At 42.6% G+C, this 202,319-nt stretch overlaps 8 protein-coding genes, 1 long non-coding RNA gene and 1 pseudogene across 19 annotated transcripts; 4 read left to right on the top strand and 6 right to left on the bottom strand.

The window, feature by feature from the left end:
* Positions 1 to 5,403: 5,403 nt before the first annotated feature.
* Positions 5,404 to 6,294, bottom strand: LOC123600904. The gene is made up of 2 exons (XR_006713871.1): positions 6,236 to 6,294; positions 5,404 to 6,124 (listed from the first exon to the last, which is right to left on the bottom strand). It is a non-coding gene; the product is annotated as an uncharacterized LOC123600904 (long non-coding RNA).
* Positions 6,295 to 23,792: 17,498 nt separating this feature from the next.
* Positions 23,793 to 44,458, bottom strand: DDX25 (DEAD-box helicase 25). 2 transcript variants are annotated; one of them, XM_045483379.1, is made up of 12 exons: positions 44,364 to 44,458; positions 42,163 to 42,229; positions 41,873 to 41,914; positions 41,244 to 41,379; positions 39,542 to 39,634; positions 39,351 to 39,453; positions 37,735 to 37,849; positions 36,698 to 36,875; positions 29,024 to 29,261; positions 27,768 to 27,930; positions 25,536 to 25,724; positions 23,793 to 24,080 (listed from the first exon to the last, which is right to left on the bottom strand). In XM_045483379.1, exons 5-12 carry the CDS (start codon positions 39,601 to 39,603, stop codon positions 24,019 to 24,021), a joined length of 1,110 nt encoding a protein of 369 aa, XP_045339335.1. In that variant the 5' UTR covers positions 39,604 to 39,634; positions 41,244 to 41,379; positions 41,873 to 41,914; positions 42,163 to 42,229; positions 44,364 to 44,458; the 3' UTR covers positions 23,793 to 24,018. The 2 variants fall into 2 exon arrangements, with proteins under 2 accessions (XP_045339335.1, XP_045339333.1); XM_045483377.1 differs by lacking the exon at positions 44,364 to 44,458 and adding an exon at positions 42,874 to 42,998.
* PUS3 (pseudouridine synthase 3) lies at positions 44,140 to 53,666 on the top strand. Of its 2 annotated transcripts, XM_045483381.1 has the most exons (6): positions 44,234 to 44,256; positions 45,496 to 45,624; positions 50,683 to 51,109; positions 51,222 to 51,787; positions 52,696 to 52,886; positions 53,028 to 53,666. In XM_045483381.1, the coding sequence occupies exons 3-6, from the start codon at positions 50,735 to 50,737 to the stop codon at positions 53,336 to 53,338; spliced, it is 1,443 nt and encodes a 480-aa protein (XP_045339337.1). In that variant the 5' UTR covers positions 44,234 to 44,256; positions 45,496 to 45,624; positions 50,683 to 50,734; the 3' UTR covers positions 53,339 to 53,666. The 2 variants fall into 2 exon arrangements, with proteins under 2 accessions (XP_045339336.1, XP_045339337.1); XM_045483380.1 differs by lacking the exon at positions 45,496 to 45,624 and having other exon boundaries at positions 44,140 to 44,256.
* Positions 46,377 to 57,950, bottom strand: HYLS1 (HYLS1 centriolar and ciliogenesis associated). Of its 5 annotated transcripts, none has more exons than XM_045483382.1 (4): positions 57,839 to 57,950; positions 54,933 to 54,976; positions 50,041 to 50,159; positions 46,377 to 47,671 (listed from the first exon to the last, which is right to left on the bottom strand). In XM_045483382.1, exons 3-4 carry the CDS (start codon positions 50,052 to 50,054, stop codon positions 46,747 to 46,749), a joined length of 939 nt encoding a protein of 312 aa, XP_045339338.1. In that variant the 5' UTR covers positions 50,055 to 50,159; positions 54,933 to 54,976; positions 57,839 to 57,950; the 3' UTR covers positions 46,377 to 46,746. The 5 variants fall into 5 exon arrangements, with proteins under 5 accessions (XP_045339338.1, XP_045339342.1, XP_045339339.1 ...); XM_045483386.1 differs by having other exon boundaries at positions 46,377 to 47,668; XM_045483383.1 differs by lacking the exon at positions 57,839 to 57,950 and adding an exon at positions 57,675 to 57,785.
* A 150-nt stretch (positions 57,951 to 58,100) lies between these two features.
* LOC123600901 (prostate and testis expressed protein 13-like) lies at positions 58,101 to 128,313 on the top strand. Of its 4 annotated transcripts, XR_006713869.1 has the most exons (8): positions 58,101 to 58,213; positions 75,451 to 75,673; positions 79,291 to 79,537; positions 97,182 to 97,205; positions 97,552 to 97,692; positions 98,010 to 98,201; positions 125,046 to 125,185; positions 127,753 to 128,313. XR_006713869.1 is itself a non-coding variant. In XM_045483390.1 (6 exons), the coding sequence occupies exons 3-6, from the start codon at positions 79,480 to 79,482 to the stop codon at positions 98,198 to 98,200; spliced, it is 414 nt and encodes a 137-aa protein (XP_045339346.1). In that variant the 5' UTR covers positions 58,101 to 58,213; positions 75,451 to 75,673; positions 79,291 to 79,479; the 3' UTR covers positions 98,201 to 99,576. The 4 variants fall into 4 exon arrangements, 3 of the variants coding, with proteins under 3 accessions (XP_045339346.1, XP_045339345.1, XP_045339344.1); XM_045483390.1 differs by lacking the exons at positions 125,046 to 125,185; positions 127,753 to 128,313 and having other exon boundaries at positions 98,010 to 99,576; XM_045483389.1 differs by lacking the exons at positions 58,101 to 58,213; positions 75,451 to 75,673; positions 79,291 to 79,537; positions 125,046 to 125,185; positions 127,753 to 128,313 and adding exons at positions 95,576 to 97,050; positions 102,912 to 103,098.
* On the bottom strand, positions 113,799 to 117,372 carry PATE3 (prostate and testis expressed 3). The gene is made up of 3 exons (XM_045483391.1): positions 117,136 to 117,372; positions 115,189 to 115,311; positions 113,799 to 114,688 (listed from the first exon to the last, which is right to left on the bottom strand). The coding sequence occupies exons 1-3, from the start codon at positions 117,182 to 117,184 to the stop codon at positions 114,564 to 114,566; spliced, it is 297 nt and encodes a 98-aa protein (XP_045339347.1). The 5' UTR covers positions 117,185 to 117,372; the 3' UTR covers positions 113,799 to 114,563.
* A 3,198-nt stretch (positions 128,314 to 131,511) lies between the features above and the next one.
* On the top strand, positions 131,512 to 133,062 carry PATE2 (prostate and testis expressed 2). Its single transcript, XM_045482450.1, has 3 exons — positions 131,512 to 131,563; positions 132,185 to 132,313; positions 132,611 to 133,062. The coding sequence occupies exons 1-3, from the start codon at positions 131,512 to 131,514 to the stop codon at positions 132,745 to 132,747; spliced, it is 318 nt and encodes a 105-aa protein (XP_045338406.1). The 3' UTR covers positions 132,748 to 133,062.
* Positions 133,063 to 150,215: 17,153 nt separating this feature from the next.
* On the top strand, positions 150,216 to 151,671 carry LOC123600896 (prostate and testis expressed protein 13-like). Of its 2 annotated transcripts, XM_045483374.1 has the most exons (4): positions 150,220 to 150,318; positions 150,451 to 150,474; positions 150,826 to 150,969; positions 151,286 to 151,671. In XM_045483374.1, the coding sequence occupies exons 1-4, from the start codon at positions 150,255 to 150,257 to the stop codon at positions 151,483 to 151,485; spliced, it is 432 nt and encodes a 143-aa protein (XP_045339330.1). In that variant the 5' UTR covers positions 150,220 to 150,254; the 3' UTR covers positions 151,486 to 151,671. The 2 variants fall into 2 exon arrangements, with proteins under 2 accessions (XP_045339331.1, XP_045339330.1); XM_045483375.1 differs by lacking the exon at positions 150,451 to 150,474 and having other exon boundaries at positions 150,216 to 150,318.
* Positions 151,672 to 153,241: 1,570 nt separating this feature from the next.
* PATE1 (prostate and testis expressed 1) lies at positions 153,242 to 159,022 on the bottom strand. The gene is made up of 4 exons (XM_045483376.1): positions 156,787 to 159,022; positions 155,550 to 155,585; positions 155,141 to 155,269; positions 153,242 to 154,452 (listed from the first exon to the last, which is right to left on the bottom strand). Exons 1-4 carry the CDS (start codon positions 156,836 to 156,838, stop codon positions 154,319 to 154,321), a joined length of 351 nt encoding a protein of 116 aa, XP_045339332.1. The 5' UTR covers positions 156,839 to 159,022; the 3' UTR covers positions 153,242 to 154,318.
* Positions 159,023 to 181,552: 22,530 nt separating this feature from the next.
* On the bottom strand, positions 181,553 to 185,231 carry LOC123600376 (annotated as a pseudogene).
* Between the last annotated feature and the right edge of the window lie 17,088 nt (positions 185,232 to 202,319).

Below are 202,319 nucleotides of genomic sequence, written 5' to 3'. Positions count from 1 at the left end.
CAGCGTGTAGTTGGTGCTGTCCTTCGCGCTCCCAGCTGGATCTGATCTATGAAGCATGGACCAGCTTTCCTGTGGCATAGCTGTCTCTGCCAGACAGCCTGACATGAGGTCAGTTTTCGGTCTTCTGGTGCAGGGTGAGGGATAGGGTGAGATTCCCGGACCCCAGTGGGATGGGGTATCTGGTGTCAGGTTCATCAGGGCTCAGCTGGGACAGAAGCCGTCAGAGCTGAGTGCCCCACAGGCTCCTCCTGGGCTCCGAGGTGCTCACCGGGGCACTCTCGGCTTCTCACTTGCCCCAGGCTAGTGGACAGACCCCTGTCCCACTTTCATTCAGTCATGGCCAAGGTCCTTCCACACCCTCCTTTGGGTCATGAGCCTCTATTCCCTCCTAACTGGGCTTTGAACAGAATGACGGAGGGTCCCTGGGAGTCGGGCTCCCACAAAGCAGGGACGACATGTTTTCCTGACACTACTCACCAGTCCGTATGGCTCACTCCTCTTGACCACCCCCCCCACCCCAAACTGGGAATATCTTAATGTTCCTTTGGGAGCAAAAGAAATTCTTTGGGATCTGGCATTGCTGTCTGCCTCAAGATGGCCACAGCCCCTGTCTTTAGAGAAAACATGAGCATCCAGGCAGAATGAGTCAGGAAACCTTAAAGGATATTTGATCTTGCAGCAAGAATTTGTGCTGGCCTTGAAGTTAGCCAGAAGTTCCTCTTCCGCGTGTGGAATTGGCCCCTGCGGCCAGCCTTTTCTCACCCAGAGCCATCAAGATCACAGAAGATGTTGGGAATGCAAGCTGGTGCAGCCAGTCTGGAAAACAGTATGGAGGTTCCTCAAAAAACTAAACATAGAACTACTTTACGACCCAGCAATTGCACTACTAGGTATTTATCCAAGGGATACAGGTGTGCTGTTTCGAAGCACCCCCATGCACCCCCATGTTTATAGCAGCACTATCAACAATAGCCAAAGTATGGAAAGAGCCCACATGTCCATCAATGGATAAATGGATAATGAAGATGTGGTATATATATATATATACAATGGAGTATCACTCGACAATCAAAAAGAATGAAATCTTGCCATTTGCAACTACGTGGATGGAACTGGAGGGTGTGATGCTAAGTGAAATTAGTCAGAGAAAGACAAAAATCATATGACTTCACTCATATGAGGACTTTAAGAGACAAAACAGATGAACATAAGGGAAGGGAAACAAAAATAATATAAAAGCAGTGAGGGGGACAAAACAGAAGAGACTCATAAATATGGAGAACAAACTGAGGGTTACTGGAGGGGTTGTGGGAGGGGGGGATGGGCTAAACGGGTAAGGGGCACTAAGGAATCTACTCCTGAAATCATTGTTGCACTATATGCTAATTTGGATTTAAATTTTAAAAAATAAAAAATAAAACTAAAAAAAAAGATCACAGAAGATGTGGGCAGTGCTCCCCAACCCACTCTGCCTCCTTAGTGAGGGAGATTCTGGAAGGGAGAGTCAGGGAAGAAGGTGTATTAGGATTCTCCAGAGAAACAGAACCAATAGGATGTGTGTGTCTACAGAGAAAGAGATTTCTTTTTTTTTTTTTAATTTTTTTTAATGTTTATTTATTTTTGAGAGAGAGAGACAGAGTGCAAGTGGGGGAGAGGGGCAGAGAGAGAGGGAGACACAGAATCCGAAACAGGCTCCAGGCTCTGAGCTGTCAGCACAGAGCCCAATGTGGGGCTCCAACGAACAAACCGTGAGATCATGACTGAGCTGAAGTCCAGTGCTTAACCAACTGAGCCACTCAGGTGCCCCGAGAAAGAGATTTCTTTTAAGAAGTTAGCTCACATGATTACGGGGGTGGACAACTCCCCAGATCTGTAGTCAGCAAGCTGGAGGCCCAGGAGAGCCTATGGTGTGAGTTCCAGGTTGAAGACTGGAAAGCTCGAGACCCAAGAAAGGCTGATGCTTCAGTCCAAGTCCAAGGGCAGAAGAAGATTGATGCCCTACCTCAAAGCAGTCAGACAGGAAGAGTTCTCTCTTATTTGGGGGGAAGGTCCACCTTTGTGTTCCACCCAGGCTTTCAACTGATTGGATGAGGCCCACCCACATGGTGGGGTTGGGGGGCAATCTGCTTGACTCAGTCCACTCATTCAAATGTGAATCGCATCCAGAAAACACCCTCACAGACACACACAGAATAATGTTTGATCAAATATCTGTCACACCGTGGCTCTGTGAAGTTGACACCTAAAAATTGACCGCCCCCAGCCCCCACCCACCCACCCAGGGCAGAGCTACAGTCCTGTCTGGAAGGGAAGAGGAGGCATGACCAGAATGGGCGAGCAGGTCTAGGGCTCCTGTCTCGGATGCTATAGGAGCACAGGGGCCAGGAGAGGCTCCTGTGCCCAACAAAGTGCAGTGGTCAGAATACAGCTTTGCCTCTTCATTATCGTGTGAACTTGGCATGTAACTAACCCCTCTGAGCCTCAGTTTCATTTATATAATTGTTTCCTTGAGAAAAATAAATGGTCTTATGCATATATAGCGCCTGTCTATTAAAATTATTTATGCCCCTTGAACTGAAGAAAGTCAACAATTAACTCAACAAACATTTCTTGAACATCTACTAAGTGCTAGGCATCGTGCTACCGATGGCAGGGCACCTTCCTGTCTCTTTTCCCCTCTTTCCCAAAGAGCATCAGCCAAGCCAGGGTAACCTGGTACTGTGCTTTTGCTCTGGGCATGCTCAGTACCCAGGCTCTGGGGCAGGTGAGGCTGTAGGCTCCCCGTGTTTCGGTGCCTGCTTCGCATCCTCCCCTCCTGCCCAGGTCCTTTGCAGGGCCCCTCACTGTGGGGCTTCCATCGACAACCTTCCTGGGTCCCAAGGGCTCACATCAGCACCTGCGTCATTGCTTTGCGAGATCCTGGAGGGAGGAGGAAGGGGTGGTCTAGAGACAGGAGCGATGAGGGGCCAACTCGGGAGTGTTCTCTTGGCTCAACTCAGAGGGTAACAAGGATGGACTTGGGGATCCAGACTCTTGACTTGTTTGAGCTGAAAGTTTGGAGAACCAGGGCTGAGGGCTCTGAATGGGTCAGTGAGACCCACCTTAAGGCAGAGGAGGCCTCCAGTAGCCTTCTGGAGAGATGGCCCTTCAGCCCCTTCTATTGGCCAACTTTGGGTGGGCATTGCAGTAGCTGTATGACCCCGGGCAAGCAACATACCCTGAACTTCCTTGTCCTCATCTTTAAAATGACCATGATAATGACTACTTTTTCTTTTTCTTTTTTTTTTTTTATAAATTTTTTTTAACGTTTTATTTATTTTTGAGACAGAGAGAGACAGAGCATGAACGGGGGAAGGGCAGAGAGAGAGGGAGACACAGAATCGGAAGCAGGCTCCAGGCTCTGAGCCATCAGCCCAGAGCCCGACGCAGGGCTCGAACCCACGGACTGCGAGATCGTGACCTGAGCTGAAGTTGGTTGCTTAACCGACTGAGCCACCCAGGCGCCCCATAATGACTATTTTTTCAAGTTATTGGACAGATAAGATGCGACCACACATACCAAGCACCTTGTAAGCCCCTAGCACATAGTATACACTCAATAAACGTTCATTCTTGCCCTCTTTCTGTTTCGGGTGAACTAGAATCTGCCTTCCTGACGCTGCTATTGTCAGGGTTGAGCTCTTCCCCCGAAACTTCGCAAAATTACTCCTATCCCTCTTCCAAATGAAAGTCATTCAGAATTTGAAAACAGCATGTCCAGTCCTTGTATTCTCTACCTAAATAATAATACCATTTATCGCCAGGAATGTGCTGCATGGGCTGGGTGTTTTCAACACTCCATGAGATAGTACTGCTATCCACATTTTACCAATGGGCTCAGATTCCCTCTACTTTTTTCCCCCGATGAATCGATCCCCCATTCTCCTTGTAGCTCCATGACCTTTGAGCACTTTCCAGTTTGTCCCCACCTGAGACGGTCCCCTCAGGGCGGGCCAGAAGCCCGTGGAACTGCTGGGTTCCTTTTCTCTCTGACAAGAAGACTCAAAATCCCTCTCGGTTACAAACTGTGTTACAGTTTTGCCGATCCATCCAGCTAACATTTATTTCTGTGTTCTTGGGTCCTCACCTAGGCCCAGGAGGAAGCCTGGACAGAACTCAGTATTCTGAGAGGAGATGGTGGCTCCACGGGGCTCGCTGGGGTCTTTGGCCAAAGTAGTGGTCCGGCTACAACACGCGCTCGCGGTTCCTGGCCGCTGCCTCACTTTCTGGGAAACTTCTGCCTCACTGTGGGCAGCGGCACGTCAGACTTCTCCAGGCTGTTGCGACCATTTTGAACCCTGATTCTGAAACCTGAACAGAATGTGGAAGGATAGGGACAGCTGGACTGGAGCAGAGGAAGCAGATGCTCCTGGAAAAAAAAAAATGGCTTTTCCACATGTGTCCATGTGTGCCTTGTCAGAGGCCAGCCATAGGCCCTCGGGGACCCCAGCAGGAGATGAGCTGAGGGCTGGAGAGGAAATGGGCCAGAGGCTCCGCAGTGGTGGTGGCTCCCGCTGTGTTCCTGGCTGAGAGGAGGAGGGGGAGGGCAAGAGGGACAGAGGGCCCTGCAGGGGTCACCGCTTAGTCACTTTGTTAATTGCCCTTTGGAGACCGGAGAGGAAATGAACGAGGCCCTAGATAGAGGGGTGAGGAAAGGGAGACCAACGGATCAGGAGAGGAAGGCAGGGGAGGACTAAGCTGAGGTGTGACTGTGGTGGCTAGTGCCCCCTTTGGGGGACGGGAGGCAGGCCTGTTCCCTGTGCCAGCTCTGCCTGGTAGCCAGCCCTCCTTCCATCGGCTGTACCGTTCCCGAGACTTTCACAGCCAGCCCTCCCACGCCACTGTGGGTGGGATACTCTGTCTCTCTGGGCCTCTGTTTCCTCATCAGTTAAAAATGGGGTTGTCGTGCCGGCCCAGCGGCTTCTCAGGGTTGTCATAAGAGCTGGAGGAGCGGGTGCGTCGGAGAGGACGGCGAGAAGCAGGAACCGCTGTGCAAACGCATGGGGGTGTGGACAGAGCAGAGCTTGGAACCAGGCGGGTGTTCAGATCCCGGCTCTGTGGCCCTCTGGCAGAGTGACACCAAGCATGTTACGTCCCCGCTCCAGAGCTCAGTCCTTTTCCGTACACGAGGCTGATTCTTCAGCATACGCCACAAGAAAAATGTTGTTAATTCGGTTTTGTGAGATACTAGTTTTGTGATTATGGAAGGCAATGTTCCTACTTTTCTTAGATGAATGCTAAGACATTCAGGGATGAGATGGAATGATGTCTTCAGTTTATTTTTCTGCAAAAATAAAGCAGGTCTTTAGTTCTACTTTGCCATGAGGATTTTTATAGGGCAGATGCAAAACCTGCTTGACATCAGAGTCAGCATTTTTTATTTTCTTTTGGAAGCACGGAGTCACTGAAAAGTTGTGTTAGGTGTTCTCTGTGGAAGTGGTAAGGAGGAGAAAGGAGAGTGCCTCTGTTGGCAGTTAAGGAGACTTCCTTGAGTTTGGGGATGGATCAGAGGTCACTGGGTCCCCAAGAGAGGATGAACCTCCAAAGGCCAGGCCCCTGACCCATAAAGGGCAGAGAAATGGAAAGTCCCGTGAAGCCTTGGCCAATGGGAAGGTCAGTAGCAACCATGATGGACCCAGGGTTATAAGCGTCTCCCTATTTTCGGTACCTTGTAAGCCTCACAGATCTTGGTGGGGCTCTGGGGGGAAGGGGGAAGGGGCCCGGTAATGGAGGCAACTTTATTTGATTTTAATGCAGTGAGGTCCACACCCACCTCACTGCTATTATTATTATGTTGCCTCTGTTAGTATTATGAAACAGACTGGAGCCAGGGCGTGACACTAGGTGCCAATGTGTGCTACTCCCCGCTTCAGTGACAGGAACTCAGGAATGGCTGAGGCTCCTCCCCGGGAAAGGTTCTGGGCTCTTCCCTGCTGCAGCTGGCAATGGGGCTCCCACCATGCCTGGAGTGATGGCGTGAGGGCAGGTGTCTCTGGTTGAGGCCCCGACTGGAGAACTCAGCCTTGTCTGGACCAGTGGGTATCTGTCGGGACCAGGCTGGGGGAGCGGGCCAGGCACTTGAGGTCTGTGGACGAAGCCAGGGCCCAAGGAAACCACTTGTCTCTCTTTCTATCTGTAGGCCTGGTCTGCTCCCCACACCCCATCCCATGCCCTGCCCTCCCCCCCCCCCCCCAACCTGGCTAGATTCTCCAAGTTCCCTGGCTGGGGAGCAGGAAGGGGTAGGGAGTTTCCAGAATGTCTCCGTAGAACTCCTGGGGGAGTCTTGGCAACTGGAAATTGTCAGTCGTCTCCTTGACAACCAGCAGCCAAATAATTCTGGGAATGGAGGGGGGAGGAGAGCTCTCTGCAGGGTGGCCAGGAGAAGCAGCCCTCAGCCCCCAGAAAACTCTGATCCCCCATTACCTGCGTCAGGCGGGGGCCCATCAGGAGACCAAAACCACACAAGTTAGTTGAAAAAAGGATAAAGAATTGATAACTAGACATAACGCTGCTCACGAGGTAACGAAAGGGCGACAAGAGAAATGCTCAGGTGTCACGGAGGTCTCGGCAGTGGCCGGAGAGGCTGCCACCGCCTGGGCTGGGGAAACCAGAGGAAGAGGCTGCAATCGCTAACCCTTAGACATTTTGAGGAGGGACCCAGAGCCCTGGGGAGGAGGCTCTCAGCCGGAAGGAAGGAAGGACGGACCCCTGGGCTTGCGCCCAGACCTCTGAGGAAGAGGCACCTGCCTGTGAGGGCCGGGTCTCTGGAGCTGGCGTGTGGGGTGCGTAGCGTATGGTGAAGCTTGAAGTACTAGAGACATGGCAAGCTGGATTCAGCTGCTGCTCCGGGATGGGCCTGCTGCGGGGTGAGGGGGGAAGGTTGGGGTGCCTCTTGCAGGGAACACACGGGCACAAACGGGAAGGCAGGCGGTCACCCTTCCTCCTCCAGCCTGCAGCCTTCCCTCTAGTGGCTCTGGTCACAAGGATCCAACTGGGAACAGCTGGCCAAGCAGAGACGGGACTCACAGGGCCCGAGGCCACCTTCACAAAGCGGTGTACAGAGGACGGGGCTGGGGCTGAGAAGCCAGAAATTTCAAGTATTCGTCACCGCAAGGTGGGGAAGTTCTGGTCTTCCAGCCCCGGCTTTACTGAAAAGAGCAGTGCCGAGCACACGGGAGATCTAATATCGTCTGGCCTCTGCTGTGGTTGATTCCTGAGAGTGCACATGGGCAGGCCTTCCCGGACTTACTCTGGCTTGTCTTGAAAAGTTCCCGACGTTCCCAGGCTCTGACAGCTGCAAGGAATTTGTATAACCGTAATGATGAAAACAACAGTAATGAAGAAATATTTAGGTAAGAGGGGCCTATGAAAATGGACTACAAATCACTTTGACCAAATCATATGGTAAGGCGAAAGGACAAGATAAACAGATTCATGGGACAGAAATAGAACCAAGTCCAGAAATATACCCCAGTACGTATGGATAATACACAATAAAAGTGGTATTTTAAACCAGTGGAGACAAGGATAGTTTATTTGATCGATTGCGTAGGCCCCACTGGCTCTTTGAGAAAAACAGAATAGGGTTTGTCCCTCTACCTCACGTGTTATTAAAACTAAATTTCAAATAGGTGAAAGATTTAAATGTATTTAAATTTAAACATTTCAAACCACTTATATGCTGTTTTTCACATTTAAACAATTTCATAAGGAACTATTTAAAACAGTTTTAAACACTGCTTAAAACAATTTAACGAGGAAAACATTAGAAGAATGTTCATACAATCTATGGTTTGAGGAGATTTTTTATTTATTTATTTTTAATGTTTATTAATTTTTGAGAGAGACAGAGACAGAATGCGAGTGGGTTGGGGCAGAGAGAGAGGGAGGCACAGAATCCGAAGCAGGCTCCAGGCTCGAGCTGTCAGCACAGAGCCTGACCTCGGGGCTCGAACTCACGGACCGCGACATCATGACCTGGGCCGAAGTCGGACGCTCAACCGACTGAGCCACCCAAGTGCCCATAAGGAGATTTTTCCAAACAAAATGGAAAATCCAGAAGCTAGAGGGGAAAAGGTAGACATACTTTTTTTTTTTTTTTTAATTTTCAAAGGATAAAAGATCACATATACAGAGACAAAAGACATTACAGACTGGAGACAAAATTTCAACATCTACTACCTATAGAGGTTTGACATCTGTGGCAAAGAGCTCTGAGGCAAAATGAGGAAGAGAAATAGGCCAGCAGGAAAATGGACAAAACATACGAATACATTTGTATTTGTATCAGAGATGGTCAGTGCATTCAGGGAAAGATGCATAACCTCACTAATAGAGAAACGCACATTTTATTTTTATTACATAAAAAAAATTTTTTTAATGTTTGTTCTTGAGAGAGAGAGAGAGACAGAGTGTGAGCAGGGGAATGGCAGAGAGAGAGGGAGACACAGAATTGGAAGCAGGCTCCAGGCTCCTAGCCGTCAGCACAGAGCCCGACGCGGGGCTAGAACTCAGGAACTGCGAGGTCATGACCTGAGCCAAAGTCGGACGCTCAACCGACTGAGCCAGCCACCCAGGTGCCCCAAGAAATACACATTTTAAAAGCACGACTTCACTTTTCCTTTGTCAGAATGGCAAACCTTAGAGTGAGGAGAGCCAGCACTGGAGGAGATGTGGGGGAAGCAACTCGCAGTCCCAGGTGTGGAGATGGGAGTTACCCGGACTTCTGAGAAAGGGATCTAGTAACATGTATGAAAGCTAAAAATATGCATCTCTTGAGGCGCCTGGGTGGTTCGGTCGTTTAAGCGTCCAACTTCAGCTCAGGTCATGATCTCTCGGTTTATGGGTTTGAGCCCCACGTCGGGCTCTGTGCTGACAGCTCGGAGCCTGGAGCCTGCTTCGGATTCTGTGTCTCCCTCTCTCTCTCTGCCCCTCCCTGTTCGCACTCATATCTCTCTCTCTCAAAAATAAACAAACATTAAAAAAAATTTTTTTTAAATAGGCATCTCTTTGACCCAGTTATGGGTTATTTCATATGTCATGACATGTCATTTCTGGTCATTTATCCTACAGAAAATGAATGAAGAAAAGGAAGGAAGAAAGGAGGGAGCGAGGGAAGAAAGAAAGAAAGAAATGAAGGGAGGAAAGAAGGAAAGAAGGAAGGAAAGAAGGAAAGAAGGAAGGAAGGGAAGAAACAAGAAAGAGAAAGGCAGCAAACTCCAGCATTCAAGGATATGCATTAAAAAATTTCAAAGCTTTTTTTTTTGCAGTGACAAAAGTACAGTACGGGTAATCGTTGAATGATACACATAGGTCCATATACCGTAATGTTCTGCAACTATTAAAAAGAGTAAATTACAAAAAGACAAATGCTGTATGATTCTACTTTCCATACCTCTAACGTAGTCAGACTCGGAGAAACGGAAAGAAAAGTGGTCGCCAGGAGCTCGGGTGAGGGGGGAATGGGGAGTTGGTGTTTCATGGGCACAGAGTTTCAATTTTGCAAGGTGAAAAATTTGTGGAGGCTGGCTGCACGACAGTGTGAATACCCTTAGCATCAGTGAACTGTACCCTTAAAAATGATTAAGGTGGTACATTTTATATTTTTACCACAATTTAAGAAAAAGAATACATTTAGAGGGATTTTTGCGATGTTAGGTGAGAAAAGCAGCTTGCGGAGAAATCTACGTAGAATTTGTAAAATAAACGACATATTTACATAAATGTAAGTAAAGACCTCCAGGGTAATCCAGACCTGCCTGGCTATGACCTCAGTCCTCTGATTCCAGAGTGCTCTCCACGCTCCACAAAGCCTGGGATTCCAGCAGGAGCTGGCAATTGAACTAGGCTCACTGGCTTTCTCCGCCTTTGGGTGGCAAAGCACCCTTTCAACTCCCGCCCCTATGTTTCCCGATTTCAACCCTCCTCCCACAAACACCAGGCCCCCACGGGCTCTGACACCACCAGCCAAGGCCCACAGCTGTTTCCAATATTCTGCACAAACTTTATTGAAATGAGAAGCCCTGTTTATCATCCCTCAGGCCCCAGCTCCTCCTGATTAGGTACATATGACCTGACCTGTCAGCAGGGCCTGAGCCAGCAATCAAAGAGGAGATTGTTCTGAGCCAGGAGGTAAGGGGGCAGGTGCCTGGGGAGCTGAAAAGGGCCCAAAGGAGTCTCCGACCAACCAGGGGTGGACGGGGGATATTCTCAGGCTGACGGCAGAAGGGGAGGGCAGACCTGGGTGAATTCTTTAAGGGTCACCGGTCTGCTTGTCTTCTCTGGCCATATCTTCTCTCTCTCTCTCTCTCTCTCTCTCTTGCATCCAAGCCTCTTCCAAAAGACATTTCCTATAGCAAGAATATCTCCCCATCCCCAAGCTCCAAACTCAGTCCCAATTCCTCTTGCCTTTGATCTCTGAGCTGTGCCAGGAAACCCCTCCAGACATAATAAAAAAGAAAAGGCACCTCTTCACAATTCCACTCCTCCTAGAGCTGCAGAATCATTAGCACTCAAATATTGAAAATACCTTAGAGATCATCTAAGTGTCAACTCCCTCTCAATGTAGAAAAATCCCTCTACCTGGTCCTGCTCGTTGATGCTTGAACATTCTGAGCTCTGTGGTCCAATATGATAGTCCCTAGCCGCATGTGGCTATTTAAAAATAAACCTCACATCTGGATACATATCCAAAGAAAGTGAAATCAGTATCTTGGTGATATATCTGCATCCTCATGTTTATTGCAGCATTATTCACAATCACTGAGATATGGGAACATCCTAAGTGTCTACCATATACGATGGAGGGGCTCCTGGGTGGCTCGGTCCATTAAGTGTCTGACTTGATTTCGGCTCAGGTCATGATCTCACAGTTCATGAACTCATTTATTCAGTTCATGAGATGGAGCCCCGCGTCGGGCTCTGCGCTGACAGCGTGGATCCTGCTTTGGATTCTCTCTCTCCCTCACTCTGTGCCCCTCCCCCCCCACACACACACTCTCTCCCTCAAAAATAAATAAATAAACTTTTACAAAATATATCCAATGGAATATGTCTCAACCCTAAAAAAGTAAATCCAGCCATTTATGACAACATGGATGAACCTAGAGGACATTATGCTAAATGAGATAAGCCAGAGGACGACGTATTCCATATGGCATACATGGAATCTTATATGTGGAATCTAAAAAAAAGGGGAAAAAAGTCAAACTCACAGAAACATAGTAGAATGGTAGTTGCCAGGGGCTGGAAGGTGAAGGAAATGGGGAGATGTTGATCAAAGTGTTCAAACTTTTGGTTACAAGATGAATATGTTCTGAGGATCTCATGTACAACATGCTGACTATGGTTAATAATACTGTACTGTGTGCTTGAAATTTGCGGAGAGTAATTCTTAAGAGTTCTAACCAAAAAAAGAAAAAAGCTAACTATGTGAGATGATGGATATGTAAATAAATTGGATTGTGGTAATCATCTCACAATGTATACTTGTATCAGATCATTACATTGTGCACTGTGAATATATACAATTTTATTTGTCAATTATACTTCACCCAAACTAGGGAAAATTTGTTTAAACTAAAAATGCAGTTTCTTAGTCATACTACCCACATTTCAAGTGCTCAATAGCCACATGTTTTGGACAATACGTTGAGGAACGTGAAGAATCTCATATTTTCCTCTAGTTGCAAGCTAACAAATTAATCTGCTAGTTTCACGAATGCCAGCAGAAGACATGAGACTCCCGGGTCTGAGAAAACGGACTTTATTATTTATAGCAATATCAGTAGCCAGAGTATCAGCATTTTCTTGCTCCAGTTTCCTGAGCTCCAATTCTCAAAGAGTAACATGAGGAGGGCCAGATGATTCCTATACATGCAGTGGGTTCCAATACAAGAGAGGAAACCCCAATTTAGGGAACCTGAATCTTTTATAATGGGCAGGAAGCAGGCTGTGTTTTTTGGCTCTGGAGGAAGACGTTGTCTCTGCCTTCCAAGACTATTGGCTACACAAATGTCCTTGAAAATTGTCCAGAAAAAGGTAGTCAGTGTCTCTCCTTGAAAGATGTGCAGAAATGCAAAAGACCCCTGGAGGATTGTCTCCCAGCACAATGTAGATATTGAACATGTCCATCATTGCAGAAAGTTCTGTTGGACAGGGCTGCTGTAAACAATGGGGAGCTAGCTGCTTTCCTAGGTTCTCCTCATCAGTCCTGAATTCTGACTAAAGGATTCAGAGAGAAATGAGCCAGCATTGGTTCTCTGCACTCTTACATGTAAGTTTCACTCTTCCTCGGTGCAAATGTTCTTTCACATCACATTTCTTGTCTTTCTTAACTAAGCTGCGAAAGGCTGGGTGTGAATTAACATTTACCTGGTACTTCACCCAGGGCTTTCATGTGCTGTGTTCATGAGGACACCGAGTCCAGGAGGGGCAGAGGAGACACAACCAGGAGGTACTCCTCAGTGGTCCGACTCTCCAGGGAAGTGGTTACCAAACTTCAGCAAGTGTGGGAATCATCTGGAAGGTTTGAGAAAAGAGCCTGTTGAGCCCCATTCCCAGAGCTTCTGATTCAGGAGGTCTATGGTAGAGCCTGAGAATTTGCATTTCTGAGGCTTTCTCAGGTGATGCTGATGCTGCCAGCCTGGGGACCACACTGTGACAGCCACTGCCCTTGTGGGATGGGAGCACTTGGGGCAACATCCAAGGTGATACACAGATGACAATTTTTATCTTATCTATATTTGTGCTTTAAGGCATGTTGAAAAAATAAAACCAGTGCACATCGAACTAGTTACATTAAAAAAAAAATTTTTATGTCTATTTATTCTTGAGAGCAAGAGAGACAGAGTGTGAGTGGGGGTGGTGCAGAAAGAAAGGGAGAATCCGAAGCAGGCTCCAGGCTCCGAGCTGTCAGCACAGAGCCTGATGCGGGGCTCGAACTCGTGAGCCACAAGATCATGGCCTGAGCTGAAGTCGGATGCTTAACCAACTGTGCTGCCTAGGCGCCCCCAAACTAGTTACATTTTAAACAAAAATAAATTGATATAAGGATGTATTTACATATGTAAACACAGTCTCTCAGCTTCCACATTTATAAAAGGGCATTAAGTTCTTACGAGAGTTTCCCAGGCCTTGTGAGGGTCTACTTCCTTCCTCCCTCCCTCCCTCCCTCCCTCCATCTCTCTACCTCTCTTCCTTTGGGAGAAGGCACAATCCCCACCCTTAGGCTGCTTACAGTCTAGGGGACACACTCTGTCATCTTTAAATGCTAAGAAATTGTCAGAAATAGTCCCAAGTCCCCCACCCTAAGACAAAAGCCACCGTTCCCTCTGGCTGAAGCCCGAGGACTCCGGAAGGAGGAACAAATCCTAGCCGAGGGTAGGGTCGTGCAGCCGCTTTCCAGATGGGTGAGCCTGGGCCCTCCAGCTCGCCAGCTACCTTCTGCTCGGGACTTAGCAGTGCTATCTTTCCCTTCTGGGGCAGCTACCTTGAATTAAAAAGCATCCTGAGTCCCAACCCATGTATAGGGATGGAACTGAGGAGGCCCAGACAATCCATCCAGGACAGAATCCATGATCCTTTCCTAGAGCAATAAGGCCTTGTCTCAATGGGCCCAGTCTTAATGGTAGGAGGGCCATAGGAATGACAAAATAGGGCTTAACGAGAAAGGGAGACAAATAGTCTTGTGACCATCAGCATGAAGAAACTTCTCTGCAGGAGCCCCTTCAAGGAGCTCAGGTCAAACCAACTGTCCGAAGGGCTGCTAACTGGTAGAGAGGCAGCCTTTTAAGTGAACCTCTAAATGCAGGCTTAGGGCTGAGCCCTGTAGGCTTCAAGTGGTGTTTCCATCACACCATTCATTCCACGGGGCTTTCTGCTCCTTGCCCTCCTCGTTTTAATGATCTCAGACAGACATAAAAACGGCTGAGCTCAGCACAAGTGACTGAGACATGAACGTTGCCTCAGGGTCCCCGTGGACCCCAGCTGGGTACCATGCCGCCCTCGGTTCCATTTTGACAGGATAAAGTGAACTCATTTATTCAGTTGTTTTAAGTGAGCTCACACTAGGCGGTGCCAGAGAACGGAGACATAAATCTTTCCCAGCACACGGAGTCATTGCCAAACACCTTGGATAAAACTTTCTGCTTGTTCAAGATAGTTTTTCCTCCCCTCCAAAACCGAGGAGGGGAAAAGTGCTAAAAATTGAAGGGAACGGAGGGAGGGTGTTAGCAGATTCTGGGAAGGACAAACTTGTCAACGCTTTGGCCTAATAAAAATTCTTCCAGTAAGAAAGGCAAACTTTTAACTCAGAGATTTTCCTTCATACTCTGGGTGGGTGCAGAGCAGAGGGCGTCCCTGGTGGTTTGGTCCGGCTGCGGGTTAACCCTAGATGAGGAGCAAGGAACTTTCTTACATCTCTAAGGGCTGCATCTGTACCAGAGGTGGGTCAGCCGGTCACACTTCACCCTTTGGGCAGTGGGTACAGCCTCGGGCGCTTCTAGACAGAGCAAACCCAAGCAGGCTGTTAGAAAACATCTTGAAAACTGTCCCAACTGGAGAGAAGGCTTACCTCGGGAGTACAGAGCCACTCAGAGAAGGGACAGTGAGTGATGTGGACCTTTGTGGCTGCGGGATGAACCGCTTTTGTTTTTCCGGTTCACGAAGAGATTCCTTAACAGTTTTTATTCTTTGCCAACACGTGAAAGCAACAAACAGGTAGAAGAAAGTCTATAACCTTACTATCATAACCTGAGCTGTGAACTTACTATCCCGACAAGGTATCAGATGACTTCGTGTTTCTCGTCTATTCTATACATATACTTTTAAAAGGATAATGGTCATAATGGTCACAGAAGTCTAACCACCTAGCCACCCCTGCCTCCTCACTTTAAAAAAAAATTTTTTTTTTACACTTGTTTATTTTTGAGAGACAGAGAAAGACAGAGCACAAGTGGGGGAGCGGTAGAGAGAGAATGAGACACGAAATCTGAAGCAGGCTCCAGACTCCCAGCGGTCACCGCAGAGCCTGACGCGGGGCCGGAACTCACAAACCATAAGATCATGACCTGAGCCGAAGTCGGACGCATAACTGACTGAGCCAACCAGGCGCCCCCCACCCCCACCCTCACCCTCATCCCCACCCCCACCCCCACCCCCACCCTTTTTTTTTCAGCCAAGAATTCCACATACATCTGTGTTCTACAACTTTGCTACTCAAGGTGTGGTGCACACGAACAGCACGGGCACCACCCAGGCGTCCCCTCAGCGAGCTGCACAATCGCACTCGCCCAGGCTGATTTCTGTTTAGGTCGCAGCCTGAGACCGGGCGCGCTGAAACACGTGAGCCGGGACAAAGCTCTTGTCTACACCGGAGCTGCACACTTTCTCCCTCCGCCCCCTCTTCCTGCGGGCATGGAACACCTGTGAGGGCTCGGCACCGGGCCGGGTGCTGGGACCTGGAGGACCCAGCAGAAGGGTCTCTGCCTCCCCACCCCGCGCCCCGCCCCGCTTCGCGGTCTAGCAGAGGTGAAGCAGGGACAGCACTGCGGGTCCTCCGCCACGTGGAGCAGAGGTGAAGAGGTTTTAGAGCTGGAAGGATCCTTGGGGGACAAGGCCATGGTGGATGAAGTGGCTTCACCCTGGCACAGAAGGGACTAACACCACTCCAGGTGGGGCTAGAACCTGGGTCTCCTGACCTCTGCAGCATACACCAGTCTCCGTCATCTGGACTCCCTCTCGGGCAGACGTGTGGGCACGCGTGGCCCAGCCCGGGTACAGCCAGCTGAGTCTCTCCAACACCCCTACCCCCAGTAATACCAGCCTCCTGGCCCACGCCAGGCCCGTTCCCTCCGTCTTTGCTCCTAGCATGTCTCCGGACACGGGGACAGAAAAGACCACCATGAAATTAAATACTGCACAAATTAATGTATGGACAAATAATTATAACTGCCAAATGGATGCAGTCAAATAAAAATCCAGAATTTTTTGGGAGTTGACAAAATGGATCTAAAACTAATTTCAAAGAGTAAAACTAGTAATGATATTTTTTAAAAATGAGAGGGAATTGGGGCGCCTGGCTGGCTCAGTCGTTTAGACATCCGACTTTGGCTCAGGTCACGATCTCACCATTTGTGAGTTCTAGCCCCGCATCGGGCTCTGTGCCGACAGCTCAGAGCCTGGAGCCCGCGTCAGATTCTGTGTCTCCCTCTCTCTCTGCCCCTCCCCTGCTCATGCTCTGTCTCTCTCTCAAAAATAAACATAAAAAAGATAAAAAATGAGAGGGAACTGCAATAGCCAAGAGGAGGCAAGCCCTTAGATTAAAACAATTATGTAACAATACTTAAAACTGTGGTACTGGCACAATAAACTGGAATCAAGCGGATAGAATCCTATCATATGTGCACGGATGTGTAGAAATGTAATATGATAAAGGAGAAATACAAACAAAATGGAAAAAGGAAAGGATCTCTCAATAAATGGAGTTGGAATCATTAACATTTTTTTAAATGTTTATTTATTTTTGAGAGATAGAGTGCAAACAGGGGAGGGGCAGAGAGAGAGAGGAGACACAGAATCAGAAGCAGGCTCTGACCTGTCAGCACAGGGCCCGATGTGGGGTTCGAACTCACAAGTGGTGAGATCGTGACCTGAGCCAAAGTCGAACGCTTAACCAACTGAGTCACCCAGCCATCCCAGAATTATTAACATTTAAAAAAAGATTTTTTTTTAAAGTTTATTTATTTTTGAGGGACAGAGGGTGGGCAGGGGAGGAGCAGAGAGAACGAAGGAGACACAGAATCCAAAGCAGGCTCCAGGCTCTGAGCTGTCAGCACAGAGCCTGACACAGGCCTCAAACCCACGAATGTGAGATCATGACCCGAGCCGAAGTGGGACACCTAACTGACTGAGCCATCCAGGTGCCCCTTAACATTTTTTAAAAAGAGGGGTGCCGGGGCGCCTGGGTGGCGCAGTCGGTTAAGCGTCCGACTTCAGCCAGGTCACGATCTCGCGGTCCGTGAGTTCGAGCCCCGCGTCGGGCTCTGGGCTGATGGCTCAGAGCCTGGAGCCTGTTTCCGATTCTGTGTCTCCCTCTCTCTCTGCCCCTCCCTGGTTCATGCTCTGTCTCTCTCTGTCCCAAAAATAAATAAACGTTGAAAAAAAAAAAATTTAAAAAAAAAAAAAAAAAAAAAGAGGGGTGCCTCGGTGGCTCAATTGGTTGAGCGTCCAACTCTTGATTTCGGCTCGGGTCATGATCTCAGAGTTTGTGGAATAGAGCCCCGCATTGGGCTCTGTGCTGACAGCATGGAACCTGCTTGGGATTCTCTCTCCCTTTCTCTCTGCCCCCTCCCCCACTCATGCTCTCCAGAGCTCTTTCTCTCAAAATAAACAAACTTAAAAAAAAAAGAAATAAATAAAATGTGATCAATTTGATATACTTCCTACCAGAATAAATTTCAGATGGATTAAAGTCAAATATCTTTATTTTTAAATGTTTTATTTTGAGAGAGAGTACAAGCAGGGGAGGGGCAGAGAGAGAGGGAGACACAGAATCCAAAGGGGACTCCAGGCTCTGAGCTGTCAGCACAGAGCCCGAGGCGGGGCTCAAACCCATGACCCATGAGATCATGACCTGAGCTGAAGTCGGATGCTTAACTGACTGGGCCACCCAGGCGCCCCTCAAATATCTTTTCTAAAGATAAAATTACAATAATAACTGAGAACGAAACTGGATATTTTCTAGAGCAGTGCTAACATTCTAGAACCAGAAAGTCAAAACTCACAAAACTATTGATATATTTTACTATAAAAATTAGATAATTTTGTATGTAAGCCATGATATAAATTAAAAAGGCAAACTGGGAAGACACGTTTTAGGAAAAATGGTTAATATCTTTATTTTATTTGGAAAAATCAGCTCACACATGTATTTCATATAACTCGATAAGGACAACATTAAGATCTCATAAGTTAAATGGGCAAAGGACACCACAGATGTTTTTCAAACAATGAACCATATTTAAAAAAATTCCAATCCTGTTTTTTTTTTTTTTTTTTTTTTTAATTTTTTTTTTTCAACGTTTATTTATTTTTGGGACAGAGAGAGACAGAGCATGAACGGGGGAGGGGCAGAGAGAGAGGGAGACACAGAATCGGAAACAGGCTCCAGGCTCCGAGCCATCAGCCCAGAGCCTGACGCAGGGCTCGAACTCACGGACCGTGAGATCGTGACCTGGCTGAAGTCGGACGCTTAACCGACTGCGCCACCCAGGCGCCCCAGTTCCAATCCTGTTTGTATTAGAAGAAATGTAAGCCAGAAAAAGTTACCAAGCAATTTGAAAATGAAAATACCCCTTGCTGGTAAGGCAGGGTGAAATCAGAGGGGCGGTATAAACGGGTGTGGTTATGGCCCTCTGGAAGCAATTTGGCACAATCTATCAAAAACCATAAAAATGCTCTTTTTTTTACCTAACACTCAAACTTAAATGTCTCTCATCCCAAGAAATAACTCAAAATAATGGGCAAGAAGATTTGCTCCATTACTTATAATCCTATAATTTTGAAAAACTGGACAGCACATAAGTGTTCAGCAAAGCTGAACTGTGAACAGCTGAATACACTGTGTTATATTCACCTGATAGGAGAGTCCAGCCAATTATTATTTTTAGTAGTTCCAAAGACTACTCAGCATCGTGAAAAAAACACTTGAATGTTTCAAATAAAGAGGCATCATGTATATGCACTAGGACTAGCTACCAATAGTCATACCAAGATGGAAAGGTTGGCATCGAGATAATAATTGTTATGATGAAGTAATGGGATATTTTATAATGTTCCCCTTGCTACTTTTATTTGCTGTTTTATTGCCTTTAGAATATAAATATTAAGTGAAAAATAATCCACATTCTGCATGAGTTGATGAAGATAGGATAAAGAGATGGTCACATGGGGAAGAAACCGGTGAATCTGAAAGTTGAGACAGGGTGTAATTAGAACTTAATCACTCCGTTTTCTTTTCCTTTGTGGAAGACAGTCTTCCTCTGTGCAAAGCTTCTAGGGCTCATGTTCTTCTGTTTGTGTAGCTCTGCTGCGCGGAGTCATGGACACATGGTGTCTTGGAATGGACAGTCTCCAAGATCATTGTATTCCAAACTCCCAGTTAATGCAAGAACCACAAGTACACAATATCCATTGCAAGTGACCAGAACGGATGCTTCTGATGGACTGAAGAGTCCCACGGATGGGGAGCTCACTACCTCACAAAGCAGCCTGTTCAGACTCTGCCTTCTAAATCATGCCTGAGGCTGTTATACTTGACCATGTCTCTAAACCTCACAAAAAAACGGGCTTCCTGGTCAATCATTTCCTTCCAACTGGGATTCCAAGCCACAAATCACAAACTAAGGGACTGGAGTAAAACCGCATCATTCTTCCTAACACAAGAAAAATATCAAGACATTATCCCCACTCATGAAAATGTATTCTAGAAATGGGAATACAGAAACCCACAACCATTCTACTAAAGAGAAGAAAATCACAGGCACAGATAAATTCCCAAAGAAGAGTGTGAGATAGTTTGCCCTAATTTCTCTCTAAAGACTAAGGACTTCAGGAGGTTCTCATTTAGAAAATTCTTTCATTTTTTCTGGAATACAAGAGAGGGACAGCCATCTTTTCAGTGCTCATCTTTCTTAATATATTAGAGCTTCTGGTTGTCTCTAATCAGAGTAGAAGTTGAAGCTGATGAACTGGGGAAGGAGGGTGGGAAGTTCAACATGGGCAGTGGGTCTCCATAGCTTTTCAGGACACACTGTTACTTCTCTTAACCCGGAATCACCCCATTTCAGGTGTGTTTCCTGTATTTCATTAGAAGTTGCCTGAAAGTTGCCTGTTCGATCGTGAGGTGGAAAACTACATTATAAAACGATAATGGTGCTTCAACCCCACCCAAATTTTTAAATGATAGTTTATGGAATGTTATGGATAGTTTTAAAATAATGGGCTGCAAAGTGTTATTCGGCAGGTGGGACACAAAGTTTCTTCCCTGCCCCCCCCCCTCAAATTCATATGTTGAAGCCCCAACCTCAATGTGATGGTATTTGGAAGTGAGGATTTGGGAAGGTAATTAGGTCATGAGGGTGGGGCCCTAATGATGGGATTATGGGATTAGCATGAGCTAGCTCGCTCTCTCTCCCTGCCACGTGGGGATGTAGTGCGAGGGCAGAAGAGAGTCCTTTCCAGAAACTGAACACTGCTGGACCGTGATCTTGGACATTCCAGCCTCCAGAATCGTAAGAAAAGAAATTTCTGTTGTTTAAACCACCTGGTCTGTGATATTTTGTTACGGCGCCCCAGCTGACTGAGACACAAAGCAATAAGGAAAATTAAGGGAAGAGGGCAGCATCTCAAGATGATGGCTCTGACAGCCTGCCTCTGAGGGGCAACAGGCAGCACAGCGGGGGTGGGAGGGAGAGGTGGGAGAAGGTTAGAGCCTGGCTGGCCCACCCCTCCTTAGACAGCAGGCAGCACAGCAGAGCCAAGAACATGGGAAAATGCAGGACCTAGAACCGAAAACATTAGCCAGGGAACGGGGTCAGCAGACAGAAGGCTACGGGTAAAAAAAATAAAATAAAAGGATACAAAATTCTGGGGCAAGTTCTTTTCGGATTCTTCCAAAAACAGAAAGTTGGTATTCCTTGAAGCATAGCCTGAGATATTTCACAGTCTGTGGGTTACAATGTTATGAGTGTCTTTAATACACATGATGATTCCCTACAAGTGGTGGGGGGTTGGAGCGAGGGGGTAGGATTTAAGAGGACCCAACTCTCGCGTTAGTCCTGTAGTAAAGCTAACATATGCCCAGCTGCTGGGCCCCTCGTGCCCTCTGGACCGGCATGCGCGGGTTCTCCGTTCAACAGCAGGAAAGAACAGAGCAAGGCCCTTGGGCTCAGAGGGTGAAAAAGTGCAGGCTCACAGAGAGGTCCTTGCTCTGAAGTCCCATTTCACCTTCTATCCCAACAGCTGTGTCGTCTCTGCTCAGAGCCTTTCTGTTGGGGTCCTCACTTGAAAAAAAGGAAGGAGACAGAGCCTCTCAGGGGACCAAGCGCAGAAGCGAGGCTGGACACAAGCAGCCTCTCTCCCCAGGGCTGGAAAGGCACTGCCATCTCCCCCAGCCAACCATCCTCTAAGACTTTCCACCGTTGATCACAAGTGCAGAGACCGCCAGCCGCTTCCACGGGGACCAGGCTTTGCTGGGGAGGATCAACACTTGCTCATGACCAAGAGCAATAATGTCTCTTGAGAAGGGCTGTCAGACATCCTACCAGACTGTGACCAACACCTCCGCCTTTCCTATTATTCATAGTTGCCTTAGATCCAGCACCCAACATCCAGAGAGCTGTGCCCCAGGAGGGGTGTTCACTCACAACTCCCGCTGGGAATCACAGCCCTGCTCTATGTAATCGTGTATTTCAATATGCTAACAGTAGTAAGCTGGCCAAGATAAACGGAATGGAGTTGGTTTAGTATTTAATGCCAAGTAATACACAGCTGATTAATCCAGCCCACAGATGCACTGAAATCATCTGGTTATTCCTTGCTTCTCCGTTGACTCCTTCCTCAGGCAGGCATCAACTGAGAGATGACCTTGGCCGGGCCACGCACGGTGTGATGTGAAAATTGCTTGCAGTTCCCAGCAAGGAGCTGCACCCTGCAAAACAGCCTTTGGATTGTTGACTCACCAAACCGGACAGCCAGCGTTAAGACAGCTGTGAGGCACACAGAACACAGGAGGCTCTGCCGCCTCCTAGGTGGCGAGACAAAAGAATGTGAGGAGAGGGGCAAAGGGGAAGGCCGAAGAATGCCACTATTTGCAGACCCTGTGGGAACAGCTGCCAAATGGAAATTCCTGAAGACATTTGTGAGGGTAGCTGGTAGATATCCCATCAGAGGTCTAACTGGAAGGGGAAATGGTGAAGTTTTATTTAGAACACCGCAATGCAGAGACGAGTATGATGCAAAGTCCCACTCGATTCTCAAATACTAAGAGAGAGCAGAACACCTTGACATCCTCCCTATCCTCAGTCATCCTATGCCATACGACTGGTGTTCAAAACTAGGATGGAAAACGTCAGGGAAGAATGTTAGTGAATGAAGAAATGGCAAAGGAATATTTACTGGGCAAGTAAGTATTTACTGAGCATCTGTTATGCACCGGTCACTGTGTTGGGGGCTGGGTACGGACGGAGTGGACAGCAAGACGGACCACAAACCGATGGCAGTCCAGACAGAAAGGCAGACATAGTGCGAGGAAAACCCGAGTGGGATCAGAGGTGGGAGTTCAGCTTCCTACAAATTCTGTCGCTGGAGGCTCTTCTTTGTGTCGGTCTCCTCCTGAGACCGAGCTCTTTGTTAACTGCTACTTTGCCTGTGCCTTCGGCTCCCCTCCACTGTACTTCTGGGCTCTGCCTTCCCAGGGTCTGGCTTTTTTTTCCACACGGGGCTAGTCATGGTGATGAGCAGGGCCTGGGAGGCTGCCCCAGCGGACCCGTGTTAGGAAAGCATAGGGTGGTACCAAGTACATGACGAGTGGCACCATTCAATACATATTTCTCGTAAAAGGAGCCGCACAGTGTCTTCTCTGGGAAGCCAGCCCACATGGCGCTGGGGGTCCCTCCTCCGTGCTGCACCAACAGCCTGCACACCCCTCTGTCCTTCGGCATGGTCTGAGGCTGCTGTTATTCTGAATTCTGAGGTGACCCTAACATCTTTTCCATCTCCCTCTCGCTGGTGTTTGGTGTCAAGGACGCACAGGAAACGTCTGCCATGGGGTGAGGATGCCGGACGGTTTCCACGTATTTCTGAGCCCTGCTCATGGGGACAACACACAGGCAGGTGGCTACGCATGTGGAACACCAGAAGAGAGAGATCAGAAACACCCTTCCAGGCCAGGCCAACGGGAGCACTCACTGCGGCTGCTGGTGGCACTCTGGTGGGACAGAGCCGGGGCCTGGACAAGCTGCAGGCTGCAGACCGGCTCGCACTTTCTGGGAGGGTATCGATTTCCCGTTTCTGCAAGCTCACTGTTTCACTGGTTAGCGGCAAATGTGAGAAATGAAAAGCATTTCAATGGGACTTACAGGAAAACATCTGGGATTCTCAGATACACCTCTAAGTTTTTAAAAGCAAAACGTTTTGGCTCCCTTGAAATGTTACTTCTTTAATAAGGAGAGTGGGTTCCACCCCTCCGACCCCCGACTGGTTGTTTTGAAGAAAAGCCTGTAATAAATCCACATTTCCAGAGCCTATTAGATAGCAAATGATCCTCTAATTTGAAGACATTAAGAAGCCAGAGAAAATATTTTCACAATGTGTATGTCACATGAAACAGTAAAAAAGCAAAATGTTCTCTTTCAAATTGTTTTACTTTTTGAAGGTTTCACCCTGAGCTCCAACCTAAGGGGTGTGTGTGCACGCGTGTGCGCGGGCACTCCCAAGCATGCCTGCACGAGGAGGGGGAGCAGACGTGTGAGGGAGAAGGACACTAGTGGCTCTAAAGGGCCGCCCAGGGAGTGAGGCCTGGAGCTGTCGGGCTTCTTCCTGGCCCGTGGCTCAGATCCCAGAACTGGTGAAGTTCTACTGCCATCTCGTGGCACCGTGACATGTTCACAAGAGGCACACTCTGCTCAGACCCTACAGACGAAGTTCCCCAAACACCCCAGTGGCCCGCACAAAGATGTTTACCTGCAAAAAGGTTAGAATAAGAAATAATCTTGCTTTTTTATTCAAAAAGATCAGTGCTTCACACCAACTTGGTTTCAAAAAGACCTCATGTCTTAAGACTAAGGCTACCATGACATTTATTTTGCCATATTTAACAGTTTCACTTTGAAAAAGCCCCAATGGAAAAAATTACCTTCAAAACCCATTGGGACATTCTCACATAAACTAGGACATTTCACAAACAACACAGTTCTGTCTTCAATATTCAATCTTTTCAATCTCATCCATGTCTTCGGGGTCGAGCTGCTTGATACTGCTATCTAAGAGAAGGGAAGAGAACAGAAGCAGTCTTAGCCTGGGGCATACACAGAATTTCATTCCACTCAGCTCTGAATTTCTGAAGACAGTGACACCTTCACAAATACGTGTTCCTGTCATCCCCTGTATGGAAAGCCCTGAGAGAGAACATTCTCTAGATTAGATAAGGAAGAGATAGGATTAAAATAACCAATTAAAACTAACTAAAAGAGCATCAAATGTACCAAACAATAGAACATCTGTGTCTAGATACCTTGGGGCAGAAAAAAAGGCCAGAGTGCAGGTGAGGGGAGCCTGGGAAGGGGCGTGGCCCTACTAGGAGGAATGAATGGGCGTGTGTGGGGTGGGGTGAGGGATGGCAACAGGGAGGGAAGCCAAGGTGCCTCTGCTGAAGTCACTTCCCAGGATTTGGTCATAAGGAGCTTACCATAGCAGGCGTGGATGGATGGTAAGGGTTCTTTCTGCCTGCCATCACTCCTTGCCTCTCCTAACATAGAGGTGCTTAATCAACTTCCCTGAAGCGTCCATGGATGTGCTACAGTCTAGACTTTCCAAAATCGTATTCCAAACTGCATAGGTGTGCCTCTATGCATTTCCCCAGGGACAGTGTCCATTGCTTCCCACAAAAGTTAAGTACCATTTTCCCAAAAGGTGAAGATATATTCGGGGTCATTCGAGTGTACCTCTCCCCCTGCTCCCCAGTCATGTCCGTGGGCCTTGGGGCCAGGGGTAACTGAGAAGTGGATGCCTCAGGTTACCATCAGAACTTCTATCAGAGCTTCCATCAGAGTGCAAGCTGCTGGTCCAAGAGCCCAGAAGGTTACCAGAGTCTGCCTTGTTTGGATGCGGGGTGGGAAGAAGGGCAGCAGATCTCAGAATTTAGGACTATCCTAGTTGGTAGGGTTGGGCCAGAGGAAGAGAAAAATGTAAATAAGAGGGGAAGCTGGGGACAGAATGTAATTTTTTTTAAGTTTATTTGAGAGAGCGTGTGTGAGTAGGGGAGGGGCAGAGAGTCCCAAGCAGGCTGACTTGGGGCTCGAACCTACAAACCATGAGATCATGACCTGAGCTGGAACCAAGAGTTGGACGCTTAACCAACTGAGCCACCAAGCACTCCAGGAACAAAATATAATCCTAAAGGACTTTATTACTTTGTTTTGGATGGTGCTTTATAGGACATGAAAAGCTGCCCCGGGTCCCATAATGGGCAATAACATAAACCTGAGCTCGTATTAATTCCACTTGATTTTTAAGTTGTTCTTCAGCTACCATATATGGATGATTTACTCAACGGCCTCACATTAGGAGCTCTAGCACTCACTGTGGATTAGGAGCTTCCCACTCCCTGGCTCCTGCCCCCATAGACCCTAAACCTCTGGGTACTAGGTCCGTGACAGACACCATCACTGTCACCATCAGCAGGATGCACAGTTCCCACTGTGACAGGTGCTACTTACTAAAGTGATCCTGGATCTTCATAAGCAGGGGTAGCTTATCCACCTCAATCATGTTGAAGGCCAGGCCTTTCTTCCCGAAGCGCCCCGTCCGCCCTATGCGGTGAAGGTAGGTCTCATAGTCTGGCTCCTCAGCTTGGTTTACAGGGAGATCAAAGTTCACAACAATTGTGACCTGCTTCACATCAATCCCTGGAAGAGGAAAGACACTGTGGGGTCCTGCGACTGTCTCCTTAGGACACAGCTATTCTTGAGCCCCATCTGCCAGGGAAACTCTCTCTTAACAGCCGTCATTTACAAACAAAAGCTGCTTTTATGTCACTGAAGTGGATACTTTGGTCAGGCAGTTTGCTGGCCCAGGGCGCCCAGGATGCTAGATTTAAGAGTGTCGGTAGAAGCTAATTCTACAGAAGTTTCAGTATGTACAAAGAGCGTGTGTTGTGGACAGGGCTCTCACCAAGCCCACAGAGCCTCCTCTCCGTTCCTACTGTGCTAAGTCCCCGGCAGGACCCCCTGTCTCACGTGCCCTACCCTTCACTGGACCCCACGCCACTCCATGCCGCAGTCATGGTTCCAGCCAGGACTTTTTTTATCCCTTGCCTCACTGTTGTAACAACCTCCAGACAAGTTCCCCCTCTTCTCTCCTCCTCCAGTCTCTCTGACCACGGTCACCATGGCAACGTCCTGGACACCTAAGTTCAGGGCTGACTGCCCAAACTGCACAGGATGAAGCACAAACAATTCCAGATTTCCAAACCACCTGAAGTCTCATCTCTTCCTCTCCTGACTCAAATCCAACACTGTAGTCACACGGCCTTGCCATTTCCCAAGCAAACTGTAAATTCTTATCAAATTAGATTCTACCCTTTCTTCAAAAGCTTTCACACCTAACGTTCCCGGAAGAATTCTATGATCCCCCAGTGCCTCTGTCTCCCAGCACTAGAAAGCTGTCTCGGTCACAATCCTTGTCCTCCTTGGAGCTCCTGGTGCCCTCTTTCCTCCAAGGTCTAGAGGTGTGCCATCTAATATGGCCCTCTAACTTTAAATTAATTCAAATTACAAGTTCCTCAGTCACACTAGCCACATTTCAAGTGCCCAGCAGCCCTATATGGCCACGGGCTACCAACTGGACAGCACAGAACAGAACAGAACATTTACTTCAATGTAGAAAGTTCTACTGGATGGCACTGGTCTAGATAGTCAAGTGCCTAGACGCTGAGCTCCTGAGGGGCTGGGACCTCATCTTTTTTCAGGCTCCTCTTCCACAGTGCTGAGCTCCACCTGCATAGCAGGTCTTCATTTCTATCTGAATGAATTAGGAAACATGGTTTGAGTATGGGGTGTAGGCAAGGGTATGGGAAGAATGAATAATGTAGGAAGGCCTGTCTCCTGAAAAAACAAAAAATTTTCCCCAAAGTAGTCAATAGTTTTAAAATTAAAAACACCTCAGAGATGATCAATGTTAGTCATTAGGGAGCATGAGTCAAAAACACAATGAGATACCACACACATCTACTAGAATGGCTAAAATGAAAAAGAGTGGCAGTATTAATTGCTGGCAAGGATGCAGAGCAATTGGAACTCTCCTACATTGCTGGTGGGAATAAAAAATGGTACAGTCACTTTGGAAGACAGTTTCAGTTTCCTATGAAGCTAAACATACATTTACCATATGACCCCCAAATCCTACTTTATTTATCCAAGAGAAATGAAAACATGTCTACACAAGACCTACATATGAATGTTGATTACAGATTTATTCAAAATAGCCCCAAACTGTGAATAATTCAAATGTCCATCAACTCGTGAATGAACTAATTGTGGTATATCCATTCAAGGGAATATGACTCAGCAAAAAAAAGGACCTAACTACTAATATATGTCACAACACTGATGAATTCAAAAGCATTATATCAAGTAGGATAAGTCAGACACAATGGCTACCTATATATGATTTAATTTATATAGCATTCTGGAAGAGACAAAAAAGTGGACAGAAATCTGATCAGTAGTTTCCAGGGGTCAGATGATATGAAGAAGAGGCTAGCAGCAAAGGAGCACAAGGAAGTTCTGGAGGGAGAGGGAAGTGTTCTATACTTTGATTATAGTGATGATTACATGACCCTATATGCTTGTCAAAAATCTCACTGTATGCTTAAAATCCATGAGTTTTATCATACGTAAATTATATACTTCAATAAACTTGACTTTGTACACACACAAACACACACACACCTCGAGCACAGACATTGGTTGTTATAAGAACTTTCTCTTTCCCATCCCGAAACCTCTGAATGATGGAGGCTCGCTGATCCACGGTCAGCTCTCCGCTTAACAAAGACACTTGGTGGCCATCCTGCATCATCTCCACAGTCAACCACTTGGCATTTCGACGAGTCTACATGAAAACACAAAACCAGCACAGCACTCCAAGTCAAAGCAGACCTGCTGTGTTTGCAATGCTCACTTACGCATGATGGGGAAGCCAGAAATGGCTGCACAGGGATTTTGCTTTACCTCTCCCTCAAGTCCTAGAGAAATCTTAGAATAGGCATGGAATTTGTCCACCCCCTGTACTTCCTAGGGTCACATCCTCTCAGCCTTTAGGAGCTTTGACTTCTCAGCCATTAAGGAGAGATAAAATGCTTGCCTACCTCATGTGGTAGTGTGATGACAAAATGGGATAATGCAGTAATGATACCCTTAGTCCCTTTAAGAAGAGTGCTTCATGTCTGCCAGGAATCTCGCTCAAATCTTTACATGCATTACAGTCATTTGCTCTCACAACAACCTGATGACATAGCTACCTAAATTAAAAAACCCCAAAAACCCAAAGCTTAAAAACATGAAGTCACTTGCCCAAGGTTTCATGGCTAGTCCGTGGCAGAAGCAAGCTTTCTTTTATTCTACAAGTACGTGTTCAGTGCTGTCCCTGTGCCAGGCAGGAGCCATTCTAGTGGGCTACAAAAGTAAGACAGATGAGGTCCTGCACTCATGGAGCTTACAGTGTTTGTGGGGTAGAGAGAAAATAAAACCAATGCGTGAACATGAAACACGTCCGATGGAAAAAGTAAATATGAAAGTAAAACCAGGGTAATATTAACAGTGAGAGACGGAGTGGCTACTTTGCTCATAGTAAGTTAGGAATTAGACGAGAACATTCTTAATCTGATGAAGGGTGATCTGTAAAAACCCAACAGTAAACATCAACCTAAATGGGGAACTGTTAGAAGCAATCCCCCTAAAATAATGATGCCCTCTATTTAACATCATATTGAGGTCCTATTCCACTGCTTAATATTTCTAAGTTTCACCCACAAAATACAGATTAATTTCTATCCCAAGCTGTTCTGAAGATTACACTAAATACCCTCTGGTACAAAAAGTGCTTGTGATGGCACCTGGCTCTATGGCACTTATTAGTATTACCACCCCCTCGCCTCCACATGCAGGGAAGTCTGGGCATGACGAAGACAGATCTCAGCAGTTACCTGGCAGAAGATGATGGCCTGACCAATGGTGATGCCACCATAGATGTTGCACAGAGCTTGGTATTTGTCTTTCCTATTCTCACACAGCACGTAATACTGTCGGATGTTGTTCAGGGTCAGCTCCTCTTTTCGTAACTTGATAACATTAGGGTCAGGAATGATTCGCTCTGCAAACTGCCACACAGAGTCCTCAAAGGTTGCTGAGAAGAGGAGCATCTGGCACTCAGAAGGTAAAGCTCTGTAAGAGAGAAGGGGAAGACGGCCGGGCCGTCAGCCGCTGCCATCCCTGGTGCTCTCCTTGGAGGCATCTTCAAGCACATCACACCCACTGCCATGAGGGCTCAGTGGGTGAAGTGCTGCCCATAAGCTCCACCTCTGTGCAAAGGGCCACGTGTCCTGCCTTTTCTTGCCAACCAGAATTTGGAAAAACACATGAACTGGATGTAGAACTCAAGGGCAAAATTTAGATATGTATTTTGGAGGGTATGGGGTGTCACTTGACAACTGTCTTCTTTTACTTTATTAAAAAAATTTTTTTAACATTTATTTATTCTTGAGAAAAGAAAGACAGAGCATAAGTGGGGGAGGAGAGAGAAAGAGGGAGACACAGAATCTGAAACAGGCTCCAGGCTCTGAGCTGTCAGCACAGAGCCCGACGTGGGGCTCGAACTCACAGACCGCGAGATCATGACCTGAGCCGAAGTCGGATGCTCAACCGACTGAGCCACCCAGGCGCCCTGACAATTGTCTTCTTAAAAGAGGCAAAATCATGGAGCCAAGAGTGTGGTCTAGATAGTCTTCATGGTATCGTTTCACACAAAGTTAAATGTGGGGAAGGAAACAGGCTAGTCATTCAATGGCAGGTGTTATAGTTCTTGGGAGGAAAAGAACAGCAGCCGCAGCTAACTTTATTTGGAGTGGGAAGAACCTGGATATACACAAAAGGGGAACAAAAGATAAAAATGCTACTGCATGCAAAATATGAGCTGAACCCCTAATGAACAGAGGGCCAAATTACATAAAGTTCAACAATGAGTAAAATGAATCTATGGAGGGGCGCCTGGGTGGCGCAGTCGGTTAAGCGTCCGACTTCAGCCAGGTCACGATCTCGCGGTCCGTGAGTTCGAGCCCCGCGTCAGGCTCTGGGCTGATGGCTCAGAGCCTGGAGCCTGTTTCCGATTCTGTGTCTCCCTCTCTCTCTGCCCCTCCCCCGTTCATGCTCTGTCTCTCTCTGTCCCAAAAATAAATAAACGTTGAAAAAAAAAAATTAAAAAAAAAAAAAAAAAAAATGAATCTATGGAACTAGCAGTCAAAACAGAGGTTAATCCTGAAGAAAGGGGGCTAGCGATTCAGGGACCCCTGGAGAGTTGGGGTTCTATTTCTTGGTCTGGGCCATTGTTATATGAACACGGCCTCTTTGTGATAATTCACTCAACCGTACACTTGTGATTCATGTATTTCTCTGAACACATTTTATACATCAATAAATTTTAAGTTAATCTGGTTTCACTGGAGAGAAATCATTGCTTTTGAGGGGAAGACAGAGCACCTAGAAGATAAGGCATTAGTGCTACAAGAGAGCAGGAAAGATCATGGAGTCCAGCGAGTCCCAAGTACTCTGTCAAGTCTGGGGTCTGAATCATCTGGGCAGCTTTCCAAAGTAACGATCTGACAGACTTCTTGGCAACTGTGGTAGACTGCCTACATGCGTACCTCCTTAGCTTCCTACATACCACTAGTATGATCATGAAGAGATAAAAAGATATGAATCTACAACAACATGGAGACAGAAAAGGAGACACTGGTGGATGAGCAATTTCAATACGTTTCTGGAAGATGGGAAACTCTGGTTAACAAGAAAATATGAGCGCTACAGATGGAAATGGTGATGACAAGGGTGGTTGAGCTGCAAAGGCAGTGGCTCTCTCAGAACCCCTGAGAGCTCTCAGAGCTGTGGGCACCAGAGGCCAGAGTAAGTGGGGGCGGTGTGCCAGAAGATATGAAGGACACTGTGCATTAACTTGCTTGGGGGGGGGCGGTCAGTGGGGTCAGTGGAGGAGACTCTTGGCCATCTGCTACATCACAGTTCTCCATCTGGAGAAAGATGGTACCGGGACTTGCATCCCAAGGCCTGTGCCATTTCATTCCAATGAATGATTCATTCCATGTACATTCATGATGTTCATTCCATGTACACAGACTACACAAGGAAAGGAAACACGGGCTGTTCTGCAATCCACCCTGGATTTTGAAGACTTTGTAGAAGAAACAGAATTTCAACTATTTCATTAATAATTTTCATATTGATTAAATTGACTACTTGTTGATATGCTACTTTTGATTTTGATATACATAAAATATAACATGAACTTCACCAGTTTTTTCTTATGTGGCTATTAGAAAATTTAAAGTTACACGTGTGGTTTGCATTATCTTTCTATTGGACAATACTGCGATTTAATCTTTTTTAAGCAAAAGGAAGAAAATCAACAATGGAAGGGTGAACAACCAACATAAACACTCTAATTATTACTTAATATTCTCTTGAGTAGGCAGCCCTTTTCAGCTACCGAACCTTTCGTTCTCAGTTATATATAAACACACCAACTTAGCGTAAAGGATGGCCAGAAGGGAGTCTCACTTGATCTTTGGCCAAAATTATTTTAAATAGGAAGGCTGGCTGAAAATGTGTGTGAGGAGCAACTGGACCCCACCTCATTTCAGGCAGCTGAACATGTGCAAGTAGAAGTCTACTGTCTGTGCAGAAATCCCAGACTTGGGGATACCAGCCTCAGTAGAAGGTAAGGGTAAAGCGGAGAGCTGAAAATAAGGAATGAGGGGAAGTATGCACATGAGAAAACACAGCCCACTCCCTGGCCCTCCCAGAAGGCCAGCAACCAAGTGCATGTCTCCTGGGGAGCTGTCAATAAGCTTCTTGGTTCCTACTTTTAGATTTTGAAAGGCTGGCCATTGTACCACCAGATTCGAGGGGGGAAAGGTCTACCACAAAAGACACAGACTATAGCAAAAAACAAAACAAAACAAAACAAGAAACTTAGGTAATTCAGAGCCAATGTTGAGAATAGAAAAAAAAATTTAAATACTATAATTAACATCCTCAGAGAGACAACAGCAGCATATTGCATCCATGACAAGAAAAGGAAGTTATGGAAAAGAAACAGGGAATGCCAGGACGATCCAGATAAGACAGAAAAAGGCAGCTAAGTGACTGTGTTATTTTAATGACAGATGGAAAGACACATTCAACTGGGTTAAAGAGGTAAATACCAAAAACAAAGCAACTGCACCACATGAAGGGAAGAACAGGGGGAAAGCATGGTGGAGAAGGAGATGTGAAAAGCATATATGGAGACCAAGCATCCCAAGTTCAGGATGAGATGGGCACCATTTCTAAATTCAAAGCTGTTTTGCCTTTTTAAAGCACACCAGTGCTCAGCTGGAAACAGTGGATGCTGAATTAGTTTGGCCATACCATACAAATGGATATGCATTATTGTATCCCTCCCTTGATATCTCTCTCAAACTGAGGAAATTTACATTTCCTGTTTAGAGGATGCAAGTAAAATGTCCTGTGGGTGAACAAATGGAGAACATTTTGACCACAGATGTCTTACCACTTTCAGTGTACAGCTAATTCTATAAGATTTTACCAATGATCATGCTGTCTACACTATACCCGATGATATATCAAATCACAGCAACAATAAATATATTCCTCCTATCTCTTAGATACTTTGACTTGAAAAATGGGAGTTCAAAACATCTCCTTGACTTCTAAAAGTTTTAATAAGTCACGGAAAATCTAAACCTGAAGACTGTTGATATCCTATCCAAATACAAACTAGCTTTTGTTCAACTATCTGCATATGCTGCAGACAATGCAAATATAAATTCTGACAGATTCGACTCAGTCTATAAACTTATCAAAGAAAACAAAAAGATCTTGCTAGCTAAATATCCTGCATACTTTGTAGACCACACTTATAAAAGGCATATAATTTGCTTAACTGTGATGTTGAGCTTCCATTACCAAAGTTTTTGGTGACTTTTTAGTTTCCTTAAAAACTGCAGAAGCATCTAGTACATTTTTTACTGTATGTTAATGGAAGAAGAGAGTCACCTTGGACATATGCCTGTAAGATGCCTATCATTGCTGCTGGCCATGAAAAAGAGTTAAAATGTTAGTCATAAAATCATATCTTCCAAATGTGAGACAAAAAGAACATCTTTCTCCAACTTGAAAACGTGCTGAATATAGGAATGGAAAAAAGAATTACGGTAAAACAGAAATGATATGCTGTGTGATGCCCTGAAGCAAAAATAGAAAAAAAAATACTCATTTTAAAGGAAGTAAGACTTCTGCAGAACTCAAGACTGTCAGCAGAAAAGGGGAGTTAAGTTGAACAAGACTTTCTTGTTCCTTTGCTAAAAACCGTAACTTACTCGGAATCCATCTTGGATTTCACAGACTTAAATCCCCTCAGTGCTTCACAACCATTTCCCTGAGAATTACAATGCTATCTAATGGACTTCAGAGTGTTTAAAAACGATGGACATTTTAGACCCGGGTAACCTAAGTGGTGGATTTTATAGGTGTGAAGGATCTGAATGACAAATAGCTTGTCTACAAAACAAGCCTGCAGACATAGTAGATGTGGATGTTTCTAGAAAGCTAGACATGAATTCTTGCGTGTTTAAAAAAACTACTGTTGCTAGACAGCCAACTCTTAAATAGTTCATGTTTAAACACTTTATTATTAATGCTTCTATTTATTTTTGAGAGAGAGAGCACAAGCAGGGGAGGGGCAAGAGAGAGGGAGATACAGAATCAGAAGCAGGCTCCAGGCTCTGAGCTGTCAGCACAGAGTCTGACGCAGGGCTTGAACTCATGGATCATGAGATCATGACCTGAGTTGAAGTCGGATGCTTAACCGACAAAGCCACCCAGGTGCCCCCCTTAAACACTTTTGTTAAGAGGACATCACACTGGACTAATACCAAGAATTGGTGTAAGCTTGATAAGAGCAGAGCTTCAAGTCAAAATGAATTTTACATTTGACTGTATTCAGTTTTACCACCACATACAAGGGAAGAAGGCTGCAGGCAGTTCAGAGAAGTATTACTGGAGGAGGAAAGAGAAGGAGTAGAAACAGCCTACTGCACTAGGAGACAAAAAGAAATAGGTCATTGCTGATTTTGTCCTTAAACACAGGTAACAGCTGTTTAATTAGTCCTATTGTGTTGACATTCTCCTTGTAAAAAGTCTTCTATTTAAGTATCTTAAGAACATACAACAGCACAGCTGACAACATTTAAGCATGCAATAAAGAATTTAAAAAAATTAAATTATGATGTCAAAAATGACATAAACTACTGTTATATCTTTCTCATACATACTATTCATTTAATTAGTTCTATTGATAATTATGACTAATAGCCACTTAACTAGTTCTACTGTTGTTTTGTTTAAATTGTAGGATTTATGTAACAGAAAATATAGAATATACAATTTTAAAGAAATATACCATTTATCACATTTTTATGTTAACACACATGTATGATTATTTCTTCTACATTATATTCATTCATATATATATATATATATATATATATATATATATATATATATATACATTTTTTTTTTTTTTTTGGTCTGGCATGTCTGTGTCCTGCTCCCTAGAAAGTTAGTCACTGCAGGGAAAAAAATAACCTAAGAAATTTTCCCAGATCTGGCAGGCACAAGTTTTAAAAATGAACAGGGTGAGGGGCGCCTGGGTGGCGCAGTCGGTTAAGCGTCCGACTTCAGCCAGGTCACGATCTCGCGGTCCGTGAGTTCGAGCCCTGTGTCGGCTCTGGGCTGATGGCTCAGAGCCTGGAGCCTGTTTCCGATTCTGTGTCTCCCTCTCTCTCTGCCCCTCCCCCGTTCATGCTCTGTCTCTCTCTGTCCCAAAAATAAATAAACGTTGAAAAAAAATAAAATTAAAAAAAAAAAAAATGAACAGGGTGAGTGTACTATGTGTCTAGAACAATGAATGGGGGACAAAGAACCCAAACAAACACATATCACTGTCAAGTTTCAGAATACTATGGAGAAAGAAGATTCTAAAAGCTTCTACAGAGAAAAAACAGATCATGTACAAAAGTTTGGCTATCAGAACGACTTTAAATATCAGCAACAACACTGGAACTGAGGGAATTATAGTATTTAAAAAATTTTTGTTTTCAACATTGACTCTGAATTTATAGGGAGAATTCTTTTCAACTTGGACTCCACATCCAAGCAAACTATCAATCAAAAGACCAGATTTACAGGTACAATAAAGATATTTTCAGACATGTGGGAGATGGAAAGTAAACTTCCTGACATTGTTTTTTTAGGAAGCCATTAGAGAATATACTCCAGCGTACTGAGTAAATTGACAGTAAACCAAGAAAAGGGACCCAGAAAACAGGAGATTCCAAACTGTAAATGAGGGCCAGGAAGACCTAGAGAGACAGCTATACAACGAAGTCCAGACTGAAACCGTAGAGAGTGTGCTCGGGAGAGTTTCAGGGAAAAAAAGACATTGATGGAATTTTTAAGTGTATTTGCCTTTCTGGAGATAGCATTTTCATATGACACATATGATGAAATAGGCAGAGAAAACTTAAAGATCCCCACACAGTGATACTAACCAAAGAAAGGAAAACAGACAGTTATTAAATTCTGGGGGTAGCAGTTGTACAAGAAAATACATAATTATACTAATACCCTGTGCAACAGCGAACAGTTATCTGTATGTCCTAATGATATCACTATTAACATAACCAACTCTTACGATGTAACTAACCACAGAGAGGGGACAGAGGGGACAGGAGATGGGGGAGGGTGGTGGTACAAAAGAGCAGAATTCCCACCTCCTCTACAAGGTAGTCAGCAGATGACGACACATTAAGAAAAAGGCACGTGAGCATATTATTTAAATATATGAAGGTTAATACCAGAACCCAGATGTATTCTCTACAGGATAGGGCAGGAGGTCACTGTTTTTCATGATGGGTCTTTCAGTACCATTTGAGTTTAATACTGAGCGCATAAATGCTTTCTTTAAAAACAAGTGATATAGATTCCTAAAGCCCACTCCCAGAAATTCTGAACCAGTGAGTCGCAGGTTAGGCCTGGTGATCTGTGATTTTAGGGCCCTTGGGTTATCCTGAGAGAAAGGCCTAGGAAAACAACAGGATTTATTCGACAAATGAGAGGCAAAGTCAGGACTAGACCACGTGGTTCCCAATTTCAGATTACTGTGTTCTCTACCCCCCCCCGGCGGTTATCCTCACCACAGCCTTACCAAGTTTTAACAACTTCTCTTTGGACTTTTGCTCTAATAGAGAACTTAGGGACACAATTTGGTGCCAACTCACCACATGGGTTCCACATGTAGGCCAGTGGAGAAAACAAGAGCAGTCAGGCAAGATTACAAACTGAAGAAACCAGCAAATGACAGCAGTCTAAAGGCCCGCTGAACTGGTGAAAATATTGAACCCCAAATTTGTTTCAAAAGCAAAAGAAGTAAGGAATTAAGTAGTGAAGGCAACTAGGAGCAGCAGACAAATCAAACTCCCCCTCCAGACGGAAGATTCAGGAAGAACAAGGATGGATGTGAAACTTACCTCTGAATACGAATGCTTTGGTCTGAGAATCCTTGTGTGTCAATCATCACGTCTGCTTCATCCAGGACAAATACACGGATCTTAGTCAGATCAATTAATTTTCGCTTGAAACACCAATCTAGGACAGTCCCAGGAGTGCCGATTATAATCTGTTTGGTGACATCAGTTCCTCTGGGAACTAGGGAGAAAGGGATTGAAGGACTCCTTTAGATGCGACGCAAATGACCCTAAGAATCCACACATCAGGGTGATGCGACACAGGACTCTTCAGTCAAAGTACATTTGGTGATGATTTTGCAAATGCAAACCCTGAGGGCCTTCTCAGATTTTGATTTTGCAGAGCTTTAGGACAGATTCCTCAGTTCCTAGGATTTGGTAATAACAGTCTTGACTATTTGATTCTGCCCACGGTCGGTTAAGAAGCCACCCTGCAGCAATAGCACTGGCACAGTGGTGGAAACCCTACAAACTGTCCCCAGACAGTGTCCCCATGTTAAGTTCGTAGACACTAAGAAAATAGTGCTCCCATTTTCACACTCTACAAAAACAAATACATGCATGTACATCCATATGTTAATGAACTGAAAAAGAAAGCAAACAACAGAGGTCGGTGAACAAAACTAGTTATCCTTGGAAATAAGGTCTTTGGAGGACAAGAAAGAGAAACTTTCACTTTTACCTTCTGACCTATGTTTTAAAGATCTTTTTCTGCCATGCACATGAAATACTTTAATGAAAAAGTTAAACGCCACAAGCTGTCTGCACAAAATGCCTGAGCCTCAAAAAAAGAAATATATGTAAGCATCATCTTGCAGGATGTGGATATGAAGTAGCTAACATTTACTGGGTCCTTCTTATGCTCCAGGCTTGCACACGGAGCGTCATCTGCACCGCTTCATTTAATTCTAGTAACAACCCTTCGGTACAGGTGCTGTCATAGCCCCCGCTTTAGAGACAAAAAAGCCGAGAAGGGATGTAACATGCTTGCCGGAGTGAGGATTTAAAAGGTCAGCCAGGACCGGCTTTCTGGTACATACTGTGATTCCCTCGAATGGCGTACATCACTTGAACATCCACACAGAATTTTCCCATCCGTTCCACCACACGACCAGTCTGCAGAGCCAGTTCGTAAGTAGGAGCTAGACAGAGGCACTGTGAGAGAGAAAGGGTAAGTTGAAAGGCTCATGCAAGCCATCGTGCAAATCTGACATACAATTAAAGTCTGTTCAGGAAGAGGCACACATGCAAAACTGGAGATTTTGGTTGACTAAAATATCTTCAATTGAACACAATTTAGCAGCTGACAGATCTGAGGTGAACACTGAATATGGGAGGGGGAGAGAAGGGGCTGAAGGTGGAGAAACACCTTTTACATATTCCTCTCTAAAGAGTTATAGAGAGCCACAGGTTATGCTTTTTTGGTGGGGGACAGTGAGGTGTAGGGAGGCTGGGAATCCAGAAGAAAGATAATGCAAGACAAATCACAGCTTGAGCATAACCCTCATAACTTCTTGCCTGCTATTAAGTTTGCCTACTTCCAGAACACTCCCTGCTTGATCCACCGTATACAATGCTGGCAGAATATTCCCTAAAATTTTCCTGCTACTTCCACCCCTCTATATCTGGTTGATGAATGAAGAAGCTGATGCAAGAAACTGGTGATGTTTAATGCATTTGTTAAGATCAGTTAAGAATCTGCGATACAGAGAAGAGGAAAACATAGCTACAGTGCTAAAAATTGTTTCCACACACATTTCTCAATGTGTGTTCATGCACAGTCTTTCCTGAAGAGTTTTTATTCATCATATCAAACCCTCCCTGAATATTTATTTCAGTGAACTTTTCTTAAAAAGCACAAAATTTCAAATGCTGGGCATTAGTCATCCATCTCCACAGCTTATCCTGCTGATCAAACTGTAAACTTACCAAAAGAAGCCTTGTTTTCCCCACGGCATAGAGTGCACTCAGTACTCAGGTACTCAGCTTGTCAAACGAGTTGATGAGTACAGGTTAGAGAAACAGGGAAAGAATACCACTTTCCATGAGTGGAAGCCAGACTGAGCACATGGCAAGATCCATTCCTGTCCCTGCTCAGTCACTCTTGACATCTGGGACCTTATGTGAGACACTTCCCTCCCCAAGCCCCAGTTTCCTCCTCTGCTAAAGGGGGAGGTGGACCAGGTGATCCTCTAGTCCTACAGTCATCACTAGTGAATGCTCACTTGAGGCCTAGCACAGCGCTAAAGAGGTACATTACTTAATCTGCACAACAATCCTATGAGGCATTCATTCATTCATGAATTCATACATTCATGCATGCATTCAATGCTTAATGAGCGGTTTCTACACTGTGCTCAGAGTCAAGAATGATCCACGCGTTTATAGATGTTATCTTTACAGACAGGGAAACAAACATGGAAAGATCTACTAACTCACCTAAGACATTCTACTAGTAAGCAGAGAGGCTGGGATTGGAACCAAACAATAAAGACTGTGTTCCCAATCACTGTCCCCTACTGCTGCCCAATGCTCTGTGATTTTATGAAAGAATGTCTATTCTAAATGCCAGCACATCATTGAAGTAATATGACCCGTTACTACAATATCACTGGCATCTTCAAGCATTCCCATCTCTCCCTCAGCCTTTCCTTACCTGTGGGAACAATTCCAAGGTATTAACTCTGCTTAGCATTGCCAAGACAAAAGCAGCTGTTTTTCCTGTTCCAGATTGGCTCTGGGCTATGAGGTTCTGAGGTCTGGAGAAAAGAGGAGATGCCTGGGTATAAACTGCATACAGGAGACTAAAAATAATGAAGTTGGGATAGCACTGCCCTGGAAACTCACGGGTGTGCCAGCATCATAGGGAGAGCCATCTCTTGGATTTTGGATGGTCTATTAAAGCCCATTGCGTAGATCCCTTTTAATAACTCTTCCTTCCTGTCAAAAAAAAAAAAAAAAAAAAAGCAAACAAAGCCTATGATTGGTCAGCAGCCTCCGAAATACAAACTCCAAAGGTGCATTTTTAAATTAAGCCACTTTGCAACTGAGATTCAAAAGTAGTATTTAGAAATATACAATTTATACCTCGAATTCCAAACATATACAATCATGCTTGTACAGTTTTACCATTAAAATAATAAGCTACGCTACAAGCCCAGGCTGAGGACAGTAATAAGAGCCTAACAATGAACTTTCAGTTGAACCCAGCAAAAAAGGAAAAACCTGTCTGATAAAAGTGTATTAACTTGCCAGGAGAGTCTTATTTTCCACACAAGCAGAAAACAGATTTACTGTTTAATTCTTTTCTTTCCTTTTTTTTGTTTTTTTTTGTTTTTGTTTTTAAGTAGGCTCCACATCCAGCATGGAGCCCAACATGGAGCTTAAACACACAACCCTGAGATCAAGACCTGAGCCGAGATCAAGAATCTAACACTTAACCAACTGAGCCACCCAGGCACCCCTCTGTTTAATTCTTTTTAATGAATGACAAACTTTGATGCTTTAACAGCAATTTTCAGAGAAGACAAAATTATGTCGAGGTGATCCTTACATCAATTCTGTCTAGGAGTGGAAGACACAATATTATCTCATCCTTCTGAGCTAGCATTTAAAGAAATTTTTTAATGTTTATTTATTTTTGAGAGAGAGAGAGAGAGGGAGACCGCAAGCAGAGGAGGGGCAGAAAGAGAGGGAAACACAGAGTCCAAAGCAGGCTCCAGACTCTCAGCTGCCAGCATAGAGCCTGACACAGGGCTGGAACTCACGAGCCATGAGATCATGACCTGAGCTGAAGTCAGACGCTTAACCAACTGAGCCACCCAGGCACCCCAGAGCTAGCATTTTTAAATGCATCCTTCCTGAGGTCTCATGATAGATGTTAGGAAGAAGATAAAAAGAAATAGGTTGGAACACGTCCACCTTCAATAACAGGCACATTTTGCATGCGGTTAAATTGGCAGGTTATTGGCAGCCAGCTGTTAATCATAGGTAGGCTTCTCCTTCCATTTAGAAAATGTCTGAGCATTGGGATTTTGGATTTTTTCCCCCTTAAACGGGTCCCTATCAGTAACTCTTCTGATTAAAACACACTTCCTTAATGAGAGTTAACAGATCCCTAGCAAATGCAAACCCATTTGGGAAACTTATTCATTTTAATGCCATCTAAAACAAAATAGAATTAGGAAGATAACAGCTTATAACTTATCTAAAGGAGGTGAGAGAGAATATTTGGGTCATCAACGTCCCTATATCTGTATCATGGTATGGCAAATAGTAATATGGCTGTGTTGAGCTTAGTTATCTCCCTTAGCATGTCAAGGTTAAAATATTTTACCATCAAAATTTTCTCAATTTGCCGCACAACTCAGGTATTGTAGTGCTCCTTTTTCAGCTATATTTTACTTGCACACAAAATGTACACATCTCATTTTAATACTGAATATTAGAACAAGAAGGGTATTCTGAGAGTTTTTATTATTAGCAGATTATTTTGTTCTGTACCACTCTTTCTGGCATCTTCCCACACAAAATGAATAAAAATACTTACAGCCGCAGCTCTTCAAATGTTTTCACTGAGTAGAGTGGAGAGCTGGGGTCCTTCTGTAAGACTTCAACTCGGTGACTGGATTCTACTAATGACTGCCGGATTAATTTGTTTAAGAGTGAATTGGCTGCCAAATCCACTAGAAAAGCAAAAATAAAAAAGGAAATATTGCACGAGTAAATCCAGCTTCCTAAATGACACCTAATAAATTGCTCCTTTCCATTCAGTGGTTGTATATCAAGCAACTGCTCCTACTCTTATCTTCCTTCTAAAAGAAGGTTGTAGAAAGAATGACTTAACACTGAGAGTTCCTTTTTACATGAAGATCCAGTTTCTTATGCTCTGCTGTTACACCAACCTCTGGCCTTAAGCAAGCCTACATCCATCACCACCAGACCTAATTTTGCTTTGCCAGCTGAAAATTCTCACTCATTCCCACATATTGCATTTCAACTCCCCCTAAAGAAATACAGCCTACTCCTAATTTAGTATTTCTTCTGAAATTCATGATTTATAAAGAAAATAGAGAAAAAGTCCTTTTTCACTTAAGATTATATTATTCACTCACATTGTGAAAGTCATAATTAATTGATACAGAATGCTAGCTTACATGCAAATGAATTTACTCCTACCTACATCGTCTTCATCATCATCTTCCGTGTTATTAGAACCATCTAAAAGGATGGGAAAGAAACAATAAATACCAATGTTTGTATGATCCCAATATCTCTCACCAACTCCACAGTGTGCACTGACATGAAGGGTCATCCAGTGGAGGAGTGGGTAAAAAGACAGGGAAGGTAGTGGAGGACCCTGAGTATTAAATTAATGGAAGTCTATGGTATTTCAGTTGCCAGGGGCCTGAGGAAAGCAATGCTTTTTAATTAATTGAGACCAATTTGCTTTATCTAACAGCACTCACCTACGTTTGGGACTGTAGTACTCCTAATACCCCGAAGGTTCTTCCGGGGGTGGATGAGGTTTGAAAACTATTGAAAAACACAAATTGCAATCAATATTAGGAAGCAAGCCACCAAGCAGCCCAGTGCTCCCCAATAGCTGGGAGAGACCACCCGAATATTGTTTCCTTTGCAGTTTCTGGTATTAATGGATTCTTTTCAGGAACAGGTCACCTGTATGAATTATGCTAAAATGGAGACTTTCTGCTGCCCCTGTACCTTAAGTTCCTCTTTATAGTCCTCTAATCTAAATGTGGCAGTCCTTGGGGCGGGGGGGGGGGGGGGGGCGGTGTCACAGAACCAGTAAGGAATGGTAGATAGCAAAACGCGGTGGTCTGTAAGATGGGAGCTAGCCGAGGCTAAATGGTCAAATTGAGAGAACAAAAAACTCCGAGGTCTAGTTGGGACTATCAGCTGCTTTCTCTCCCAGGACTTCTAGGGGTCTTCGTTCTGCCCTTCAAACCAAAGGTCTTGCGTCTCTCGGGGTCTCCTTCCCCTGGCCCTCCCCCAAATCCTTACCACATCACCCCTCCACCATTTGACACCCCACGCCACACGCTAGCGAGGCTTCCCCTCACACCCCTACCCCCGCCACATCCCCCCCAGCAGATTTCCCTCTCAGAGTGAGGTTCTGGCTCCCGCCCACTTCCCCTCCCCGCCTCAGCGGCGGTTACATGACTGTTCAGCCGCTCGCTCTCCGCCGCCCCGGCGTCGCCTCCCCAAAGTAACGACGCCATAGCCGAGATCGCAGCTCCCGCCCCCAGCACGTGCGCCCTCCCGTGGCACGAGGCAGTGCCCGGCCCCAGCCAGCGGCCAATGGGCTTCCCCTGGGGGCGGGCTTACGCGCCCGCGAGCATCCGCCGCGCGGCGCGCAGGCGCACGAGCTCCAGGGGCGGGGGGAGCGGGGGCAGGGGGAGTTGTGGCCACCGGAGCCAGAGAAGTGTGATCCTGGGGCAGGTTTCTATTCCACCAGCAGCCCCATCCGTGCCAGGTGTTAGAAACGGGCGACGGGGCGCTATTGTCGTGAACATTCGTGTTCCCCTAACTTCTGCTAGCCCAACAAAAGCTTGAGACTCTAAGCCACCCCAATTTTCGCACTGATTCGCGAGTTCTATCTTCTTTAAGCACCACTCACTACAGACAATTCAGCTCACCCACTCCCGGTTTCAAGCACTCGTGCCCACGTTTCCTCCCAAATATCCGCTTCTGCATTAAAAGATGTCAGAAAGGCCAGAGAATTGCATAGGATAGTAAAGGGGCAGAATGAATGAGTTTCATTTGACAAATTATTTCAAATGCGAAAGATGAGAAGGGGGAGTGAAGTTACCCAAGTGAGTGAAGTTACCCAACTTCTGCCCCTGTTCTAATACCTGTGATGTTTCCACATACCGGCTTGTTTTAATTTTAATCCTGATATGTGCCCTTTGCTAAAACAATCCTGAGGAAACTGTTTTCCTTGCGGTAAAACCTCCACCTCTTATCCGCATCTGCATTATCAGTTTTCTAACTGGAATCTTTAGATTTGGATCAGCGTCTCTGCAGAAACTCACAAACCAAAAACCTAGTTATGATCTCTCCGTGGTGCTGAAGCACGACTCCCCAAGCTCTTTTCGGTCACTCTCGGGCACCTCAATCGTTTGTTTTGAGGTTATCAAATTCCTTTTCAGTCTTTACATGTGGATTATAATAGCAAATGTTTTTGTCTTACAATGGTAACTTTTTACTCATGTAAGTAGATATAAAGTCGGACCAGGTTCTTCAATGTTAGTTTTCTTATACAGATAGCAGAGACTTGAAAAACTGCTTTTCCGTTATTTTATAGCACTAGATTTATTCTATATTTTATTCTTGTGTTAGCATAGGTCCCAGATTCTGCTTTGTCGGAGGGGAAATGGTGGTCAGACTAGAAAATATTAGGCAGATTTTGGCGTCTCTCTTGGAACTACATTTCCCACAAGGGTGGACTACATCTCCCATGAGACCCTGGGCGCGCGCGCAGAAGACGCAAAGTGACAGCTTCCTGTCTCGCGAAAAGCTGCGTGGTCGACAACCGGAAGGTAAGTAAGGGGATTTGGGGATGAATTATCTTCTGGGTTCTCCAAAGAGAAACGCTAAATGTATAGACAGCTGGATGTTTCTCTTTTCCACTCCCCCTTTTACATACCTTGTTCTTGAAAGCGCTGGTGGGTGAATATGGGATCTCGCTTAGGACCCTGTTTTTGTATCTGGTGCTTCTTGATGCTCCTGGCAGAAAGTCGCAGCAGTAAGAACTTCTTGTAATTCGGTTTACTTAGAGGGCCCTTGGACTGTGGAGTTAAGTCTCTGCTGCCTCAGAATTGTTTGGTCACAAAACTAAATACTAATAGAGGTCAGGATTCCAATAGTCTGTGGAGAGGGAGGCGTGGCTACTTTTTAAAAAATTGTTCAGGAGATTGCTTTCCACGCGATTGCTTTTCACTGTTAGTGATCGTAGTGCGTGTCTCCTGATCCTTTGGCTATTTCTCCTTCCCTCGTTGGCTTAAAATAAAGTTTATCACGGAGAACGCTTTCTACTACCCTATTGGTTACTAATATTTTGAGATTTGAATCTTTTCAACTTCAAAAAACGTATTGAAACTCTAGCGATAGCTGATTATATTTACAGTCGATGGTCGGCGCACACACGATTCCCTCGTTGTGGTAATGTGGCAGCCCCCTTCCAGGCGTTGGGTGTGCTGCGGTGTGCTGGAGGAAGCAATGCACGTTGTCAGGAGTCTTGGACCCAAGTCTTTTTGCCACAAATCTTACTACCTGCTTAAGCCCTTTGGACTAGTTCTCTGGTTAAAGGGTTGAACTAGGTCACTAAAAACTATGTGTTGATAGTGGGCGTTGAGATAATATAAAGTCATTGGTGTAATTTGCATATAAAAATGCCATGTGGCTTTCAAGGTTTTTAAGGAGGTATAAAAACTACCTTTAATCTCATTACCCAGTAAGGTTGATTTTTCCTTGTGCTTGCATGTGTAGATGACTGTGATCATACTGTATAGTTTACAACTGGTTTCACTTAATTTGCACTTTGTCAATAGCTTCCCATTATTTTCAGTGGACAATATTCCTAATCATTTCACTGTTGGATAGTTTGCAATTTTTACTTTACAGTGAGCATATCCCACATCTATCTTTGAGTCACTGATTATTTCTTTCCCTGATAAATGCCTTCCAGTGGAACTGGATGAATGTGGCCCAAACATTATGGAGCAAGTATATTTTAGCAGATAGTAATGGTCAAAGTTGTTCATTTTTATGTTGCACAGCTGTTTTCCCTTGAACAAGCAAACTGTTTCTGCTGTCCCTCTGATGGCTTCAAATGCTACAAGTGACAATCTCCAGATTCTAGATGTTCCTCGTTGGATTAGAGGCATCAAGAATAGAACCAATTTAAGGTGAACAGAATTAGCATTTTGGTCTGTACCCAAATAGGCCAGATTCACTTGGATATTTGTGTCTGCATCTAGTTACAGATAGTATTCGTAGTGAAGAAGTTCTGTTTAATAGTGGGAATAGCCTTCAAGCAACAAGCATGATTTCCAAGAAAATCTCAGTGGCAAATTATAAAAAGCATGGTATTCTAGAAGTGACAATTGGAGGGCAATGCATTATTGGAGTAATTCTGGAATTAAACTTGGGTTAGAATTCTGTATGTCATGTAGTCCTGTTACTGAGCATCTATTGAAAATCACTTGGGGCTCTTGGGTGGCTCAGTCGGTTAAGGGTCCGACTTTAGCTCAAGTCATGATCTTACAGTTTGTGAGTTCAAGCCCCATGCCGGGCTCTGTGCTGACAGTTCAGAGCCTGGAACCTGCTTCAGATTCTGTCTCCCTCTTTCTCTCTCTGCCCCTCCCCCACTCATGCACATGTGCTTGCACACACTCTCAAAAAAAAACATTAGTTTTAAAAAGATCACTTAAGTTTTCTGGATTTACTATGTTCCTTTAGTGATGGAGGATTATCTGTGTTGCTACTTTCCTTCCTTCCTTTAAGGAGTGTGTGCATAAATGACAGTTTTTTGTTCCTTTCCTCTGGTGCTCATTATTTAAGTGGTGAGAGTATGATGGGAAGTAATGATTGGAAGGAGAATCATAACCCGGTTTTGAGATCATCTTACTTAGGAAGTAGAAGTAAAAAAAAGATCAAGTTCACAAAATCCAAAAATTCTTTAATAAGTAAGCTTAACACCCAGCAACTTTAAAGACAGCAACTCACACATTGGCCAAAGGTTAAAAACAGTATAGAACAGAAATAGTGCTATCTGACAAAGTGAAAGACCAGGTCTGTTTTTCTTTCTCTGGCATTTGTCTTGCAATTACCGGATTTGAGAGTGGTCATTAGGAAGTGAAGTAGTATTTAATACCAATGAGATATAGACTTAGGAAAGACCAATGGTAGGTGAAGTCTTTATAATGTTCCATGGGCTTTTAAGTTAGTTGTTTCTACTTAAATAAAAGGAAAGAGAGTAAGAACCAGGTTACCCCCAAACAATCCCATAAAAGAGGTTAAAAAAACACTTAAGAAGGAAAAAGAGGGAAGGGAAGCTTCCTGGGCATGACACCATTTGCGAGGTCACAACGAACACCCCAGCGAAGGGCAGATCTTTTCTTCTCAGTTGGCACTAGGTAATTGTTTGGAACATATATGTGCTGAGGCTTGGACTGGGGTTCTGTTCGAGAAAGCATCTGCTCTCGGACACCCCAGCGTAATTCCTTTCTATGATCTTCACCAGGTAACCTTATTGAGTCCCAGTCTCGTTTGTACTCAAAGTATCGGGCTACTCGGTCTACCTTGCCCCGGTTTCGGCTCAACTGGTCCAGCCTTGGGAGAATGAAGGACTTTGGTCGACTGGCAACAATCAGGTCTTGTTCATAAGCTGGAGGGGCCATTCCTTCTCTTCGTAGATAGCAAATGAGCTCATCTTGAGAAATTCCTTGGTATTCATGTGGTAAATTAAATTTTTGTGAAATGTCAGCTGGAGATTCCCTGTCTTCCTGGAACTGCAGACTCATCAGCTTTTGTCTTAAGTCCCAGAGATCCATATCACTTTCTGTACCAGACTCCGATTCACTGATAATTGACTCATCTGTCACTAAGACTTCCCCTCCTGGCTTCTTCCGCAACACCTTTCTCTTCATCACTGGCTTTCGGAGTCTTTGAGAGGCCTCTGAGACTGTTTCTGAAGTGGCATTACTTTCTACGTGTGGGTACTGCAGTTGCACAGGGAGAGGCTGCTTTCCTGGAATTATTGAGGCTTTACTGTAGGGATCATATTGCATAGACTGGGCATCTCTCCTGACATCTCCCTCACCCTGCCTTGCACAGATATGGGTAAAAGCTGTAGTGGCTGCCAACATTCTTTCTTCTGGATCCATATTGGCCCATTTTTGTCCACTGGGTCCCATGAGTTCCTCCATTGCTTCCCCTCCACTGTAGGACCTTCTGGAAGAAAAAATACTGATCAGTTTTCTGATAATTCCCAGCTCATTAACTGTTCATTCCCTTCTTGTGTATTATTTTATTGTAGTCAAATGGAGAAAGAATGGCTAAGGCAATCATAAATGTAATAGTTCTGTAATAAAATACAGATTTTAGAATAGGGTAGTATGGTAGCGGTTTGGAGGGGCATTAACTCAGCTCCAGAAAATCTACCAGCTGCTTTCATTTCCACTCTCTTGTTTGCTCCCACTTTCTAATGCCTGGTAGTTCTGCTACCTGTAGTAGCTCCTAGGACAGTACAGGTGAGACAGAAAAAGAGCTTGAGACATAATGCTTAACATATATTATGCAACTTACACTGAGGAGCACTTTGTGTATCTAGCATTGTTCTATGTGCTTAACATTTACTAATTCATGGAATCCTGTGAGCTAACTGGTACTCTTATTACCGGTTTTCCACAGATGAATAACATGAGGCATAAAGAACTAGTCCAAGGTTACACAGCTTGTAAGTGATGGAGTTGGAAGTCTAACTCAGGCAGTCTGACTTCAGTCCTTGCTTTTACCGATGAGAGTGATTTAATCCAAAACCATCACAAAGCAGTGATATGCACATAAACACTCATATGCTTAAGTGATTTTAATGTGTCATTAGTTGCCAAGCTAAATCTGTTCATCTCAGTACCCTGTCACTGAACTAACTTTTAAACCCCAATCAACCAGCCAAATGCCCAATGCTAGTTTCTGGACTGGATCTAGGACAGGTAGCTACTGCCCACACTATTTCCTGTATCCCTACAAATTTTCTTTCTTTCTAATAAGGACTTTTATGCCCTACAATTTTTCTTTTTAAATTAAATTGAAAAACTAGTACATGCACATGGGAATTTTTTTAATTAAAATATAGTTGGCATACAATATTCATTAGCTTCAGTTGTACATTTCACAAGTTTATAGGTTATGCTAAGCTCACTACAAGTATAGCTACTGTCTGTCACCATGACATGTTATTACAATACTATATATACAATAATGACTAGATTTCCTATACTGTACTACACATGGTCATTTTAAATAAGGATTCCCCACTTCCCCCACCAAGTCTCACTCTCAAAAGGTAGTTTCTTACACTTTCTCTAGTAATCTTCCATATTCATATGTACATTTTTATACCATAAAGGAGCATATTATACAACTCTTCTGAATCTTTTTTTTTTTTTTTAACATTTATTTTTGAGACAGAATGAGACAGAGCATGAGGGGGGAGGTGCAAAGAGAGAGGGAGGACACAGAATCCGAAGCAGGCTCCAGGCTCTGAGCTGTCAGCACAGAGCCTGATGCGGGGCTTGAACCCAAGAATCATGAGATCATGACCTGAGCCAAAGTCAGACGCTTAACCAGCTGAGCCACCCAGGCATCCTGCAACTCCCCTGAATCTTAAAGATGGTCTTGGTGATCCAGCGAGATCAGCACACATGGACTTCATTTTGTTTAAAGTTGTACAGAATTCTGACATATGGATGTGCCCTAATTTATTCGTTTCAGCCCCTGATTTAATTTAGGTTACAGTCTTGTTCAAAACGAATCTTCCAAGTATCTTTCAAGTTTTTACATACTTGTGCAAGCCCACGTGTATGTAAAATTTCTAGAAATGGAGTAGGTGGGTCAAAAGATATGTGTGTGCTCAATTTGATGGATGTTGTCAACTGCCCTGTGAAGAGGCTGTACTGACAGCATCTTCCAGAGCTTGCTTCTCCATTCCCTCTCCAAAGTGGTGTACTGTCAAACCTCCTCTGCAGTCAGCTGGATGAAAAATAGTTCTCCTGTAAATGGTATTTACATTGAGTAGAACTGAACAACTTTTCATACACTTTTATCAGCTGTTTCTCTTTTTGTATGAAATGCTTTTCCTTTCCCATTTATCTCTGGTTGTTGGACTTTCTCTTATTGATCCTTAAATTAAAACAGATGTATGTATTTTCTGGGCTTCTACAGTATCTTACATAGAAACGCCTTTCACATTCCAAGACTATAAAAAAGTTTTCTTCTAGTATTTGTTATAGTTTCATTTTTTTTTGTATTTAAACTTTTAACATATCATAGATACAGAAACTCTCAAAGGCCAGAAACTAAATGAGCTACCCAGATAACATAGCCTTAGAACACATTTGGTGACAATCCATATAAAGTGACCACCAGTCATGGACTGTCTAGCACTGTCCCAATTTTAAGGATGTAGTATATTCAACGCTAGAATTTTGAAATATGTCAGGAATTTCAACATGTTAATTACATTTTCCAGATTGACTCTTCAATAGCTGGAGGTATAGAACAGAAATTCAACTTAAAAAAAGATCATGATGCTTAATTACCTTCTCTCTGCCATCAAAACCACTTAAGAGTGGGAAACCCTTGACTTCAGGCTCTCCTTGCAATATGAAGTACAATCATTGACAAGTTTCGTCAGTCAGGCTAGCTTCTGCCGTGCCACCTTTAAGACAGAACTGAGTGTTAGAGGACAGAATATACAAGCCACTCGTTTTATATGAAATACTGGAAAGCAGTGGAAACTGAGTAGACATATATATTCCATATGAACAGATTTTAAGATTAGAAAGATTAGACAAGTGTAATGAGAAGTCAAAAGGAAATGTTTTAAGGAAAAAATATCAAAAACATGATCATCATCAAAAAAATCATCACAGCTAATGAAGCAGAGAGAAATGGGATCTACAAATATTTTCCCGAAATTCTGACTAAACTTTAACAATGCCATTTCTTGATGCTCCTTTCCTTTTCCCCTGTGAACTGGCCAGACAGGATAGAAAAGAACAGTATCTATGGATGATCAACCCAGAACAATTAAGCTAATGCTTGTCTCCCTGGGAAGAAGCAAAATATATCCTTTAGGCATTAAATTAAATCTTAGGTACTATTTGCAGATGATGGAATGATATGGACATCACCAAAGTAATCCGCATTGAAACTGTTGTATCCTTTTACTCTTTTTTCAGGTAGAGTGGACCTATATGATTTCTTTATCCCTGGGGTTGGTTGTCTTTTATCATGGCTGAAAGTGACATAGACAGAACCCAAACTGTCAAACTCCTAAAAAGAGTACAGGAACTGGAGCAGGAGGTACAGAGACTTAAAAAAGAACAGGCCAACAACAAAGACTCAACCGTGAGAGAAAATTCTTTAGGAGCTGGGAAAGCTAAGCGTGCATTTGATTTCAGTGCTCATGGTCGAAGACATGTAGCTCTAAAGATAGCCTATTTGGGCTGGGGATACCAAGGCTTTGCTAGTCAGGAAAACACAAACAATACAATTGAAGAGAAACTGTTTGAGGCTCTAACCAAGACTCGACTAGTAGAAAGCAGACAGACATCCAACTATCACCGCTGTGGGCGAACAGACAAAGGAGTCAGTGCCTTTGGACAGGTAAGGGCCACTATACTGTTTCTTAAAGCAAGTGATACCCATGTATTCTAGGTGCACATACTAAGGATTCAGATTGTGTCTTTAAAACAACCATCTTCCTTTAATTCCATAGGTGATTTCTCTTGACCTTCGTTCTCACTTTCCAAAGGACAGGGCTTCAGAGGACTGTAATTTAAAAGATGAAGTCAGTGATGCTGCTAAAGAGATCCGCTATACCCACATTCTCAATCGGGTACTCCCTCCAGACATCCGTGTACTGGCCTGGGCCCCTGTGGAACCTAGCTTCAGTGCTAGGTTCAGCTGTCTTGAGCGGACTTACCGCTATTTTTTCCCTCGTGCTGATTTAGACATCGTGGCCATGAACGATGCAGCTCAGAAGTATGTTGGCACACATGATTTTAGGAACTTATGTAAAATGGATGTAGCCAACGGAGTGATCAATTTTCAGAGGACTATTCTGTCTGCTCAAGTACAGCTAGTGGGCCAGAGCCTGGATAAGGAGAGATGGCAAGAACCTTTCCAGTTATGTCAGTTTGAAGTGATTGGCCAGGCATTCCTTTATCATCAAGTCCGCTGTATGATGGCTATCCTTTTTCTGATTGGCCAAGGAATGGAGAAGCCAGAGATTATTGATGAGCTGCTGAACATAGAGAAAAACCCCCAGAAACCTCAGTACAGGTACGTTAAAAACAAAAGACAATTGTTGCTGTTAGAATATTTTTAAATATATTAAATATTTTAAATAATTAAAGGTTAACATATCTTCTCCCAACAACTGTCTAATTAACTAGGTCACTTATTTTGTCTTCTTGAAGCTTTGAATCTAACTTGGAGAATGTCATGAATATGCAGGAGGGCTATCTTTTTCTTCTCTTGTTGTTCTATCCCATTAGTAAGGAATAGGTATTTGGACCAGTCCCCTTAAATAAAATAACATTCATTCCTAAATGTTTTTTCCCCTGAATTTATTTTAAGGGTATTATTATTAGGTTCTGGTGAAGTTTAAAAGTGAGCATTCAAACTATTCATATAAATCTTCCTTGCTTTATATTATTGGGCAGTCATACTATTGTACTTTTGAATTTTTCCTTATTTTCAGTGTCTGAAATGGCAAGAAAGGTAGGAAGAATAGTTAGACTTTTGAGACTAGGCCGAGGCCAGACAGACTAACAATTCATTTCTAAAGCAGTGAAATCTAGTTTTTTACTTCATACTATGCAAAATTAACAAGTTCATAAAAATGTTTTCAATTAGCAATAATCACACCTTGGATAAACCTCACTGGCTACGATACTGCAAAATCAACAAGTTGGGAAAAAATGTAAAAAATAATGTTATATCATTATGGTTGAGGCCTAACCAGTTGATTCATGGTTTGTTGTGTTGTGTTTTTGTTTTTGTCTTTCAAATATAAAGTTGTTCAAGGTTAGGGATGGTGTTTTTTGCTTTCTTATCTGTTACTCAGTACTGACAAAGATTTTCCCCTCCTTTTAATCCAACTACCTCCCCCCGCCACTTGTATTTGAAAAACTGTTGGACGGCTGCTGTGTATTTTCATACTGTTTCTTGTCTCTTTTTCCCTCTAGCATGGCTGTAGAATTTCCTCTAGTCTTGTATGACTGTAAGTTTGAAAATATCAAGTGGATTTATGACCGAGAGGTTCAGGAGTTCAATGTTACCCACCTACAACAACTATGGGCTAATCATGCTGTGAAAACTCACATGTTGTATAGCATGCTACAAGGACTGGACTGTGTTGCAGTACCCTGTGGGACAGGTATGACAGGGGAAATCCTAAGAGACGATTATTTACCAGAACCAAAGTTATGTGGGGTTATGGGAGCAGATTTATGTAAAGTTTGGAGGTGATTCTACTGTGGTAAAGTATCCATGTAACATGTGACTGTATGTATTATAGGACCAGAGATGGATGGAATGATAGAATGGAGAAATGTTAAGCCCTCTGTCATAAAGCAGACCAGTGCCTTTGTAGAAGGAGTGAAAATGCGCACATATAAACCACTAATGGATCGTCCTAAATGCCAAGGATTAGAATCCCGGATCCAGCATTTTGTACGTAGGGGACGTATCGAGCACCCACATTCATTCCTTGAGGAAGAAACAAAAGCCAAAAGGGACTGTCATGATATAATGGAGGAAGAAAATACTCTTTTGGAGAAACCAACAAAGAGAGTCTGTGTTGACACAGAAATTAAAAGCATCAGTTAACCATAAGAGAATCTAGGAGGCAACAAGCAGGTAATGGTAGGTGGAGAGAAAGAAATACAAGAAAATATGTACTACAAGAAGACCTAAAAATTCAGATTATCAGCTCTTTGAAAAAATAAAACAAGAAAACCCCCCCAAAAAACCCCAAGCCAAAAGAACATTAAGCCCTGTGAAGGAAGCTCCTACTTGAGTAAGAGAATTCAAACATTCTCATTCCTGTCCAAAAGGATTAAGAGATGGAAGAAGTAAAAAGCAATTGTGAAATGGGGTTTACATACATGTGGAAACCTGTGCCTCAAATTCATTAAAGCCTGATCCTACAAGTGTCTAACTTGTGATGCTGTTTGTTTATTTAATTTTGAGAGAGAGAGGAGAGAGAGAATCTTAAGCAGGCTCCACGCTCAGCACTGGGCCCAAAGCGAGGCTTGATCTTACGACCCTGGGATCATACCTGAGCCAAAATCAAGAGTAGGATGCTCAACTGACTGAGCTACCCAGGCACCCCTGTTATTTTTGTCTTTTTAAAAAGCAAATGGGGGTGCCTGGGTGGCTCAGTCGGTTAAGCGTCTGACTTCGGCTCAGGTCATGATCTCGCGGTCCGTGAGTTCGAGCCCCGCGTCGGGCTCTGTGCTGACAGCTCAGAGCCTGGAGCCTGTTTCAGATTCTGTGTCTCCCTCTCTCTCTGACCTCCCCCCATTCATGCTCTGTCTCTGTCTCAAAAATGAATAAATGTTAAAAAAAAAAAAAAAGCAAATGAATGGAGCGCCTGGGTGGCTCAGTTGGTTAAGCATCCAACTTTGACTCAGGTCATGATCTTGTACTCTTGTGAATTTGAGCCCTGTATCAGGCCGTGTGCTGACAGCTCAGAGCCTGGAGGCAGCTTCGGATTCTGTGTCTCCCTCTCTCTCTGCCCCTCCCCCATTCATGCTCTCTGTCTCTCTCTCAAAAATAAACAAACATTAAAAAAATTAAAAGAAAAAAGCAAATGAAATATTCACTACTCCTCTGAATTCTCATAAAGAGCTTTGCCTGAGTGTCTTATTTTTTAAAAGAGAAATTAAAAGTAAGAAATTTAGTCCGTTAAATATTTGATACATTGGTTTATAGCAGGCACAATACTACCTGAAAATGGCCTAACTCAATAAAGCACAGCATCTCTTAGAAAGCTTATCAGTCTAGTGCTGTGTGAGCCACAAATGGTCTCAGTTGCATAGTCATCATCTTCTTCACCACCTTTTACATAAGTTGCAAACATTCTTGGGGCGCCTGGGTGACTCAGTCACTTAAGCCTCCAACTCTTGGTTTTAGCTCAAGTCATGACCTCATGGTTCAGCAGTTTGAGCCCCACATCTCCACTCTGCACTGACAGCATGGAGCCTGCTTTGGATTCTCCCTCTCCCTCTCTGACCCACCCCTGCTAAAAAAAATATATCTATCTATCTAGAGATAGAGATAGAGATATATAGATAGCCTTCCTTTTTAATTTTGATGTCAGGATCCTTTTGTTTTCAGTGTAATCATTGAGTATAGTAGAATATCCTCACTTAAACATGGAAGGACAAACCAAAGCATTTTATTTTTTTCAATTTCCTACCTTATTTCAATGTACCTCCACTGCCATTAGTTTTCGAGAAAAACCTGGAAAAGAAGAGTTTAAGAAATCACTATTTTAAAAATTCAACTTTAAAGAAACGATACATGGGACAAAAAACACTAAAACGCCATGCTTGGAAGATTCCTTAGAAGCAAAGGAGTTAGAGGATTAGGGTCTTAGATCTTAAAATTCTTTCAAGGTTAATTAAACTATACTATCAACTCTAGAAGAATAAGCATTTAGTGACATTTAAAAAAAAATTTTTTTTTAACGTTTATTTTTTTTTGAGACAGAGACAGAGCATGAGTGGGGGAGGGTCAGAGAGAGAGGGAGACACAGAATCTGAAACGGGCTCCAGGCTCTGAGCTGTCAGCACAGAGCCCGACGCGGGGCTTGAACTCACGGACCGTGAGATCATGACCTGAGCCGAAGTCGGACGCTTAACCGACAGAGCCATCCAGGTGCCCCTAGTGACATTATTTTTTTGGTAGTTACCATAGATACAATCAGGACAATCATCACAGATGAAGCAATGATGCATCCTAAAATGTAACTTTGTAAAATTACTTACGTTATCTGAGGTAATATTTATCATAAATTTCAGTTTCTGACTCACGGTATGGAGTCAGAAGTAGGCCTTAGATCTTATTTTCTTCATTGGAAAAATGGAAGGAATTAAATGAGATTATATACATTATATATGAAGACATAACACATAATATGTATTATATGTAACATACACATATATGGTATGTATACAAATAAAATGGTGCTTTGTGAGAGGTATTACACCATTTATTTCAATGTTCATGCAATACAAAACTACCTACTAAAAAGATAAAACAGAATAAAGCAGGGACAGAAATGGAATAGGACTCTGGGCTAGGAGGATCTCCAATACTAAAGCCCAAAGAGGTTTTTTTAAATGTCATATCTACTATACTATACAGTGATTAACATGTTATTTTGTTTGCATTTAAATCATGGCACACTCCTTTTTCTTCAATGTATGAAGAAGGGTGTTTGCAAATAGTAAATCATAAACTGTAGTAAAGCTCATAGGTAACTGTAAGTTCTTTCTTTTTAATAAAGACCTGATAATCCTTTCCCTTTACTTAGGAGGAACCTGTCACATAGAAGCTAGAGCAGCTTATGTTTTGTAGATACTGATAATATTGACCAAAATACCCAGTAGTGCCTTCTCTTCAAAAATCCTAAGCAACTTGGTATCCCAGGTTTAGTAGTTCCAAGTGCAAGGATTTCAAGGGTGAAAGGGGAGGATTTTAAACTGGGATACTAGTTAGATTCTAACCATTACAAGGAGGCTACTGTAGAGTTACAACAAATTACCTCTGGGGAGAAGTAAGCAAGTAGCTGAAAGAACCACAACTTTGGAACAAAGCAAGCAGCTTAAAGAACCACAACATTGGAGCAAAACAAGAGAAAACAAAACACCCAGCAAAAGTCAACCATAATCCAAGGGACAACTGGGGAAAATATGTGCAACAGGTTCAAAGTCACTAATTCAAATTCCTCTTAGAAATCTAGTAAAAGGTAAATGCACCAGAATAGGGGACCAGAATAAAGGAAAGACAGAAAATTTCCCAAAGAAATAATGACTAATATACACAGAAAATGTTTAATCTCATTAATAACGGAAATAAAGACATTAAGATGTCTTTTCAGATTGGTAAGATCTTCTCAAACCCAGTGTCAGTCAAAGTGTGGAGAAATAAGCACCCCTACACACTGTGTGTGTGTAGATGGGGGGATATCAATTTTTCTAGAGGGCAGCTTGGCATTATGAATCACAATTTAAACTGCACCACAATGTCTAAGCCATAATCCACTTCCAAGAATTATTCTAAGGAGATAAATTGAACAAGAACGCAAACATGCATACATACATGTAACCACCACCATGCTATTTTATGATGAAGAAAATGGAAAAACAAGTGTCCATCGTGAGGGGACTGGTTAAATAATATATTGTACAGTAGTGCCATTGTAAGAAGTACCATGCATCCATTAAAAATGATCATGCTTTATCTACATTTGACAGTCACATGCTCCTAAAATATTACTAAGGCATAATCTGCTTTTTAAATGACTATGCTTTATCATATTTAAAACAATTGCATAAAACCAAATATATTTTATGAGTATAATTAGGTATATATACTCAAAACGCATATATCTGAAGGGAACCCAAATATGAAGTGGGTTTTTTTGATGGTTATCTGTGGCCCAGTGGAATATCTAGAATTTTCTTCCTTTTTTCCTTTATACGTTCGTTCTTCTTAGATTTATTTCTAAAATCAACGGGACGGTATAACTTTACAATCAGAAAAAAGGTTTATTTTCATCTGGGGCAGGGCTACAGGGTTCGGTTTTCCACCCTATCCTAACTTATTAGCGAGAGAGCTGCTCGCACGGTTACACCCAGAAGTTCACAAAGGGCGCAACTACCGGCTGGGAAGACTGGTCGCTGCACAACAACAAAGGCCACCTGGTGCCCACCTGGCCTGGGGCGCGGTCGTCGCCTCGGATGCTGGCGGCCTCCGGGGAACCCGGCTCCCGCGGCGACACCACCCCCTTCCCCTGCAGCCCTCTGGGCTACCGAGGTGCCAGCCAGGGCAGCTATCGGGCTGGCAGTGGACGTCGGGCGCGCCACGGGAGCCCACTGTGACTTCAAGGGGCTCAGGCACGCCAAGGGCACAGCACGACACAGCTTACACCAACCTTGGGAAGCAGTAAACCCGGGTTTGGAAGGTATGTCGGACGTGAGACGGCGCACCAGTGAGGGTACTCCCATTCCGTGCTATTCAGACCTCGACCTCTCCGTACGGCGGGCGATCGGCCCCCGTGGGCCCGTGCGCCCCCTATTCCAGTCTCTACCCGCTTACCGGCCCCGCCGAGGTCCGCTCGCCGCACCGACTCCCGCTGCCGGCCTAGCGAAGCTCCGCAGGGTTCCGTTAGCGTCCAGCAGCTCACGCAGGCGCACGGCACACCCAACCTCTAAACTACAGTTAACGCCTGGCCGCCGCGGTTTAAACTAGAAAAGCGAACCTGCATCCTCGGCCCCGCCCTCCAGTTCTCCTATTGGTTCTCACCATGAACGTCTTCCATGTCTACATTCTGATTGGTGCCCATTTTCTCTTGCCTTCCTCCACTGGCGGGAGGAAGCCCGGGATTTGAGGCGTGGATTCGGAAATGTTCGAACCTCCCCTTGCTCGGGCGCGTAACCCGGAACTGTGTCTGCGGCGCCTTCAGGCCTACGGGTAGAGAAGGAGGGGACTCTCTAACCTCGGTTAACGGCAAGTTAGCTGAGTTTGGGGAGGGACGGCCTTAACGTTCCGTTCATCTCAGTGGAACGAATGTCCGCCCTTCCCAATTTTGGGCGGCCCCGGGGGGTGGGTGGCGTTGGAACTGAAGGTCCTCAGAGCTCAGCTGGAGCATCTCCAGCCTCCAGCTTTTTCAGACAGCCCCCCTGGGGTCTGACATACGCAGGTTCTGTGCACGCTCTTTGAATCCTTTCCGTGGCTTCTGATTTGACGGGTTGCTGTGTCTCCCGTGCGTACCAATGTTACTCTGCACTTGTGCTCCAGCCATGCTGACTTCTTGCTAGGATTGGCACTCACTTGGGGTTTTCCTTCGGAGTGCTCCCGTCTGCTCCCTTGACATAGCCATACTCCTTAAAAAAACGTGTGTGTGTTTGTGTATGTACCCGCTTTGGGAATTGCTGAGGATGAGATCTAGAAAAGAAAATGAGTAGAGGTCCCCACGACTCAGCATTTTCTAGTCATTGCCCTGCAACATAACTAAACAATTTGTCCTGCCAAGTCCTGAGCGTTCTGGATCCCAATTTGCACAAATAGGCGCTGGATGACAAATTTGTATTATTTCTTAAATCCAGGATTCAATGAGAGAGAGAAGATCATATTTAATCCACTTCACATTGCCTCTTATTCTTCCCTCTTAGTCTCGGGTCCTTTGCACAAGCTCTAAGTCACTTTGGATTTGTTGGGGGGAAAGAAAAAGGACTAAACAAGATGGCAGAAAGTAGGTTGTAAAGATTTGAATGACCCTACCCCCTAGATTTCAATCTCAGTCAATACCACTTTAGTGCCACACATTCTTTTCTTTCCTCATGGGCAAATATCCCTTGTTCTAGTTTGGTTGTCTTACACCTGTATGACCTTTTCTTTGACATCAAATCTCCTCAATGTATTTTAGAAACAAGAGTAGAGTCATTTTTCTTACCTACCGCTTTGATCATTTAACATGTTCCTTACCTCTGCCCCCAATTATTTTCTTGTTATCCTTTATGTTAAAGTTTGATTTTTAAAAACCTTTAATTGATAACAACTTAAAGGATCTATCTCCTGTCATATTTCAAGTGGTATCTTGTGTTCAACTCAGTCCTTGTTTTTTTGTGGATCACTATGCTCCAACTTTGCCTAGATCTGATTTAATAATCTTCATGATTCTCTGAAATACATTACACCCAGGTCAAGAAACCTCAACTAAGGCCGTCTAAAATACAGTATATAAAAGAAAATCCTATTCTTGAAAACCAAATTGTATCCTTAAAAATTTTTTTAAAGGTTGGGGCGCCTGGGTGGCGCAGTCGGTTGAGCGTCCGACTTCAGCCAGGTCACGATCTCGCGGTCCGGGAGTTCGAGCCCCGCGTCAGGCTCTGGGCTGATGGCTCAGAGCCTGGAGCCTGTTTCCAATTCTGTGTCTCCCTCTCTCTCTGCCCCTCCCCCGTTCATGCTCTGTCTCTCTCTGTCCCAAAAATAAATAAACGTTGAAAAAAAAAAAAATTAAAAAAAAAATTTTTTTAAAGGAAAGTTACAAACACATAAAAAAATTGTATGTAATGAAGCCCCATGAACTCAATGCCCAGTTCCAATAATTATTAACTCGTGACCAATCTTGTTGATTCTATATCACTATCCATGTACCTACTCTTATATTGTTTTGAAGAGAATATCAGGCATCTGAACTCTATAAATATTACATATATTTTTACAAAAGACTTTTAAAAAGCATAACCGCAATAGTATTATCACACCTAAAATATCTTAATATATTTCATTAATAGCATCAAATAACCAGTGTTTGATTTTCTACTTGTCTCATTTTTTTTTCCCCTTGTTTGTTTGAACCAGGATCCAATCAAGTCCACACATTGTGACTGGTTGTTTCATTTACATTTCTTTTATAAATTCCTCCTCCATTTTCTTCTTGTGCAGTTTGTTGAAGGAAGTACATTGTTGGTCCTATGGAGTTTCCCATAATCTGGATTTTGCTGATTACATTTAATTTATGCAATTTAATATGGTTTCCTTACCTCTCACTTATAACAGAGGTCTCTTTTAGATGCTTTCCCTACTTCGGTTTATTAACCCATCAGCATCTTTTTCTGTGCTTGAAATATTACTTTCAGTTGGTTATATTGTCATGCTTAAGGTAATCCCTCCTTTATGATATGTTTGCTCACCTCACCCCTTTGTTGACATTTTCAAACTCCTTCAACTGTAGCCCTCTCTTACCTGACTTATTATCTCCTGCCTCTAACATTTGCAATTCTTCCTTCTTTAGTCTTGGAAATACAGAGAAAAGCAATGGCATAAAGAAAAGCAAAATGAGGGGTTGCCCTGGTGGCTCAGTCAGGTTACGCATCTGACTTGATTTTGGCTCAGGTCATGATCTCACCATTCATGAGTTCAAACCCTGCATCTAGCTCTGTGCTGACGATGTGGAGTCTGCTTGGGATTCTCTCTCTTTCCCTCTCTCTCTCTGTTCCTCCCCTGCTTGTGCTTGCTTGCCCTTTCAAAATAAATAAACAAACTTAAAAAAATTTAAAAAAAGAAAAGCAAAGCAAAATGAAAACAGCTCTCTCTACCCTGCTACCACCTCCTATCAGCCTACTTGTCCAATTTCTCCTCTCTATTCTCATTGCTCAGTTGTTTCTTAAGTCCCTGCATTCTGGATTCTATGCTCATCAGTGTATTCAAAGTGTACTCTCAAATGTAACTAGTGATCTTCTTAACAGTCATCTCTAGTTGTTTTGCTCGGTTCCCATTCTCTCTCTCTTCCTCTTTTTTTTTTTTTTTTTTTTTTTTTTTGAGACTGTTTGATAATTTATTCAGCAAATATTTGTTGAGCACTTAACCTTAAAAATAAAACTGTCAGTTGTTTTACCAGCAAAAATTGGTTTATTTGGGAATAGCAGGGGGATTGTTACCTGGGACTGTAACCTGGGACATGCAAGGTTTAGCAAAATGATGGGCAAATACAAAGAACAAAGGAGAGGCATTCTTTTATAGAGGAAAGGAGGAAGTTAGGAGGGGCTGTTATAAGCAAAAAGTACTTTGGAGTAAACTGGGAATTTGAAGTATTCTAGGGTTTTCATTGGCTGAGTTGTGACAGCCTCTCATTGGTTGGGCTGTTGTCAGGCAAGTGGAAAAAGCCTCCTTCTTCTTTCTGGGGTAGTCGAGTATAGGCTTCTTCCTTTTGGAAATGCAAGGCACATCATTTTTTATTGGGGAATCTATAATTGACAATGAACTGTAGGGCATGAAACCTCCCCTTTCTGACCTCTCAGCTCCATTTTATTTTATTTTATTTTTTTCAACGTTTTTATTTATTTTTGGGACAGAGAGAGACAGAGCATGAACGGGGGAGGGGCAGAGAGAGAGGGAGACACAGAATCGGAAACAGGCTCCAGGCTCTGAGCCATCAGCCCAGAGCCCGATGCGGGGCTCGAACTCCCGGACCGCGAGATCGTGACCTGGCTGAAGTCGGACGCTTAACCGACTGCGCCACCCAGGCGCCCCTCTCAGCTCCATTTTAAATGAGGTAGCCTTTACTTGGTTTCACAATACCTATGTTAGGTACTGTGCCATGTCTTAGTGATTTGATGATGAATAAAAAGACATGATCCTTGCCCTTATAAAGCTTCCAGTTGGGTAGGAGAAAATGACATTTATCAAACAATCACAAATTATTGTAAAATTACAATTCTGTCCAGTGCTAAAGAGAGGCAAATGGTCTCATAAGAACATCTAATAATGGGGAGATTTGGCATAGTGCCACTGAACAAAGAGCTAAAGGATAGTAGGGAAAATGTGGAAGGGCGAGATGGGGGTAAAAGGAGATTTCTAGGCAGAAGGAAAAGCATATGCAAAGGCCTATTGGGGGTGGACGATTGGAAGATTCAAGAAATTGAAAGAAGACCAGCAAAGAGAGGGTAGAGGTGAGACGGAAGAGGTAGGCAAGGGCCAGGTTATGTAGGTCATGTAGGCCAAGACAAAGAATTTGATTTTTTCCTAAGAACTATGGAAACTCACTAAAGTGAAGATTGGGATGTGTTATGTGACACATTCATATGTGCATTTGAAATTTTGTCTTGGATGCATTGAGGAGAATGCATCTGAGGGGGCAAGATTATGTGAAGTACAAATGCGAAGCAGTTACAGTATTTTAGGCAGAAGATGGTGGTGGCTTAGGTGAGGATGCTAACAGCCAGAAATGGCAAGAAGAGAGAGGACAGATAGCTATTTAGTGGATAAAACTCATAATGACTTGACCTTGAATTGACTGGGGTTGATGTATGGAAGATAGGTCATGGATTATTTGTAGGATTCTGGTTTTTGCAGCTGGATGCCACTTTCTGAGATGGAGAATTCTGGAAGACCATATTTTGACAGAGTTAGATTTTGGGCATGGTGACTTTGAGATGTCCTTGAGACATCCAGGTGGAGGTAAAATTAGGCAGTTGGAAATCTGAGTGTGGAGGTCAGATGCAAAGTATGGCCTTGTAGTATTTGCATGTGGGTGGATAGTTGTTTAAGTAATGGGTGTGAATGAGATCTTCCAGGAAAGAGTATAGAATGAAAAGAGAAAGCAGCCTAGTCTCTTCTTGAAACTCATCTGGTGAACTCTCTGAGGTTACCCTGTCCTGGCTCTCCTCTCACCTCTCCTCTTCTGCCTCTCAACTGTTGCTGGTTTCCAGAGTATGGTCTTTTTTCCCCCTTGGAGAGCTAAATAGTTTTATCGCTTCCACAACTCATTTTATGTGAGATAAGTTCAAAATATTTCCAATTCTTATTCTTCCCTGGTTTCTAAAATTTATCTTTGCTGTGTACTAAGATTTCTACATGAATACCTTTTTTGTCTTCCCAAATACAACATATCTAAAATACTATTTATTGTTTCCCTCTGGATTCACCCTTATGATATCCATAGTCCTTTCAGTGATCTTTTCATTTCCCCGGGTTTTCATCACTGAAGGAATGATCATTTTTTACTCTTTCTTATCCCCATATATCTTATAATTATTTTTTTCAATATATGAAATTTATTGTCAAATTGGTTTCCATACAACACCCAGTGCTCATCCCAAAAGGTGCTCTCCTCAATACCCATCACCCACCCTCCCCTCCCTCCCACCCCCCATCAACCCTCAGTTTGTTCTCAGTTTTTAAGAGTCTCTTATGCTTTGGCTCTCTCCCCCTCTAACCTCTTTTTTTTTTTTTTTTCCCTTCCCCTCCCCCATGGGTTTCTGTTAAGTTTCTCAGGATCCACATAAGAGTGAAAACATATGGTGTCTGTCTTTCTCTGTATGGCTTATTTCACTTAGCATAACACTCTCCAGTTCCATCCACGTTGCTACAAAGGGCCATATTTCGTTCTTTCTCATTGCCACGTAGTACTCCATTGTGTATATAAACCACAATTTATATACATGGACATTCACCCATGTATTGTAAATGTCCATTTATATACAATGGACATTCATCAGTTGATGGGTCTTTCCATAATTTGGCTATTGTTGAGAGTGCTGCTATAAACATTGGGGTACAAGTGCCCCTATGCATCAGTACTCCTGTATCCCTTGGGTAAATTCCTAGCAGTGCTATTGCTGGGTCATAGGGTAGGTCTATTTTTAATTTTTTGAGGAACCTCCACACTGTTTTCCAGAGTGGCTGCACCAATTTGCATTCCCACCAACAGTGCAAGAGGGTTCCCGTTTCTCCACATCCTCTGCAGCGTCTGTAGTCTCCTGATTTTTTCATTTTGGCCACTCTGACTGGCGTGAGCTGATATCTGAGTGTGGTTTTGATTTGTATTTCCCTGATAAGGAGCGACGTTGAGCATCTTTTCATGTGCCTGTTGGCCATCTGGATGTCTTCTTTAGAGAAGTGTCTATTCATGTTTTCTGCCCATTTCTTCACTATATATCTTATAATTATTAAGTTCTTGCATTTATTTCCTTTTAAAGTCTCCTCTCACTTCCATTTCCTTTTTACTATTAATCCCTAGTTCAGCCCTAATTATTTCACTTTCAGATTCTTTCAGTAACACATTTAATAATATGGAAGGATATGACATAGTAATTAAGACTGTATTCTCGGGGCGCCTGGGTGGCGCAGTCGGTTAAGCGTCCGACTTCAGCCAGGTCACGATCTCGCAGTCCCGGAGTTCGAGCCCCGCGTCGGGCTCTGGGCTGATGGCTCGGAGCCTGGAGCCTGTTTCCGATTCTGTGTCTCCCTCTCTCTCTGCCCCTCCCCCGTTCATGCTCTGTCTCTCTCTGTCCCAAAAATAAATAAACGTTGAAAAAAAAAAAAATTAAAAAAAAAAAAATTAAAAAAAAAAAAAAAAAAAAAAAAAGACTGTATTCTCTGAGCTCATATTATCTGGGCTCAAAATCTAACTCCTCCACTCCCTAGTTTTGTGACTTAGGCAAGTTATATGGCATCTCTTTGATTTGATTTTCTTACTTTTAAAATGGAGATGATAATCTGACTTTCATGGGGTTGTTGTGAAAGCTAAATGAGAAAATGCACATTAGCACAGTGTCTACCAAATAATAATAACTTGCCGCATTATAGATCTTATATAGTATAGTTGACCCTTGAACAACACAGATTTAAACTGTGCAGGCTGACTGATAATGTAGTTTTTTAAAATAAATATAATAATAGTACTGTAAATATATTTTTTCCTTATGATTTTCTTAATATTTTCTGTTTTCTACCTTTATTATAAGACTGCAGTGTATAATATATATAACATTCAAAATATGTATTAACCAACTATCTTATCAGTAAGGCTTCTGGTGAACAGAGGCTATTAGTAGTAGTTAAGGTTTTGGGGAGTCAAAAGTTACATGCAGATTTGCAACTTCACTAGAATTTACCAGTAGAGTCATCTGGGCCATGGGTTTCCTTTGTGGAAAGTTTTTTGATTATTAATTTAATATTTTAAATAGTTATGGAACTAATCAAATAATTCAGTATTGGGTAAATTGCAATAGTCTGTAATGTTTGAGGAATTGGTCCATTTTGTCTAAGTTGTCAAATTTATTTATATAGAGTCATTCATAGTATTACCTTATTATCTTTTTGAGGTCATCAAGGTCTGTAGTGACATCCCATGCTTCATTCTTGATGTTGAAAATAATATTTCTTCTCTATTTTGTCAGTCTTACTAGAGGTTTCTAAATTTTTTAGATCTTTTCAAAGAATCAGCTCTTTTATTTTTTTCAATTGTTTTTCTGTTTTCATTTTCGTTGATTTCTCCTCTTATTATTTCCTTCATTCTGTGTAGGGTTTAATTCGCTCTTGTTTTCTTAGATTCTTGAGATGGGAGCTTAGAATATTGATATGTGGCTTTTCCTCTGTTCAGATGTATGCATTTCTTGCTATAAAAGGAGCTATAAAAAGAGCACTGTGTCAGCTCCTTTCTACAAGTTTTGACATATTTTAATTTTTATTCAGTTCAATGCATTTAAAACAATTTTCCCTTGAAACTTCCTCTTTGATCCATGGGGTACCTAAGAGTATGTTGTTTAATTTTCAAGTGTTTGTAGATTTTCTTATTATCTTTTTGTTATGAATTTCTGGTTTGATTCCATTGTTGTTGGAGGATGCACATTGTGTGAGTTTAAGTCTTTTAAATTTATTTAAGTTTGTTTATGGCCCAGATGTGGCAAACGTTGGTACATGTTCTGTGGGCACCTAAAACAGTGTTTATTCTTTTGTTATTGGGTAAAAGGTTTAGCAAATGTCAGATCCTTTGGTTGATTATGGTACTGAGTTCACCCATGTACTTGCTAAATTTATGCCTAGTTGTCTTATCAATTGTTGAGAGAAAAATGTGGACATCTCCAGCTATAATTGTGGATTTGTCTATTCCTTCAGTTCTATCAGTTTTTGCTTTACATATTTTATAGCTCTGTTGTTGGATGTTTGCTTATTTAGAATTGCTCTGCCTTCTTGATGGATTGGCCCTTTTATGTAATGTTCTTCTCTGTCTCTGGTAATTTTCTTTGCCCTAAAGTCTACTTTATCTATGGTTAATAACTCCTGCTGTCTTTTGATTATTTGTATGCTGTATCTTTTTCATCCTTTTATTTTCAATATTATATTTAGAGTGAGTTTCTTATAGATAACATAAAGTTGTATCATGTTTGCTAATCCACTCTGCCAATCTGTGTCTTGATGTATTTAGAACATTTACAGGTAGGATAATAATTGATATTTTGGACTTTAAGTCAGTCATTTAATTAATTTTGTTTTTGTTTTTCATGTCTTTTAGTTTTTCCTGCCTTCATATACAGTACAGGAATAATTTTTAGAATTCCATTTTTATTTATCTGTTTGCATTTTCTCTCACTTTATTCTTGGTGAGTCTAACTGAAAGTTTGTTTTATCTTATTCTTTTCAAAAAGCAGCTCTTAGTTTTATTGATCTTTTCTATTGCCTTTTAAGTCTCTACTTATTTCCACTCTCATCCTTGTTATTTCCTTCCTTCTGTTACTTTTGAACTTCATTTGTTCTTCTTTTTCTAGTTCCTTGAGGTGTCAGGTTAGGTTGTGTATTTAAGGTCTTTCTTGTTTCTTAAGGTAGACGTTCATCTCTGTGAACTTCCCTCTTAGAACTGCTTTTGCCCCCCCTCAGTTTTGGTGTGTTGAATTTCCATTTTCATTTGGCTTGAGGTATTTTTTGATTTATGATTTGATTTCTTCTTTGACTCATTGGCTGTTCAGTAGCATGTTGTTTAATCTCTATATATTTATGAATTTTCCAGTTTTCTTTTTGTAATTGATTTCTAGTTTCAAACCATTGTAATTGAAAAAGATGCCTGATATGACTTCATTCTCTTTAAATTTATTAAGACTTGTTTCGTGGCCTAATTTATGATCTGTCCAGGAGAATGTGTTTGCTTAAGCCATGTGTGCTTAAGAAAGGTATGCATTCTGCTGCTTTTGGATGAAATGTTCTGTATATGTCTTTTAAGTTCATCTGGTCTAATGTGTCATTTAAGGCCAATGTTTACTTATTGATTTTCTGTCTGGATGATCTATCCTTTGGTGAAAACAGAGTATTAAAGTCCCCTGATATTACCAACTTAGAGGTGCCTGGGTGGCTCAGTTAAATGAGCATCTGACTCTTGGTTTCAACTCAGGTCGTGGTCTCACAGTCATGAGATCGAGCCCCTGTGTCAGGATCCATGGTGGGCATGGAAGCTGCGTAAGATTCTCCCTCTCCCTATGCCTCTCCCAACTCGCTTGCACACACTCTCTCAAAATATTTTTTTCTCATGTTTTATCTTGTTCTTTCATTTGGAACATATTCCCCTATTTCTTCATTTTCATTGTGTTAATGTACACACATTAGATAAAATAGCCTCCTCTCCCAGTCTTAAAGGAATGGCATTGTGCAGTAGATGAACTTTATTATTCAACCTTGCCCTATCTCTTGGTTGCCTTTCAAACCTTTGTGATCGTGAAAACAGCCAGTTTTAACGCTAGTGACTCTGAGTAGTTGAGGGTGTGCTAGGACCGTCAGTGTCCTGAATGGGATGATCCCAGTCAGCACCTAGAGTCAGGCTGATGAAAGCCAAACCCTCAGGCAGTAGCTTGTAGAGTATGCAAATATACCTCTTTCAGAGGAAGACTGGGAGATAAGAGTTTCTGTCTGTTCCCTTTGTGCTGATGGCCAGTTAAGAGTTGTTTCTTTCTTTGCTACTGTACCACTGAACCCATGAACATAAGCCCCACTGGCCATCAGACTTGGCTATCAAACGATGTGTCCTCTGGGCAGCCAGGGCGTTAGATGTGTACATAAGCACCTTTCTTAGAGATGCAAACAACTTGGGGCAGGGCAGAGGGAGAGCACAGAAATGACGCCACTACCCTCCCTGGTCCCTGGAGAAGTTGGCCCCTAGATGTAGTTTAATTAGAAGCCTGCCCCTCAGGCCACAGCTATGAAGATAATCCAATAGGCCTCTTTCATTAATACCAGCAACCCTGACTGAGATAGAGAGATAGTGCTAAGATGGTACCCACTGGCCCTCATCCCTAGATGGTACCTAAGTGGGCCTCGAGATGTGTGTTAAACCAGCAGTTTACCCCTCAGGCCAAAGCTCCAAGAGGAGCAAATAAGCCTCTTTCACAGAGAAACCAGCGTGTGTTTTGGTCACTGTCTCTGTGCTGTGCCTTGAGATTAGTAGCTGCCCAGTCTTTTCTCTTCATTTGTTACATTCCCATGGGACCGTGAACACAAGAGCCACTGGCCACCAGAGCGAGGCAACTAGAGGTGTTCCCAGGAGGGGATACCAGTCGTATGTACTAACTCCCCTCCAGGGCACACCAATGATCTGCGGTACAGCACAAGGAGAATAGGAAGAAAGTGCCCTCCCCCCAAGGTCTCTGGAGAGGATTAGAGTTGGCCCTTAGATGTGTGTTTATTTTATTTTTTTAATTTTACTTACTTTATTTATTTTTTATTTAAACTTTAGTTAACATACAGTGCAATATTGGTTTCAGGGGTGGAATTCAGTGATTCATCAAAACACTTGATTATATAAAACACCCAGTGCTCATCACAACAAGTTCCCTCCTTAGTACCCATCTAGCCCATCTTCCACTCACCTCCCTCTGTCAACCCATAGTTTTTTCTCTATCATTCAGAATCTTCTTGTGGTTTGCTTCCCTCTCTTCTCTCCCCACTCCCACAAGTTCATCTATTTTGTTTCTTAAATTCCACATATTGAGTGAAATATATGGTATTTGTCTTTCTCTGATTGACTTGTTTTGCTTAGCATAATACATTCTACCTCCATCCACGTCATTTCAAATGGCAAGATTTCATTCTTTTTGATGGCCGAGTAATATTCCATTGCATATGTATACCACATCTTCTTTACCCATTAATCATTCTGTGGACATTTGGGCTCTCTCTATAGTTTGGCTATTGTTTATAATGCTGCTATAACTATTTGAAGGGGTGCATGTACCCCTTCAAATCTGTATTTTTGTATCCTTTGGGTAAATACCTAATAGTGCAATTGCTGGATTTTAGGGTAGTTCTATTTTTAGTTTCTTTTTTTTTTTTTTAATTTTTTAACGTTTATTTATTATTGAGAGATAGAGAGACACAGAGCATGAGCAGGGGAGGGGCAGAGAGAGGGGGAGACATAGAATCCGAAGTAGGCTCCAGGCTCTGAGCTGTCAGCACAGAGCCCGACACGGGGCTCAAACTCACAAACTGTGACATCATGACCTGAGCCAAAGTCGATCGCTTAACCAACTGAGCCACCCAGGCACCCCTCTATTTTTAGTTTCTTGAAGAACCTCTATACTGTTCTCCAGAGTGGCTGCAACAGTTTGCATTCCCACCAGTAGTTCAAGAGGGTTCCCCTTTCTCTGCATCCTTGCCAACATCTGTTGTTTCTTGTGTTGTTCATTTTAGTCATTCTGACAGTTGTGAGGTGGTATCTCATTGCGGTTTTGATTTATATCTCCCTGATGATGAGTAATACTGAGCATCTTTTGATGTGTCTGTTAGCCACCTGTTCATGTCTTCTGCCCATTTCTTAACTAGGTTGTTCATTTTTTGGGTGTTGAGTTTGATAAGTTCTTTATAGATTTTGAATACTAACCCTTTATCCAATATGCTGTTTGCAAATACCTTCTCCCATTCTGTAGGCTGCCTTTAAGTTGTGCTGCTTGCTTCCTATATGTGTGTTTAATAAGCTGTTCCTCAGGCCATAGCTATGAACACAAGCTAATAAGTCTCTTTCATAGGAAGACTGGGCACCTCAGTCTGTTGTCTCTCTGCTGTGCCCTGGGAGGTAGTTAAGGTGTCTTTTTCCATTGTCTATAATCCTGTGGGACCCACAAGTGTAAGCCTCACTGACCACCAGGCGACCTAGAGGTGGGCAGCAGGCACAAATATCAGAGCACCAGAGGAGAGTATAAGTTCCTTTCCAGGAGATACCAGTGGCCTGGAGCAAGGCAGAGGGTGAGCACAAAGAAGATGCCTGTAGGCCTCTGTTTTTGGAGAGTGTTTCATTAGGCCTGTAGATGAGTGTTAAATTAGATGCTTTCCCCTCTGGCGGATGCTTTAAGATAAATAGATAAGCTTCTTTCACCCAAAGTCTTGGTACTTTTTCCACTGGCTGCCTTTGTACTGGGCTCTGGAGTGGGTGAGTCTGCACAAGCCCTTTAAGAACTGTTTCTTAGTTGAAACAGCCTTGTGGGTCTCATGGACACAAGCCTTATTGGTTTTCAGAACCAGATGTTTTGGGGACTGTCTTTCAGGTGCAGGTCTTTAAAGTTGGGGTACCAGGTGTGTGGTTCAAACCCTTCACTCTTCAAGGAGAAACTTGGGTTTGTGAGTTCTCTCCTGATCATAAGTTGCTGTGTGTTGTGGGAGAAGGGGACATTTATGACATGTCTCAGTTTCTCCTCCCCTTCATGTTATGTTATGTTTTTTTTTTTTGTTTTTTTATCCAACATGTAGGAGCTGCTTAGCTAGTTTTGGGTTTCTCTCAGAGGATCTTTCTCCATATATAGATTTTGTATGTCTGTGGGAAGAGGTTGAGTGCAGGATCCTACTACATCACTGGCTTGAACTGAAACCTCCATTTTAATTTATCTATAACGTTTTTGAGTGACTCTCTGTATAGCTCCTTTAGTGGTTGCTCGAGGTGTTATATATGCATAACTTATTGTGGGGAAATAGGTTCTACTTACATAAATGGGTTAGAAAAAAGCTTAGGACAGAAAGCTGCCACCACGGGGCGAAAGCACCCAAGGTTAGCTAGTGAGATAATGTAATGGGATCACGAGTAACTTGTTATATCACCTGCAGGAAATTACTTTTCATCTGATACCGATATACTATTGTACATTGATCACAAACCCCACTTGGCCCCCAAGACCCTTTGCTTCTTACAACACACAAGTTAATGATTACTGTCTGATTGTTTTCTCCACATTCACGTGTGTAAGATCTTGTTTTCTTCACATTCACCACGTGGGTCCATAATTACGGAGACAAAACCCCTGTTTGGGGCCCTTGTCTCCTCCTGGACATTAGCCACTCTCGTATTCAATTCTGTGTCTGCTCTCTTGCTGGATAAGAAAGAACTCCAGACTCACAGTCTGCGACAACTTATCACTGTCTATAGGTGTTGCCATTTTACCAGTTGGAATGCAGTATAGGATCCCTTTGTCCTTTTATGTCCCTTTATAATATAATCCTCCATTTTTAATTGTTTTAAATATTTCCTTTTCATACATCAAGAACTACATCAGACAATATTATAATTTTTCTTTCTCTGTCAAATGTAATTTAGAAAACTCAAATGAGGAAGGAAAGTCTATTGTGTTTATCCATTCTCTTATGATGTTTTATCTTTGTTCTTGATGTCCCAAGAACAGCATTTTCTAAGTACTTCCTTTAGCCATTCTTTTAGGGTCAGTCTACTGGCAACATATTCTCCTAGTTTTCTTCATCTTAGAACTAGGAATTCTCCTAGTTTTCTTCATCTTAGAATGTCTTGTGTCTCCCTTTCATTCCTGAAGTATATTTTTGCTGAATATAGGATCTACCCATTCTTTTCTTTCAATAGGAAAATGTACTTCCTTCTAGCCTCCGTGGTTTCTGATGAGAAATCTTACCATTGAATTGTTTCCCCTTGTGGATAAAATGTCATTTCTTTCTTGCTGCTTTCAAGACTTTTCTCTTTGTAGTTTTTAAAAGGTCGGCTATGATGTGTCTTGGTGTGGATTTCTTTGTGTTTGACTGTGAGATTTTTCACTCTGCCCTAGGGAATAAGCACTGTGCTTTTTATCGTGCTTTTTCCTGCTTTGTGTAGTTTGTTCACACATGTGCCAATCAGTACTCAGTTGAATACTTGAGAGAGATCCTCTCCAGATCTGTGTTCTCTCTGTACTCTTTTCTCCAGTTCCCTTCTCTGTGAGCTCTAGCCATCTTGGTCTCTCCAGACTGTCAATTTTGCCTCTTCAATTCAGGCACACATCCTTAGCCTGCGAATTCTCCAGGTGTAAGATGGTACAGTCATAGTCATATGGCTCACCTCGCTTAATTTTCCATGCTTCAGGAATCACTGACCTACATTACCTGATATTCAATGCCTTGAAAACTATGTACTATATTCTATTCATTTTTTGAGTTTCTTTAGGCAGGAGGATAAATCTGGTCCTTATTAGACCATCTTGACTAAGATGATTTTTAATGGGACTAAAAATCAGCAGGTGGATCAGATAATACCCAGTTCATGCTGGGCAGCTCAGGTTTCATGGTAACTTGGTATCCCATGGTCCAGTGTTTAGGTGAGTTGAATGGGAATGTGGTGGGAATCACTGCCCCTGCATCCCTTATATCCTGGATGGTGGCACTAAGCTCTGAAATCCCTCCTAAGAATTGCTTTAGGTTTACCATTTTCCTAGGTAGAGGCATTTCTAATGGTTTCTATTTGACCTTTCTTGCCATAATAGCTCTCATTCCATAGTCAGGGAATCAATAAGGAATTCTGCCAGCTAAGTATGTCTATTCCAAGTATGCATTCTGAAATTGGAAAAGTAAACACAGGAAGGTTCAGGGACCCATTGGACCCACTGTGAAATTGACCTGAGCTCAAACTCCATCGATCACCTGACCTTCCTGAGCCCCTGCTCTGATTGGTTTTGGGTCTCCTGGAATTAGTGTCAATTCAGAGCCAGTTTCTAGTAATCCCTGAAAGGTCTGAATATTTCCTGTTCCCCACTTCACAGTTACCCTGGTAAAAGGCCGTAGGTCCCTTTGAGCAAGGCTGGGAGGAATAATGACAGTATACATTTTCAATAATGTACTTCAAGAAGAAGGAGACACCCCCTTCATTCAAAGGATTCTGAGTCTGTAAACTTGCTCAAGTCAATGAACGATTGAGGAGTCCCTGATTCTGTTTTTATGATTCAAGTTAGACTTTTGTTCACCGATGTAGAACTTTCCTGCTTGTATAGAACAAGTAAGAATTTATTAGATTTTCTATCTATTTTACTTGTAGGAACACTATAATTAACTAGTCAAAGCTATAAGTCTGTGTAAGTCAAACTATCAGATTGCTGCTTTGGCTCTCTTGTCCCTTGCAATAACCAGGCCCACCTTGCTGATGGTGTTGGGGTGTCACCACTTGGCTTCTGCCACCCTGGGGTCCAATTTGTCCCAATGCATTTAGGTTTTCCAGTTGTGACTGCAGTTTCTACTGTAAGTTCTGTCCTATAAGAGAAGGGTGATCATAGAGTTCCTCAAGGATGCTGGGGCTCCCCTCACAAATTTATTTGTCAAAGTAGTGGTGAGAAGACGTACGTCTGAGCACCCCCCATCTCCCCCCCCCCGCCCCCCACCAAACCCTGTGGGTAAGTAAGTCTTAAATCACAATGCACTCTGACATTCCAATCTCCCTAAGCCTTTGAATCCCTTCCTCTAATTGCCTTTCTAACTCCCAAACTGCAAAATTAAATGCACAATCTCTGTTTAGTGTGCCCATATCAATAACTTCAGCCTGATCCAACTTTATGTTCCTTCCATCATTATCCCATACCCTTAGTATCCATTTCCACACATGTGCCCCAGATTTCTGCTTGTATGGATTATAAAAATCAAATACTTCTTTCTTTTGGAGTATAGCACATGGGTCACCTCACCTTAAGTGGCCTGCTAGGACTTGATTCTAGTTCTAGGTCTAGAAGCAAAGGGGTGTCGTGGGGTGGATCCTGAGGAGAATCTGTATTATCTTGTAAGGCAGCTGCCTCAGGGGTGGCCATTATAGTTTCCTCAGTCAATGCAGGGTTAATCCCCTCAGATGGGGGTGGAACAGCTGACACTACTGGAAATGAGGATACTGCTGCCACTGGGTCTGGGGAGGCCAGTGCCACTGCAGTTGGGTGAAACACTTCAGCTGAGGGTGGGGAAGTCAGTTCCCCTGGGGACAGGGAGGAGTCTTCCACCAGCAGAGAAGACTCTTCAAAATTTAGCAGTTCGATGTCCCCACCTCCATCATTCTAACTTATTCTTTCTCAATTAATGACCTCTTTGTAACAGTAGAGCCTTTGAAAGACCAGGAGTTCAAGTTAAATCGTAATGCAGCCACTTGTAGGATGAGGGTCTGCATTTGATTTTCAGCAATTTCAGCCCTGCAGCCAGAGGAGGTAAAAGGTCTCCTTTGGGGCACACATGAAGTTCTCAGTCATTTCTGTGGCCCAGGACCTGGACATTCAAATCTCTGAACTCATCCTTTTCTTTCCCCACGTTGTCTAGTGATCTTGGGAGCAACTAGCCAATCTTATCCTATTTGTTAGTTTTCTGAAAATGTTTGAAAGTACACATAGCCATTTTAGTCTTGTTTCTTATAAGTAATTAATGAGTGCCCAGTGGAGATATTTTGCTTATCTTTATTGCCAGATTATGCAATCAACTATCTTTGCACTCTTTACTACTGGAAATAGAGTCCTTAGTGTCTTTAAATCTAATCAGATTAGAGGGGCACCTGGGTGACTCAGTTGGTTAAGCGTCTGACTTTGGCTCAGGTTATGATCTCACAGTTTATGGGTTCGAGCCCCGCATCGGGCTCTGTGCAGACAGCTTGGAGCCTGGAGCCTGCTCAGATCCTGTCTCCTTCTCTCTCTGCCTCTACCCTGTTTGTGCTCTCTCTCTCTCTCTCAAAAATAAATAAACATTAAAAACATTTTTTTTTTTTAAATCTCATCGGATTAGAGAGCCAATTTCAGAAACCCCAGAACTAATTCAGAATACTCATCTTTACAGTTCTGCTCCTTTAGAATCACCATCAGTACCAAAATCTTTTTTTTTACTAAAAAAATTTTTAATGTTTATTTTTGAGACAGAGAGAAACAGAGTGCAAGTGGGAGAGGGACAGAGAAAGAGGGAGACACAGAATCCGAAGCAGGCTCCAGGCTCCAAGCTGTCAGCACAGAGCCCAACATGGGGCTTGAACCCACGAACCGTGAGATCATGACCTGAGCCAAAGTCAGATGCTTAATCGACCAAGCCACCCAGGTACCCCAGTACCAAAATCTTTATTAGTCAGAGAAGCAGATCTAGTAAGGAGATTAATACAGATGTGTATGTGTATATTTATATAGAAGCCATATTTATAACTTTAAAAATATATAATTATTTATTTATTATAGGAATTGGTTCATGTGATCATGGAGGCCAAGAAGTCCCACAATTAGTCATCTGCAAGCTGGAGAACCCGGCCAGTGGTGCAATTCAATCTGAGTCCAAAGGCCTGAGAACCAGGATCTTCGATGGCTGTACTGGCTTAAGCCAGGAGAGCAAATTTGCCCATCTGCATTTTTGTTCTATTCAGGCCTTCAACGGATTGGATGGTGTCTACCCTCATTTGTGAAGGTGATCTTCTTTACTCAGTCTACTGATTCAAATGCTACTTTCTTCTGGAAACATCCTCACAGATGCACCCAGACAGAATGCTTTACCAGCTATCTGGGTACCCCTTAGCCCAGCCTAGCTGACACTAAAATTAACCATCACACCTACCGCCTTGTCCCATATCCTGCCATCTTAATTTTACATCCCAGTCTTCTCTCCTGAGCTACGTGATCACATAGCTACTGTCTACTTGCCATTTTTACTTGAATGTCTCACTTTACTTTCAGATATAATATGTACAAAGTTGAATTACCTCCCTTCTTCATGCCTCAATGACAGAATTCCTCAGCGAGGGGATTTCTCCCTGTGAGTGATGACACTTACACTCAGTTGCACATACCAGATGCCTGAGAGTCATTGATACCCACCCTTTTCTCCATTCTAGTAGATCACCTACAGTCTACCCAAAGTATAGCTCAGACGCTTCCATTTTCCCCTATTTATTTTTGAGAGAGACAGAGAGAGAGACAGAGAGACAGAGAGAATATGAGCGGGGAGGGGCAGGGAGAGAGGGGGCAGGGGATCCCAAGCAGGCTCTGCACTGACAACTGTGAGCCCAATGCGGGGCTCAAACCCACGAACCGCCAGATCATGACCTGAGCCGAAGTTGAAAGCTCAGTTGACTGACCCACCCAAGTGCCACCATCCTTCTCTCTCTTAATGTTGCCGTCCCCAGAGCTCATCTGTGACCACCTGTGATTTTTGTATTTATGTTCCAGTATTCTCTTTGGTTTGTTCATAGCACGTAAACACACTTCATAATTATTCTTTTACTTATTGCATATTCATTTCTTGAGAGTGGGAACCATGACTATCATATTTGTCATTGTTTTCCCAGCTCCTAGGACAGTGCCTAGTACTCAGAGGTAGGATTAGTAGATATTTGCTGCATGAATGAGAGCATTGAGGCAGAGCCTCTGCTTCTCTGTCGAAAGGAACCAGCAAGAGCAGCCTCATTCTGTGGCAATCACAACATTACCCAGCAGGGGGAGGGGGGGTGCATACCAGACAAAGTGTGTCAGAGGGACCATGTCTACTGGAGTCTCCATTGGGCTGGTGGAGGAGGCTCCCTGTTCTGGTTGTCATCTTGGGACTTTAACTCCAACTGCTGTAATCACACAAACTGGTAACTGTAAACTGATTCCCTTGAAAATATGTGGTTTGAGGGAGCTTTGGAGGATGGCAAGATCATCAACTTCTTTTTATATTCCTGTATTTTCTTTAAAACTTTATTTAAAGAGAGAGAGTGTGCATGTGCACGAGCAGGGGGAGGGGTAGAGAGCAAGAGGGAGAGAGAAAATTCCAAGCAGGCTCTGTGCTGATAGCACAGAGCCTGATGTGGTGCTCGATCTCATGAACCATGAGATCCTGACCTGAGTGGAAATCAAGAGTCAGATGCTTAGCCAACTGAGCCACCCAGGCACCCCTTTACATTCCTGTATTATTTAAAATTTTATAGCAGGCATATGTTACATTATGATTTAAAATTTTTATAGAAGTTTAAATAAATGTGTTTAAAAATAACGCACTTGGGGGGCGCCTGGGTGGCGCAGTCGGTTAAGCGTCCGACTTCAGCCAGGTCACGATCTCGCGGTCCGTGAGTTCGAGCCCCGCGTCGGGCTCTGGGCTGATGGCTCAGAGCCTGGAGCCTGTTTCCGATTCTGTGTCTCCCTCTCTCTCTGCCCCTCCCCCGTTCATGCTCTGTCTCTCTCTGTCCCCAAAAAATAAATAAACGTTGAAAAAAAAAAAAAAAATACTAAATAAAAAAAAAATAACGCACTTGGTTAAAAACTAAAACGTATTTGGTTGAGAAATGATGCTGCACGATTAATTTCTGAATGTGCTTTTCAGTGGTTCCAAGAGATTTGGCTTCAAAGACAGGATATTCTTTTGAGCAGAGTAAGACTGAGTCAGACTTCTTTCTTCATTTGCTCTTTTCTTCTTAATCTTCTATTCTGTGATTTTTCTATGCCATGATAGCTTCATTTGCTTTTGGTTTTGATTTGTCTTATTCTAATTTGTGATGGAATACAGGTTATCTCCTTGTAAAAGGAAAATTACTGATACTCTGGATGTGACTGCTAGGTGAGATTAGATACAATCAGAGTCACCTGTATGTACATAGGTAGTTAGTGACCAGGTTTGTAAGGCCCCAAGCCTCTGTCAGAAAGGGTTAGAGAAGAGGGGAATATGAAGATAGCTTATAAACTCACAACTCAGACATGTAGTATTTTGTTAAAGGATATAGATTCTCATCTAGAAACAGAAAGAAGGTCTATAGCACTTAGGTTTGGGTTCTGTCTTAGATCTAGAACACCAGCTGTTATAGCAGACTTTCCTGGGACCTCAGCTAAAATCCTGAGACAGGCAGCAGGGCAGAGTGTCTGCCTTTGATCCTTGCCACAAAATACTGAAAATTTCATGTTTCCAGGGGTACAGGGCCAAAGCCTGAGAAGGAGGATTTGAACTTAGGCTAGGCACCATTACCAAGGTATTTTGAGTGACAGGGAAAGAGAAGGCGAGTAACCAAATGTATTCAGATGATGTATATGAGTATGAAATGATGTCATTAAGAACAGCTAACATCTGTGGAGAAATTCTGACGTACCAGTCACTGTAGCAAGCTCTTTAGGGGTATATTATCTCGTGTAACTATTACCACAGTCCTAAGATAGTATTATCCTGCTTATAGATGAAGAAATAGGGCACAGAAGCCACACATCTACTAAATGAGAAGTGGAGTTTGAAGTTAGGAATTATGCCTCAAAAACTCACTCTTGTACCTTCCACTCTCACTATACTCCTTTCTGCTATACATGTCTGATATCATCTCTTAAGTCAGACCCAAGCTCAAATGCCAACAAATAATGTAAATTAGATTTAATTAGTTGTATCTGGGAGAAAATATAGAGTAGTGGAGGCTGTAAGAAACCGGGTGACCCTAGTTGGAAAGGACAGCAGGTATTGAGTTCTGGTGGATTGTAGCCATGGGGTATTTCGGGTTCAGCATTGACAAATCCTTGATGCTTAAAAATACCACATGTGTGCTGTAAAATATCTAGAAATCTGGATATTTATGTGAATTCTTCTTGTATTTCTTATTTAAAAAATTTTATTATTATAAAACTACTGTGCCATGCAGATCTAACAAAGCACATCTGGTAGCAAAATGTGAAAGCTGGAAAAGGGAGGCCATTTATTTTTACTTCCTCTAAATCACACATACCCTTCTATGACAGAGTAGACCTGGACATCACAGCCTTATAGGACAGTCATTCTGTACCATGAAGGAATTTTCGCTGAGTTCTCCAGTTTTAGTTGTTGGATTGTTAAAGGAGGAGCCAAAGAGAATTTACAAATCCCTTTACTTTTCCTTTCTTCCCAGAACAATTATCTGGCTTCTAAAACTGTTGTCTTCTACATAATCTCATGTTGAATGTCAATCTTTGAGTATTATCTCCTGACTTTGTTCTGCTCTCCTTGTGAAACAAATACCAATTCACCCATGGGCAATAAAGTTGGCTATTGCAGGAGCCAAAAGTAAAATAAATTTTATTCTTTTTTATTCTTTCTCTCAGGCTCAGAAGCCTCAGGACCTGTGTACAGGACCTCAGGGCCTAGGCGATGTCTATCTACCTTAGCTCCTGTCAAGAAAGCTAAGCTTAAGAGGTTGGCTGGGAAAATGGCAGAGTAGAAGGACCATAAGCTTGCCTTGTCCCACAGATACAACTAGATAACACTCTCATCAGCATAAATCACTCAGAAAAATGATCCGAAGACTGGCAGAACAAACTCCAAAATTAAAATTAGGCCACATCAAAGAAGGTAAGAAGGGCAAAGATGCAGTCTGGGAGTGAAATGGATCATGACCATACACGGTGGGGAGGGAGCTGGTGGCACAGAGAAGGGCAAAAGACAGACGTTCACACTGAAGAGCCCATGAGCAGGGAGGACATTTGCCTTTGAAAGCAAGAGGGGCTGAATTTCATGAGTTTTTATAACCAGCAGGACTTAAAGCTTGGAATCTTAAAAATTGGTGGGCTTGTCTCTGGGAGATCCCAGAGGGTTTTAGGAAATGGAATCCCTATCCTTAAAGAGACAGCATGACAAACAGCCTGTGCAGATACGCTGTAGGACCAGGACTTGGGAAAATGCTGGGAGAAGATGAGAGGGAGAGTGTTTGCTCATCTCAGAGCATGACCTGGAGAGACCCCTCCAGGAAGAAAGGAGCTAGCAGCACCATTTCCCTCCCCTGCTGCTCAGCACAAACACACAGCCACCCGCAGGAACCAGCAGGGCTGGGACACTCACTACCTAACTTGCTTACGTCAAGCAGTGCTTGCTTCAGCAGATCTGCCCTTCCCAGTCATGCCTGCCTCAGTCTTGGTGCTGTGGGCCCTTCTCATGCAAACCCTGCCAGTACCACATCTAACCTGCGTATATTGCGGGACCTTAATTCTGGCAGCGGCAGGGGCAGGTCTCATTTTGTAAGCAGACCACCACACACCTTGCTAAAATGCACCCCACCCCTGCTGGGGACCAATAGACAAAGAGAGCCTCTGTAGACAATGGTACTGAAGGAAAAAGAGGCAAAACTCAAAAGCAGAGCACATGCAACACACATAGGAGACACTCCCTGAAGCGCCAGGCCCTGAGGAACATGGGACACTGCATTGCAGGGCACTACAGGACTTCTTTATAAGGCTGTTATTGTTAAGAGCAAGAGAAGTGGCTGACTTTCCTAACACACAGAAACAGACACAGAAAGTTAGACAAAATGAGACAGAGAAATATGTCCCAAATGAAAGAATAGGAGCAAACCACAGCGAGAGACCTAAGCGAAATGGACATAAGTAATATGCCCGATAAGAGAATTTAAAATAATGGTTATAAAGATACTCGACTGGAGAAGAGTGGAAGACATCTGTGAGGCCCTTAACACAGATATAAAAAAGAACCAATCAGAGATCAAGAACACAATAAATGAAATTTAAAATACGCTTGAGGCTCTCTCTCTCTCTCTCTCTCTCTCTCTCTCAACATAAACAAATAAACTTAACAAAAAATTTTTTATAAAGGGGGCACTTGGGTGACTCAGTCGGTTAAGCATCCCACTCTTGGTTTGGGCTTAGGTCATGATCTCACAGTTTGTGAGTTCAAGCCCCGCTTCAGGAAAGCTATCCTAGGTTCTCCTTTTGCTGCTTATGCTTTGCCACCATGGTCACCACCAAAAGCAATCCCCAAGCAGGATTCTTTCTCCCTCTCTCTCTGCCCCCTCCCCTGCTTATGCTCTCTCTCTCTCTCTCTCTCTCTCTCTCTCTCAAAATAAATGAATAAATAGTACACTTGATGGAGTAAATAGTAGACTAAATGAAGCAGAGAAACAAATTAATGATCTCTAAGACAGAGTAATGGAAAATAAGCTGAACAAAGAAGAGGAAAGAAAGAAAATTATGCAAACTGAGAATACTCTTAGGGAACTCAGTGATTCTATCAAACATAGTAACATTCACATTATAGGGATCTCAGAAGAAGAAGAAGAAGAGAGAGAGAAGGGAATAGAAAATTTATTTGAAGAAATTATAGCTGAAAACTTCTCTAATCTGGGGAAGGAAATAAGAGGCACGGAGATTCCCCCCAGAAATTCAATCCAAGGAGGTCTACACCAAGACATATAATAATTAAAATAGCAGAAAGTAATGGCAAAGAAAAACATTTTTAAAGCAGCAAGAGAAAAGAAGTAGTTACATATGGGAAAACCCTATTAGGCTATCAGGAGATTTTTCAGCAGACGGTTTTCAGGCCAAAGGGAGTAGCATAATATATTCAAAAGCACCGAGAGAGAAAAATCTGCAGCCAAGAATACTCTATCCAGCAAGGTTATCATTCAGAGTAGAGAGAAAGATAAAGAGTTTCTCAGACAATAACTATTAGAGTTCGTGACCAATAAACCAGCCCTACAAGAAATATTAAAAGAGACTCTTTGAGTGGAAAGGAAAGACCGTAAGTGAGAGTATGAAAAGTAGAAACACAAAATCAGTGAAAACAAGTACTTCTCTAAAAATCAGTCAAGAGATTCATAAAATAAAAGGAAGTAAATATCTATAGATATGGGACATATATTTAAAATGTGGGAGGGAGAAGAGTACAGAATGGGTTAAGAGTACAGACGGTTAAGTAACCATCAACTTAATATAAACTGCTATATGCAGAAGAGCTTACGTACACGCCTAATGGTAACCACAAATCAAAACCCACTAATAGATACATAAGAATAAAGAGAAAGGAATCCAAGTATATCACTAAAAAAGTCAACTTATCATGAGAAGAGAGCAAGGGAGAAAGGATTAGAGAAAATCTATAGGAAAAAAAAACACTGAACAAGTAACTAAATAGCACTAATTACATACCTATCAGTAACTATTTTGAATGTTAATGGACCAAATGGTCCAACCAAAAGACATAGGGTGACAGAATGGATAAAAAAAACAAAACAAAAAACAAGACCTGTCTATAGGCTGCTTACAAGAGATTTATTTCAGACCTACAGACACCTGCATATTGGAAGTGAGGGGTTGGAGAAACATTTTTCATACAAATGGATGTCAAGAGAAAGCCAGAGTAGCAATACTTTTATCAGACAAAATAAACATTAAAACAAACACTGTAACAAGAGACAAAGAAGGACACTGTATAATAAGAAAAGGGACAATCCAACAAGAGAATATAACAATTATAAATATTTATGCACCCAACATGAAAGCACCCCAATACATAAAAACAGTTACTAACAAACAAACGAAATAATAGATAATAATATAATAATAGTAGGAGACTTGAACACCGCACTTACATTGATGGACAGATCATACAAACAGGAAATCAACAAGGAAACAGTGGCTTTGAATGACACACTGGACCAGATAGATTTAACAGGTATATTGAGAACATTTCATCCTAAAACAACAGAATACACATTCTTTCCAAGTGCACACAGAACATTCTCCAGAATAGATCACATATGAGGTCACAAAACAAGCCTTAACAAATTCAAGAAAATCAAAGTCATACTATGCATCTTTTCTGACCAAAATGCTCTGAAACTAGAAATTAACCACAAGAAAAAATCTGGAAAGAGCACAAATACACGGAGGTTAAATAACATGCTACTAAACAACGAATGGGTTAACCAAGAAATCAAAAGTTACATAGAAACAAGTAAAATCAATGGTCCAAAATTTGGGGGATACAACAAAAGTAGTTCTAAGAAGGAAGTTTATAGGAAGACAAGCCTACCTCAAGAAGCAAAAAAAAAAAAAAAAATAAAATAAAAATAAAAAAATCTCGGATCCAACAAAACATTAAAAAAATTATTCACCATGACCAAGCGGGATTTATACCTGGGATGCAGGGCTGGTTCAATATCTGCAAAAGGATGTGATTCATCACATCAATAAAAGAAAGGACAAGAACCATATGATCCTCTCAATAGATGCAGGGAAAGCATTTGACAGAATATAGCATCCTTTCTTGATAAAAACCCTCAAGAAAGTAGGGATAGAAGGAGCATACCTCGAGAAAAGCCATATATGAATGACCTAATGCTAATATCCTCAATGGGGAAAAACTGAGAGCTTTCCCCCTAAGATCAGGAACAAGACAGGGATGTCCACTCTCACCACTGTTATTCAAGTGTTATTCACTGTTATTGGAAGTCTTAGCCTCTGCAATCAGACAACACAAAGAAATAAAAGGCATCCAAATTGGCCAGGAGGAGGTCAAACTTTCACTCTTCGCAGATGACATGATACTTTACATGGAAAACCCAAAAGATTCCACCAAAAAACTGCTAGAACTGATTCATGAATTCGGCAAAGTTGCAGGATATAAAATCAACACACAGAAATCGGGTGCATTCCTATACACCAACAATGAAGCAACAGAAAGAGAAACCAAGGAATAGATCCCATTTACAGTTGCACAAAAGACCATAAAATACCTAGGAATAAATCTAACCAAAGAGGTGAAAAATCTATACACTGAAAACTATAGAAAGCTTATGAAAGAAATTGAAGAAGACACAAAAAAATGGAAAAAGATTCCATGCTCCTGGATAGTAAGAACAAATGTTGTTAAAATGTCAATACTACCCAAAGCGATCTACATATTCAATGCAATCCCTATCAAAGTAACACCAGCATTCTTCACAGAACTAGAATAAATAATCCTAAAATTTGTATGGAATCAGAAAAGACCCCGAATAGCCAAAGCGATCTTGAAAAAGAAAACCAAAGCAGGAGGCATCACAATCCCAGACTTCAAGCTGTATTACAAAGCTGTAATCACCAACACAGTATGGTACTGGCACAAGAACAGATACTCAGATCAATGGAACAGAATAGAGAACCCAGAAATGGACCCACAAATGTATGGCTAACTAATCTTTGACAAAGCAGGAAAGAATATCCAATGGAATCAAGACAGTCTCTTCAGCAAGTGGTGCTGGGAAAACTGGACAGCGACATGCAGAAGAATGAACTTGGAACACTTTCTTACACCATACACAAAAATAAACTCAAAATGGATGAAAGACCTAAATGTAAGACAGGAAGCCATCAAAATCCTCAAGGATAAAGCAGGCAAAAATCTCTTTGATCTTGGCCGCAGCAACTTCTTACTCAACACATCTCCGGAAGCAAGGGAAACCAAAGCAAACATGAACTACTGGGACCTCATGAAAATAAAACTCTTCTGCACAGTGAAGGAAACAATCAGCAAAACTAAAAGGCAACCGGCAGAATGGGAGAAGATATTTGCAAATGACATATCAGATAAAGGGTTAGTATCCAAAATCTATAAAGAACCTATCAAACTCAACACCCAAAAAACAAACAATCCAGTGAAGAAATGGGCAAAAGACATAAATAGACACTTCTCCAAAGAAGACATCCAGATGGCCAACTGACACATGAAAAAATGTTCATCACTCCTCATCAGGGAAATACAAAGCAAAACCACAATGAGATACTACCTTACACCTGTCAGAATGGCTAACATTAACAACTCAGACAACAACAGATGTTGGCAAGGATGGGGAGAAAGAGGATCCCTTTCACACTGCTGGTGGGAATGCAAGCTCGTGCAGCCAGTCTGGAAAACAGTATGGAGTTTCCTCAAAAAAACTAAAAATATAACTACCCTACGACCCAGCAATTGCACTACTAGGCATTTATCCAAGGGATACAGATGTGCTATTTTGAAGGGACATATGCACCCCTCATGTTTATAGCAGCACTATCAACAATAGCCAAAGTATGAAAAGAGCCCACATATCCATCAATGGATGAATGGATAAAGAAGATATGGTATATATATACAATGGAGTATTACTCGGCAATGAAAAAGAATGAAATCTTGCCATTTGCAACTACGTGGATGGAACTGGAGGGTATTATGCTAAGTGAAATTGGTCAGTCAGAGAAAAACAAAAATCATATGACTTCTCTCATATGAGGACTTTAAGAGAAAAAAAGATGAACATAAGGGAAAGGAAACAAAAATAAAAACAGGGAGGGGGACAAAGCAGAAGAGACTCATAAATATGGAGAACAAACTGAGGGTTATGGGAGGGGTTGTGGGAAGGGGGATGGGCTAAATGGGTAAGGGACACTAAGGAATCTACTCCTGAAGTCATTGTTGCACTATATGCTAACTAATTTGGATGTAAATTTTAAAAATAAAAAATAAAATTAAAAAAATAAAAAATCTCAAATAAACAACATAATTTATACCTAAAGGAGCTAGAAAAAGAAAAATAAAACCCAAAACTAAAAAAATAATAGTAATAATAGAACAGATCAATGAAACCAGGAGCTGGTTCTTTGAAAAGATCAACACAATAGACAAATCTCTAGCCACACTCATCAAACAAGATCCAAATAAGCAAAATCACCAATGACAGAGGAGAAATAACCAACACTACAGAAATACAATTGTAACAGAATATGAAAACCTATATGCCAACAAATTGAACAACTTAGAAGAAATGGATAAGTTCCTAGAAACCTAACAAAACTAAAACAGGAAGAAAGAAAAATTTGAACAGAGCAATTACCAGCAATGAAATTGAATCAGTAATTTAAAAAACTTCCCCAAAAACAAAAGTCCAGGACCAGAGAGCTTCACAGCCAAATTGTATCAAACATTTAAAGAAGAGTTAATACCTGTTCTCAAACTATTCCCCAAAAAATAGAAGAGGAAGGAAAACTTCCAAATTCATTCTATGAGGCCAGTATCACCCTGATATCAAAACCATATAAAGACACCACAGAAAAAGAGAACTACAGGCCAATATCTCTCATGAATATAGAGGCAAAAATCCTCAACAAAATATTAGCAAACCAAATCCAACAATACATTAAAAAAAATCATACACAATGATCAATAGGATTTATTCCCGGGATACAAGGATGGTTTAATATTTGCAAAACAATCAACAGGATATGTCACATCAATAAGAGAATAAAAACCATATGATTATTTCAATGGTTTCAGAAAAAAACATTTGACAAAGTACAACATCTATCCATGATAAAAACCCTATACTAGGTAGGTTTAGAGGGAACATACCTCAACATAATAAAGGCCATATATGAAAAAAACCCAGTGAATATCATACTCAATGGTGAAAACCGATCTTTTCCCCTAAGATCATGAACAAGACAAGGATGTCCACTTTCACCACTTATATTCAACCTAGTACTCGAAATCCTAGCTGCAGCTATGAGACAACATGAAGAAATAAAAGGCATCCAAATTGGTAAGGAAGAACTAAAACCATCGCTATTTGCATATGATGTGATACTATGTATAGAAAATGTTAAAGAATCCACCAAAAAACTACTTACTAGAACTGATAAATGAATTCAATAAAGTTGCAGGATACAAAAATCAATGTACAGAAATTTCTTGCATTCCTATACACTACTGATGAAGCAGCAGAAAGTGAAATTAAGAAAATCCCATTTACAGTTGCATCCAAAACAATCATATATCTAGGAATAAACTTAACCAACAAGATGAAAGACCTATACTCTGAAACTATAAAACACTGATGACAGAAATTCATGACAATGCCAAGAAATGGAAAAACATTCCACGCTCATGGATTGGAAGAACAAATAGTGTTGAAATGTCTGTACTAACCAAAGCAATCTGCAGATTTAATGCACTTCCTATCAAAATATCAACAGGATTTTTCACATAACTAGAATAAACAGTCCTAAAATTTGTATGGAACCATAAAAGACCTCAAGTAGCTGAAGCAGTCTTGAAAAAAACAAAACAAAACTGGAGGGATCACAATTTCAGACTTCAAGTTATATTACAAAGTGGTAGTAATTAAAACAGTATAGTACTGGCATAAAAATACTTATATAGATCAATGGGACAATAGAAAATCCATAAATAAACCCATAATTATATGGTCAGTTAATCTTTGACAAAGGAGGAATGAATATACAATGAATAAAAATAGTCTCCTCAACAAATGGTGTTGAGAAAACTGGAAAGTCCCATGGAAAATAATGAAACTAGACCACTTTCTTACACCATACACAAAAATAAACTCAAAATGGATTAAAGACCTAAATGTGAGACCTGGAACCATAAAAATCCGTGAAGAGAGCACAGGCAGTTAATTCTCTGACATTGGCCATAGCAACATTTTTGTAGGTGTGTCTCCTGATGAAAGGGCGATAAAAGCAAAAATAAACTATTGGAACTACATCAAGATAAGAAGCTTCTGCACAGTGAAGGAAATAATCCACAAAACTAAAAGGCAACCTACTGAATGGGAGAAGATATTTGCAAACGGCATATCTGCTAAAGGATTGGTATCCAAAATAAATAAAGAACTGATACAAGTTAATACCCCCAAAATGAATAATCCATTTAAAAAATGGGCAGAAGACATGAACAGACATTTGTCCAAAGGAGATATACAGATGGCCAGTGGACACATGAAAAGATGCAGAGCATCATCCATCATGAGGGAAATGCAAATGAAAACTGCAAAGAGATAATCATCTTACATCTCTTAGAATGGTAAAAATAAAAAACACAAGTAACAACAAGTGTTTGTGAGGATGTGGAGAAAAAGGAACCCTCTTGCAAACTGGTGCAGCCACTGTGGAAGACAACATATGGAGGTTCCTCAAAATTTTAAATACCCTATGATCCAGTAATTGCACTACTGGGTATTTACCCAAAAAATACAAAAGCACTAATTCAAAAGGATATACATACCCCTATGTTTATTGCAGCATTATTTACAATAGCCAAGGTAAGCAAGCAGCGCAAGTATGCATCAATTGATGAATGGATAAGGAGGATGTGTTGTATATATATATACACACACACATATACAACATACACGTATATACAATGGCATATTATTCAGTCATAAAAGAGAATGGAATCTTGTCATTTGTGATGACATGGATAGAATATAATGCTAAGCAAAAGAAGTCAGAAAAAGACAAATACCATATGATCTCACTCATATGGAATTTAAGAAACAAACATGCAAAGGAAAAAGGGAAACCAAGAAACAGACTCTTAACTATAGAGAACCAACTGATGGTTACCAGAAGGGAGGTGGGTGGAGGGATGGGTGAAATAGGTGAATAGGATTGAAGAGTACACTTACCATGATGAAAAAAATAAAATAAAAAAATAAGATAAAAAAGAAAGCTAAGCTTAAGCCTGCGATGTCAACTCTAAGCCTTATATATTCTCCTCCAAGTCAATATAATATCTCTTCTCTCTTTCTCCTCAAATTAACAAATTATCAGAGCACTTCTTGAGACATCTAAATTTCCATAATAATATTTTACTGTCAAAACCATCACCCATTACTTTCTCCAGTGCTATGCTGTGTGGCCCTCTCCTCTGCCTCCTCTACCTTTTCTCTAACCTCAATAACTACACAGGGAATTTTTTTTCTCTCTCAGGTCAGTGGTCAGAAATTGAACATGTCGATATCTGCAACTATTTGTAAGACAAAAAACTCACCCCAGGGCTATTGGTGATGGGTGTTAGGAGGGCACTTGTTGTGATGAGCACTGAGTGTTTTATGTAAGTGATGAATCACTGAATTATACTCCTGAAACCAATATTGCACTGTATACTGATTAACTAAAATTTAAATTTAAAAAAATGTTATTTTCAGGAGAGAAAAAAAGGATTGTCATCAGTCGCTTTGAAATCATAGGCAGCATCTAATCCAGGTCTCAGAGGCTTTCTCTCTCTCTCTCACTCTCAGCTGCCCCTCTGCCTCAGGCCTGACCACTTCAGTAGCTTGATCCAGGAGCGATTCAAACATCTCTCTGGGCTTTGAGTCTGTGCTCCTTGTAAATGCCCCTTCAGAGGGCTTCTGCTGCAAGTTTATTTGAGAGTAAAAGGGATTTGTGTTATCATATTCACTTCTATGCCAGTTAAATGAGGTAGCTGATGTTCCACGTTCGCTTCACCTCCATTGGAACTCTTATTCAACTACATCTTAGCCACTTCCTGGAATTCTTTGGCTGTTTAGTTGACCCTTGAACAACATAGGTTTGAACTGCACTTATATGCAGACTTTTTAAAATAAGTATTCCTATAGTACTATAAATGTATTTTGTCTTCCTTATGAGTTTCTTAATAACATTTTCTTTTCTCCAGCTTACTTTATTGTAAGAATACAGTATAATGCTTGTAACATACAAAACGCGTATTGGTCAAGCTTTCAATCAACAGTAGGTTATTAGTAGTTAAGTTTTGGGGAAGTCAAAGTTACATGCATACTTTTGATTGAGCAGGGCATTGGTGCTGCTAACCTCCACATTGTTCAAGCGTCATCTATACTAATCATAATCATAAGCATCTAATGAGCATTTTCTTGTAGTAGACACTATTTACATGCATCATCAAATTTCATTGTCACAAAATCCCTATGAGGTTAATATAATTATTTTTTAAATTAACCCAGTTATTAGTATGAATTTATACTGTAATTAGTGTAATTATCTTTCTTAATAAGAAAAGGAAGGCACAGAAACATTAACCAACTTGGGCATGATTGCATCATTAGTAAAAGACAGACCGGGGATTCGAACCCAGGTGGTCTGAAGCATAATGCTCAACTGAGAAGATGCTGCTGTCATGGTTCATGGCTCAGCTGAGGAATAGAAGTGGGGGGGCTGCACTTCTGTGCCATTCATTTATTCCTAGTAATACCACAGTAAAGGGGTGTATGGATGTTTGAAACTTTAGAATGTTATGATAGTTGAGAAGGATTGTTTGACAAGGGAAACAAAAATTTTCACCTGTACACAGGCTATGCCTATTCTCATGGTTCAAGGGATGTAACACAAACACAAAGGAAAATCTGTTACCAGTGGGGCCTTCATGGGCACAACCCAATTCCTGACTATGGTTGTCTGTCTTCAGGTTCATACCTTTCTTAAATCCTCCATAGTATAAATCCCCCCCTTTAGAACAGGTATCCTCAGGTGCCCTACTTCCTGCCATCAGCAGCAGATCTACTTTCTCCGCACTAGTATATATCCTGACATATAATAATCTACAGGTTGTTTCCCCCAAAGTGAATTATTCAGGTAGCCATAGGGATTGTACTTAAGGAAAAGATCCTCTGTAATCTAGAGGAGAACGATAGAAGCAATCTGTGGTCCAGAGGTCTTTACCACTGGCATGCCATTCAAGAGGGGTTTGGGTCTCTGCACCCATGGAACCGGTCCTAGGTGGTGTTTCTTTCTTTCTTTCTTTCTTTCTTTCTTTCTTTCTTTCTTTCTTTCTTTCTTTCTTTTTTTTTCAACGTTTATTTATTTTTGAGACAGAGAGAGACAGAGCATGAAAGGGGGAGGAGCAGAGAGAGAGGGAGACACAGAATCGGAAGCAGGCTCCAGGCTCTGGGCCATCAGCCCAGAGCCCGACGCGGGGCTCGAACTCACAGACCGTGAGATGGTGACCTGAGCTGAAGTTGGACGCTTAACCGACTGAGCCACCCAGGCACCCCTCCTAGGTGGTGTTTCTATGCCAAGTTGCTTCCCCTTTAAGACTGCTCATCAGCATGAGGTGTATATTTCCTCCTCAGTCTTCTCAGTCATTCAGCAGGAAAATAATGGTATGCATGCACCTGCACACACACATATATGTACACACATGCACACACATCCTGATGAACAGAAAAACAAGGCCATGGATCTTACTATCTTTTTCAAGCAACAGAGTATCTGGTGCTCGATTGCCAACCAATGGCTACCAAAAGACCTGGCTGAAATCCTGAAACTGCTGTTTTTAGAACCACATTTTAAGACTGGATATTCTTTTTAAAAAATTTTGTTTATTTTTGAGAGAGAGAGAGTGGGGGAGGGGCAAAGGGGGGGAGGAACAGCGAGGATCCGAAGCGGGCTCTGTGCTGACAGCAGAGAGTTCAATGCAAGGCTTAAACTCTCACACTGTGAGATTGTGACTGAGTCAAAGTCAGATGCTTAACTGACTTAGCTACCAGGTGTTCCAAGACTGGATATTCTTGATATTCTCTTTCAAAGAGGGAACACAGAACGATGGATCATCACTCTCATCTCCCAAATCAAAAAGGTAGATGTAGAGCTGCTTTTTTGATTTATGTAAAAATTTGTGACTCACAATGGTTATGGGACGATCGACCTTTCTTATGCAAACAACAGCTTCTAAAGCAGCTGCTTTAAATTTATGGAGCTTGGCTGTCCAAAGAAGAAGCAGTTTTGATTCTTAAATGGTCTCTGTGCCCTAGGGCAGAACGTGTTGTTTGTAGTAACAGGAAAAATTTGTGGTCCAGAAGTCCTCCTCTTTGGCAGCCAGGTAAGCAGAGAAGAAACTATTGTTAACCTCACCCTTGCTGCACCCTGGTTTCAGTGGGAATACACATATTACTTAGAAAAGTCCCTGTCGGGGCGCCTGGGTGGCGCAGTCGGTTAAGCGTCCGACTTCAGCCAGGTCACGATCTCGCGGTCCGTGAGTTCGAGCCCCGCGTCAGCCTCTGGGCTGATGGCTCAGAGCCTGGAGCCTGTTTCCGATTCTGTGTCTCCCTCTCTCTCTCTGCCCCTCCCCCATTCATGCTCTGTCTCTCTCTGTCCCAAAAATAAATAAACATTGAAAAAAAAAATTAAAAAAAAAAAAAAAAAAAGTCCCTGTCAAGAAAGAAAGATCAGGGAAGTACAGGCAAGGAGACGAAACAAAGGTGCAGTGGTACCGCTGAGTGAGACCCTGGAAGGTGAGCATTGCACAAAGCTTGGTATTTTAGATGCCGTAATTGCAGCATTTAAGAATTATGCCCCTCTGTGCTCAGTCTTTCTCTGACTTGGATGCTCTCATGCAGTCAGTCATTGTGGGAAGGGTTGAGGAGTTGAATTTTATCTTTCAAAGACAAAATAGGGGCAAATAGGGAGATCTGGGAGACCCAGGGTCAGGCCTTTGGGAGAGCAAGGGGAGAGTGGTAGAATTGACTCAGCATTCAAAATCCTGGAAGGTGTGCCTGACTCTGGGCTTGGTCTGGGAATAGAGGCCCTTCTGATAATCCTGAACCAGGCTCTTTATGCCCTTTCCTAGAAGAAACTACTTGTGCCTAGGACTTTGGGATCTAGAAAAGCACTTGGAGATGCTCAGAAAATCACAATGAGAGGGGAGGTCTGGAGATGGGGGAAGAGATACAAGGAGAACATCCCCAAAACATTTCAGTTGAGATTCATTTAGAGATTTTACACAATCCTTTAGATATTCCTTCAATTTTTGGTCACCCTGGCTTTTAGAACTCAAGATCTCCCCTTGTTTTTGGTAAATTGGAATTCATTTAATTTTCTTGCTGCTCACTCATCCGAGAGAAACCAGTCTGTTCTGAACCAGAGTCTCTGACTTCAAAGGCCATTCTAGAAGAAATTGTTCTTGATCTTCTCTTCTTGCTTACTCCCAGACAAGATGACTCTAAGCCTTAAAGATAGTTAACCTTTAGCAGGTCACTCCTGCACTAACCCCACTGCCAGGTTTGTAGAGCCTCAGCTGCAGCCCCTGGGCTATGGTCCTCTTTGGACAGGTGACCTCTGAGAGTAGTCTGTTGGCTGACGCATCTGACACCTACTCAGGCTAGGGGGATGTGTGTGACTCCTGAGATTCCCACACACCCAAATCTTCCATTATCTTATCTCAGTTATGTTCTTGTGCTTTGGCATTGGGGGAACATATATGACAGAACATTCTGTTCACTTTTGCTTGGGAAATAGAAATAGTGAATTTCATAGAGTTATGTTGCACGGTGGTGGGTCCAAGTTTTCCCAGTATAACTTTCTAACAAATTTGTGGGAACCTAGGTCAATATTCTCACTCTCCTGCACACCAGGGTTTTCTTGGGTAGATGAGAACAGGCAGAAGTTATACTGCTCCCGAGCAGAATAACTCAGGAGCACTATAACTTCTAGTCCCTCTTCTCCAGACTGACTGGTCAATGTCCTAGCAGCCTGTAGAGGGAAGCACACTAAATAGGTAATGGGTATTAAGGAGGGCACTTGTTATGTTGACACTTGGGTATTATATGTAAGTGATGAATCACTAAATTCTACACCTGAAACCAATATTACACTATATGTTAACGAATTAGAACTTAACTTACATTTTGAAAAAGAAAAAAAAAAGCACATGAGCATTTACTGTGACCGCAGTCCTGGAAGTTGGGCGAGAACTGCTGTTAGGGGTGGCTTGCAGCAGCCTTCCATCCTATACTCATCACTCCAAAACGGGGTGGGCAACTACTGGAACAGGGGACTGTTAGGCAGTGGGCTGGGGCAATGGAACAGGACTTCAGGGCAAAGCCCTCACTGCCTTAGAGACTGAGATCCTGCTGACTCAGTGTAAGAAAAACGTCGGGAAATAGGGGCTTTTGAGGAGGAGTCCTCTTGAAGAAGTCCATTGTCACTCCTGGCCTCCCCACAATCCATCCACTGTCAAGTCGGTTAGATGAGTTAAGCTCCAAAGCAGGGCATGTGGTAGGAGCCGAATCGATGGGAAGTGGTGACCCAGAATCCATGTCTGACCCTGAATTCCCATTTCTTGCTCTGTTAGCACCAATCAGACATGATCCCTGACCTGACAGCTGAGAGCACCCAGATCAGGATCTCCCTCTGTCTTCACACTGCGGTGAAATTGCAATTCAGTCCTGTTTCTTAGGCATAAAATAAAGACATGGGGCTCTATTGCTTCCATGCCCAACTCCTCCATTTGACCCACTGGGGAAAACGGTGCCTTCAAGGCTGCCCACAGTGAGAAAGTCTGAAGGACAGTGAAAGGAAGGAAGTGGGGCTGCTTTGGGTTGAGTATGGGGGGACGTAAAGAGTTTCTGGAGTGACCCAGGCATGCAGGGCAGTGATGTGGGGTGGGTCCAGCTACTAGAGGGAGTGCAGTTCTGAGGCAGGGCTGGGTGAAGGGCTAGCCAGGAGATCGAGTCAGCCAGACCCCATGTCCCCTGCTGGCCCGGCAGTGAGGCAGGTTTGCAGTGCGTGCAAGGGAAATGGTCATGGAGGAGAAACATGCCTGGACCTCCGTCACACATGTCCTTTTTTCTGGGTGTGTGGGGCTCAGATGGAGTCCTGTAATACAGCAAGGCTCCCTCTTGTCATGGACTCACCTGGGACCAGATGATCCCACCCTCAGGTGTGTTCCCTGCTGAGCAGGGCCAGGGCAAGTGCTAGTCTGAGGTTGGCAGAAATGGTTGAAGGGGATATTGCTCTATGCAGGGAACTTTCTCTGTGTGAGTGGGGGTGGTGTTCTGCTTTTATTTTCTTTTTCCCTGTATCCTTTGCCCTTTCGCTGCCTTCCTGCAGGGACAAGGTGAGCCCAACCACGGGCTGACTACAAAGGAGCCAAATGTGGCCTCAAGTCCATTACCTTCTCCTCTGTCTGCAGAGATAGGACGTGGGTACAGGTTGAGCCTCTGGGCAGGGCGGGAGCAGCAAAGAGCAGGACAGCAAGTCCTTCAACCTCCCATCTAGGGAGGGGCAGCAGGCTGGAAAGGCTTTGAATAGGAGCCAGGGGTGGAGGAGAGAAGGTGCAGACCCTCAGCCCCAGGAGAGGCCCCAGGGGAGGGCTGGGAACCTAGTTCTGGGGGCTCAGATATGGAGGTGGGGAGGAAAGAATGCCTGCACAGCACATCCTCTCTCTCTGTGGGAGGGAGAGGTGGCCACAGGTGTCCAAGGTCTGTCGGAGGCACACACTAAGATCCTGAGGACAGAAGTGTTGAAAGGCTAAGCAGCTAGCCAAAGCTTCTGGCTGAGTCTGGAAGGCAACTCAGGTGTTAGCCCGTTTAAAGGGATTTGCCAGGGCACAGGCTCCTGAATCTCCCACCATTTCTGGGCCTCACATTCAACAGGGAAGACAGGTACACTGATAAAGTCACAATTTTCACAATAAGAAACCAGAATCTCATACGTATCATGTACAACCCTTCTCGGATTGTAAAGAGAAAGAAACAGCATGATGTAGTGGAAGGATATGGCTCACCGGGTCCAACCTTGTTCCCTGGAGAGTAATACTTCATCTCTAAGTGTGCTTGGGCTTCAAGCACACTTGAAGATGAGGTCAATTATTTCTAAGCTATGTGGTTGTTCAGAGAAGTCAAAGAAATCAAGAATGTTTGCCACCAAGTAGGGTCTGACTGACCATTATCATATGTGAATTTATTAAGTCCTAATAACTACAGCTGATATACCTCTGACAGCCCTTGATTTCACCTGTGAGGTCCCAGATCCCAGAGAAATGACTAAGTTGTTTAAGGTCACGTAGCAGGTAGGTAGCACCCTTGGGCCTCCATCCCAGATGTACAGGGAGTACCCTCCTGGCGAAGATTACGTGAGGGATCGTACTTGGGAATAGCATGTGTCTGGCTCTGGGAATAAGTCCACTCAGATAAGTGGGCCCCACACTCACTCTGTCCCCAAGACAGGGGAATCTGCCGTTGCCATCGCCTGTCTTCTCTGTGGTGGTCACCAACCACAGGTCATCCCGCAACTTGGTACTAGGGGCTTTTCACCGTTCCCTCGTGTCTCAGGTTAACCACACCAACGATGCATTCACTTTTTCATCAGATAGTCTTGCCTATCTGATAATTGCAAGGCATCCCAGTGCTGAGGAGAAAGCAGCAAACACAACACAGGGAAATCTTGCATTCAGGGCGCTTTCGTTCTTGAGAGGGGAAAGAGGCAAGGAAACATAAATGAGGAAAGTCTTAGAATGACAAAGCGGCTTGAGCATTCCAGAGAAAACGGGAAAGGGACGTGGCAAGCGTGGTAAGGGAGTTTTGCACGTATGTACAAATATTTCCTCTTTACATGTGTGTATATTGGAAAGCCTCGGTGATAAAGTGACACTTAGTAGATGAAGGAGGGAGGCACAAGTGTGTGGCACCATCTGGAGGAAGTGAGGCAAAGGCAGGGGACTGATGGGAAAGCTCATTTCCAGCCCACCCTGCTCCCTTCCCCCCTTTGTCCCCTTTCTAGTGACTGATCCAAATATGTCTTCCTCTCTCCCCATAATCCCCAGTGTACGTCTCCCCACTGGAATCATTTCCGGTCTTTGTCTCCTTTGAACAAATTAGTGAATAAAGCTGAAGGGAAACTGATCATCTTCACCTCTGCATCCCCCTTTCTTGTGCTGCCCCATCCATCTCTCAGAGGGGTGTTAATGCTGGGCGGTCAGACCACATCTGGAGTATCCTGATGGCAGTGACGACTCACTTTGGGAGGGATGGAGTATCGCTGGAGGTCATGCTGAGGCCAGTGTCTGGATGGTTCTGGTACCTGAAAGGGACTGAGCCACTCCCTCGCAAGGCTCAGGGCCCCCAGATTTGCTACATGTGAAAGGCTGTCCTGGAACGTGGGCTTAGACATGCTCCGTGTAGGCCAACGCATAGAACGACAAGCGAAGTGAAGAGGTACTAGGGAGAGAGATTCTACACCAACGTTAATCAGTTCCTTATACTAGATCTACTAAAGTGAAGTGAGCTGTCTGGGTGGGCTGAGTTCCAAGTATCTGGAGAAATGCAAATGCAGACAGGATGTACCGTCTCCTGGGAACGTTGTAGAGAGGATTCAGGTGGCTTGATCTGAAATCATGTGATCTAGTGGGATGCCTGAGGGCAGGTGATGGGAATAAATAAAACTGGGACATCTCACGTGGGACCATCTTAGGAATGGACCCCGGGATGTTCCAGTTACTTCTGCTGGGCATATTCACAGTGCTCTTCATGGATGAAGGTAAAACCTGTGAGGGAGGCAGTGATGGGTGGTGAGAGGCTATATGGGGAGGAACCCGAGGTGGTTTCTCAACTTGACTTTTGAGCTACTGTAAAATGGCTGATAGAGAATTTTTCTTCTTCTCTTCATAGGAGACAGAGTCCTGATATCAAAAGGTATGGTGTAGCTGGTTTGCAGTTTTTGGATAAATAATGGCACAATGAGAAGGGACATTCCTGACTTTTTCACAGATTTTCTACCCTCCCTGACTATATTTCACTCTCTGCACTCAGTGCTCTAATGTCTTCTTTATGCCCCCAGACTTCGGTGAAGGGGAGAGGAGTCTTGAATCCTTGGAGTCATAGCTGTCACCCACTCAGGGGAGTAAGGACCCCTGGCAGAAGTTGGGAAGGGTGTCAGCTTCCTTCTTTGACATCTATACCTCACCAGTGTAAATGTTGACAGGAGAGGTAGCAGAATTACTTCCCCTAGAGCTCTGCTTTAAATCTTTTCTCTCTTTAGGGATTCGGTTTTGCTATCACTGTGACTTCTTTGATGGATTCAAATGCCTCACTCACTTGAAAAAGTGCTGGAAGTTCAATCTAATGATATATAACAGGAGTTGTACCATAGATCACTATTACTATAATGATAAAATTACAGGTAAGTGAGAGGTAGAGAGAGACACAAGACAATTACCAGTGGTGCCCACCTTCCTTGAGGTCAAGGTGTGGAGGGAACAGGGACCATGAGAGAGGCTGGGAAAATGGAATTCTCCATACCCCAACCTCGGGTGGAGCCTGTGTGGGAGGCAGATGTCTTTTGCCTGATCCTGTCTAGAGAGACCGAGATGAGATGCAGGCACAGTTGGGGGCTCATCCGTGGCTACAGGAAACCAATGAGATTTTTGAGAGCCATCATTGCCAGGGAAACAGTGTGATTAAGTAAGGCAATTACCTTTACTTTTCTTCTCTCTTTAGGGAGATATCTGTACCGATATACAAAACTGTCTTGTAATCCTTGTGAAGAGGGAATGTTCCAAATATACCATGACTTACTGAGAGAAACATTTTGCTGCAATCATGTTGACTTGTGTAATAATGGCAACATAAATATGGATACTACAGTGAAATTTGGAAAAGAGATAGATTTGATGGCTGAAAAGTCATGAGGTAAATCAAGATAAACATGTGCTTAAGATTTTTAAACTATATGGGAATACACATCTTCTTAAATAATACTCTCCCCCTGAACTAGAAAAAGAGATAATATAGGGGCTGGCTTAGTCAGAAGAACATGGGGCTCTGGATTTTGGGTTATGAGTTCAAACCCACATTGTGTGTAGAGATTACATAAATAAATAAACAAACAAACAAACAAAAAAGAGAGAGAAAAAAAGAGATAGTATAAATGGAAACAGACCATAAAGTAGAAAAGATACACACAAACACACGTACCATAAAACAACATGACTGCACTGACTAAACATATCAGCCAAATTAATTTAAAAAAAGATTTTAGTTTGGTAAACAGAGCAAAATCCAACTCTATGATGTTTCAGAAATATGGCCAAATAGTCAGCATTGGTGGTATAGTGGTGAGCATAGCTGCCTTCCAGAAATATGGCCAAATCAAAGCAATTAAAAATGTGCAAATATAAACGCATGGGAAAATATATATGAAAAATTAATATGGATCATGAGCCTATATTTTATGCTCCAGATCATCAAAAGAGAGAATATATACTTCATGTTATTAAAGCCACTAATCTACAATAAAGATATAAATTATTAAAATTGAGGCAGCCAATACCACAGCCATGACTTTTGGTAACAACTCTTCTATAGAAATTATAGAAGATATGATGAGAAAAAGAAATGCATGCTAATCACCAGATCATGTGGGTAAATAATTAGCAAGGAGATTAAACACATATACAATACCATTATTAAGGTGGATCTTATAAACCTACATCTAATCCTGAACTCAGATAATAGAGTGCCCATGGAACATTCACAAAGATTGGTCACATATATTAGCCCTTTGGAGGATAGAGTTGATTTACATCTGAACTGTAAAAGGCTATATTTTTCTCAGTAGATGCTTGGACTTTTGGCCAGGATAAAAAATACATTTATGATGTTCTCTTTAAAGTCTGAAACTCCCCCGGTGACTCCCAGTGTCATTTTATTTGCTGATATAAATAAACTGTTTCCCAACATGGCTTGATCACATGGTCAGAGAGGCATTATAACCACACCCCACCCTACCAACCACATGCACCCTCATTAAGAACTTCTGTTTAAAGTACTCCTGAAGCTGAGATCCCTCACATAAATTGTGATTGTTCAATCCAGTGACAGAGGGCAATCTGTATGTATGTAAATGATGAGTCCTGGGAGCTTGCACATGGAATGTCTCCCAGATTTCCCTAAAGTTTGTCTGCCCTCTCTTTTTTTTGCTGCACTGTATCCTTTGTCTTTAAATAAAGTCTGTATTCAGTATGCTCTCTAAGTATGTTCTTAGAGAATATGTATGTTCTATGAAGTCTGATGAGTTCTTTCAAATATCTAAACTTGGGAAATCTTTGCAAGTCCTCAAAGAAATACTCAAATTCCAAGAAATAGAAATAATATAACAATATTCACTTACCACACGCAACAAATTGGAAGCTGAAAACAAGACCAAAAATGTGTCACCGCTTGGAAATATAGAAACATGTTATTAAGCAACTCTTACGTTGAAAGGAAAATCTAGGACCCACACACAAAAATGCAGAATTTCTTAACAGAAAACATGATATATCAAAAACTATGGAATACAGCAGTAGCATTTATCAGAGGAAAATTCATAGCATTAAATACACATAAAATTTTAAAAGCAAGAAATTAATTAAACATGCAACTCAAAGTAGCAGACCAAGAACAAAGTAAATAGAAAAGAGAAAGAACCGTCAATAAGTAAAAACAGAAATCTAAGAGGTGGTGTATTTGTTTCATATGGCTGTGTTACTTTCTGTGCTTTGTGCCATAGACTTAGTGGCTTAAACACACACATTATCTCACAGTTTCTATAGGTCAGAAGTCCAGACATAGCTTAGCTGGGTCCTCAGCTCAGAATCTCACAAGGCTGCAGTCAAGGGGTAGACCAGGCCATGTTCTCATTTAAAGACTTAATGTAGGAAGAATCTACTTCTAAACTCTTGGCCTGTTGGTAGAATTCATCTCTTTATAGTGTGTCTGGGCTGCAGGGCTGGTTCAATATTCACAAATGAATTGATGTGATGCATCACATTAATAGAAGAAAGGATAAGAACTATATGATCCTGTCAATAGATGCAGAAAGAGCATTTGACAAAATACAGCATCCTTCATAAAAACCCTCAAGAAAGTCAGGATAGAAGGAACATACCTTAACATCATAAAAGCCATATATGAAAAGCCCACACAGCTAGTATCATCCTTAATGGAGAAAAACTGAGAGCTTTCCCCCTGAGATCAGGAACACAACAGGGATGTCCACTCTCACCACTGTTGTTTAATATAGTGTTGGAAGTCCTAGCCTCAGCAATCAGACAACAAAATGAAATAAAAGGCATCCAAATTGGCAAAGAAGTCAAACTTTCACTTTTTGCAGATGACATGATGCTCTACATGGAAAACCTGAAAGACTCCACCAAAAAGCTGCTAGAACTGACACATGAACTCAGCAGAGTCGCAGGATACAAAATCAATGTACAGAAATGGGTTGCATTTCTATACACCAATAATGAAGCAACTGAAAGAAAATCCATCCCATTTGCGATTGCACCAAGAACCATAAAATACCTAGGAATAAACCTGACCAAAGATGTAAAAGATCTGTATGCTGAAAACTATAGAAAACTTATGACAGAAATTGAAGAAGATACAATGAAATGGAAAAATACTCCATGCTCATGGATTGGAAGAATAAATATTGTTCAAATGTCAATACTACCCAAAGCAATCTACACATTCAATGCAATCCCAATCAAAATTGCACCTGCATTCTTCTCAAAGCTAGAACAAACAATCCCAAAATTTGTATGGAACCAGAAAAGACCCCGAAAAGCCAAAGTAATGTTGAAAAAGAAAACCAAAGCGGGAGGCATCACAATCCCAGACTTTTGCCTGTACTATAAAGCTGTAATCATCAAGACAGTATGGTATTGGCACAAAAACAGATACATAGACCAATGGAATAGAAGAGAGAACCCAGAACTGGACCCACAAATGTATGGCCAACTAACCTTTTACAAACAGGAAAGAATATCCAATGGAATAAAGACACTCTCTTTAGCAAATGGTGCTGGGAGAGCTGGACACCAACATGCAGAAGAATGAAACTAGACCCCTTTCTTACACCGTACACAAAAATAAATTCAAAATGGATGAAAGACCTAAGTGTGAGACAGGAAACCATAAAAACCTAGAGGAGAAAACAGGCAACAACCTCTTTGACCTCAGGCACAGCAATTTCTTGCTCAACAAGTCTCTGAAGGCAAGGGAAACAAAAGCAAAAATGAACTATTGGGACCTCATCAAGATAAAAAGCTTCTGCACCGCAAAGGAAACAATCAACAAAACTAAAAGACAACTGATGGAATGGGAGGAGATATTTGCAAATGACATATCGGATAAAGGGTTAGTATCCAAAATCTATAAAGAATTTACCAAACTCAACACCCATAAAACAAATAATCCAGCAAAGAAATGGGCAGAAGACATGAATAGACATTTTCCAAAGAAGACATCCAGATGGCCCACAGACACACGAAAGATGCTCAACATCACTCATTATCAAGAAATACCGCCTTGAGATATCACCTCAAACCAGTCAGAGTGGCTAAAATTAACAACTCAGGAAGCAAGAGATGCTGGCGAGGATGTGGAGAAATGGGAATCTTCTTGCACTGTTGGTGGGAATGCAAACTGGTGCAGCCACTCTGAAAAACAGTATGGAGGTTCCTCAAAAAATTAAAAATAGAACTACCCTATGACCCAGTGATAGCACTACTAGGAATTTATCCAAAGGATACTGGAGTGCTGATTCATAGGGGCACATGTACCCCAATGTTTATAGCAGTGCTTTCAACAATAGCCAAATTATGGAAAGAGCCTAAATGTCCATCAACTGATGAATGGATGAAGAAGATGTGGTTTACATATACAATGGGATACTACTTGGCAATGAGAAAGAATAAAATCCTGCCATTTTCAACAACGTGGATGGAACTGGAGGGTATTATGCTAAGTGAAATAAATCAGTGAGAGAAAGACAGATATCATATGTTTTCACTCATATGTGGAACTTGAGAAACTTAACAGAAGACCATGGGTGAGGGGAAGAGGGGGGAAGTTACAGAGAGAGAGGGAGGCAAACCATAAGAGACGCTTAAATACAGAGAACAAATTGAGGGTTGATGGAGGGTGGGGTCAGGGGAGAGGGGGAAATGGGTGATGGGCATTGAGGAGGGCACTTGTTGGTTTGAGTGCTGGGTGTTGTATGTAAACAATGAATCACAGGAATTTATCCCCAAAACCAAGAGCACATTGTGAACACTGTATCTTAGCCAACTTGACAATAAATTATATTAAAAAAAAAAGAATTTATCTCTTTGTAGTAGTAGAACTGAGGTTCTGGTTTTCTTTCTGGCTATTGCTTAGGGCCTCTTTCAGTTCCAAGAGGCCATTCATAGTTCTCTGCAACACGGTTATTCCCATAGTCAATTTACAATATGACTGCTTCTTCAAGGCCAGTGGGAAGGTCTCTCTCCTAATTGCTAAGATTGAATCTATATTATATAATGAAACATAATAATATGTATAATATTCCATCCCTTTGGTAATTCTATTGGTTAGAAGCAAGACATAAGTTCTGCTTACGCTCAAGGGGAGAGGGCTATTCAAGGCTGTGACTCACTGGATACATCCCATTCCTTAGGATATGTCTGCCACAGGTAGAAAACAGGAAGTAAGTACAACAAATGAGTTAAAAATTTCATCTAAATAAGCAAATCACAAGTTAACCTGTTACTTAAAAAAGAAAACTGCACAGGATGCCTGGGTGGCTCAGTCGGTTGAGCATCTGACTTTGGCTCAGGTCATGATCTCATGGTTTGTGAGTTCGAGCCCTTCATCAGGCTCTGTGCTAACAGCTCAGAGCCTGGAGCCTGCTTCAGGTTCTGTGTCCCCCCCACCCCCCACCCCACCCCTGCTTGTGCTCTTCTGTCTTTCAAAAATGAATAAACACTAAAAAAATTTAAAAAAAGAAGACTGCACAAATACAAATATTAGAGATTGCAAAGGAGAAATAAACATCCAAAACAAGGAAATTTTTAAAAATATGTAAGTTTCATGGGGCACCTTGGTGGCTCAGTCGTTGAAGTTTCTGACTTCAGCTCAGATCATGATCTCACTTTGTGGGTTCGAGCCCCATGTTGGGCTCTCTGCTGACAGCTCAGAGCCTGAAGCCTGCTTCAGATCCTGTGTCTTCCTCTCTTTCTGTCTCTCCCCCATTCATGCTCTATCTCTCTCAAAAACAAATAAACATTAAACAAAATTTAAAAAAAAATTAAGTTTCGAACTAATTTGTATAATCCTATGCAAATGAATATAAACATCTAGTTGAAATAAGTAATTTTCTAGGAAAATAGAATTTTTACCAAACTGACCCAAGCAGAATTAGAAAATCTACACAAACTGATTTCTATTTAAAAAAAAAAAATAGATAAAATTATAAAAGAGCTCTTGTCATTTCCCAAAAACGCACTAGATCCACATGGTTTCACAGAGGAATTCCAAAAAAATCTTTAAAACTTAGATGATCCCAATGCTATTTAAACTATTTCAGAGTATAGTGATACCTGGTTGGCCACCTGGGTGGCTCAGTCAGTTGACTCTTGGTTTCAACTCAGGTCATGATCTCATGGTTCATGGGATCAAGCCCTGTGTTGGGCTCTGCACTGCGCATGCAGCCTGCTTGGGATTCTCTCTCTGCCCATCTCCCCTGCTTACATGTGCTCTCTTTCAAAATAAATAAATAAATAAATAAATAAATAAATAAATAAACAAACAAACACAATTTAGAAAGAACTATTTCAGAGTATAGATAAGGAAAGGAGACTTATTCTTTTTATTAAACAAAATAATATTAATCTCCAAATCCAAATGAGATTATGTAATAGAGAGCGTTATAAAAATCTCACTTATAAACATCAATTTAAAAATCTTTGACAAAGTATTAGCAAGCAGATCTCAATGGCAGATAAAAGGATAATATAGAATGAATTATTTCATCTTTGTTGGGTAACAAGCCATTCAAAGACTGAGTGGCTTAAAACAATAAACAATCATTTTCCTGTGTTTGAGGAATTCAGATAATCCCAATGTGCTCAGTTGAGTAGCTCTGCTAATCTCAATGAGCTAGACTCCTATGTCTAGGGGGTGTCTGGAAATTTTTTGATTTAGTCACCCTTGGCTAGGGTGACTCAGCTCTGCTCTAGGACTAATCCGCTAGCTTAGACACGCCTTATTCATGACAATGGCAGAAGCATAAAGAGCAAGATCCAAGCCCATTTTGAACCTCTGCTTCCATTAAGTTTGCTAACATCCCCAATGGCCAAAGCAAGTTACAAGGCCATGCCTAGAGTCAGGAAACTGGGCAGGTAATCCCACCGGCAGTGGGAGGACGTTGAGAACTTGCAGGTTAAAGGACAGAGACATAAAGGAGAGATGACTAATTAGGTCCAGATGATGCAATTTACCACACATTATGGCCAGGGGAGTATTATTCTAGGGATACAAGAGTGGTTCCATGTTAAAAATATCAATTAATACAATATTATAATAACAGAAAAATCAGATGATCATCCCAAAAGATGACAAGAAGTCATTTCACAAAATTCAACACCTGTTCATACGTTAAAAAAAAACAACCCTCAAAATTAGTATTGATGAATGTCTTTAACATGATAAAGTGATATATACCTGAGTCTGAAGGCCAGTAGTTTATTTGATGGGGGAAATATTAGATGGTTTCATGCTAAAATAAGAAGTAAGGAGGGGCACCTGGGTGGCTCAGTCAGTTAAGCTAGGACTCTTGATTTTGGCTTAGGTCATGATCTCATGGTTGCGAGATTGAGCTCCTGTCAGGCTCCCCACTGGGTGTGGAGCGTGCTTAAGATTCTCTCTTCCTTGCCCTCTTCCCCTCCCTCAGTCACACGTGTGCATACATGCTCTCTGCCTCTACAGTTAGTGAATGTAATATTAAAAAATTACTCCATGTAATTAGACAAGAGAAAGCAATTAGAGGCCTTAGAATTTGAAAGGAAGAGGCAAAAGTATTTTCTTTTGCAAATGCAAGGTGTATACCTGATGAAACCAAAAGAAGCAATAGACAAACTGCTACGGCTAGCCTTTCCAAATGTTGAAATCAACTACGAACGTCTGTAATTAAAACAGCAGGGTATGAATACATAAACAGATGAAGGGGACAACTTTTGAAAAGATGTCCTTGAAAATTTAAATGGCAGTTGAAGAAAAAAAAAATTTTTTTTTTATTGAGGTAGTGCTTTCTCTGTTCCTTCCTATATCATAACCCTCAAATGTAACTACACTTCTGAATTCTATCATGGTATTTCTGTCCTGTTTTTAAACTTCATATGAGTGCAACTGTATAGATGAAATGAACTGTACTGTTTTGTGCCTGGCTTCTTTTGCTCACCACTATGCCTTTGGGAGTTATCCATAATGTTGCATATAGCAATAGTTCAGTCTTTGTATTGCTGTGTAGTGTTACACTATATAAATATACCACATTTTATATTTTCTGCTGTTGATGGACAATTGGGTTGTTTCTACTTATCACCAATAAAGCAGCCATGAACCTCTTCCTACCACTCCCCTCTCTTCCTCCTGCTCTTCCCTTTATGGCAACCCCTTCATTTGGAAAATCGTGCTGATTAAAAAAAATTGATTCTATGTGGGTTATTGTTCAAAGGAAACAAAACAGCTGCCTCAAGTGCTCTCAAGGCACAAGAAACAATGATTACAGCCATTTCCTAATATGATGTAGGACTAACATGGTTGGGAATGGTTAAAGGGCTCAAGAAGGTTAGGGTTTTAAGTGAAATGCTTTCTTGAAAAGTAGCAGCCAATGAAACTATTAAATAGTTCTTTACAGTTTTTAAAGATTAAAATGCAAACATTTTAGTCACAATGAGGCCTATCATAGGGGAATTGAAAGGGAAATGTGACGACCCCTCCCCCCCCCTCCCCCCCCAATTACACATCGGCTCTCCAGTGAGCTACTTTCCATTAAAGAATGAAATACTTTCTGGGGAAATTGGACAGGCTAAACAGCCTGTCCAATTGCCCACAGTGACATACAGGAAGAAGACAAGTCTTTATAATCAGAGGGATTAGAGCTGTAATTATGCCTCCAGATTGTGTGGTTTATGCTAATTCTGTCATCCCTCTTGGCCTGTTTCCTCCCTGAACATTCTTATAGACATCTTTTGATGGACCAGTCACTCTTTTCGCTACATAGGGTAGACCTGCTAAATCATAGGATGTACCTAATAATGAGGTTGAGAAGATAACCATATATTTCAAAGTACCAATTTACAGTCTCATCAGCAACATTTTTCAGATGCTTATTGACCGTATGGGTATCCTTTTTAGTAAATGATCTGTTTAAGTCTTTAGCCTATTTTTTTGTTTGGTAGTTTTTCATTATCAAATTGATCTGCAAGAATACTTTTTTTAATGTTTAATTTTATTGAGATATAATTGATACATAACATTGTATAAATTTAATGTATACAATGTGTCAATTTGATACATCGATATATTACAATATAATTGCCACTGAAACATTAGCTAACACTTTTATTATGTCACAGTATTATCATTTCTTTTTTGTGGTGGGAACAATTAAGTAAGATCTAGTCACTTAGCAACATTGAAGTTTATAATACAGTATTGTCCATAATCACTGTTTTGTGCGTTAGAACTCTTGGACTTACTTATCTACTGGTTGCAAGTTTGTACCCTTAAACAACACTTCCTTAATTCCTCCATGCCCTAGACCTTGGTAACCACCCTTCTACTCTCTGTTCTTACTAGTTTGGCTTTTTTAGATTCCACATATATGCTTTCTCTATCTAATTTATCTCAAATGCTATAAAATTTCATCCCTGTTGTCGCCAAGTGGAAGAATTTCCTTCTTTATCATGGCTGAACAATATTCCCATGGTGGGGGGTGGGTATCACATCTCTTATTTATCCATTAGTCTGTTGATGAGTATAAGTTGTTTTCACAGCTTGACTACTATAAATAATGCTGCAGTAAACGTGGGAGTGCTTATATCTCTTTGATATACTGTTTTCATTTCCTTTGGATGCATAACCACGAGTGGAATTTCTGGACCATATGTAATTCTATCTTTAAATTTTTGAGGAACCTCCATGCTGTTTTCCATGCTAGCTTTACCAATTTACATTCCCACCAACAGTGTCCAAGAGTTCCTTTTTTTCTCTACATTCTCAACAATATGTATCTCTATTTTTCTTGATGACAGCCATTTTAACAGGTGTGAGGTGATATCTCATTATGGTTTAGATTTGCATTTCTTTGGCGATTAGTAATGTTGAGTATCTTTTCATGTACCTGTTGACCATTGGAAGTCTTCTTTGGAAAAATGTCTATTTCGTTCTTTTGCCCGTTTTTAATTGGATTTTCTTTTCCTTTCCTTTCTCTCTCTCTCTCTTCCTTTCTTTCTTTTTTTCTTCCTTCCTTCCTTCTTCCCTCCCTATCTCTCTCTCTCTCCCTTCTTTCTCTCTTTCTTTCTCTATTTCTCTTTCTTTCTTTCTTTCCTTTCTCCCTGTCTTTTTCCCTTTCCCTCTCTCTCTCTCTCTCTCTCTCTCTCTCTCTCTCTCTTTCTTTCTTTCTTCCTTTGGATTCATAGAGAGAGTGATGTGTTTTGAGCCCAAACATACCAATTTGAATCACCCCAGTGCTGTTACTTACTATCTCACCAAATGGCCCTAAACTACTCTCAATATCTCAGAACCCCAGTTTCCTTATTTATGAAACAAATATGATAGCATCTTCTTTACGGAGTTGTTGCAAGAAAGAAATTAGATCTTATATTAATTGCCTGGCATGTATTAGGTGCTCAATAAATGCCATAAGTTGTTTTAGTGTTACTGAATTGTATGAATTCTTTATACATTTTGGATATTAACCCATTATCTGATATATGGCTTGGAAACATCATCTCCTATTTTGCAAGTTATCTTTTCATTTTATTTTTTGTGTTTTGGCTGTGTAGAAGCTTTTAATTTGATTGAAACCCACTTGTTGAATTTTACTTTCATTGTTTGTGCTTTTGGTATCATACCTAAAAAAATATTTGCCAAGACCAATGTTAAGAAGTTTCTTTCCTATGTTTTCATCTATGAGTTTACAGTATTATGTCTTTTGTTTAAGTCTTTAATACATTTCAAATTAATATTTGTGAGTGGTGTAAGATAGGGGTCCAATTTCTCTCTCTCTTTCTTTCTTTCTTTCTTTCTTCCTTTCTTTTTTCATCTGGTTATCCACTTTCCCCAACATTATTTGTTGAAGAGACTATCCTTTTTCCATTGAGTGTTCTTGACTCCCTTGTTAAATATCAATTGACCATAAATGCAAGAGTTTAGTTCTGGGCTCTCTGTTCTGTTCTTTTGGTCTATCCTTCTATTTTTATGCCAGTACCATACTGCTTTAATTTTTACAGCTTTGTGGTATAGTTTGATATCAAGAATTGTGACGCCTCTAGCTTTGTTCCTCTTTCTCATGACTGGTTTTCTACTCAGGGTCTTTTGTAGTTCCATACAAATTTTAGTATTGATTTTCTATTTCTGTAAAAAATGCTGTTGGAATTTTGATAGGAATTGTGTTGAATCTATAAATGGCTTTGCATATATGGATAGATATTTTAGCAATATTAATTCTTCCAATTTATGAACATGGGATATCTTTCCATTTGTTTGTATCTTCTTTAATTTCTTTCATCAATGTCTTGTAGTTTTCATTGTATAGAATTTTCACTTCCTTCCTTAAATTTATTCCTTAGATTTATTCCTAAGTACTTTTTTTGTTTGTTTGAATGCTATTTTGAAGGAGATAGTTGTCTTTATTTCTTTTTCAGATGTTTTGTACAGATGCAACCAATTTCTCTGTGCTGATTTTATATCCACCAATTCCCCTGAATTTGTTGCTTAGTTCCAGTAGCTTTTTGGTTACATCTTCAGAGTTTTCTGTATAATGTTCGTATTATCTGCAAATAATGGCAATTTTGCTTCTTCCTTTCTCATCTTTTGTTTTTTTTTTTTTTTCTTGCCTAATTACTATGATTAGGACTTCCAGTATATCTTGAATAAGAGTGGTGAGAGTGAGCACGTTTATCATGTTCCTGATCTTAGAGGAAAAGCTTTCAACTTTTCATTGTATGTATAATGTTAACTGTGGGCTTGTTATATATAGGTTTTATTATGTTGAGGTATATTTCCCCTATAACCATTTCTTTGATGATTTTATTCTCATGAAATGTTGTTATATTTTGTCAAATGCTTTTCTGCATCTATTGAGATGATGATATGATTTTAATTTTTTATTCTACCAATGTGGTATATCAGATTTATCAATGTGCATATGTTGAGCCATCCTCGGATCCCAGACATAAATCCCCTTTGGTCACGGTGATTAATCTTTTCAATATGTCGTTGAATTTGCTAATATTTTGTTGAGATTTTTATATTTACCAGGGATATTGGCCTATAATTTTTTAATGTTTTTATCTGGCTTTGGGATCAGGATAATGTTGGCCTTGTAAAATGAATTTAGAAATGTTCCCTCCTTTTAATTTTTTGAAAGAGTATGAACATTGATGTTAATTCTTCTTTAAAATTTTTCTTTAATGTTTATTTATTTTTGACAGAGAGAGAGACAGAGCATGAGCAAGGGAGGGGCAGAGAGAGAGGGGGACACAGAATCCGAAGCAGGCTCCAGGCTCTGAGCTGTCAGCACAGAGTCCGACGCGGGGCTCGAACTCATGGACTGTGAGATCATGACCTGAGCCAAAGTCGGATGCTCAACCAACTGAGCCACCCAGGTGCCCCTTTTTTAATTAAAAAAAAAAAAAAAATTTTTTTTTTTAATGTTTATTTATTTTTGACAGAGAGAGAGGCAGAGAATGAGCAGGGGAGGGGCAGAGAGAGAGGGGGACACAGAATCTGAAGCAGGCTCCAGGCTCCGAGCTGTCAGCACAGAGCCCCAGGCAGGGCTTGAACTCACACACTGTGAGATCATGACCTGAGCCGAAGTCAGAAGCTTAACAAACTGAGCCACCCAGGCACCCCAAATGTTTGTTTATTTTTGAGAGACAGAGACAGAGTGTGAGCAGGGGAGGGGCAGACAGAGAGGGAGACACAGAATCCAAAGCAGACTCCAGGCTCTGAGCTGTCAGCACAAAACCTGATGCAGGCCTCGAATCCATGAACTGCGAGAATGTTAATTCTTCTTTAAATGTTTGATAGAATTTGCTGGTGAAGCCATCTGATCCAGGAGTTTTCTGTGTTGGAAGGATTTTGATTAGTGACTCAATCTCCTTACTCATCATTGGTCTATTCAGATTTTCATTTCTCCCTGATTCAGTCTTGGTAGGTTGTATGTTTCTAGCAATTGATCCATTTCTCCTAGGTTAATCAATTAGTTGGCATATGATTGTTCTTAGTAGTCTCTTATAATTCTTATTTTGTGTTATCAGTGTAATGTCTCCTCTTCCATTTCTGATTTTATAATTTGAATCTTCTCTCTCTCTCTCCCTCTCTTTTTAGTTAGCCTACCTAATGGTTTGTCAATTTGTTTATTTTTTTGAAAAAGGAGATCTTAGTTTTGTTGATTTTTCACATTGTTTTTCTTGTCTTTGTTTTATTTATTTCTATTCTGATCTTTGCTATTTCCTTGCTTCTGCTAGCTGTGGGCTTATTTTGTTTTGTTTTTCTAGTTCTTTCAGGTATAAAGTTAGATTGTTTATTTGATATATATTTTCTGAATATATGCATTTATTGCTATAACTTCCCTCTCAGAACTGCTTTTGTAGCATATCATAGGTTTTGGTATGTTGTGTTTCGATTTTTTTAAATTCTATTTTTAAAATTTACATCCAAATTAGTTAGCATATAGTGCAACAGTGATTTCAGGAGTAGATTCCTTAGTGCCCCTTACCCATTTAGCCCATCCCCCCTTCCACAACCCCTCCAGTAACCCTCAGTTTGTTCTCCATATTTATGAGTCTCTTCTGTTTTGTCCCCCTCCCTGTTTTTATATTATTTTTGTTTCCCTTCCCTTCCCCTATGTTCATCTGTTTTGTCCCTTAAAGTCCTCATATGAATGAAATCATATGATTTTTGTCTTTCTCTGACTGACTAATTTCACTTAGTGTGATACCCTCCAGTTCCAGCCACATAGTTGCAAATGGCAAGATTTCATTCTTTTTGATTGTCGAGTAATACTCCATTGTATATATATACCACATCTTCTTTATACATTCATCCATCGATGGACATTTGGGTTCTTTCCATACTTTGGCTATTGTTGATAGTGCTGCTATAAACATTGGAGTGCATGTGTCCCTTCAAAACGGCACACCTGTATCCCTTGGATAAATACCTAGTAGTGCAATTGCTGGGTCGTAGGGTAGTTCTATTTTTAGCTTTTTGAGGAACCTCCATACTGTTTTCCAGACTGGCTGCACCAGCTTGCATTCCCATGTATTTCCATTTTTGCTTCCCTCTCTCTCTCTCTCTCCCTATATATATATGTATATGTGTGTGTGTATATATATACACACACACATATACATATATATATATGTATGTATATATCTTATTTTTTCTTTTGATTTCTTCTTTGAACCATTGGTTGTTCTGGAGTGTGTTATTTAACTTCCACATGTTTGTAGATTTCTCAGTTTCTTCTTGTTATTGATTTCTGGTTTCATAACCTTGTGGTCAGAAGATACGTGGTATGATTTCAATCTTTTTAAATTTGCTAGGACTTGTTTTGTGTCCCGTTATATGGTCTATCCTGGGGAATGTTACATGTGCACTTGAGAAGAATGTGTATTCTGTCCCTGTTGGATAGAATGTTCTACAAATGTCCATTAGGTCCATTTGGTCTAAGGCATGCTTCAAGTCCATTGTTTACTCGTTGATTTTCTGTCTGGATGATCTATCCATTGCTGAAAGTGGAGTATTGAAGTTTCCTGCTACTATTGTGTCATTGTCTATTTCTTCTTTAATCTGTTAGTGTTTGCTTAATACATTTAGGTGCTCCAATGTTAAGTTTGCATATATTTATAATTCTCATATCTTTTGGATGAATTAGCTCCTTTACCATTATGTATTGACCTTCTTTTCCTCTGATTACTATTTTTGGCTTAAAATCTGTTTTGTGTGATATAAGTGTAGCTACCCTGCTTTATTTTGGTTTCGCTTGTATGGGATATCATTTTTCCATGCTTTCACTTTGAGCCTATGTGTGTCCTTAAAACTGAAGGGAACCTCTTATAGGCAGCATACAGTTGGATCTTGTTTTATTCATTCAGCCACTCTGTGCCCTTTTTTGACCGGGGAATTCGATCCATTTACATTTAGAGTTGTTATGGATATGTACGGACTTACTAATGCCATCTTATTGATTGTTTTCTGGTTGTTTTGTGTCTATTTTGTTTCTTTCTTCTCTCTGTCTCTGCCTGTCTTTGCAAATTGATGTTTTCCATGGTCGTTTGCTCTTTCTCCCCTTTGTTTAGCTTTTATGCATCTACTCTAGGTTTTTGCTTTGTGCTTACCATGAGTCTTATTGAAGTTACAATAATTGTAGTTACATCATTTTTGCACCTAAGTCTGATGGTGGAGATCAAGTGTCAAGTAGATTAAATAGTCCAGTTTAAGCTGATGGTAATTTACCTTTGATTGTCTACAAAAGCTTCCCCCCTTTTATTTTGAGGCTATTATTTATCTCTTATATTGTGTATTTATTAATAATTACAGGAGCTACAATTATACTAATGGTTTCCCTTTTGCCCTTTGTACTATATAGTTAGGTGGTTAACACACCATCCTATTAGAATTTTCTAGGTCTGACTGTACATGAAGCTAAAGCAGTGTATTGTGTATTTTTGTATGTTTTCATGCCATTGATTAGCTTCTTTTTATTTCAGCTTAAATAACTCCTTTCAGCATTTCTTGCAAGTCAGGTCTAGTGGTAATAAAGTCCCTCAGTGAGAGCCAAAGCATGGGAGACTCTTAAAAACTGAGAACAAACTGAGGGTTGATGGGGGGTGGGAGGGAGGGGAGGGTGGGTGATGAGCATTAAAGAGGGCATCTTTTGGGATGAGCACTGGGTGTTGTATGGAAACCAATTTGACAGTAAATTTCATATATTAAAAAAAATAATAAAGTCCCTCAGCTTTTTGTAAGAATTATTTTTGCATTCTGGATACAAGTTCTATGGAGGATATAAGTATTGCAAATATCTTCCAAGTCTTTAACTTGCCTTTTTACTCTCTTAATGATACATTCTAGTGAACAGACATTGTTAATTTTAATGTGGTCTGATTTATCAATTTTTAAAAATGATTTTGCTTTTTAGGTCATGTTTAAGTAACCTTTGCCTATTCCAAAGTTATAAATGCATGCTATGCTTTCTTCTAGTTTTATTGGGTACGTTTCCTATTCAATTTATAATCCAGTTTGAATTGGTTCCTTTTGCATATTGTAACATAGAGGTAAGCAGCAGAGAAAGATTAGGAGAGGAAAGAGAATAAAGGACAGTTGTGATGTATCTGGACTACATATTAACAGACCTACAAGTGGCCATGTGTGAGCTATGAATATCACAGTGGCAGGAATTTCCTTATTTTCTCCTTCATACTAACGTTGTATACGGGTGTACTTTGCAGGTGCCAAGAAAATCATGACTGAGTTTGAAGTGAACACTGTCCACTTGGAAAATAAGATTGTGTCTGTAGAGGAAAATCTCAAGTGTCCACCATCCATTTTGCTGCTATTTCTGCTTAATTACAGTAATGATAAAAATGGGAGTTTAAGACAAAAGTATTTGTGAATGTTCAGCTGAAGTGCTTCTAGTCCACCTCAACTATCTTAGCTGATCATAGGGTTTGGGAACAGCCTTGTTTTAAATTTCGCTGTACAGAGCCTCTTGGGACAGGATTCTTGAGTATAGAAATGCCAATGCCTGTCATGGGAGAGGTCTGTTGTTCAGAATCATTATCCTCTGACTGAGATAGAAACAGAGCTGGAGGTGCCAGGAAGGGTGACACTGAATTCAAGAGACAGCTGGGGTGCTTACAAGACAGACAAGGCAAAAAAGCAAGGGCAGGCAGGGTATGAAGGGTGAGAAACATCAACACTTCAGAGTGAGGCCTCGGGAGGGCAAATATCTTAGATTTCGATGTTACAATAATTGTATCTGCAACATTTATGAACGTAAGTCCGATTGTGGAAATCAAATGTCAAGTCTCTGCAGAATTTCTGGCACACCATGTATGATAACTGCAGAATGTTATCTGTAGTAAGAAAGAACATAGAAAATAAGTCAGTGATCTAAGTTTTCTAAAGACCAGTCAAACCCGGCACTATTCCTGCCCGTGGAAATTTAATTAGGCATCAGGGTGGGTTTAGGGATGGCTTCACAGCGTATCCGTACCATGAGGACTGAGGCGGGGAGATGTAGAAACCACCGGCCCCCTTCATGTTCGTTTGCCTGAGGTCCCTACAACCCTATATAGCTGTTTCATTTCCTTTCCCGGTAGATTAGCAACTAGTGCTTTAGCGTCTTCAGAGTTAGAATCTGGTCCGTTTCGTGGGGAATATAGGGCCCCGTCTTCTTCCTCCTGTCTCATTTCCCCCAGTCCTCTCCTGTCTGCATGCACAGGGACCTGAGCTCAGAGGCATTCTGCCCGTCGGTTCCTCAGACTGGCCGTAGTCTGGGATACAAAACCGCTGAAGTGCTCTCCTAAGAATTTTCTAAGATTTTCACGGTACCTCTACTGGCCCTCTAACTTACCCTGGAAGATCTTTAAAGACATGCACGACTCAAACGTCTGAGCAATACAGGAACCAAAGCCTCTTCTACAGCGATCTGTCCGTGTGCGAAGGTGGCACGTTACGCACTTCAGAGGTGTCACTGCTGGAGAGTGTAGAGCTGGTGTCAGACCAGGGACACTTCGGAAGGAGCTGGAATTATCTAGACGTGATTGTGGAGGGTGGAGGAGTAGGGGTGACGGGGGCGGGGGCGGTGGATGAGGAGCTGGTGGTGGGTAGAATAGCAGGTAGTAAGCAGTTGGAGCTCTCACCAACTTGTATCACAGAGCAATGCGATTGTGAGTATAAAAGGATTCTTCGGATCCCTATTTTAGCAGTTTTAACCTAGGTAACTCAGAGCAAAGATTTAGCCCCCATGACTTTGGTTTTTCCAGCTTTAAAACGGTTCTGTTAATGATGGCCTAGCCAACTTGGCAGCACTGTAGATAGGTGGGAGTGTAATAATGAGGGTGAATGCTTTAAACTATTTTACCCAAGGGGCACCCGGGTGGCTCAGTCGGTTGAGCGTCCGACTTCCGCTCAGGTCATGATCTCTCAGTTCGTGGGTTCGAGTCCCTTGTCCGGCCATGTGCTGACAGAGCCTGGAGCCTGTTTCAGATTCTGTGTTTCCCTCTCTCTCTGCCCCTCTCCCGCCCACACTCTGTCTCTGTCTCTCTCTGTCTCTCTCTCTCTCAAAAATAAACATTTTTAAAAAATAAAAAAAGAATAAAATATTTTACCCAAGCTAGGTTACTAACATTCGCCACTTAGATATTATGAAGTAATATACTCTGTAATTTTGAACTTTGAATTGAATGTATGTAAAGTCCTCATGAATTACAACATGTTAGTAACACTTCCCATGGTATTGTGGGATAACCTAGTCAGAAATACAGGTTTAATAAAACAAACAAAAAACCTCTCCCTGGTGCACCTAGGTGAGAAAGGAAAGTAGCATTTATTGAGCATCTGATTTGGGCCATGCTTTCGCACTTTGCATCTGATTTAATCATCACAAGAGCCTCGTGAGTATTTCCCCATTTCTCAGATGAGTAACCAAAGGTACAGAGATTTTAAAACAGCAATTTAAAAAAAAATTTTAGTGAGAAATAATTGTTCTTGTTTTATTTATTTTTTAATATAATTTATTGACAAATTGGTTTCCATACAACACCCAGTGCTCATCCCAACAAGTGACCTCCTCAACGCCCATCACCCACTTTCCCTTCTCCCCCACCCCCCATCAACCCACAGTTTGTTCTCAGTATCCAAGAGTCTCTTATGATTTGCCTCCCTCCCTCTCTGTAACTTTTTTTTCCCCTTCCCCTCCCCCATGGTCTTCTGTTAAGTTTCTCAAGATCCACTTATCAGTGAAAACATATGGTGTCTGTCTTTCTCTGACTGACTTATTTCACTTAGCATAATACCTTCCTGTTCCATCCATGTTAAGACAGCAATTTAAAAATTCTGGTTCTAGAGCATCCAGTATTTCCTCTCCTATAATCACTTGTTTTCATATAAACTCCCTGATAAGGGTATCAAAAGTCACTGTCTAAAACAAACTACAAAATTATTCATTATAGACTGACCAGCTGTCACAGCAAATGGGATACAGATTTATGAATGGAAAGGATGACCTAAGGAAAATCTTGCTAGGATTTTAGATTATAGGGAATGGTAGGGACAGAATGGGGAAAGAGTAGGAAGGGGCAGCCATAGAGGCTTGAGCCCCTGGTGAGGAATGGCAGAATGTTGAAAAGGTCAGAAAAGTTGGCCCGTAAGGCAGAAGGAGCATTCTGAAGAATGGCTTCCCCTCCCTTATAAACATGGTCAAGGCTCAGCCCTCCGTGGATACCGCCTGTACATGTAGAGTTTCCAAGGGCTCCTGAGATCCTGCCTCTGGAGCCCACTTCTCAGGTCTGTGACTCACCTACAATGAAGCAGAAAAGGAAGGAGACTATCAAGAAATGTTTGTCCATCCTGAACCAGAAGTCTTCTGTACAGGAGGAAAAGAAGCCAGGAACTGCAAGAGCAGCTCTTTAGGCTATAGGGAGGAAACCTTCTTCTTCACAGGGCAGGAATTATTCATGCCTGAGGGAAACCAATCACACAAGCTTTTCTCTGGAAGCTCAAGTTCATTCTGTCTGTACCCCATAGCAAAGCATAAAGATAATTAGTAAATTTGGGGGTTTACATTAAGCTAACTTGGTTTTTTAATTATAATCTTTAGCACAGCAATTATTGTTATAGTTACTACATTATCATTCTTATTCTAATTTTACAGAGAGGGAAACTGGGGCTTGGTGAGGTCCAGTATCTTACCCATGATTACATATCTAGTGGAGGCCACCTTTCAACCACCTTGATTCAATGCCTCTTGGAGATTTATTCATACAATCAATGAATAAGTATTATTGAGAACTTTGGTGTTCCAGGTACAGTTCTGTGTGTGCACGTAGAGCAATGTATAAGTAAGAAAAGATCACGTAGCTCCTCGCCCGATGGGGAAGAAACAGGAGAATGAAAGAGAAAAAGATGTATAATCTATGACCAAGCTGGGCCTTCAACCTAGAACTTCTGATTCTCAGCCCAGAACGACTTCACCTTAGCAGAAATCTGTCCTCCACAGTCAGGGACTATTTACTCTGTAGGGCTGGGAGATTCTTGCTAGAATTACCACACAACATGATCTTTACCAAATTTATATTGTGAACTGGCTCGTTTTTCTATGATTTAGGTATCTATCTCTACAAAAGTTAACTCAGTTAAGGCTCACCATGGGTAAAGCACTGGGAAACCATGACTAACCCTGGCATTCCAAGTCTGCTTTAACCTGTGTCAGTGAGCTGATGGCACCTTGGCAAGAGGTATTGGGAATCTTCCATGCAGAGCTAATTTAAGGACATATTCTTGCTTATAGGAACAATACGTTCATTAAAACATATCAAGTATGACATTTTTAGATATCAGGTGAAGATTGGGTGACATGAAGTCTTACGTCAAATACCACAAAAGTTACAATGTTCTTTTTCTATGACCAGAACGTGGAGCCGATCATTGCCCAAGAAGAGAAACATGAGGGAATTCGTTTCTTCGAAAAGAATTGATTCTAGAATGAAAAGCCAGATTGTGAAGTCTTGAGTCTAGTTTTCTATTCTGCCATATTTCAGGAGGGCATCTTAGAAACTGGATGGCATTTTTTTCAGGACTTTTCAAAGGCTTATCAAGAAGGCAAAGCCCTGAGCCTTTGGTGCTTGGGTTTACAAGGCTATCAGGGCGTTTCATTTGTCACCTATTTTCTCTGATTTATCTGTTTAAAGAGAATGACTCTAAAACCATAGCAAATGAAGTAAAGAACATTCCAGGTTAAACTGCAGTTGGTTTCCAGTGTCTACTCTTCTTTCAAGGTTCCCCTTGGCAGATGCTTTCTGAAAGGCCCATTGAGTTTTGAATCTCCTTTCTGCTGGATTATTTCTAGTTAAGATTGTGAAGTTTTGCAATTCTACCCAAACATTGGGTACCTGACTTACTCCTCATCCTCCCCCAGAACCTTACCCATCAAGTATTTTCTTGGAAACATTTTCCTTCTTCATTTAGCACGGCATTGGAAAGAATAAGTATTAGAACCTACTAGAGGCTGTGTGGTACGATGGAAAAAGAGGATTTTCCTGGGAGTCTGAGACTTTTGGTTGATTACTATGTAATTCATGGCATCTTTAGCAAGCCATTTATCTGTGATTTTTAGACTTCAACAATTCTATGGTCCTTTACGACTTTAACATTCCATGGTTTCATAATGTAAATCATGAATATGGATACTAAGATCTGTTATTCTGACCTAGCATTTTGCCTGGCACATGGTGATGTGCTGAGCATATGATGGATAAATCTCACATGATACCACTATCCACAATCCCACTGATACAGAGTCCCATATTAATGCACCCCATGGCAAGAAGGCCATCTACTCAGCCTAGATGCCATTTGTCCTGCTCTGATGAGACAGCAGAACATTGTGTCCTCATATTTATTCTTGGCTTCAGGGTTGGTAACTGAAATCTTGGTGATACCACAGATGAGCAACCCTCTTAATCTGGCTTCTAAATGCTGCCCTTTTGTTTTTTGGAGGGAACGGACATAGAGTCAGAAGTCAGGCTGCTTTGTTCCTTGGCTTCCAGGGGAAGTAATGGCTTTTCAGAGTGTATATAGAGTGTGGAATAATGATCTTTAAAAAGTCTGGTGGAGAGGAGCCTGTTTGCAGGGCCTAGGGAAATCACCCTCCTCTTCCAATTGCTGGTGATAAGAGAGGTGAAGGAGAGAAGAACAAAACCAACATTTATTGAGTGCTTGCTATGTGCCACACATGGGGCCAGCCACTTCTACTTGCATCGTTTCATGGAGCCCTCACAACACCCTGGTGGTGAAGCATCCATGAAGCAGCCCGGCTGAGGTTCAAGCATAGATCAGTGTCACTAACATTCTCTTTGTTCACAATATTGCTGTTAATATAATGTTTTAGATGAAAAGTCCTGATGGTAATGAAAGGTTTCAAAAAACCCTTTTAGGACTGTTTATGGACTGAATTTATGCAGGTGTGGTAACAGATTTTTGTTAGCACCTTATCTTGGTTCCTGAGCAAAATTTATTAATATGGGGTTTAGTGGCCTCTTAGTTTCGTGAGGTCCATGAACCTTGCTAGAAAATTTTAAATTTTTCACTAACCTCTTGTCGGGGAGCAAGAATTGCTGTCCCCTTCAAGATCCTTCTAGCCAGACTAAGAATCAATTGACATGAGACAGATTAACAGGAGAAAATCAAATTTAATAGCATATCTATGGCGGATCCACACAGACATAGAATATATATATATATATATATATATATATATATATACACGCACATATATATACATATATATGCGTGTATATATATATATATATATATATATATATATGTGTGTGTGCGTGTATATATATATCCCCAAACTAAGGAAAAGGGGACAAGGGTCTGGGACCTCAGAGGATAGGAATGCAATTTATGGGAAGTTTTAAAAAAAGAGTAAATATTTGGTAAACAAGTATTTGCTGGGCCACTCCGAAACAGTGGGACATGGAGAACTAGGTTCCTCCCATCTACCATACCTAGCTCTTACCATGTTGGAGTTTTATCTATGGGTGGTAGCTCTCTTCCTAGAGCAGGTCCTCCATCTAAATTCTTTCAAGAGGTTGAGGGGTGCTTTTCCTGAATCTGCTGGCTTTTGATTGATTGCTTTTTAACTCAAAATAATTTTCATGCCAAAGTGGTCCATCTTGGGGCATCCCGCTCTTGGCTACACTCTAAAGGATATCAATCACTCCGTTCCATATTCAATGTTGGCAACAAACTACAAAACGTTAGCAGTGCCTAAGATTTTGTTCCTAATAGAAGTAAGTGAAAAAACAGGAATCAGATGTCTTCATTTGCATCGTTGAACTTACTAGGACACAAAGGTCACAGTGGTTTTGTGTATGTGTGTGTGTGTGTGTGTGTGTGTGTGTGTGTGTGTGTGTAAATGTTCTTGTGAATGCAGATAGAGTAAAAGTGCATCTCACTTCTGTCTGTCCAGAAACTATATCTTAGAATTTGGAATTTTTCCTAATAAGAAAGCTCAGTTGGAAAGATTTGGCGTGTTTCTAAACGTAGTTGTGCCATTTTACAAAACTCTTTTCTTGGGGCTTCTGCACATTTTCTTATCAGCCTGCTGAATAAATAGAAGCTCCACTTATATCGGATAAACTTTGGTGAACCATGTCGGCACTGATTCGTGGACTGCAATGAAGGAAAAAACTGTCATTCATTTTCCTTGTCCAACAGTTCCTATTTCTTTAAAACCTTGAAGCAGCCATTGAGGAATTGGCACTTATGCCACACCCCTTCATTTTACAATGGGATGAAACTAAAGCCCCTTCAGTGTTGCCAAGCTTCCCATTTCCTTCTGGTTTTGCTTGCTCTGCGCATGCTGAAGCCATTGAAGAATTCTTACGTCATGAGTCTCCCCTGGGAAGTGTAAAAGTCAACGACTTTTTGTCAATAGGTAAAAAAGGTGGTTTTATCATGCAGAACTTTGAGGGAAGCAAAAGCTTCCTGTCTCTTTCTGCAGACAGAACGGAACTCCTACAATGCTGGGTGGGCGTCTGGTTTTCCTTGCCTCCTAGCTACTCACTTGTTTTGTGACAGACATGCACTGACAAAAGACTATTCAAACAACTCTAAAAGAAATTCTGTCATCAGCCAAAAGAGCCATCGACTTTATCCAAAGTAATTTTCTAAATCATCACATTTAAAAAATGCCTTTGCGGGGAATAAGAAAATCTCTGTCACCACCGAAGTTCTCTGGCTTTCAAAGGGACAAACTTTAGTACCGATTTTGATAAGATTTATTTGTTTGTTTACTTTTTAAAGAAAAAGCAAACCTACTCTTGAAACAATTTGAAAAAGAGGACTTTATTCATGGTCTGGCTCACCTAAAAGATACCTTTAACCATCTGAATGAGATAAAAATTTGCACTCAAGGTCCTGTATTTATCGTTAAGGTGTTACTGAAAAATTAAAGATTTCTTGGCTGAATTGCCGATATTAAAGAAGAAGGTAGAGGTCAATATCCTTGCAAATTTATGTTCTTTTCCCCCAACTTTATTCAGATATAATTGACATATAGCTTTGTGTAACTTAGCAACTTTCAAGAAATGTAACACAAGACTGTGACTTGTAATCGCAATGCTGTGCATTAAATTCCTAGAACTTAGTCATTTTCTAACTGTAAGTTTGTACTCATTGGCCAACATCTCCCTCTCACCCTCTTGCAAATGTTTAAGTGCTGTGGGAAAAGCTTTAGCAGGATGGAATTGAAATACAAAATTTGTTGTCAATTTATTTGGCTCTTTTCGTGTGCTTCATTAGTAAACAGACTGAACATCTGTTCAAATCTTTTGTCCCTTTCATTAATATTTTCCCAGAGTTATTGATACATGCTTGACATATAACATTGTGTAAGTTCAAATTATTAATAATGTTTATTATTATTGTTTTTAAAATCTGTAGAATAAGTAGTTTTATTCTGTTTTATTCCATATTTTGTTAGGAAATGGTCCCTCTATTTCTATTTTCTGGAAGAGATGGTAGAGAATCTGTATAATTTCTTCCTTAAGTTTTTGGTAGAATTCACCAGTGAACCTATGGAGGGTACGGGGCGGGGGCGGGGGGGCTCTCTATTTTGGGAGGTTATTAACTATTTAAATTTTTTTAATTAAAAAATTTTTTAGATTTACATCCAAGTTATTTAACATATAGTGTAATAATGATTTCTAGAACAGAATCTCGTGATTCATCACTTACATATAATACCTAGTGCTCATCCCAACAAGTGCCCTCCTTAATGCCCCTTGCCCATTTAGCCCTTCTCCCCTCCCGGCACCCCACCAGCAGCCCTCAGTTTGTTCTCTGTGGTTAAGAATCTCTTATGGTTTGCCTCCCTCTCTGTTTTTGTCTTATTTTTCCTTCCCTTCCTCTATGTTCATCTGTTGTGTATCTTAAATTCCACATATAAGTGAAGCCATATGATATTTATCTATCTCTGACTTATTTTGCTAAGCATAGTATGCTCTACTTCCACTCACATTGTTGCAGTTGCAAGACTTCATTCTTTTTAATCGCCGAGTAATATTCCATTGTATATGTATGTACCACATCTTTATCCATTCACCAGTCAATGGACATTTGGGCTCTTTCCATACTTTGGCTATTGTTGATAGATGCTGTACACATTGGGGTGCTTGTGCCCCACTGAAACAACACAGTTGTATCCTTTGGATAAATGCCTAGTAGTGCAATTGCTGGGTCATAGGGTAGTTCTATTTTTAATTTTTTGAGGAACCTCCATACTATTTTCCTGAGTGGCTGCACCAGTTTGAGGAATGCAAGGAAGGTTTGACATTAGAGGAAGGAATCAATTTAATTGTCCCCATTCATGGAAGAAGAGAAACAAAACTTCAATGATAAAAACCGAATATCAATTTATAATAAAATTATCATCAAATAACAATAGAAGAGAACTTTTAAATTTTGATAGAGTGTCTATTAACATCCACGTAATGGTGAATTATCAAATCAGAAGTCCTTCCAACAAACTGTGCAAGAACAACTGGATAGCCATATGGCGAAAGATGTAACTTTGCCTTTACACCATACAGAAATATTAACTTTACATGGATTATATATGATATATACAAACTAAAATGATAAATCTTCTAGAAGAAAATTTAAGAGAAGATATTCACCACATTCAAGTAGGCAAAGACTTCTATAATGAAACATGGAAACACAAATCATAAAAGAAAAAAATTATAAATTTAACTTCATCAAAATTCAAGTCTTCTGATTTCTGAAAATCACTACTAAGAAAATACAACAGTAGGCTACAATTGAGAATATACTTCATATGTCTCACGAATATACCATTTCATGTGACTAGTGAGGCCTTTTGAGCTTTTGAACCCTGCCCCTTTACTGAGTTATCAAGTCTGAGTTGACTCACTCCCAAATGTGAATATCAGCCTAGAAAATACATCACAAGGCTTCCTTGGACTGGGCTTCAGTTTTCATTAGCACTCAGTAGCAGATCCATAGCTGCTTTTCAAAAGGGCTAGAGCTGTGTCAAGGAGGTGAGAAGTCGCAATCTCCAAGTGGACGTTACCTCTTTGTTGCCAGAAGCTCCAACGTCTGACTATCATCAGCCACAGTGTCTGTAGTTCAGAAAAGTCATTAGGGTTGAAGGGCTCAGAGGTAGAGAGTGGGCCACAGCTTTTCCCCTATGGGAAAAAGTCCAGGTTGTTTACCACACACACACACACACACACACACACACTTCTGGGGTTACCACAGCTGCAGGGAGATTGTTAGTCTGTGGTCGGGAGGGTGGCGCATGCAGGGAGGAGGTGAAGCTAGTGTGTAGGGCATGGCTGGAGCAGTGGGAAGTTTTTTCCTCCTCCTCCGCACCTTCTGTCACTATTGGTACGGCCCCCCTCACTCCTACATAACTCCCCCACTCTGGGGCTCTTTCCTTTCCCATCAGGTGCTGCTGTGGCTTTGCGCTGCAGTCCTCTGTGCTTTCAGCCAATATATTCATGATCTGCTGTGTAGCCAATTTCCTAAACCTTAGTGGCTTAGAACAACAAAATATATTATTTCGAAGTTTCTGTTGGTCAGGAATCGGTGTGGCTTAGCTGGGTCCTTTGCTTCCGAGTGTTTCACGGACATAATGAAGGTGTCGTTGAAGCTGTAGTGATCTTGCGGCTCAACTGGGGGAGGAGTCGCTTTCAAGTTCACTCACACAGTGTTGACAGATTGAGCTGTTCAACTGGTTGTTGGCTTCAAATGAGAAACACAGCCCTGGATAACACCTTGATTTTAGCCTTGTGAGATCTTAAGCAGGGAATCCAGTCACGCTGTGCCCAGACTTCTGGCCTACAGAAACTGTGAGATAATAAATCTGTGTTGTTTTAAGCCACTGTGTGTATGGTAATTTGTTATGCAACAATAGAAAAGTAATAACAAACAAACAGCTAGGAGAAGAAGTTTCCCGTACCTCCCCAACCCCGTGGGGTGAGAGCACCTGCTACTGGATCCCCGGACGTCTTCTCTCTCTCTTAACACGATCCTGTGGGAGCCCTTGTCCTTCATCTTCCAGAAAGCCATATCTCTGTCACCATCGTACCCTCATCTCCCAAACTGTCAAGAACAGCAAAGGGTCTGGGATTTTACCCTACCTGCGAGCTAATAATCTGGCCTATTCTTGTTTTATAGATGCTGGTAGAAGAAACAAAACTCCTGGATCAGAGACAGAAGACTTCATTCTCATGGCAAAAGCAGAAGCCAGACTCCATGTTGCTTTGCATCAATTCTCAAGTTCTCTGAGTCCCACAGGCAGTATAGCTGAGGCCCAGGTAGATGCTACTCACTGTGGGTTTGCGTTATAGCTGGGGAACACTGAGCTAGAGGAATTGACCACTTATATATTAAGTGGAAGCACACCTGCTCTTTGTCCTGGTGGAGATGTTACCTCATTCTTCAATATTTTTCACTGTGAACACAACCCAGGCGATGGCCTGGGAAAAGAGAGTGGTCAAGGCCTTGCATCTTGGCATACTCAACAAGAATACACTGTGATGCTCAGGCCCGTGGTCCACCATCTCTACTAACAAAAGTTGAAGAATATAAGCATATATAGTGGAATATTGACCTAAGAGAAAAAGAAAGTGAAAAAGGTAGCAATTTTAAAATTTAAAAGAAATGAAGAGATTTATAGATTTTAAAAGGTTAAAATTTATTTATTTATTTATTTTGAGAGAGAGAGAAAGAATGAGGAAGAGAAGAACAGAGAGAAAGGGAGAGAGAGAGAATCACAAGCAGGCTCCACACTGCCAGTGCAGAGCCCAGCACGGGGCTCAAACTCACAAACCATGAGATTATGACCTGAGCTAAAATCCAGAGTCAGACGCTTAACTGACTGCACTACCCAGGTGCTCCTAAAAGGTTAGAATGTTTTAAATAAACAAAAAGATTCAATATACAGGTAAAGAAGCTCCTGAAAAAAGACAACCAAGGAAAAAGAAAAGAATACTAAAAATTAATAATCATAATAAAACACTTTTCTAAAATGATTTTAAAAGACTTGAAACTTTACATTGCAACAGCACATTGTGCCTGATGCTGCCAACTTAGAATGATCAACAACAGGACATATTCTTGTAAAATTACCAAACTTATGAAAAAAGAAAAAAAATCCTCTGAGTTTTTAGACCAATGTCCATAATTTATAAGGGACAGAAAATTGGTTAATCATTAGACTTTTGTAACAGCAGTGATGTATTTATGATATGTAAGGAAAGAAAATGTGAACCAAAGATTTTGAATATAGCAAAATTCACCCTCAAAGGTAAAGAACATAAAGTGTTTGGACCTACAAGAATTTGAAAATTATTATTCCTATAAGCCATTTCTAAAGAATCCAGTGAAAAAATGCTTCTGATAAAGAAAATGACTGGAGATATGGATTACTCAACTTTTTTGAATAAGAAGTTCTTTATCAGTAAGAAGTCACAATCAAAAGAGTTCAAAATATGAATCAATGTTAGAGGACAGGAATATATATGTATGAATCTATAACTCCACATTTACACCACACAAATCTAGTTCTATAGATGAATGTAAATAGCTTACATAGTAACTGGCCTGTAGTAAGCTCAACTAGTTTGATGGGCTTATTGTTAAACGGGCTTATTGTTAAACTATGCACTATTATATATTTTAAGCGGAATGCAAAAGGGATCCGACCTGAACCAAAGTCGGATGCTTAACCAACTGAGCCACCCAGCCTCCCCAAAGTTCTATTTCCTAACGCAGATGATGAAGCAAGGTATGCAGAGTTTCAGTATATGGGATGACTTCAATGAGATTGCATCATCACCGTGGACCAGGAGTTGAAGAGGAGATCACTGTCTTTTACTTAATTATTATTAGCGGGAAAGAAATAGTCCAAATCCAGATAGTAATATGTCATTCATCAGTATCTATGACTGAGAGAGCTGGCTTAAAGTTTTTTTACTCCTTTACTAAATTCAGTTTAAAATGGGCTTGTATTTAGTATTGCGAACATACAGAATAGTGGCCAGAGGAGCCATCTACAAGCTGATGGTGTTGAGAAAGTACTATACTTGAGCTATAATAGCAAGCTTTTCAAATCAACATTTTTATGTAATAGCCTCCTAATTATTTTTTGGTAAAATTTCAGCCTTATCCTCATGTCCTAGATATTTTAAGATGCATAAATTCAGTTTCAGTTGAATAGGATGTGACTCACTTAGCCTACAAGGTATATTTGATGTGTTACTAAATTCACTTCAAAAAACTTCTTCATTCTTTTTTTTTTTTTTCTGCCTGCATAATATTCTATTGTGTGGATATATCACAATTTATGTAGCTATTCCCAACTGGTCCATAAACTTTCTCTTCTTTCTTCCCCCAGCTTTATTGTTTGTTATATATAACAAACAAAAGTATATATATTTAAAATGTACAATGTGATAATTTGATATTCATACACTGTGAAATGATCACCATAATCAGGTTAATTACACATCCATCACGCCACATAATTACCGTTGTATTTGTGTGTGCGCACGTGCATGTGCCTGTGTGGCGAGAGTGCTTATGATCTACTCTCTTAGTAACTCTCAAGTACACAGTACAGCACTGTTAACTATAGTCACCATGCTGTACATTACTAGATCCCCAGAACATCTTCATCTCGTACCTGAAAGCGTGTACCCTTGGATCAGCCTCCCCATTCTGCCACCCCAAGCCCCTGGTAACCACCGTTCTACTTTCTGTTTCTATGAGTTTGACTTTTTTTTTTTTTTAAGTTTTTGCATATAAATGAGATCAGTATAAATTGTTTTCAATCTTGCAGTTATCAAGCCATAAATAACCGTGTGTATTCACCTTTTCACAGATGTGCAAGGCTAATTCCACAAAATGACTTGGGTAAGATCCCTAGATCTTTATAATTTTGATAGCCATTGTCTAATTCCGCACCCCCCCGCCCCGACTGATGTATTAACTTACCCTCTAGTAGTGATGTATGAGTGATGAGTAGTGCTGCTTTCCAACCTCACCAATTTAGGGGTGTGATTAGATTCTGATGATTGCCTAGATCTACCCATAAAGTCAAATCATATCTGAGTTTAGCTTCAGCTCACATTTCTCAACTTATGAGGAAAGCTCAGCACATTTTATATGCGTAAGACCATTTAAATTCCTTTTTCTGTGAACTAATGCTGTTATTAACTATCTACCTTTCTTCTTGAATTCTTAATAGCTTTCTAATCGATTTTTAGGATTTCTTTGTAAAATAGGAAGATGCAATCCTCAGTCTGCATTATGAGTTGCAAATATTTTGTAACTGGTTGTTTATTTGTTATTCAGACTTTGCTTATGAGTTAGTGGTTTGTTCCTAACCCCACCTCCTGCTTCAGAAGATTTTTTAAAATGTAGCCAAACATATAAAATTTTTTTATGGTTGTATATTTTTAGCCATATATTGAAAGACATCTCCCCCTCCAAGACTATAAAAACTCCTCTGCTGTTTATTTGTTATTTTGACACATTAATGTTTATTTCTTTAAACCATCTAGGTGGTCAAAGGGTCCTAGATACTGAAACTGGTTTTCATTGATTTTCTTTGTTAATCTGCATAACTAGCACAACATTTCACTTTGAAATGTAAAAATACTTGCCACCTACTATTTTGGGATCCTAGCTGGAATATAGAAAGAGCCTCAGTTTCACATCCTTATTATACTTAAAAAACAAAAATGAATCTGATCAACCTGGTTCCTATGTAATAATGGGCTGGAAGGACTCAAGAGCAGATGTGGGAAGATCATTATTTGTTTGTTCCACAGATATTTGGGGGGTGTTTCCTATATTCCGAGCCTCCAGATGCTGGGTATCCAGTGGTAAATAAAACAAAGTCTTGGCTTTGTGCTAGTGGAAGAATCAAAGTGACCAAATAGATATGTAAGGTCAGGTAGTGAGAATTGCTATTAAAAAGAGAAGCAGGGAAAAGGTTGGAGAAGGGATGTTGACATTTCCTAATGTCAACCAGGAAATGCTGCCCTGAGAGGGTGACATTTGAATGAGCACGGGGAATGTGGTAGGAAATGAAATGGGAGAATGGTCTTTGCTCAGCCTGGGGAAGACTTGCTATGGGAGGACCTTTGGATTTTCTTCAAAGCGTGATGAAAAGTCATTGGACGGTTTTGAGCAGGAGTGCAGCATCGATGGCCTATAAAAGGGCTCTCTGACCACTTTATAGAGAACAGACTATAATAGGGAAAGATTATAAGCAGGCAAACCAAAAAATAAGGTTATTGCTTAGACCAGGCAGGAGATGAAGCTGAAGGTTATGGTAGTGGCAGTGGATAGGGAAAAATAAACCCATGTGAGGGAGAAGTTAGTAGGTAGAATGGGTAAGACTTGCTATTTGATTCTCTTTGAGGACAGGGCACAGGTATCTATAAAGAATGATTCCTGGGTTTACTGAGACCCTAAACACTGCAGTAGGAGCAGGTTTAGTGAATCGGAAAGATTATGATTTCATTTTGAGACAGCCTGAGATTGATACTTTGTGAGCCACCTAAAATTCAATGGTTATTTGTAGACGTGAATCTGGAAGTCAGAGTAGGGGTCTGAGAGATATAAAATGGCTTGTCATAAGCATATGGAGCCTACCTTAAGCTTTAAGAATGGATCCAGTTCTCACCCAGTCTCAGTGAATCAGAACTCAACTTGTTCCCAGCTGCTCACTTATTCAAGCCAACTCAGACAGCTTGTTCTGAATCTGACTTTCTGTCTTCAAAGTCCATTCTAGAAAAGATTGTTATTAACTTCCCATCTTTTTGAACACCCAAAGCCAAATGTAAGCCTTATTGAAAGTTAACCCTTGACAAAACACTCCTGATACCGTCCTCACAGCCGGGCTCTTGCCCTTGAATGCTAAGACCACAGCTATAGCCACTACCTTCTTGTCTTTCCTAGCCAGATGCCCTTTCTTGTGTATGACTCCTTATGATGGAAATTTCTGATGCCTACCCTAGCAAAAGGGCCAAGGCTGCTTGTCTGAAATTGTAAGCACCACACGGGGAGTTAGTGCTTGATAGTTTCCAGGGTCTCCACAAATATGAGCTTCCCTTTCTTCACAAACTGTAATATAATCCTAATACTGATCGTGTGAGATATGAAAATTATTCTCAACGTCAGTAACTCACCCAAAAATTACATAGCTGGCAAACAGCAATGTCAGGATTTGAGCCCATATAGTGGCAAACTTGAGTCTGGGATTAAAGGATGTGTCCTTTCCACAATTCAATATTGGTGCTGAAGAGGAGTGTATGCTTTCACATCTTTCCTAACTCCGGGGAAAATGGCTCTTTTCACTGACATCTTGCAAGTGCACAGTAACAAGCAAGAAATTCCATCCTGCAAGCTTGGGACCAAGTGGTGTCAGCAGCAAGACCCGTGCGATGTCCCCTTGGGCCCCTCCCTTCACCCATATGCCATCCTCTCCAGCAGACTGTGTCTCTCTGTGCTTGAGTTTCTGGCACACTCATGTCTCTGCAGCCACATGACCTGCTCTCTTCACGCTGTGACAGGCTGTTTGACATCTCTGTACTCTGACATTTGCTGTTCCTTTGGGTGCCTGTCCCTACTCACTTTTTCCAGCTCACACATTGCTAGCCCTCCAAGTCCTGTTCAGCACCCCCTTCTTCACGGGAGCCTTCCCCGGTCAGGCAGTCAAATTTGAAGGACTTTCATCTAGATGTCCATAGCCAACTGCGCTCGATGTCCTTTTCGATGTCTTTAGTGAGGCCATTGATTGACGTCCTGGTTGCATAAGCATCTTTTCTTCCTGTGATACTGGCATGTGGTATATGCTTAGAAATTATTTAATTAGAATGCCCATCAATCAGTTAATAACACCTGAAGGCAAACTAGACAAATTTTATTTTTGCTCACCTTCTTCCTGAAGCTCCTTTTCCTCCACCACAAAAGCAGTACTCCAATACCCCCCACACATACAGACTATACCTGGAGTCTGCCTTGGTCTACATGAGACAAAGACAAATCTGAGATTATTCTGAGGAGAGTAACCAGGTTAGTGAAGAGAGATACAAAGAGCCAGGTGTCCAAATCCTGTCTTGAAATACCTGAAGTGTTAAAATGTAGGAGAGAAATTTGATTCTACTTGCAAAGCACAAGGCTTAGGTATGCAACAATGAATAGAAATTATATACATGTATATTATATATTATAGTATAGTATATCTTGTATCATAGATTATAATATATATTGTAGATATATATTATATAATATATAAAATACATATAATATATATTAAAATATATAATAATAAATTATAAATATAATGTATAATATACAATTTATGTTATATAATATAGTCTATATAATTCCATATTATATTATAGATCATATATAATATGTACCATTGATCTCATCATTGAGGAGAATTTTGAAATAGATGCCGTAGGGGTAGTGAAACTTCAGTTGGTGGCTTTGTTCTGGGAACACTGAGGTGCTGTATGTCCCTGAAATTTTATGATTATATGATTTGGATGAGTAGCGCAAGGACAGATGACTGGAGATCAACCAGCACCTTTCACAGAAAGCTGTACATGATAAAAGTCTCAGGATGTTTGTTGTGTTTCTGCTGTGCATTGTCTTTCTGGTCTGCTCAAATAAGGGTAAGTCATGGAGACATGGGGAGAGCTGATTGTTGATTAAGAGATGGGCAGATGCTGAGGAAGGGGAAATTTCCACAACTGGCTCTTTGGGTGTTGGCAGATGTATATGAGATTATGACAAAGAAGATTTTTCTTTTTCTTTTTTTTTCCCAAGGTGAATTTAAGGACCATCTGACAGGTACAATTATGGCTCGTCCACAATCTCTGGTAAACAAGTCATTTATGATGTGTTTAGGAACAAACCTCCTCTCAGTCTTCAGAGAGGGCTGTAATCCATTCTTATTCTACAATCCTAGGAGCTCTATCTTCTCCCAGACCAAGTTAGTCCATTTCTTGGAGTAAGGAAGCTGAAATCTCCTTCTTTGCTTTCCTTTCCCCATTACTGGACAAAATCATCGGGTTAAATAACTTGTTCATTACTTGCGTCCATAGATAAATTTTATAGGAACTCTGATATTTTGATCATATACAACAATTGATTCACAAGAATATCAAAGGAGTCAAATGCCAGAGAAAGATCAGGAACCACTAGACAATAGTAAGTTCCCGTAGAGAAACTCACAGGCCTGGAGAATCTTCTCCAGACTACATCTTTTAATTACCTCTTTCTCTGTCTCGCAGACTCTGCAACAGCATGTTATAAATGTAAAAAATATCATCTTGGGTTATGCTACGACACCATGAAGATCTGCATCCTAAAGCACCAACAGTCCTGTGCTATTGAGAACCTTTACTTCCTTACGAGAAAAGGTAATGTGGAGTAGAGAGTGTCTGAGAAATAGCCACCTGTGCACGGGTGAGTGGTCATTTAGAGGGGATGGCAAAGACTTTTCCTTAAGACAAAATTGGGTAAAGGAGAAGTTGATGTCTCCTATCAGTTAGGGAAATACAATCCATTTTCTGGGTCAGTCATTGGTAGATTCAGCCTTATAGCTGATTGGGGCTTAGCGAAAGGTTAGTGAGGCTCTGTAGAGAAAATACTCCTGGGAATATGATAGAAGGAAATGGAGTCATTACAATTGTGTTCTCTCTCTTTCATCTCTTCAGGGAGAAGTATGTATTATTATTCCAAACTGTCATGTATGACCAACTGTGAGGACATCAACTTCTTGAGTTTTGAGAAAAGAAGAGAGCTCATCTGTTGCAGACATAATAACTATTGCAACCTCCCCGAGGGAGTTTAATTCTATATCTCTCCTGGACTTGGGATCATTCTTCAACTCACCATCCCGTAGTCTCTTCCCCCAGACCTGTATTTTGCTTTCCTCTTCCAACCACTGGTAGAGAGTGAGAGAGAAAGCCAGCTAGTGAGGTCACAAGGAGAGAGTGGAGGGTAGCTGAGTCTCATTAATGATGGAAGACTAAACTAGACTGAAGTTTTGCAAATCCCTGTTGCTCACATCTGACAGTTTGGATTTCCTTATGATGGAAATAGGGTTGCCACAAATACAGTTGGGTTTGGAACTGGTTATTTATTATCTCCTATACGGTAATGCAAAGAATTGGGTCAAAATCGTCACAAACTTGTACCAAGAACTCTCTGGCCATACTTTATGCTCATCTATATCCACTGCTCTGGTTGGAATTGAGATTCTCTTCGGATTAGCCCTGACACCTTCTGGTGCTCTCCTTTTGCCCATGGGTTATGGAGATAAAAGAAAAAATAGCTCTGGCTTCCCAATTTGTGGGCAACATGAGCCATATCTTTCTTTGGTAGGGCTCTTAGAGGAGGGAAATCTCAGGCAGACAGAAAGCTGGACAGGCATAAGGATGAGGCATCAAAGAAAGGGCATTTCAGTTCGTGGAAACTAAGATTTGAGAGACAATTTGGTGTGGGTGAAATTGGCTTAAATTATCAGGGCCCTGGACGGCCAGGTGACCAGCTAGCACCAGATTGAAAAAGGTGATTTAATTGGGACTGGAGACCTTCTGCAAGAATGGTCAGTCTGTCTCTCCTTATAAAAATGAGGAAAGGGGCGCCTGGGTTGCTGAGTCAGTTAAGCATCTGACTCTTGATTTGGGCCCCGGATAAGGACTCGCAGTTTGTGAGTTCTAACCCCGAGTCGGGCTCTGTGCTGACAGCATGGATCCTGCTTGGGATTCTCTCTCTCCCTGTCTCTCTGTCCCTCCCCCGCTCATTCTCTCTCTCTCTCTCTCCCTCCCTCTCTCTCTCTTTCTCCTTCTCTCTCTCAAAATAAAAAAAAAAAAAAGGATGAGGAAAAAATTGAGAAAAATAAAGCAGGTGGCACAGTAGTTGATGACAATAGAAACGAACAGAGATGCAATGAGGTAGTGTTGTAGTTACAAAGTGTCCTATATAAGATGCCATTATGAGTAAACTGATGGTATGAGATAGCAGAAGTTAATAGTGGTGGGAAGAGAGGCAGGCAGACAGAGTGAAACAAACAGGCAGAGAGAAATGGAGTAGGATTGACGGTGGAATGTGACCAAGGTGGTGAAGCTTTCTTGGATACAGAATAATCCTGGCATTTCTCTCCTTATAAGGCCTACTGCAGTTCTTGGTCCTGGATTTCCATGAGCTTTTTTCTCCTTTATTAGGCCTTGTAAAATTCTTTTTTTTTTTTTTTTAATGTTTATAATTATTTTTGAGACAGAGAGAGACAGAGCATGAGTGGGGGAGGGGCAGATCAAGAGGGAGACACAGAAATTGAAGCAGGCTCCAGGCTCTGAGCTGTCAGCACAGAGCCCGACGTGGGGCTTGAACTCCTCAACCGCGAGATCATGAGCTGAGCTGAAGTCGGACGCTCAACCGACTGAGCCACCCAGGCGCCCCAGGCCTTGCAAAATTCTTAACAATAAACCAACTACCCCTCTACTTGAGTAGTTTGGTGCATTCTGTCTGTGTCTGAGAATATGATCCTTTCTGAGGAATTCTCAGTTGGGATTTTACAGAGCCAGGATGAAGCAAGACATAAAGAGAATCTTTTCAAAATGGACAGATTGGAAAAGCCAGTGTAATGTGGATATTTTGAGTTACGGAAAGAACATATTTTTATTCCTAGTTGCACAGGGGCTTGCTTACCTATGGAATCATGGGGATGGGAGACATCAGTCTAGGGGGGAAAAGGAGAGAGACCGAGATCATTGTTTTGCTTCTGCCTCCCAGCTGCATTGAGTGTTGGCTTATGACAACTGATAGCTATTTGCTCTGCAGACTTGCCCTCTGCCAAATAAGAGCTGCTTTGCCCAGATGTTCAGCTCCCAACTTGAGCATAGACCACAGCCAACAAATGGCAGACTCCTTGCATCAAGATGGGATGGAGCCTGTGGTGCAATTTGTGCTGCAGAGCTTTTCCAGGGGATCTGACCGAAGCCAGTCTCCCAGCTGAGACCATGTACTTGTTAATATTCCGCCCCCCTGCCGACCTCCCTTGCTTCTGTTTTTCCCCCCTCCAATTGTAAGAAGACCCTATATTTTCCACCATCACTGTGAATGATGCTCTAAAACGAGAAGTTGGGTTAGAAACTAAAGTTACATTCTGGTACCTATGAGTGATGGTGTGTATAAGATATAAATGGATTCATCCTCATGAATGAGGAGAATCTTTCTTATTCAGCTTCCTAGCTAAAAGTGCTTCAAGCTTGGATATTACCTCTTGGTTCACCCTATCTTCGGATTTTCTTCTTAGTCCCATTTTCCATCTTGAACAAATGAACACAATAAGACCTAGGTGAAAATTTCTTTATCCACACGATACCACCCCAACTATCAATCCTCCAATGCACATGCTCTTTTTTCATATATGCATGTAGTTGTGCAGGAGTTTTTTCTTCACATACCTTTTAAAAATTTTTTTTTCAACATTTATTTATTTTTGGGACAGAGAGAGACAGAGCATGAACGGGGGAGGGGCAGAGAGAGAGGGAGACACAGAATCGGAAACAGGCTCCAGGCTCTGAGCCATCAGCCCAGAGCCCGACGCGGGGCTCGAACTCACGGACCGCGAGATCGTGACCTGGCTGAAGTCGGACACTTAACCGACTGCGTCACCCAGGCGCCCCTCTTCACATACCTTTTAAAAGACAGTAATTTGACCACTAATCTAAGTGTTAACTTGGAGTTGACTGCTAAGTAATTCATACAACCTTACACATTAGACCAAAATAAATGTCACATGTATTAAAGATTTAAATGCCATAAATAAAAAACCTGGGGCTCCTGGATGGCTCAGTCGGTTGAGCATCTGACTCTTGATTGTGGCTCAGGTCATGATCTCACAGTTGTGGGATTGAGCCCTGCGTAGGGTCCGTGCTGAGCATGGAGACTTCTTGGGATTCTCTCTCCCTCTCTCTCCACCCCTCCTCTCCTCAAAATAAATAAATAAATAAATAAATATTTAAAAAGAAACAAAAAACCTTTTAAATATTGTTGTGGCTATTATTGCTTAACTTCTTACAGTGTGCTAGACACATGTTAAGTACTTTTCATGTATGATCTCATTTAATCTTTGGAACTTCCTATGAGGTAGCTATTATTGTAAGACATTTTAGTGGAAGAGAAACCTGAAGAATAGACTGGTTGCCCAGATGCTAATTGGGTAATTTGACAAGTACAGTAATTTGACAAGTGTTACACAGCTTTCCAGTTAATATTGCTGCATTAAAAAATTATTGTATTGACTGGTACTATGGATCACAATTTAGAAAGTACAGAGTGGGGATAGCTCGTCTCTGCTCCATGATGTCTGGGACCTCAGGTGGGAAGATTCAGAGTCTGGAGGTGATTCTAGAGCTGAAGACTGGAATCACTATGAGGTGTCTTCACTCACATGTCTTTGCAGTTGATGCTGGTTTAAGTTGTGATGTCACCTGTGGCTGTTGGTCAGAATACCTTCATATAGACTTTCTTGGGCTCCTTCACAGCATGGAGGCTCCAGACTTCTTACCCAGAAGCTTAGGGCTCTAAAGGCAAGTGTATATTTTAACAAAGTGAAAGTTGCATCACATATTATGGGCTAGCTTTGGAAGTCATGCATTATTACTTCTGCTACATTCTACTGGTTACAAGTGAGTCACAAGCCTGGCCAGGCTCCCCTTTTTGATTGGAGAGTAGCAAAGAGAGCCTGTGGTAGGGGAGATATTGTGGCAGCCATCTTTGAAAAATACAATTTGTTACAACTAGTTAGTGGCACAGTTGGAATTGGATCCAATTTCTACACAATCCCAAATCACTCTCTTTTTCTAAACTCACTATTATATTAACAATATTTATATAATCTAGTGATAGAGGAAGCTTTTGAATCATAACATCGATCACAAATAGGATAAGATTGATAGATCTGACCACATACGAAAGTGGTGTGTGTGTGTGTGTTTGTGTGTGCACATGCACGCACATACATCAAAGGGCCAATCAGGAACAATTGGCAACACCAAGAGTCCACAATTCCTTAAACGGACATGGTGAAGCTTTGTCAATCATATAGATATTCATATATTATATTATTCAGCCACAGAAAAGAAAGAAACCTTGCCATTTACAACAACATACATGGAACTTGAGGGCATTATGCTAAGTGAAATAAGTCGGACAGAGAAAGACAAATACCATATGATCTCACTTACATGTGGAATCTAAAAACAAAGAAAAACAATAAAAACAATCAAGCAAGCTCATAGATACAGAGAACAAGAAAACAGATTGGTGGTTGCCAGAGGTGGGGGGTAGGGGATGGATGAAATGGGTGAAGGAAGTCAAAAGATACAGATTTCAGTTATAAAATAAATAAGAGATATAATTACAGCATGGTGATTGTAGTTAATAATACCGTTTTGCATACTTGAATTGCTAAGACAGTAAATCTTAAAGGTTCCCATTACAAGGAAAAAATTTGTAAATGTGTGTGATGATGGATATTAATTAGATATATTGTGGTGATCATTTTGCAATCTATACAAATATCAAATCACAATGTTTTACACATGAAATTAATATTTCTATGTCAATTATACCCCAATTTTTAAAAAAGTATCACAAGAAAATAATTCTAACTTGGAGGAAAGAATGAAACAAGATGAAAAAAAATCCACATGAGGAAACAAGCTCTGTGGCAGTGTTGATAATAAAAGTCAAAAACTAGAAACAATCAGGATTGCCTAAATCAAATGTGATACATTGGTATACCGAAACACCACGCATCCATAGAAGTGATATAATATAAATACAAATATATGGATTTCAAAACATGTTAGGATATGTTCATTAAAATAGGGGGTTTTAAAATAGTGCAGTTTAGTGTGATCCCATTTTCACTTCACGTCTATTATCTATCTACCTCTCTCTCAATCAACTTTTTTATTCATCTAATTTTAATAGTGAAAAATGGTGGTATTTTAATGTATTATCTAGTTTTAAGCATTGAGTGATATATTTTTCTGGCATAAGTTTATTTTCTTTTCCTATAGAAGTAAAGCCATGGAAAAAGTTTCAGAGAATCAATATATAAAAAGACTGCAACAACCCAGATGTTGGAATTAACAGGCAAAGAATTTAAAATTCTTATTATAAATATTCTCAAGAACTTACAGAAAAAGAGAGACATGAGGGAATCTCAACAGAGAGGTGCAAAATATAATAAAGAACTATTTGACAAAAAATGTCAGACAATACTAATGTTGTAGGTAATTTATATTTTTGTCCCTTTCTCCTTTTTGATTTTTAAAAATGAACATAAAATTATTTTTAGTAGCTTAAAAACTAAATGAAGGACATAAATAATTTAAATGAGATAACACTGGGGGTGCCTGGGTGGCTCAGTTGGTCAAGCATCCGACTCTTGACTTCAGCTCAGGTCATGATTTCACAGTTTGTGAGATTGAGCTCCATGTGGGACTTTGTGCTGACAGGGCAGAGCCTGCTTGGGATTCTCTCTCTCCCTCTCTCCCTCCTCCTTCCCACCCCTCTCAAAATAAATGAATAAACTTAAAAAAAAAATAGGACAACACTATATTATTCAGTAAATCAGACATATCGAAGTAGAAGATTGGTTAACTTTCTCTTCAGTTATGACACTGCTGGCAATTTGCTAGGCTAGGTAAAAACAGATAACAAGATCATCACTCATGTTGCCTGCATAGCAAAGATACTGATGAAAGAACAGTCAATAATATAAACCCTTGAACTACCAAAATTTTTCCTCAATTCCATTTATCCTTGTATAGGTATATAAAAACCACCTCACAACAACTTGTGTTACTATAAAAACAGAAAGGACCCTCAAAAATAAAATCACAAAGAGGGAGAAAATAGCAACCAACACCACAGAAATAGAAACATTGTTAGAGAATATTATGAAAAACTATATGCCAACAAATTGGGAAATCTGGAAGAAATGGACTAGAAACGTGTAAATTACCAAAACAGAAACAGGAAGAAATAGAAAACTGGAACAGACCAATAACCAGAGAAGAAATTGAATCGATTACCAAAACTCCCAACAAACAGAAGTCCTGGACCAGATGGCTTCACAGGTGAATTCTACCAAGCATTTAAAGAAGAGTTAATATATATTCTTCTCAAACAATTCCAAAAAATAGAAAAGGAAGGAAAACGTCCAAATATATCCTGTGAAGCCAGCATTGCCCTGATACCAAAACCAGGTAAAGACATGACTAAAGAAGAGAACAGTAGGCCAATATTCCTGATGAACACAGATGCAAAAATTCCCAATACAATACTAGCAAACCACATCCAACAATACGTTAAAAAATGATTCACCATGATCAAGTGGGATTTATCCCTGGATAGCAAGGGTGGTTCAATATTCTGAAATCAATCAATGTGATACACCACATATAGATAAAATATTTGACAAAGTACAACATCTATTCATGATAAAAACCCCTACCAAAGTAGGTTTAGAGAGAACACACCGCATCAGTATAAAGGCCATATGTGAAAAACCCACAGTTAATATCATCCTTAAATGGGGAAAAACTGAGAGCTTTTCCTCTACAGTCAGGATAGAGACAGGGACCCACTCTCAATACTGTTATTTAACATAATACCAGAAGGCCTAACCACAAAAATCAGACAATAAAAAGAAACAAAAGGCATCCAAATTGGCAAAGAAATAAAACTTACACTATTGACAGATGACATGATACCATATGCTAAAAACCCAAAAGATTCCACCAAGAAAACTGCTAGAACCAATACATGAATTCAGAAAAAGTTGCAGGATACAGAATCAACATACAGAAATCAATTGCATTTCTATACAACAAAAATGAAGAAGCAGAAAAAGAAATCAAAAAATCAATCCCATTTACAATTGCACCAAAAACCATAAGATACCTGGGAAGAAACCTAACCAAAGAGGTAAAAGATCTGTACACTGAAAATTACAGAACACGTATGAAAGAAATTGAAGGTGACACAAAGAAATGGAAAAACATTCCTCATGGATTGGAAGAACAAATATTGTTAAAAGTCGATACTTGGGATTCTCTCTCTTAATCTGGAGGAAAGAATGAAACAAGCAATGAAGAATGAAACAAAGCAATGTACAGATTTAACTCAATCCCTATCAAAATCCCACCAGAGCTAGAACAAACAATTCTAAAATTTGTATGGAAGCACAAAAAAAAAAAAAAAAAACCAAATAGCCAAGGCAATCCCGGAAAAAGAAAAGCAAAGCTGGAGGCATCATGATTCCGGACTTGAGGTTTTTTGCAAAGCGATAGTCATCAAGATGTTAGGTACTGGCACAAAAACAGACACATAGATCAATAGAATAGAATAGAAAACCCAGAAATGGACCCACAACTTCATGGTCAACTCATCTTTGACAAAACAGGAAAGAATGTCCAGTGGGAAAAGGACAGTCTCTTCAACAAATGGTGTTGGGAAAACTGAACAGCCACATGCAAAAGAATGAAATTGGACCACTTTCTTACACCATACACAAAAATAAATTCAAAATGGATGAAAGACCTAGACTGTGAGATAAGAAACCATCAAAATCTTAGAGGAGACCACAGGCAGCAACCTCTTTGATCTCTGCCAGAGCAACTTGTTACTAGACACGTTGCTGGAGGCAAGGGAAACAAAACAAAAGCAAAAATGAACTATTGAGATTTCATCAGGATAAAAAGCTTCTGCACGGCAAAACTCAAAGGCAACCCACAGAATGGGAGAAGATATTTGCAAATGATATATTGAATAAAGGGTTAGTACCCAAACTATATCAAGAACTTTTAAAACTCAACACCCCAAAAAACAAATAATCCAGTTAAGAAATGGGCAGAAGACATGAATAGACCTCTTTCCAAAGAAGACGTCCAGATGGCTAACAGACACATGAAAAGATGCTCAACATTACTCATCATTAGAGAAATATAAATCAAAACCATGATGAGGGACCACCTCACACCTGTCAGAATGGCTTAAATTAACAACACAAGAAACAAGAATGTTGGCAAGGATTCACCCCTTTAATCTCTCAGCATCCATTCTTCACCTGGGTGGAAACTTTACAGTCCCAGCACCAGGAATATAAAAATTCCCATTACCTTATCCTTGGGAGGTGATAGCAATTCAACCATGCTATCACCAAAAAAAAAAAAAAAAAAGTGAAATAGCCACCACCAAGGCTCTTTCTAGTGAGGGGGGGAGGGCAAGGGAGATCATTGAAATGATGAAGCAATCTGAAATATAGCTGCCACAACTCCCACTTCTGTAACTGAGATGGTTGGTCGTCACAGCTGCATTCCAGCACTTGTATTCTCTGTTCTCTCACTTCTGCTGACCTATCAACTGGATAGGCTTCCTGACCTGGTGGCATACCCCAGCCCTTATTTCTGTAAGATCTGAATCCTTGCTGGATTTGTCTTTGTTGTCTTTTCTATTCAACAAGACTATTGAGCAAGGGAATAATTAAAGATCTTCTAGTGAATCCCCTGATTTCCAAACCTAATTTTTCTTGCCCCCATTGTGTAGGCACAACTTAAACTCCCCCCTTGTGATCAGCATAAGTCACCAGAGTCAGTACAGTGACCTTTTTCTCTGCCTGTTGGGAAGAAGGAATGGAGACACTTTGCTATCCCGCTCCCACTCCTCTTCTCCTCTCTTCCTCTGACCATAGGCATCATAGGCTAATGGGGGATGAGGCATTCCTCTTATGACATAAGAGAATATTCTGATATGTGTCCTCCAGGTTCCATTACAAATTAAATATGAAGGAATTTGGGAAACCCTTTCTCAGAATAATTCTTTGGTTGATGAGGTTACTGTTATGTAGTATTATCTGTTGAAAAATGTCACACCATGTGCGCCTGCTTGGCTCAGTCAGTAGGGCACGGGACTCTTGATTTTGGGGTTGTGAGTTCCAGTCCCACGTTGAGCAGGGAGCAAACTAAAAAAATAAATAAATAAAAAGTAAAATGTCAGGTCATGCATATTACTATATTATTTTAGTTTTCCTTTATTTCTTTTTTTTTTTTAATTTTTTTTCAACGTTTATTTATTTTTTTGGGACAGAGAGAGACAGAGTATGAACGGGGGAGGGGCAGAGAGAGAGGGAGACACAGAATCGGAAACAGGCTCCAGGCTCTGAGCCATCAGCCCAGAGCCTGACGCGGGGCTCGAACTCACGGACCGCGAGATCGTGACCTGGCTGAAGTCGGACGTTTAACCGACTGCGCCACCCAGGCGCCCCAGTTTTCCTTTATTTCTATACCAAATCTTGCTTTATTCCTACATAGGGAGTATCCAGGTAGAATGGGTCAGGCTGGTTTCTGCAGGAGGCAAAGGAGAAAAATCACATGAAAGGTCAAATAGACCTTTCCTTGGTTCCACTTCCTCTAGTCTCAGAGCCTACAGTAATGTTTCACTGTTCAAAGCCTCAGAAGTCTTCTCCAATGAGTCCTGAATGCCCCAACTATGTTCCTATGTTCCCTATTTGCACTGTCTTTGCAGTAATTTTCCAAACTGCAGTATATAAGCAAAGATATTTTCGGTTTCCTTGTACCAGGTGTCCAGAAGTGAAATGTACTTTCTCTAAGACCATCTACAAAACCAAGTTTCTATTCTAGGGCTCTTGGAGATTGGCCATCTACCCTGAGGCATCGGCTGCATTGAAACCCCAGGCAGTGTCTAATGCCAGACTCAGTGTCTCTCTCTCACACTTGGCTGCCCTTGTGGTTCAGTGATTTCAACCAGCAGCAACTCAAAGTATTCCTTTCCAAGTTCTGGTTCTGTACTTTTGTAAACTCCTCCTTCAAAGGGCTCCTCTTGCAAATACATTGGAGATAAAAGGAGATTAGTCTTAAATTCACTCCTAATTCAGATTAATCCTATACCTGGTTCTCCGTGTGATCTCATTTCCACAATAGGCCCTGGTTCATTCGATACTGGTCACTCTCTGGGACCCCTCGGCTGCTGTCCTTCTTGACTTAATAACTTATTATAATTTTTACATTAAAAAGGTAATGAGCACTTTCTTGTGCCGAGTGCTGATCTATGCCATTGACGCACATTATCTCATTTTATTCTTACTACAACCTTATGAATACATGAGGTTAAGTTCCATTCTTAAGGTCACAAATGTAGTAAAGCTGTCATTTGAAACCAGAAGCCATGGGAGCATTATGTTAAGCTGATATGGTGCTGCTACCATGAAACGGTCCTCAATAAAGGAGTTAATGTAGGAAGGCCTAGTTCCTTTATTCCCAACATACCACCTTTCAGAATTACATGGACATATCAGACTTTACTGAGTGGCTGGCATAGATGTAGCAAAAATGCAAACTACACACTAAATACGACCATTTCCATAGTCCAATGGAAAGAGAAGGAAAGTGCAATCTATCCTAGTGGGCCTTCTCACAGACATGACCCAGGTCCTAGCTTTCTTCTGTCTACCTAAATAAAGAGGTGAATAGAAGCAAGCTTACCTTGCCAGAAATTGAGTTCATTCAGTAATAGCAGAGTAATTACAATTGGGGAAACACATGCTGTAGCAAGCTACGGGTGAGTCCATTCAGGATTTGGGGTGGGCTATACTTATGGTCAAGGAATGCAAAGAGGGGGGAGTCCAGCCAGAGTTCACGAAGTAATTTCAGTGGCTTGAGTATAGCGAGAGCTTTTTGGCAGATGTTCAGTGGTCATGAGATAAGGCTCCATTGTCTTTAAATCGGGCTTTTATGGGAAATCAGTCTTTCATTTTTTAAGTTCCGTTCTTTCTGAGGGAGCATGCATTAGATTCTCCATGTCATAGTCTCTGATTCCATTTAGACTGAAATCGGCCCCTCTGTCCCTCTGAGTCTTTCTTCAAAACACTATCTAGCCCCTGACCCCTAATGGTCTCTTTTGTTCTTAGAAGTATCCCCAGCACCTAAAGCAACTCCTCAATATCTAGCACATGGCAAGCATCCAACATATGTGTCGAAGGAATGAATCCAACAAGGAGGTTGGCCTGCTCCCTCCCCACCAGTCTGATACTGGTACTTGGTAACCCATAGAATTTTGTTTCCACAGCAATGAATTGGTTGACATTGTGGTGAGCTTCAAGATGTGTATTTTAGGAGGGCAATCTGGGTGAACTTCAGCTCTCTGAATCCAGTGGAAAGTCATTGGGTGGCTTCAGCTCTTCAGGTCCTATTCCCTTGAAGATCTTCCAAGCAATGCAAGGTGAGGCAATGCCCCCTCCATCATAGGGAATCCAGTTGGAGACCATCTTGTCCCACATGCAAACATTAATTTACAAAGATATTCTACTAAATAGATTATAATCTCATGTGATTCCATCAATTCTGAGGATAAAATTTTCATTAATATGCTCAGTTTTACTTGGAACTCCTTATTCATCCTCCTGTTTCAAACCTTGATGAGCAGCTCAGGTGCATAAAAATGAGGCCACAGATGCTCTGTTTTTAAGCAATGAAGATGACAATTTGATAGCCCATGATTGGCTGTAAAAGCCTGAACTGGAGTTTTGGATCTACTACTCTGCTCTCAGAAAACTACCATTTTAAATAGGGGATTTCTACACTGTTGTCTATGTGTGAAGAGAGATAGCAAAAGTTTTAAATTTTATTATATCCCATGGGGTGCCTGGGTGGCTCAGTTGGCTGAGCATCTGACTTCGGCTCAGGTCATGATCTCATGGCTCATGAGTTCGAGCCTTGCATCGGGCTCTGTGCTGACAGTTTGGAGCCTGGAGCCTGCTTCGGATTCTGTGTCTTCCTCTCTCTGTGTGCCCCCCCTGCTTGTGCTCTGTCTCTGTCTCTCTCTCTCCCAAAATAAACATTAAATTAAAAAATTGTTTTAATTTTATTACATCCCCAAATGAACCAGGAGTTAGAAAGGTGGTCATGTTGGTGTTGGCATATATGCAGGGGGATGGAATGGCAGAGTAGGTTGTTCATCTAATTACATAAATTTTATGAACCACAATGTAGTAGTTTCTATGTCATTCCTCTATCTGGTACATTAAAAACATCCCAAGAAGTGTATGATTTAAATTCATATAAGGATGTGTTTAGATAAGTAGATAACGAGTGTTATCTAAATGATAAGAGGCTTCTGGTCTTAAATGGCCTCTACGCAACTGGAGGGAGAAGCCACTAATCCAGGATGAACATGTAGTTGATAGTAACAGAAACCTTCACGCCTGGTTATAGGTGAAAGAACTATCTTAGGCAGTTCTACTATCTCCCAATCAAGATTGGGGGGGAAGAGTGATGTCATTGAATGAGAAAGCAAAGGCACTGCTAGGAAGAAAAGGTGAAAAAAGGAGAGGCAGAGAGATTGCCAGAGGCAGCAAAGGCATAGCATAAGGAGACCTTGGGGAGGCGGGGGCAGGACGGAGGTGGCAAGCAGTAGAAATCTTGATGGCAAGCTATGGGCAGTAACAGGGAACTTCCTGATTAGGGAGTGACGCCCTTCTCTTCCCTCCTTCTGTGGCTGAAGCTATTACTCTCTTGCTGAGGTCCTGGATCCCTTCACTGACTGTAGTATGAGTGAGGGAGTTTATGACTTCCCATCTAATAGATGGCGATGTGTGAGTTCGCATGATCGGGGGTCTTTAGGAAATGAGTAATTGATAAAGTTCCTGTTCACAGTGTGTTAAAGCTTGGGAAATTTTTCCTTAGCTAGATGTGTGTGGAAAAGAGATTGTCTCCCCCAAATCCTGACACTCACTGTAGGCTATCTCCTTCCCTCTCCCCTCAGATACCTCCTTTTTCCCGCCCCTGGGAACCAAGAAAAGATAACCTATTCCCAGAAGTTTGGAACATATAGAAGGGCCTCTGTAGGCGCCAACAAAGCTCCAAGAGTTGGTGGCTGTACAGATGAAGAAGAGACACAAAGAGAACCTCTATAGACATTTAACTTGAGCTTCTTGGGATTTCTATGCATTCTCTGGATGTCTCCCCGGACTGTGGCCATGAAGAGTTGCAGAGTGGGGCCTGTCTTGCACAGGCTCAATTTCAGAACTCAGTGAATATCTGTGCTGTTTGCCCATCAAGGAAAATCAGTATGCCCTGAACCTGAGTCTCCACCTTCAAAGTCTATTCTGGAAGAAACAGTTCTTGTGCCCACTTCAACACATAAGCCTAATCTAAGCCTTTGTGGTAGTTAACCTTCATCAGGACATTCCTGCAGCTACCCTCATGGCCAGGTTCTTCCTCATCCCATGCCAGAGGGGCACCTGCAGGCTCTAGCCTGCTGTTCTCTATGGACAGATGACCATCATGAGACTGGCTCCTGCTGGCTGAAGTCTCTGACATTTACTCTGGCTAAGAGGTATGGGCTACTATGGAAAGTAACACAAAGTGTTCCATGTTCTTAGTTCTCATCTCAGCCCTATCACAGGGCTTTCTATTCTGGTAGCGCTGGTGAGCACCCACCTGGCTCACTTTTAGTCTGGGAACATAGAGAATATGGATCCGACATGTCATGTTTGGGGTGACAATCTCCATTCTTCCCGATGCACTTTCAGAGAACATTTAAATGGCCTTAACGTGGGTGTTCTCACTCTCCTGGGCTCCACAGGTGGGTTTTCCTGGGTAGGCAAGAACAGGTGCAAGTTACAGCTAGAGGGCAGTATAACTTCCAGTCCCTCTTCTCCAGCTTGACTTGTCAATGTCCCAGCAGCCTGTACAGGGAAGCATATTTACTGTGCACGTACTGTGACAAAAGTCCTGGAAGTTGGTCGAGAACTGCTGTTAGGGGTGGCTTGCAGCAGCCTTCCATCCCGTACTCATCACTCCAAAACGGGGTGGGCAACTACTGGAACAGGGGGCTGTTAGGCAGTAGGCTGGGGCAATGGAACAGGACTTCAGGGCAAAGCCCTCACTGCCTTAGAGACTGAGATCCTGCTGACTCAGTGTAAGAAAAACGTCGGGAAATAGAGGCTTTTGAGGAGGAGTCCTCTTGAAGAAGTCCATTGTTACTCCTGGCCTCCCCACAATCCATCCGCTGTCAAGTCGGTTAGATGAGTTAAGCTCCAAAGCAGGGCATGTGGTAGGAGCCGAATCGATGGGAAGTGGTGACCCAGAATCCATGTCTGACCCTGAATTCCCATTTCTTGCTCTGTTAGCACCAATCAGACATGATCCCTGACCTGACAGCTGAGAGCACCCAGATCAGGATCTCCCTCTGTCTTCACACTGCGGTGAAATTGCAATTCAGTCCTGTTTCTTAGGCGTAAAATAAAGATATGGGGCTCTATTGCTTCCATGCCCAACCCCTCCATTTGACCCACTGGGGAAAACGGTGCCTTCAAGGTTGCCCACAGCGAGAAAGTCTGAAGGACAGTGAAAGGAAGGAAGTGGGGCTGCTTTGGGTTGAGTATGGGGGGACGGCAAGAGTTTCTGGAGTGAGACCCAGGCATGCAGGGCAGTGATGTGGGGTGGGTCCAGCTACTAGAGGGAGTGCAGTTCTGAGGCAGGGCTGGGTGAAGGGCCAGCCAGGAGAACGAGTCAGCCAGACCCCATGTCCCCTGCTGGCCCGGCAGTGAGGCAGGTTTGCAGTGCGTGCAAGGGAAATGGTCATGGAGGAGAAACATGCCTGGACCTCCGTCACACATGTCCTTTTTTCTGGGTGTGTGGGGCTCAGATGGAGTCCTGTAATACAGCAAGGCTCCTTCTTGTCATGGACTCACCTGGGACCAGATGATCCCACCCTCAGGTGTGTTCCCTGCTGAGCAGGGCCAGGGCAAGTGCTTGTCTGAGGTTGGCAGAAATGGTTGAAGGGGATATTGCTCTATGCAGGGAACTTTCTCTGTGTGAGTGGGGGTGGTGTTCTACTTTTATTTTCTTTCTCCGTGTATCCTTTGCCCTTTCGCTGCCCTTCTGCAGGGACAAGGTGAGCCCAACCACGGGCTGACTACAAAGGAGCCAAATGTGGCCTCAAGTCCATTACCTTCTCCTCTGTCTGCAGAGATAGGACGTGGGTACAGGTTGAGCCTCTGGGCAGGGCGGGAGCAGCAAAGAGCAGGACAGCAAGTCCTTCAACCTCCCATCTAGGGAGGGGCAGCAGGCTGGAAAGGCTTTGAATAGGAGCCAGGGGTGGAGGAGAGAAGGTGCAGACCCTCAGCCCCAGGAGAGGCCCCAGGGGAGGGCCGGGAACCTAGTTCTGGGGGCTCAGATATGGAGGCGGGGAGGAAAGAATGCCTGCACAGCACATCCTCTCTCTCTGTGGGAGGGAGAGGTGGCCACAGGTGTCCAAGGTCTGTCGGAGGCACACACTAAGATCCTGAGGACAGAAGTGTTGAAAGGCTAAGCAGCTAGCCAAAGCTTCTGGCTGAGTCTGGAAGGCAACTCAGGTGTTAGCCCGTTTAAAGGGATTTGCCAGGGCACAGGCTCCTGAATCTCCCACCATTTCTGGGCCTCACATTCAACAGGGAAGACAGGTACACTGATAAAGTCACAATTTTCACAATAAGAAACCAGAATCTCATACGTATCATGTACAACCCTTCTCGGATTGTAAAGAGAAAGAAACAGCATGATGTAGTGGAAGGATATGGCTCACCGGGTCCAACCTTGTTCCCTGGAGAGTAATACTTCATCTCTAAGTGTGCTTGGGCTTCAAGCACACTTGAAGATGAGGTCAATTATTTCTAAGCTATGTGGTTGTTCAGAGAAGTCAAAGAAATCAAGAATGTTTGCCACCAAGTAGGGTCTGACTGACCATTATCATATGTGAATTTATTAAGTCCTAATAACTACAGCTGATATACCTCTGACAGCCCTTGATTTCACCTGTGAGGTCCCAGATCCCAGAGAAATGAGTAAGTTGTTTAAGGTCACGTAGCAGGTAGGTAGCACCCTTGGGCCTCCATCCCAGATGTACAGGGAGTACCCTCCTGGCGAAGATTACGTGAGGGATCGTACTTGGGAATAGCATGTGTCTGGCTCTGGGAATAAGTCCACTCAGATAAGTGGGCCCCACACTCACTCTGTCCCCAAGACAGGGGAATCTGCCGTTGCCATTGCCTGTCTTCTCTGTGGTGGTCACCAACCACAGGTCATCCCGCAACTTGGTACTAGGGGCTTTTCACCGTTCCCTCGTGTCTCAGGTTAACCACACCAACGATGCATTCACTTTTTCATCAGATAGTCTTGCCTATCTGATAATTGCAAGGCATCCCAGTGCTGAGGAGAAAGCAGCAAACACAACACAGGGAAATCTTGCATTCAGGGCGCTTTCGTTCTTGAGAGGGGAAAGAGGCAAGGAAACATAAATGAGGAAAGTCTTAGAATGACAAAGCGGCTTGAGCATTCCAGAGAAAACGGGAAAGGGACGTGGCAAGCGTGGTAAGGGAGTTTTGCACGTATGTACAAATATTTCCTCTTTACATGTGTGTATATTGGAAAGCCTCGGTGATAAAGTGACACTTAGTAGATGAAGGAGGGAGGCACAAGTGTGTGGCACCATCTGGAGGAAGTGAGGCAAAGGCAGGGGACTGATGGGAAAGCTCATTTCCAGCCCACCCTGCTCCCTTCCCCCCTTTGTCCCCTTTCTAGTGACTGATCCAAATATGTCTTCCTCTCTCCCCATAATCCCCAGTGTACGTCTCCCCACTGGAATCATTTCCGGTCTTTGTCTCCTTTGAACAAATTAGTGAATAAAGCTGAAGGGAAACTGATCATCTTCACCTCTGCATCCCCCTTTCTTGTGCTGCCCCATCCATCTCTCAGAGGGTTGTTCATGCTGGGCAGTCAGACCACAGCCGGAGTATCCTGGTGGCAGTGACGACTCACTTTGGGAGGGATGGAGTACCGCTGGAGGTCATGCTGAGGCCAGTGTCTGGATGGTTCTGGTACCTGAAAGGGACAGAGCCACTCCCTCGCAAGGCTCAGGGCCCCCAGATTTGCTACATGTGAAAGGCTGTCCTGGAACGTGGGCTTAGACATGCTCCGTGTAGGCCAACGAATAGAACGACAAGCGAAGTGAAGAGGTACTAGGGAGAGAGATTCTACACCAACGTTAATCAGTTCCTTATACTAGATCTACTAAAGTGAAGTGAGCTGTCTGGGTGGGCTGAGTTCCAAGTATCTGTAGAAATGCAAAGGCAGACAGGATGTACCGTCTCCTGGGAACGTTGTAGAGAGGATTGAGGTGGCTCGATCTGAAATTTATGATTCTGGGATCTAGTGCGATGCCTGACGGCAGGTGACGGGAATAAATAAAGCTGAACCTCCCACTGGGAATGTCTCAGAAATGGGTCTCAGGCTGTTGCTGTTGCTTCTGCTGGGCACTTTCACAGTGGTCTTCATGGATGAAGGTAAAACCTGTGAGGGAGGCAGTGATGGGTGGTGAGAGGCTATATGGGGAGGAAATGGAGGTGGTTTCTAAAGTTGGCTTTTTGGGATACTGTAAAATGGCTCAAGGAGAATTTTTCTTCTTCTTTTCACAGATATCCATGGCCCCAAATCAAAATGTATGGTGTAGTTGGTTTGCAGTTTTTGGATATATGATGTCACAGGGAGAGAGGACATTCCTGATTTTTTCACACGTTGTATCTCTCTGACTCTTTTCCAGTCTTTTCACTCACTGCCCTGGAATCTTTTTTCTGCCCCCAGCCTTGGGTGAAGGCGGGAGGGGGTTTGAATATATAGGGTTATAGCTGTCGCTATAAGGGAGTAAGGACCCCTGGCAGAAGTTGGGGAGGGTGTCAACTTCCTTCCTGTGAGGACTGCCCCTTGCCAGTGTAAATGTTGACAGTGGGGCAGGTTTCTGAAGAATTGCCTTCCCTAGAGCTCTGCTTTAAATCTTTCCCCTTTTTCTTTAGGGCTTCGATTTTGCCATGATTGTGATTTCTATGATGGATTCAAATGCCGTGGTCCCAAGAAACGTTGCTGGAAGTTTAATTTATCCCTCAAATCCAATAAGAGTTGCACCACAGATCACTATTACTACAATGATCCAATTACAGGTAAGTGAGAGGTAGAGAGAGACACAAGACGTTACCAGTGATGCACACCTTCCTTGAGGTCAAGGTGTGGAGGGAACAGGGCCCATGGAGAGGCTGGGAAAATGGAATTCTCCATACCCCGACCTCGGGTGGAGCCTGTGTGGGAGGCAGATGTCTTTTGCCCGGTCCTGTCTAGAGAGACCGAGATGAGATGCAGGCACAGTTTGAGGGCTCATCCGTGGCTACAGAAAACCAATGAGATTCTTGACAGCCATCATTGCCAGGGAGACAGTGTGATTAAGTAAGGCGATTACCTTTACTTTTCTTCTCTCTTTAGGGAGATATCTGTACCGATATACAAAACTGTCTTGTAATCCTTGTGAAGAGGGAATGTTCCAAGTATACCATGACTTACTGAGAGAAACATTTTGCTGCACTGATAAACATATGTGTAATACTGGACATGATATTTTGGAAAAGTCAGCGCTTTTTGGAGAAGATAAAGAACACACTATCCATGATGATGTCCTACCATAACCTTAAACGATCCTCCCAGTAATTTTTGCCCTTCCCCTACACAATGGCAACATCATCTCACAGTATCTCAAAACCAGACCCTACTCTCTACTCTTTTCCAGCAGATCTACCCATCGAAGCTCTGTACGTCCTGTGTCAGTGTTTTTCCATTAAGAGGAAAATAAGAACACCCACGTCTGCCTTCTGGTTGGATTCCCGTCTTTACCTCCTGATAGCGTCTGGCAATCTGTAACTATCCTTAAGTTCTGATGCTAAGCCTGGGGTCCAATCTTTGGCAAAGGGAACAAAGTACTTTTCTGGTAGAGCTTCTGAGCAAAGATCAAGAGAAAGCAGGCTGGAGAGAAATAGGGACACGAAATTGCAAGAGATTTTAGGAGAAATCTTTGGGTTTGTTGGAGGGCAGGAAAGGCTTGTGTTAAGTAGGGGCTTGAGAAAGTAAATGTGAAGATAGAAAACTCTAACTGCCGTGAACTAGACAGTCTTTGTGCCTCTGCCACCATTTGGGGGAAACTGTACCAACCACAGCTCCTCCTGACCACACAGACCAAAGTTACCATGTTTCTAATGATCTTCTCTTGCTTTCATGGCCAAAGCCAAGGACATCAGGGTAAGCACTTGGCCTGGTATTGGCCAGCTACTCTGTTTCCTGGCATGTGAGGAGTCCCCTCCCACCCAGTTCTGAAAAATATTTAAATATCTCCTTGCATTCAATGAATTCATTGGTAAAAAGCTGAGTGCTTTTCATCTATTGACACATCCCCGCAACAAATTATGTCAAGGAAAGATAATAGTTTCAGACTTCACTGTGGTGTCCTAACAAAAATAATGAGCTATGAAATGACAAAAATGACTCCCTAAAGTATTATTCACTCGCTTTGGGTTAAACTTTTCTTTTACCATGCTTGCATTCCTATGTTGGAATCTACAGACACTATTACATTTCATATTTGGCTGTACAGTTATGTGTACATATATAATATTATCCCAGTTTTAGTAGTATCCCTCCTGATCCAGACTTATAATTGCTTACTGCTTTCTACCACATTGTATTTGCATAAACATAATAAAATATTTTAACAGACAAATTAATTTTGAAAAGTTTGCAATATATGTATGCTTGGATTTCCTCCAAATTGTATCATGTTAGCAGGAGTGTTATACTTTAGTATCATAAGAAGCAGAAAATATGCTAGATTCTTCCATTCAGGATTAGTCTATATGGAGAGAACGGAGGTGCTGGCAGTAGGCTCCAACGATGAAGTGCTTTACCAGGGGAATTACTATGATGTGTGATTAGCACCCAGAATGGTCCCAAGCAAGTCAAAATTGGAAACTTCAAATTAGAGGAGAGAAACAATGTAGAGTGAAGAAGTTAGCCCGTGGCGGGAAGAGTAGCAGATAGATACTGAGTGATACTGACAGCTGGAGGCTGACCAACACACATTTATAGCGAAGTTTGAAGTGAAGCTTCCTAAATCATTCTGGCAAAGCCCCCAGACCTTCATCCTACCCAGACTAGCTTTCTAAGTCCAATCTTTCTGAGCTTTGCCCTATTGTGTTTCCCATCTTTGATTTTCATGAGATTCTCACTCCTATATTGTCGCATGTACAACACTTACTAATTTTCTTGTCCAATTGCAGTACATCTCTGTTCTTAACATTTTGGAGGGAAAAACAGGAAGTAGAGGGAACAATGACAGAAGACAGACCCTGAACACACGCCCTAGTTCTAGATTCAGTAACAAATGATAATCAGTTGAACAAAACAGGAAAAGTGAATTTATATTTACATAATCACATAAATAGGCCTCATCCTACCAGGTTGTTAGAAATTAGTCTCAATCCTGTGCGCATGTTCATGCTCACTCCTATTTTTCCAGGGTACTAGAACTAGACAGAGCGGAAAGCCTGAGTGTGTGTGCAGTGGGGGAAGGGGAGAGGCATCTGCTCATGGGGACAGCTCTGTACAGAGATTGCTGTTGAGATGTCCAGGGGCCAGACTCACATGGCTTACTCAGATCCCACAAATTTCAGCTTCTTTCATGCAATGCTAGACACATGGTAACATTTGTGTGGCTACTCCTTCTGGTTTCATCTCCTTGAAAGTATCCCACAGCTCTTCCATAGCTAAGGGTGCTTTCTGGTGAGTTTGCGAGGGAAGCAGGGTATAAGTTACTATCTTTAGATCCCGTAGCTGACTTCTCCACTTCTTCTCCAACCCGTAACCCTGAAGAGAGTCTCATTCTGGAAGGCAGAAAATTATTCTCTCTTCAGGATTCTGATGCAAATTCTTTTCTACGCTCTACCCTTCTCCTCACCCTGGGAACAGCATTCGTGAACAAAATTCAAGAAGACTCAGGCCAGCTCTTCATTTTGCTACTTCCCTCCCTGTGAGGCCAGGGTTATAAGCTTTCGTGGGAGTGAGATAGGAAGGATAATACCAAGAGACATAAACATTTAAGAAGAAGAAAGGAAGGAAAATATCCTGCCTCAGAAAGAAGGGGGAAGGTCGGGAAAAGAATTGCTCCCCGATTCTCGTCTTCCCTTTCTGGAAGCACCTTAGGCTACACAGTAGAAGCACTAGGTTTTGCAATAACCTGTGGGAGACATTGATCTTACTCCCAAGGTGTTTGTCCTCCCCCCTTCCCCAAATCCCACCTGCCACCAGGGACCAAGAGAGAAAATCTAGAAAAGGAGAGGACTTTTTCTTACACACGCAGAAGGCAGAACCATGTGTTTGCAACCTGAAATGTGGCTTTTTAAGAAATCATTGCAAGGAGGCGGAGGCAACAATATCATCCAGAGATTGGAGCTACTGAAGGACAGGCAGTCTCTATAGGTATTCATTGCAGAAGTCATAGCCCCGGCAGCACCTGAACTCCACCAAGTAGACACTCCATTTTATTTTGCTCACATTAGCACAGCTCTTCAGGCAGCCCATGAACATTAACCATGGAGTACCGTCTTCTGCAGAAGGAAGAAGAAACGTATTAGCAGAGAGGCTTCTGCAAAGAAACCTCTTTCCATACCAGGACATAAGAACAACTTGTGTGTAGTTCAAGTCTCTGTTATTCAAGTGTGGAGAACTGTAAGCTGCTGCAAGTTGAGGGCTTTCCAGAAGAAAAGCAATGGCAGAGAAGTTTGAAAAAATTCCTGGGGGTGGGGAGGTAGTGACAGAAGCAATTGAGGGATTTCCAAAGCTGGATATCTCAGTGGAGAATCTCAACAACTGGTTTAAGTAAGAGTGATAAATGCCAAGGGCTCACTGAGCACGAAGGGTAGGAAAATAGAGGCCATTTAGACAGTATCTAATGCTGACACTGACCCGTCCCCATGGAAGTCCAGGTAGCGGCAGACAAGGAACTGCCTTCCACCCTCCCGCAACCACCTAATGTCCACTGGCCATATTGCGCCTCCCCTCTCCACTCCGTGCGGTCTTCCCGCTTTCTGCAAGCTGCTCAGAATACTTGTTCCATAGCTATAGATCCCCACCCCTTGGTGACCACCTCCATCTATTTTTCATTAGGGCCTATGTTCAGGGTAGAGAGAGCAGTCATCCCAGGGCTGGGGCTGCCTGTGGCGAAATACGGTCCCTGCTTTTTCCTAGAGCTCGTATGTCCCAGTCGGCTTCCCCCACCCCCATCCCACAACTTACTCTTGGAAATCCTGCCAGTTGTGCAAGACTCTTCACTTGTTACAATGCATATTCCTCTGCCTCTGGAACACTTCTCCCCTGGAAACTGCAAGTGGCACATCCTACACTGAACGATTCCTGTCATTTGGGCTAATGAGTCAAGAAATAGAAGTGAGAAGTGATCTCACACTGCCGTGAGAAAACCCATCTCCCCCTTTCAGGTCTGAAGTCGGCTTGGAGCCCAGAAGTCTTTACCAGAGACCCATTAACTGTGGGCATCTGCCTCTATTAAGAGAGGCTAAGCCAGGAGAAGGACTGCAGTTTATGGTCTCAGGAATTTAGACTGGAAAAACGGGAGGGGAAAGAAAGGTGGAGGGGTAAGGAAAAGAACTAAATCAAGACAGATAATCTTCAGACTCTTCAGACTCACCAAGATAATGGTCTTCATCAGTAAATAGTTCATGAACTGTATTGGCAAAGAGAAACAAAATCAATCTGCAATTTTGTCTGAGATTTAGCCTTGCCCAGGGCACCTGTGATGCTTGTAACACATGGGGTCCATCCTGTGCTTTTCACCTGGGGACACTGTAGGCTCTTTCTGTCGCTCCAAAGCCCCGGCAACTGCCTCCTGGTATCTTTGCACCTGTTCCCTCCTTTCAATTCCCTTCACCTCCGGTGGGGCCTCCCAGATACCCTATTCATCACTCTAGGGTGTAGCACAGACCAGAAGAGAAAGCTAAATGTATCTTCTCCCCCTCATTCCCTTCTTTTTAACTGACCTACGGTGGCTTTCTTATCTCCGTGTTCCTGGAAGCTGACAATGCGGAAAAGCATCTGAAATTCACAAGGTTGCTACACTTCGGTTTGGCCAACCAGTGCCTGTAAAGTCAATATTCCACTCTCCTTTCCCTTTTGCTTTCCTTTTATTACACTTACCTCAGCCTTGTCAACTGCTGCTCATATTATTTTGTCAAACTTCAAATCAGCTCCCATCCCAGCCCATCCTGCTGTAAGAGGTTGCTGAGTGTTGAAATTCAAGGGCTATCTCTGGGTTCCTCTCAACACCCGATGCCCACACTGCCTGGTTCATCTCCTCCCCCGCCTCCTTCTTCCCCCTCCCACACCATGATCCATTTGTATTCACATGCGTGTTCACTGTCTGCCAGTGACCCAGACAATACTGTTGGGGAAAAAGATACATGATCTGCAGACCTCATGTTACAAACCCCGTCTCACAACTTCTGTGAAAATCTTCTCAATCCACTTATTTCCTCCTATAAGGGGAAGGGTCCCAGGGATGTGATGCATTGTGAGTGGAAGGCATGGTATTAGAATGGTAATATGAGGGGCGCCTGGGTGGCTCAGTTGGTTGAGCGTCCGACTTCGGCTCAGCTCATGATTTCATGGTTCATGAGTTCGAGCCCCGCGTCAAGCTCTGTGCTGACAGCTCAGAGCCTGGAGCTTGCTTTGGATTCTGTGTCTCCCTCTCTCTATGCCCTTCCCCCACCCATGTTCTGTCTCTCTGTTTCTCAGAAATAAAATAAACATTAAGAATTTTTAAAAAAGAATGATTATATGGCCTCCAGAAGAGGACCTTTGTCACAGGAACCCTGACCCATTCCCATATCCTGGACACACCTCACCAACTGTCAACCCTAGGGACTTACCTCTAATGCAGCAGAGCAGGATGGGGAGTCCCAGCAATAGGGGCTTGTCCATTTTGGAAAGAAAAGAGCAGGTTAGGGCAAGAAGCTGCCAGGTGTCTATTTATACCTCAGCCGGGTTGGGTTAGGGGTGGGGACACTGTGGAAGTCCTTGAAAGGCATACCCTTCTCCTAGGGAAGCCAGTGACTCTCTGGTTTCTTTTTTTGGAGAACTGGGCAGAAAAAGGCCCAGCTGACCTAATTTGTTTCAGTCCAACTACTCAGGATGATGCCATGTTCTATGGTTTTTTTCAGGATACCACACTGTGGGAGAAAACAAGGATAAATCGGAGTTGGGTGGGTAGGATTCAAGGTGCTCATTACAGATGAGAGAATATATGAGCACAGGTCATTGTAATGCAGAAAGGCCAAAAGGATGCTGAGCACAGACCAGTAAAAAGGCATACCTGGAGAGAGTGGAGAAGAGAGGTGGAAGAATAGACACAGAGGCACTGACAGGATTCTCATGAGGGGCCAGTTTCACACTGTTTGTCATCCTGGAACAAAGCAAACCATGGAGATGAGAGCCGAGGAGGAAGCTGTTTGCCATTCTTGGAGTTAACCACAGGGTGAGACAGATGTCGTTAGGAGAGAGAGGACTGAGATTACTTCTGGAGTGAGGTAAGCTGGTCCTTCCCACTTGAGGTCAGGCCAGGTATTGGGGGTAGTTACCTCAACTCTGAGAAGGACTAGATATTCGATCAGAGAGGTGGCTGAAGGTACAATTCCCATGGAGGGGGTTGAGCTGGTGGAGTCTAAGAACAGCCATACCTAGTATCTCATTCTAAGCCTTCTGGTAGTTTCTTTCCGTTATTCCTATACTTTTAACAGGTCCTAATGGAAGTTGCAGCCTCGTCTCTGGTGTCATTACATGGAATTGAGGGAAGTGTCTGTGCCTGTGTGTAGGGCAGAGCAACAGAGAGAGAGGAGCAGCAACTAGAAGGAAGCAAATTGCAATGGGACACAATTTAGGGCAGGGTGGGGTCTTGGTCTAACCAGATATTGGCTGAAGAGACGGGGGACAATGAGAGTGATGTGTGGAGATTTTCTCCACGATATATTGGAGGCTATTATTACATACCAAAAGAGAAAACTGGCATCTCCAGAAAGGGAGGAAGGAGGAAGAGAATTATGACCAGTTAACTGCTTACCCAGGATACATAGGACCCTGGTGAAGCTTTTATACACACGTACTCACACATACAAACAACATCACTGACTTTTGTGTTATGCATATTTACAAACAGATGCTTCCCTTTCCCTCTTCTCATTGCCCTGGAATTTACTGTCTTCTCTTCCATCTTTACAATCCTTTCTCCAACCTTCTTTACCGCCTAAGAATTCCATATTTCATTCTTTGGCTAATGGCAGCCCACAAGAAGGGAGGAAATGTTCTCCTCCTCTGTCTCATCAGAAGCTGTCTCTTCCCATGATTACACTCCTGTGCGATGATTATACCACTTTTTCCTAAAGCATAATTTTCCTCTCCCAGCCTTAGTGATCCTGGATTACTAAGTTGGATTCCTAGCTTATATATGAACCTTACCTAACTGACATACTTTTCTCCTCAAGTCCCCTCAAATTCATACTTTCAGACTTAGTTTTCTCACAATACCTGATTTTCTTACCAGACCCCTTCTTTCCTTTCCTCAGTGCCCCTAACTCTCCTCGAGGACCCCACATAATTCATTTTATGTCATATATTTCAGATCTATGACTTAAAAGTATTCAGGAGTGGATCCCTTTGGCCTATTGCTTTGAAGTTTACTTAAATCTGTCACAACCCCTTTGCTCATGATGTTTTTCTCACCACCACAAAATTCTGGGAGTACAATTAGTACTCCAATTAGGACAACTAGTCCAGAAGATTAGCCCAAATACTCAACTCTTAGTGACCAGGTAGGTACCCAATTATGTCTCTATGTGTATGATTAGGCGATGTTTCAAACACGTGCTAGCATTTTTGGTTCGCATCTCCAATGTTGTCATGTAAAACAGCAAAACAGAAAAAAAAAAAGATGTTTTTTGAATGGAAATTCACTTTCCAATCAGTTATCATTATTTTAAAAAGACACAGACTACTGTTTCTCTACTGCAACACAGGGAATACAGCGAAATATGCAGAAAATCATTCATAATTGTGATATTTTCACATAACAACATTTTTGAATAGGTTAATGGGGCTGGAAGTGAACACCACCGGGATGTGAGGAATGAGACCTTCACTTAGGCAGATAGAACATAGGAGGAGGGTCAACAAAATGAAGAACTCCAGTTACTTTTCCATTGAGCCCCAGGAGCTTAAGCCTTAAGGTCCTGGGGCTTCCCCAGTCCCCACAAAACTTGTACTGGTGATCTAGCAGGGAAAGAACGGTTTCTTCTAAATTGGGGTTTGAAAAAATGGCCAGACCAGAACAGTCTGTCTCTTTTTCCTCAGGCCAGTGACCAGTATAGCCTTGGGTGACTGAGACTAGATGAAATCAGAGAGGTTCTCCCCTATCTAGAGATGTGAAAACGGGACATTTTCTGACAATATGAGCAGGGCCAAGAAAGAACATGAAAAGAAAGTCTCTGGGGAGCCTTCCTGTGTGTATTGTTTTTTCTATCATGAGACTTGCTATCCCCAAGGATCCCCTGGGAATCTCAGAATTGCTCAGTGTGTCCACAGCTCCCAAGATAGTTCCCTCTTATGACGCTAAGGGCTGGAGAAGAGAGCATGGACATTGACATGACTAGGGAAGTAAGTCTAGGATTCAAGGGTGCAGAAGTAACCAATAATCTACCCATTGTCCCTGTTATGGCATACAGCTCAAATAAAATCTCCTACGCTTTCACTATGCTGTATCAACAAACCTAGCTCTCACCAGGAGAACTCCTTCAAAGGGTGACATCAGTGAAGGAGAAATTAGGGAATCCTTTTCCATTTCCATGGTAAATTCACCAGAACACAAAGACCGCGCTCAGAGACCTCTTTGCAAACTGCAGGCACTTCCATGGTGGCACATAGTCCTCTGTACGGCTGAATTTACGACATGCTATTTAAATGAATCCCTTCAGATTATAAAACAATTTCTCGGGGCGCCTGGGTGGCTCAGGTGGTTGGGCGTCCGACTTCAGCTCAGCTCATGATCTCACAGTCCGTGAGTTTGAGCCCCGCGACAGGCTCTGTGCTGACAGCTTAGAGCCTGGAGCCTGCTTCAGACTCTGCGTCTCCCTCTCTCTCTGCCCCTCCCCTGCTCATGCTCTGTCTCTTTCTGTCTCGAAAATAAATAAAAACATTAAAAAAAATTTTTAAAACAACAATTTCTCTGTGTTCAGAGACTGTCCCTGACCAGTTGACCAAAGCAGATTTCTCCCCTGTTATTTCCTCTGTGTGAGTGTCTATACATGGGTGCAGAGTTTTTATATTGATGAACAATAATAAAAATACTGAGAAGGGGAGAAAACATAAGTGCATATTCAAATCATTGAAAAGTAAACCATGTGACAATGAACCAGGTCATGAAATTGAATATTACCAAAACCACAGAAAATTCCCCACACAGTGTTTTTTCCTAACTACATTCTCCTTTTTCCTTATCTAGTAGGAAACATTACCTTTTCTCTTTAAATGGAATTTAACCATTGTTTTGTTTTATAGTTTTACCACACTATATTTTTTGTTGTTTTTGAATATTGATATAAATGGAATCAAACGGTAAGCACCCTAGGAATTATTCATATTTTTGTATAAAGCTTTACATTTTTTTCTATGTTGTATTCCATTATGTGAACTTTAGGGCTGATAACTTTTCACTAACAATGGAAAACATCAGCTCAGAGATTCAAGGAGCTTAAAAAATTCCTGAGAAATAACTTAAAATGCAGCATTGTATCAGCATCCTTCTCAGAGCTAGAACAAACAATCCTAAAATTTGTATGGAAGCACAAAAGACCCCAATAGCCAAAGTAATGTTGAAAAAAAAAAGAACAAAGCAGGAGGCATCGCAATCCTGGACTTTAGCCTATATTACAAAGCTGTAATCATCAAGACAGTATGGTATTGGCACAAAAACAGACACATAGACCAATGGAATAGAATAGAGAACCCTGAATTGGACCCACAAATGTATGGCTAACTAATCTTTGACAAAGCAGGAAAGAATATCCAATGGAAAAAAGTCAGTGTCTTTAGCAAATGGTGCTGAGAGAACTGGACAGCAACATGCAGAAGAATGAACCTAAACAACTTTCTTACACCATACCCAAAAATAAACTCAAAATGGATGAAAGACCTGAATGTGAGACATGAAACCATCAAAACCCTAGGGGAGAAGAAAGCAACAATCTCTTTGACCTCAGCCACAGCAAGTTCTTACTCAATACGTGTCTGAAGGCAAGGGAAATAAAAGCAAAAATGAGCTATTGGGACCTCATCAAGATAAAAAGCTTCTGCACCGCAAAGGAAACAATCAACAAAACTAAAAGGCAACTGATGGAATGGGAGAAGATATCTGCAAATGACATATTGGATAAAGGGTTAGTATCCAAAATCTATAAATAACTTACCAAACTCAACACCAGAAAAACAAATAATCCAGTGAAGAAATGGGCAGAGTACACGAATAGACACTTTTCCAAAGAAGACATCCATATGGCCAACAGACACATGAAAAGATGATCAACATCACTCATCATCAGGGAAATACAAATCAAAACCACATTGAGATATCACCTCACACCAGTCAGAGTGGCTAAAATGAACGACTCAGGAAACAACAGATGCTGACAAGGATGTGGAGAAACGGAAACCCTTTTGCACTGTTGGTGGGAATGCAAACTGGTGTAGCTGCTCTAGAAAACAGTGTGGAGGTTCCTCAAAAAATTAAAAATAGAACTACCCTATGACCCAGTATAGCACTACTAGGAATTTATCCAAAGGATACTGGAGTGCTGATTCATAGGGACATATGTACCCCAATGTTTATAGCAGTGTTTTCAACAATAGCGAAATTATGGAAAGAGCCTAAATGTCCATCAACTGACTAATGGATAAAGACGATATGGTTTGTATATACAATGGAATACTACTTAGCAATGAGAAAGAATGAAATCTGGCCATTTGCAGCAACGTGGGTGGAGCTGGAGGGTATTATGCTAAGTGAAGCAAGTCAGGCAGAGAAAGACAGATACCATATGTTTGCACTCATGCAGATCTTGAGAAGCTTAACAGAAGACCATGTGGGAGGGGAAGAGGGTAAAAAACGTTACAGAGAGGGAGGGAGGCAAACCATAAGAGACACTTAAATACTGAGAACAAACTGAGGATTGATGGGGGGGGTGGGGGAGAGGGGAAAGTAGATGATGGGCATTGAGGAGGGCACTTGTTGGGATGAGCACTGGGTGTTGTATGGAAACCAATTTGACAATAAATTATATTTTTTTTTAAAAAAAGAAGAAGTAGAAGAAGGGGGGGGTAAGAAGAAGAAGGAGAAGAATAAGAGATTTCTGATGCTGCCATCTGTTTCCACAGGCCCACAGAGTCCTCGAACTTCAGACCTCCTTAGGTGCTTCAACCCATGCTCCAGCAATCCCACCCCCATAATCCTCCTCCATGGTCAATATTCTTGAATGTTCAGAGGTGGGTCCAGGTGTTCTTATTGAACCCAGAAAAACACAGACATGTTACCTTTGGGCCAGCAGTATCCTTGGTACTCAAGACGTTCATGAAAAAGCATCACCAGACACAGTTAGGATGATGAACAAATTCAGTGTCCAATTCTAAGATATCTGCTAAGACTAAGTTAAAATGAAGCCTGAAATGTGCCAGAATGATTGAGCACATAGAGGTCTTTCGTGTCCACAGTGAGACAAATAAAGGAGAGGAGGGGAAGCCAGGTGAAAAGGAATAAAGAATGAACTGTCTAAAAAAAAAAAAAAAAGTTAGAAAGTGAACTTTTAAACAGTGTGGAATATATTAAGTATCTAGCAATAAATCTAAACCAAGTTGTGTAAGTTCTCTGAAGAGAAAGTAGCATAATTAAGAAAAGCCAACTACGATCCAAAAATAAATGGAGAAACAGATCATGATTATTGGATGGAAAATTCATTAATGTAAATTAATATCCTCCAGACCCATGGAGTCAACAAAATCTCAAAAAAAGTTTTTATTTTGATACAATTTAAGAATCCCAAGAAGTTACCAGACATAGTGCAGAGAGTCTCCGTGTATTTTTTACCCATCTTTCCCAATGAAATACCGTACGTACATTCTCATGTTCATTCTACAAAACAGGAAATAGATATTGATACAAAGCTATTAACTAAACTATGTACCTTATTCAAATTTCATCAGTTTTTACATGTACTCATTTTTTGGGGTGTGTACTAGTATGACAATTTATTGCATGTATAGATTTGCATAATAATCACCAAGATCAGGATATATAACTGTTCTGTGACCACAAAGAAGCTCTCTCATACCACTCTTTTACAGTCAGACACTCCCTCTAACTCTACAGCCTGATAGCCACTGATCTATTCTTCATCATCAAAATTTTATCATTCAGAGGGTGTTATATAAATGGAATCCTTATAGTATGTAATCCTTTGAGATTGAATTTTTGTCACTCGGCATAATACCCTTGAGAGCCATCCAATTATTGTGTGTATCAAATTCATTTCTATTGCAGACAAACAGTTTGTTTATCCATTCATCCATGGAAGAAAATCTGTTTTTTTCCCAGTTTGGAACTAGTCCAAATAAAGCTGCTATGAACATTCTTTTTCAGGTTCTTGTGTTTTTTTCTTCCTCTAGGACAAAAACATTTTTTTTAAGTTTATTTATTTATTTCGAGGGAGGGGAGGGGCAGATGGAGAGGGAGAGAGAGAGAATCCCGAGCAGGCCCCACACTGTCAGTGCAGAGCCCGACACGGGGCTTGAACCCACAAACTGTGAGATCACGACCTGAGCTGAAATCAAGAGTCGGTCATTCAACCGACTGAGCCATCCAGGTGCCCCAAGGATAAAAGCGTTATACTGAGTGAAAAAAACTAGACACAGAGTGTTTAAATAGTATAGCAGTCAATAATTAGTGACATTTCTAGTGACAGAAAGCAGATCAGTGGTTAAATGGGTAGGAGGTGGGAGAGTGGTATTGATCGCAGAGGGTCATAGAGATGCTTTGTGTAGTGATGGAAATGTCCTATATCTTGATTAGGATGGTGTGTATACAATGGTGCACATACGTCAAAACTCACTGAAATCTGTACTTTGAAGGGGTTCATTTTGGTGTGCACAATCTATACCTTAATAAAATTGACTCAAAAAGTGTTTTGTGCTTGAGTCTCATAATTTTTCCTTGCATTGTTTGCATATGGTCTGTATATGGCTTGTATATGGCTTGTATATGGTCTGTATATGGCTTGTATATGGCTTGTATATGGTCTGTAGATGGCTTGTATATGGCTTGTATATGGCTTGTATATGGTTTGTATATGGCTTGTATATGGTCTGTATATGGCTTGTATATGGCTTGTATACGGTTTGTATATGGTCTGCACATGGCTTGTATATGGCTTGTATATAGCTTGTATATGGCTTGTATATGGTTTGTATATGGCTTGTATATGGTCTGTATATGGCTTGTATATGGTCTGCATATGGCTTGTATATGGTCTGTATATGGCTTGTATATGGCTTGTATATGGTCTGTACATGGCTTGTATATGGTCTGTACATGGCTTGTATATGGTCTGTATATGGTCTGTATATGGCTTGTATATGGCTTGTATATGGTCTGTATATGGCTTGTATATGGTCTGTATATGGCTTGTATATGGTCTGTATATGGCTTGTATATGGTCTGTATATGGCTTGTATATGGCTTGTATATGGTCTGTACATGGCTTGTATATGGCTCGTATATGGCTTGTATATGGTCTGTATATGGCTTGTATATGGTCTGTATATGGCTTGTATATGGTCTGTATATGGCTTGTATATGGCTTGTATATGGTCTGTACATGGCTTGTATATGGCTCGTATATGGTTTGTATATGGTTTGTATATGGCTTGTATATGGTCTGTATATGGCTTGTATATGGCTCGTATATGGCTTGTATATGGTCTGTATATGGCTTGTATATGGTCTGTATATGGCTTGTATATGGCTTGTATATGGCTCATATATGGTTTGTATATGGCTTGTATATGCCCTGTTTGTATTGATGCTACCTGCAAGTGTTGAAGCCTCACTAACAAGAAATTCCAAGCCCTGGGAAGGATAAATCTTCTTCCTCATTTTGATCATGAAAGCTCGTGGAAGATTTTCAATTTTGAGGAAAAGGAATAAAGTCACTTGGGTCCGAATTTCCGTCCTGTAGAAGCTTTGGTTAGCATCCCATCCTCAAGGTGGAGGGATTAAAATCAGACAGCAGTGACAATAACGGCCATGGAGAATCAAAAAAGTCCTTGAGTACTGAAGTGCTCAGATCATGTGTCTATTACCAGAATGGGGAAGAACAAAGCGTTCTTCTAGACTGACAAAGGGTTGCATCCCCTACCTTTTCAACCACTGGCACCACTAATCCATTCTGTGTCTTCCTGCTCTCACTGAGCCTGAAGTGAGATGGAAGTGAAGGCTTAAGTTCTTCTCAAGTCTTTCCTGCTCTGGAAGTTGTGTGTGGTCTTCTAGATCCCCCCGTGATGTGTGAGTGTGTTTTGAAGCTCATTCCCCAAAGTAACTCTCTCCCCAGATTTTCCTCCCTGGTTTTTGGCATGTCTACTGTTTGCCTTAACTTAAATCTTTTGCCCCAAGTAGCAAGAGCTTGTCCATTTACCTTTCAATGTTTTTCAAGGAAAGCCTTCCACTTAGCTGCCAGTTCACCATGAGAGAGTTACAAGGCAGGTGAAACAAAGACAATGGTAGAGATGTCAAGACAAACACAGTTCTTTGAAAACAAAGTCTGCATTCCTTCCTCTGGAGCCAGGTACCCACAACAGGAATGTAGGCTGCTGGGACAAAGGTGAAGTTTAAAATGTCGTAAAACTCTCCCCCTATGGTTAAGCTGCCTTATTCTGACTCATCATTCTCCTGGTGGCTGTAAACCTTAGACAAAGTGGATTCTGACTTTGGCTACTATCAGTATTTCTGTGGAGGGACTGTCCTTTGGAGCTCCCTCCTCTGCCATTTCCACTGGTATCGCCTCCAGGCTTCCTCAAAACGTCTGACATTTTAAAGCAATTAAATAGCTTATATGTACCAATTTAGTCCTCACGATTTTTCTTGATAGATACTACTTTTTTTCTGTTGCAACAGCTGAAGATAGACATTAAAGATAGACACACGCAGGGTCACACAACCAGCCAAGTGGAGAATCCAAGTTGAAACAGAGTTCATCTGCCTCCTGATCATGATGTCATAGTGGCCAACTGTAGAAAGAAGGCAGCAGGTTTTCAAAGACCAGGGATTATAAGAACATGGTAAGATTTTTAAAAACTCTTGCAATATTCCTGTTTGAAGTGATTGACAGTAAAATTACAAAACTGAAAATATATGTAGGAAGCTTAGTGGCCTATTTCATGCCCAGGGATCAATGGAGAAAATCTCTAAAAGATGCGGTCGATAGTGGCAGTCTGGGGAGAAAAGAAAGACAGTTGAGCCCCTGGGTCATTGTGGGGAAGACTGAGGGGTCCTGGGAAGCCCCCAGAGTGGGGCGGTGCTCTCTTCTGGTTGCCCCCTCTGCAGACAGCCCCGCCCAACTTGCTCCCTAGGCTTGCACGATGGAGAAGCTTCCCCATTTTCTGGCAAAAGCCCCATTCTCTCCTGCACATGCGTTCCCCCTCTCTTCCTTCCTAGGAAAGTGCCTACACAACTTCAGGTGTTGGCGTAAATGTTCCTTCTTCCAGGACTCCTCCTCTGATTCCCACAGCACAGCTGAGAGCCATGATATGAAGATAGCCTTCACTTTGACTCTTCTTCCTCTCCCATTCCATGTTAAACTAGTGACAGAGTCCCATCTGTTCAGACTGTTACTACTATCATTCCCTTCTCCATTCCCTTTTTGCTGTTGTGTTATGGCCTTCATAACAGGCTTCACCTGGAGCCTATTCTTTCCTCAATATGGAGCAATTCATGGCGTTCAATCCACTGAAATGGAACCTTAATAACAATGGGTTAGAGAAGAAAGCTTTGCCTCTGCTCCTTCGAGTAAAGGAAGGCTGCTATTCCAGGGCTGGGATGCTGAAGCTGCTTGGAGGGATGAAGGAAGAAGGCTGGAGGAGCTGAAGGAGAGGCTGTGTTAAGCACTTCAACCTGGGGGAAGACGCAGAGGAAGGAGTTACCTGATAAAACTGCAGAAGGAAGGATTGTGTAAAGTCAAGAAGAGGAGCCCCAAGAGAAACGCATCCCCTGGTCAGGGCCTGAAGTGCTGGGGGGAGTCAGATTGGATGCCTGTGCTCAAAGAGGGAAGATATTGCTGGGGGTGGGGGGGGGGAGGTGGTTCATGGAGCCCCAGACAGGGTGGGAGGTGGGTTGTGGACCCAGGAGTTCAGTGGCACGTCATCCTGACAAGCCTGGGGTCGCTGTTCCAGGAACAGCCTGGGACCCAGCCCTTGGGGTTAGAGGAACAGAACATCTTCTGCCTGAGCTGAGGTGGTTTCTGATCATTAAAGTCCAGATGGGCAGCAGTTGAGAGGTGAAAAGCTTAATCACACGACAAAAGGGATCAAACAGCACTGGAAGTCTTGGCACCACTCAGAGGTGGGCGGGGGAGGAGTAAGAGCGAGGTTTCGAAGATACCAGTCTCCTCAAGGAAGGAAAAAACCCAGCTTTCAGAGATTTAGACATATGCCCAAATGTTGAAGATCCAAGGTTAGGAAGAGGAGGTCTTATGAATTTCCCAAGGATATATGCTCACATAGAACAAGGAAGTGAGACACTCGTAATAACCTCCGTACTCCTCTCCTGGTCCCAGAAAGTTCCTCCCCCAAACAGAAGTCTGGAATGCAGATCCGAAGGCAGTCCGAGGAGAACTTTCTGCTCAGGTCCACCTGGGTCCCCGGGTCCCCATAATTTCAAAATCATTGGAATAGGTTTAGCATGGCAGGTATAATCGGGCATAATTGGGATCATACTTTCTTTTTCTTCTTTTAACTACCAAGTAATTTTTTGGCATCACCGCTTGCCCGTGGCTTACAAGCATGTCTTCTGTCCTGCCTCCTGTCACTCAGGTGCCACCGCTGGGCTTTATGGCGTGTTAGGTGGGGGGCCCTCTTTTTGGCACTCTCGTTATTCTGACGCCCTCCGTTCCGGGCTGCTCCTCAGAAGTCAGCCAGCAGGTACAGACCCAACTGCGCTCATCCGGGAGGCCTGAGTGAGCAGCTCAGTCAGAACACGAGCTACCGGGTGAAAGCCAGATGGCAAGACTATGCTTATTTGGCATTGTCTCCCTACAACTAGGTGCACAACAGTTGTACAAAACAACAGTAGCCCCCTGCTAACGGTGATAGTGATAGTAATAATCACACACCTAGTGGTTTGAGCTTCAGGTTTTTATTTATTTTTTTCAGTACCAAAAACCTGAGGCTATAGACTTGATGGGACTTGCTCAGTCCTTGGTCTTCTTGCCCTATTAATTATCTCCTCCAGTGACCTCATGTCATGGCTCTAAATACTCTCTGTATATGGACGACTTACAAATCTTTGCTTTCCTCTCTGAACCCTCCTCTGGCCTCTCTTTCTCGCCATTTGAATGGGCATCTCAAATTCAACAAGTCCAAAAACAAATTGATTTCGTATCCCATCTCACACCATCATACCGTCCACACAAGCCGCTCCCAGCCTCACCACCCCTTATTCTATTTCTGTCTGTCTTTCTCATATCACTGAGTGTCTTATATTTCCCGAATATTCCTCCTCTCCTTCCCCTGCTTCCCACAGTCCCCACCCCCCCAACACACACACACGCACACACCCACATGAGTTTGGGTCCCCAATCCCCTACCTCTGTAAAGCTATTCTTTTCATTTGTTTAAAAGGTGGTTAAGATTCAAGGGAGCTGCCATCGAAAAAAAAAAAAAATACCTTCAGTGCACTGAAAACTTTTAGCATTTGGTATATTTCCTCCATCTAGCCTCATTTTCTCTAGATTGTTAACCCCTCTGGGGACTTATGTTCACATGGTTTTTCCAGAGTGCCTAGGACAGGACTGGGCCAAGGGTAGGAGCTCACGAAGCAGAAGTGAACTGATTGTTGCCCGATGTGCAGATATTTCTCTTAATGCCCAAGCAGAGGGAGAGTTGATGTGAGCTCTCTCCCACGTGAGCTAGGAAGACGTGGGTTTAGTTTAATAGTTCATTAAACATATCTTGAGAAGCACCATTTTCCAGGGCTGGGCAATGGAAATTAACTGAAACCTTGAGGCAGTGGCTCAAGAACACATAATTCCCTACATCCCAATCTCTCAGTCCTGGTACAGTGGGACCCACAGCGGAACAGAGAGACTCAGGACAACCTGAGCCCTGGGGCTGAGAAAGAAGCCAGTCAAGGTGGGTGTAAGTATCTCTGCCCACAGGCCATTCTATCAACCGGCTACTGAAGTGCACAGTGACCGCCCTGAGGGGAAACTAGCTGAAAAAGATGACAGAGAGTACCCCAGAAAGGGAAAGGGCAGAAGATGCCAGAGGGTAGTGGCACAGACCTTGAACCCCACACCCAGGATAAATGAAATGATTAAATTCCAGGAAAAGAGACACAAGACAAAGTCGTGAAAACAGAGGACTTTTCCCCAACACCAAGCTCTGAGGCTACAATTTCCACTACCCCTTAGCTCTCCACACTTGCCCAGAGGGTACCCCAAAGAGTCCTCCTCATAAAGGGGCCGCCTCCCCCTCTGCCAGTTGCTTCTCCTTAAACTGGCCATTACCGCATTCAAAGCGATTAAAAGTTAGTGCTTAGAGTTAAGCAGAATTGCGTATGAATCCCAGCCCTGCCACTTAGTAGAAATGACACATTTGTGAGAGATTTAACGTCGCTGGGCCTCAGTTTCTCATCAGAAAAGGGAATAATAATGATGTTGTCATGATACTTAAATGAGATAATACATACAAAATCGAGCACGGTGCCTGACACACAGTGACTATCCAGTGCCTGGTCGCAATTTTATCATTATTAGTATCACGATTATTTCGTGGTTGGGCCCAATGGCACGGGGCCCGGTTCACTGCCAACAGTCACTTCTTTGTGTGTTTTCTTTTTTTTTTTTTTTAATTTTTTAAAATGTTTATCCATTTTTAAAATACAGAGCCTGAGTGGGGGCGGGGCAGAGAGAGAGGGAGACACAGAATCCAAAGCAGGCTTCAGGCTCTGAGCTGTCAGCACAGGGCCCGAAGCGTTGCTGGAACACACGAACTGTGAGATCATGACCTGAGCTAAAGTCGGATGCTTAACCGACTGAGCCGCCCAGGTGCTCCTCTGTGTGTTTTCTAACATGGAGTTCCTGGAGTGTTTGAGATCTTCCATAACTATATATTAAATACACGGGAATACCCCTGAGGGGTCCTGTGTCCAAAACACCTCTGAGGACGCCTGGCCAGCTCTGTCTGTAGAACGTGCGACTATTGATCTCAGGGTTGTGAGTTCGAGCCCCACTTGGGGTGTAAAAATTACTTTAAAAAATAAAATCTTAAAAAACAAACAAACAAACAAAACACCTCCGTAGGAATTAGCTTCTCAAATTCCTTTCTTAGCCATGGCAACAGTGTAAGGAAATGGCACTGACTTCCAGGGTCAAGCGGGAGCCCCGAGGAGCTAGGAAAGGGCAAAGACCCCCTCTCCGAGGTGCCCTGATGCCTCATCTTCCTCAGATTCTCTGCAGTGTGTTGTATGTGGACACACTCCTTGAGTCCTGACTACAAAAGCAATTGGAAAACCCTCAGACTTGGCTTTCTGAAAAGATTCCTGCTAAGTCACTTCTCCTCTAGCTGAAGATGGCCTCGTGTTTTCCTCTCATCCTCTCAGTGGGTGGGCTTGCCATAAATAGTATGAGATGGGAAGGAATTTGGGCTGGGCATAGGGCTGGGGGGAATAAGTTTGGAAGCCCCACCCCCATCTCCAAGTGTGCCCCAACCACCCAAAATTATGGTGGAGACAAGTGATTGTACGGTGTGGTCACAACAGCACAGGGCCCTGAGATTCCCCTTCCCCTCAGGTCACACCTTCTCAGAGCTCTGTTTCCTCACCCTGAAAATAACCAGCCTGTCACCTCCCTCAGAGGTTTGTGGTTGGGAGCTAATGAGATCACATACCCTTGTTCTGACTCCTGGCACCCAGGGGTTTGGTCTCCTGAACTGCACTCTAACCAGCCCCTTCCCCTCCATCCTACACATTGCTGCCAGAACATTCAGCTCCCTCCTGGGAAACGGAACTCCTAGTGCTTTGGGCAATGACAAGAATCCTTCTCAGGTTCTGAGAGAGAGGAATAAAAGCTGGCGGTGAGGGGGTGGGGGTCAGCCGGGAGGCCGAAAGAAGAAATAATACTCAAGAAACCCCCAGGAGAAAGAGAGTTGTTGCAGAACCAAAGAAAATGGAAGACTGCCTTGCAAACTGGTCCTGGTCACCTTCTGGCAGGACCAAAGAAGGCAGATGTTTTTCCTTAAAGAACAGAGTCCTTGGATCGCTCTGCTTTCTCTAGAAGTCCGCACGCTCTTCTCCCTAGCGTCTGCAGCCCAACTCTCAGGGTGCAAAGCCTCTTCAGCATACTGCCTTACTCACAAGGCTGTATCCACAACTGTAAGAGTCTATGCAGTAGAATCATATCGACTGTGGTTCAAATCCCAGCTCTTCCATTTATGAAGAGTCTCAGCTTCAACATGTACAGGTGGGGATGATCACTAATCCCCAGACTGGTAAGGAATCCTAAAATGTGCAAGGTGCTCGGCGCGCCGAAGTACTTAGCTCTAGGCTAAAACCCCACAAATGTGGTTCTGTCCCCAGGACGCGATCTCATTGTGCAATCCAGCTGGATCCTTCTTGTCATGCCAGACGCTCGCAGTCAGTCTCACACCATGTTTCCCAACCTGGAGCCTCCCTCTATTCTGGCCCCCAGTCTGTCATAAACCAGTTAGACATACTAGCTGTATGCCAGCAACTGCCCTAGTAGCTTTACATATATTAACTCCTATAAACATAACGAGCTTATGCAGTGGACGCTATTATCATCTCCATGTTACCTTTCAGGAAATGGAAGCTTAGAGAAGTTACTAATTTGCCCAAGATCGGACAGCTACTAGGAGACTCAGCAGGGATTCAAAATGCAGAATGCCTGGCTCCCAAGAGGATCTTCTTACCCAGTAAGCTACATGCCTCCCTCCTCCCCTTTCAATAACTGAAAGCAAGCTTATCCTGTGTCCCTGCCTTGCCTCCCTCGTCTCTTGCACACTGATCGGCCTCTCAGGCTTTCCTTGAAGAAATCAGTGCTCTAGAATATTTTTAACATTCAACTTATTAACATCTGCTCAGCCAGCAGAGAGTTACATACATGCTTCAAATGAAAAAGAAACAGGAAAAATGCTAAATGAGTCCCTCTTGTGTCCAAGTCACTGGGTCATCGCTTTACACACATCATTTGGCGTAGTGATTAAAAGCTGCATGGGTAGGGGCGCCTGGGTGGCGCAGTCGGTTAAGCATCCGACTTCAGCCAGGTCACGATCTCGCGGTCCGTGAGTTCGAGCCCCGAGTCAGGCTCTGGGCTGACACTCAGAGCCTGGAGCCTGTTACCGATTCTGTGTCTCCCTCTCTCTCTGCCCCTCCCCCGTTCATGCTCTGTCTCTCTCTCTGTCCCAAAAATAAATAAAACGTTGAAAAAAAAAATTATAAAAAAAAAAAAAAAAAAAGCTGCATGGGTAGACCTTGAAGGCGTTATGCTGAGTGAAATAAGCCACACAGATACTTCATGGTGTCACTTATATGTGGAATCGGAAACAAACAAACAAACAAAAAGTCCAATTTATAGAACAGAGGGTGGAAAAGTGGTTGGCAAAACGGTACAAACTTTCAACTATAAGATGAAAGTTGCAGGGGCACCTAGGTGGCTCAGTCAGTTACATGTCCATCTCTCAATTTCGGCTCAGGTCATGATCTCATGGTTTGTGAGATCAAGCCCCATGTCGGGCTCTGCGTTGACAGCTTGGAGCCTGCTTGGGATTCTCTCTCTTCCTCCCTCCTTCCCTGCCCCTCCCTTGCTTGTGTGTGCATGTGCTGTCTCTCAAAATAAATAAAAGAATTTTTTTTTTTAATGGTGTGAAGATCGAATGTAAACCACAGAGACTATAGTTGACAACACCATATTGTATAATTGAAATTTGCCCAGGAAGTAAATAGGACTTAAATGTTCTCACTTCCCTCTCCCCAGAAAAAGATAAATATATGAGATGAAAGATATGTTAATTATCTAGATGGAAAATGGCAAAATCTTTTCACAACGTGTGTTTATATGTATATCAAACCACCATGATGTATACTTTAAAGACTTTCCAATTTTGTCAATTATAATTCTATAATGCTGAAATGTAAAAAAAAAAAAAAAACCAAAAAACAAACAAACAAAAAAACTTGCCTGGGTTTTGGGGACAGGCCCAAACTGAAATCTCAGCTCTGCTCTCTAGCATTTTGACTTTGGCAACTCACTTAACCTTTCTCAGGCTCCATTTCCAAACCTGTAAAATGGGCAGAAGGATGCTTCAAGGAGAAAACAGTCCAGGGTCAGTGTCTCCGAGTTTTCCTCAAAGAATCACCTCGGTCCTCCAGAACCAGAAGACACATGGGACCCAAGCAGTGTCACTCACCCAGCTGCTCACATCAAAGGGCCTCCGTAACCAGGGCAGAGCTATGGGAAGATCTCCACCCATCTCCAGGGGTGCCAGACAGCCACCTCTCAGCTAGAGCCACAGAAGGAGGGCAGAGCCAGTCACCTGCCGGCCCCCTGAGCTATGGAAAAGGACTTATCTGACATTTCTATATCCACATATGAGGTATAGAGGCAGTCTTAGAAAAGATGATTGCTTTTGCTACTTAAAAGATGGTATTAGCTCAGAGAAGAGCAAATGAAAAGCCCCTGGGGTTCAATACTGATGGTTTTATTCCTCCTGGCGGCTAGTGTTTGAATCTTTTGAATTCCTGTTATTCTATAGTATAAAATTAGCCTAGAGCATTTTTTTGTCTTCATTAAAGATGGCTCTTTTTTCTCCTTAGACGATCGCAGTAATAAGGACTGTTGTTTTCTAAGCACTTGCTCTGTGTTGTAAACACTGCAAATATATTATCTGAAGTCCTCACAAAAGCCAACTATAATAGGCAAACGCATATGGTGCTTATTGTGCTAGACAATGGGAAGTCTCGAAGGGTTCCAACTGCCCAAGGACGCTCAAAAAGTAAGAAATACATTTCTTTATCTATTTTTTAAGCCTATATATTTATTTTGAGAGAGACAGAGACAGCATGAGTAGGAGAGGGACAGAGAGAGAGAGAGAGAGAGAGAGAGAGAGAATCTCAAGCATACTCCGCACTACCAGCGCAGAGCCCAACACGGAGCTTGAACTCATGAAACCGCGAGATCATGAACTGAGTTGAAACCCAGAGTCAGATGCTTAACTAAGCCCCCCAGGCAACCTCACTTCTATCTGTTTAAAACACTGCCTTTGTAGTTAAAAACCTCACAAGGAAAGCCCAGATGGCTTCACTGGTGAACTCTGTGAAACATTTCAGGAAAGTATACTACTAATTCTAGAAAAAGTCTTCCAGAAAATTGAAGAGGAGTTCATTTGTCCTAACCCATTTAATGGAGCCAGCAATACTCTGATATCAAAACCAAATAAAGACATTATGACAAGAGCATCTGATCTGTGACATCTGTTCCCATCTCTAGAACTTCACATGCACCTTTCTCTCATTATAGAATGCCAATGACCTTGATTCTGCTTAACCCAACCCTACCATTCTTTACATTATACCTCCTCTATCAATTGTTGCTCTCTTCTTCTGGTCCAATGCTTCTTCTGAACAGGTTTTAGTCTTATTAGGTGGAATATACTGTGAAACTTTCTGAAAGTAATTGAGTCCTATAGCAGTGATATATGATTTAGCTGACTCAAGGAATCCAACACAACACAGGAGTGTGCCGTGCACTTGTAAGCCTGTAGGACAAAGCCCGATGCCAGGGCTCAGTGGGGCAAGTGGCAGCATCACACATAGAAAGTTGAACACCCAGAGAAAATGTGGAATCTGATGGTGGCTCCCACCTCTGCTTCACTTAGATCCTTTGCCTTCTCTGGGAGAAGCAAGGTCACCTTTTCCTTGTGCAAGTTCCTTGGCTGAGGCCCTGCATTGGCGGTGGAATGGAGTGGGGGGAGGAAGCACAACACCCACTCTTTTAGAGGCAGGGCCTCCCAATATAGGTAAATGAACTGCACCTTTCATAGTCTAGGACATAACTCACAGAGTAGGAGACTAGAGAGGAGATCACAGCTTCTTCTCCACCCCATATCCTGTCTTGTGCTCCATTACTGAACCCTTCCTGGAGCCTGATTGCCTGCCTCATCATCCTTTCCCTAACATATATGGACTGGCTCCGGTTTCTCCTGTTCCCAGGAGCCCTCCTGGTTCTGTGCTGGTCTTCCACGGAGGGTGAGTCCTATGGCAGGGAGGCAAAGGGGGCAGGGTGATGAGTACCAGGAGCAAAGTCCTAAAAAGTCCTGACAGCGTTCGTGGGCTCTGGGCCCTGAGCCTCTGGTTGCTGCTAACTTCCTTGTCTACCATGGAAACTCTTCCTGGGGATCCTGCCACTGCAGCTGTCCAGGAGCTTCCCCAAACTCTACCTTCAGGAATGGTGTAAGGAAAAGGGATGATGCAGAACCACTGGGGTCTACAGATAGGCATGCTAGAGACCTGTAGCACCTTTTGTTTCAACTAAGACCCAGGTCTTGATAAACAATTCAGAAGAGAGATCCTCCTCCTTCTTTCCCCCACCGGACACTGGGTCTTCTCTCTCAGATAACCTAGCCCATCCCTACCAGCAAGAAATGTCCATTTCAGTGTCCCTTTCAGAACACTGCAAGCTGATCCTGGAAAGAAGGGAAAGAGCTTCCTGGTAACCCCATGACTCTTAAAACCAGACTCCTTAATAAATCTGGGTTCTACAGGGAGACGCCCAGAGGTTGGAAGAGGGAAATCTGCAAAGTCCTGGCCTCAGTTGAGGTCCTGACCTCAATCTCAATACCTACAGCAGAGATCTTCTTTTCTCCCCGCTTTGGTCTCACCCTATGGTTCTCATATAATGTCCAGATCCTACACGGAAATTTATATTTTGCACCTCCTGTGATGAATTTGTTGGCAAGAACTGCAGAAAGAATTTAGGTTCCTGTCAATCCAAATATCCTGACTCTGCGTGTCAGATCAAAGAAGTGTATACCCAACATTTCACTGGCGGTAAGATGAGGGCAGGAGAAGGAGGGTGAGGGGAGATTGAATTTAATGATTGCTTTGGCAAAAAAAGGGCACTAGATCTGGAGTCAGCATTCTCTAGTCTCACCAGTTCTGGCTTAACTCAGTCATAGTCTAGGGCTTGTTACTTCCCTTCTCTGAGTTCAAATGTCTCACTTGTGCAACAATTGGGTTTTATGGTTGACCTCCAAATTCCCATCCATCCCTGATAATCAGTGACTGAATCCCTAAGAGAGCACAGCTGTTGCAGCTCCTTTGCTATAAATGTTGTAGGGTGGGGGGAGGTGTTGGGGACACCCAGTTGTCCCGGAAGGAAACTGTCCCTTGTGTGGAGGGGGTTCAAGTCTTGGGTTCTGCCTCAGAGGACAGAAGAGAAGGCAGGGACTCCTTTCTCAGCCACATTCCCTCACATTCCAAATCTAACCTGGGTCTCTCTGTTATTCTTCAGAATATTCCTATCAATATTCCATTCTGGTCTGCCCAAAAAGATGTGTGGAATATATACGCATCACCAAGTGGGAAAAAAATGTGTTCTTCTGTTGTAATGAAAGCCATTGCAATAGCTTGAATGTGAAGGACCATGTTCCATTCCAACCCTTCCTGCTAGAGAATTTTTAGCCTGAGATACTCAGCTGATTTGCAGGAATCTCCTCCTGACAGCATCCTGCCCATCCTTCCTGAACAAACATCAACATCCAGAAATACCTTCGCCCTCAACTGCCACACACACTGTCTCTTAAGAGCCAAGATGCCCAAGAGAAATGAACTGTGGATGAAGAAGGACTGTGACGCAACTTTGAAATGCTGTCTGGGCCCAAGTAACACCCAGTCAGCCTGGTCATGTGGCTCTGTTTTTCTGGTTAGGGGCCAAACTCCAAGTCTAAGTGGGGGGAGAAGACTGGGGAGTCTTCACTGGGACACCCTGGGCCTCTGAATTGATTACAGTAGCAACTGTTATTGAATAATGAGACCATATGCAGGGGGCCTCATGGGCTGTTTCAGTAGTGGGCCAGATAAGAAGGAAGGGATGCTGGGCAGAGAATGGCCTGGAAAAGGTCCCCAGGTCATTTCTCAAATGTCACAGATCCAATATCCCACCAGGCTAATGACACTCTAGGCTTGGGTAGATCCCAGAAGCAGGGGGGAAGGGGCTGACAAGGAGGCCTGGCTTTCCAAAGAGCATCTTCTGCCTTCTTGGGGGCTGGCTGAGATGAGTAAGTATGATGAGGACAGTGGGACTGGTTCTGGTCGTTGTAAGACTTTGTATTGAAGACCACATGTTCTGAAGGAGAATGCCATATTGCCTGAATTTGAATCTCACACTCTTATGAGCCCTAATGGCCTTAGGCAACCATTTAGCTTCTCTGTACCATGGCCACCTCCCACTTTATGTTGTGGATATGAAGATTGAGTTTATGGTTTGTAGGTACATTATTAAGCACAGGTGTTTGCAGTTTCTTATCAACTGCGTGGCAAGCGCTGGGCTGGTGATCTTATGCATCACCCCATAAACCTTCCAGTGCAATGAGGAGATTATTATTATCTCTACTTTCTAGGTGAATAAATTGTGGGTCAGAGAGGTTAATTAACTTTGTAGAATGTGCAAAGCAGGTAAGTGACAGAGGCATCTGACTGCACTCATTCTACATTCCAGAAATGGGTTCCTGTAGGGACTGGCATCATGACCACCGGAACTGCAGCCCAATCCTGGTCTCCTCTCCTTCCCTCCGATGGCCCTGGTCTCCTAACTGTGGCCCAGGCCTCCCTTCCCTACTCTGCCCAGAACCACACCATTGGGCTCTGCTCTAACTCACCTCTGTGTCCCCTTGGCTGCGTGGCCCACTGAGGTAGGAGAGCCAAGTGGTGGAGGGTACATGCTTTGGCTTCCAACAGAACTAGGTACATAGAGGGCTCTGACGCTTGGTGGTCGAAAGATTCTGGACAAGACACCTCGCCACCCTGATTCTAAGCCTCTTCTTCTGTAAAATGGAAGCTATAAAGCTCCTTTGCATTGTCATGTGACATTAAAAGAGATCATATATATATATATATATATATATATATATATATATATATAATGGGGCGCCTAGGTGGCTCAGTCGGTTAAGCGTCCGACTTCAGCTCAGGTCACGATCTCGCGGTCCATGAGTTCAAGCCCTGCGTCGGGCTCTGGGCTGATGGCTCAGAGCCTGGAGCCTGCTTCCGATTCTGTGTCTCCCTCTCTCTCTGCCCCTCCCCCGTTCATGCTCTGTCTCTCTCTGTCCCAAAAATAAATAAACGTTAAAAAAAAAAAAAAAAAGAGAGATCGTATATTTAACGAGCCCCTGATACAGTGCCTGGAACATTGTAATTCCTCAATGGATGGAAGCTGTTGCTCTTCTGCCTACTTGCTGGGCATTTTATACGATTTATCTCCTTTGATTTGTAGGATGGTCCTATTTGCAGATGAGGGAACTGAAACAGAGACTAAATCATTTACCCAATGTCACACAGTTATTATAGCACTGGGATAAGCTAAACTGTGTCTCCCTATCTCTCTGCCCCTCCCCTGCTCACACTCTGTCTTTCTGTCTCTCAAAAATAAATAAACATTAAAAAAGATTTTGATAAAGCCTGATTCTGGGGGCAGAGTGTGTAGTATCAACATTATACTGTAATGATTATAGTTCCATTTACTGCCCCACTACCAGATTTTTACTGTACTTAGAACTTGGATGGAGGAAACCATAATAGATTTTTTTATTTTAATTTTTTCACAAGGCAAAACCAATACCATTTATTTTCATTATTTTTTTTTTCAACGTTTATTTTATTTTTGGGACAGAGAGAGACAGAGCATGAACGGGGGAGGGGCAGAGAGAGAGGGAGACACAGAATCGGAAACGGGCTCCAGGCTCTGAGCCATCAGCCCAGAGCCCGACGCAGGGCTCGAACTCACAGACCGTGAGATCGTGACCTGGCTGAAGTCGGACGCTTAACCGACTGGGCCACCCAGGCGCCCCTATTTTCATTATTTTTTAACGTAACATTTATTTCACAACTCCTGTATAATGTGCCTTGTTTCAATTTAAAGAATCTTGGGAAGTATTTCAAATGTTAGCACATACATGCTGATTGTGATCTAGCTTAGAAATGCCAAAAGTCTGAACAATGTACAAAAATTGTTTAAATGTGTAAGGTGCATTTATTCACGAATTACATTCAGTTTGAGGAAGTACCCCAAAGCTCATTAACATTTAAGAAACAGCTGAATAAAAAAGGAAAGAAAAGAAATAACTGAATAGCTTCTAACTGGGCTTACAGCAAAATGAAAATTATTACTTTTAGGTTTTTTTCTATACAAGTCATCTAAAATTTAGATTCAGGGGCACCTGGGTGCCTCAGTGGGTTAAGAGCCTGACTTTTGATTTCGGCTCAGGTCATGATATTACAATTTGTGAGTTCAAGCCCCAAGCGGGGCTCGGTGCTGTCTGTGTGGAGCCTGCCTGGGATTCTCTCTCTCTCTGCCCCTCCCCCATTCATGCATATGTGTGTGTGTGTGTGTGTGTGTGTGTGTGTGCGTGTGCGCGCACATGTGCTCTCTCTCCCTCCGTGTCTCTCTCAAAATAAATAAAATCAAGTTAAAAATTTTAGATTCAAAATTTAAGTGCTGTCTTTTATTATGAATGGCAGTTTGATCACTAAATTTGTGTATATGTACCAGTTTAAGATACTTCATGCACAGTAGATATTTAGTGCCCTAAAACAATATTTAAGAAAGGTTGAGTCATTTAGCGGACGATTAAAGTTAACCAAAAAGGTAGATCTCCTATATGTTGATGTAGAATTGGGTATAAAGTCATTTTGGGTCAAATAAAATTATGTTGTAAATGTTTAATGACTGAGTCCACTCAGCCATTAAGACTTTTCTAAATATGTCACTATATCTTCAGGCAAAATTTTCTATTATGAAGTTAAATGAAGTAAATACACAATTAATGTCTTGGTTTGTAAAACACAATTATTGTGATATTCATGCACGCCGCTTCCCAGACAGGTTGGCCCATGCTGATAACAATCAAATAAGGAGAAATATATGGCAGTATTGCTTTCAGTATACAGACACGGCTGTCCTCAATTAGGACAGGGAATGAACTGGTCTGCTTCCTGGATTCTGTGGAGTTACCAACCTCAGCCTCACTCTAAACGGCTTCTGCAAAATCGGGTTATTCACATTGCCTACACAAAACCCAGCCAGCTACAGTCCCCAACACCACCTACATTTATGTATTTACTTTGTACTGCGTATAATTAAAATTTGTGTTTTCATATTTTATTTCTCGGTTTCTTGGGAAGAGAAAGAAAGCTAAAGAAAAGAGATATCACAGGAGGGTCAGACTGTAAAGTCACATTTCACACAGAACTAAGCCAAATAGCTTTTTAATTTAAAAGATAGTATAATCAAAATGCTATATCTATATACAAAAGGAAACATAGTCTCCCTTAAATCTATATTATTCCATGATAGATTTCCATAGCTATCAGTATATAGATAGATAGATGATAGGTCAATAAATAGAATGACAGATGATAGATAGATAGATAGATAGATAGATAGATAATAGATGATAGATAGAAAGATGACACATGATAAATAGATGATAGATAGGTAGATAGATAGATAGATAACAGATAGATGATAGATAGATGACACATGATAAATAGATGATAGATAGATAGATAGATAATAGATAGATGATAGATAGATAGATAGATAGATAGATGACACATGATAAATAGATGATAGGTAGGTAGATAGATAGATAGATAATAGATGATAGATGACACATGATAAATAGATGACAGGTAGGTAGATAGATAGATAACAGATAGATGATAGATGACACATGATAAATAGATGATAGATAGATAGATAGATAGATAGATAATAGATAGATCGATGATAGATGATATCACATCTATCACCTGCACTAACACATAAATGATAGAGAGGGAGGTAGATAGATAGATAGACAAGGATAATAAAACTATCAGTGTATGTATATGTCTTCCCACAATCTGTTCAGTTATCCATTAAGTATGCTTTTAGAATCAAAATTTGTCATTACCATAGCAGGTTCAACATGGTACTCCATTAGAAATGGCTCCGTGATTTGCACATTTGCTCATGATGACCATTTACAAAGATGTCTATATACGTTAGCAAGAAATAATCCCGATATCGAAAGAGAATGCTCATTCACACCCCGAGATGGCTGCACGCTCTTCAAATATCTGCACCACGTTTCTCTGTGCCAGCTCTCCCATTACTACTGACAGCACACCTTCTTCGACTTTCTCCACATTCGTCTTGCTTCTGGGGGATGCATTCTTTCCTTTCCGCAACTTTGGGCAGAATTCCTTCATATTTCTTGGTGTCCTTAGTGTCCTTTTATGTGCTGCTCAAAAGGGCTTTTTGTCTTAATGCTTTTCCCAGCACAGAAGACCCAGTTGTCTGTAAAACCAAGGTTAGTGATAGATGCTCTCCTCAGTTCAGCGCCTCATCACTGAGTCTGGCTGCTCCGTCATCGTATGTTCCGGTTAAGACTATTTTCCCATCTGGCATGGACTTCACAAACCCCATAAACGGGGCCACATCTTTTCCCCACGTGTCAAAATATTGGGTGCCTAATACTTCTTCTATTTTTCCCTCTACCGAGGCAACACTGGCTCCTCTCCTAACATTATCATAACACCACTCATTAGAACACCCTCTTCCAGGCAGGTTTTGGGTCCCACCACATTGGCTGCTCTACTTACCATTTTTAAAGGCAAACTGATTCTCAGGGCAAGCTTTTGACATCTCACAGTTATATCCGGAAAGGTCTGTAGATCATGCAGCCATGACCCATGCTGACCTTACAAAGAGATTTCCAAAACTTGCATCCATCTGTATTCCAAATACTTGAGAAGTAACTAACGTGTGGTAACCATGCTGCGGCCGCTACCACCAACTTTGCATCCTGCCACCCTCATGGCTGGCACTTTTCATCAAATAAGTTCCAGCCTCCTCCCCGCCCGTCTGCCACACGTCCCTTCCTTCAGGTCTCTCAGCGGTCAGTTCCACCAGGAGACCACTGCCAGCATGGTCTCCTCCTCCTCTGCTTGCTCCGGGCTCGGCTGGCTTCCCCCCACTCAGAGGGTGGCCTGGAAGAAGCCCAGCATGACTGATGTTCTGTGGGGGTGCTAATCAGTTATTTGGCACGGTATACAACGCCCCTAAGTTCATTAGAAGGATCTATCAGACACGCTTGCAGGTCCTCTCTGTCGTGCTGGGTGTCCACATTTAGGTATTTAATCTAGGGGCTGGGGGTGGGGGAGAGAGACAGAGAGGTGAAAATAAAATAATAAAAAGAAAAGAAAGGGGAACAGAGGGAAGGAATTAAATATGTAGATGACGCGGGCGCCTGGGTGGCTCAGTCAGTTGAGCATCTGACTCTTGATTTTGGCTCAGGTCTCCATCTCACTGTTCATGGGTTCAAGCCCCATGTCGGGCTCACTGCTGTCAGCACAGAGTCCCCTTTGGATCCTCTGTCCCTCCTCCTCTCTCTGTCCCTCCCCCACTCATTCTCTCTTAAAAATAAATAAACATTAAAAATATTTTTTAAAAACCCATGTTTAAGCAGCACTATCAACAATAGCCAAAGTATGGAAAGAGCCCAAATGTCCATCGACGGATGAATGGATAGAGAAGATGTGATATATATACAATGGAGTATTACTCAGCAATCGAAAAGAATGAAATCTTGCCATTTGCAACTATGTGGATGGAACTGGAAGGTATTATGCTAAGCGAAATTAGTCAGAGAAAGACAAATATCATATGACTTCACTCATGTGAGAACTTTAAGAGACAAAACAGATGAACATAAGGGAAGGGAAACAAAAATAATATAAAAACAGGGAGGGGGACAAAGCGGAAGAGACTCTTAAATATGGAGAACAAACAGGGTTACTGGAGCGGTTGTGGGAGGGGGGATGGGCTAAATGGGTAAGGGGCATTAAGGAATCTACTCCTGAAATCACTGTTGCACTCTATACTAACTAATTTGGATGCAAATTTTAAAAAATAAAATTAATTTTAAAAACGTTTTTTTAATATTTTAAAATTTAAAGTATGATTGATGTGTAAAAAGCTGTGCCTATTTAATGTAAACAACCCGATGACTCTGGGGATAAGTATGTACCTGAGAAAACCCGTTGAGAAAACGGGTACAACCCGTTGTACCAGCAAGGCCATACACATATCCATTGTCTCTTAAAATTCCCTCCCATCTCCAATATTATTATTTGTATTATTACTATTTATTTCATTTTGTGGCAAGAATACTTAACATAAGATCTACTCTAGGCAAATCTTAAGTATACAAGACAGTACTGTTATCTATAGGCTCTCTGCTGTACAGTAGATTCCAGAACTTATTTATCTTATATAACTAAAACTTTGTTCTCCTATCTGTTTAGGATGTCAACGAGTCCGTCTGTCCATGACCCTCCTCCCATGCCCTGGTGACCAGCATTCTACTCTCCGCTTCCATTAGTTTGACTATTGTAGATTCCACATATAAGTGAGATCACACAGTATTTTTCTTTCTGTGTCTGGCTTATTTCACTTAACCTAATGCCCTCCAGGTCCACCTTGTTGTCACAAATGGCAGGATTTCCTTCTTGTTTAGGGTTGAATTAATACTCTGTTGTATATATTCACCGCATTTTCTTTATTCATTCATCTGCCGGACACTTAGCTTGTTTCCATGTCTTAACTATTGTAAATAATGCTGCAATGAACACAGACACACAGATATCGCTATGCAAGAGTGATTTTAATTATTTTGGATAAATACCTGGAAGTGAAATGACTGCATCAGATAGTTTTTCTATTTTTAACTTATGGGGGAACCTCCATACTCTTCTCCATAGTGGCTGCATTCCCACCAACAGGGCACGAGGGTTCCCTTTTCTCCGCATCCTGGCCAACACCTGTTTTCTTTTCTTGTTTAAACAATAGCCAACCTGGTAAGTGTAAGGCGATATCTGAGTGGTTTTGCTTTGTATTTTCCTGATGATTCGTGATGTTGAGCACCTTCTCACATGCGTGTTGGCCTTTTGCATGTCTTCTTGGGACAAATGTCTGCTCAGATCCATAATCCCATTCCATTACAGTATCAAATGAAAATCCAGGATCTTATCATCTAAATCAGGTCCTGGGGTGGGTGAGGCTGCCGGGTGTGGTGCCTTCGGTCAGATGAACTCAATAGGCATATATCTGCTCTCCACGCACCTCACATAAAAGAGCAGGAAACAGTAACTGTAATAAATACCTCCATTCAAAAGGAGAGAATGTAAGGCACTTAACAGTCACTGGTCTGTGAAAATTCAGCACCACTGTGGCCCAGAGAAACAGGAATGTTGAGGCCCTTACCCCAAGAATACCCACAGTAAAGAACAGATTGATAGGGGCAGCATCCTTAAGCCATTTCCCATTCACCGCTTTCTACACAGAACAGAGAAAGGCCCAGTGCAGTAACTTTCTCATTCTCATAACTTCCTCAGCTGATCCATGGAACAAGCACCAATGGAGTCCAGTGGCACCTGAGGTGGCCGATGCTTGAGCATTTGTTGTTCATCCCAACTTTGCGGTCCTTTCATGATGCTCTTGGCCATGGGCATTGGCCACTAGGACAGGAGAAGGTGGAGGGGCATGGTGACCTGGGAAACTCCAAGAGTGCTCTCTGAGATGGGCTGAAAGTCACAGATTTCTTCATCACCTCTCTTCTTTAGCTCAGAAAAACCCTGGAGATAGTTGTCTCCACACCCTGGAGCCATCTGATTTCTGGGTTGATCCCCCACCTGACAGGAAGAAGTTACCTTGTTCTGATGCTCGTTGCCCATGTGCCTCAGGCTTCCTCATGGCAGTTCTCCTCTTCTCCCACATCCAGCCTAGATTGCTGTAGGCTGTCCCAGGGGTAATCTCCCCACAAGCTAGTTTATCATGGAGGGTCCATCTTGTGCATTGGTCACTGGAAATGGGTTGGGCTGGGACAGTGAGAGAAATAGTCAGAAATCTGTGTACTGAAGCAACTCAAATTAGCCAGAAGGCAAATCATCATACAGAAAACAAGAGCTCTGTACACACTAAGATATTCCAGCACAAACAATGGAGCCGAGGTGGCTCTCTTAGCGAGGTCGGAGTGAGGTGGGCATTGAAGAGGGAAGATGGGAAAAGTATTGCAGGGGAGGATTGATGCCCCCAGAGACTGCAGAAGCCTGGACATAATGACAACCAGGATATACCTTGCTTTTTCCCTGAGGACGTCCCTTCTGTTTAGTGACATGTGCATCGCATACCCGGGAGCTTCTGGAATCGGACCAGTTTATTTCTGCTCTCAGATCTGCTGTGGGACTTAGGGGTGTAACGCTATCTCAGTCCTACCTTTACTAACAGAATGATGATTCGGCGATTTCCACAATGTGCCAGGCAAATGTAAGAGATTTTTCACAGCAATGTTGATCCAACACATTCTCAGACTGCTCTCAGGGGTGGGCTGACAGTCTTTTTCCCTCTTCTTTTTCTAGTTCTTCTAGTGCATTCTGTGCCGATAACTCACATAAGAAAAACCAGACAGCCTACGGCAGCACACACCTACGTCCTGAAAGCACTCAGTTTCCTTCATCCGATAAACAATACCTAAGAATTAATCCTTTCCTGGGCTCTCGGAGCTTCCTTTTTTTAATTTGGGTATAGTTAACACACACTGTTACATTAGGTTCAGGTGTGCAACATGGTGATTCAACAAGTTTATGCTATGCTCACGATAAGTGTAGCTACCCTCTGTCACCACACAACACTATTAGAATACCATTGGTGGGGCACCTGGGTGGCTCCGTCGGTTAAGCGGTGGACTTCAGCTCAGGTCATAATCTCACCGTTCGTGAGTTCAAGCCCCGCGTCGGGCTCTGTGCTGACACCTCAGAGCCTGGAGCCTGCTTGGGACTCTGTGTCTCTGGCTCTCTCTGCCCCTCCCCCACTCGTGCTCTGTCTCTGTCTCTCCATACCGAATAAAAGGTAAAAAAAAATTTTTTTAGAATACCACTGGCTATTTTCCCGGCACTGTGCTTTTTATCTCCGTGACTTATTCATTCCATAACTGGAAGCCTGTACCTCACACAGGAAAGGAATGTGCTGATTAACATCCATTTAGTGTGTACTTGTTATTGCCATTGAGTCTGTAGTCGAGACAATTTGGGGTATGTTCATGAGGAATACGAGGTAACAGGTATACAGGATATAAACATAGAAAATGGGAACAGGATACAGATTTGCATCTACTGTGCTGTGGTGGTTACGAGCGTAGGCTCTGTCCTCATACAGCCTGGATTTAAATCCCAAGGGATACATATGTTAGCTGTCTGAGCTTGAGCAAGTCTCTGTAGCATTTTGCTTAATGACCTCATATATAAAATGGGCGTAAAGTAAGGATTTGTCTCCGAGCTCTGATGAAATTCAAATGTGACTATCCAGGCAGGGTGTTTATAGCCGTGCCTGGTTGTACATATAGTAATGTTCTGTGATCATTATTGGAGGAACAGCTCAGCGGGAGATTAAAGTCCAGTGGCATAGAGGATGGGACAGTGAGGTAGTAGAGAACAAAGCCATGAAAATAGAATAGACTTTCACTCTAATTTGGTTCGTTAATCATCTAATGTTGATTTGGCATCTACTTTGTGAACACGATGCTGGGCAATGAATAGTGTGGTTATACCTGGAGATTGAACCAGGGGGCTCGTGTATAATTTAGGAAAGTGGACGTAGAAAAAAAAAAAATCTATCATATGTACTGATCGAGGAATGGAGAGACTATTCTGGGAGCTCAGAAGGCAGAGTTCCTTTGTCTGAAAGATCAGTTGAAGAATCATGGAGAGAAGAATGAACAGTAATCTTGAAGATGGAATAGAAACTACCAGGCAGGGAGGAAAGGAAAGGTATTTGAAGCGTAGGACTGCATGTGCTAAAGCACTGAGGCACAGAAGAGGACAGTAAATCCAGAAGAGACAAATAGACACCTAGCAGTGCAGACTAGATGAGAAGGCTACAGGAAGCGCAATAAAATGAGGCTGCTGACTTATGCTAAGGTCAGTTCCTGAAATGTTGGGGACTGCACCTGCCCCTTCCTGCTCTGTTTTCTCTTTCACCGCATCCTCCCAATTTATACACCGCACTAGGGTATTTCCCCCCATGAGAACCATGTCTCTACAGATGGTATGATATTCCTCACTCAGACATTTTCTCCTCTGCACTGTTATGTTATGTGCTAGACTCACCGCAGAAGCCCTATGGTTGTGTAATGGTTCTTGTGTTTCTCAGGAGGAAAATGTGTTTGGGCAGGAACAGGAATGGTTCAAGGTCACGTCCAGTGAGGATGGCCTCCCTTGAAAACTAGGACCTTCACTCTCTCAAAGCTCACCTCAGTCATGAAAGTTGTTTGGTCATGTAGTGTCTTTGGCAGGCAGTTGGAAGGAGAGCTTCCGTGCAGAACTCTCCTGGATGGACAGCTGTTGGTTGTCCTGACAAGGATCCATTCCTTTCCCCCTGTCAAGAGCCCCAGATTTCTATTGGAGAACCACATGATTTCAGGGAGGCTAAGTCCACCCTGGTCCCCTGGGATGGTGCAGAAACTGAGACTCAGTCAATAATCGGGGTTTGGCAAAAAGACTTGTTTCTTTTTTTTCTAATTTTTTTTTATTACATTTATTTGTTTTTAAGAGAGACAGACAGACAGACAGTATGTGAGCAGGGGTGGGGAAGAAAGAGGGAGACACAGAATCGAAACCAGGCTCCAAGCTGTCAGCACAGAGCCCGATGCGGGGCTTGAACCCGTGAACCATGAGATCATGACCTGAGCTGAAGACGGACGCTTAACCGACTGAGCCGCCCAAGCGCCCCAAGGACTTGTTTTGAGTGGGCATGTGACCTAATCTTGTCTTATGCAACTAAATGTCAGGAATTTGGAAGAAAATTGTGGCACCAATGAAGTCTTTCTCTGGATGATGTGTGTATATCTGGGACCTGGCGCTAATGCAGCCATTTTGTAACCATGAATGTAAACAGCAAGAGGATTAATCCTCCCCAGGAAAAAAAGGCAGTGTGAGAGAACCCCAGAGAAATGAAACCAGAGTTCCTAGATTTGACCAACTCTGGAAAAACTTCATCCTTTTGATTTCCAGTGTGGTCAGCCAATCAATTACCTAGATGTCTTAGCTTGTGGTGGGACTTCCATGACATCTAATCTCAAAAACTATCTGATGATGTAGTTGAATTACACAAATTTTAATAAAAAAGATAAATTTTTTATTCCCAAAGAGGGATTGCTATTTATTTAAAAAAAAATTTTTTTTAACGTTTATTTATTTTTGAGACAGAGCATGAACGGGGGAGGGTCAGAGAGAGAGGGAGACACAGAATCTGAAACAAGCTCCAGGCTCTGAGCAGTCAGCACAGAACCCGACGCGGGGCTCGAACTCACGGACCGCGAGATCATGACCTGAGCTGAAGTCGGACACTTAACCGACTGAGCCACCCAGGCACCCCGAGGGATTGCTATTTAAAAGCAGTGAGTGGGGCACCTGGGTGACTCAATTGGTTAAGTGTCCTACTTTGGGTCAGGTCATGATCTCTCAGTTTGTGGGTTTGAGTCCCGTATGGGGCTCTGTGCCAGCTCAGAGCCTGGAGCCTACTTCGGATTCTGTGTCTCCCTCTCTCTGCCCCTTCCCTGCTCATGCTCTATCTCTCTCAAAAATAAATAAACATTAAAAAAATAAAATAACATAAAATAAAATAAAGCAAAATAAAATAAAGTAAAATAAAATAAAATACAAATAAAATACAAATAAAATAAAATAAAAATTTTAAAAGCAGTGAGCTGCATTCCTAGTAGCTTCCTGGATTCTTAGTTTCCCATCTTCAAAACTTGTTCTCTTTTTCTTCCAAATAATGCACATGCAGTAATAAAATATCACAAATTTAACAATACCCTATTTACGCATGACAATATTAATCAGAAGAATATTTGTTATAATTGGGATATTTTTCCTCTTTATGCTATGACACAGAATAATACAAACCACATTAAAAATATACAAAAACATGAAATCTGAAGAATCTCCTTTAAAGAAGGATTCAGCCTTTATTTATTTTTTTTTTAATTTTTTTTTTTAATGTTGATTTATTTTTGAGACAGAGAGAGACAGAGCATGAATGGGGGAGGGGCAGAGAGAGAGGGAGACACAGAATCGTAAGCAGACTCCAGGCTCTGAGCCATCAGCCTAGAGCCTGACGCGGGGCTGGAACTCACGAACCGTGAGATCGTGACCTGAGCTGAAGTCGGACGCTCAGCCGACTGAGCCACCCAGGCGCCCCAGATTCAGCCTTTAGAAAAGGGTAAATCTAAAGTAAATCACTGGAGATTTGGAGATTTACAACAATCTATTTTTTTTTTTATACAGACAATCGTATGGTTGCATTTTAATTTCTCAATGACTTTACAAAATAACAGATATTTATAACTTCAGTAATACACTAACCTAAACCCCCTCAGAATCAATGGAAGATAGGGTATTATGTCCAGAATTATAGAATAGCATTTAAGTTAATATTAAAAAATTAGTAGAAAATACTCAGAATGATAAAATAATATCATAAGTATATATAATATTTACTCAGAATTATAAAATGATCTCAAGGGAATATATAATATTTCAATATTTTCTAGATTTCAAATATAGCAGATACATAAAAAGTAAAAGCCAGTCCATATAAAGAAAGGAAAAGAAGAATGTCAAATCAATAAAATGTGCAGGGGCGCCTGGGTGGCTCAGTCGGTTAAGCGTCTGACTTCAGCCAGGTCACGATCTCGCGGTCCGTGAGTTCGAGCCCTGCGTCAGGCTCTGGGCTGATGGCTCAGAGCCTGGAGCCTGTTTCAGATTCTGTGTCTCCCTCTCTCTCTGACCCTCCCCCGTTCATGCTCTGTCTCTCTCTGTCCCAAAAATAAATAAACGTTAAAAAAAAAAATTTAAATAAAAAAAATAAAATGTGCAGATAAGCTCTAGGAACCCACAAGATCAGTTCATTAAAGTCATCAACTACTTTAATTATAACAAATTTTAGCTGTGAACCCATAGTCATGTTATCTGCTTTCCTTCCCAGATACATAGAGTTATGGTAAATTATAAATTTGGGATATTTTGGTCTTAGAACAAAAATATGAATTTTTAGGGGCACCTGGGTGGCTCAGTCAGTTAAGCGTCCTATTTTGGCTCAGGTCAGGATCTCATGGTTTGTGGGTTCAAGCCCCGCATCGGGTTCTGTGTTGACAGCTCAGAGCCTGGAGCCTGCTTCCGATTCTGTGTCTCTCTCTCTCTGCACCATCCCCACTTGGGCTCAGGCTCTCGTCTATCTCTTTCTCTCTCTCTCAAAAATAAAAAAACATTAAAAAATTTTTAATATGAATTTCTACATGGATTAAGGTGGTTCCAAACTTGTACCTCAAATTTTGCATCATTAGGAAACTACTATTGCTGCAGAAATAAAATCTGTCATTGCCTAAAAATGTATAAAATTCGCTATTCTTATAAAATATACTATTCCACTTTCTCAGTTGCTCCCAAGCTCCTTGGAAGAGTGGCGGATACTCCCTGTGTCCTCCTGTCATGGTCCCTTCATTCCTCAACCCCCCGTAATGTGGCCTCTGTGCCACTTCTCCATTCAACCTGCTCTGCCAGTGACCTGCAAGTTGTCACAGAAAACAGATAGCACCGCCCCTCTGTCCTGGTTCCCCACCTGCCTCTGTGGCCTTCCCCCACCTTCTCTCCCATGGTCTCCCATGGCTGTGATTCACCCAGCCCCACCCCCACTCGCCTCCCTGGACAACCTCTGGGAGTCTCCGAACTTGAGCCATCAGTAGGTTCAGAGAATGTGCATAACACCTAAAGCTGGTGATCCCATCTGCCTCGGGCCTTGGCACCTTCGTGCACTTTGAGGCTTCTCTGTCAATCTGCCAGTTGGACACGTTTTCCTGAGCTTTCCACGGACCCTTCCAACTCCTGATGTGCAAAATGGAGCCCATCGCCTGTCTGGGCACCTGGCAGTCGCTCCTGAGTTGTGGGATTAGAAACCAGGCAGCGGGTCAGACAGAGAAGCACAGTGATTGTGCGGGAGGAGGAGATGCGAGGTGAGGAGAGCCGGTGATTTACAGGTGAAATGGCTCAAGGGTGAACCCACCCTGCCTGGTGTTGGGGGGCAGGCGCCGGTGGGCAAGAGAGGAGTGAGAGAGAAACCGGGCGGAGACAGGAGGATGCTTTGCGCTCCTCAGGAGCACGTGCGGAGGGAGAGAGGACCAGAGAGGCCAAGGATGGGGAAGGGGGAGCGGACGCCTATACCGACAAAGGCAGAACAGTTAGCGAGGCTTCCATTCCTGTCCTTTTCCTTGGTATCTATTACAGAAATCTTGACCTTTACAGCAAAAGCTCGAAATCTTCAGGACTCCAAAATGGAAACTTGAAGGTAAACAATGATCAAAGCAGTTCAGTTGAGTGTGATTGTAGCTCCATCCATCTGGAAGAGAAGGACGTTCATACTCAGGGTCAGACAGCAAAAGTTGGAGCTCAGAATAAGAGGACTTTCCCAACCATGCCAAGCGGGGCCTCCAGACTTGGGACACACCCACCTCCCAGCAAGATCCCCTCAGAGTGGAGGACCCCTATGTAGTATCAGGAGGCAGGCACCAGCTCAAGCCCGTAGAGCCTCACTCAACAGCATTACCTCTCTCAGTGAAAATGAAGAAATCTCTGGTTCTGCATCCAGGACCTTGTTCCATGGTACAATTGTCCTTGCCCCTCAAACAATGACCTCTCTTAAAATTGTTGCAGACCATACATAATGTGGCTGGAGCTATGGAAAGAGACATGAAGGCTAATCCCAGGGTTGAGTGGACCGAGACTAAAGTGTGCTAGGACACTGGTAGGGCCGAGGAGTTCAAGGGGAAACCATGACCCTAAACACCTCCTCTAATATACTCTTAAAGCTTGGAAACATTCCCCCATTGGATTACGTCCATTAATTCTTTAAGGATATGGGCCTTTGGCCCAGGGATCTTGATTCCATTAAAAATAAAGTGAAAGGTATCCCCTTAGTTATGATGTCATTATGCTGAACACAGTGAGAGCATCTACATACAGCTGCCTGAGACCAGGAGTCCATTAGAAAATGGTAAGATATAAGGACTGTGGAAGCTCTAAGGTGGGGATGCGGTCTCACAAAATTTCCTATTATACCTCCCCTAAAAGTCATCTAATGGCCAAACATATCTAAGTGGCAACAGTGCACTTGCTCTGGCAAAACTGGTTCAACATAAGCCTTCAATGACCTGCTCCTGCTAGAACACTACCCTAGGCTGCATCTTCATAGAAAGTCTTGAGCTACCATTGGCTCTTCCATCCCAGCCAGACCCAAACCCAGAAAGTGACAAGAGCCCTCGGCCCCAGTCAGCCCCAAGGGAGTGACTGCCCCACTCTGAGACCTTGGGAAGGGACCTGAGCTGTTTCCCTGGGAGGAGTCCGAGTAGGGACAGTGCACAGAGACCTTGAACCCTTCATGGGCAGATCATCCCAGAACCTGACCCTTAACCTCGTTCTCTCCCAACCAGGTCAGATCACCATGCCGGCACGGCTCCCCTGCCTACCTGCACATCCTCACCCCCTGCCCAGCCAGCCCAGGGCCTCACCCACTCCCTGGAAGAACACGAAAGGGGAGACCACCAGCAGCAGGAACAGGAGCACGAACTTGCCCATCTAGTCTGGGACGGTAGGAAGATGCACAGAGTGACCGGAGCAGGGGAGCAGCATGCCCAGAAAGGGCTGGGACAGGCTGCTCTAGTGTGTGCTGAGAGAAGGGTGGAGAATCAGGGCTGAGCTGCTCCCAGGCTGTGGGCAGAAGCTTCCTTTTTCACCCCTGCCAGCGGGCGTTCCTCCACCGCCCGTGCCCGGAAAACGTTCCCACACTCTAGCCCCATTGGATACTTCCAAGGGGCAAAGGATGGCCCACGTGCTCCTCCTGTTTCCTTGGGACTGCCTCCTGCTGGGTGGGGGACATGCTGCTTGGCCAGACCTGCTGGCCCCTCAACAGTCCCTGACCCTTCACTCTCTGGACATCCCACTGTGCCCGGTCCAAGACAGGGGCTTCTAATGTGGGCAGGGCTTTGCTAAAAGGCTCCTTTCCTCTAGTCCCATGTCCCCTGTGACCACCTCCCCACCAGTGCCATGGCCCAAGCCAGTCCCCAACCTGGCTGACACCCTGTTCCAGGGCTCAGGATGCATCCATCATGGGTGTGGGCCGTACCTTCTGCTTCCCTTCCCCTCCCTATGTCTGTGCTCATCGTTAGGACTGGGGCCCTCTCAAAATTGAACCAGTGTTCACAGCTATAGGGATAGCCATCATAGCAAACATTTGCTCATGCAAAACGGCAATGAAGAAGGAGTAGAAAAAGGGGAAACAGGTATAAACTTCCAGTGATAAAATAAATAAGTCATGGGGGTGTAACGTACAGCATGACTACAGTTAATAATACATTTGCGAGATCTTAAAAATTCTCATCACACAGAGCCAAAGCATAACAGACTCTTAAAAACTGAGAACAAACTGAGGGCTGATGGGGGGTGGGAGGGTGGGGAAGGTGGGTGACGGGGCACCCATTGAGGCACCAATGGGTGCCACCCATTGAGGAGGGCACCTTTTAGGATGAGCACTGGCTGTTGTATGGAAACCAATTTGACAATAAACTTCATATATTGAAAAAAAATTCTCATCACACAAAGAGAAAACTTTTTGTAACTATGTAAGGCAATACATGTTGACTAGATTTATTATGGTGGCCATTTCACAGTAAATACAAATATCAAATCATTATGATGTACACCTGTTTCGGGCCAAACTCAGCCTATCAACCAATGTTGTAGTTAGTGCGGCCCTTATAACTGCAAAATGCCCTTCAGCAACAACCATCAGGGAACTTTGAAAAAATAAAGGTTTACTACTTACAAGACCTGGAAACTACACAGCGTACCTGGGGCCACACAGTGAGATTGGGAGTAGGGAAGGTGAGCACAAACATGGGTTTGCTTTTGAGGTTGAGCATGGGGCTTAGAGTTTTGTGGACTCAGTTTTTTGTTTGTTTTTAGTTAGTTAGTTAGTTAGTTAGTTTAGAGAGGGCACGCAGGGAAGGGTAGAGAGAGAAGGAGAGAGAATCCCAAGCAGGCTTCGTGCTGTCAGCGTGGATGGGCTCAATCTTTATTGGTAATTTAAAACATAAAAGCAGAAAGCGCACCTGGGTGGCTCAGTCGGTTAAGCATCTGACTTCAGCTGAGGTCATGATCTCATGGTCTGTGAGCTCAAGCCCCACATCAGGCTCTGTGTTGACAGCTCAGAGCCTGGAGCCTGCTTTGGATTCTGTGTCTCCCTCTCTCTCTGCCCCTCCCCTGCTTGCTCTCTCTCTCTCTCTCTCTCTCTCTCTCTCTCTAAAATAAAGAAGCATTAAAAAAATTTAAACCATTTTAAACATAAAAACAGGAGATTGAAATGCAGGGAGAGAAAAAAACCAAGTGGCACAAATAGTCACTTATCAAAATCAACCAAGATCTCTGACACAAAGGAGTCTCAGTTGAGGCAGGAGGCCTGGCTCTTTACCTAGTGTGAGGCTGGCTATGTGTTTATTCCAGATGGCCTTCGTTGGAGGGGATGACTCCTAAATGGACGCTTTGACAATTAAAACTTAAGTCAGGCACTTAAAAAAAAAAAAGCAAATATAATAATGGATGTCAATTACACCTCAATTTTTAAAATAATTTTAAAAGAAAACAGGGAAAACAAATTATAAACCATTTATCAGAGCTGCCAAAGAGCAACTTTGTTCTTCCATAGTATTATTTTACAGAAGATATGCTGTTCTGCACAAACTTGAAGAATGTATTAATGATGCCTAATGTGATATTGGAAAGGGACATTTTCTCACCAGGGGAATCGAGGCAAAGAGAGTGAGAAAAGAAAATAATGTTCTGGTCAAATCTCCCTGTGGAAATGTATGCTCCTCGAACATCCTGATGATGCTCCCTAAGGAGAGGACAGTGGGGGACCCTTCACTACGGAATTCTTGTTGTGAGATGCACCTGTTCTATGTAGCTGGTGGGCAATAAACAAACCTTCTTTTAAAGATTTATGGGATGTGGCCCCCTGGAAAGTGTCCCTGACGGCTATGTAATTACAGTAAAATAAAGTAGGGATGGTAAATGACTGAAAAGCCCCACTTATATATCTGATACCACCCAGGAATCCCAAGTTCAGTCTGCTCCAGCAAAGGCCACGATCACCTCACGGCACAATATACTGCCCTAGATTCCTGGCTGGACCTCCTTCATCTGGTCTCCCAATAAAGCTTCCTAAACACCATCCAGTAACGATTCAACATCAGGTGCACAGGAAGATAATGGGCATTTTACATGGTGGGATTATGCTGGATAGCACATGCACGTCTCTGAATGATATGTTATGGATGTTTTCTGGCTTTTCAGGAGAGGAGGCTTAGGAGGTCCATTAGAGATTGGCAGCTTGATAGATGTCACATATTAAATTTATCCTGAGCCCGTAAGGGCCTCCCTCCATACTCTTAAAGTTGGGAAAGAGCTAATAGTCCTAATTCATGACTTCAGCCCAAGCTTACTTATTAAATTATTTCTTTTACTCACAAAATGCCCCAGTCTAGAGAATAAATCATACCACCAGCCTACTTACAGGTCCTCAGGCAAAATCTCTCTCCTGGTGCAGACACTTCCTCCTTTGTAGCATCCAGACAGTGGGTGTCTGGAACCAACACACTTCCAGGCCCACGCCAGTCCCCATCAGACCTTCCAGTCATGTGTGTAGGGCCGACACCCAAGTATGGAGTACCCTGGCCATAGCGCAGACTCAGAAATCTGATAGATCTGGGTTTGAAGCCTCATTCCGACACCTAGTGGCTGTGAAACCGTGGCAAGTAATTAACCTATAATCCCTCAATTTCCCCATCAGGAAACAGGAAATATGATAGCGCTCATGTCATTAAGTGACCGGTTTCATTCTTCATATTTACTTTCTGTGCAATTATTAACTAGAGAGACCATGTAAGAAAATTTAATTAAAAATTGAGACTAGGAAATATCACAAGTTTATAGTTAGTGACACCTCCCTCTGCCTGTGCGAGCAGAGAACTTCACCCCCCCGCACACACACACTGACAAACACATCCCTCCATACACACCTGTGCGTCCCTTCCCCCAACAGCACACAGAGACCCTGGCGGTCTTGCCGAGTCCCTGAACCACCATCTCCCACCACGTACCTCCCCTCTCGTTCCTGTTCCACGCTGGGAACCTGCTGCCACCGTCCAGACCAATGACAAACTGTAGCAGCAAGAAAAGGAATGTTACTTTATGAGGCAATGAACAGGCTGCCCCCACCACTGGCCCTTCATCGATTCCCAAATCACCATGGTGAACATGCATCTTCCTACAACGTGTCTCGTGGGTTTTGTGTGGTTTCATCCATTACGCACAAAGTATGGTCTAATGAAAGAGCTGCCTATTCTGGAACATTGATTATGAAACTCATATGTATAAACTGCCTGGACCCAGCCCCTAAACCTCTCCTGTCTGGCTTGCCCCACCGACCCCCTAGCATCATCCACCACGGCCACCGCTTCCTTCTCCCCCACCAACACTGGCCACGAATGCACTCCGGCCATTCTTCAGCCGTCACTGCTGAGAAGCCAGGCTATTTCCAGTGCTGTGTGGGCTCGGGGGATGGAGGAATGGGGTAGGTGGTGGGGACGGATATACATCCGGGCCAGAAAGCACTGGGGAAATCAGACTTCGAGGCTTTGTGTCAGTTTCTCAGCTGACATCATTATTAAGTTTCTTTCTGATGTGTCAGGGGCAAGCAGGCAGATGATAAAGTATCCGTTACTCACACAGTGATCGGTGGATCGAAGAGCTAGCAGAAAGTTCATACGCTATGCAGTTACTCATAGTTCACACACTGTGGTAATGGAATTCGAACTATGTCATCTAGGGACTGGTGTTATTTAACTAGAGAATGGTAACTGCAATTCAGAAACATTGGACGCAAGCAGAGCAAAGACTCCTGTGTGTGTTTTCTTCACGATTCCCTTTAGTTCATACCCGGTCTTCAGACCCGGACCTCCAACTACCTTCCCAAGGTGAGTCATCACCACCTGCACCCCAGCAGCGCCCTACCCCCTAGGACTCTCGCTTCCTCTGCCCTGGTCACACTGCAGAGTGTCCTGGGCACCAGCACCCCACGGACCTGCCTCAGCCCATGGTGGGATGCAGTGAGACAGGAGAGATCACAGGGAACTCAGGGCTCTGAGTGTGTCCGCTTCCCAGCAGACATCATCAGGATATGGTTAAGCGGCCATGTTGTAACTGCATTCTCAACAAACACTTTTTCTCTCATGACCTATTCAGAGACCATTCTCCCCAGGCTCCTTTACCTTCCAAAGAAACAAAAAACACTTTTGCCATCCAGGGCTTTACTTCCAGGCCATCTTGCAATAAGGAAATACAACAGAGCCCTGGAGGAGGGGGTTGAGGGTGGAGGAGCAATGAACTTCTCAAAAAACACTGACGTAGAAATGCTAATGCCACTGCCCACAGTTGGCCCCTGCCCCCACCAAGGACTGGTATAAGTCTAGCCCCAGGAAAGCTGGTCCTTGGGGCGCCAGCCTGCTCAGGGGACTTCCTTTCGAGAATGATGGAAAAGCTGTTGGTGTGGAGTGCGGCTCTGCTCTGCTTCCTATGTGGTGAGTGCTGGTAGGCGGGGAGTCTTGGCATCTGGTGATCTGAACCAAGCCAGGGATGGCAGTCCAGGAAGGATTACACTGACCATCCAAGGAAGGGTTGCCTCTTGACGGCCATGTGCCACATTTTCAGTGTCTTTTCATAAAATACATTTTTAAAAAATAAAATTAAAGTACAACCAAAAAAAGACTATAATAGAGTGACCAAGTGTCCTTGGTCTGCATGTAGCTATTCATGATCCCAAATCTCCCATCTCCGGCAATGAAATTGTCCCAAATCACACCGCTGTATCTGTGTACCAATCCCAGAAAAGACTGTTTGCACAGCAGCGGTATAGAAACCCCATTCCCTTAGTGGCAGAGACATTGCATGACTATAGAATATTGGACAGTCCGATACTGTGTGTTCTTGAAGTCACCCTGCAGGGAAAGGAGGCCAAGGGTTCCAGCCAGAATTACTCTCAGAAGTTTCCTTTTAGACAAAGACCTACAGGTGTTTCCTTACCCCAAAGCCTGGGAATCCTGTGCCCCAAACCAGGATCTTTGGCCCACTGGGCAAGAGTGCCCTCACTGTCTCTGCCAGTTCCCTTGAGGTTGCCAGGATCAGACTCAAGGGAGCTAGGCTGTTTGACCAGACATGTTGGACACACTGTCCAGTGAGGGACCCACCCCAGTGCCCAGGAGCACAAAGACTGGGGTCCCTTGTCTAATCAGGGCTGAAACATCCAGTTCTTCTGGGTCTGACGCCCCTCCTCCACCACAACCATTCATCTACCCAATTGGCCTTGGGCCAGTCTGCTGATGCGGGACTTGCTAGGTTTCTACCTCTCAGGGGCTCCTCGAGCCTTGGCCAAACAGGAGCACTCGGCCTCCTCCTGCTTCCTTTTATGTCTCTTCCCATCTCTTTGTAGAGTTTTTCAGCCAGCTGCCTTCCAATAGCAGTGGTATGTTGAGGGAGGTGTAGGTGGTGGTTACGATAAAAGTAGAGGAAATCATTGTTAATCCTTACTCTGCTATTGCTATCCCAATGCTGTCTTCACCTTCACAGCAAAACCTAATGAAAAGTTTCTTCATTCTCTCTACCGGCCCTCACCAACCTGTCATTCTCCTCTATGCTCAGCCTACCCCTATCAGTGGCCACCCTCTACTCCACGGAAACTGCTCTAGCCAAGCTCACCAATGATGCCATGTGGCCACATCCAATGGTGACCTCTCTGTCCACATGTCTGGACCCCTCAGTGGCATCTGCCCTTATTGACCACTGCCTCCTTCTTGGAACCCACTCGCCTCTTGGCTGCCGTGATGTCACATCAGCCTTCTGGGGAGAGGAACATAAAGAGTCACAGGCCTTAGAGAGAAGTTCACATGTTTACAGGATTTCTCCTTCGCCAATCATTTCCAAATATTGATTCATCATCATCTCCCCCCATGAAAACTTCACCTCTTGAATTCCCATTTCCTTTCTGTCACCTTCTCTTAAAAGGTATTTAGCCTTCCTTAGAGATATCAGGAATCTCATTTGCCAAGAGAGTGCAATGAAATTGCTGCGAGAGTTTCATGTAACATACTTAGAAAAGGGTCTGACATTTTCTCCCACCTCAGTCCTAAGATTTTTATTAGTTCAGTTTTTTTCTATTTAACTTTATTCCAGGCATAAAAAGGTAGGTCCTCTATTCTTCCTCCCTAACACCCATCTATCGCAGTCTTATATGTATTTTCCTCATATATTCCCCTCAGTCCAAACTCAGTCTTTCATATCTGAGCCCACAGTCACTCTCCCTAGACAGATGGTCACCACCTCCACTCCAGACTCCTAAGTGGTCTCACTTCCTCCACTCTTGCCCACAATCAAGTGTCCTGAACCCCAGCTTCCATGTCTCTGCCTCAGATGATGGTAGAAGAAACATTTAGATGGTCTAGTAGGACCAGATGATGCTGGGTCTTCAATGCCAAGCTGTGAATTTTCCAGACTACTTAAGAAAAGAGAAGGCTGGGGAAGTCATGAGCTAGACTAGATTTCTGGTTGCAATGTGCAGAGAAGGTTATGATGGACCCAAGCATCTGAGAGCTGGCAAGGACCTTAGAGGTCATCAGGCCCAACCTCCCCCACCGCCCCTCCAAGTTCCCTGACTGGGGACTTTCAGCCTCTCCTCCTACAGAATTCCCCAGGTTTCCAACTCTCCCCAATCCCTATCAGACCCCTGCCGGTGAGTTCAGGCTAGACCAGAGTGGAGCGGGTAGCTAAGGGCACAAGCTCTGTTATCACTGGGCTTGGGTCCAGATCCTGACTCCAGCTCTTACTGGTCTGAATCCCTAGCCAAGTTACTTAATCTCTCTGAAACTATCTGTTGTCCCACATGGCAAATGAAGACAATAGCAGAATTATCTGCAAGGATTTTGCCAGGATTAAATACAATGATGTCTTTTAAGTATTATTATGTGTTACCTGTAGTCTTATTGTCTTATCATTGTTAACTTTGTGTTCCTGCCATACAAGATCCAGATAAAACTGGGCCTGGGAAAGAGGTGAAGACTGAATGTGACCCTCCCCCAACCTTCTTCCTGTGTCCTTTTATTCTCTAGACTGCCCTACACTTCCCAAGACAAGCAAACACCCACCCCCACAGCCACTCTTTTCCCCCTCACACATGCAGCCTTGCTAGGCCTCAGCCTAAGGGCAAGCCTGGTCCCAGTGTCCTGCTCCCCACCTCATACTCTTTCCTGTCCCAGAAGTCCCACTCAGAGAAGCCATTTTTCCAGCCCAGGCCAAAGGGCAAGGCGGAGATGGAGACTGCTGGCCCAGGCCAGGGGGTCCTCATCAGTTCCCAAATTATGCCAGTAGAAATGGCGTCTCCTATAGTATCTAGTATCAGTCACAGCAGATCTGCATCAGCCAACCAAATGCACTCTAGTGAAGGAGCTCAGGCAGGGTGGGGCCACCCTCATCCACCATCCCCAGTAGAGCTTCCAAACTTTCCTTTCCAAGCTCCCTCCTCACAGAGCCACACCCGCCCCCCAACCACCATGACTTCCTCAGCCTGGCAACTTGGGGAGTGCTGGTCTGTTCCCTACTCTTGCTCTGCCATAGTCAAGACCCTTTGTGCCACCGTGTGCCAGGTATGGTTGGATGTGCCGGTGGTTGGGGAGGGCAAGGGGTTGGATAACTCGGAGCAGATGGGTCAGAAATGCTTCCTAGGGGAGAAGCACACAAGACCCTGAAAAATCAGCCTTTGACTCTGTGATTTGGTCTCCCAGCTGACAAAAGCAGCCTCTTCTGCCCTATCTTGGGAAAAAGAAGCATTCCAAGAGACTTCCTCCCCACCAGTTTTCCGTGGACCTTTCCTCAGATCTCCCTCCCCTGGGGTCACTGTCTGGTACAGATCGAATCCTGCTGTCCATGCCCCTTCACACTTTGAAACTCTCTGCAACTGAAGTTATTTGGAGATGGGCCTTTGGGAGGTAATTAGGTTTAGATGAAGTCAAGAGACTAGAGCCTTCATGATGGGTTTAGCACCCTTAGAAGAGGAGACACCAGAGAGACCGCAGGTTGTCTACTTGGATAAATTCAGGTCCCAAGGCCACAGACAAGCTGCTGGGACTGGTAGTAGCTGTGCTTTGTGTGCTGAGGAAGTGCTCAGTGCTGGAAGCAGGAGTGTGGGTTCCTCTCCAGCCCCAGCCACCTCCACCAGGGAAGTTATCTGAAAGGATTTTGGAGGGTCTACTGGTCTGCTAGGGCCACCACAGCAAAATATCACAGACTGGGTGTGTTAAATCACAGACATTTGTTTCTCACAGTTCTGGAGGCTGGAAGTCCAAGATCAAAGTGTCAGCAGGGCTGGTTTCTGGTGACAGCCTCTTCTCCTGGCTTGTAGATGACAGAGTTCCTGCTCTGTCCTCACATGGGCTTTCCTCTATGTGCACGAGAGAGAGAGAGAGAGAGAGAGAGAGAGAGAGAGAGAGATCTGGTGTCTCTTCCTTTTAAAGGACACCAGTCCTATCAGATTAGAGTCCTAACCTATCACCTCATTTAACCTAAATTACCTCCCTAAAGGCTCTATCTCCAAAATACAGTCACATTGGG

This window comes from Leopardus geoffroyi, chromosome D1, assembly GCF_018350155.1.
Source record: "Leopardus geoffroyi isolate Oge1 chromosome D1, O.geoffroyi_Oge1_pat1.0, whole genome shotgun sequence".
Classification (NCBI taxonomy): Eukaryota; Metazoa; Chordata; class Mammalia; order Carnivora; family Felidae; genus Leopardus; species Leopardus geoffroyi.
This window is presented reverse-complemented; position numbering and strand designations above follow the sequence as displayed.

What these genes read in the sequence shown, in the direction of transcription:
- DDX25 (XM_045483377.1), bottom strand. Translation starts at nt 42,936, where the DNA reads ATGGCGTCGTTACTTTGGGGAGGCGACGCCGGGGCGGCGGAGAGCGAG. An exon ending in CCTATGATGCTGGCACACCC is followed by an intron (nt 39,454 to 39,541) that starts GTGAGTTTCCAG and finishes TCTTTTCTCCAG; the next exon opens with ACCTCAGAACCTCATAGCCC. An exon ending in CAAAGCATTCGTATTCAGAG is followed by an intron (nt 29,262 to 36,697) that starts GTAAGTTTCACA and finishes TCTCTCTTACAG; the next exon opens with AGCTTTACCTTCTGAGTGCC.
- PUS3 (XM_045483380.1), top strand. Translation starts at nt 50,735, where the DNA reads ATGGCTGAAAGTGACATAGACAGAACCCAAACTGTCAAACTCCTAAAA. An exon ending in CCCCAGAAACCTCAGTACAG is followed by an intron (nt 51,788 to 52,695) that starts GTACGTTAAAAA and finishes TTTTCCCTCTAG; the next exon opens with CATGGCTGTAGAATTTCCTC. An exon ending in TGCAGTACCCTGTGGGACAG is followed by an intron (nt 52,887 to 53,027) that starts GTATGACAGGGG and finishes TATGTATTATAG; the next exon opens with GACCAGAGATGGATGGAATG.
- LOC123600901 (XM_045483389.1), top strand. Translation starts at nt 96,987, where the DNA reads ATGGACCCCGGGATGTTCCAGTTACTTCTGCTGGGCATATTCACAGTG. An exon ending in AGTGCTCTTCATGGATGAAG is followed by an intron (nt 97,051 to 97,181) that starts GTAAAACCTGTG and finishes TTCTCTTCATAG; the next exon opens with GAGACAGAGTCCTGATATCA. An exon ending in CAGAGTCCTGATATCAAAAG is followed by an intron (nt 97,206 to 97,551) that starts GTATGGTGTAGC and finishes TTCTCTCTTTAG; the next exon opens with GGATTCGGTTTTGCTATCAC.
- PATE3 (XM_045483391.1), bottom strand. Translation starts at nt 117,184, where the DNA reads ATGGACAAACATTTCTTGATAGTCTCCTTCCTTTTCTGCTTCATTGTA. An exon ending in CCTTTTCTGCTTCATTGTAG is followed by an intron (nt 115,312 to 117,135) that starts GTGAGTCACAGA and finishes TACACTCTCCAG; the next exon opens with CAGTGACACCTCTGAAGTGC. An exon ending in GTCTTTAAAGATCTTCCAGG is followed by an intron (nt 114,689 to 115,188) that starts GTAAGTTAGAGG and finishes TTCTTACTACAG; the next exon opens with ATAACATTCTGCAGTTATCA.
- PATE2 (XM_045482450.1), top strand. Translation starts at nt 131,512, where the DNA reads ATGTTTGTTGTGTTTCTGCTGTGCATTGTCTTTCTGGTCTGCTCAAAT. An exon ending in TCTGGTCTGCTCAAATAAGG is followed by an intron (nt 131,564 to 132,184) that starts GTAAGTCATGGA and finishes TCTGTCTCGCAG; the next exon opens with ACTCTGCAACAGCATGTTAT. An exon ending in TTACTTCCTTACGAGAAAAG is followed by an intron (nt 132,314 to 132,610) that starts GTAATGTGGAGT and finishes TCATCTCTTCAG; the next exon opens with GGAGAAGTATGTATTATTAT.
- LOC123600896 (XM_045483374.1), top strand. Translation starts at nt 150,255, where the DNA reads ATGGGTCTCAGGCTGTTGCTGTTGCTTCTGCTGGGCACTTTCACAGTG. An exon ending in AGTGGTCTTCATGGATGAAG is followed by an intron (nt 150,319 to 150,450) that starts GTAAAACCTGTG and finishes TTCTTTTCACAG; the next exon opens with ATATCCATGGCCCCAAATCA. An exon ending in CTACAATGATCCAATTACAG is followed by an intron (nt 150,970 to 151,285) that starts GTAAGTGAGAGG and finishes TTCTCTCTTTAG; the next exon opens with GGAGATATCTGTACCGATAT.
- PATE1 (XM_045483376.1), bottom strand. Translation starts at nt 156,838, where the DNA reads ATGGACAAGCCCCTATTGCTGGGACTCCCCATCCTGCTCTGCTGCATT. An exon ending in TGATGAAGACCATTATCTTG is followed by an intron (nt 155,270 to 155,549) that starts GTGAGTCTGAAG and finishes TTGACTCATTAG; the next exon opens with CCCAAATGACAGGAATCGTT. An exon ending in AACTGGCAGGATTTCCAAGA is followed by an intron (nt 154,453 to 155,140) that starts GTAAGTTGTGGG and finishes TTCCTTCTGCAG; the next exon opens with AAGACGGTACTCCATGGTTA.